Genomic DNA, 288,358 nt, shown 5'->3' on the forward strand with positions numbered 1-288,358 from the left:
ACGGTGATGCCCGTATGACATAGTGAGGGCAAAGGTAGCACCAGCCGGTGGTCCTTTGCCCTTATCATGTGACAGGGCAAAGGTAGCGCCGGCGCCATTTTGGTTCCTGGCTCCCGACGTCACGCGTTCAGGAGATCGCCCCCAGACCCCCGCTGGACCCCCAGGGACCCCCAGGGACCCCCGCTGGACCCCCAGGGACTTTTGGCGATGCCCGTATGACATAGTGAAGGCAAAGGTAGCACCAGCGCCATTTTGAAGATTGGCAATACGGCCCGCGTGCAGGAGGTCGCTCCCGGACCCCCGCTGGACTTTTGGCAAGTCTTGTGGGGGTCAGGAGGCCCCCCAAGCTGGCCAAAAGTCCCTGGGGGTCCAGCGGGGCTCCGGGGGTGATCTACTGCACGCGTGACGTCGGGAGCCAGGAACCAATATGGCGCCGGCGCTACCTTTGCCCTATCACATGATAAGGGCAAAGGGCGACCGGCGCCATTTCTCAACGCAGCTGTGGCCAGAGAGAGGGAGATCGCGCTGGGAGCCCCCCACTGGACCCCAGGTAATTTAAAACATTTGGGGGGGGGGTTCGGGAGGGTGGGGGATGTGTTTTAAAGGTTCGGGGTGGGTTTTAGGGTTTTTTTGGTGTACCGGTTTTCCCGTGCCCTATTTAACGATACAATACAAATGCCCCTGACGATAAATCGGGGGCATTTGTATTGTATTGTGCACTCTAACGATTTTGGATGATTTTAAAATTATCTGACGATAATTTTAATCGTTCAAAAATGATTCACATCCCTAGCAGAGAGTAATGTTGGAGTTGCATCAAAGGTGAGCATAAGGCTTAATGGTTAATGGTAGTAACTGCCGCATCAAGCAAGTTACCCCGATGCTTATTTACCCCGACTGCACAGATCAATGCCTTGTTGGATGTAGTCTGAATGTAAATCCTGTTATCCCAGGACAAGCAGGATGCTAGTCCTCACATATGGGTGACGTCACTGACGGAGCACTATTGCTGGAAAACTTTCTGTCAAAGTTTCTAGAAACTTTTGACTGGCACTGTGAGGCCACTGAGCATGCTCAGCATGCTATGATATTCTCTGCCACAGGAGTCTCACTCTAGTCTTCGTTTTTCCGCGCTGCTGTAAGCATCGCGGAGATAGGAGCCCTGTGAGTTCTTACTTTCTGACTAAAAAAGTCATTATTTCAAAAAGGTTTCTCCCATACAGGATCTCACTCTCCCTTTTCTCACCGGAGACGGTGAGAAATTGATATCGTTTTTACACAAAGTAAAAACCATTTTTTTCTCTCATAACATTCTCCGTTTTCATCGACTGCCGTCGATAGAGACATGGCTTTGGGTTTTAAAAAATGCCTGATTTGCAACCGCACCATGTCTATCACAGACCCACACCTTGAGTGTGTTGTCTGTTTAGGTGAAAAACATGATATTTCGTCCTGCCAACAGTGTCAAGAGATGACTCCTAAAGAAAGGAAGCTTAGGCAAGAAAAAATGGAACACCTTTTTCACCTCCAACTCCTTCCTTCACCATCAGCATCGACAAAATCATCCCCAGCAGAAGTTACAAAAAACATCCTGCTGAAAAAACGTCGACTGGAGGGATCAGGGGATCAGGCATCACCAACACCGTCGATGGCATCTATAAGGTCAGTAACCTAGCAAAGGCCTAAACATAAACATCATCATCATCATGCCCCAACACCACCATTAGCTCCCTCCTCGGGGGAACCGATCGCAAAGCGGCAAAAACACAAGGAAACACCGCCACCGTCAGGGCCTACTTCGGTGCAACCTATACATCCATCGCAGGAGATATCATCTCCTCCTCCACTGATGCCGGCCACTCCATCCATACCACAGGACTTGTCGATGCTAATCAAGCAAGCAGTAATGCAAGCCCTAAAAGAACAACTCCCGGCAACTATGCCGATGCCGGCGATACCGCTGATGCCGGTGACGTCACATACACAGGTGACATCACCAATGCCGGTAACTTTACCGATGACAATGGCAGTATCTATACCAGTGAAATCACCAATGCCGGTAACTTCACCGATGACGATGGCAGAATCGATACCAGTGACATCACCGATGCCGGGACTATTCCCGATGCAGGGGGAAACCCCGATGCCAGTGGAAACATCGATTCCACTGATGACCTCGATGCTACTATCGATGCCAATGTCGGTACCTTCAACAATGTCGATGGCTCTATCGGTTCCAGCACCGATGCCAATCTTCACTCTTGCACCGACACACGGAAGACAAGTCAAAACGACAATGATGACTTCAAGAAGAGCATTGAAGACACCAATCGCTTCTTCGATGCCGAAGCCTTCACCAATGGTGCCACTCCTTCCTGGGGCTCCAGGACAAACAGAGTCAGCACTACATCACATACTCATGAAAAGGTACCAAGATTTATTGGATTCTCTACCCTCTAATCCAAGGGAGGAAAATCCAGAGGACTCATCTCCTGAAGATCCTTTACCAGGACCTTCTGGCATTCTTCCCCCACCTAGGACTTCAGCACCTCCACAACAAACCCAAGACTATGATACTTGGAGTGACACAAACTCAGACACATCATCTGAGGAGTTTATGTCTGACCCATCACCACCAGATCCCCGAAAGAAATCTCCTCCAGAAGATTTTACTTTCACCACTTTTGTACAAGAAATGGTGGACTCCATTCCCTTTAAATTAGTAACAGACAGGACACCAGACAAGAAACCTTGGAGGTACTTCAATTTGTTGATCCTCCAAAACAGGTAGTTGCCATTCCAGTGCACGATGTTCTCTTACAATTACAGCGTCTATGGGAACATCCCTGCTCTGTTCCACCAGTAAACAGGAGAATGGACAGTACCTATTTAGTACAATCCACTCCTGGGTATCAGAAGTCGCAGTTCCCCCACCACTCAGTGGTGGTGGAATCAGCACAAAAGAGATCAAAAAGAACAAGAACACGTTCATCAAATCCCCCAGGTAAAGACCACCGATTTCTGGATTCCCTGGGTCGTAAAGAGCTTCAAGGGGCCATGTTGAACTCTAGAATTTCTTCCTATCAGCTCTAAATGACCCAATACCAGAGAAACTTATGGAAGCAAATCCAAGATTTTGTTCCTTCTCTCCCTACTCAGTATCAGGAAGCTGCCCAGGCCATCATCCACAAGGGTCTGGAGGCCGGGAAACATGAAGTCCGCGAGGCCTATGATGGATTTGAAACAGCTTCCAGGGTAGCTGCTTCAGGAATCAGTGCCAGGAGATGAACATGGCTTAAGGCCTCAGACCTTAGACCTGAGGTTCAGGATAAGTTAGTGGATTTCCCTTGCCTGGGGGACAACCTGTTTGGAGCCAAGGTCCAAGATGCAGTGACTCAACTAAAGGAGCACACTGAATCACTGAGGCAGCTTTCCTCCCTTCCACAAGATCCTCCTGCGCACTCTGGACGCAGGCCTCAAAGGAAGGACACGAGACGACCCTTTTACAGACAACGGAGGTATTATCCTCCTACATCTCGTACCAGGCCTTCTAGGACTCAGAAGAGACCGCAACCAAGACAGCCCAGGGCAACTAGGCCTCAACCTGCTCCACAGACAGGACCTGCTGCTGGTTTTTGAAACCACTTCCTGAGAACTAAGCTACTTCTCCAGTCCTCAGCCAGAAATTCCAGTAGGAGGCAAGATATCTAAATTTTACAACAATTGGATACCAATAACATCAGACCAATGGGTTCTCTCAATAATATCTCGAGGATACCAACTCAATTTCCTCTCAATTCCTACAGTTTTTCCTCCGAGTCATTTTCATCTCAGCGAAAATCACATACTTCAATTATAAGTAGAATTATTCACCCTTCTGAAAGCCAGGGCTGTAGAGCCGGTACCCCGGTCTCAGAGGGGCAGAGGATTCTATTCCCATTATTTCCTAATTCCAAAGAAAACAGGAGGCCTCCGTCCCATCCTAGACCTCAGAAATCTCAACAAATTTCTGAAGAAAGAAAAGTTCAGGATGGTTTCTCTAGGCACCATGCTTCCACTTCTTCAAAAAGGAGATTGGCTTTGTTCTCTGGATCTTCAAGATGCTTATGCTCACATTCCAATATTCCCTCCTCATTGCAAATACCTTCGCTTCATGGTGGGTCATCAACATTTCCAATACAGAGTACTGCCATTTGGCCCTGCCTCTGCTCCCAGAGTGCTCACCAAATGTCTGGCAGTAATAGCAGCACACTTGCACAAACAAGGTGTCCATGTGTTTCCATATCTAGACGACTAGCTCATCAGAAGTCAGTCTCTACAAGGAGCTCTTGCTTCTCTCAATCAGACAATTACTGTACTCCATTCCATGGGATTTCTCATAAATTATCAAAAGCCCCATCTCACTCCATCTCACCTACTTCAATTCATTGGAGCAGAATTCAACACTATCCTCTCAAGGGCTTTTCTACCTGAGGATCGGGCAGACACACTTTCCCTTTTGGCAAACTCGCTTCGCTCAAAGAAACATGCAACAGCTCATCAGTTTCTAACTTTACTAGGCCACATGGCCTCCACAGTTCACGTCACTCCTATGGCAAGACTAGCCATGAGAGTAACCCAATGGACTTTAAGATCACAATGGATCCAAGCCATTCAACCACTGTCCTCTCCAATTCAAGTAACCCACCAGCTACGTTCCTCTCTACTTTGGTGGGTGAACAAGGACAATTTGCGCAAGGGCCTACCCTTCCAACAACTAGTCCAACAGATAACGTTAACTACAGATGCATCCATCTTGGGTTAGGGAGCTCACATAAACAATCTCCACACCCAGGGGACTTGGACAAAACTCGAAGCAACATTTCAAATCAATTTCCTGGAACTTCGAGCTATACGTTATGCGCTGCATGCGTTCAAAGACTGCCTTTCACACAAACCTGTACTCATCCAAATGGACAACACAGTTGCCATGTGGTACATCAACAAACAGGGAGGTATGGGTTCGTATCTCCTTTGTCAGGAAGCTGCACAGATTTGGGACTGGGCCCTGAACCACTCAATAATTCTCCAGGCCACTTATCTGGCAGGTATTCACAATGTAGAGGCAGATTGACTCAGTAGTCAGTTCTAACCACACAAATGGTCCCTGGATCCCGCAATAGCGACCAAGATATTTCAACGTTGGGGACAACTAACAATACATCTGAATCACAAAGTGGACAAATTCTGTTCTCTACACAAACACAAGAACCAGCCAGCCAAGGATCCTTTGCTCACCCTTGGAACTCAGGCCTTCTATACGCGTATCCTCCAATACCGCTCATAACCAAAACTCTAGTGAAGCTACAACAGGACAAAGGGACCATGATTCTCATAGCCCCGTATTGGCCTCGACAAGTATGGTTCCCCACACTTCTACACCTCTCAGTCAGGGATCCCATTCACCTGGGTGTAGCTCCCACTCTCATAACTCAGGATCAAGGTCGGTTGCGCCATTCCAACCTTCAATCCCTATCCCTGACAGCATGGATGTTGAAACTTGATTTTGCAACCACTCAATCTTTCAACCAATTTATTTATTTATTTAAAAGTTTTTATATACCGCACAATGGATAAATATATATCCGTCTAGGCGGTTTACACGTGGTCAGAAACATACATAATTAAAAAGAAACAAACAGATGTTAAAAAGTCTCTCAAGTGCTTATAGCTTTACATAAACCTTCCACACGAAAGAATTATTCTTCCAAATGGAAGAGATTTACTGTGTGGTGCAGTCAAAAGAATATTGATCCCTTCACTTGCCCCACTACTTCTCTTCTAGACTACTTATTCCAGCTTTCAGAATCTGGTCTCCAACCTTCATCTGTAAGGGTACACTTAAGTGCGCTCTCAGCTTATCATAACAAGATGGGAGATGAACCAATCTCCACCAATTTGGCCACCAGTCACAGAATGGGACCTGAATCTGGTTTTAACAAGACTCATGCATTCTCCTTTCGAAACCATGAATTCCTGTGATGTGAAATTTCTCACATGGAAGACTATCTTCCTCATAGCCATTACATCAGCTAGACGGGTTAGTGAGTTATTTATTTATTTATTTATTTATTTATTTATTTATTTAAAGGCTTTTATATAACGGAGTTCATGCACTAGTGCATACCACTTCGGTTTACACAGAACAAGGAACAGAAAATTACATCAAACAGATTGAACAATTAAACAAATATACAATTACATCCAACGATTGGGTATAAATAACATGGCTAACTTAGTAGGAACTTAGAGTTTGAGGTAAAGGAGAGAAATAGTACCAAGTGGTAACAGAACAATGTTAATAGCTAAATAATAAATATAAATAGTAAATACAAATTCTTATAATAAATACAGGTGCTTACAGATTACAGTCTTCATGAAAAGTTTACGTCTACAGAATAGGGTTAAGTAATTAAGAACTGGCGGTTATTTCTATAGGAGTGAAGACTTCAAAAACTGAGGTTACATCTGGATTTAGAGGTATTGGTGTAGCATGCTCAAATATTTAATGATTTGGAATTGTGAGACCAAGGATAAAAATTAGGAGTTGTTTGATATGATTATAAAAGCGAGAATGATTCAAGTTCTGGGACGTGGTTCTGAGCTAGACCTTTAAGTGTAGGCTTTTGTAAAGAGCCAGGTCTTGAGTTTCTTTTTGAATGTTCGAGTACACGTTTCGAGGCGAATGTCCGTGGGGAGGGCATTCCAATGAAGGGGGCTGGCAGTCGAGAATGCACGTTTCTTGAGTGAGGACTTGGCTGAAGGTACGTGTAAGGTGCCTAAGTATCTGTTTCTGATTGGTCTTGAAGACTCGTGTAGGCGAATTGGAAGGCTTAGATCTAGCGACATTTGTGAATGGATGTTCTTGTGTGTTATAGTTAGCACTTTGAAAATGATTCTGGACCTGATGGGGAGCCAGTGTAAGTGTTTTATTATGGGTGTTACAAGCCCTTGTCACGTACTCACCCTATACAAAGTTCCTACATGATTGAGTGGTTCTCCATACACATCCAAAATTCCTTCCCAAGGTAGTTACGGAATTCCACTTGAACCAATCCATAGTTTTACCCACATTCTTTCCAAGGCCTCATTCTCACCAAGGGGAACAGGCCTTACATACCTTGGACTGTAAGCGTGCGCTAGCATTTTACTTAGACCGCACTGCAGTCCATAGGAAATCCACTCAACTCTTTGTATCCTATGACCCAAACAAACCGGGTAAAGCAGTGGGTAAACATACTCTATCCAATTGGCTAGCAGATTGCATACAGTTTTGCTATGAAAAAGCAGGCCTTCCTCTCCAAGGACGAGTAAAGGCGCATTCAGTAAGAGCAATGTCAACTTCAGTAGCACACTATTGTTCAGTGCCAATCCTTGACATATGTAAAGCAGCAACATGGAGTTCTCTTCACATCTTTGCAGCTCATTACTGTTTGGACAAAGAAGGACGACAAGATTCAGCCTTTGGGCAATCTGTCTTAAAAAACTTGTTTCCAGTTTAATCCCAACTCCTTCTACATCCATCCTAATGTGATCTTCGGCTGACTCATTTTCAACAATGCTTCATGTTGCTTCACTACGAAATGACTCAGCCTCTAGCTTGCTAATCACCCATATGTGAGGACTAGCATCCTGCTTCTCCTGGGATAAAGCAAAATTGCTTACCTTGTAATAGGTGTTATTCCAGGACAGCAGGATGTAGTCCTCACAGAACCCACCTGCCACCCCGCGGAGTTTGGTCTCATACCTTTTATTATTTTATTTTTTGCAAAAGCTTATTGCTACATACGAGACTAGAGTGAGACCCCTGTGGCATGCTGGGCATGTTCAGTGGCCTCACAGTGCCAGTCAAAATTTTCTAGAAACTTTGACAGAAAGTTTTCCCGCAATAGGGCTCCATCAGTAACGTCACCCATATGTGAGGACTACATCCTGCTGTCCTGGGATAACACCTATTACAAGGTAAGCAATTTTGCTTTTTCCACATTTCCCCCTGCTGTTGAAGTAGAGAGCAACGCCGTATATGCATTCAAAGTAATATATAAGGCTTAATTGGTTTAGGGCAGTAACAACCGTAATAAGCAAGCTACCCCCACGCTTATTTGTTTACCTAGATTGTGAAGTTCAGTCCTTGTTGGTTGTTGACTGAAAGCAAATCCTCTTTTCAACATTTCCCCTTGCCGTTGAAGCAGAGAGCAATGTTGGAGTTGCATTAACTGTGTGAAGGCTTATTGAGTAAGGGTAGTAATCACCAGGTACTAGCCTCCACTCCAGAATCCACCCCCATGGCTCTTCTCTTCATTCCCACCCTCTAGCCTTTATGGATCCACAGTGTTTATCCCATGCCCCCTTGAAATCTTTACAGTTTTAGTCTTTACACACTATCTCCCTCCCCTGATATGGCTCCCCACACAAACACATAGGGGAGGGCTCCATACATGTATCCCCACCCACTACCACATACACATACCTTACCCACATATCCAGTACCACAGACACCAACCTCTCCCACCCTTATACACTCTCTGCATGCCTGACCACACTCTTCTCTATGCCTTCCCCAAAGAACTTCCCTCCCCCCCCCCCCCCCCCCCCACACACACACACCTACCTCCATTCCTCTATCCCACCAGAGCTAGTAGAAGACCCTTCTGTAATGCACACTTCCGGCTCATAGAGTCATAAAATATTCATTGTGAAGCTGGCATGCAATTATCACTCTCTCTTATTTTGGGGTTCCCTTAATATCCCCACATACTCATGGAAAAAAAAAAGAAGAAAAAACAAGGTTGAGAATTCTATGTTGCTTTCTCCCTGCCCTTCTTTTGTGAAAGTCACTGCCCCACCCAGGCATTCTTCTTGTATTTTCCACCTAGTCATTTACAGAGTTCCAAGCAGAGTTCCCACTGGCAGGGATGGTGAGGAAAGCAAGCAAGGCCCAGCTCCTAGTATTTTAAAAAGAAATTGAAAATGCAATAGGAAATGTTGTTAATTTCCCATTTCATTTCAAACGAAAGTACATCCCTAATGCCTATTGATTGGTCAAAGTCAATTTTTCCAGTTTCTGGCCTTTGCACCATCAGTCAACACCTAGACAGTTTATGATTAGTGAATCAACAAATAATTATGAAAATATTATGCAAGCTAACAATGTTGCATTATCTCTTTCCAATTATTATTTTAATCTAAATAAAAGTTGTTGCTTTCATATCATGTAGAAACATTTTTTCTAAAATTGTTTAATTTGTCTTATCAGATGTAGAATCCCCATTAGTTAAAGTGGATAATAAGCATTTGATTTCTGACACTTAAAGAGTGAGGTAGAAATCTTCATGTCTATAGAAATCATTATGCAGGTGTGCTGGTTATTGCGTGGGTGGAAGATCCTTATCACCTTTATCCGAGGATGCCCCTTACTTTTGCAGAAATAGATTTCCCTTGTCTATCCAGTACAACCATGTGGATTATTTTTAATGTGAATGCTGTTTTGCTATTTACGGTACTTTTTACTATTCCTGCACTTATAAAGGCGCTGATTTAAATTCCAAGGTCAATATTCAAAGCTCTTTAGACAGATAACTCACAAGTTATCCATCTAAATGGCAATTCTTTTAAATACTGAGCCATTTATTTGGCTTGATTTTAGCGGAGTAAGTCATTAACTGGCTAAAATCTAGCCTGATAAAAAAGAGGTGCTTTGGGGGCATTCCAGAGTAGGTCTAAATTATCTGGCTAACTTAGCCAAATTTCATTTGAATCTGGCTAAATTAACCAGGTAACTTTAGACCTGCTTCAGATCAGGTCTAAAGTTATCTGGCTTTGTATGGCCAGATAACTCACAACATGACCAGATATCTTCAAAAAATATATGGTTAAGGAGCACTGTTTACCATAAAAATCAGATGTAAAGGGACCAGTGGCCTGATCCTCTCCAACAGTCCCTCAAACTTCATATAAGGCTCTGTCAAACCACACATCTCCACCCCCTAAACCTCTCTTACATATCCAAAATGTCCAGGGGTTGCAGGTTGGATCCCCCCTTCCCAGATTCTCTTAAAATATATGCACATTGGATTGCCCCCCACCCAGACCTCCCCCACCCACCTACCCACAGTGCCTATGTGACATGCCCCCCCCCCCCCCCCCCCATCTCCCTGACACCTTTTAAATCCCTTGCCAGGAGAAAAGGGCATAAGCTACCTGAAGGCTCAAGCATAGGCCTAGGCCCAGTGTTGAAGATTGTCCTGAGGCTCAATGCAGTCCCAAGACCCAGACCTGATGCCTGGGCCCTGACCAAGGACAGAACTCATTAAAGAGACCAAGACCCAATGCTGGGAGCTTTCCTAAGACTGGGTCTCATCACCAAGGCCCAGACCCAACACTGGGGCCCAGCTCAAGGCTGGGTCCTGACGCCAAGTCCTAGGCCAAATGCTGAGGCCTGGCCTGAGGTCAGGTCAAATCACCAAGGCCCAGGCCAGATACTAGGGTTCAGGCTCAATGCCGGGGCCCAGTCGATGCTGGGTCTCATTGCCAAGGCCTAGGCCAGATGCCAGGGCTCAACCCGAGGCCAGGTCCCATAGTTAAGGGCAGGCCTAGGCCTAGACCCAAAGCCTAGGCCCAGCCCAAGCCTGGGTCTTGTTGCTGAAGCCCAGGTCTGAAGCCCAGGGCCCAGGGGCTATTGCTGAAGCCCAGGGCCTCAGCAATAGAACCTGGCATCAGGCCATTCCCTCTGCATTGGGTCTGGTCTAGACCCGGCTTCAGGTAATGCTCATTCGTTAGGCTTGGGATTAGGCCTGAGCCTTGCCATTAGGATCTGGCTAAAGGCGATGGGAGTCTGTCCCCGATGCCTGGCCTGGGCCTCATTGAAAGAATTATAGTGAGACCTGGTCTCGCTGGAGGACCTTTATTTAAAAAAAATAGAATATAGATATAGATATATACGAAAACAAATTATTCCAACATTTTTGGGTATTTTCATTGGAGGTAATTTTGGTTTATTTCATGAATCAGAAATGGTCTTATTCATCATGGTTAACATATTCATTTCAAATGATTGCACATCCCTAGGGGGAAGTGAGGCTAAAGTAGAAAGAAGCCATTCTGTTCCCTAATCCAATCCCCCTTCCTCCCACCTCTCCTGTCCTATAGCAAAAACAAGGGGAAAGGAGGGGGAAGTTGGAGTGAACAGAGACAGCAGTACGTGTTTAATTCCTCAAAAATGTCTTGTTAAGGACAATTTTGATATAATCCCTGGATGGAGTTATGGCTCCATAAAAGACTTCTTTCTTTCTTGGGAAAGTAGACAGGAATGTATGGGAATGTAGTTAGAACGTGAAAATTCAAATAGAAGAAAAAATAATAAATATGGTAAAACAGGGGGACAAGACTTTATTTTAGATGTGTTAGTATTAGAAGGAAGTCCAAAAGTGGCATTGTGGGACTCAAAAGGGGAATGGGAGGATTATGTAGAGGCTGATGAGGAAAAAGCAAACTTGTTTAACAAATATTTCTGTTTGGTGTTCACTGTGGCATGGCCTGGAGCAGGACCACATAAAACACAAATAAGATTGAAGTGAGGTAAATCTCACTCAATTTTCAGAACAGTGTGTCCTTGAGGAGCAAACTAAACTTAAAATAGATAAGGCAGTGGGGCCAGATGGGATATATCCAAGGGTACTTAGAGATGTCCTGGAAGCTCCGCTGGCTGACCTTTTCAATGCTTTCTTAGAGTCTGGAGTAGTTCTGAAGACTGGAAAAGGGTGGATGTGGTTCCAATTCATAAAAATGGAATTAAGGATGAGGCTGGGTACTGCAAATCAGTTAGTCTGACTTCTGTGGTGAGCAAAGTAATAAAATCACTGTAAAAGAGAGGATAGTGCAATTTTTGAAATCCAATGGATTGCATGATCCGAGGCAGCAGGGGTTTACCAGAGGTAAATCTTGTCAGTTGAATTGATCAATTTATTTGATTGGGTGACCAGAGAATTGGATCAAGAGAGAGCACTAAATGTAGTTTATTTTGATTTCAGCAAGGCCTTTGACACGATTCCACAGGGAAGAATTATAAATAAATTGTGCGCCTTTGGTATGGATCCTAGAGTAACTGACTGGGTTAGAAAATGGCTGAGTAGGAGGTGACATAGGATAGTGGTAAACAGAGTTTTTTCTGAGGAGGGGGTTGTTACTAGTGGTGTGTCTCAGAGATTGGTCCTTGGACTGTTTATTTTCAACATTTTTATGAGCGACATAATGGAATGACTACCAGGAAAGGCTTGTCTTTTTACTGATGATACCAAAATCTGTAACAGAGTGGATGTTACGCTTGGGCTGAGTTCAGGGGTAGTGAACACCACCCAAAAGGGTGGCTCCAGGTGGAGAGAGACAGGGATGGATGGAAACCGTGTCTGGGGCCCGGCTGGGTCAGGGCAGACAGCAAGTAGCAGTGTCTGGGTCTAGGCTGGGTCAGGGCAGGCGGCAGTTAGCAGGGTCTGGGTCCAGGCTGGGTCAGGGCAGGAGGCAGATAGCAGTGTCTAGGTTCAGGCTGGGTCAGGGCAGGCGGCAGATAGCAGTGTCTAGGTTCAGGCTGGATCAGGGCAGGCGGCAGATAGCAGTGTCTAGGTTCAGGCTGGGTCAGGGCAGGAGGCAGAGCAAGGCAGGTCAGAAGGCCCGTAGGCCACACACACACAGAAGGCCCATAGGCCAGACACCGTAAGCGGGGCAAGGCAGGTCAGAAGGCCCGTAGGCCACACACACACAGAAGGCCCGTAGGCCACACACCATAAGCGGGGCAAGGCAGGTCAGAAGGCCCGTAGGCCACACACACACAGAAGGCCCGTAGGCCACACACCGTAAGCGGGGCAAGGCAGGTCAGAAAGCCCGTAGGCCACACACACACAGAAGGCCCGTAGGCCACACACCGTAAGCGGGGCAAGGCAGGTCAGAAAGCCCGTAGGCCACACACACACAGAAGGCCCGTAGGCCACACACCGTAAGCGGGGCAAGGCAGGTCAGAAGGCCCGTAGGCCACACCCACACAGAAGGCCCGTAGGCCACACATCGTAAGCAGGGCAGAGAGCCAGTAGGCCAAACACACACAGACAGTAGAGCAGAGGGCCCGTAGGACTGCACGCACAGTAAGCAAGGCAGGGCAGGGCAGAAGGTCCGAAGACCATACACAGCACAAGGTAGAAGGCCCGAAGGCCGCGCAAGGCAAGGCAAGGCAAGGCAAGACAAGACAAGGTAGAAGGCCCGAAGGCCGCGCAAGGCAAGGCAAGGCAAGACAGAAGGCCCGAAGGCCGCGCAAGGCAAGGCAAGGCAAGACAAGACAGAAGGCCCGAAGGCCACGCAAGGGCAAGGCAAGGCAAGACAAGGTAGAAGGCCCAAAGGCCACGCAAGGCAAGGCAAGGCAAGACAAGACAGAAGGCCCGAAGGCCACGCAAGGCAAGGCAAGACAGAAGGCCCGAAGGCCACGCAAGGCAAGGCAAGGTAGAAGGCCTGAAGGCCACGCAAGGCAAGGCAAGGCAAGGTAGAAGGCCCGAAGGCCACGCAAGGCAAGACAAGGTAGAAGGCTCGAAGGCCGCACAAGACAAGGCAAGACAGAAGGCCCGAAGGCCACGCAAGGCAAGGCAAGACAGAAGGCCCGAAGGCCACGCAAGGCAAGGCAAGACAGAAGGCCCGAAGGCAAGGCTAGGCAAAGCAAGGTCAAAGGACCACATGCACAGCAAGCAAGGAAGGCTAGAGCAGGGAGCCCAGGCGAGCTCGATGCCGAAGCACTGAGGGAACTGTCAGGCAGGGTTATAAGGGAAAGCCCAGAACATAGAGAGGAGAAGGGAGATAGACTGGGCCTGTCAGGGGAGCCAGCTCTAGAGGGACCCCTGGTGGTGAGGCGGTTGCACAGCAGCCATAGTCGTAACAGTGGATAGCCAGGAAGGAGAGGAAAACATGAGGAGGGATCTTGTGAAGCTTGAGGAATGGTCTAAGGTCTGGCAGCTAGATTTAATTCCAAAAAATTCATAATAAGGCATTTAGGATGCAAAAACTCAAGGGAAAGGTACAATATTGGAGATGAACTTCTTCTAAGAAGAGCGGGATCTGGGGTTAATTGTATCTGATGATTTTAAGGTGGCCAAACATGTGGATAAAGCAATGGTAAAAGCCAGAAAGATACTTGGCTGCATAGGGAGAGGAATGGTCAGCAGAAAAAGGAAGGTGATATTGCCCCTGTATATGTCCCTGGTGATATCTCACTTGGAATACTGTATATACTTCTGGAGACTGCACCTTCAAAATAATATAAACTGGATGGAGTCAGTTCAGATGGTGGCTACTAAAATGATCAGTGGTCTTCACTCTAAAGCATATGGGGATAGAGTTAAAGATCTAAACATGTATACCCTAGAGGAAAGGAAAGATATGGGAGATATGATAGAGACATTCAAATATCTCAAAAGTTTCCATTCACAATAGGTGAGCCTTTTTCAATGGAAAGGAGTCTCTACAATGAGGGGTCTTAAGTTGAGGTTAAAAGGGGGTAGATTCAGGAGTAATCTTAGGAAATATTTCTTTACAAAGAGGGTGGTGGAACAGCCTCCCAGTGGAAGTGGTGGAGACAAAAACAGTATCTGAATTCAAGAAAACATGAGATATATATCGGGGATCTCTATGGAAGTGATGAGAATTATAATGCTAAATTAATTGGATGGATGGGCAGACTGGATGGGCCATACAGTATTTTTCTGCCATCTCTTTTCTATGTTTCTTTATAGAAGGATTCTCTCACTATATATATATTTCTCACAGGACAAGCAGGATGGTTGTCCTCACAAATGGGTGACATCGAGGATGGAGCCCAACCACGGAAAACTTCTGTCAAAGTTTCTGGAACTTTGACTGGCCCCTACTGGGCATGCCCAGCACGGCACCAACCCTGCAGCCAGCAGGGGTCTCCCCTCAGTCTTCTTTTTTTCCGCGCAGCAGTAGCCACGCGGTTAAGGAGCTCTTCCACATTCCTGACAGGAATTTCTTTATTACTTTTCAAGTAAAATTTGCCCCACAGAGGTCTTCCCTCTTTAAAAATTTGATCCGCGGTAACTCGGTAAGTTTTTTGCCGTTATTTTTGTTGACTCCGTCGAGTTTGCTACTCGAGGCCTGCTGGCCGTCGACTGTCCCGCAGCTAAATTTTTGTTCAATGGCCATGGCGTCGGGGTTCCGTCGGTGTCCGGACTGTACGCGTACTATGTCCATCACAGACCCTCACAGAGTCTGTGTTTTGTGTTTAGGAAGCGAGCATGATGTTCTGACTTGCACCAAATGTGCCCTTATGACACCAAAAGGTCGCAAAGCCAGAAGGGAGAAGATGGGACTCCTATTCCATGCTCACACCTCAACGCCGTCCATCGCATCGACGTCCTCGGAACCGGCACCGTCGAAGTCACACCATCGTGGTCAGTCTTCCGGTGACCGTCCGCCATCGATTTCTCCACGGCCATCGACTCCCGTCCCTTCCCCCGATGATCGAGGGGCTCGGAGGGAGAAACGCCATCGCCGTCACAAATCTCGGACTATCGAGGAATCGAAGACATCGACCTCGGTACCGTCCGAACCTCCTTCGAAGAAGTCTCGACCAGAGGCAGCACCGTCCACTTCTGTCTCTGAGACACCGAGGCAACCCTCACCCCATTGGGGTTTGGGAGCTGCGATTCCACCGGCAACGGTGGTCCCTCCGGCTCAGCCTCTGCCTCCCTCTCCCGTGGAGCCGGGTCTTGTTACCCCAGGTCTCCGGGTAGAACTGGACCGGCTGGTCCAGGAGGCCATCGACAAGGCGATGCAATGGTTCCAGATTCCTTCGGCACCGACTCCGGCACCGACAGTGGAACCGATCACCGACCCGATTCCAGCAGCGCTGGCACCGCTACTCGCCCGGATGGAAGCGCTCGTGACTGCCCTTCCACAGGTGGTGCCTGGGTCACCGACAGCACCAGTGCACTCCCCGATGCCAATTTCATCTGGTGGAGAAACACCGTATCGAATTCCTCCTTCGGGAGTGGTTCCTTCGATGCCGTTTTGTCCCTCGCCACCGGTACGTTACTCCGGTGCAATACGCACATCGGCTCCATCGATGCCTTCGATGTCGGCACCGATGCCTTCGATGACGGCACCGATACCTTTGATGCCGGCACCGATACCAACAAGGATATTCTCGATACCCCCGGTGATTCCTTCGAGTTTCTCGGATCCTCAACCGGGACCTTCAGGTATCCAATCCTCTCGTGGTCATACAGGTCAACACCCTGATCCTTATGATACCTGGGGTGATGATTCCTCCTCAGACACCGATGATTTGCCTTCACCACCCTCTCCTGCGGGAAGTAGAAAGCGTTCTCCTCCTGAGGACCTCTCTTTCATAAATTTTGTGAAGGAAATGTCGGAGTTGGTCCCTTTTCAGCTTCAATCGGAACAAGATGATAGGCACCAAATGATGGAGTTACTCCAATTTTTGGATGCCCCTAAAATCATCACTTCTATTCCAATTCATCAGGTTCTTATTGACCTTCTTAAAAAGAATTGGGAAACTCCTGGATCTGTGGCTCCAGTAAACAAGAAAGCTGACTCTACCTACCTTGTACAGTCAGCACCTGGCTTTCAAAAACCTCAGCTAGACCACCACTCTGTTGTGGTGGAATCAGCTCAAAAGAAAGCCAAAAGAACAAAGCCATACTCATCTATACCTCCTACTAAGGAAAATAAATTCCTAGATAGTATAGGTAGGAAAGTATACCAAGGGGCCATGCTTATTTCCAGAATAGCTTCTTATCAGCTATATATGACCCAATACAATAGGGTCCTTTTCAAGCAGATACAGGAATTCTCAGATACTTTACCAGAACAATTCCAACTACAACTTCAATCCCTGACTACTAAGGGTTTTGAAGCTGGGAAGCATGAGATAAGAACAGCTTATGACATCTTCGATGCTTCCACCAGAATCTCTGCAACAGCCATCTCAGCAAGATGCTGGGCTTGGCTTAAGTCATCTGCCCTTCGCCCAGAATTTCAGGACAGGCTCTGTGATCTGCCCTGCCTAGGGGATAATTTGTTTGGTGAGCAAATTCAGCAAATAGTTGCTGAATTGAAGGATCATCATGAGACCCTCAAGCAGCTCTCATCCATTCCTTCTGACTTTCCTTCTAAATAACCGTTAAAGAAGGACCCCAAAAAGTCATTCTTCCGTCCACGGAAGTACTACCCCCCGCTCACTAGGTCTAGGCCAACAAGGCCTTATCATAAGCCTCAACCTCGCCAACCTCGAAAACAAAAGCCCGCAGCAGCTCCACAGCCAGGACCTGTGTCTGGTTTTTGACCTTCAATTAGAGAGCAGATGCCTAATCCCCCTTCCCACCATACCAGTGGGAGGTCGCTTAAGTCACTTTCTAGAAAAATGGCATCACATCACCACAGATCAATGGGTGCTAGCGATAATTGCACAGGGATACCACCTAAACTTCCTGACTCTTCCTTCGGACTCTCCACCCCTGCAGACATGGAGACTTACCGATCACTCTGTTCTTCTAGAGCGGGAAGTTTCCCTTCTCCTTCAGTCAAACGCTATAGAACCTGTTCCTCCCTCTCAACAAGGACTGGGGTTCTATTCCAGGTACTTTCTGATCCCAAAAAAGTCAGGAGGACTTCGACCAATCCTGGACCTACGGGCCCACAACAAGTACCTTCACAGAGAGAAGTTCAAGATGGTAACCCTGGGCTCACTTCTCCCTCTGCTGCAAGGAGGGGACTGGCTCTGCTCTCTAGACCTAAAAGACGCTTATGCCCACATTGCGATCACTCAAGCCCATCGCAAGTACCTTCGCTTTCTAGTAGGCCAAAACCACTATCAGTACCGAGTGCTACCATTTGGCCTGGCATCCGCACCACGAGTTTTTACCAAATGCCTCGTGGTGGTTGCAGCATTTCTCAGGAAGGAAAGGGTCCACGTCTATCCCTATCTGGACGATTGGTTAATCAAGGCCCCAACCCAGCAAATTATTCGGTCCTCCCTGACCTTAACCATTCGAACTCTAATTTCTCTAGGATTTCTTGTCAACTACGAAAAATCCTACTTAGTCCCATCTCAAACCTTATCCTTCATTGGGGCAGACTTGGACACCTTACAGGCAAAGGCCTTCCTTCCTCTTCAACGAGTCCAAATCCTTGTGTCCCTGGCTTGCCAGTTGCAGTCTCAACGCACAGCAACAGCTCGCCAATTCCTCATTTTACTGGGACACATGGCCTCCTCAGTTTATGTAACTCCCATGGCCCGCCTGGCCATGAGAGTCATGCAGTGGACCCTGAAATCACAATGGATTCAAGCCACTCAACCTCCGTCGACCATTATCCGCGTCACCGACGCACTGCGTCTGTCTCTTGCCTGGTGGAGAAATCAATCCAACCTCCTACAGGGCTTGCCTTTTCTTCCACCAGACCCTCAGATAATCCTCACTACCGACGCTTCCAACATCGGTTGGGGAGCCCATGTAAACAGTTTACAGACTCAAGGGTACTGGTCTCCAGAGGAAGCCAAACACCAGATAAATTTCCAGGAACTTCGAGCAATCCGTTATGCTCGCAGAACTTTTCAAGATTGCTTATCAAACCACGTAATCTTGATTCAGACGGACAACCAGGTGGCCATGTGGTACATCAACAAGCAGGGAGGCACATGCTCCTTCCTTCTGTGTCAGGAAGCTGCGCAGATTTGGGCAGAAGCCCTCTCCCGCTCCATGTACCTCAGAGCTACCTACTTGCTGGGAGTGGACAATGTATTGGCGGACCGGCTGAGCCGGGTCTTCTAACCACATGAGTGGTCGCTCAATCCCTTAATCGCGACCTCGCTTTTCCAGCAATGGGGTTATCCCCACATAGACCTCTTTGCGTCCCCTCAGAACCACAAAGTGGACAATTACTGCTCTCTCATTCGCAGCCAGAACTCTCGGCCAAGGGATGCATTCTCCCTCTCGTGGACAACTGGTCTGCTTTACGCATTCCCTCCACTTCCTCTTCTGTCGAAGACTCTTGTGAAGTTACGTCAGGACAGGGGAACCTTGATCCTGATAGCACCTCACTGGCCACGCCAAGTGTGGTTTCCCATACTCCAGGACCTCTCCATCCGCAGGCACATTCCCCTGGGAAAGGACCCGCATCTGCTCACTCAAAACGACGGATGCCTACTCCATCCCAACCTCCAAGCCTTGTCCCTGACGGCATGGATGTTGAAAGGTTAGTCTTTCAATCATTTAACCTTTCGGATTCCGTTTCTCATGTCCTGATCGCTTCACGAAAGCCTTCCACAAGAAAATCTTATTCCTACAAATGGAAAAGGTATACATCATGGTGCACTTCTCAGTCCCTTGATCCCCTTTCCTGTCCAATTTCCAAATTCTTGGACTATCTTTGGCATTTATCAGAATCAGGTCTAAAGACCTCTTCCATCAGAATGCATGTCAGTGCGGTAGCCGCCTTCCATAAAGGTATCGGGGGTGTCCCTATTTCAGTACAACCCCTTGTAACACGTTTTCTTAAAGGCTTGCTTCATTTGAAGCCGCCTTTACGTCCTCCGGCCCCATCTTGGGACCTCAATCTGGTTCTTGGTCGGCTTATGAAACCACCTTTCGAACTTCTTCACTCCTGTGACCTAAGATATCGCACATGGAAAGTGTTATTCCTTTTGGCTATCACTTCTGCTCGCAGGGTTAGTGAATTACAGGCCCTAGTTACCTATCCGCCTTACAATAAACTGCTGCAGGACCGGGCGGTACTCCGCACTCACCCAAAATTTTTACCTAAGGTAGTTTCGGAGTTTCATATTAATCAATCCATCATACTACCTATCTTCTTTCCCAGGCCCCACTCCAACTCTGGGGAACAGACTCTGCATACCCTTGACTGTAAACGGGCTCTAGCATTCTATCTAGTCCATACACTTGCCCACAGGAAGAGCACTCAATTATTCGTCTCTTTCCATCCCAACAAGTTAGGGCAATCTGTGGGTAAGCAGGCTCTTTCCTCCTGGTTGGTGGACTGCATCTCTTTTTGCTATCAACAAGCTGGCATTCCTTTTCAAGACCATGTTAAAGCACACTCTGTGAGGGCCATGGCGACTTCAGTAGCACACCTTCGATCGGTGCCCCTTCCTGACATCTGCAGGGCTGCTACCTGGAGTTCTCTCCATACTTTTGCAGCCCACTATTGCTTGGACAAAGCCGGAAGACAGGATTCCATCTTCGGCCAGTCTGTCTTGCGTAACCTTTTTCCAACATGATGTACCAACACCCTTCCGCCTGCCCGGTGGGGTGCGGATGCCCTCTACCAAATTTCACCCCAGTTGTTGTGCCTGTTGCACACCGTTGGGTACATTTGGTGCACGTTCGGACATCCTCAGCTCGGTACTCACCCATTTGTGAGGACAACCATCCTGCTTGTCCTGTGAGAAAGCAAATGTTGCTTACCTGATGTAAGAGGTGTTCTCACAGGACAGCAGGATGTTAGTCCTCACGAAACCCGCCCGCCGCCCCGTGGTGTTGGGTTCGTTTCTTATTTTATTTTTTGGCACTGTCTGTAGCTTTCAAACAAGACTGAGGGGAAACCCCTGCTGGCTGCAGGGTTGGTGCCGTCCTGGGCATGCCCAGTAGGGGCCAGTCAAAGTTCCAGAAACTTTGACAGAAGTTTTCCGTGGTTGGGCTCCATCCTCGATGTCACCCATTTGTGAGGACTAGCATCCTGCTGTCCTGTGAGAACACCTGTTACATCAGGTAAGCAACATTTGCTATATATATATATATGACCAATCATAGACCATTTCACAAAGACTTAAATGTATCTGAAGTATGCAGTTACATCTGGAAGAGAAAGCAATAATATGTATTACAGCATAACAAACTCGGCTGCAGCTAAGTGCAGCTTCAGTACACATAAGCTCATATACTCAAAGAGTTGAAAGGACATTCTCAAGAAAATGTAAAATGTAGAGATGTACATGAGTTTAAAACAAATGTATAATCTGAAAAGAAACAGTCCATTTTCATTTTGTTTCATTTAAAATGAAATAAATGTATAGTGCCCTCTAAAATAACAAAAATGTTCACTTGCATTTGTTTTCAACCCATTCAAGTCTATGAGGCAAACAAACTGGAGAGTTTTGTTTTTATAAATTTCTCTCAAAGTAAAAAACTGAAGTTATGCACAACGAGGCCTGGATGGAAAGGGCTATGGAAGCGCAAGACCAGTGTGGGATGTGGAATTCATTTGAAAGAAATGAATAATCCAAACCAAATGAGAGTATTTTTGTTTTGGTTCATTGACATCCTAAACAAATGGAGTCTGCTACAAAAATGCTGACAATTTTTTTTTTTTATTAAACTTTACTAAAACGAAAGAAGTCATTACAAGATTGAAAGATGAAAGATATATAACAATGCAAATATTACAATAGAGATTAATCCAATAAGAAGAGGCCTAAACAGGCTATATGTAATACAACAAATAGAAATGATCCCCATGTTAAACCTACACTATAGGAAGAAAACAAAAAGAAAACATGTGGCCTGTTAAAAATAACCCCAAAGCTTCCAAGAATAAAGAAAATGAAATATCTAACAGGTAAATGCATAATATACAATAGAAAACAGACAGAGATTACTTGCCAGTAAGGAGCTATAAAACCTCCATAGGCTTGCACTTCTCTCCTTGCCCATCATATCCAAAAAGGGTTTCCAGATTTTTAAAACATCCACATAGGAGTCTTTAACTTGCTGTGTCAGATGCTCCATGACATAAATATGCCACAGATTCTGGATCCACAACGATAATGAGGGCTTAAAAATGGAACTCCACTGTAAAACAATGAGAAGCCTAGCAGCCACTAGCATGTAAGTAATCAAGGAAGGATGTTGAATAGCTCCAATATAAGATTTATGATTATATTCTAACATTATTATTGCAGCATCCAAGGGAAGTTTTACCAATGTGACATGATAGATCCAAGAAACCATCTCTGATCCGAAAAAAGATAAGACAGGCTAAAACAGAATTTGAAATGAGAAAATTGACCATTTAATCCTACTCTCCATTTCCTGTCTTTTGTAAACCATGAAACATAGAAACATAGAAATGACGGCAGAAGAAGACCAAACGGCCCATCCAGTCTGCCCAGCAATCTTCACACATTTTTTCTCTCATACTTATCTGTTTCTCTTAGCTCTTGGTTCTATTTCCCTTCCACCCCCACCATTGAAATATCTAGCTTGATTAGTTAGGGGTAGTAGGGGTAGTAACCGCCGCAATAAGCAAGCTACACCCATGCTTATTTGTTTTACCCAGACTATGTTATACAGTCCTTATTGGTTGTTTTTCTTCTCCCCTGCTGTTGAAGCAGGGAGCTATGCTGGAAATGCGTGATGTATCAGTCTTCTCCCATGCCGTTGAAGCAGAGAGCCATGCTGGATATGCATCGAAAGTGAAGTATCAGACACATTTGGTTTGGGGTAGTAACCGCCGTAACAAGCCAGCTACTCCCCGCTTTGTTAGTGCGAACCCTTTTTTCTTCTCCCCTGCCGTTGAAGCAGAGAACTATGCTGTATATGCATTGAAGGTGAAGTATCAGGCTTATTTGGTTTGGGGTAGTAACCGCCGTAACAAGCCAGCTACTCCCCGCTTTGTGAGTGCGAACCCTTTTTTCTTCTCCCCTGCCGTTGAAGCAGAGAACTATGCTGTATATGCATTGAAGGTGAAGTATCAGGCTTATTTGGTTTGGGGTAGTAACCGCCGTAACAGGCCAGCTACTCCCCTCTTTGTGAGTGTAAATCCATTTTTCCACATTTCCTCTTGCTGTTGAAGCTTAGAGCGATGTTGGAGTCACAGTAAGCATGTGTATGTTTATTGAATAAGGGTATTGTCTCCAGGCAGTAGCTGTCATTCTGGCGAGTCACCCACTCTTCATTGGCGGCCTCTTGACTTTATGGATCCACAGTGTTTATCCCACGCCCATTTGAAGTCCTTCACAGTTCTGGTCTTCACCACATCCTCCGGAAGGGCATTCCAGGCGTCCACCACCCTCTCCGTGAAGAAATACTTCCTGACATTGGTTCTGAATCTTCCTCCCTGGAGCTTCAAATCGTGACCCCTGGTTCTGCTGATTTTTTTCCTACGGAACAGGTTTGTCATTGTCTTTGGATCATTAAAACCTTTCAAGTATCTGAAAGTCTGTATCATATCACCTCTGCTCCTCCTTTCCTCCAGGGTGTACATATTTAGATTCTTCAATCTCTCCTCGTACGTCATGCGATGAAGATCCTCCACCTTCCTGGTCGCCCTTCTCTGTACCGCTTCCATCTTGTCTTTGTCTTTTTGTAGATACGGTCTCCAGAACTGAACACAGTACTCCAGGTGAGGCCTCACCAAGGACCTGTACAAGGGAATAATCACTTCCCTTTTCTTACTTGATATTCCTCTCTCTATGCAGCCCAGCATTCTTCTGGCTTTTGCTATCGCCTTGTCGCATTGTTTCGCAGACTTCATATCATTAGACACTATCACCCCAAGGTCCCTCTCCTGCTCCGTGCACATCAGCTTTCCCCCCCCCCCCCCCCCCCCCCCCCATCGAATACAGTTCATTTGGATTTCCACTCCCCATATGCATGACTTTGCACTTCTTGGCATTGAATCTGAGCTGCCATATCTTCGACCACTCTTCCAGTTTCCTTAGATCCCGTCTCATTCTCTCCACTCCTTCCAGCGTGTCCACTCTGTTGCTGATCTTCGTGTCATCTGCAAAAAGACAAACCTTACCTTCTATCCCGTCCGCAATGTCACTCACAAAGATATTGAACAGGACCGGTCCCAACACCGATCCTTGCGGTACACCACTTAAAACCGCTCTCTCTTCAGAGAAGGTTCCATTTACCATCACACATTGTCTTCTGTCTGTCAGCCAATTTGCAATCCAGGTCACCACCTCGGCCCTCACTCCTAAGCTTCTCGTTTTATTCACCAGTCTCCTGTGCGTAAACGTATCAAAAGCTTTGCTGAAATCCAAGTATATGATATCAAGCGCTCTTCCTCGATCCAATTCCTTGGTTACCCAGTCAAAAAAGTTAATCAGATTTGTCTGACAGGATCTTCCCCTGGTGAATCCATGTTGCCTCTGGTCCATCAATTCTCCAGACTGTAGATAGTTCTGTCAGACAAATCTGATTAAAGGACATGAAAGGACATCGCCTCCTATCCCACGACTATTTCGTTTTCTTAGAAGCCTCTCATGAGGGACTTTGTCAAACACCTTCTGAAAATCCAAATACACCACATCTACCAGTTCACCTTTATCCACATGTTTATTAACTCTTTCAAGAAAATGAAGCAAACTTGTGAGGCAAGATTTCCCCCGTAATTGTATATACAGCCCTGTCAGGCTGTGCACCCCCACCCCCACCACCACCCCCAAACCCCTCCTAAATTAGAGAGACCATTGAGTTCAGAGGTCAGGGCTACCCAGCCCTTCCACATTTTTCAATTATAGCTTAATCCTGCTTCCTTGCTGTACCCTCCCACCCACCCAGTCCCAATTACCAGGGCTACACTTCCTAATATCAAAAGAAAACCCTGCCAGGAGCAGGATTGAAACTCATCCAATACCAGCACTCCAGCATTGCTTCTGACAGAAGCAGAGCTGGATGTGTAAACTACATCAGTTTACGCTTCCAGGTCTACTTCTATCAGTGTAATTACACTTCCAACACAGGCCGCAAAACCTGCATGTAGTTTATGCTTCTTATGCTTCAAGCTCTGCTTCTGTCAGTGTAATTACACTTCCAGTGCTGGAAACATAAAGGGCCAGATTTTAAAAGGGTTACGGGCGTAAAGCTGGAGGCTTTACGCGCGTAACAGGCCTTATGCGCGACGGGCCTATTTTCAAAAGGTCCGGCGACGCAAGTAAAGCCCCAGGACGTGTGTAAGTCCCAGGGCTTTACAAAAGAAGCGGTATGGGGGCGGGTCTGAGTGGGGCCAGAGGCTTCCAACAGAGCGGCCATTGCATATCTGTCGGAGGATTGCATGCCGGCAGTCGGCTGGCACGTGCAACTTGCACCGGCGCAAAAGGTAAAATAAAGGTCAGGGGGTGTTAGAGTAGGGCTAGGGGGAGAAAGGTTAGGGGAAGGGATGGGAAGGTCAGGCTAGGGGGAGGGAACGGGGGAAGGCAGCGCGGCTTAGCGCACACAAGGGGCAGATTTTCAAAGGGGTAAGCGCGTACCTCCCGAAAACCTGCCCCAAGTTCCCCCTGCACGCGCCGAGCCTATGTTAAATAGGCTCGGCGGCGCGCGCAAGCCCCGGGATGCGTGTAAGTCCCGGGGCTTTCCCGTGGGGCATGTCGGGGGGGTGTCAGGGGCGTGTCAAGGTGGCACGTCATTCGGGGCGGGGCCACGGGCGTGGTTCCAGCCCGGAGGCGTTTCGGGGGCATGGCCGGGGAATTGCGCAGCCGTCGCAGGCGTAACTTTTAAAAGAAAGGTGGGGGAGTTTAGATAGGGCTGGGGGGGTGGGTTAGGTAGGGGAAGGGAGGGGAAGGTGCAGGGGGTTGGAAGGAAAGTTCACTCCAAGGCCGCTCCAATTTCAGAGTGGCCTCGGAGGGAACGGAGGCAGACTGCGCGCACCGACCCTGGATTTTAAAGGGTATGTGCGGCCACGCGCATATCTATTAAAATCCGTCGTACTCTTGTTTGCGCCTGGTGAGCGAACAAAAGTACGCGCGGGCGTACTTTTATAAAATCTACCCCATGGTGAATAATTGTGCACCTCCTTGCGCGCACCGACCCAGGATTTTATAGCATGCGCACGCATGTTATAAAATCGGGCATACATGTGCGTGCGCCAGGTAGCGCGCACACATGCAGGCTGCGCGCGCTCCTTTTAAAATCTACCCCAAACTGTGTGTAATTTTGCTTCTAGCTCTGCATTTGTCAGAAGCAGTGCTAGAGTGCCAGGAGCAGGTGAGTTTAGATGAGCGGGTTGAGGAGGTTACAGCCCTGACAATTGGGTCTTTGCTATGTGGGAGAGTCCAGGGCGCCTGACCTCCAAATGAAAACTAGGAAGGGGTGGCACCTGACTCCAAAAGCAACAGTTTCTTTAATTTAGGAGAGGTTTGGGATTTGAGGGATTAGGGTGCATGGCCTGGCAAGTCCATATATAAAAGTTTTTTGGGGGGAGAATCCTGCCACAGGCCCCTTTACTTTGGTTATTTTTTTGTTTTCACAGAGCTACTTAACTGGATATCTTTTGATATCCTATCTCCTTGGACTTGTTGTGGTCAAAGTTGGTGCATGTGAACTCTGCCATCAATGGCTTTGCTTCAGATATTGTCCTATTGGTGAAATCTGTCTCAGAGCTCCGGGAAGTTCATTCACAAAAGTTGCAAGGGATTGACTCTAGGGTAGTGGACATGGAAAAAAAAGTTCAAGAAATCGAAAAGGTGAATAATTTAATTCAAGATAAAAATACTACCCATAGGAATAAAGAACAACTGGGAAACTTCTCAAGTCATCTGAATTTAAAATTCTTAAGTTTTCCCAAAATCCCTATGATTTCCATTAAGGATACAATAAAAGCAAATACTTAGGTTCTGGGTGGGTTTGCCTGCTGCAGCCTATCCACCGATTAATAAGACCTTCTTTCTTCCTACACATGATGGAAGGGTACATGGTTGTCCTATTTTTCCTGTGGCACCCTTAGATGTTTCTGCTCTACTTGAGAGTCCTCTTGAAGAAGTTGTGGATAGAGAGACTCTTTTGGTTTCTTTTGTGTTTGAACAGGACTTAAATATGATTTTAAGACTATATTTTCATACAGCTCAGACTTTGTTCTATAGGAATTGGATTTGGATTTATACAGATATGATTAAGACCACCCAGGTGTTGCGTTGGAGGTGGACCCTTGGGCTAAGGTGGGGTTGACACAACCCGTAGGCAAGGACCTACGGGTCCCCACTGTAAGAAGGTGAAGTAGGCTGAAGCTAGAGGCCACTGGAGCTTCACCTATTGTTAGGAGTTGAGCAATCTGTTAGGAGTTAGCACTCAGTAAGGAGTAGTTGTGGGTGGATCCTTGGGCTGGTAGCAGATGACCACGCCCCCGGGGGAAGATCCCGAGAGGGACCACCGGTCAGGCGGAGTATGGAGACAGACACACACTAGTTCTTTTATTAAACAGTATATTGAACCACCAGAGGTGGCAGTAGTGAGCTGGAATGCCCGGCTGGGCTGTAGTCCCTCAGATACTGGAACAGCGATCCTGGATAACTGAGCTGTAGAGAAACTGATAAATAGTGAGTAGGCAGGGTATGCAGATCTCTTGATGGTAACACTCATACAATAGTCTCTAGGTGAAAGCCCAGGAGCTGGAGAGAGCAGGCCCTCGAGGAGCGAGTGCCGGTTCCGAATGCAATCTGAAAAACAAAAGAGAGTGCGAGGCCCTCGAGGAGCGGGTACCCCTGGTAAGTCTGAGGAGGCAGAGTAGCTTAGGTAGAGTAACCCATGCTAACTCGAATAGTTAGCGAAAACAGAGACCTTAAATATCCGGTGGAGATGACGTCACCTCAGGGGGATGCCCCTGAGGTTCGTGCCATTGCTGATACTTCAGTCGGGGCCGCGCGCGCACCCTTAGGCTCTGGGGAAACATGGCGGAGTGCAGCGTCTAGCCGGTCCGTGGACGCCGGAGGAGGACGGCAAGAGGAAGCTGTGGCAGCCAAAACTTCCAATAGAGCAAGAGGGAGTCGCCAAGGAGTGCGGAGTGGAGACGTTGGGCAGTGACGGTCGCAACACCTATACCAGCCCTTGTTCCTCTCAGGTTGAGCCTTTGGGTGCTGGGGCTGGCAGGACATAGGTGGGCCTTGACGTTAGCTAGAGAAAAGTAGTAATTCAGCCCAGATACAGCAATCTGTGGATGGCGCAGTTCCATCCTGGACTGGATTCGGTACGGAGGCTCAGGTGCCAAAGGAACAATGGGGAACTGGAGGCACCCAAGCAAAGGAAGGCCTAAGCCTTGAATTTCCACGTCCAGAGGATAGACGAGGAGAGGAGTCACTGACAGGCTAGGTTCAGAGCCGGCGGTGAATGGAAGTTGTAGCAAGCAACGTAGAACTCTGGACACAGGAAAGTCCGTAGCATAGTCATGCAAAGCAAGGATCCAGGCACGGAGAAGGCACGCGTAGTCAATCCAAGCAGTAGTCAAGGTACGGAGAAGGCAAGCGTAGTCAAGCAAGGCGATGGTCAGGGCACGGAGAAGGCAGGCGTAGTCAATCCAGGCAGTAGTCAAGGCACGGAGAAGGCAAGCGTAGTCAAGCAAGGCGATCATCAGGGCACAGAGAAGGTAGGCGTAGTCAAGCAAGGCGATGGTCAGGGCATGGAGAAGGCAGGCATGGTCAGATGTAGCGGAGGTCTGGGGCTGGAGAGAAGCTGAAGAGTAGTCAGGCGTAGCAGAGGTCCAGGACTGGAGAGAAGCTAAAGAGTAGTCAGGCATACCAGAGGTCCGGGGCTGGAGAGAAGCTGAAGAGTTGTCAGGTATACCAGATGTCCAGGACTGGAGAGAAGCTGAAGAATAGTCAGGCGTAGCGGTGGTCAAATCCAGACGTCAATCCAACACATAGACAAACAGGAACTAGGAAAACAGGAACCGGGAACCAGGAAGACAGGAACACAATGATGAGACGATTCAGGAATAGCAGCGAATACTCGGAGTACAAGGAGACCTGTTGCAAAGGCAACGCTATGGAGCAAGGCCTGAGCCTTTATATGCTGAAGAGTCTGATGTCAGCATCCGGGTCCGTGCCCAGGTTCCCGCCATGGGCCCTTTAAAAGAATCAGTGATGCGCGCACTCGTGCCTTGGAAGGGGTACGGCGCTGATGGAGGCATCTCTCTGTGGGCCACGCAGAGAGGCCCAACGAACAGGGACATCTTGGCTGGCAACACTGGATAGCATGGCAGGGCCAGAGGCACCGGAGGGAACCCGAGGTCGGAGCTGGTGGCCCACCACCGCCAGCGAGGAGGAGCCAGCAGCTGGAGTCCATCTGGAAAGGTGAGAGGACCTCACTGCGGGGCTACCGCAGGCAGCACGTGTAACACCAGGAGAGAAGGAAATTGTTTCTTGTAATGCGGCAGATGAAATTTAATGTGGATAAGTGCAAGGTGATGCATATAGGGAAAAATAACCCATGCTATAGTTACACAATGTTAGGTTTATTTATTTTATTTATTTTATTTAACAGTTTTTTATACCGACCTTCATAGTAAATTACCATATCGGATCGGTTTACAATTTAACAAAGGGAAAAACTAGAGTAACAAATTCACGTAAACGAAAGATAACAGTAAGTAGGAATAAGTCAAAGTTACAATCAACAGGGGGAGAGAACTTGGAAGCTTGCAATCAGCTGGAAAGAAGAAAGGCCGGTAAAAGGAATTTTACCATAGAGTGTACAAGTTAAAAACTTAAGGACGGTGCTTTAACCTGAATGTCTCAGAGTCCATTTATTTTTTCTTTGAGAAGCGGAGTGCCAGACCGGGTAGGAATGAAGGCCAACTAGTGATTGTCTGGTGGTTCAGGGAAGGCTTGTTGAAAGAGCCAGGTTTTAAGTCTTTTTCTGAAAGATAAAAGGCATGGCTCCAGTCTGAGGTTTGATGGGATACTGTTCCAGATCGATGGGCCTGCTATCGAAAAGGCTCTGTCTTTGGTCATAGCGAGGCGTGTGGCTTTAGTGGGGGGAACATTAAGAGTGCCTTTGTAAATGTCTCTAGTTGGTCTGATAGAAGCGTAGAATTTGAAAGGTATTTCCAGGTCAAGTTGAAGTTGATGATGGATGGTTTTATGGATTAAGGTGATTGATTTGTATAGAATTCTGTAATTTACTGGTAACCAGTGTAGGTTCCTGAGAATTGGTGATATGTGATCGTAGCGGCTGGTACTGGTTAACAATCTTGCTGCCGCATTTTGAATCATCTGCAGAGGTTTAGTAGAGGATTTAGGGAGTCCTAGTAGAAGGGCGCTGCAGTAGTCTATTTTGGCGAACAGTAGCGCTTGGAGGACTGTCCTGAAGTCGTGGAAGAATAAGAGAGGTTTAAGTCGTTTTAGGACCTGTAATCTGTAAAAGCAGTCTTTCGTTGTTGTATTGACCATTTTCCTTAGGTTTAGTCGGTTGTCTAGAATCACCCCAAGATCTCTAACCTGCTTACATGTGATGTGAGAGTTGAGTGGTGTTGGTTGGTGGATATTGTTGTCATTTGAAGAGATGAGGAGAAGCTCTGTCTTAGAAGCGTTAAGGACCAAGTTTAAGCTGTTGAGTAGATTGGTGATGGAAAGTAGGCAGTTATTCCAATGGGTGAGCGCTTTTGAGATTGATTCTGTTATAGGGATTAGAATCTGTACGTCGTCTGCGTACAGATAATGAATTAGGTTGAGATCTGTTAACATTTGGCAGAGGGGGAGGAGGTATATGTTGAAGAGGGTTGGGGATAAAGAAGATCCTTGTGGTACGCCAAGATTAGATTTTGTTAGGGGTGACTCTTTATTATTGATTTTGACTTTGTAAGTCCTATTGCTGAGGAAGGACTTGAACCAGTTGTACGCAGATACAGAGATGCCGATATCTGCTAGGCGATCCAACAGGATGGTGTGATTGACGGTGTCGAAAGCCGCCGAAATATCTAACAAGACTAGTAGGAAGGAGTGTCCTTTATCTAACCCCATAATAATATGGTCTGTTAGTGAGATGAGGAGGGTTTCAGTGTTGCGTGATTTACGGAAACCATATTGCGAAGGGTGTAAGATCTTGTGGTCTTCCAGGTAGTCAGAAAGCTGTGTGTTTACCAGTTTCTCCGTTAGTTTAGCGACGAAAGGGAGGTTAGAGATGGGTCTGAAATTTGCTGGTACATTTGGGTCCAAATTGTGTTTCTTGAGGAGGGGCTTGAGTGAAGCGGTTTTTAGGATGTCTGGGTAGCTTCCTTGGGATAGGAGGCTGTTTATTATGCTGGTCAGAGGTCCTGAGATCAAGTTTGGGATTAGAAGCAGGAGTCTCGATGGAATATTGTCAGCCGGATGGCTAGCAGGTTTCAGTTTTTTTAGAAGGGATTCAATCTCTTTGGTGGAGATTGATTCGAAACAGTCAAATTTGGGTCTATTTAGAGAATTGGAATTCTCACCTGACTTGATGGGAGTTGTATTTGTAGGAAGGAGGGCGAGGGTATTTAAGATCTTCTGTTGGAAGTAAGAAGCGAGTTCAATAGCTTTTGAGAGAGCTTGTTCATCTGGAATAGGTGATGGGGTTGATTTAGTGATTTGTGATACGTAAGCGAAAAGGGCCTGGGCATCATATTGAAAATGGTGTATTTTGTTTGCATAATACTCCTTCTTTTTCTGTAGAATGGCGGTCCTGTAGTGATTTAAGAGTCCCTTGTATGAAGAGAGGGTTGTTTTGTTTGGGGTTTTGCGCCATCTATTTTCTTTCTGGCGTAAGTCCTGTTTCATTTGTTTCAGTTCCGAGAAGAACCAAGGTTGGTTTCCCTTTTTTGTTGGGTTGATTGATTTGGAGATTATTGGACACCATTTGTTTGCGACTGTTTCTGTAATCTTTTGCCAGGAGGATAGGGCTGAGTCAGGATTAGCTAGGTCTAGGTTGGAGAGTTCTTTGGATAGCTGATCACCGAGTATGTCAGAAGGACATGCTTTCCTGTATTGAATGGTAGAGGTGTGTGGAGAGGTGTGTGTCTGTTTGTGTGTGGAAAAGGAAGATTCTATTAGGAAATGATCTGACCAAGGGATTGGGGTACAGGAAGGTTCTATTGTGCAAGTGAAATTCGAATTGATGAATATTTGATCCAGGGTGTGACCAGCTTTATGTGTGGGGCTGTTGATGGTCTGAGTGAATCCCATCGCGCCGAGGGTGGTGAGGAGAACTTCACAGTTGGTAGAGCGAGGTATTGCATTTGTGTGGAGGTTGAAATCCCCCATAATTATTGTTGGGAGGTCTGCATTAATATGTTTCACTATGGATTCTACGAGGGGTGATGGGTTCCATATTAGGTGCTACAACCCAAGAAAGAGATCTAGGCGTCATAGTGGATAACACATTGAAATCGTCGGTTCAGTGTGCTGCGGCATTCAAAAAAGCAAACAGAATGTTGGGAATTATTAGAAAGGGAATGGTGAATAAAACAGAAAATATCATAATGCCTCTGTATCGCTCCATGGTGAGACCGCACCTTGAATACTGTGTGCAATTCTGGTCGCCTCATCTCAAAAAAGATATAATTGCGATGGAGAAGGTACAGAGAAGGGCTACCAAAATGATAAGGGGAATGGAACAGCTCCCCTATGAGGAAAGACTAAAGAGGTTAGGACTTTTCAGCTTGGTGAAGAGAAGGCTGAGGGGGGATATGATAGAGGTGTTTAAAATCATGAGAGGTCTAGAACGGGTAGATGTGAATAGGTTATTTACTCTTTCGGATAATAGAAAGACTAGGGGGCACTCCATGAAGTTAACATGTGGCACATTTAAAACTAATCGTAGAAAGTTCTTTCTTACTCAACACACAATTAAACTCTGGAATTTGTTGCCAGAGGATGTGGTTAGTGCAGTTAGTATAGCTGTGTTTAAAAAAGGACTGGATAAGTTCTTGGAGGAGAAGTCCATTACCTGCTATTAAGTTCACTTAGAGAATAGCCACTGCCATTAGCAATGGTAACATGGAATAGACTTAGTTTTTGGGTACTTGCCAGGTTCTTATGGCCTGGATTGGCCACTGTTGGAAACAGGATGCTGGGCTTGATGGACCCTTGGTCTGACCCAGTATGGCATTTTCTTATGTTCTTATGTTCTTATGAAGATTAGAGCCATGGGGGTGGCTCTAATCTCGGAGGAAACAGGCAGCGCACGCCGAGCCCAGCGTGCACTGCCTGTTCCCTCCTCGGTAAATGCATGTTGACTGTGTTCCTGCTTTAAGCAGGCGTAAATCTGCCAACAAAGGTAAGGGGGGGGGGGGGGTTTAGATAGGGCCGGGGGGGGGTGGGTTTGGGAGGGGAAGGTGGGGGGAGGGCGAAGGAAAGTTCCCTCCGAGGCTGCTCCGATTTCGGAGCGACCTCGGAGAGAACTTTCCTTCGCCCTCCCCCCCCCTTCCCCTCCCTAACCCCCCCCCCCCCGGCCCTATCTAACCCCCCCCCCCTTACCTTTGTTGGCAGATTTACGCCTGCTTAAAGCAGGAACACAGTCAACATGCATTTACCGAAGGGAAGTCTTGCAAAACAAATCTGCTTCATTTTTTGAAGGGGTTAATAAACATGTGGATAAAGGTGACCTGGAAGATGTAGTCTATTTGGATTTTCAGAAGGCGTTTGGCAAAGTCCCTCAAGAGAGGTTTCTAAGAAAACTAAAAAGTCATGGGATAGGAGGCGATGTCCTTTCATGGATTGCAAACTGGTTAAAAAACAGGAAACAGAGTAGGATTAAATGGTCAATTTTCTCAGTGGAAAAGGGCAAACAGTGGAGTGCCTCAGGGCATTCAAATGGCAGATGAAATTTAATGTGGACAAGTGCAAGGTATTGCATATAGGGAAAAATAACCCTTGCTGTAGTTACACCGTCGCCCCTATGACATACTGAGGGCAAAGGTAGCGCCGGCGCCATTTTGAATATTGGCAATACGGCCCGCGTGCAGGAGGTCGCTCCCGGACCCCCGCTGGACGTTTGGCAAGTCTTGTGGGGGTCAGGAGGCCCCCCCAAGCTAGCCAAAAGTCCCTGGGGTCCAGCGGGGGTCCGGGAATGATCTCCTGCACGCGTGACGTCGGGAGCCATGAACCAAAATGGCGCCGGCGCTACCTTTGCCCTGTTACATGATAAGGGCAAAGGGCCACCGGCGCCATTTCTCTTAACGCAGCCGTGGCCAGAGAGCGGGAGATCGCGCCGGGACCCCCCACTGGACCCCAGGTAATTAAAAACATTTTGGGGGGCTTCGGGAGGGTGGGGGATTTGTTTTAAAGGGTCGGGGTGGGTTTTAGGGTTGTTTTGGTGTGCCGGTTTTCCCGCCCTCCCCCAATTAATTCCCGTGCCCTATTTCACGATACAATACAAATGCCCCTGACGATAAATCGGGGGCATTTGTATTGTATCGTGCACTCTAACGATTTTGGACGATTTTAAAATTATCTCACGATAATTTTAATCGTTCAAAAACGATTCACATCCCTAGGAATTATTAGGAAGGGAATGGTTAATAAAACGTAAAATGTCATAATGCCTCTATATCGCTCCTTGGTGAGACCGCACCTTGAATACGTGTTCAATTCTGGTCACCGCATCTGAAAAAAGATATAGTTGCGATGGAGAAGATACAGAGAAAAACAACGAAAATGATAAAGGGGATGGAACAGCTCCCCTATGAGAAAAGGCTGAAGAGATTAGGGCTGTTCAGCTTGGAGAAGAGACGGCTGAGGCGGGGGGAGGGGGGGGGATATGATAGAGGTCTTTAAGATCATGAGAGGTCTTGAACGAGTAGATGTGAATCAGTTATTTACTCTTTCGAATAATAGAAGGACTAGGGGGCATTCCATGAAGTTAGCAAGTAGCACACTTAAGACTAATTGGAGAAAATTATTTTTCACTCAACGCACAATGAAGCTCTGGAATTTGTTGCCAGAGGATGTGGTTAGTGCAGTTAGTGTAGCTGGGTTCAAAAAAGGTTTGGATAAGTTCTTGGAAGAGAAGTCCATTAACGGCTATTAATCAAGTTTACTTAGGAATTAGCCACTGCTATTAATTGCATCAGTAGCATGAGATCTTCTTAGTGTTTGGGTAATTGCCAGGTTCTTGTGGCCTGGTTTGGCCTCTTGTTGGAAAAAGGATGCTGGGCTTGATGGACCCTTGGTCTGACCCAGCATGGCAATTTCTTATGTTCTTATTGTCACTGCAACTGAGGAGGAAGGTTTGTTTGTCAAGGCATTTTCCCCTTTGTGGAAGATGCTGAAGGCTGCACCTTTTGTCTGCATTGCAATGATTTATTTAATTTTAGACTGGTTGTAGTGAACCAGCATTTGTGCCAGGTAGGCAGCTAGCAAAAGATGTCCCAACACCAGGAATAGAATCAGACATTAACAGACCAGGACAGGAAGCAGATAACTGCAGATATCAAACTACAGACCAGAAATGGAAGCAGACAAATTCTTAAAGCAAGGAGTGTGAGCATAATAATTCCTCCTCCTTTGCCTATTGGTTTTCAAGTTCACACCATGGCATTTCTATATATTCATTTTCTGTTTGGTTGCATACCACTGGCCTGCCCAAACCTTAGAAACACATATTGCTTTAACTATAAATTGGGCCAATTCCTTTAAATTAACTAACTGTTGGATTTGCATGCAGTCAGGACAAAAAGCTGTAGGTCATTTTGTACCACTTTTTGTTTCAATGAATAAGACTATCTTCTCTATTACTACAGCTACCCAGTGCCGATTTTTCCCACTATAGCTTCCTGACTCTCCTGCAAACTTATGTGCTCAATAGGGATGTGAATCGTGTGCCCTATCGTCTTAATGATTGAAATCGTCTAGCAGGAGAAGAAAATCGTGTTTGGCACGATTTTTTAGTTAAAAAATAGTTTTTTCCGATTAGTGCGCACTAACAGAAAATGATACAATTTGACACTTTTCAGGTCAGTTAAGGTCAGTTTAGGAATGAATATGTATTCCTATTGGCTGCCCTCTTATTTATTCATGTTACCAAGGTTCCCACTGACAATATATGGGGGATGGGAAATGGAAACAGTTGGTAGCTTGACAAAAAAAGTAATGTGATCAGTCAATGTGACTAGAACTTGTGCCCTAACCCTGATACCAGAGGTGTTGTGATCTTCCTGCACACAGTGCCTTAACCCTGACACCAGGGGTGTTGTGATCTTCCTGTACACAGTGCCCTATCCCTATTAATACCAGGAGTGTTGTGATCTTCCTGCACACAGTGCCCTAACCCTGATACCAGGGGTGTTGTGATCTTCCTGCACACAGTGCCCTATCCCTATTAATACCAGGAGTGTTGTGATCTTCCTGCACACAGTGCCCTATCCCTGACACCAGGAGTGTTGTGATCTTCCTGCACACAGTGCCCTAACCCTGATACCAGGGGTGTTGTGATCTTCCTGCACACAGTGCCCTAACCCTGACACCAGGGGTGTTGTGATCTTCCTGCACACAGTGCCCTATCCCTATTAATACCAGGAGTGTTGTAATCTTCCTGCACACAGTGCCCTATCCCTACTAATACCAGGAATGTTGTGATCTTCCTGCACACAGTGCCCTAACCCTGATACCAGGGGTGTTGTGATCTTCCTGCACACAGTGCCCTAACCCTGACACCAGGGGTGTTGTGATCTTCCTGCACACAGTGCCCTATCCCTATTAATACCAGGAGTGTTGTGATCTTCCTGCACACAGTGCCCTAACCCTGATACCAGGGGTGTTGTGATCTTCCTGCACACAGTGCCCTAACCCTGACACCAGGGGTGTTGTGATCTTCCTGCACACAGTGCCCTATCCCTATTAATACCAGGATTGTTGTGATCTTCCTGCACACAGTGCCCTAACCCTGATACCAGGGGTGTTGTGATCTTCCTGCATGCAGTGCCCTAACCCTGATACCAGGGGTGTTGTGATCTTCCTGCATGCAGTGCCCTATCCCACCTGCATTACTAGTGAGAGGCTGGCTTCACAGACAGGGGGGAGCTGCCTGACCCTCACTCCTGACTTCCCCCATGTCCCAGCCAGTGAATGGTGTGTGGGTGAGGAGGGGGGGGGGGGAGGATTGTGAAGTCTGAGACAGCTCCCTCCCTGCATTACTAGTGAGAGGCTGGCTTCACAGACAGGGGGGAGCTTCCTGACCCTCACTCCTCCCCTCCCCCATGTCCCAGCCAGTGAATGGTGTGTGGGTGAGGGGGGGGGGGAGGATGGTGAGGCTGAAACAGCTCCTTCCCTGCATTACTAGTGAGAGGCTGGCTTCAAAGACAGGGGGGAGCTTCCTGACCCTCACTCCTCCCTTCCCCCATGTCCCAGCCCGTGAATGGTGTGTGGGTGAGGGGGGGGGGGGGGAGGATGGTGAAGGCTGAGACAGCTCCCTCCCTGCATTACTAGTGAGAGGCTGGCTTCACAGACAGGGGGGAGCTGCCTGACCCTCACTCCTCCGGGGTGTTGTGATCTTCCTGCACACAGTGCCCTATCCCTGATACCAGGGGTGTTGTGATCTTCCTGCATGCAGTGCATTATCTCTATTAATACCAGGAGATAGTCCAAGAATTTAGAGATTGGACAGGAAAGGGGATCAAGGGACTGAGAAGTGCACCATGATGTATACCTTTTCCATTTGTAGGAATAAGATTTTCTTGTGGAAGGCTTTCGTGAAGCGATCAGGACACGAGAAACTGAATCCGAAAGGTTAAATGGCTGAAGGACTAATCTTTCAACATCCATGCCGTCAGGGACAAGGCTTGGAGGTTGGGATGGAGGAGGCATCCGTCGTTTTGAGAGATCAGATGCGGGTCCTTTCCCAGAGGAATGTGCCTGCGGATGGAGAGATCCTGGAGTATGGGAAACCACACTTGGCGTGGCCAGTGCAGTGCTATCAGGATCATAGTTCCCTTGTCCTGACGCAGCTTCACGAGAGTCTTCGACAGAAGAGGAAGTGGAGGGAATGCATAGAGCAGACCGGTTGTCCACGAGAGGGAGAACGCATCTCTGGGCTGAGAGCGCTTGCTCCGAATGAGAGAGCAGTAATTGTCTACTTTGTGGTTCTGAGGGGACGCAAAGAGGTCTATGTGGGGATAACCCCATTTGTGAAACAGAGAGGTCGCTACCAAGGGATTGAGGGACCACTCGTGTGGTTGGAAGACACAGCTCAGCTGGTCTGCCAATACATTGTCTGCTCCAGGCAAGTAGGTGGCCCTGAGGTACATGGAGCGGGAGAGGGCTTCTGCTCAAATCTGCGTAGCTTCCTGACACAGAAGGAAGGGGGGATATGATAGAGGTGTTTAAAATCATGAGAGGTCTAGAACGGGTAGATGTGAATCGGTTATTTACTCTTTCGGATAGTAGAAAGAATAGGGGGCACTCCATGAAGTTAGCATGGGGCACATTTAAAACTAATCGGAGAAAGTTCTTTTTTACTCAACGCACAATTAAACTCTGGAATTTGTTGCCAGAGAATGTGGTTCGTGCAGTTAGTATAGCTGTGTTTAAAAAAGGATTGGATAAGTTCTTGGAGGAGAAGTCCATTACCTGCTATTAAGTTCACTTAGAGAATAGCCACTGCCATTAGCAATGGTTACATGGAATAGACTTAGTTTTTGGGTACTTGCCAGGTTCTTATGGCCTGGATTGGCCACTGTTGGAAACAGGATGCTGGGCTTGATGGACCCTTGGTCTGACCCAGTATGGCATTTTCTTATGTTCTTATGTTCTTATGTCTCCCTGCTTGTTTATGTACCACATGGCCACCTGGTTGTCCGTCTGAATTAAGATTGCGTGGTTCGATAGGCAATCCTGAAAAGTCCTGAGAGCATAGTGAATTGCTCGCAGCTCCAGGAAATTTATCTGGTGTTTGGCTTCCTCTAGTGACCAGAATCCTTGAGTTTGTAGATTGTTTACATGGACTCCCCAACAGATGTTGGAAGCATCGGTGGTGAGGATTACCTGGGGATCTGGTGGGAGAAAGGCAAGCCCTGTAGGAGGTTGGATTGATTTGTCCACCAGGCAAGAAACAGTTGGAGTGCATCTGTGATGCGAACAATGGAGGACAGAGGCTGAACAGCTTGTGTCCATTGTAATCTCAGAGTCCATTGCGTGACCCTCATGGCTAAACGGGCCATGGGAGTCAGATAAACTGAGGAGGCCATGTGTCCCAGTAAAACGAGGAATTGGCGAGCTGTTGCTGTGTGTTGAGACTGCAGCTGGCGAGCTAGGGACACAAGGGTTTGAACCCATTGATGAGGAAGGAAGGCTTTTGCCTGTAAGGTGTCCAAGTCTGCCCCAATGAAGGATAAGGTCTGAGATGGGATTAAGTAGGATTTCTCGTAATTGACAAGAAACCCTAGAGAAAGCAAAGTTTGAATTGTTAGGGTCAGGGAAGACCGAGCAATCTGCTGGGTTGGGGCCCTGATTAACCAATCGTCCAGATAGGGGTAGATGTGGACACCTGCCTTCCTCAGAAAAGCTGCAACTACCACGAGGCATTTGGTGAAAACTTGTGGTGCGGATGCCAGGCCGAAAGGTAGCACTCGATATTGGTAGTGATTTCGGCCTACTAGAAAACGCAGGTATTTGCGATGAGATTGCGTGATCTCAATGTGGGTATATGCGTCTTTCAGGTCTAGAGAGCATAGCCAATCCCCTCTTTGCAGCAGGGGGAGAAGCGAGCCCAGGGTTACCATCTTGAACTTCTCCTTGTGAAGGTACTTGTTGAGGGCCCGTAGGTCCAGGATCGGACGAAGTCCCCCTGACTTTTTTGGGATCAGGAAGTACCTGGAGTAGAACCCTAGTCCTCGTTGTAAGGGAGGAACGGGTTCTATAGCGTTGGACTGTAGGAGAAGAGAAACTTCCTGCTCTAAAAGAAGAGAGTGATCGGTGAGTCTCCACGCCTGCAGGGGTGGGGAGTCGGAAGGGAGAGTCAGGAAGTTGAGATGGTAACCCTGTGCAATTTATTTATTTATTTATTTATTTATTTATTTAAGTTTTTTATATACCAACATTCAAGACGGTGGTCCCATCATGCTGGTTCACAAGAAACAGGGGTGAAATTATAATAAACTTTACCATTTAAACAATAGTGCAGAAAAGCAGTTACATATAACAAGGAAAACAATAACTTGGAATGAGAGAGGAAATGAAGATCAGATAGTTATATACAAGTATAAATAACATTGTGAAAGGTGGCTATTAACGCTAATGCTAGCGGAGCTTGTTGCATGAAGGGAGTTAGATGGAGTTGGAGTTAGGGAAGGCCTGTGTGAACAGCCACGTTTTGAGTCTTTTCTTGAATGTTGAAATGTTGGGTTCCATTCTAAGATCGGGGGGAATGGAGTTCCATAATGTTGGACTGGCTGTGGAGAATGCCCGATCTCTAAGCGTGATGTGTCTGGTAGTCTTGGCTGGAGGTACTTGAAGTGATCCTTTGTAAGCATCTCTTGTCGGTCTTGTGGAATGGTGTAATCGGAGAGGAATATGGAGATCGATTGGGGCTAATTGATGGATGTTTTTGAAAATGGTGAGAATGGCCTTGTAGATTATTCTGAAGTGGATGGGCAGCCAATGGAGGTCCATCAAGATGGGTGTTATGTGTTCTCTTCTCCTGGTGTTGGTGAGTATACGGGCGGAGGCATTTTGTACCATTTGTAATGGTTTGGTATGTGATGAAGGGAGACCAAGCATGATGGTGTTACAATAGTCCAGCTTTGCGAAAATGATTGATTGTAGGATCGTTCTGAAGTCATGTGTGTGGAAGAGAGGTCGTATTCTTTTCAGCACTTGGAGCTTATAAAAGCAGTCTCTGGTGGTTTTGTTGATGTTGGCTTTCAGGTTTAGGTGATTGTCAATTTGAACTCCAAGATCTCTCACTTGTGTAGTGCTTGGTACGATAGGATGAGTGTATGTGATGGAACTGTTTTCAGGAGTGATGAGTAGAAGTTCCGTTTTTGATGAATTTATTATCAGGTTGAGACTTGTAAGCAGTTGTTTGATATTTTGGAGCCAGGATTCCAGGTACAACAGTGTTTTTGCGAGCGATTCTTCGATGGGGATCAGTACCTGAATATTGTCGGCGTATAGAAAATGTTTGAGATTGAGGTCAGTGAGAAGTTTACATAAGGGTAACAGATAAATGTTAAACAAGGTAGGAGACAGGGATGAACCCTGAGGGACTCCTACTGCTGCGGGGTGTAGAGAGGATTCTTTATTATGAATTTTGACCTTATAACCTCTATTGCTGAGGAAGGTTCTGAACCATGATAGGGCAGTGCCTGAGATACCTATGGCTGATAATTGGTTGATGAGAAGGGAGTGATTGACCGTATCAAATGCAGACGAGAGGTCAAGTAGTATCAGAAGGAAGGCTTGTCCTTTGTCTAAGCCTAGGATGATGTAGTCAGTCATAGAGATGAGGAGGGCTTCCGTGCTTAAGGTTTTACGGAATCCGTATTGTGATGGAAATAGAAGGTTGTTGTCTTCAATGTGGTTTGAGAGTCGTGAATTTACCAATTTTTCCATTATCTTGGCTATGAATGGGAGGTTAGCTATTGGTCTGAAATTTTTAGGATCGTTTGGGTCGAGATTTGGTTTTTTGAGAAGGGGTTTGAGTGAGGCAAGTTTGAGGTTGTCCGGGTATAGTCCTTGTGTGAGGGAGCAATTTATGATGTCTGCCAGGGTTTTGGAGATAGATTCTGGAATTGCTAGTAGTAGTTTGGCTGGGATGTGATCCGAAGGATGAGAGGATGGTTTCATTTTCCTTAGGATTCCTTGGATCTCAGCGGATGAAGTTGTGTCGAGTTCTTCTAAACGAGTGTAGTTGATTGAGGGTTGAGGAGTGGTTAGTGGAACAGTGGGGTTCGTGGGGAGCTGCGATAGGAGAGTATTGATTTTATTGTTGAAGAAAAGAGCTAGTTCTTCTGCTTTTGATTGAGCTTGGTCATGTGAGATCTCAGGTTGTTTAACTTGTGTGAGGTTGGCTACATAGCTGAAGAGGGCTTTGGCATCGAAAACAAGGTCGTGTATCTTTGAGGCGTAGTAGTCCCTCTTGGATCTTAGGGTGCTTGATTTGTATTGATGCAGAGATGCTTTGTAGATTGAAAGGGTGTTGGTTCCTGGGTTTTTGCGCCATTTAGCCTCGTTTTGTCTTAGTTGGAGTTTGAGCTTTCTTAATTCTGCTGAGAACCATGGCTGTCTTTTGTAGGAATTCTGGTGTGGTTTTTTTGTAATAAGAGGGCATATTTTGTTGGCTATAGTTTCGGTGATTGTGTTCCATGATCGAAGTGCAATTATCGCTATCACCCACTGATCTGTGGTGATATGATGCCACCTTTCTAGAAAGTGGCACAGCCAACCTCCTACTGGTATGGCTGGAAGAGGGGTTTGGCAAGTGCTCTCTAAGTGAGAGTCAAAAACCCGCCGCAGGGCCAGGTTGTGGAGCTGCTGCAGGCTTTTGTTTACGAGACTGGCGAGGTTGAGTTTTATGGTAAGACCTCGCATGCTTAGCCTTGGCTAGTGGGGGATAATACTTCCGTGGCCGGAAGAAAGACTTTTTGGAGTCCTTCCTAAACGGCTGTTTAGAAGGCAAGTCAGGAGGAATGGATGAGAGCTGTTTAAGTGTCTCCTGATGATCCTTTAGTTCAGCAACAATTTGCTGAATCTGCTCACCAAACAAATTATCCCCTAGACAGGGCAAGTCAGAGAGCCTGTCCTGAACTTCTGGACGAAGGTCAGATGACTTGAGCGAAGCCCAGCCATCAAGAGATGGCCATAGCAGACAGTCTAGTGGAAGCATCAAAGATGTCATAAGCCGTTCTTATTTCATGCTTCCCAGCTTCAAATCCTTTATTTAGGAGGGATTGAAGCTGTGGTTGGAACTGTTCTGGTAAGGCATCTGAGTACTCCTGCATCTGTTTTAGGATGACCCTATTATATTGAGTCATATACAGCTGATAAGAAGCTATTCTAGAGATCAGCATGGCTCCTTGGTATACCTTTCTACCCATACTATCTAGGAATTTATTTTCCTTAGTAGGAGGTATGGAAGAATGTGGCTTTAGTCGTTTAGCTTTCTTTTGAGCTGATTCTACCACAACAGAATGATGGTCCAATTGTGGTTTTTGAAAGCCAGGTGCTGACTGTACGAGATAGGTAGTCAGCTTTTTTGTTATCGGAGCAATAGATCCAGGAGATTCCCAATTCTTTTTGAGAAGGTCTAGAAAAACCTGATGAATTGGAATAGAGGTGATGACCTTAGGGGCATCCAGGAATTGGAGTAATTCCATCATCTGGTGCCTGTCATCTTGTTCAGATTGAAGTTGGAAAGGGACCAACTCTGACATTTCCTTCACAAAATTTATGAAAGAGAGGTCCTCAGGGGGAGAATGCTTTCTACTCCCCGCAGGAGAGGGTGGTGAAGGCAAATCATCGGTGTCAGTAGAGGTATCATCACCCCAGGTGTCATAAGGATCAGGATGCTGACCTGTAGGACCATGAGGGGGCTGAATACCTGAAGGCCCTGGTTGAGGCTCCGAGAAATTGGAAGGAATCACCGGGGGCATCGAGAATGTCCTCGATGGAATCGGTGCCGGTGCCGGCATCGAAGGAACCGGTGTCGGCATCGGAATCCTCGGTGGAGTTGATGTGCGTATCGCCCCCGAGGAATGTATCGGTGGCGAGGGACGACATGGCACCGATGGAACTACCCCGGATGGAAGAATTCGATACGGTGTTTCTCCACTTGAGGAAAAAACTGTCGGTGACCCAGGTATTGCCGGTGGAAGGGCCGTCATAAGCGCTTCCATCCGGGCGAACAGCGGTGCCAGTGCTGCTGAAATCGGGTCGGTGACCGGTTCCACTCTCGGTGCCGGAGTCGGTGCCGGAGGAGTCTGTAACCGTAGCATCGCCTTGTCGATGGCCTCCTGGACCAGCCGGTCCAGTTCTGCCCGGAGACCTGGGGTAACGAGACCCGGCTCGACGGGAGAGGGAGGCTGAGGCTTAGCCGGAGGGACCACCATCACCGGTGGAATCGCGGCTCGCAAACCCTGGAGGGGTGAGGGTTGCCTTGGTGTCTGCGAGACAGGAGTGGACGGTGCCACTTCTGGTCGAGACTTTTTCGACGGAGGCTCGGACAGCACGGAGGTCGATGACTTCGATTCCTCGACGGTCCGAGACTTATGACGTCGATGGCGATGTTTCTCTTTCCGATCCCCTCGATCATCAGGGGAAGGGACAAGAGTCGATGGCCGTGAAGCTATCGATGGCGGACGGTCACCGGAGGGCTGTCGATGATGATGAGACTTCGACGGTGCCGGTTCCGATGACGTCGATGCAATCGATGGCGTTGGAGTGCGAGCATGGAAAAGGAGTCCCATCTTCTCCATTCTGGCTTTGCGACCTTTTGGTGTCATTAGGGCACATTTGGTGCAAGTCAGGACATCATGCTCGCTTCCTAAACACAAAACACAGACTCTATGTGGGTCTGTGATTGACATAGTTCGGGTACAGTCCGGGCACCGACAGAACTCCGACGCCATGGCCATAGGCCAAAAATTTAGCCGCGGGACTGTTGACTGCCAACATGCCTCAAGGGCCAAACTCGACGGTAGTCGACTCAACGACGGTAAAAACTTACCGAAGTTCCGTGGATGAAAAATTTGAAGAAGGGAGACCCCTGAGGGGCAAATTTTTCTTCAGGAAATTAATTGAAGAATTCCTGTCAGGAACGTGGTTAAGAGCTCTTTGACCGCGTGGCTACTGCTGCACGGAAAAAAGAAGACTGAAGGGAGACCCCTGCTGGCTGCAGGGTTAGTGCCATGCTGGGCATGCCCAGTAGGGGCCAGTCAAAGTTCCTGAAACTTTGACAGAAGTTTTCCGTGGTTGGGCTCCATCCTCGATGTCACCCATTTGTGAGGACAACCATCCTGCTTGTCCTGTGAGAATAAATGAATTATTTTCTTCTGTCTTTACTGAGGAAGATGTTTGGGAGATAGTCATGCCAGAAATTATATTTAAAGGTGATGATTCAGAGGAACAGAAACAAATCTCAGTGGAAGATATAATAGGGCAAATTGACAACTAAAGAGAAGTAAATAGAAACATAGAAATAGAAAACAGAAATAGAAAAATAGAAACAGTCTCACATACTTATCTGTTTCTCTTGACTCTTAGTAACCTTTTTTATTCTATTTCCCTTCCACCCCCGCCATTAGGGGCGGATTTTCAAAGGCCCGCGCGCGTAAATCCTTCTGGATTTACGCGTGCAGGGCCCTCGCGCGCCAGAGCGGCCTATTTTGCATAGGCCGCCGGCACGCGTAAAGCCCCGGGATGCGCGTAAGTCCCGGGGCTTTCGAAAAGGGGAGGGAGGGGGCATGTCTGGGGGCGTTCCCGAAACGACGCGGCGTTTCGGGGGCGTGCTGCGGCGTTTCGGGGGCAGACTCGGGGGGTGTGGCGCTGGCCCGGGGGCGTGGTCGAGGCCTCCGGACCAGCCCCTGGGACCGGAGGATGGAGCGGGGCTGCCGGCGACACGCGCAAAGGTAAGGGGGGGGGGTTTAGATAGGGCCGGGGGGGGGGGGGGGGGTTAGGGAGGGGAAGGGAGGGGAAGGTGGGGGGAGGGCAAAGAAAAGTTCCCTCCGAGGCCGCTCCAAAATTGGAGCGGCCTCGGAGGGAACAGGCAGGCCGCGCTGGGCTCGGCGCGCGCAGCTTGCACAAATGTGCACCCCCTTGCGCGCGCCGACCCCGGATTTTATAAGATACACGCGGCTACGCGCGTATCTTATAAAATCCAGCATACTTTTGTTCGCGCCTGGTGCGCGAACAAAAGTACGCGCTCGCGTAGTTTTTAAAAATCTGACCCTTTATGTAGAGAGCAGTATTAGAACTGCATCTAAGTGAAATAGCTTAATTGATTAGGGGTATTAACCACCGCAATAAGCAAGATACACCCATGCTTCTCTGTTTATCCAGACTATGTAATTCAGTCCTTGTTGGTTGTTGCCTGAATATAGATCCACATTTCTTCTATGCATTGAAAGTGAAGTAACAGACTTGCTCCTCTGCCGTTGAAGCAGAGAGCTATGCTGGATATGTGTGAAATGTCAAACTTTCTCCCCTGCCGTTGAAGCAGAGAGCTATGCTGGCTTTACATTGAAAGTAAAGTATCAGGGATAAGCAGCATAGAATTTTTTTACTTTTTGAGTTCGTGCCAGGTACTTGTGACCTGGATTGGCCATTGTTGGAAACAGGGTACTGGACTTAATGGATATACCCAAAGAAAAGTTACTTCCACTCCACAAATTCAATATCAGGTATCTCTGTATGGCTGAATATATTTAAATTCAATGGAGAAAAAGACCTCATGGCCAGGCATGCCTTGTTCACATGAATGCATCAACCTGCTGTATGGCAAGACAATCATAAATCAAAAAACTTTCCAAAACTTCCCAATTATTTATTTCATCAATATAATTATTTTTTCTATTTTTTGTCAACTTTTTTATTTTTAATGATTAATTTTTAATTTTCAAATGAATTACCGTATTTTCTGGCTTATAAGACGACTTTTTAACCCCTGAAAATCTTCTCAGAAGTCGGGGGTCGTCTTATACGCCGGGTATCGTCTTATAGGGCAGCGCTTCTCACCGGTGTGTCGCGTGCTCCCGGTCTCTCCCGCTGCTCTTCCTTCCCTGCTGCCATTGCCGTTGGGCTATCAGCACGTTCAAGCCCAGCGGGAATGGCAGCGGTGCAAAAAAAAAAAAACTGTGGCATCCGCGGCTGGCCTTTTCTTCTTCCCGCCCCCTCTGACCCGGAACAGGAAGTGATACGCGGTGCGTGGGAAGGAGAAAGGCCGTGCCGCATGAAAAAATAGCAGCGGCGACAGCAGCATCGGCCCCTGAGCAATCGAAGCAGCTGATAATAGGGAAAGGAGACAGCAGCGTGAGCCTCCCGCGGCCGATGGGATTCTTCTTTCTTGGCCTGCGGGGGCTGGAGGAGGAGGCTGCAGCAGCTACCATTTGTGCTGGGTGGGGGGCGGGGGAGGGGAGAGGAAGTCAGTGAGAGAGAGAGAGAAGCAGCCAGCCAGCCTGTGTGTAAGTGAGAGAATGCATTTGATTGAGAGCATGTGTGTGATTGAGAGAAACTGGTCAGAGAGCTCATGTGTGTGTATATGTAGAGACAATGAAAGTGTCTGCTCAGAGAGATGACTGATGTGTATGTGAGTGTAAGAGAGAGAAAAAGCATGGAAGTGAGAAATCTGGGTATGTGAGAAAGCATGGGAGTAAGAAGCCTGATTATGTGAGAGAGAGCATGGGAGTGGGAGGGCTGTGTGTGTGTGTGTGCATGCATGAGAGAGAGACTGGTTGATAAGGTGACGGTGTGTGAAAGACTTGTGTGTGTGAATGTGAGAGAAAGAATGTGATTCAGGGAATGAGAAGCCTGTGCACGTGGAGAGCGAGCATGGAAATGAGAGAGAGACTGGTGTGTGTGTGTGTGTGCGAGACAGAGAAAGTGATTATGAGAGTGGGAAGCCTGTGTGTGTGTATGGCATGAGAGAAACTGTTCAGGAAGGTGTCTGGTGTGTGTGTCAAAGACTGTTTGGGAAATGATTGGTGTGTGAGAGACAGAAACTGGTCATGGGGACATGACTGGTATGGTGTGTGTGTGAGAGACATGGGCCCTAAGGAAGAGGAAGAGAAATAGGAGAGCTGCTGGAGGGGGTAAGTAAAGGTGGCTTTTTAAGTTTATTTTTCTTGATTGACTGCCATTTTAATTATTTAATATTATGTGATGTGTCTGCTTTTTTGAAATATTTTATTGGTGTTTGGAGAATGTTTAATAGTTTTTATGAGTTTTTAATTGTTGGATATTATTCTGTTCATAGCTGTTTTGAAACATTTATTCTGCTTATTAGTATAGTTTTACAATTATTTCTGTGTGGGGATCTCTAGCTGCTTGCTAGTTCTGTTTTCCTAATAAGAAGTGTATTGGTTTTTAGGGCCTGATATACGGTATTTGTAGTGTTGCCCTTTCATAGATAGGGTTGTATCCCTATGGGAGACCCACCTAGTAACTCGAGGTGAGGTTTAAGTATTAGTGTAGGGGGTTAGGTGCCACTTTCACATTCAACTTGAGACATACGAACAGAACAGTGGCCTCTTGTGAAGATTTGATGACCTTTGGAGAGAGGAAACTCACCCAAAGATGAGATTGGTGTAATGTTCTCTCCACCTAGCTTGATTTACCCAGGTAGAGAGTCCATCAAGCTAGGTTGAGAGAACATTGCAGAAATCTCATCTTGGAGTGAGTTTCCTCACTCCGTAGGTCCTCAAATCTTCACAAGAGACCACTGTTCTGTTCGTACGTCTCTCATTGAATGTGAAAGTGGCCCCAACCCCCTACACTAATACTTAAACCTCACCTTGATTTACTAGGTGGGCCTCTCTCTCTCCCCCCCCCTCTCCCTCCCTGCATCATACTGAAACAGGCCTGTCAGGAGACATCGTGAACGCGATAAACCTTTACAATGTGATATTGGACGATGAGGCCCATAGATTGCATACATTTTTCCTGATGGTTTGGTATTTTTTAGGGGGTAAGCCAAAGAATTAGAGTGGCAGAACCTGAAGAATAATGAGTGGGAAGAGGGAGAAGAAAGAAGACACTATTGCTGAAGTAGAGAGTGTGGGGCAAAAAGAGCAGACTATCCTGGCTCAAGCTGTTCGCAGAAGGGCATGCAGACAGCAGATATTTCACCTGAGGATAAAACTGCTGGGATTACTAGAAACTGACATGGTCTAAAAAATATAGACTGAGCTTCAGGGCAATTTTTTCTATTAAGAAATCTGAGAATATATTGATCCTTTAACTTAGGGACGGATTTTAAGAATTTCGCGCAGGCGTAGATTTGTGCACGCAACCCGGCACGCACAAATCTACGCCCGATTTTATAACATGCGTGCAAGGGGGTATACCTTGTGCACGCCGAGCTCTAGGGGAGCCCCGATGGCTTTCCCCGTTTCCTCTGAGGCCGCTCCAAAATCAGAGCGGCTTCGGAAAGAACTTTCCTTCCGTCCCCCCCACCGTCCCCTCCCCTCCCTTCCCCTAACCCACCCCCCAGCCCTACCTAAACACCCCCTCACCTTTGTTAAAGAAGTTGCATCTGCCTCCGGGAAGGTGTAGGTTGCGCGCACTGGCCAAGTGCCGGCGAGCAATTCCCCAACCTAGAGGCCCTACAGAGACCTCTTGCCATGCCCCCACCCCGGACCGCCCATGCCCCACCCCTTTTTTCAAGCCCCGGGACATGTGCACGCTGCTGGGCCTATGCAAAATAGGCCCGGTGCGCGTAACCCCCCTTTGCGTGTAAATCCAGCAGGATTTATGCGCACAGGGCTTTTAAAATCTGGTCCTTAGTGTTGACATACCCTTCCAGGCTTGGTCAAGCTTTTCTGTGCCTTGTATTTTCTCACTGCTGGCTCATTGTTGAATACAGTGGCTGTAGTGGATGAACAGACCACAATCACAAAGACTGTCCAACAATTACCCCCACTTCTAAACCAAGAAACCCCCAATGCTAAGTGCACAGTTTACCTAACCCCACCTGGTACTGACAAAATGGCCCAGGAAAAAGCTGCCTTTTATTTCCCTACAAAGGAAGACTGTCCAGGAAACTTGAACAGCAGTTTGCCACCAATGACAGAAAAGGTCATTTTTCAATCAATTGGGACATTGCACCACTTTCCAACTTTACACTATTATTTATGCCATTTTTACTGTGATGTTCTACATTTTAGATTTAAGCCCAGTTATCACACTTTTTTGACTTACTGTGGATATTTTACTTCGGGTCTAAAAAACATGCTAAAATTAAACTCAGATTTTAGCACGTTTTATTACATCTTCCCTCTACATGTGTATATTTGGAAATTAAATATATGCATGTTCTCCCCGATACATAATCTGCCGCCCTAAATGCCCATTCTTTGGTTCATCTAAAGGTAGCTGCTTAGTTTCAAGGAGCTTATGCGCTGGTTGAGGAGACAATGTTCACAACCCCCGATTAAGCAAACTTCCTAGCCAGCTGCTCCATAGTTCTGAAAACTGCCTTCCTTATGTCCATCATTTTCTGTAGAAATAATTTTAGTATTGCTTTGGTCAGGCCTTAATATACCTTTAATTCTGCGGATATACAGATGTTTCCAGTGGTTAAATGTAGAAACTGAAACGCTACTTTATTAGCTATACAACATACTCTTAAAGGTAAAGTTAAATATTTCATTTTCCCTTACGCTTTTTGTCATCTACATTTTCGACACTTGTGACCTGAACTGTGCATCGCGTCTACAGACGGAAATCTTCAGACTGTAATAAAATGGCTGAAAAAAGTATGGATATTGATGAAAATCTAGAAAACAGTAATTGGGAACTGTGAAGAGTCGAATTATTCTCTGTATTGCCACCACAGCCCGTCTTAATCTACTTGGCTCAGTGCCTTTCGTAGAATAGTAAGTTCCGTATCTTTCTGCCCCGATGAAACATGCTTTGGTCCCTTCTTTCCAGGGAGAATCGTTTCTTGCCGCTGCCCCGCCCCGCCCCGCCGGTGGAACTCTGGCAGCGCGAGCATTCCAACCGCCGAAGTAAGACCGAGTCACGCCCAACGGAAACGCTCTCCGCCTCGGCGCAGGCCCGGCGCTGTTCATGTCTGTCTAGTTAGACAGCGAGTTATCAAAACCCAAACTAATTAGTTAATAAAAGACCCTAGTGTAATAATCGTTCTCCATTCTGGGTCCAGGAATGAATAAACAACGTCTGCTGCTGCTTACTGGCCGGACCCTGGTGATGCTGATGACTCTGATTCCCAGCACAGGTGAGGTTTGGTTTTTTTTTTTTTTTTTTTTTTTGCCGCACCGTGCATAGCTGCATAACTGACCGGTTACTGGGCAAAGCTACTGCAATGTGCAATGAAAATCCCATGCATTCTTCAGTTTAGTTTTAATTATTGGGGTTATGGGGAACTTTTGATTAAAAAATCTGCTTTTTAACTTACTATTAATAAACGTACATTTATTTCTGGGGTGGCTGAATAAAAGCTGCCAAAGGAAAAAGCGAGTGACCTAGGGTGTGGATGTGGTTAAGTGGGGATTTCAACTTGGATCTATGAACTCTTCTGACTTGTATTACAAAACGCTTAATCAGCAGTCATAGAAATATGTGTGCAGGTAGGTATACAAACATATCATTCAAATTATCTTTCCATTGAGATATTTTAATAGTTTGCTCTACCTAATATTGACTAGTTGGGTAAAAGCAACAGAGCAATTTGGGTATTCAGTAAAACAAGTAGAGGGATATCATCAGCAACAGAGACAAGAATATGTGTTTGGATGGTCTGTTGTTAGCAGAACCCTGTTCCTGTACTTTCTGGCTTGACCTCTCCCCTACCGGGTACTAAACTCTGTTGCCCCATCCTGTGACAGTATTATTAGAGATGTGTATCGTACCTGCAATCGTTTCCGGTTTCATAGAACCGCGGAAATTTCGTTTCCTGCCGTTCTGTTTTTTTCTGGGGGGGATTGTAAATAATTAGATCTGAAGGGTTGGGGTGTGTTTGGGGTTTTTTATTTTCTGTGTGCCCTTTCTCCCCGCCCCCAAACGATATGAAAACCACACGAAATTTCAGGGAGTTTTCCTATCATTTTCAGGGACCCCCGATACATGACGAATTAGGAAATATCGTGGACCAGATGGTATACACCCCAGAGTTCTGAAGGAACTAAAAAATGAGATTTCATAGTAAAAATTTGTAACCTATCATTAAAATCATCCATTGTACCTGAAGACTGGAGGATAGCTAATGTAACCCCAATATTTAAAAAGGGCTCCAGGGGAGATCCGGGAAACTACAGACCGGTTAGCCTGACTTCAGTGCCAAGAAAAATAGTGGAAAGTGTTCTAAACATCAAAATCACAGAACATATAGAAAGGCATGGTTTAATGGAACAAAGTCAGCATGGATTTACCCAGGGCAAGTCTTGCCTCACAAATCTGCTTCACTTCTTTGAAGGTGGATAAAGGTGAACCAGTAGATGTTGTATACTTGGATTTTCAGAAGGCGTTTGACAAAGTTCCTCATGAGAGGCTTCTAGGAAAAGTAAAAAGTCATGGGATAGGTGGTGATGTCCTTTCGTGGATTGCAAACTGGCTAAAAGACAGGAAACAGAGAGTAGGATTAAATGGACAATTTTCTCAGTGGAAGGGAGTGGGCAGTGGAGTGCCTCAGGGATCTGTATTGGGACCCTTAATTTTCAATATATTTATAAATGATCTGGAAAGAAATACGAGTGAGATAATCAAATTTGCAGATGATACAAAATTGTTCAGAGTAGTTAAATCACAACAGATTGTGATAAATTGCAGGAAGACCTTGTAAGACTGGAAAATTGGGCATCAAAATGGCAGATGAAATTTAATGTCCATTAATCCTACTCTCTGTTTCCTGTCTTTTAGCCAGTTTGCAGTCCATGAAAGGACATCACCACCTATCCCATGACTTTTTACTTTTCCTAGAAGCCTCTCATGAGGAACTTTGTCAAACGCCTTCTGAAAATCCAAGTATACTATATCTACCGGTTCACCTTTATCCACATGTTTATTAACTCCTTCAAAAAAGTGAAGCAGATTTGTGAGGCAAGACTTGCCCTGGGTAAAGCCATGCTGACTTTGTTCCATTAAACCATGTCTTTCTATATGTTCTGTGATTTTGATGTTTAGAACACTTTCCACTATTTTTCCTAGCACTGAAGTCAAGCTAACCGGTCTGTAGTTTCCCGGATCGCCCCTGGAGCCCTTTTTAAATATTGGGGTTACATTTGCTATCCTCCAGTCTTCAGGTACAATGGATGATTTTAATGATAAGATACAAATTTTTACTAATAGGTCTGAAATTTCATTTTTTAGTTCCTTCAGAACTCTGGGGTGTATACCATCCGGTCCAGGTGATTTACTACTCTTCAGTTTGTCAATCAGGCCTACCACATCTTCTAGGTTCACCGTGATTTGATTCAGTCCATCTGAATCATTACCCATGAAAACCTTCTCCATTACGGGTACCTCCCCAACATCCTCTTCAGTAAACACCGAAGCAAAGAAATCATTTAATCTTTCCACGATGGCCTTATCTTCTCTAAGTGCCCCTTTAACCCCTCGATCATCTAACGGTCCAACTGACTCCCTCACAGGCTTTCTGCTTCGGATATATTTTAAATAGTTTTTACAGTGAGTTTTTGCCTCTACAGCCAACTTCTTTTCAAATTCTCTCTTAGCTGTCTTATCAATTTCTTACATTTAACTTGCCAACGTTTATCCTATTTTCTTCTGTTGGATCTTTCTTCCAATTTTTGAATGAAGATCTTTTGGCTAAAATAGCTTCTTTCACCTCCCCTTTTAACCATGCCGGTAATTGTTTTGCCTTCTTTCCACCTTTCTTAATGTGTGGAATACATCTGGATTGTGATTCTGAAATGGTATTTTTTAACAATGACCACGCCTCTTGGACATTTTTTACTTTTGTAGCTGCTCCTTTCAGTTTTTTTCTAACAATTTTTCCATTACCTGCTATTAATTAAGTTGACTTAGAAAATAGCTACTGCTATCTAGCAACGGTAACATGGAATAGACTTAGTTTTTGGGTACTTGCCAGGTTCTTATGGCCTGCATTGGCTACTGTTGGAAACAGGATGCTGGGCTTGATGGACCCTTGGTCTGACCCAGTATGGCATGTTCTTATGTTCTTATGATATTTTAATTCATAAAAAAAAAAAAGCAACGATGCACATCCCTATTGCTGGTTTAGTGGGGTGAAGTGTCACTCCAAGTGGCCCCCAGAGTGATGTCAGACGCCAGCAGGATATATATATACCCAGGCCCTGCACCAGGAAACTGCCTTGCAACGAGGTTCACTTCTGTGTGAGTATCTAGTTGCTGTTCCGTTCCTGTTCCAGCCTTGATCCTGGTTCAGTTCCTGCTCCAGCCTCGATCCAGCTTCCGTTCCTGCTCCAGCCTTGATCCAGCTTCCGTTCCTGATCCAGCCTCCCTTTGTAGAAGTTTCCTGCCCCCACCTCCCCCTGGAGGTGAAAAGTTGTTTTGATGATGGGCAACCACCAAAGTGTTGAAACAAAGAGGTTTGCTCCTTTGAGTAGATACTTTATGACTGTTTCGGTTCAGTTTTTGGGGCCCTTTGTTATTGAATGTCTATTTTCTTCCATTTGGTGTGATAGTATTTGGGGGGGCCTGGGGCGAGAAACATTTTTTAAATTCATTTTTATGTATTTCTTGCTTTTTTTTCTTGTTTAAAATTTGATTTTGTTTCATTTCATTATGTGCATAAAATGCTGCATTTGTGTATGCACATAAAATCAATTGTAAATTGTAAAATCAATTGTAAAGCCTGTTGCTAATTTATGTTTTCATGTAAACCGATGGGATGTCCCCAACAACCGTCAGTATATAACATGTTTAAATAAATAAATGTCTTGTGTAAATATGATTTTATGCACATATGAATTTACACACAATATATGCATATAAATTAATGAAACAAAAACAATTAAATGCACATCCTGAGTTTAGTGATTTAGTTGGTTCTTAGCCTCTCTATGAAAGGGAGCTGGAGTGAGCCGGGGAGGAATTGTGGGCTTTGTAGGTGATTTTGTTATGACTGGGGTAGTGGACCCTTGGGCCGGCCGTGTGGAGTGATGGTGGAACGTGAAGGAGACTCCGCAGAGATGGAATGGCCAGGAGGCGGCACATAGCCGGGAGACCAAACTGGAACTTCGCCCTGGAAGCCCGAGGTCCCCCCCCCCGGGAGGAGCCTGTGAGGACCCGGACTGCTGGGACATAGGAGAGGTCTCCTGGAACGAAGGATCAGCAGCATGAAGGACGGTCCAAGTTCAGGGCTGGCGGCAGACAAGGGAAACCAATAGACGAACCAGAGGCAGGAACCAGGAAGACAGTCCGAGGGCAAGGCAAGGCTGGAGCAGGAGCGGAAGCCGGATCAAGGCTGGATCAGGAGCGGAGGCTGGATCAGGAGCAGAGGCTGGATCAGGAACGGAAACTGGATCAAGGCTGGAGCAGGAACTGAAGCAGGATCAAGGCTGGAACAGGAACGGAACAGCAATTAGATACTCACACAAGAGTGAACCTCGTTGCAAGGCAGTTTCCTGGTGCAGGGCCTGGGTATATATATCCTGCTGGCATCTGACGTCACTCTGGGGGCCGGCCGAGCTTTCCTGCGCTGCAGCTTTAAAAGCTGCCTCTTCGCATATACGGTGGGCGGAGCCATGTCTGGGAACTCGACGGTGTCTCCCTCGTGGTGACGCCGCAGCGTTGAGAGGCCCGTGCTGACCTAGACTCGCCTCGGGGGGGACCAGCAGACCATCGGGGCTGGTGGAGCAGGTAAGGACCCGGTCGTAGGAGCCACAACCGGGATCGCAACAGATTTGTTGTAATGTGTTTTATTGAATTTTACTGATTTTAATTTTTATAAATTGTAAACCACTTTAGGTTCTCTAATAGAATGAAATTTATTTTATTTATTTATTTATTTATTTAACAACTTTTAATATACCGACGTTCGTATGGCACATCACGCCGGTTTACAAGTAACTCAATTAAAGGAGGAAATTACAATAAACAGGGGGGCAGGGGATGGGAGCAGGCCAGAAAAAAGGAGGGGGGTAAGGGAGACAGAAGAGAGGGAAAGATAGGTAGCGTGAGAGAGAGAGTAAAGAACAACCGTCAAAATAAGAAATAGGAGGAACTTATTTACAGAAGGAGCTATATACAGTAGTTACAATTAGGATAAGATTAATTACATTGGACACAATGCGCAATTTTGTAAATTTGCAGAACGAGGGCGGGCAAAGGAAGGGCGATGAGGAAGTGCCTTAAGAGGGGGGGAAAGGGCGGGCAGGGTGAGAGGGATTGAGGCTGAGGGACTGTATGGGAGGATCTAGGTAGGTGTGTCTAGGTTTGATTGGTTTCCGGATAGGCCTTTCTGAAAAGCCACGTTTTTATGCCTTTTTTGAAGGTGGCCAGGCAGGGTTCAAGGCGGAGAAAGGTGGGGAGGGTGTTCCAGAGTGAAGGGCCTGCTATGGTAAAGGCCCTTTCTCTCGTGGAGGTGAGATGAGCAATTTTGAGGGAGGGAGTATGAAGGATACCTGCGTGGGAGGATCTGGTAGGACGATTGGTTATAGGGAAGTGCGGCGAGTCCTTGAGCCAGGGGTTGGATTTGTAGAGGAGGTTGTGTAGTATAGTGAGGGTTTTATACTGTATACGGAAAGAGATGGGTAACCAGTGGAGGTCCTTAAGTATGGGGGTGATGTGGTCTCTTTTTCGGGTGTTCGTTAAGATTCTTGCCATAGCGTTTTGCAGGATTTGTAGGGGTTTGATGGTTGACTCTGGAAGGCCAATGAGGAGGGAATTGCAGTAATCCACTTTGGAGAGGAGAGTGGTCTGCAAGACTAGACGGAAATCTTGTGTGTGGAGCAGTGGTTTTAGCTTTTTCATGATGTGGAGTTTGTAAAAGCCTCCCTTAAGAAGGGATTTAATGTGAGCTTTGAAATCGAGGTGCTGGTCAAGTTCGATACCGAGGTCTCTGACAGTAGGTGATGAGACGTGGGGAGAGGATGGGATATTGGGGAGTGATAGTTCAGGTTGATTAGATATTATGAGTATCTCAGTTTTAGAAGCATTAAGGGCAAGGTGGAGGTCGGATAGGAGTGATATGCTTTTAGATATGATATGATATGATATGCTTTTAGAGTAATATGATATGATATGCTTTTAGAGTGATATGCTTTTAGATAGATATGCTTTTAGATTTGCAGTATGCATCTCAGAATATTTGAGGCTTTTCTCTATATTATATATCTAGACACATCATTCCTGCTTATATTTCTTTTGGGCTTTGCTTTCCTTTATTTATTTATTTATTTGTTTATTTATTTATTTAATTATTTAGAGTTTTTCTATACCGACATTCTTGAACAAAGCATCTACTTTTTTTTTTTAATTTTATTTTTTATTGCATTTTGAATTTTATACAAACCATTGTGATTGAAAAAATAGATGGTTTACATTAAGATTATTTCAATCCTAGGAAATAGGAACAAATACAGTAATTATAAATCTTTAAACCATTCTAATAATAATAAGAAATAAGTGGAGGGTAGATACAGAAAATCTTAGGAGCAAATAATTATCAGACTAACAAGGAAAAAGAAAATAAGGCAGCCGAGTGAGCGAGCCTAATACATGCCATCTGTATGACTAAGGGGGTCATTTTCCAAAGATATCGCCCGCGAAAAGGGACTTTTCACATGAAAAGGCCCTTTTCACGTGCAATATCTAAGTCGGGGCGGAGTCCGCACCGGAAGGGGAGGAGTCGGGGCGGCCTTGGGGCGCACTTCGCGACGACTTTGCTGATGACGAAAAGGTAGGACACCTTATCGCTGCCAGCAGCACGCCCAATAGCACCAACTTTCACGGTGGCGCTATTGCGTGTGAAAGCCAGCAGCGATCGCACCGCGAAGGTGCAATCACTGCCGGCTTTCGCAGGCCCACCCCCTGCTTCGCTCCCCTGCCTTCCATTACTGCTGGATTTTCTAAGATCTGAGACCATAGAAAATCCAGGCCTAAGTCACATTTGGGTGTGAGTCTAAAAAGAAACGAAGTTGTGACGGCTCAAAAAAAACATATATTGAGTCTAAATATTTAAATACACATTTACATGGGTAACGGAGAATACATTTTGAACAAACTGTCAGGGCTTCCATTCTCATTTCTATAAATTTTTTCCTTCTCTCCTGTGTTATCCGAGTAATATCAGGAAATAGCCACACTTTTTGGCCATAATATTTTTCAGATCTATTACGAAAGAATAATCTCAATATGTTATTTTTTTCCATAATGAAAGCAAAAGTCACAAATAGCACTCCTCTTGATGAAATAACATCTTCATGTGACAACTCCAGTAGCTCGGTAACATTTAGCTGTAATTGTGGATCCAAATTCTCTTGGTCATTTTCCCTTTTTTTTTGTGGCAAATAGTAGGCCTTGTTAGTATTTTCAAGATTACATTTAAATACTTTTAAACAGTTCAATCGCTGAAATTTGGGTGATGAAAACTCTTATATTATTTGGGTGATTAAAAACTCTTATATTAGAGCTACGCAGTGTATTCTCTATATTCTTTATCTTTTTATTTAGCACTGTCTCATGCTGTATAACGTGTGGCTGATAACCTTCCAACGTTTAAATTTCTTTTCCAGTTCTTGCAATTTCTCATCTTGAACATCAATCCTTTTCTCATTCTCAGTTTGTCATCAGACACGTTTTAGATAGGTTAATAACTGCTACTTCAATGGCAGCCAGTGCTTCACAAATTGAGTACTTAGTTATTACCGCAGTTTTAACAAGAAAAGAAGTTAGTTCTTGTACAGACTCACCACTTCGCGCGGCTTCAGTAACAGTGTCCCATTCAATTTTCAGTGTCGGGATTACAGGGTTGATATCTATCAATCTCGGAGGTAAATATGTTCCCAGCTGAGATATTCCTCCCGGTTCATCCTCTTTCCGGCCTCCAGGCACCATGAGGCTCTCCGGGGAACTCGCAGGCACAATCTCCCATCTCTCTCCCTCTCGCTGGGGTGGGGACGGAGTCTCTGGCGTGCCGGGACTCAGCGAGATCTCCTCTGCCAATGACTGAGACGTTCGCTCAACGTCCCTGTCCAACTTGGCACTCGCTCCCGGCTCTTTCAGCGTCTATGCAAAAAAGGTTGGTATTGTGGCTTGCCTTGCATCAGAAGATTCGGAAATTGCCTGGCTCTCTCGGAGCCAGGCCTTACGCTTAGTATGAGGCATTTATTTCAAATCTTAGCAAGAGAATACTTATTCTAGGAAATCATTCAGCGGAGCAACCTTCTCCCAGTTCTCAAATGGCCACCATCTTGACTCCACCATAGCATCTACTTCTGATTCTATTTATTGTACATTATTATTTATTTTTTGTTCCCATTGTATTTGTCTTTTTTTCTTAGGTTGTGATATGACTTCAAAGTTAGCATCGTATGAAGTTACGATTCCAAAGAAATTAGAAGCAAAAGATGGCAGAGAAATGAAGGTATTTTGGCTTTTGAATGCAGGAGGTGGTGAGATTTGATGACTGTACTCTGTGACAAAATAGGAGCCTTTCTAATATTAAGTACCTAAGAAACTACTGGTTATTATTTGTAACTCATTATTCTAATATTAACAAGTAGCTAGCAAAATATTTTCTTCCTGTCCTGCTTATGTATTGGTAAAGCAGAGACTACATTTATGAGCTCCATATTCAGCTGCTATCCAGCTGAGCTAGTTATCCAGATAGGCTTATTTGGCTAACTTAGACGGGATATTCAGTGGTAGGGCTGCACAACTGAATATAAACAGTATTTAAGAGTTAGCCAGATACATTTATCCAGTTAAGTTTAGGATAGGTCTGCGTCATGACCAGATTTAGCTGGATAAGTTATCCATCTCACTTGGAATATGGGAGCTAGCCAGATAATGTATCCAACTAATTCAACTCCTCTCAGTTACTTCCATGCCCCACCTTCCACTTAGCTGGCTAAATATTTACCTGGATAAGTAGTTATTCGGCTAAGTGTCAGCTGCTGATTCCTGTCAGATATTAAGCTTTTGCCACTTAGCTGGATAATTACTTAACCAGCTAAGTGGTGTTTATTGACCTCTTTGTTATTAACCTATTCACTGTACCTAAGATTACTTTTTGGAATTCAATGAGAAATCTATTAGATTGCACATTACTGTTCATTGATGGATTGTATCATAATTTCTAGGGAAAAGTAAATATGCTTTAACAGACATAAATATATACTATTTAAGACAAGATATCAAAGCATTTGGTCTGCAATGTATTAAAATATTTTTCTCTGAAATTTGTAGGGTTATGTGTCTTATGCCATTAAGATACAAGGGAAAGCATATATTGTGCACCTAACGCAAAATAGGTAAGTGAAGTGTCTCAACGTTAGCTCATTTCAAATGACAGTGGTGTGACAGAGTGTACCGACAATGCCCTCATTCTACCTTAAGGAGCCCGGTTCAGGCTTTTAACCCTGGTCTGCTTAAGGCAGAAGGCCGTAAGAGATTCTGGGTGAAGGAGGTTCCTTTCACCCTGCCATAAGAGCCCAGGCCTATAGAGCTTGAGGAGGCCCCAGGGAGCTGGTAGGACCTCAGGATACATTCAGACAGTGGATGTTTACAAGCTACTATTTTGATTCTTGTATCTTTGAAGCATTGTAAATAAATACCTGCACCATAACTAAGTTAGTCCAGTCTTAATATATTCCTGAACTATGCCTGTGGCCGTAGCAGGCCCTAATATACTACAAGTGGAAAGAAAAATTCTATTTGGTTGAAAAGGAAAACTGATCTGTGAATTTAAGGATATGATAGAGTAATTTTGAATGAAGAACACAACTGCTATTCAAAAATATTCTTCATAAGCAAGATGATGGCTTGAGGAGAAACACTGGCTATTGAGCTCAATGTTTTTGACTGCAATAGTATTTCAGATATTTTTACAAGTTTTCATGGGAAAGCAGAATAGTATCATAGGGAGGCCCCCCCCCCCAATTCTTATTGCAATCTTTTTCAGCCAAATGAGAGTCAGAATGCTCAGGATGGGGCAAACCTTAGGAGTTATCAATGTGCCTTGTTTTGGAAAAATGTTAAATGTTTCAGCATATAGTAATGATAGTTTCTTAGCATACAGAGAGGTGAATCCAAAACCAATGGGTTATGCACTTTTACCAGTAGATGGAGACGAAGCAAAACGGACATCACAGTATACCCCTGCAGTGAAATCAGCCTGCCAGTATTCTCCATTTCTCCTAGGACAAGCAGGATGGTAGTACTCACAGATGGGTGACATCATCAGATGGAGCCCTGTCACGGAACACTTTTGCCAAAGTTTCTAGAACTTTGACTGGCACACTGAGCATGCCCAGCATGCCACCAACCCCATGGCCACACGGGGTCCCCCTTCAGTCTCTTTTTTGCTGTGGAGCTGTTGCCTCATGGTTAAAGGAGCTCTGTGACAAATTTTTCCTCAATTTTCTCACAGAGCAATTCGAAGTTTTTCTTCAGATTTTTCCTCACTCCGGAGTCCCCCATCGTGAACCAATTCCTCTGGTGCTCGGCAAGTGTTTTCGCATATTTTGTGGTCGGTTCCCGAGTGTCTACCTCCCGGTGGTCGATGGCCACTGACCGCACACCACCCTTTTTTGTCCTGGTGACCGGTTTTCAGAAGTACCCTGAGTGTCCGCGGACTATGTCCATAACGGACACACACAACGTTTGTATTCTGTGTCTCGGGCCTTCCCTCGACGTCCGTCGGTGTCCCAGCTGTGCTCATATGACCCCCAAAGGCCAGCGTACCTGCTTGGACAAGATGGAGCACTTGTTTGGTTCCAGGCAATCTGCTCCATTGATTCTGGTACCAGGTACATCGAGTCATGGGGATCAATCTGACTGGGGACCCTCGCCTTCAATGCCCTGCCGAGAGGATCAGGGAGCGGGAGATCGCCCCTCACCAGCACTGGGACACTCAAAGACTTCTGTTTCATCTTCCTCAGCGCCAGAGAAGGACCGGGCTGAGCACTGTGGGAAGCATCGACACCGGCACCGACAGTCGTCACCGTCCGGTGCCGGCACCAACACCGGAGTGGCATCAGCCTGGGCCGAACCCCCTCCGAAGAGGCCCCAGGGAGAGGAGGCTCCATTCTCCTCTGGACCTGGGAGCCCAGGGTGTTCCCCACTAATGTTGGTGCTGGGCACTGAGGCTCTGCGGATCCCCATGGATGCTCTGATGAAGCCCAGCCTGTCTCCTACTCCAGGGTCGGGTCTTGTCTGCACCTTCGTTCAGAGAGGAGTTGGACTGCATGGTTCAACAGGCAGTGCTAAATGCCCTTCAGGGTCTCCAGCCACCACCGAGACCCCCATACCGTTATCGGAACCGGCGCCCTCCATTTTGGCGCCTCTGCTGGAAAGACTGGACATGCTGCTCAGTGCCTTATCAACGCAGCCCATGTTGGTGGGCTCCTCGGTGCCTTGTACACCACAGGTGCTTCCCACCGTCTCAATCCCGATTCCAGGCTCCTCGGAGGAGGAAGATGCAGCTTCTCGCACATCTCCACAGACAGTACAACTGATACCAGATCCCGTCCCATCGGGCCTCCCGGTGCCTCGACATCCATTGCAGGTCCTGGTGCCCTCAATGCCAGCGCCACCGATTCCACTTCACCCACCATCGGTGCCTGCACCCCATACTCTGGGTTTTAGCCTCCCTCCTAGACCCAGGCAGTTTGTTGGTGAGGAGGAAGCCTCTTATGACCCATGGGAAGACGCCTCCTCTGATAATTCCTCGGAGGCCTTTGAGGACCTGTCGGAGCCTTCCCCGCCAGAAGAGAGACTGCGCTCACCTCCGGTGGATCTCTTCCTTGCATGTTTTGTCCGAGCGTTGGCAGAGACAATTCCCTTCCATCTTTTAACCAAAGAGGATTCCCACCACAAGATGTTTGGAGGTCCTCCAATTTGTGGACACTCCTAAAGAGGTGATGGCAGTCCCGGTGCATGAGGTTCTTCTGGAACTCCTTCACTGACTCCGGGAATACCCAAGTTCTGTGGCTTCGATCAATAGGAAGACGGATACCACCTAGGCTTTCAGAAGAGCCAGTTGCCACACCAGTTGGTGGTAGTTGAATCAGCACAGTTAAAGGCCAGAAGGACCTCACTCTTCTGCCCCTCCAGGAAAGGACCATAGAGCCTTAGAAGCCCTGAATCGAAGGGTTTTCCAGGGATATATTCTTATTGCTCGCATAGCAGCATACCAGTTGTACATGAACCAGTACAACAGGAACCTCTGGAAACAGGTCCAGGAGTTCACTGAGACCCTTCCACAACATTTTCAGGAGGGCCTAGAATCCATTCTCCAGAAAAGCCTGGAAGCTTAGAAACATGAGGTGAGAGCAGCCTATGACGTTTTTGAGACAGTGTCAAGAGTCTCAGCGGTAGGCATTAGTGCCAGATGCTGGGCCTGGATAAAATCCTCTGACCTTCGCCTGGAGTTTCAAGAAAAACTAGCCAACTTCCCCTGTATAGGAGACAACCTGTTTTGGGACAAAATCCTGGACGCAGTGGCCCAACTCAAGGAACACCATGAGACAGTACGTCAGTTATCAATTACCACCTCTGATCCCTCTTCGGCGACCTGTAGAGGGCCACGTATGAATACTAGGGGCGGTTTTACAGGCAACGGAGATACTACCCTCCATCCTCCCGTGCTTGTACAGCTCGGTCCTCCCAAAGAGGCCATCCTCGCCAATAGAGAGCACCTAGGGCTCAGTCAGCCCCCTAGCCTAGCTCTATGGCTGGCTTTTGACTGGCATACAGAGAGCAGAAGCCTATCCCCTTTGCCCACATCGTCCGACCCACCTGTGGGGGGTCGTCTCTGCCAGTTCGTCAGCAACTGGTTCCCAATTACCACCGACCGTTGGGTATTATCCATCGTAGCACAAGGTTACCGCCTGAATCTCCTCACTGTTCCTCCAGACTCTCCACCCTCCTTGGTGTGGAGTCTAGTAGAACACGCATCAAACCTCGAGTTGTAACTCTTGCTGCTGCTATGGTCCAGAGCCGTGGAATCGGTTCCCTGGGCTCAGCAGGGATGAGGGTTCTACTCCTGGTATTTTCTCATTCCAAAGAGAAAAGGCAGCCTCCGTCCCATCCTCGATCTCTGAACCTTAAACAGGTTCTTCTGCAGAAAATGTTTCAGAATGGTATCCTTGGGTAACCTAGTTCTGCTACTGCATCAAGGGGACTGGCTCTGCTCTCTGGATCTACAGGACGCCTATGTGCACATTTTTCCACCTCATCGCAAATATCTGCGCTTCGTAATAGGCCACTGGCATTTCCAATACAGAGTTCTCCCCTTCGGACTAGCTTCCGCACATCGGGTCTTCACAAAGTGCCTGGCATTGGTGGGAGCACATTTGCGCCGGGATGGGGTACATGTGTTTCCCCATGTATTCTGATCCAAGTTTTATGCCCTGTTCTATGTAATTTGCATTCTCACATGCCTGTTTTTCAGTTACAATGTAAACTGAGATGATATGTAAAATTTTACATGAATCCCGGTATAAAAAAATGTTAAATAAATAAATAAATGTGTTCCCATATCTGGACGATTGGCTCATCAAGAATTATATCGCAATGATAGGGAGGATCAACTTGGTGGGGGTGTGGCACTTTATGTCCGGGAGGGTATAGAGTCCAACAGGATAAAGATCATACAAGAGACTAAATGCTCAGTAGAATCTATATGGGTAGAAATCCCATGTCTGAAGGGTAAGAGTATAGTGATAGGAGTATACTGCTGTCCATCTGGACCAAATGCTCAGACAGATGATGAAATGCTAAGAGAAATCAGGGAAGCTAACCAATTTGGCAGTGCAATAATAATGGGAGATTTCAATTACCCCAAAAATCGTGACTGGGTAAATGTAACATCAGGACTTGCTAGAGACATAAACTTCCTGGATATAATAAATGACTGCTTCATGGAGCAATTGGTTTAGGAACCAACAAGAGAGGGAGCTATTTTAGATTTAATTCTTAGTGGAATGCAGGATTTGGTGAGAGAGGTAACAGTGGTGGAGCCACTTGGCAATAGTGATCATTACATGATCAAATTTAAACTAATAAATGGAAGGGGGGCAATAAGTAAATGTACAGCTCTAACACTAAACTTTCAAAAGGGAAACTTTGATAAAATGAGGAAAATAGAAAAAAGCTGAAAGGTGCAGCTGCAAAGGTTAAAAGTGTTCAACAGGCATGCATATTGTTTAAAAATACAATCCTAGAGGTGCAGTCCAGATGTATTCCACGCATTAAGAAAGGTGGAAGGAAGGCAAAATGATTACCCTCATGGATAAAAGGTGACGGAAGAAGGATCCATCTGAAGAAAATAGGATAAAACATAAGCATTGTCAAGTTAAGTGTAAAATATTGATAAGACAGGCAAAGACAGAATTTGAAATGAAGTTGGCCATAGAGGCAGAAACTCATAATAAAAACTTTTAAAAATATATCCAAAGCAATAAACCTGTGAGGGAGTCGGTTGGACCATTATATGACCGAGGGGTTAAAGGGACTCTTAGGGAAGATAAGGCCATTGCAGAAAGACTACATGAATTCTTTGCTTCCATGTTTACTAATGAGGATGTTGGGGAGTTACCAGTTCCAGAGATGGTTTTCAGGGGTGATGAGTCAGACAAATTGAACCAAATCACTGTGAACCTGGAAGATGTAGTAGGCCAGATTGACAAACTAAAGAGTAGCAAACTACCTGGACCAGATGGTATGCATCTTAGGGTATTGAAGGAACTAAAAAATGAAATTTCTGATCTATTAGTTAAAATTTGTAACCTATCATTAAAATCATCCATTGTACCTGAAGACTGGAGGGTGGCCAATGTAACCCCAATATTTAAAAAGGGCTCCGGGGCGATCCGGATAACTATAGAACAGTGAGCCTGGCTTCAGTGCCGGGAAAAATAGTGGAAATTATTCTAAAGAACAAAATCGTAGAGCATATAGAAAGACATGGTTTAATGGAACACAGTCAACATGGATTTATCCAAGGGAAATCTTGCCTAACAAATCTGCTTCATTTTTTTGAAGGGGTTAATAAACATGTGGATAAAGGTGAACCGGTAGATGTGTAGTGTATTTGGATTTTCAGAAGGCGTTTGACAAAGTCCCCCATAAGAGACTTCTAAGAAAACTAAAAAATCATGGGACAGGAGGCAATGTCCTTTCGTGGATTACAAACTGGTTAAAAGACAGGAAACAGAGAGTAGGATTAAATGGTCAATTTTCTCAGTGGAAAAGGGTAAACAGTGGAGTGCCTCAGGGATCTGTACTTGGACTGGTGCTTTTCAATATATATATATATATATATATATATATGAGTCAGACTCATATATATGAGTCATATATATGAGTCATATATATGAGTCATATATATGAGTCATATATATGAGTCATATATATGAGTCATATATCATATACCAGACTCATATATATGAGTCTGGTAGTGCGTTCCAACTCTTTGGAACGCACTACCAGACTCATTAAGATCCATATCAAACTCAAAACAATTTAAAAAATCTTTAAAAACACATTTCTTTCAAATTGCATTCAAAATTACACCCACTAAATAATCAATCAGTTACTCTTCATACATTAATCATATAGCACCCGATTAGTAGTATTATTATTCATTTTTCAATAATTATGGTTTTGTTTTAAGTTTATTTATATTGTATTTTTTGTAATTTTTAATTGTGTTACTTTATATTTTGAGTTTTGTTTTGACTGATATATTGTACACCGTTTTGACTAAACTTTGTTTGTAAAAGCGGTATATAAACATTTTTAAATAAAATATATAAATAAGGAAAAAGATCTAGGCATCATAGTGGATAATACTTTAAAATCGACGGCTCAGTGTGCTGCAAGCAGTCAAAAAAGCAGACAGAATGTTAGGAATTATTAGGAAGGGAATGGCTAATAAAACGGAAAATGTCATAATGCCTCTGTACCGCTCCATGGTGAGACTGCACCTTGAATACTGTGTTCAATTCTGGTCTCCGCATCTCAAAAAAGATATTAGTTGTGATGGAGAAGGTACAGCGAAGGGCAACCAAAATGATAAAGGAGATGGAATAGCTCCCCAATGAGGAAAGGCTGAAGAGGTTAGGGCTGTTCAGCTTGGAGAAGAGATGGCTGAGGGGGATATGATAGAGGTCTTTAAGATCATGAGAGGTCTTGAACGAGTAGATGTGAATCAGTTATTTACACTTTCGGATCATAGAAGGACTAGGGGGCATTCCATGAAGTTAGCAAGTAGCACATTTAAGACTAATCGAAGAAAATTATTTTTTACTCAACACACAATTAAGCTTTGGAATTTGTTGCCAGAGGATGTGGTTAGTGCAGTTAGTGTAGCTGGGTTCAAAAAAGGTTTGGATAAGTTCTTGGAGGAGAAGTCCATTAACGGCTATTAATCAAGTTTACTTAGGGAAAAGCCACTGCTATTAATTGCATCAGTAGCATGGGATCTTCTTAGTGTTTGGGTAATTGCCAGGTTCTTGTGGCCTGGTTTGGCCTCTGTTGGAAACAGGATGCTGGGCTTGATGGACCCTTGGTCTGACCCAGCATGGCAAATTCTTATGTTCTTAAGAGTTCTTCGAAAGAGGGAGCTCTTCAGTCCCTGAATGTGAAGTTGAGCCTCCTCCAGTCACTGGGTTTCCTCGTGAACTACCCGAAATCCCAGCTGACTCTGGTCTCAATGACCGAACTTCAATCGGGGCAGACCTGCGAACGCATAGCCACCCTGGTTGGGCTGGCCAGATCCATCCGTTGCTGGCAGAGGACCTTAGCCTACCTGCTCTTGAAGTTGCTGGGTCACATGGCATCATAGGCGCACATCACCCCAATGGCCCGCCTAACCATGAGGCTCACACAATGGACCCTGCAGTCTCAGTGGCTCCAAGCCACTCAGAAACTCTCAGCACTGGTCCAGATAACCAAACCACTCCAGGTCTCCCTTGCCTGGTGGGTGCAGGAATCCAACTTGAGCAAGGGGCTTCTCTTTCAGTTCCCAGCTGCTCAGGTGACCTTGACCACGGATGCCTCCAACCTAGGCTGGGGGGCCCATGTCAACTGCCACCAATGCAAGGGCTGTGGTCGAAAGCAGAGGCGAGATGCCAGATAAACTTCCTGGAACTCCGGACGATGTGGTATGCACTCTACACATTCCAGGACTGCCTGTCCAACAAGATCATCTTCATCCAGATGGACAGCCAAATGGCCATGTGGTACATGAATAAACAAGGGGGCACAGGCTCTTATCTCCTCTGCCAAGAGGTGGTGCAGATTTGGACCTGGGCCCTATCATGTTCCATGCTCCTGTGGGCCATCTACCTGGCAGGGACCAAGAATGTGTTAGCGGACCGCCTCAGCCGGACATTCCAGCCCCATGAGGGGTCCCTGAACCTCTCATGGGGATGGAACCTCAAAACATGGCTCTTCAAGCAAGCCTTCACCTGAACTGTCCTGCTTACCTCCTTCCCCCCAGATTTCTATGCACCCCCTCCTCCCTCCTCTACTTAGCTACCCCACCCCCCCCCCCCCCCCCCACCAATTACCTTTCTCCCCTTCTCAGTTTTGGTATGTATGTATTATTTATCTCATTTTATAATGTCATGCTAATCTAAACGAAATTCCATCAAACATTTACTTTCCTTGAAAACTATTAATTATCTTGATTGCCAAATCATATGTCTGTGCATGTACTTATCTTCTTATATAACAATCAATTAATTTAAACTAAAGTTAACTGTGTAATTTTTCCTCTCATAGCCTTTATTTACATTGACGACCAAGTTATATATATTTTGTTCCTGCCTTTCTGCTCACCAATTTATGTGTAAAGCCTGTTGCTGAATTGCTGTTCGCTGTAAAACGATTAGATGTTCCTAACGATAATCGGTATAGAAAATCTCTAAATAAATAAATAAATGTAGTGGACAGGATCTTCCACCAGTGGGGTCAGCCGGATGTGGATCTCTTTGCATCCTCGCAGAACCACAAGGTGGACGGATTCTGTTCCCTGCACAAGGAAGGAAAGGGACTAGCAATAGATGCCTTTGCCCACTCCTGGAGTGCAGGTCTCCTGTATGCGTACTCTTCAATTCTGCTAATTTGCAAGGCTCTCGTGAAGCTCAGCAGAACCGAGGCTCCATGATCCTCTTAGCCCCACATTGGCTGCGTCAGGTCTGGTTCCCCATTCTACACGCCCTTTCTAACCAGGAAACCATTCATCCGGGCACATCGCCCGATCTCATCACACAGGATCTGGGCAGTCTACATCAACCAAACCTCCGGTCAGTATCCCTAATGGCCTGGATGTTGAAAGGCTAATACTACGATTCCTCGACCTTTCTGATAATGTCTCGCAAGTCTTGGTAGCTTCGCGGAAGTCATACCAAGCAAAGTGGAGGAGGTTCTCATCCTGGTGCACGCAGGAGGGTCTTGAACCTTTCTCTTTCCCCACTCCTAGGCTTTTGTACTACCTTGGTGCCTCTCGGTGTCTGGTCTTCAGACTACCTCAATCCGGGTCCTTCTGAGTGCCATCAGCACCTACCACAGAGGAGTGGGCAACACCCTAGTCTCGGTGCAGCCCTTACTTGGGCATTTCATGAGAGGCTTACTTCAACTGAAGCCTCCACGATGGTCTCCTGTTGTGGACTGGGACCTCAGCATAGTGTTGACGTGGCTCATGAGACCTCCATTTGAGTCCCTGCACTCCTGCAAGTTCAAACACCTCACCTGGAAGGTAATTTTCCTTGTAGCGGTTTCTTCTGCTCGCAGAATCAGTGAACTGCAGGCCCTAGTGACCTGTCCACCTTACACGAGGTTCTTCCATGACAGGGTGGTGCTGCGCATTCACCCGAAGTTCCTGCCTAAGGTAGTGACTGACTTTCACTTGAATCAGTCCATTGTGTTGCCCACCTTTTTCCCATGACCAGACTCTCATGCAGGTGGGCAGGCTCTGCATACCTTGGACTGCAAGCATGCTCTTGCTTTTTATTTAGAGTGCACCTCAGCCCACAGGCAGTCCACCCAACTCTTTGTCTCCTTTGACAAAAATAGACTTGGAGTTGCAATGGGCAAGCAGACCCTGTCTAATTGGTTGGCAGACTGTATTGCTTTCTGCTACCAGCAAGCAGGCCTTCCGCTCGAGGGCTGAGTGAATGTGCACTCAGTGAGGGCCATGGCAGCATCAGAAGCACACTTCCAGGCAGTCCCCATTTCCTAAATCTGCAGGGTCGTGATGTGGAATTCCCTCCATACCTTCGCAGCCCATTATTGTCTGGACAAGGATGGTCGACAGGACAGCATCTTTGGCCAGTCTGTGCTCTGTAATCTGTTTCCAGTGTAAGAACCCAACTCTTTACCTAGGGCCCAGTATGAAGTTTAGGCTGCCCTCGTTGTTGCCAACTGCACCCCTGTTGTTGTACTTGTTGCACGTTATTGGGTGTCTGATGGCCCAGGGTGTTCCAGGAGCAGCCTGCAGCTTGCTATTCACCCATCTGTGAGGACTACCATCCTGCTTGTCCTGGGAGAAAGCAGAGTTACTTACCTGTAACAGGTGTTCTCCCAGGACAGTAGGATGTTAGTCCTCATGAAACCCACCCACCACCCCGCAGAGTTGAGTTCACCTACATTTTGTTTTATTTTTCACTCGTATTTTTCTGCTATGAAACGAGACTGAAGGGGACCCCGTGTGGCCACGGGATTGGTGGCATGCTGGGCATGCTCAGTGTTCTAGAAACTTTGACAAAAGTGTTCCATGACAGGGCTCCATCTGATGATGTCACCCATCTGTGAGGACTAACATCCCGCTGTCCTGGGAGAACACACATCCACCATCTGCTTTCCAGCAGATGGTGGATGTGTATCTCCCTACTGGGATTGCTTTAAATTTTAGAAGGAGAAAAGAAGGAAACTTATTTTGCCCCGTTCTCCTGGGTGATACCATATGGTTCCTCCCTCAGTCGAGAATTCCTGAGGTTATATCCTTGGATCTCTCCCTCAAATGAGTGCTTTGGTCCGGTAGCTGGTTTTCAGCTGGCGTGAACTTAGCTGTTTAACAAAACAGCTGAAAGGCAGTGTTTGCAGGAAGCCAAGTGCAGCGGTGAAGGTTTATGCCCTCTCCCCTTGCAGCTGGAGACCGATTCTATTCTCAGCTGGGACAAGTTGTGCTCAGGTAAAGAATAAAAAAATAATAATCAGTGAAGGTGTTTTTGTAGGGGTTCCTCTCTCCTTCGGTCTCTTTGCTCGGTGCGCCGATCCGATATTCATTCCTGCCTCCGTGGGATTTTCGGGACGTGGGCAGCCTGGCGTGTTGAGTGACCTTTTGGCTAGGCCCTGCTCTCAGGCTTTTTCTTTGTTTGCCGCATAATAGGCTGTGGTGGAATTTTTGCATGCTTTTCCTGCCCATTTAGGCTGCCCTCTTCAGTTCCATCAGATTGTGCAATTGCGCCTAGCTGTGTGTCCAGGTGTGCCTCCAATTGTGCACCTGTTTGGACGCCTAGTCGGATGCTTGATTGGGAACCTGGTTGGACATCCAGTTGATTAGGGGCCTCCATCTGTGCGCCCAAGCACACATGCTTATCTGTGTGTGCAAATGGTGTGGCCCAGCACAATTTAAAACAAAACTTAAGACTTGGTTATTTCAGCAAGCCTTTGGCACAGAAAAGGATGAGAAATAATAGCAATAATTAATTGGAGCAAGGACTAGCAATCAGGAGTTATTAAACAATGAATCAAATGACTAATGAATGCATGCATGTTTTATTCCTTTTTTGTAATTTTTTATTTTAAAATTTTTTAAGAGAGTAAGAGTGTGGAGATATTATCATTGGAGACATTGTTTGTTTTTTATTTTGATATTTGTAAAACTGTAAACCGGTATGATGGTTATATCCAAATAGCGGTATATATATGGTTTTAAATAAATAAAATTATTGAGCCCTATATTTTGGATGCCTAAATTTTGGACGCCTAGTTTTTTGCCGTGTGGTAACAGCTGAATGCACACTTCTCAGATGCTTATTTCAGCGTACTGATAGGTTTCTTAGCTATAGGCACCATCAGTCTAAATGCCTCATATTCGGGCATCTCAGCCTGGTGTTCCTTCTTTTTTGAAATTTAAGTTTTTTATTAGAGACAACAACAGTAATGTACAACAGCCATGAATACATAGATTTAAAGATACAACAAACAATAAACTGAAAACAGTCTCTGTGTTATTTTATCCCCTTCCCAGCAAATCCATCTCTCACAAGCATCATGCATACACTAGTGAGAAACCCTTAATATCCAATAAGCCCTAAGGGGCATTCAACACATAGCACGTAAGTTCCTCCAAACCTGATACTTCTGCCATATATTCAGAAAGGATCCTATCTTTCCCTGTTTATGAGCAGTTATTTTACAAAGGGAATAAACCTTATCCACTCTTGCTTGAATTTTGTCCAAATTGGGGCCTGTAGAGGCCTTCCAGTGGAGTGCAATTTCACATCTGGTCGCCGTTGCCACAAACTTTGTGAACTGGGAGATATATTTGTCGCCCGAAAGAGACCCCCCATTTAACAAAGCAATCTGAGGAGTAAACACTATAGGAAGGTGAAGGATATCTGCTGCCCAGGCGGCAACAGATTTCCATAACTATGATACTACCTTATAGTCCCACCAAAGATGAAAAAAGGTCCCTTCACCCCCACAGCCTTTCCAACATCTATCTGAGATATGTGGGTAAATGCGATGTAAGCGCAATTTACCCAATTCAAAAACAAAACCTGTCTGGAACATAATCCCAACTCCTGTGTAGCGTGCTGTCCTTGTGCAAGCAGACCAGAATTGGTGAGGGTATTGAGGTGATCGCATTAAATGTTCAAATCTCCGCTTCAGATGAGTCTCCTGTAATAGAGCTATCGCAATATTATCCTTCTGAAGATCATTGAACAGTAATTTACGCTTGCGTGGAGTATTTAATCCTTTAACGTTTAAGGATAACAATCTAAAGGTCGTCATTTATCCACAAAAGGTACACAGTTCCCAAACATCATATCTAGATGCAAACGCAGATCCTTAAGGGTATGCCCCTGGCTTAAAACAGAATGCTTGCATAAACATAAACAAACCATTTGGGAAGACAAAAAAAACCCCCACCCCGCATCATGAGACCATTCAAACCTCTGGTCTCGTAACCCATTTCAGGGGGTATGGCACAGCAGAGCTCCCGCTGCCCATCCCGGAAAGGAATCTTGAGAAAAAAAAAATCAGCATACAGTTACGTAGCCATCCAGGGACTCTCAATGTCTATGATATATAGTATTATCCGGATCTGGTGTGCAGCGCAGTCTCTTTCCCCCTTTGCCCATTCTCTGCCAGCGGGGTTCATCCTTCTGTGCTGTATTAGGTGAGACAGGGGCTTGATATTCTGGTAAACTAAAGCCTGCTTCCTGTAGACATTTTGCTGCCTCCTTCAAGGATTGGGCCTTGTATGTCCTGCTTTGAATAGTGAATCCAATCCCAAAGGGGAATAGCCACCGATAGCAGATATTTTCTTTATTCAAGAGCGTGGTAGCAGGTCTCAAATCCAAATGTTTCTTGAGAATGAGGGGGGAAATATCCACAAATACCTGAATCTCATGGCCATCCAAGTGCAATTTCCCCTGCTTGCGCACCAGCATATTCATGAAAACAGGCAATGACATCCTTAGCCTTATTAGCCAATTTAGGCCCTAAGGCCCTATGCGCTCTTTCAATTTTCACTGTAGTTGAAGGAGGAACATCCCCAGAAGTGTTATCTTCTTGCGCCTGTAGAAATCCTGTGCAGAGTTTGGAGATGACTTGCATACAGTCTGAATATTCCTGGGTTTCCGGAATGCCTCTAAACCGGAGGTTTACTCTACGGCTTTGATTCTCTAAGTCCTCAAGCTTCAAAGAGAGTTGCTGTATTTCGTGAGACATGGCTGTATTCTCTTTTTTAATTATGCTGAGAGATTCCGTCTGCACCTCTGTTAGTGTCTCATATTCAAATATGCGACGCCCCATATCGCTTACTTCATCTCTCAGGTCTCCCACCACCTCCCTGATCTCTGCTTTAAAGTTTTGAAGATCATGCCTCAACTCACTAAACCAAGTTTTGAACTCACCCCTGGTAGGGATTTCAGAGTCTGAGGCCGTCGCCAACTCCTCAGCCTCTTCTTCATGCTCTGTTTCAGTCGCGACCGCCATTTTGAATTTTTTGGAGCGGGCCTCTCGATCCGTTTTTTGGTAAGAGTATTTTTGAAAATTGGGTCCTTTCTTCCGAGTCAACATGGGGTGAGTTTCAGCGAGGGAATGAGATCTCTATCGCCCAAAATGAGTCCTGGATGGCCACAAACAGATGAGATTCCAATTGGATCGGTCTGGAGCTAAGGGCTAAGCTGCCACTCGCTCCGCTGATGTCATCAGCCCCCCTGGTGTTCCTTCTAACTTGTGTCAGCGTTGCTTGGAGGCTCAAGGGGAATTGCCTTCATCTGATTTTACTAAGCCCGGTTCTTCCTAGCCTGATATGACACTGGGAAAATTGCTGCCAGAAGGGTCCCCTAACTTTGGAGCTCACCTAATTGATTCGTCAGCGGGGGATGGTAGCTCAGTGGGCTTAGGACAAGTGACCCATGGTTTTGGCATGGATCCCTCTCTGCCTTTTCTTGAGTAGAATTTTTTAAGGACTATAGTCTTTTCTTCAGGCACAGTTCTCTGCCCCAACCGCTGGTACCAGTTCTGGGTTACAGGTGGTGAGACCTTGCACCCCTGGTGCAGCAGGTAAGTGCTGGGGCATGCCTAGATCAGCTGCCAGTCTTCCCGATGGTGATCTAGATGGCACGGATGATGAAACCAATCCTTATTCCCTGGAGGATGGGGAAATTCCTTCAGGATTGGAGTTGTATAGAACTATGTTGCAGTTCTTTCACAAAGATGTTACCAGCTTTGATTTCCCAGACCTTGAAGTTGCTGGGACTGCCTGTGGCTGCATTCATGTCTGAGCTAAAGAAAGATCCCATTTTGATTTCTTTGCATGAAGCCTCATGTTTCTTTCCTGTTTTGGAGACTATTCCAGAAGAAATTGATCTTGAGTAGTGCACCCCAGAAGCTAATTTCAAAGAGTGAGCTTGGAAGGACTTTACCCCCTGGATCCAGCCTCACGAGAGCAATTATGTTTTCTTAAGGTGGATGCTCTTGTGTGTGCCATCACCAAGCAGACAACTATTCCCGTAGAAGGGGGAGTGGCCTTAAAGGATGCTGAGGATGGGAGAATTGAGGCTATCTTTAAGTAGGCCTTTGAAGTAATGGCAATGAATTTTCAGATAGCATCCTATTGTTCCCTGGTTGCTTGCTCTTGTTTACTGTTCTCTCAGGAGAACAATGAATCTGGTGTAATTTCCAGGGCAGTGATGGAACTAGCAGCTGCCTTTTTGGCCGATGTCAGCTGCGATTTGATCTGTACTTTGGCCAGAGAGGTGGCTTCGGTAATAGCAGCTAGACTTCAGCTATGGATGAGAAATTGGTCAGCCGATACAACCTCGAAGTCTAACCTTACGAAGTTGCCTTTTAAAGGCTTGCTCTTATTTGGGAGTGAGCTGAAGAAGATGGCCAAAAAGTGGAGTGAGTCCCCAGTTCCTAGATTTCCAGAGGATAAGAAACAGGCAATGCGATCTTTCAGCACGAGAGGTAGTACTAGGGAGGGAGTTCAGACATTTTCAACCCTACAGAGGAGCAGCTTTTCAGAGGACTCGACCTCTGGGTAGATCTCAGTCCTTTCATCCCAGGCAGCCCAGATGGGGTGCAGGCTCAGGTAATGGAATCCGCAGTCTCAGGACTACATGGTAAGAGCATAAGGACATAATACTTGTCATACTGGGTCAGGCCAAGGGACCATCAAGCCCAGTATCCTGTTTCCATCAGTGGCCAAGCCAGGTCACAAGTACCTGGCAGGAACCCAAGGGGTAGATTGGTTCCAAGCTGCTTATCCCAAGAATAGTGGATTTCTGCATTCTACTGTAATGGTTAATGGACTTTTCTTCCAGAAACTTGTCCAAACCTTTTTAAATACAGCTACACTAATTGCTTTCATCTCATCCTCTGGCAATGAATTCCAGAGCTTAATTATGCGTTGAGTAAAAAATATTTTTTCTTATTAGTTTTAAATGTATTACCTAGTAACTTCACTGTGAGTCTCCTGATCTTTCTTCTTTTCGAAAGAGTAAATAATCGATTAACCTTTACTCGTTCCATTCCACTCATTTTATAGACCTCTATCAAAACTCCCCTCAGCTGTCTCTTCTCCAAGCTGAAGAGTCCTAACCTCTTTAACCTTTCTTCATAAGGGATTGTTCCAACCCCTTTATCTTAGTCGCTCTTCTTTGACCTTTTTCTAATTCTGCTATATCTTTCTTGAGATATGGTGACCAGAACTGCACATAATACTCGATATGAGGTTGCCCCATGGAGCAAAAGAGGCATTATAATATTTTCTGTTTTATTCTTCATTCCTTTCCTAATAATCCCTAGCATTCTATTTGCTTTCTTGTCTGTTGCTGCACATTGAGCAGACAATTTCAATGCATTTTCAACAATGACACCTAGATCTTTTTCCTGAGTGGTGACTCCTAATGTGGAACCTTGCATTATATAGGTTTAATTTGGGTTACTCTTTCCTAAGTGCATCACTTTGTTCATCTATTTTTTTCTTTATGATAATTTCTACCATTTTGCTTGGCATAAATGTCAGACTCACTGGTCTGTAATTTCCTGGATCACCCCTTGATCCCTTTTTAAAAATTGGCATTACACTGGCATCCCTCCAGTTATCAGATACCATAGATGATATTGATAGTTTAGAAATTTCCAGTAGCAGGTCCACAATTTCATTTCTCAGATCTTTCTGAAATCTGGGATAATTACCATCTGGTCCAGGTGATTTGCTGCTGTTTAGTTTGTCAGTTTGTCAGTTTAGTTTGTCAGTTTGTCAGGTATCTTCCTCAATGAATACTGAAGCAAAGAAATAATTAAGTCTCTCTGCTATGGCTTTTTGTCATCTTTAAGTGTTCTTTTTACCCCTTGATCATCTAATGGTCCAACTGACTCCCTTACAGGCTCCCTTCCTTAGATGATCCGCTTGCAGCTTTTAAACTGGATGATGGGAGAAAATATAAAATCACTCAGAAGTGCATGGTTCGGATAGAATGCCCTATTTTTCCTGTTTTCTTAGTATCCTTCAAAGTTATAGGAAGGGAGTTTCCTCAGAGATGCTGCAATGGTTAGTACTAATGATAGATGCGAGCTTTCAGGGTTGGGGGGGGGGGGGGGATTTGCTGTCTGGAAATTGATCACGTCAGATCGTTGGGTTTTAACTATATTTCAGGAGGGATATCATCTCAACTTCAAGAGTATCCCGCCTCTACCACACAGCCCCCTCCTTTGGCCAGCGAGCTCCCAGGAACCACTTCTCCAAAACGAGCTGTCCAACCTCCTGCACCAGTGAGCCATACAATGAGTGCCAGGACACAAATGGAATGAGGGGTTCTACTTCCAATATTTCCTCATCCCGAAGAAATCAGGGGGACTCCACCCAATCCTGGATTTGAGAGCTCTCAACAAATTCCTTGCAAGAGAAAAGTTCAAGATGACCTCTCTGAAATTCATCCCCTTCTGCAACCCAAAGACTGGATGTGCTCAATTTGACCTAAAAGATGCACCGTTCTTCTTGGTGTTACTTGTGTTTCCAGACCAATGTGCAGCACTCAGTACAATATGCTCCCCTTTGGCCTTGCATCTGCCCTAAGGTCTTTACCAAATGTTTGGTGGCGGTAGTGACTCACCTTTGTTGAGCTGGCATCCAGCTCTTCCCGTACCTAGATGACTGGCTCCTCGTAGCCTCAAATGTAAACACCCTGATTGCCCATGTCAGCCAGATGATCCATTGTCTGGAGGGACTAGGGTTTCTCGTAAATTACGAAAAGTCTCATCTTCATCCCACACAACAGCTACATTGTATTGGGGCCAAGATCGACACAGTCAAAGAAAAAGCATACCTGCCAGAGGACAGAGCCCTGATAATACAATCCCTGGTAGAGAGACCGGCACACACCTTATCCCTCTGCCCAGAACATTTTGACCCTCCTAGGCCGAATGGCAGTGGCCATTCATGTGGTACTTCACACCAAACTCCATATGAGGTGCCTGCAGTAGGACCTGAAGTGGCATTGGACTCATTTCATGCAGCCATTACACTGTCAGGTGGAGCTACCATGAACAAGGATATTGCATGGTGGCTCTCCCCGACCAATCTGTTAATGGGAACACACTTCCACTTTTCTTCCATCAGTTAGTCCTCACCATAGATGCTTCGAGGAAGGGCTGGGGGCCACACTTAGCGGATCTAAAGACATAGGGGTTATGGTCCCTGACCAAATCCCGCTATCAAATAAACCTGCTGGAACTCAGAGCAATCTGGAACACCTGCTGGACCTTTTCAAGGGCAAATGTCTCATGAAATACATGAACAACCAAGATGTAATGTTCTACATGAACAAGGAAGGAGGGTCAGGTTCCTGGACTCTGTGCCAAGAGGGGATCTGAATCTTCAGATGGGCAGAGACTTCCAGGGTGTCCCTACAAGCAACCTACCTACCACATTTGGACAACATCACAGAGGATCGTTTGAGCAGAGTATTCTCTTATATGTCTGCAGGATCCATCTACACAGTCAACCCGTAGGCCTCAAAGGAAAGAACCTGGGAGGCCCTTCTATCGACAGAGGTGTTATTACCCTCCAACATCAATGGGCAGATCTTCTAGGCCACAACAAAGAGCTCAGCCCAGACAAACTAGGGCGACTAGACCTCAACCTCTGCCACAGACGGGACCGACTGCAGGCTTTTGAGGTTCTTTCTAGAGACCGAAGCCATCTCTCCACTCCTCAACCAGAGCTTCTGGTAGGAGGCTGAGTAGCCACCTTCTACAACCATTGGTTACAAATAACAGACCAATGGGTACTCGCAATAATATCTCGAGGCTACCAACTCAATTTCCTCTCAATTCCAAGAGATTCTCCTCCGAGACTTCTGCCTTTAACTGAAAATCACATAATTAATCTACAAGCAGAATTATCCACCCTTCTCAGAGCCAGAGCCATAGAGCCGGTGCCCCGGATTCAGCAGGGCAGAGGATTCTACTCCCGATATTTCCTCATTCCAAAGAAAACAGGAGGCCTACGTCCCATCCTAGACCTCAGAAATCTCAACAAATTTCTGAAGAAAGAAAAGTTCAGGATGGTTTCTCTAGGTATCATGCTTCCACTTCTTCAAACAGGAGACTGGCTTTGTTCTCTGGATCTACAAGACGCTTACGCTCACATACCAATATTCCCTCCTCATCTCAAGTATCTGCGCTTCATGGTGGGTTGTCAACATTTCCAATACAGAGTGCTGCCATTCGGACTTGCCTCTGCTCCCAGAGTATTCACCAAATGTCTGGCAGTAATAGCAGCACACTGGCACAAGGATGGTGTCCATGTTTTCCCCTATCTAGATGACTGGCTCATCAGAAAATCTCAACAAGGAGCTCTTGCTTCTCTCAGTCGCACAATGACTCTACTTCACTCCATGGGTTTTCTCATCAATTATCAAAATTCCCATCTCACTCCATCTCACCTGCTTCAATTCATAGGAGCAGAATTGAACACCAGCCTCTCAAAAGCTTTTCTACCCGAGGATCGAGCAGAGACACTTTCCCTACTGGCAAACTTGATTCACTCAAAGAAACAAACAATAGCTCATCAGTTTCTAACCTTACTATGTCACATGGCCTCCACAGTACATGTCACTTCCTATGGCATGGCTCACCATGAGAGTAACTCAATGGACATTAAGATCACAATGGATCCAAGCCATTCAACCAATTCATTCTACAATCCAAGTAACCCACCAACTACATTCATCTCACATGTTGACGCCTCACCACTCTCTCCTATCTGCAAAACCTTCCTCTCCGCTCTCAGAGCAATGGGTTTTGAACAAATCATCAATAAACCTACCCACAAAGCAGGACACACGCTTGATCTCATTTTCATTAACTCAAACCTGTCTCACAAGAATGCACCAGACTGCACCCCTGTACCCTGGTCAGACCACTCCCTGATATCAACTACTCTCGCTACCAAGGTAAATCCTGCTAAAACTCAACCTCACTCTACCATTCACTTCCGGAAACTATGCCCCTCCGACACTCTTAGTGAACATCTAACTAAAGATCTCCCTAATTTGGATATCTCCAACCCCAACTCTGCGCTTCTCTCTTGGAGCAGTATCATGGAAACAATAGCCAATAAACTCTGCCCGAAAATGACAAAAACCATCAATTGGTCACAAAAAACAAAACAACCCTGGTTCTCCCCAGAACTTAAACGAATGAAGCTAGACCTCAGACATAAAGAAGGCACATGGCGTAAAAACCCCAACACCACAACACTATCAGATTACAAACACACCCTCCATCTCTACAAGACCTCTCTGCTACAGACAAAAAAGGAATTCTACGCAAGCAGAATCCACGATATACAATATGATGCCAAGGCTCTGTTTTCCTTCGTATCCCAACTCACAAAACCCTCTGCCCCCACCATCCCTGATGAACAGGCTCAATCAAAAGCTAATGATCTTGCATGCTTCTTTCAGGATAAAATTGCAAACACATTGGCACTACTCCCCACTAACACAATAGCCTCAGCCTTCAACTCTAATCCCTCCCATCGTCCTAGAGACATCCTGGACTCCTTCGAACCCACTACCACCATGGAGATAGAATCCGCTCGTAAGAAAATGAAACCCTCCATCCATCTGACAGACCACATCCCAACTAAACTTCTGCTTCTCATCCCCAGCACCATCTCCAGATCACTCACCAACATCATAAACTGTTCCCTAGCCCAAGGAATCTACCCTGATGAGCTAAAAACAGCATCTCTCAAACCCCTCTTGAAGAAACCCAATCTGGACACAAAAGAACTCTCCAATTTCAGACCCATATCTAACCTTCCGTTTCTAGTGAAGCTCACAGAGAAAGTTGTTAAAACACAACTCTCTGACTACCTTGACGAAAATAAAATACTTTACCCTTCACAGTATGGTTTCCGAAAATCCACCAGCACAGAAACCCTTCTCATCTCCCTATCAGACCACATCCTCATGGGTCTTGACAAAGGGCTATCATACCTACTGGTCCTCCTAGATATCTCAGCGGCCTTCGATACGGTAAACCATGCCATCTTGCTAAACCGTCTTTCAGAAATTGGAATCGTGGGTCTCGCCCTCAGATGGTTCAACTCTTTCCTCAACAATAGAAGCTACAAGGTTAGAGTCAACAACAAAGAATCACCAAGCTATAAATCAACGCTAGGCGTTCCACAAGGCTCTTCATTATCTCCAACCTTTTTCAATATCTACTTACTACCCCTCTGCCAACTGCTCACTAACCTAAAATTAACACACTACCTCTATGCAGATGATGTTCAGATATTGATCCCCATAAAAGAAACCCTGCCAAAAACACTTGACTACTGGGAAAATTGCCTGAAATCCATAAAAAGTCTCCTCTCCAGCCTGAATTTGGTTCTCAACGCATCCAAGACGGAAATCCTTCTCATCTCCCCTGAACACTCGACCAACACCGATTTTACAGCTCCTGACACACAGATTTCTCAAACGAGATTTAGGAGTCATACTAGACAATCATCTGAATTTAAAGAAATCAATCAATAATATCACCAAGGACTGCTTCTATAAGCTTCAAGTTTTAAAAAGAATTAAACCGGAGATCACGTGATGTGATGAGCGAAGGCGGTCGGGTTTAGGAGAGCTCCGGGTGCCCCGCTCCGAATTCGCAAGAACCCCGATATTTAAACTGCAAAAAATTTATCAAGATCTTCGGGGACTGTAAGGGTACATGTCAACCACTAATTATATGAACCGTTCGTCTCCCAGCATGCCAATACGAGCTGGAAGGAAGGAGAGAGAAAAACCTAAAGCAGGGGATCCTAAAATGGCGGCGAGTGAAACATCGACTGAATCGCTGCCCTTAACTCCCACGACCACGGAGAATTTTAAGGCGATTCTCATGGAAACCCTTGATTTTGAAGCTAGCAGCAATATCTACACAAATCTCGGATGTTCGTATGGCCTTAGACAAAATCAACCCGCGATTTGAGAGGATCGAGGGGAGAGTCAGCTTGCTGGAAGATGATAATCTCTCTCTAACGAGCAAGATTCTAGCGCTGGAGAAACAAGTCGAGTCCCAAACCAATAAGATAGATGACTTGGAAAACAGGGCTAGACGTTCCAACATTCGGCTGATGGGACTCCCAGAAACGCTGATAGAAAATAATTTGAGCAGCTTTCTTGAAACTTGGCTCCCGGATGCCCTTCATGTGCCAGAAATCTCCTCGGCCTTCCACGTGGAAAGAGCGCACAGGCTGGGACAACGCAAAGAAGGAGAAAGTCGCCCGCGGCTTGTAATAGCGAAGATTCTAAATTTCTCCCACAAGCAGACGCTCCTCCAGGCATATAGAAACGTGCAGGATTTGGCCTATGAAGGTAAAAGAATAAGAATATTTCAAGACTATTCGGCTAAAGTTTCAGTTCTCAGGAGAAACTTCTCTCCCATTTGTTCAGCGCTGTACGATAAACAAGTTAGATTCACTCTCCAATTTCCAGCACGTTTAAAAAATATGGCACGATAACCAAACATTTGTTTTTGACGAGCCTGAAGCCGCGCGGAAATTTCTGGCGTCAATTGTGAAATGAAAGAGCGAAAAGGAAAAGAATCGCCGGCCATCTTGTCGTTTTATGTTCAAGAAATGGCGCAGCAGGTTTGCTGACTTGTTACTTTTATCCCCGAATAGGGGAGAGACCTGGAGTCTCTGGGCACAGTTTAAATACAGTTTAAGTACAGTTTTTCTCTATTATCTTCGTTATTGATTGCTTGGATGCAGAAGACATTTGAAAATAAGGTTTCGAGGGATGGCAGCACTAGCTGGGCTACTGGCAGGTCCTCGTGCCGAATTTGATCACAAGCAGCTCTTCGCAATGCAGTGGCTTCGCAAACAAAGAAAGGGACAGTGTTTTCACCCGGTAACTATCTGGATAATTTTATTTTTTTTTTGCCAGGGTTTGGTTTCTCACATAATGTGCTAACTGTGAAGTGAAAAGACGAAAGGGAAAAGTATCGCCGGCCATCTGGTAGTTTTACACTCAAGAAATGGCGCAGCAGGTGTGGCCAACACGTTCCATCTTACCCCGGTTACTACTTTCTATATTGACTGCTTGGATACCGAGGACATTTGAAAATAATTTTTCAACGGATAGCAGATCCAGCCTGACTACGAGCGGGATCTAGTGACGAACTTGATTGCAAGTAGCTTTTCGTAATGCAGTATCATCATCGCAACATAAGGAAGGGAAAATATTTTCACCTGGTAAAAATTTGGACAATTTTCTAGTTTCCAGGACTTGGTTTCTTACATAATACTTATGCTCTCTTTTTTTTTTTTTTTCTGGTCTCGTTTGGCATTCGTTGCTGGTACTATTTTAGTAATTCTTCTTCCTGTTTATTGAATATTGGGTTTATCTCTTGTATGTGGCATATGTGTACGTTTTCTATTACAGTAACTGCATACGGGAGGGGCACTGGATGAGATACCTAACCACACTTACAATGTTTTTTACATATAAAGAACCTGTTATTTCTCCTTTTCAATGCTCTTACCTAGTACATGGATGTACCATAGGGCGTAAGGCCCACATAGAGAGAAAGGATGGTGTTAATACTTCAGGTCTCTAGGAAAGAAATTACTGTCAACAGTATTAAATATTATTAGAGGCCAAGTTTATGCTGGTTAAGTTTCAACTCCTCTCTCTCTTCTTTCTGCCTCTATGTAGGTACCGCTCTATTCTTATTTATCCCTTCCATTTATCTCCTATTATTCTTTACTACTCTAATTATTTTCTTTGCTCTCGGTTTTTTACTTTTTACTTTTATTCTTATTTTTACACACCTAACTGTACTTCATACAACTATGAAGGGGAGAACGGAGTAAAATAATGACGGATTGTCTCATGGCAGTTTCAGGGAAAAGGAGCGGAGCACCCGATCACATGTAACGTGATCTCTACCCCAAGACAGGGGAGTAGATTTCAAAAGGTTCACTTCTAAGGGGAGGGCGGATAGGGATGGGGGTTCTAAGTAAAGATGGGAAATTAGATGGGGGGGGAGGGGGGTTTGGGGAAGGGTACATGAGTGAAAGATATGTGTGTGTGATTCGCGGAGGTCAGGGTAGGCCATACGGGGGGTCAGAGAGAGGTGTACAATATCTGAGCTTTTGGGTGGCACGAGGTAAACAACATTGTGATACAGAGTACATAAATATGCTGTTACCGAGGGACTTATGCCTTAAGGAATTTGGAAAACAGGGAACTGGTGAGGGATCATCATGTTATTCCTTCATGATATTGCTCCAGTCCAGCTTCTGGTGCTTGGGTACGATTGGCTGCTCCTCTGATATATTTTTCCATGTACATGGCGGGTGAATCCCGGATTCTCTCGTGGAATGTCAATGGATTAGGCTCTCCAGTAAAAAGATACAAGGTACTGAAGCAACTTAAAACATGTCACCCCATGGTAGCATGCATACAAGAGACACACTTAAATGCGTTGGAAAGTCAAAAATTAAAAAGGGATTGGGTTGGATCTTGTCATTATACCCCAGCAGTGGGGAAAAAAGGCGGAGTAGCTATTTTGATTCATAAAGATGCTTCTTTCTCCATAGCGAACGTCTTGCATGATACGGAGGGACGCATGGTAATGGTGATAGGCACACTGAATGGCAGAGAAATCACCATATGTTGTTTATACGCACCGAATGCCTACTCCCATGTTTTTTATACATATATTTTGTCACAATTAGTAGAGCATGCGAAAGGATATGTGGTGGTTGCAGGAGACTTCAACTTTCCGGCTGATCCTACCTTAGATAAAACTCCTCCGAGCCCGGCAGCAGCTAATAGGAAGGGGAAGGGGGTACCCTTTCTCTGTTCGGAATTCTCTCTGTTGGATTCCTGGCGAACACTCCATCCCACAGAAAAGGACTATACACATATATCCAGAGCACATGTCTCCCTCTCCAGAATAGACTACATTTTAATACCCAGGGATGGGCTGCAGGCTCTCACCAAGGCAGTTATAGGAGCTCAGGGGATATCGGACCACGCAATCATATGGGTAGAATTAAGATTCCAGAATTGGGAACCGGAGGAGAGATTCTGGCGATTTCCAAGCTACTTGCGCACTGATAAATCATTTCAGGAATTTCTTAGGAAAAAATGGGAAGAATACGACAGGCACAACCATCAACATGCTTCTGAGCCCCAATTATATTGGGAAACTGCCAAGACAGTACTCAGAGGGGAAGTTATATCGTATATAGCATATCGTAAGAAACGGTTGAACCATCAGATATTAGAGTTGGAGGATAAGCTGAGTCAGTTAAAGCAAGCTTTGGTGACTCATCCCACATCACAAAAGCAATTGGAATATTTTAGTGTGCTACGAGATCTTAACTGTGTTCTCCACCAGAGAGCTCAAAAAGCATTTCAGGTGGCGGACAGGAATTTTTTCAAGTATGGGAATAAAGCGGGGAGACACATGGCCAACCTAGTCCGAATACATAGAGGGAAGACCCATATTCCATCAATGAAAGCTGCTTCGGGGAAAATAGTTAACTCAAGGAAAGAGATCTGCGAGGTTTTTCGTCTTTTCTATGAAAACCTGTATACGGATGATGTGCAGGGAGGGGCATCAGAGGAGGAAGCCTTTTTCAAGAACTTGGCATTACCCACTTTATCCTCTACTCAATTATCTTTTTTAAATAGACCCATTATCCCATTAGAAGTTCTCGCGGCTATTTCAACCAGTAAGGCGGGGAAAGCACCGGGACCGGACGGATTCTCATTTGATTTTTATAAAATCCTACAAACTCAATTAACACCTAATTTAACGGATTTTTTCAATGAGGCCGTCTGGAAGAATTCGCTTCCTGCACAATTTAACTCGGCATATATAACGGTTCTATCTAAGCCGGGGAAGGACCCTCTGATTCCTAGTTCCTATCGGCCCATTTCACTGCTTAACTGTGATCTCAAGATTTTAGCCAAGGTCTTGGCGGATAGACTTAGCTCCTTACTTCCACAACTCATTTCAGAGCATCAGGTGGGCTTTGTCAGGAATAGACCGGCATGTGCTAACATTATCAAACTTGTAACGGCGATGTCGCAATCTATAGCTCGGAGATCTGGAGCATTGGCGATAGGGTTTGACTCAGAGAAGGCGTTTGATAGGGTCTCCTGGCCTTACCTATTCTCAGTACTGAAAAGATATGGGATGGAGGGGAATTTTTTGAGCTTTGTTGCCATGCTCTACACGAATCCCATATCCCACATAGTAGCAAATGGTTTTAAATCAGAGGGCTTTCAGATTAACAGAGGGGTACGTCAAGGATGTCCTCTTTCCCTACTACTATACATCTTAGCCATTGATCCCCTCCTGCGGAAAATAGCAGCTTCAACAGAGATCGAGGGTTATGGGGTAGAACCTCACTCATTTAAAATCGCAGCGTTTGCTGATGATATTTTAATATACCTCACAAACCCTCAACGATCGCTACAACCCTTATTGGATCTGCAGGAGGCATATGGGAAATTTGCGGGGCTCCGTATAAATAAAGACAAATCAGAGGCATTAGATGTGGGAGGGTTGGTAAAGACGACCTGGCAGGGAGCATTCCCCTTGAAATGGGTGACAACGGCCATGAAGTACTTGGGGGTCAAGATACCACCGGACATTGCTAATTTTTATAAATTTAATATTGATCCCTTGCTACAGGACACGGCACATAAGCTTCAGAAATGGCGCGGGCTACCACTCTCTATCACAGGCAGAATACAAATAATAAAAATGCTAATTCTGCCCAGATGGTTATACATATTGCAAATGGCGTCTTTGTGGCTTACCAGAAAGGATTGTAGGGCGGTCCACGCTGCTTTTAGGAGATTTATTTGGAATGGGCGGAGGGCGCGTATTTCCCTTCAGGTATTAATGCAATTACCGGCAAAAGGAGGCTTGGGCTGCCCAAATCTGCGTTGGTATAACCTGGCTTGTTTACTGCGACATATTACCGACATCGTGGGCGACCTCTCTTACTATACACCCCTAAGTCTCCTGAGGGCCTGGTGGGGATTGGGGTCCCTAAATCCTCTGCTCCAGATACCGAAAGCCACTCTTCCTACACAGCTTGGGCAGCAACCACTGATACAAGCATGTCGGAAGGCATGGGTTTTCCTCTGCTCACAAGTCTGCCTACCCACTACATGCACCGCTTTTCTTTCAATATGTGACCACGCTTTTTTCCCACCAGCGGCTTCAACATCGGTATTTCATAGATGGAAATCTAAGGGTCTGGTGTGGATATATCAGTGTTTCTCTAAAGAAACAGGTCACCCCTATTTATTCTCCAAATTGCAACAAATCTACCTCCTCTCCAATACAGACCAGTATGCATATACGCAGTTACGGAGCTTTTTGCAGGCACATAGCAGGAGCTTAGCACCAAGTCAACAATTTTGGACACTACACAGCATAGTACTAGTGAGGAATCTTAGTAAACCCACTATAGCTATATATAACAAGGTACTCCATAACACAATTGCGAAAGACACAACTGACACAGTTCTATCGAAGTGGAGACAATGGTCGGCTTTTCAATTAACAGATCGTGAATATAGAAGTTGTTATGGAGAGCTTGCAGAGTGGTCTGAAAACATAATATATAGAGAATTACAATTCAAATTCCTACGGCGGTTTTACATGGCGGCCGATAGGGCACATATAGCTGGAATAGCGAAGTCCGCGGAGTGTCTAAAGTGCAATTCGGATATCGGTTCATTTACTCATAATTTCTGGTCATGTGAGATAATCAGCACTTTCTGGGGACAAATTGCTAAATTGTGCAATCAATTACTCCAAATACAGCTACCTTTGGATCCTATGTTGTGGCTCTTTGGGGTAAATAAATCCACTGCTAAGAACCCTAATAAATATAGTTTAAAATTTATTCAGAAAGTAAGCATGACGGGGAAAAAATCTATTCTAGCCTGTTGGTTATCTACTGAAGGTCCAAAATATGAACAATGGTTTAAATTGCTGATACGTTTATACACATTGGAATATGCTAGTGGACAAATTGCTTCGGAAAAAAGAAGGATGGCGATGCAGAAAACCTGGCAACCACTGGCAGATTACTTGACTCCTAAGACTATCTAGCGGGGATTGAGGTAGACAGTCAGAGGGACTATGGCTGGTTGGGAGATCTCTTGTCAGGGTTGGCTTGTCGGGCAGCTAGCTAGTTACAGTTCCACCTTGTCCTACCCTATGTACACGACTCCTGAGTTAGAAGCGAAATACTTGTTGACCAAATGGCCTGTTTTGACTCTTTGCTGACACACACCTCACAGAATCTTCGCACACATTTAGGGGTAATGGGAAGGGAAGGGGGGCATAGGGGAGGGAAGGGGAGGGGTATTGGGGACACATAGGAGGAATATACAACGTGTACTACTCTGTAATTTAGCATTACCATGTACTCTATTCTTTTCTTTTTGGCATTCAGAGTCATGGGCGAGTCAAGGTTCAGCTATAGCCTGTTATAGCTTATATTACTGTTTTTTAAAATTTTTAATCAATGTATAAACATTGCTATTATAAGCGGGATATATAACACATTTACAGCTACACTGTTAGATTTTCTGGAACTTGACCACAAATGTCCAAACGTTAAAATGGTGTTAAACTGTTACTAAGTTAAAAGGTTAGAATGTACTGGCGCAGTTTCGTTGTTCTGGATTAATGTACATTCGTGTCTGTGATTGTCTTTATGCACCAATGGCACTATTGCTAATCGCAACTCATTGTATATTCCCACCCTTTCAAATCAATAAACATAATTCACAAAAAAAAAAAAAGAATTAAACCACTTCTCCACTTCCAGGACTTCAGAACCGTCCTTCAATCTATGCTATTTTCGAAAACGGACTACTGTAATGCTTTAGTCCTGGGGCTCCCCATCTCAGCAACAAAACCTCTACAAATGCTCCAGAATGCAGCAGCCAGAATCTTAACCAACACTAACCGAAGTGCTCACATTACCCCCATCCTCCGAAACCTACACTGGCTACCAATAAAATACAGAATTCTACATAAAGCACTCACCATAATCCACAAACAGCTCACCCTAGACCTTCAGACCCCATTCAAACACCATGCTTCAGAAAGGCCCATCAGAGAGGCATATAAAGGAATGCTTCAAGTCCCACCTACCAAATCCACACGTCTAACATCCACCAAAGAACGTTCCTTCTCCACAGCAGGCCCAGTCCTTTGGAACAAGCTACCGACTGACCTAAGACTGGAATCCTGCCTCCTCACCTTTCGAAGAAAACTTAAGACGTGGCTTTTCCTCCAAGGCTTCCCCTAACTCAAAATAATTCGTCAGACTCAGATCAAGGTACTGAATGTTTACTAATTTCATAACCTATCTTATATGATTTATATTTAGTTAATGCCCATCTCTCTTATTCCTAGCTACTATAGCTCCCAAGTTTAATCCCCCTGTTATATTGTAACTTTGCTAGTTTCGGCCTTCTTGTTTTGGTTACTTTGGTTTACCCCTTGTTCCATGTAAACCGGCCTGATATGAATCCCATTCATGAAGTCCGGTATAGAAATATTTTAAATACATAAATAAATAAAATAAATCTCTACTGTGGTGGGCGAACAAGGACAACTTGCGCAAGGGCCTACCCTTCCAACAACCAGTCCCACAGATAACCTTAACTACAGATGCATCCACCTTGGGTTGGGGAGCTCACGTAGGCAATCTCCAAACCCAGGGTACTTGGACAAAACTCGAAGCAACATTTCAAATCAATTTCCTAGAACTTTGAGCTATACGTTATACGCTGCATGCATTCAAGGACTGCCTTTCACACAAGACTGTTCTGATCCAAACGGACAACACAGTAGCCAAGTGTTACATCAACAAACAGGGAGGTACGGGCTCTTATCTCCTTTGTCAAGAAGCAGCACAGATTTGGGGCTGGGCCCTGACACACTCAATGTTTCTCCGGGCCAATTATCTGGCAGGCATTCACAACATAGTGGCAGATCGACTCAGTCGTCAGTTCCAACCGCACGAATGGTCCCTGGATCCCTTAGTAGTGACCAGGATATTTCAATGTTGGGGACAACCAACAATAGACCTCTTTGCATCACACTTGAATCACAAAGTGGGCAAATTCTGTGCTCTACACAAGCAGAATCACCAACTAGCCAAGGACGCCTTTTCTCGCCCTTGGAACTCAGGCCTTCTATACACGTATCCTCCAGTACCGCTCATAACCAAAACTCTAGTGAAGCTACAACAGGACAAGGGGTCCATGATACTCATAGCCCCGTATTGGCCTCGACAAGTATGGTTTCCCACACTTCTAGACCTCTTGATCAGAGAACCAATTCGCCTGGGTTCAGCTCCTACTCTCATAACTCAGGATCAGGGTCGGTTGCGCCATCCTAACCTTCAATCCCTATCCCTGACAGCATGGATGTTGAAAGCTTGATATTACAACCATTCAGTCTTTCAACCAATGTATCTCAAGTGCTTATAGCTTCACGAAAACCTTCAACACGAAAGAACTATTCTTTGAAATGGAAAAGGTTTACCTTGTGGTGCACAGCAAAGAACATTGACCCTTTCTCCTGCTCCACAATTTCGCTACTAGACTACTTATGCCATCTTTCAGATTCTGGTTTCCAGACATCATCTGTAAGAGTACATTTAAGTGCAATCTCAGTTTACCATAACAAGATGGGAGATGCACCAATATCCATACACTCACAAAGCGGGGAGTAGCTGGCTTGTTACGGCGGTTACTACCCCAAACCAAATGTGCCTGATACTTCACTTTCGATGCATATCCAGCATGGCTCTCTGCTTCAACAGCATGGGAGAAGACTGATACTTCACGCATATCCAGCATAGCTCCCTGCTTCAATGGCAGGGGAGAAGAAAAACAACCAATAAGGGCTGTATAACATAGTCTGGGTAAAACAAATAAGCATGGGTGTAGCTTGCTTATTGCGGCGGCTACTACCCCTAACTAATCAAGCTAGATATTTCACTTGGATGCAGCTTCATCACTGCTCTCTACATTAAAGGTGGGGGTGGAAGGGAAATAGAACCAAGAGCTAAGAGAAACAGATAAGTATGAGAGAAAAAATGTGTGAAGCTTGCTGGGCAGACTGGATGGGCCATTTGGTCTTCTTCTGCCGTCATTTCTATGTTTCTATGTTTCTATGTTTCTATATCCTCTCGTCAGTAGATTTATGAGAGGTTTAATTCACCTTAAACCACCAATTCGGCCACTAGTCACAGAATGGGACTTGAATCTGGTCTTAACAAGACTCATGCGTTCTCCGTTTGAACCCATGAGTTCCTGTGCTTTAAAATTTCTCACATGGAAGACTATCTTCCTCATAGCCATTACATCAGCTAGAAGGGTTAGTGAGTTACAAGCACCCTATACAAAATTCCTACATGACAGAGTGGTTCTCCATACACATCCAAAATTCCTTCCCAAAGTAGTTACGGAATTCCACTTGAACCAATCCATAGTTTTACCCACACTCTTTCCAAGGCCTCATTCTCACCAAGGAGGATGGGCCTTTCATACCTTGGACTGTAAACGTGCACTAGCATTTTACTTAGACCGCACTGCAGTCCACAGGAAATCCACTCAACTCTTTGTATCTTATGAACCAAACAAACCGGGAAAAGCAGTGGGTAAACATACTCTATCCAATTGGCTAGCAGATTGTATACAGTTTTGCTATGAAAAAGCAGGCCTTCCTCTCCAAGGGCGAGTAAAGGCGCATTCAGTAAGAGCAATGTCAACCTCAGTAGCACACTATCGTTCAGTGCCAATTCTTGACATATGTAAAGCAGCAACATGGAGTTCTCTTCACACCTTTGCAGCTCATTACTGTTTGGACAAACAAGGACGACAAGATTCAGCTTACGGACAATCTGTCTTAAAGAACTTGTTTCCAGTTTAATCCCAACTCCTTCTATATCCAATCTGCTGTGATCTTCGGCTACCTCATTTTCAACAACAATACTTCACTATTGCTTCACTACAAAATGACTCAGCCTCTAGCTTGCTAATCACCCATATGTGAGGACTAGCATCCTGCTTGTCCTGGGATAAAGCAAAATTGCTTACCTTGTAATATGTGTTATCCCAGGACAGCAGGATGTAGTCCTCATGAAACCCACCCGCCACCCCACGGAGTTGGGTCCGATACATTTTATTATTTTATTTTTTGCTAAAGCTTATTGCTACATACGAGACTGGAGAGAGACTTCTGTGGCAGAGAATATCATGGCATGCTGGGCATGTTCAGTGGCCTCACAGGGCCAGTCAAAAGTTTCTAGAAACTTTGACTGAAAGTTTTCCATACCAGGGCTCCATCAATGATGTCACCCATATGTGAGGACTACATCCTGCTGTCCTGGGGTAACACTTATTATAAAGTAAGCAATTTTGCTTTCCCCCTCACAGCAAGGTAGTCAGGTGTTAATGTTCTCCACAATCATAAAGCTTTAGCTTCAAAAGGCTACCCTTTCACACTGGATATCATTAACACTTGAGCAAAGTTGTGTGATGGTCACTGGGTGGAGCATCACCATTCCTAAGCCTCATTCTAATTAACTCATGTAGGTATAATGAATCTTCTTTTGTTGTGCCAAAATCAAAGAGCACGCACATGTGTGGCATTAGTCCTAATTGCAATGTGCACAAATCAATGAGCATGCATATGTCAGCCATCAAGTGTAATTGCTATGCTCACAGATTCGTCGACGTGTACATCTCACTCAATCTTAATTGACAGCGTGCACAAATCAGCCAGTGTGTACATGTTCCACATCAATTTTAATGGCCTGAGTACTCAATTCCTATGCACGCAGATCGGACCCACTGGGCGCATTATGTAGACAGGGAAGGGCACAAATTATGCTGCCTACAAAAATATCTATTGCCCCATTCTCTGTCCTACTTGTATCCATGTCTCAAGTATGTGGAGTGATGATGAGGAAGCCTAACTTCCTACCAGTTGAGGTAGACATGCTTGTTGAACATGTTATGCGGTACCAGAATCTGCTGGTACCGCATGGCTACAGGAAGGAGCAGATCTGGAAGAGAATCAGGCATGCTGTCAACTCAGTGTTCCACCACAACTGTTGCATTTTGGAGCTGATGCACAAATGGCGGGACCTGAGGAGGCATGTCAAGCAGAAGCAGGCCAGGAAGATTGCAGAGGAATAAGGCAGCCACATCAGGTTCACCACCTCTGAGCAGCTTGTGCTGAACATCTTATATGAAGCAGCTGTGGGTGCCATAGACACCATGCAATATCTATGGCAGGAAGGTGAGCATTGTATTTTGCATTCTAAAAGTAGACTATTTGTCACAGATATCCATCAGGCACTTCTTTATAAGCGAGGCAATACAGCCTTATTAAATATAATGCCATAGTAAATTTGCTCATGAATGCTATTCAAACCATTATTGGTTACATCTCTGCCTAGTGATAAATACAAAGTATAGACCAAAGCAATTTGTGGTCAGCTTATTATTCACCACACAGGACAGGTTTTTTTTAAAGCTCTAAAATATTGCAGGAATGCTTGATCTATACACACATCTACAAAGGCAGCATACACCTTTTGTCTGCTGTAGCTTTGTTGATTTCACTTAAGTGAAAGGGTGTAGTGGTCTTTCTGGTGTGTAAGATATGCTGTCAGCCTTAATACATTTTTTTTAATGGCAAAATAAAGTACAATGTTTAATGTGTTGTTGCAAAGCCTGTATATTAAAGAGCATAAGGGATATTCTTTGTTGGGGCTATCTCCTCTGTCAGTTTCCCCTTCAAAGTTCCCCAAGGGATAGCAAAAATATGTGGGCACAAAAATAACAATCTATACCAATGGCAGCAGTAACATGTATTGTGTGTTTTTACTGTGCTTTCCTACAGCTTAAGGGAAAAGGATTCTGCAAAAACATGTGTGTTTAAAGCATGAGTATGTAAAATGTATGTGTAGGTACAAGCAGTGCCCCAAGATTTAAACAAGTTAGAAAAACATTTCGTCCTATCTCCTAGCCATGTATTCTCAAGGCAGGGGTTGTGAAAATGTTTAGCCTCCATGGTATCGGTTAATGCATCCCTCACCACAGTAAATGTTCTACACAGTGACTCCAAAAGTCCATCCTGACTGTCATGTCCCAGCAGTGGAAATTACATTAGAGGTGTCTTTGTAGCTTTCTCTGCTTCTCTCCCCTTTCATTACTCTTCAAAAAAGACAAGGCCTTGTCTTTGTGTCAGTGGTAGACTGTGACCCAAATTATGTAGAGTACACTAAAGTGCTCTGTTTCCTTAGAAAATCATAATACCCAAGCACTCTGCAGCCTGGATTAAGCCATTCTTCAGCCTCAGAGACTCCCACCTGGAGTGTAAAACAGGGTAGGGGCAATATTGAATGCTATGGCCATTTATAGCTCTGTACCAAAGGACTAGTAATTAGGTCTATCTAGTGGAGCATGCAGGGCATACGAACCAAAGTACAGAAAACACCGAATGCCAATGTTTGACATTTACCTATTTTTTCTAGAAGAGCCAGATGATGAGCTTCAGGACCTGCACCTAGACAGCCCCAAAGGCAGTACCGGCATCTGTGGGTAATCCCTGACAGCTCGGATGAGGAGAAAGAGGGAGTCCATGAGGAGCTGCAATAGCCTGAGGAGGAAGAGGAGCAGCAGCGGCAGGAAATGGAGCCAGAGGACACACTGGCTGATTTGCTACAGAACTGCCCGCAGGACAACAGAGTATCTGACCAGCCCAAACCTGAAATGGTTGCCAGTCAGACTGAGAGGCTAATACAACAAAGCAGCAGCCTGTTGAAGGTGATCTTAGGCCTGCATGATGTGGTGAGGCAGGAAGCAGAGGCCCTCCATGATACCATCAGGGAGGAAGCACAAGGCCTCCATGATACCATCAGGGAGGACAGGCAGGGGATTCAGCAAGTGGTACGGGACCTTTGCAGGGCAACAGCAAACTGCAGTGTGATGGGAGATGCTGCAGCAGATGCCTCCCTTCCAGCCGCAGCCACCAGTGGCTCCATGGCCTTTCATGGTGCCCTGGATGCAGTATCTTCCACCTTATGGCCCTCCATTGCCATGGATGGCACTTGCCTGTGCTGAAGATCCCACTGTGCCCCAGCCACCTATACCTCAGCCTGCACTAGGCTATCCCTGGATGGCACCTCAGCAAGCACCAGCCCAGCCTGCACCACCTGTCATGTTTCCACCACCAGCAGACACTGCTCACTCTGTACCTTCCTGCAGCCATGAACTTGTATTGCCACAAGCTCCTTTGCCCTCTGATGGCAGCATGAGCAGTGGCAGGAGTCCACTGTGCAGGAGCTCCAGGTTGGGGCAGCCTAAGCTTCCTGAAGCCAGGAAAAGAGGCCGGCCAAGGATGTGATGCTTTATTTTGCTGCATTTTTTTTGTAAATAAATGCACTATCACCTTCTGAAATGTTTTCCAATGAGAGAGCTCCTTTGTTATATAGCCTGCCTTTGACTCAAGTGATGTATTTCCTGCAATTCATACTGACACAAATGCTCTTCCTCCGCCTCATTCTATAGATGGCCTTCTTCTGGAGAAGGCATGTGTCTGTTTAGTGCAAGGTTATGTAGCATACAGCAGGCTAAAAAATCTCTCACACTTTAGGGGGGCTGTAAAGAAGACATCCTCCAGATCTGTTAGGACAGCAGAAGCGTGTTTTAAGAAAGCCAAATGTTCTCTCTATGACAGACCTGGTCTTTTGGTGTGCCCTGTTGTAGCAACACTTAGCTGCAGTTGCTGAGGTGGCAATGGGGATCATGAGACAGGTTTTCAGTGGCTAGCCTCTGTCACCTGCAAGAGGAGAAGACACAGAAAATCAGGGTTACAGGGTTGGTTTAGAGGAGCCCTGCAGTGGCACCCTAAACCTAAGGGTGACAAAAGTAAACAGGGAACTGGGTATGTGTTAGAAGTGGTGGGTGTCTTCTTACCTAGAAGACATCCCTAAGTGTGTCCTTGCTGGAAGTGGTCATGAATTCTTGATTGTGAGAGAATGTAGGCATCGTGAGTGGATCCTGGAAAGCAGGTCTCCTCCTGGTGCCCTTATGGGCAAGTGAGTGCAATCAATAGTTCAAGACTGGGGGGGAAGTGTGCATTATCCCAGGACAAGCAGGATGATAGTCCTTACATATGGGTGATGTCACTGGAAGGAGCCCTATCATGGAAAACTCTATCAAAGTTTCTAGAAACTTTTGACTGGCACACTGAAGCCACTGAGCATGCCCAGCATGCCATGATCCCTCAAGCCACAGGGGTCTCCCTTCAGTCTTTGATTTTCTGCACTGCAGGAGCCCTGTGTAAGTTCTCACACAATATACTCAGAGAAAAATTTTAAATTTCTCAATTCATCCCCTTCATAGGGGTCTCCCTGTCTCCACCGGCTGGTGAGTACTTGTTTTTTCATGGTCGATTCCAGTTAAACAGATTTTTCTGTCAGATGGTAGTTGACGGCTGTCCGGCCTTCGTAATGGCAACGGGTTTTAAAAAATGCCTGAACTGCCCTCGCACTATGTCCATCACCGACCCGCATGTTGAGTGTGTGCTGTCCTTGGGTGAATCTCATAATGTTTCCACCTGTCCACAATGCGCTGAGATGACGGCCACGGGCAGGCGAGCCCCTTAAGAGAAGATGGAACATCTCTTACATATTCAACTAATACCATCGATGTCTACATCGACTCAGTCGTCTCCGGCTGGAGCGGCCAGAAAGTTAGTTGTCCAAAAATGTCGCCCTGATGGCTCCGGTGACCGATTATCACCGACTCCATCCCGGTCATCTATAAAATCCACATCGGTGCTTGAGAAAAAAAGGCACCGAACATCGCGAGAAGCATCGCCATCGACGGACGTCGACACCCGATGTCGGATCGATTCTGGGAACTCCGTCGATGCCAGTAGAACCATCGCCGAAAAGGTCTCTAGTGGAAGACCCATTGATACCCTCGATGCCTCTCACTCCAAGGCGATCCCCACCGGTAAAAGTGCCAGATACCGCGCCACCACAGGGACCTGTGGAAGAGCCAGTTCTGTCTTCTCTGCCACCCCTTATAGCTGCTCTGACCTCACCAGCTATACGGGAGGAACTGGACGGTTTTATCTGCCAGGCAAAGACGCTCTCCAAGACCTTCAACCATCGGGGCCGATGCCTGCACCAACGCCATCTCAGCCACCAATGCCGGCACCGGTACCACTACTGATGCCCATGCTGCTGCTGGTGCCGTACTTTTCAGTCTTCGCACCAATACTCTCTAAGCCATCATCGGTGCTCTCCTGATGTAACCCTTACCAGTGGCACCGAAAATGCAGATTCCCGTTAATGAAGACGCCTCCGGGGCTTCTCAAATGCCCGAGCCTGTACCAGGACCATCTGGAATTTCTCGGACGAGAATTCCAGTGTCTCTATCGATGCCACCTCAGAAACCATCAGTGCCTATGTTCATACCTCACTCTACTCCTCCACGACGTCCAGACACCTGGGATGACTGAGACACCGATACTTCATCAGAAGATATACTGTCTGACCCATCTCCACCTGAAGAAAGAAGGAAGTCACCACTAGAGGACTTCTCCTTTTCAAATTTTGTAAAGGAGATGGCTGATACCATTCTGTTCCAGCTAGTGGTAGAAGAGGACACGAGGCAAAAGACCCTGGAGGTTTTGCAATTTGTTGATCCTCCTAAAGAAGTTTTAGCAATACCGGTCCATGAAGTCCTGGTTGACCTACAACATAGGCTGTGGGAGCACCCCTGTTCAATCCCACCAGTGAACAAGAGGATGAATGCCAGCTACCTAGTACAATATATACCAGGTTACCAAAAGCCCCAACTCTCACACCAATCTGTGGTGGTAGAATCTGCCCAAAAGAAGTCAGAGGTTCCACCAACACTCATCTACACCTCCTGGCTAGGAACAAAAATTCTTGGATACTCTTGGCAGGAAGGTTTTCCAAGGTTTAATGCTTGACTCCAGGATAGCATCATATCAATTATATATGACTCAATATCAACGCAATCTATGGAAACAGATGCAACTACTGTCTGAGTCCTTACCTCAACAATATCAAGACTCAGTGAACATCATACACAAAGGTCTAGAAGCAGGCAAGCATGAAGTCTGTGCAGCCTATGACAGTTTTGAAACCTCATCCAGGATGGCTGCAATGGGAATTAGTGCCCATAGGTGGGCCTGGCTGAAAGCCTCTGACCTTAGGCCTGAGGTTCAGGAAAAGTTGGCAGATCTGCCTTGGGCTGATGACAACATTTTTGGAGGAAAGGTTCAAGATACAGTGGTGCAGCTAAAAGAACATTCTGAAACTCTGCGCCAACTCTCTGCTGTTCAACAGAAATGCCCTCTTCTGCACATAGAACGGTGAGAAAGGACACCAGGAAACCCTATTACAGGCGAAGAAGGTATTATCCACTAGCACCCCGTGGTAGGGCATCCAGACCGGCACAGAGAAGTCAACCTAGACAACCAAGAGCTTCTAGGTCTCCGCCTCAGATAGGCCCAGCATCAGGATTTTGAAAACCTGCCAGAGGACAGCAGCCACTCCTCCAACCAGTGGGAGGTTTTGTCTCTCAACCCAATTGGTCAAACATCACAACAGATCAATGGGTACTATCCATTATAACACAAGGTTACCAACTGGATTTTCTCACAGTACCAAGCGACTCTCCACCAAAGTCTCTTTGGATGCACAAAGATCATATTACTCTCCTGCAAACAGAATTATCCACCCTCCTGAGAGCCAGGGCCGTGGAACCAGTTCCCCGACCTCAGCAGGGCAGAGGATTCTACTCTCGCTATTTCCTCATTCCAAAGAAAACAGAAGGCCTACATCCCACCTTAGACCTCCGAAATCTCAACAAATTTCTACGAAAAGAAAAATTCAGAATGATCTCCTTAGGCACCATGCTTCCCCTTCAAGCAGGAGATTGGCTTTATTCTCTGGATCTGCAAGATGCTTATGCTCCCATTTCAATATTCCTCCTCATCGCAAGTTTCTGCGCTTCCTGGTGGGGCATCAGCATTTCCAATACCGGGTTCTGTCATTTGGACTTGCCTCAGCACCCCGAGTATTCACAAAGTGCCTAGCAGTGGCAGTGGCCCATTTGCACAAGAAAAGTATACATGTCTTTCCTTACCTGGACGACTGGCTCAACAAAATCCAGTCAAAACAAGGAGCTGTCAACTCTCTCAGGCTCATAATCAACCTGCTCCACTGGGGATTTCTAATCAATTACCAAAAATCCCACCTCACACCATCTCGCCTACTGCAGTTCATCGGAGCAGAGTTGAACACCACAATATCAAGAGCCTTCCTCCCAGAGGACTGTGCAGAGACTCTCCACATTAGCGAAATCTCTGCACACAAGAAATGTGCGACAGCCCATCAGTTTCTAACTCTGCTCAGCCACATGGCCTCCATAGTCCATGCCACTCCTATGGCCAGACTAGCCATGAGAATAACCCAATGGACATTAAGATCACAGTGGATACAAGCCATTCAACTACTGTTGTCTCCAATTGAAATAACCCACCAATTACGTTCATCTCTCCTCTGGAGGGCGAACACGAACAATTTGCGCACAGGCCTACCCTTCCAACAACCAGTTCCGCAAGTAACTTTAACTACAGATGCATCCAGCTTAGGTTGGGGAGCACAAATAGGCAATTTCCAGATTCAAGTTACTTGGACAAAACTCGAAGCAGCATTTCAAATCAATTTCCTAGAGCTTTGAGCTACACATTATGCTCTACATGCGTTCAAGGACTGCCTTTCCCTCAAGACTGTTCTAATACAAACAGACAACACAGTTGCCATGTGGTATCTGAACAAACAAGGCAGCACAGGCTTCTATCTCCTCTGCCAAGAAGCAGCACAGATTTGGGACTGGGCCCTGAAACACTCCATGTTTTCTGAGCCACTTATCTGGCAGGCATACACAACGTAGTTGCAGATCGCCTCAATCGTCAGATCCATCCCCACGAGTGGCCCCTGGATCCTTTTGTAGCGACCAGAATATTCCAACGTTGGGGTCAGCCAACAATAGACCTCTTTGCATCCCACCTGAATCACAAAGTGGACAGGTTCTGTTCCCTATACAAGCAGACAAACAGGTTAGCCAGGGACGCCTTTGCTTGCCCCTGGAATTCAGGCCGTCTATACGCATATCCCCCGATACCACTAATAACCAAAACTCTAGTGAAGCTACAACAGGACAAAGGGTCAATGATACTCATAGCCCCGTGTTGGCCTCGATAAGTATGGTTTCCCATACTTCTCTACATCTCAACCAGAGAGCCAGTTCGCCTGGGCACAGCTCCCACTCTCATAACTCAGGATCAGGGCAGGTTTCGCCATCCCAACCTTCAATCCCTATCTCTCACAGCCTGGATGTTGAAAGTTTGATCCTACAACCACTCAATCTTTCAACTAATGTGTCTCAAGAGCTTGTTGCTTCATGTAAACCTTCCACACGAAAAACCTATCATTCTAAGTGGAAAAGATTCTCCACGTGGTGTGCACAGAAAAGTATTGAACCCTTTTCCTGCCCCACATCATCTTTATTAGACTATCTCTGGCATCTTTCAGACTCTAGTCTCCAGACTTCGTCGGTAAGGTTACATTTAAGTGCTATCTCAGCTTACCATAATACAGTAGGGGATGCACCGATATCAGCGCAACCCCTTATTAGTAGGTTTATGAGAGGTTTAATTCAGCTTAAACCCCCGTTATGGCCATCAGTCACAGAATGAGACTTTAATGTAGTACTAGCAAGACTCATGCGTTCTCCTTTTGAACCCATGGATTCCTGCGATGTTAAATTTCTTACATGGAAAGTTCTCTTCCTAGTGGCTATTACATCTGCTAGAAGGGTTAGTGAGTTGTAAGCACTTGTCACATACTCACCCTATACAAGGTTCCTACATGACCAAGTGATCCTCCGTACTCACCCAAAATTCCTTCCCAAGGTAGTTACGGAATTCCACTTGAATCAGTCCATAGTCTTGCCCACATTCTTCCCAAGACCTCACTCTAACCAAGATGAGAGGATTTTGCACACCTTAGACTGTAAACGTGCACTTGCATATTACCTAGACCAGCGCTTCTCAACCGGTGTGTCGCCAAGCACCGGCAGGTATGTCGCGTGCTCCTGGTCTCTCCCGCTGCTCTTCCTTCCCTGCTGCCATTGCCACCGAGCTATCAGTACGTTCAAGCCCAGTGGGAACGGCGTCGATGGTAGAAGAAGCAGTGGCACCTGCGGCTGGCCTTTTCTTCTTCCCGCGCTCCCCCCCGTGACCCGGAACAGGAAGTGATATGCGGTGTGCGGGAAGGAGAAAGAGTCGTGCCGCATGGAAAAATAGAAGCCGCGGCAGCAGCAGCATCGGCCCCCGAGCAATCGAAGCAGCCCGTAATCGGGAAAGGAAACAGCAGCATGAGCCTCCCGCAGCCGATGGGATTTTTCTTTCTTGGCCTGCGGGGGCTGGAGGAGGAGGCTGCTGCAGCTACCATTTGTGCTCGGGGGGGGGGGGGGGGGCAGAGAGAGGAAGTGAGTGAGAGAAAGAGAGAGAAGCAGCCAGCCAGCCTGTGTGTGATTGAGAGAAACTGGTCAGAGAGCTGATGTGTGTGTATATGTGAGAGACAATGAAAGTGACTGATGTGTACGTGAGAGTGTGAGACAGTCAGGGAGGTGACTGATGTGTGTGTGTGAGAGAGAGAAACATGGAAGTGAGAAATCTGGGTATGTGAGAAAGCATGGGCGTAAGAAGCCTGGTGTTGGGGGGGGGGGGGGGGGCGAAAGAAAGCATAGGAGTGAGAAGCCTGATTATGTGAGAGAGAGCATGGGAGTGGGAAGCCTGTGTGTGTATGCATGCATGAGAGAGAGAGACTGGTTGGTAAGGTGACGGTGTGTGTGAGAGAAAGAGACTGGTGTGTGTGAATGTGAGAGAAAGAATGTGATTCAGGGAATGAGAAGCCTGTGCACGTGAAGAGCGAGCATGGAAATGAGAGAGAGACTGGTGTGTGTATGTAACAGGGAGAAAGTGATTATGGGAATGAGAAGCCTGTGCATGTGAAGAGAGTGAGCATGGGAGTGAGAAACCTGGGTGTGTGTGAGACACAGCATGGAGGGAGAAGCCTGTATATCTGAAAGAGAACATGGGAGTGGGAAGCCTGTGTGTGTGTGTGTGTGTATGCATGAGAGAGATCAGGTGACTGGTGTGTGTGTGTGAGAGAGAAAGAAAGTGATTATGGGAATGAGAAGCCTGTGCATATGAAGAGTGAGCATGGGAGTGAGAAACCTGGGTGTGTGTGAGACACAGCATGGGAGTGAGAAGCCTGTATATCTGAAAGCGAACATGGTGGTGGGAAGCCTGTGTGTGTGTGTGTGTGTGTGTGTGTGTATGCATGAGAGAGGTCAGGTGACTGGTGTGTGTGAGTGTGAGAGAAAGAAAGTGATTATGGGAATGAGAAGCCTGTTCATGTGGAGAGAACAAGCATGGGAGTGAGAGACTGGTGAGTGTGTGTGTGTGTGTGTGTGTGTGTGTGTGTGAGACAGAGAAAGTGATTATGAGAGTGAGAAACCCATATATGTAAGTTGAACACGGGAGTGGGAAACCTGTGTGTTATGGCATGAGAGAAACTGTTCAGGAAGGTGACTGGTGTGTGTGTGTGTGTGTGTGTGTCAAAGACTGTTTGGGAGATGATTGGTGTGTGAGAGACGGAAACTGGTCATGGGGGCATGACTGGTATGGTGTGTGTGTGTGAGAGACATGGGCACTAAGAAGAGGACCATGAGTATAGAGCTTAGCTTCTACTGCTGCTTCTGGTGTATGCCACGGCCTGCATGGAAGGGGAGTAGGAGAGCTGCTGGAGGGGGTAAGTAAAGGTGGCTTTTTAAATGATTTTTCTTGATTGACTGCCATTTTAATTATTTAATATTATGTGATGTCTGCTTTTTTGAAATATTTTATTGGTGTTTGGAGAATGTTTAATAGTTTTTATGAGTTTTTAATTATGGATGTTATTCTGTTCATAGCTGTTTCGAAACATTTATTCTGCTTATTAGTATAGCTTTACAATTATTTCTGTGTGGGGATCTCTAGCTGCTTGCTAGTTCTGTTTTCTAATAAGAGGTTTATTGGTTTTAGGGCCTGATTTAATATTTGTAGTGTTGCCTTTTCATAGATAGGGTTGCTCCTGTTTGAGTGTATCCATAATACAGGTGTAACTGTGTGCGGATTACTTTTATGGTAGCATTACTACGATCGATCCTGGGACGCATGTTAGGTCTGGTTCTGTATGTCTGTTACCGAGATGAGATATATTTACTTAGCATGTAGCGTTTGTATCAGTATTATTTGTTGTGTTTTCTCAAGAGGACATGCATTGGTGGTAAACTGCTGTCTTTCCATAAGTAGGGCTATTGAGCCTAGAAGTAGAAGGAGTTTAAGTTGCTGTTACTGAGATGACACCAGAACCAGAATATCTTTTCTGTGGGGTGAGTTGTATGGGGAATGTCATAATTCTGCTTTATATCTATTATTTGGGTCAGTGGGGTTCCCGTGGATGCAAACTGTACTTTTACATCTAGCCTCGTGATGATCATGGGTCAGTGTGTCATGCATGTGAGAACCATCTGTCAGGTGTGTCCCGACAGAAAAAAGGTTGAGAACCACTGACCTAGACAGCACTGCAATCCATAGGAAATCTACCCAACTCTGTTTCTTTTGATAAAAACAAACCGGGTAAAGCAGTGGGCAAACAAACTCTCTCCAACTATATAGAGTTCTGTTATGAAAAAGCAGGCCTTCCTCTCCAGGGGCAAGTAAAGGCACACTCAGTAAGAGCAATGTCAACCTCAGTAGCACACTATCATTCAGTACCAATGGCTGACATTTGTAAAGCTGCAACATGGAGTTCCCTTCACACCTTTGCAGCTCATTGTTTGGACAAGGAAGAATGACAAGATTCAGCCTACGGACAATCTGTCTTAAAGAACTTGTTTCCAGCAAAATCCCAACTCCTTCCGCATCCAACCTGCTGTGATTCAGACTGCCTCATTTTTTCCAACAGTGCACCAGTTGTTCCTGTGGCACAAGTTGTTTGCTGTTGGTCCAAAACAAGAATGACTCAGCCTGTAGCTTGCTAATCATCCATATGTGAGGATCATCATCCTGCTTGTCCTGGGATAAAGCAAAATTGCTTACCTGTAATAGGTGTTTTCCCAGGACAGCAGGATGTAGTCCTCACGAAACCCACCCGCCACCCCGCGGAGTTGGGTCCGATACGTTTTATTTTATTTTTTCTAATGCTTATTACTCACACAAGACTGAAGGGAGACCCCTGTGGCTCGAGGGATCATGGCATACTGGGCATGCTCAGTGGCCTCAGTGTGCCAGTCAAAAGTTTCTAGAAACTTTGACAGAAAGTTTTCCGTGATAGGGCTTCTTCCAGTGACATCACCCATATGTGAGGACTACATCCTGCTGTCCTGGGATAACAGCTATTACAGGTAAGCAATTTTGCTTTACAGTTAAGAAGCTTTGGTTTCCTCAGTATTATGTTCCTTATATTCATGCTTTTTCAAACAAAGTATGTTTCTTCCAGTATGATGAAAAAATAAATAAAAGTATGTGCTTACTTTTGGCATTTCATAGGGATTGGAATTTTTCTCTGTCACACAATGAGATGACCTTGAGTCTTCTCTTGAAGTTTCATATATCAGGAAGCTCACTACAATGGAATCTACTAGGGATGTGAATCGTTTTTTGACGATTTAAAAAAATCGTCAGATAATTTTTAAATCGTCAAAAATCGTTAGAGTCGCGATACAATAGAAATTCCCCCGATTTATCGTGAAAAATCGTAAATCGGGGGAGGGGGGAGGGCGGGAAAACCGGCACGCCAAAACAACCCCTAAACCCACCCCAACCCTTTAAAACAAATCCCCCACCCTCCCGAAACCCCCCAAAATGTTTTAAATTACCTGGTGGTCCAGTGGGGGGGTCCCGTCGCGATCTCCCGCTCTCGGGCCATCGGCGCCATTTTGGCTGCCACTAATATAAATGGCGCCGATGGCCTGATAAAAAAAAAAACCCACCCGACCCTTTAAAATTACCCCCTTAGCCTCCCCCACTCTCCCAACCCCCCCCCCCCCCAAAACCTTTTACACATACCTCGTGCTGCCAGTCGGGCCGCTGATGCTGCTGCCACTGCGTCTGTCTCTCCGCAGCCTCCGGGCTCTCCTCCGGCCGCCTTCTGCTCCATGCAGCGGGGCCGACCCGCCGCGAGCTCTCCCTCGCGGTCAGGACCCCCGCTGCTGCTTCTGGCTCTCCCCGGCGGGCTCTGCCGCTCCTGGGGTCTTCGGCTGGCAGGGAGGGCGTCCCTGCCGGTACCCGTGCTGCAGTCCGGGTCCTCGCCCTGCAGGGAGCCGTACCTGCCGGTGCCTGCAGCCACTTCAGCTCCCTGCAGCCAGCTTATCTCACTTCTGCCTTCCTGCTTCAGTCCTCGCGGCTGGGAGCCGCTAAAGCAGCCTGCCACCTCTCTACCTTCAGGGCAGGGCTGTCCCACTGCCTGCCTGGCTTCCTTGGATTCTCCACGTGGGCGGGAGGACGCCACCAGCTTCCAGCTTGTCTCTCCAGCTTCCTAGGGCGTGGGCGCGCGCCTCTCTACTCCTTTTCAAGGGCCAGCCAGGTGTGGCCCCTGCTGACCCCTCCCTGGGAGTGTCATCGTCAGCCCTACTAAAGGGCTCAGCTTCCAGTCTGACTTTGCCTTCGCAAGAAGTTGGTCACTCCTGGGATCCTACCATCCTTGCTCCAGGAGTCGTCCGTGTTCCAGCCTTCTGCAAGGTCCAGTGCTTCTTGTTTTTTGTCGGAGCTCCTCGTCCTGTCCTGATGTCTACCTGCTGTTCCAGTCCTGATGTCTACCTGCTGTTCCAGCCCTGATGTTTGCCTGTTCATGTTCCTGCCATTGGCCTGTCTTCCCATCCGGTACCCGTGTTCCAGTCCAGATGATGCTTGGCTGCCGGTGTGCAGCAAACCTTTCCTTGGCTGCCAGGAGTGCATCAACCTGCTTCATTCCTGTGTCTTCAAAATGTCCTGGTGCCTCGCGGTAAGCCATGTCGTGGTCCGTGACCAGCCCCATGGGCGGGCTGAGTAGGGCGCTTCCTGATGCAAGCCATGCACCTCATTTCTGAGTCTTTGAGAAAGCCTTACCTTGTTCCTGAATCTCCTGAAAGCTAGCACCTCGTTCCTGTGTCTTCAAGATGTCCTGGTGCCTCGCGGCAAGCCATGTCGTGGTCCGTGACCAGCCCCACGGGCGGGCTGAGTAGGGCGCTTCGTGATGCAAGCCACGCACCTCGTTTCTGAGTCTTTGAGAAAGCCTTACCTTGTTCCTGAATCTCCTGAAAGCTAGCATCTCGTTCCTGTGTCTTCAAGATGTCCTGGTGCCTCGCAGCAAGCCATGTCATGGTCCGTGACCAGCCCCACGGGCGGGCTGAGGAGGGCACTTCGTGATGCAAGCCATGCACCTCATTCCTGAGTCTCTGAGAGAGCCTTACCTTGTTCCTGAACTTTCTGAAAGCCTGGTATCCTGCGGCAACCCCTGTCATGGTCCGTGACCAGCCCCATGAGCGGGCTGTGTAAGGCGCTTCATGTTGCCAGTCTCGTACCTCGCCCTTGAGTCTCCTGTATGCATCATACCCTGTTCCTGAGTCTTCGTCTGCACGTCCAGTACCTCGTTCCTGAGTCTACGTCTGCACTTCCAGTACCTCGTTCCTGAGTCTACGTTTGCACTTCCAGTACCTCGTTCCTGAGTTTACGTCTGCACTTCCAGTACTTCGTTCCTGAGTCCACGTCTCTGCCTGAGTCTACCTTGTTTCTGAGTCTCGTCTGCTTCCATGTTCCAGTCTTCGCTGCCCTGGCCTCCATCCGGCCTGCCGCTTCGTGCCGTACCCTGCGGCAGGTCCGAAAGGGCTGGGAACAGTCGGAGGACTGTTCACAACACCAACATAGCGTTGTTGGGTCTTCCGAAGCGTGCAGGCCTGGAGGAGGGCCTGTCTCCAGTCATCTCTCCAGCCTTGCTCTCGTCCTGCCCATGCTCGGGCATGTCACGCCTCCCGTGGCACTTCTTCAGAGTTCCTCTGGGGTCGAGCCGTGGCCCAAGGACACACGTCTCCCAGGAGTGGGATCGCTCTTCTAGCGCTCCCTAACAGTCAGAGACAATTCTTGAAACACAACTTCTACTTACAGATATTAACACATCACATTAATGCACATTTGAAGAAGAGCTCATAGGTCTTTCTATGAGATCCCAAACAGGGCAATTATTTTGAGATGATGGCCAATTCTGGCTCCTGACTTTTATGGTCTTGGGTAGTGATATGCAGACATTAGGGAAAAAGTGCAGGACTGCTTCTATGGCCAAGTCCAAAAACAAAAGGGTGCTCACCCTGTAAAAATGTTGCTAGCAGTAATTGTTGTAGGTTTGACAGTTGCTTGGTTTTGATAATATTACTACCCTTAATATAAGACTTGGGGGTAACCTGCATGGAGTGGCAGTTACTACCATAAGAAACTTGCTGGGCAGACTAGATGGAACATTTGGTTTTTTTCTGACATCATTACTATGTTACTATATTACCTTGGCCTCCTAGCAGCTAAATGCCAGGATCACCTTCCAGTCTTTCAGAATTTCTTTTGAACGGATGAGGACCAATATGAGATTGTAGGGCTGGGCTGGATCATATGTAAGGCTTTTCAGACTGCTTAGCTGCAAATACAGCAACCTGACCTGTGGCTTATGGGCAGAGTGCACACCAATATTCATTGCTGTAATACTACCAGAGTAAAAGCATGTTATAAAGATATTCTCTCAATTTGTTTTAAATATTTATTTACAGAGCAAGTCTATCACCAAACTTCACTGTGTTTACTTATACAGATGAAGGAGCAGTGCATGCAAAGCAGCCATTTATTAGGGTAAGCTGAATTTTGATATTGGCATTGTAAATATATTCTAACAACTTTTCTGTTGAAAAAAAAATCACTGGAAACTTTTATCAGTAATTCAAAAGAAACAAAGTTGGTAGGTTGGGAAATCTAAGATTTTAAGGCATCATTACTATTCAACTATATCTAGAGGAGAAATCCTAAACTGCTATTAACCAAGCTGACTTAGGGAATAGCCACTGCTTATTACCAGCAATAGTAGCATGGAATTTATTTAATGTTTGGGTACTTGCCAGGTTCTTGTATCCTGGTTTGGCCACTATTGGAAACAGGATGCTGAGCTTGATAACCCTCGTTCGGACCCAGAATGGCAACTTTTTATATTCTTAAATGTAGATAATTTATTTGGCAGAAAAAAATATTCATCTTTCTAATTCCCCTCCTGTAGAAATGATCCCTTTATTAGGATAACATATTTTTAAGATGCAAAATTTCCAATAGGAATGTGCCATCAAGGCAGCCAACATTCCCTCTTCTCCTTTTTCCTGTCTTCTGGGGGTTTGTATATTACAAATGTATTGAATTCTATTATAACTGTACCTCCACTTGCAGGTCCACTCCCTATATGAAGTACTGTCTGTCACACACACAAAACACATATACAATGTGCAGAAAAAATACTGTTGTTAGTTAAACTGAATAAAAAAGAACCAAAGACTAGCAGCTTGGTAAGTCTCTTATTCTTACCTTCAGTCTCTTTGTGTTCACCTCATCCCCCAGAGACGTAAACAAAATCACTAGCACTGCTCTTATCTCTATAGTCTCCTACCCTGACCTTCCCCCAATGAAGAGAAAAATCAGAATCAGCAGGGCATTGCCTCTATCTTTTTGGTACAGTGAGTGAAACCACTGCAGAAGAGAGATCACAAGCATCCATTTACCAGTGGCAAATCCAAAAGCTTTTAACTTATTTAAACTCTGAGAGTTTCTACAAACATGCCTTTCTCTGCCAACAGCTAGGGAGGACATACAAACCATCTTGCACATGCTCAGACTTTGCAGTGGGAGTGGATCAGCATTACTTGATCCAGAGAGCAGTGATAAGCTGTTTAAAAAGATGCTGCAACATGATTTGTCCTCTAGTCTCCTTGCCAACTTGTCCTGCCTGTGCTCTGACAAGTCTGAGCACAGGCAGGACACTATAGTGTCCTGCCTGTGCTCAGTTTAACAACAGAGCTGGTTACTATAGTTACCTCCATCTGTTTATTTACACAGAGCATAGCCATAGATTTGAATATTCCACAAACTTGGATGGGAAATAAATGAATGAGACATTCGTTTCATTTGTGGGGTCCACAAATGAAACAAATATGGACTTATTCACTGTGGGGCAGATTTCAAAAAAATACGCGAGTGCATACTTTTGTTTGCACACCAGGCGCAAACAAGAGTATACCGGATTTAATAGATACGCGCGTATCTTTTAAAATCCGGGGTCGGCGCGCGCAAGGCTGTGCAAAATCGGCAGCCTGCGCATGCCGAGCCACGCAGCCTGCCTCCGTTCCCTCCGAGGCTGCTCCGAAATCGGAGCAGCCTCGGAGGGAACTTTCCTTCCACATCCCGGCACCTTCCCCTCCCTTCTCCTACCTAACCCACCCCCCCAGCCCTATCTAAACCCCCCCTACCTTTGTTTTAAAAGTTACACCTGCCCAAGGCAGGCGTAACTTCCAAAGGGAAAACAAATTGATTTAACCGAGAAAGTTCGCAATCTAGGAGTAATAATTGACACTGAATTAAACCTAAAACAACATATATCAATACAGGTAAAAGAAGGGTATGCTAAATTCATGATACTCAGAAAACTTAAACCATTACTAACTCTGCCAAATTTCCGTACTGTACTTCAATCTCTGATATTTGCAAGCACAGACTATTGTAATGCCTTACTACTTGGCCTACCCTACACTACAGTCAGACCACTGCAAATTTTACAAAATGCTGCAGCTCGAATTCTCACTGGAAAAAGCAAAAGAGATAACATAACAGATTCACTTGCCTCCCTACATTGGTTACCCATAGAACAAAGAATACAGTTCAAAGCACTGTGCTTAATACACAAACTTATCCATGACGAAAAAGCAGAGTGGCTGAACACAGCCCTTGGAGTACACGTCCCACACAGAAATTTAAGATCAGCAAACAGAGCACTTTTAACCATTCCATCTGTGAAAACAGCAAGACTTACCCAAGTTAGAGAACGTGCACTATCTCTAGTCGGCCCCACATTATGGAACTCCCTGCCCTTGACATAAGACTTCAGAGTAATCATAAACTTTTCAAACAACAACTTAAAACCTGGCTTCTCATCAAGCTTTCAAGAAAGAGAATGACACAGTCAATTAAAAAAGGATAAGCGGCATAGAGCACACAGCGCTTAATTACCTAATTTTAACTGTAACCAACCATCAGGATGAATTGCTACCAAACTCAATTCCCCATGTGAATTTCTTTAAATGTAAACGCCTTATCATATACTATACAAGCCGTTAAGCCCGTTAAAACGGGCTACATCCCTCTGTCTCTCACCTCCCCCTCATTCTCTCTCCCCTCACTCTTCACCACCCCCTACCTCCTCCCTCACCCACTCCTCCCCCACCCTCCCTCTCCTCTCACTCTTCACCACCCCCTACCTCCCTCCCTCTCCTCTCACTCAGTCCCTCCCTCCCACTCAGTCTCACTCACTCCCTCCCCCCTCTCTCCCTCCCTCTCACTCACTGTCCCACTCCCTCCCTCCCTCTCTCTCACTCAGTCCCTCCCCCCTCACTCAATCCCTCCCCCCACTCAGTCCTCCCCTCCCCCCTCTCACTCAGTCCCTCCCCCCAGTCCCTCCCCCTCACTCAATCCCTCCCTCCCACTCAGTCACTCCCTCCCCCCTCTCTCCCTCACTCACTCAGTCCCACTCACTCTCCCTCAGTCCCCCCTCTCCCCTCTCACTCAGTCCCCCCTCTCCCTCTCCCTCAGTCCCCCTCCCTCCCTCCCACTCTCTCTCTCCGTCCCTCCCTCTCTCTCTCTTCTCCCTCCCTCGCTATTGGCCGCTACCGCCGCCCGCTACCGCCGTCGCTCGCTACCGCCGCCGCCGTCGTCGCTCGCTACCGCCGTCCGCTACCGCCGCCGCCACCGCCGCCGCTCGCTACCGCCGTCGCCGCCCGCTGCCGGTACCGCCGCCGCCCGCTGCTGCCACTGGACGCCGCCATTTTTTTTCTTCAATACCTATAAACGAAGCTTGACCGACCTGCCGCGTGCTCGCCCGCACATGCGCGGTAGAGCTGGTCTCTACTGCGCATTTGCGGCACGTCGGTCAAGCTTCGTTTATAGGTATTGATTATTCATAATATTATTTGTTACTGAATATTAATGGCACCACCTATGTAAATTATGATCCACTTTTTCTTTGATATAGGTGCCCTATTGTAAACCGTTATGATGGTAAATAACTTAATGACGGTATATAAAAACTCTTAAATAAATAAATAAATAGTCATATGGGTCACAGTGGACTGATTCTCAAAGATGGCTCACTTTGTTCCACTACCCAAACTACCTTCAGCCCCTGAGCTGGCCCAGCTCTTTACGCAGCACATCTTCCAAGCTCATGGCCTGCCTCTGCATATTGTGTCTGATAGGGGTCCACAGTTTACTACACGATACTGGAGGGCATTATGCAAGAAATTTGGGGTTCAATTGGATCTCACCTCAGCATTTCATCCACAGAACAATGGACAAGTGGAACGTACCAATCATTCACTGAAGACTTTCCTGTGGACCTTCGCTACAGAGAAACAGAATAATTGGGTATCCCTACTACCATGGGCTCAGTTCTCATATAACAACCATACTCACTCATCCACAGGGAAGACTCCTTTCCTGCTGGTGAATGGAAGACAACCCAAACTACCTTTACCACTGCCGGTAACAGTCCCGTCCCCAGCAGCAACTTCACGTCCTCTGGAACACAATTCAAAAGACTTCAGCACATAGCAGCTGTGCTATGCAGAATGGATTAGATGGTCATCTCAAGATACTGTGTTTTGCAACCCACCTACTGTGTATTGTTAAGCTCAAGCCAGGGTTTGGTGTATCAGTGTTAAGACATGACCTCTCATTATTCAACATTAACTTCCCATTAAAAAACTATAAAAACTATAAAAAATTATTAATAACAACAATATCTATAATTTGTACCTATATAAAATCTGTCATAGTGAGATAAAAAATAAATGATAAAAACAAAATTGTGGAGCATGATTCAGCAATATCAAAATTTTTACTACCTGTTAAACTCTAAAAGTGGTGTTTGCAGCAATCATGCGAATAAAATGTCCTTAAAATCTATGTGTTATGTTAAAAAGATCTCAAAACACAAAGAAAAACATATAAATAACAAAAGACATATCAATAAAAAAATAATACAAATTAAAAAATATATAAAAAAGAGATAAAAATATATAAAAGACCATTATTTAATATCAACCTGAATATAAGAATTTTTTTTTAATATATTAAAATATAGTCGAATTAAAACCAAAAAAATTTTATGCAGATGGAACATCACTCTAAGTTATATACTGAATCAGCAAAATAGGTAGCATTTGGTGACAATGTCATAAAGAATGGTTTTAAAAGATTTTAAAAGAAATCTTAACATTCTATATGAAAAGAACTCAACCACATTGGAAATCAAGTCAACTCTATTTCCTGTGAACATAGCAAAATGGTCTTCAGAGTATTGAAGTAACCATTCTCTAGATCAGCGCTTCTCAACCGGTGTGTCGCAACACACTAGTGTGTCGCCATTCACCAGCAGGTGTGTCACATCTCCCAGTGTCCCACTGCCCCGTTGTACTTTCCTTCTCCCTTTCTCCAGCCCCTGCAGGCCAATCGGAAGCCTCTTTTCTTCCTACCCCCATTGCCCAATGGGAAGCCTCCTTCATTCTGCCTGCCCCCGTGCAGGCCAATTGGAAACCTCCTCCCTTCTACCTGCCAGTGGGAGTAGGAAGAAGGGAGGAAGCTTTTGATTGGCCGATGTGGCGGTGAAGAGGAAACCCAACCCCGACGAAGCAAGGCCCCCATGGGAGCCCATTCCCATGGCAGTGAAGGGGAAAACCCGATCCCGACGAAGCAAGGCCGCCATGGGACCGTGGCGGCGAAGAGGAAACCCGACTCCGAAGCAAGGCCACCACAGGACCCCATTTCTATGGTGGCGAAGAAGAAACCCGACCCCGACCAAGCAAGGCCGCCACAGCCTGTGGCGGCGAAGAGGAAACCCAACCCCACCGAAGCCACCATGGGAGTCCATTCCCATGGTGGCACAAAAAGAAGGCCCGCCGGAGTAAAGTCACGGCGGAACTGGAGCCCATCCCTGCAGTGAAGGAAGAATAAGGTTTTGGTGAGAGCTGGTGTGTCTGTATGTGAATGAGTGCCTGGGTGAGAGCTAGTGTGAATGGGTGCTTGGGTGAGAGCTTATGTGTGTGGGTGTGAATGGAAGCCTGGATGAGAGCTGGTGGGAATGGGTGCTTGGGTGAGAGCCCTGTTCCACGCGCAGGTCACCAGAGGCAGGCAAAGCTCCGGAGTCTCAATGCGTGGATGAGACAATGGTGCAAGGAAGAGGGATTCAGTTTTGTTAGGAACTGGGGAACCTTTTGGGGAAGGGGGAGTCTCTTCCGAAGGGATGGGCTCTACCTTAATCAGGGTGGAACCAGACTGCTGGCGCTAATCTTTAAAAAGGAGATAGAGCAGCTTTTAAACTAGAACAAAGGGGAAAGCCGACAGTCGCTCAGCAGCGCATGGTTTGGAGAGAGGTATCTTCAAAAGATACTAATGATCCATTAGAATGAGGGCATCCCAACAGTGAGGTTCCAATAATAAGAAAAGTAGTCCAAGTGCCTGTAACTAAAAACTCACCTGAGCTAAAAAATTCTAACTTATCCCTATCAATTAAAAAGCAGAATGAAAATACAAACAAAAAACAAACTTTGAAATGTTTGTATGCTATTGCCAGAAGTCTAAGAAGTAAGATGGGAGAATTAGAATGTATAGCAGTGAATGATGACATAGACTTAATTGGCATTTCAGAGACATGGTGGAAGGAGGATAACCAATGGGACTGTGCTATACCGGGGTACAAATGATATCACAATGACAGAGAGGAGCACCCGGGAGGCGGTGTGGCGCTTTATGTCCAGGATGGCAGAGTCCAGCAGGATAAACATTCTGCATGAGACTAAATGCAAAATTGAATCTTTATGGGTAGAAATCCCTTGTGTGTCGGGGAAGACTATAGTGATGGGAGTATACTACTGTCCACCTGGTCAAGATGGTGAGATGGACAGTGAAATGCTAAGAGAAATTAGGGAAGCTAACAAAATTGGTAGTGCGGTAATATTGGGCGACTTCAATTACCCCAATATTGACTGGGTAAATGTATCATCGGGACACGCTAGAGAGATAACGTTCCTAGATGGAATAAATGATAGCTTTATGGAGCAATTGGTTCAGGAACCGACGAGAGAGGGAGCAAATTTAGAGCTAATTCTCAGTGGAGCACAGGATTTGGTGAGAGAGGTAATGGTGGTGGGGCCGCTTGGCAATAGTGATCATAATATGATCACATTTGAATTAATGACTGGAAGAGGAACAGTATGCAAATCCACGGCTCTAGTGCTAAACTTTCAAAAGGGAAACTTTGATAAAATGAGAAAAATTGTTAGAAAAAAACTGAAAGGAGCAGCTACAAACGTAAAAAATGTGCAAGAGACGTGGTCATTGTTAAAAAATACTATTCTAGAAGCACAGTCCACATGTATTCCACGCATTAAGAAAGTTGGAAACAAGGCAAAACGATTACCAGCATGGTTAAAAGGGGAGGTGAAAGAAGCTATTTTAGACAAAAGTTCTTCATTCAAAAATTGGAAGAAGGATCCAACAGAAGAAAATAGGATAATGCATAAACTTTGGCAAGTTAAATGTAAGATATTGATAAGACAGGTTAAGAGAGAATTTGAAAAGAAGTTGGCTGTAGAGGCAAAAATTCACAGTAAAAACATTTTAAAATATATCTGAAGCAGAAAGCCTGTGAGAGAGTCAGTTGGAACGTTAGATAATTGAGGGGTTAAAGGGGCACTTAGAGAAGATAAGGCCATCGCGGAAAGATTAAATGATTTCTTTGCTTCGGTGTTTACTGAAGAGGATGTTGGGGAGGTACCCGTACTGGAGAAGGTTTTCATGGGTAATAATTCAGATGGACTGAATCAAATCACGGTGCACCTGGAAGATGTAGTAGGCTAGATTGACAAACTAAAGATTAGCAAATCACCTGGACTGGATGGTATACACCCCAGAGTTCTGAAGGAACTAAAAAATGAAATTTCAGACCTATTAGTAAAAATTTGTAACCTATCATTAAAATCATCCATTGTTACCTGTAGACTGGAGGATAGCTAATGTAACCCCAATATTTAAAAAGGGCTCCAGGGGCGATCTGGGAAACTACAGATCGATTAGCCTGACTTCACTGCCAGGAAAAATAGTGGAAAGTGTTCTAAATATCAAAATCACAGAACACATAGAAAGACATGGTTTAATGGAACAAAGTCAGCATGGCTTTACCTAAGGCAAGTCTTGCCTCTCAAATCTGCTTCATTTTTTGAAGGAGTTAATAAACATGTCGATAAAGGTGAACCAGTAGATGTAGTGTACTTGGATTTTCAGAAGGCGTTTGATAAGGTTCCTCATGAGAGGCTTCTAGGAAAAGTAAAAAGTCATGGTATAGGTGGCGATGTCCTTTCGTGGATTACAAACTGGCTAAAAGACAGGAAACAGAAAGTAGGATTAAATGGACAATTTTCTCAGTGGAAGGGAGTGGGCAGAGGAGTGCCTCAGGGATCTGTTTTGGGACCCTTACTTTTCAGTATATTTATAAATGATCTGGAAAGAAATACGACGAGTGAGATAATCAAATTTGCAGATGATACAAAATTGTTCAGAGTAGTTAAATCACAAGCAGGTTGTGATAAATTGCAGGAAGACCTTGTGAGACTGGAAAATTGGGCATCAAAATGGCAGATGAAATTTAATGTGGATAAGTGCAAGGTGACGCATATAGGAAAAAATAACCCATGCTATAGTTACACAATGTTAGGTTCCATATTAGGTGCTACAACCCAAGAAAGAGATCTAGGCGTCATAGTGGATAACACATTGAAATTGTCGGTTCAGTGTGCTGCGGCAGTCAAAAAAGCAAACAATGTTGGGAATTATTAGAAAGGGAATGGTAAATAAAACGGAAAATGTCATAATGCTTCTTTATTGCGCCATGGTGAGACCGCACCTTGAATACTGTGTACAATTCTGGTCGCTGCATCTCAAAAAAGATATAATTGCGATGGAGAAGGTACAGAGAAGGGCTACCAAAATGATAAGTGGAATGGAACAGCTTCCTTATGAGGAAAGACTAAAGAGGTTAGGACTTTTCAGCTTGGAGAAGAGACGGCTGAGGGTGGATATTATAGACGTGTTTAAAATCACGAGAGGTCTAGAACAGGTAGATGTGAATCGGTTATTTACTCTTTCAGATAATAGAAAGACTAGGGGGCACTCCATGAAGTTAGCATGTGGCACATTTAAAACTAATCGGAGAAAGTTCTTTTTTACTCAACACACAATTAAACTCTGGAATTTGTTGCCAGAGGATGTAGTTAGTGTAGGTAGTATAGCTGTGTTTAAAAAAGGATTGCATAAGTTCTTGGAGGAGAAGTCCATTATCTACTATTAATTAAGTTGACTTAGAAAATAGCCACTGCTATTACTAGCAATGGTAACATGGAATAGACTTAGTTTTTGGGTACTTGCCAGGTTCTTTTGGCCTGGATTGGCCACTGTTGGAAACAGGATGCTGGGCTTGATGGACCCTTGGTCTGACCCAGTATGGCATGTTCTTATGTTCTAGTATGAAGAATGTGCCCTCGGGAGAGCCACCACCTTGTTGTGAACCTTATACAGGTGAACAGTCATGTTTAGTTCATGATCAAAACATTCATGCACAAAGTCCCATCTTGCAGACAGACAATATTTCACCACACAATAGTAATCCTTTTTGTAGGTGACTATCATTTTATCGGTGCAGTCTGCACAGAGAAGCAAAAGCAGGGTTATGACCGTTTCAGTAGCCTCGTGAGAGAGTTCTATGTCCCGGAGTTTCCTGCTGTTGTAGTACTGTAAGCCTTTTTACAGTGAGAAGGGTGTTCCCGGGTAGGGTGTCCTTCTAATTTTACTGCAGAATGTGAGGTTAAAAGTACCTGATAGGGTCCCCTCCACCTGGGGTCCAAGGAGTTCTTCTGTCAGAAAATCATTTAGAAAAACAAAATCACCTGGTTGAACCATCTCAGTGGACGCAGGGTACACTGGAGGAAAAGATGCTTGTACTTTCTGCCAGTGTGAAATCAAGACTTTGTGGAACATAAACAAATAATGGTTAAGATGTACTTCTTGTGAAAATATGAGAGCAGTGGAAGGTTTTGGCATTAGATCAATAGCCATTGGTCGTCCAATGACTATGTCAAATAGGGTAAGCCCTGTCTTGGAATGGGGTGATGCCCGCAAAGCCATTAGATCTTAAGGGAGAGCTCGTAGCCACGTTAAGTGTGCTGCAGCCATGATAATGCTCAGCTTAGTTTTTAGCCTGCCATTGAAGTTTTCTATAAGGGCAGAGGCTTGAGGTCTGTAAGGGGTGTGGAACCTGAAAGAGATGCCTAGCGCCTTACTTAATGACACAACTATGTCATTCACAAAGTGTGTCCCCTGATCACAATCAATTGATTCTGGGATTCCATATCTTGGAATAAATTCTCTTATTAAAATCTTAGCTACAGAGATTGCATCTGCTTTTACTACTGGAAAAGCTTCTCCCCATCCTGAGAAGCTGCATATCATTGTTAGTACATACGTGTAATTTTGGCATTGGGGTAATTCAATAAAGTCAACCTGGATCTGCAAGAAAGGACCTATTTTCAAAAGCATTGCACTGAAAAATAAGACAGCCTTTAAGTGTCTGTTCGGAGTAAAGAAAGAGTTATGAAGAGGACATATGTTTCTAAACATAGTACAGAGCACAGGAGGCCTGTGGCTCTAAAACAAAGTACAGAGCTCAGGGGTGCACAAAGCACAGTAGCTTGTGTGAAATGATGTGGCTCAGAAGCTGTACTGAAGAAAAAACAATGTTTAAAAGATTTAGGTAGAGTGGAAATTGTGAGTGGGCCTATTTGCAGGGACAGCCAGGAAGTGGTAGATTTGCACTGGCTGACAGGAGAAGCCTGGCTGGAGGTAGATAGGGATTAAAGTTAAGAACATAAGAACATGCCATACTGGGTCAGACCAAGGGTCCATCAAGCCCAGCATCCTGTTTCGAACAGTGGCCAATCCAGGCCATAAGAACCTGGCAAGTACCCAAAAACTAAGTCAACTTAATTAATAGCAGGTAATGGACTTCTCCAAGAACTTCTCCAATCCTTTTTTTAAACACAGCTATACTAACTGCACTAACCATATCCTCTGGCAACAAATTCCAGAGTTTAATTGTGTGTTGAGTAAAAAAGAACTTTCTCCGATTAGTTTTAAATGTGCCACATGCTAACTTCATGGAGTGACCCCTAGTCTTTCTATTATCCGAAAGAGTAAAAAACCGATTCACATCTACCCGTTCTAGACCTCTCGTGATTTTAAACAGCTCTATCATATCCCCACTCAGCCATCTCTTCTCCAAGCTGAAAAGTCCTAAATTCTTTAGTCTTTCCTCATAGGGGAGCTGTTCCATTCCCCTTACCGTTTTGGTTGCCCTTCTCTGTACCTTCTCCATCGCAATTATATTTTTTTTGAGATGCGGCGACCAGAATTGTACACAGTATTCAAGGTGGGGTCTCACAATGGAGCGATACAGAGGCATTATAACATTTTCCGTTTTATTCACCATTCCCTTCCTAATAATTCCCAACATTCTGTTTGCTTTTTTGACTGCCGCAGCACACTGAACTGACAATTTCAATGTGTTATCCACTATGACGCCTAGGTCTCTTTCTTGGGTGGTAGCACCTAATATGGAACCTAACATTGTGTAACTATAGCATGGGTTATTTTCCCTATGTGCATCACCTTGTATTTATCCACATTAAATTTCATCTGCCATTTCGATGCCCAATTTTCCAGTCTCACAAGGTCTTCCTGCAATTTATCACAATCTGCTTGTGATTTAACTACTCTGAACGATTTTGTATCATCTGCAAATTTGATTACCTCACTCGTCGTATTTCTTTCCAGATCATTTATAAATATCTTGAAATAAAAGTAAGGGTCCCAATACATATCCCTGAGGTACTCCACTGCCCACTCCCTTCCACGGAGAAAATTGTCCATTTAATCCTACTCTCTGTTCCTGTCTTTTAGCCAGTTTGTAATCCACGAAAGGACATCGCCACCTATACCATGACATTTTACTTTTCCTAGAAGCCTCTCATAAGGAACCTTATAAAACGCCTTCTGAAAATCCAAGTGCACTACATCTACTGGTTCACCTTATTGTTTATTAAATCCTTCAAAAAAGTGAAGCAGATTTGAGAGGCAAGACTTGGCTTGGGTAAAGCCATGTTGACTTTGTTCCATTAAACCATGTCTTTCTATATGTTCTGTGATTTTGATGCTTAGAACACTTTCCAATATTTTTCCTGGCACTGAAGTCAGGCTAACCGATCTGTAGTTTCCTGGATCGCCCCTGGAGCCCTTTTTAAATATTGGGGTTACATTAGCTATCCTCCAGTCTTCAGGTACAATGGATGATTTTAATGATAGATTACACATTTTTACTAATAAGTCTGAAATTTCATTTTTTAGTTCCTTCAGAACCGTGGGGTGTATACCATTCGGTCCAGGTGATTTACTACTCTTCAGTTTATCAATCAGGCCTACCACATCTTCTAGGTTCACCGTGATATGGTTCAGTCCATCTGAATCATTACCCATGAAAACCTTCTCTGGAACGGGTTTTAGTTAATGCTGGTTTTGCAGGCTTTTTAAAAATTAGTTTTAATATTTTTTGCCTTGAAAGAAGAAAAAAAGAAGAAGGAACACATGGTGTGGCCCTGGAAAAGCTGCCAGAGTGGGCTGTGAATGTGGTGAATGGAAAAAGGGTGGTGCCCTCTTCCAGCAAGCTAGGCATTCTGGAAGGAAGGTGTGCAGCCACGAGAAAACCTAGATTGGTGCAGCCAGGCTACTGCAGCACCAGAATGCAGCAGTCTGAGAGCATGATGGAAGAAGGCTGGCAAGCACTGATCCAGAATCTCCAGGAGGAAGATAGGTTACTAGAGAGCCTTGTAAGGAGTCAGTTGACCTGGGCTGAGCAAAAACCGAACCAGAAAATACATCAGGACCTGTTCAACTTCTATTTGGAGTGGAGCCTGGTAGCCTGGTCAAGAGTGGCAGCACAGAGTGCCCAGGAGAGGTTATCACAGAGTGGCCAGTGGGCTGCAACAGTGATTGGCCAGAGGAGGACGCTGCAGGTGGGCCTAAGGAAGACCCCGAACGGTGCTCAAAATCTACTGGGAGTCCAGAGAATGCTCCCAAGAGAAGCCACAAGGGGGCAGTAAAGAACCCTGAGAAGATGGGTCATGGAGAGCCATGGAGAGGGCAACACAGATTGCCCAGAAGTAGGCAGTGTTGAAAAGTTGGAAATCAGCAGAACAGGAGGTCCTGAGGAAGACCCTGTAGGATGCCCGAACATTACTGGGAGTCCAGAGATAACTCCCATGAGTAGCCCAGAGAGAAAGGGCACTGAAAGGCAAGTGAGAGATGCCATGGAGAGCCCAGAGGATAGTGCTGTGGAGACTTCAATGAATGAGGCTGTGTAGGAGCCAGTGACTGGCATGGGCGAGTGGCAAAAGTGTACAGAAGTGTAAACTGTGGAGATCCCAGAGGGAATCACTTCAGAGTTTACAGACAAGGAAATTGTGGACAACTCAGGGGGAGGTACTGCAGACTTTACAGATGAGGAAACTGCAGAGAGCCCAGAGGAGGTGCTGTGTAGAACATGGAAGAAGAGTCCATGGAGAGCCCAGAGGATGGCGTGGTGGAGACTCCAACCTCAGAGGATACAGAGGAGTCAAGGGGGGGCTCTACATCAGAGATATCAGATGCCAGGAAGCAGGAGCAGCTGGCTATAGAGGAACTAGCACTAATGGTCTCCCAGTTGGTCCATAAAGCTCCTTCAGGGTGGAATTCAAACCCAGAGCCAGCAGAGGATTTAATTATAGGACTGGGAATGTGCACTGCATGAACAGCACACTGGGTGATGGTTGTGATGCAGTTAAACGTAACCCTAAGAGATGGTATTGAGCATGTCATGAGGTCCCTGTTCCCAAGCATCGCTGGTGGGAAGCCAGAAAAGGTGGTCTGAAAGATATTTGACTCTCCTAGATGTGATCCAGGAGGGAGAAGGGATGCTTGGCCTGTTGGGTCCAAGCAGAGGGGAGGAGTATGTGAGGCAGTGCCCCTAGTGTTCTCCCAGGACAAGCAGGATGGTAGTCCTCACATGTGGGTGATGTCACCGAACAGAACCCTATCACGGAAAACATCTGACAAAGTTTCTAGAACTTTTGACTGGCATGCCCAGCATGCCATGATCCCTGCAGCCACAGGGGTCTCCCTTCAGTCTTTTTTTCCACGCTGCTGTTGCCTTGGTTAGGAGCTCTGAGAATTCTCACACAAATTTCCTCACGGAAAAATCTTAAAATTTACTTCAGAAAAACATTCCCTCATAGGGGTCTCCCATTGGTGTATATTTTTCCATTGTTCAGTGAGTAAAATCACTATTCCCGGTCGATTCCCACAGGCTTTCAACTGTTTTCGGGGCCTCAACCTCTGTCATTATGGCAGTAGGTTTCAGAAAATGGTTCGGGGACATTCCGGACATGTCATTCACCTCATGATGTCTGTGCGCTGTGCCTTGGCTCATCACACAATGTATCTAACTGCTGAAGTTGTGCACAGATGACCCCGAAGGGTAGGTGGGCTTGCCTCAACAAGATGGAGACTGTTTAAAATCAAGTTATCTCCATAGACGTCCACCCATTCGTCACCAGCAGGAGTATCAAAAAAATTAGTCAAACTTTGCCAGGAGCACCAGGGCAGCGGTGACCATCCGTCACCGACTCTGTCTATCTCTGTGCTGGAGAAAGAATGGAACAAGCACCGAGGGAAGCATCGACACTGGCATGAACCTCAGTGGCTATTGAGCCGATTGCGAAGAGAACCCTTCAACTCCTCCTCTACCCAAGAAACCAACCCCCACTGATATTGGTGCTGGGTACTGAGCCCCCACAAGTTTCTGTGGAGGGGCCAGTAATGCCTAGCCTGCCTCCCCCTGTAGCTGTGATATGTACACCAGCTTTCAGGGAGGAACTGGATGGTTTCATCTGCCAGGCAGTGCTCGATGCTCTCCGAGACTTACTGCCATTGATGGCGGCCCCCATCGATATTTGCACCATTGCTAACCAGGCTGGATACATTCATTGGTGCCCTTCCAACACAATCCGGGCCACCGATGCCAAAACAACCTGCAAAACCTCTGAAATCCCCGATTCCAATTCCGGGGTCCTCAGACGATGAAAGTATGGATTCCAGTCCTCTGTCAACGATGCCTGGCCCATCAGGGCTCTTGGGACTGAGAGGCCCTCGTTTTCCATCGATGCAACCAAAAGCTTCATCGGTGCCACCGCTTACTCCATCAAAGGATTCATCGGTGCCAACCCGTCCTCCTCTACCAATCATCTTCCCTCCTTCAGGATCTCAACAGCAGACCTTTTCTGACACATGGGAAGATGTTGACACTGACACATCTACAGAGGATATCTTGTCAGAATCATCTCCTCCAGAGGAAAGGAGAAAATCTCCCCCAGAAGATCTCTCCTTTGCCAATTTTGTTAGGGAAATGTCAGAGACAATTCCCTTTGAACTTATTACAGAGGACACATGCCACAAAATATTAAGGTTCTCCAGTTTGTGGATGCACCAAAACAAGTAATGGCTATCCCAGTACATTAAGTGCTAGTAGATCTGCAACATTGCCTTTGGGAGCATCCTTGTGCTGTGCAGCCTGTGAATAAGAGAACAGATGCCACTTATCTTGTCCAACATATTCCTGGATTCCAAAAACCCACAGCTACCCCATCAATCGGTGGTAGTTGAATCTGCACAAAAGAAGGCCAGAAGACTGCGACTGCACTCTTCAACAACTCCTGGCAAGGACCAAAAATTCCTTGACATCTTGGGTCACAAGATGTTTCAAGGTTCTATGCTAGTGTTACGCATAGCTGCATACCAACTTTACATGACACAGTATCAAAGGAATCTCTGGAAGCAGGTTCAAGAAATAACTCTTCCTCAACAGCAGCAAGATAGACTCAACGCCATACTACATAAAGGCCTTGAGGCTGGTAAGCATGAGGTCCGTGCTGCATACGACTCCTTTGAAACAGCTTCTCACATGTCAGTGACAGGAATCAGTGCCAGGAGGTGGGCCTGGCTAAAATCCTCTGATCTGAGACCTGAAATCCAAGACAAACTTGCAGTTTTACCATGTACCGGTGAAAACCTATTCGGCGACAAGATGCAGTGGCTCAATTAAAAGACCACAGTGAGACTCTGCGGCAATTGTCAAAGTGACTACCGAGGCCCCTTCTTCTGTAAGAACCTACACTAGAAGGGGCCCTAGAAAACAATTTTATCGCCCACGCAGATACTACCCACCTGCATCTCACGTGAGAGCTACTAGGCTGTCTCAGAGAACAAATCCTCAGCCTAAAACATCCAGGCCTCAGCCACCACCACAAACAAGCCAGGCCTCTGGATTTTGAAACGTACTCAGAGAACAGCAGTCACTCCACAAATCTAAAACCAGATTTGCCAATAGGAGGTCGAATTCGCCACTTCATAACCAACTGGCTCAACATTACCACAGACCAATGGGTTATATCCATCATAAACCAGGAATACCATCTAAACTTCCTCATGGTACCCCCAGACTTACCACCCAATCCTCTGTGGATGCACAAAAATCACACAAGTCTTCTAGAGTCAGAGCTGTCCACCCTTCTGGGCACCAGGGCTGTGGAACTTGTTCCCTGGGCACAGCAGGGCAGAGGGTTCTACTCTCACTATTTTCTCATTCCAAAGAAAATGGGCGGCCTCCGCCCTTAGACCTCCGCAATCTCAACAAATTTCTACGAAAAGAAAAATTCAGGATGGTGTCCTTGGGCACCATGCTTCCTCTTCTGCAAAAAGGAGATTGGATCTGTTCTCTGGATCTTCAAGATGCTTACCCTCACATTCCAATATTCCCACCTCACCGCAAGAACCTGCGCTTCCTAGTGGGACATCAACATTTCAGTACCGGGTCCTGCCTTTCGGACTTGCCTCGGCACCCCATGTTTTTACAAAATGCCTAGCAGTGGCTGCGGCCCATCTATGCAAGCAAAGCATACACGTCTTTCCTTACCTGGACGACTGGCTCATCAAGAGCCAATCTAAACAAGGAGCTCTTGATGCCCTCAACATCAATCTACTGCACTCATTGAGATTTCTCATCAACTACCAAAAATCCCACCTCATTCCATCTCACCTCCTGAGATTCATTGGAGCAGAGTTGGACATCACAGTGGCGAAGGCCTTCCTGCCCAATGACCTCACAGCTAGTTGGGAGAGTGTGTCTGCATCTCTGCGAACAAAGAAAACAACCTCAGTCCATCAATTCCTAACATTGCTGGTCCATAAGGCTTCCATGGTCCATGTCACTCCTATGGCCAGGCTGACCATGAGAATAACTCCATGGACTTTGAAATCTCAGTGGCTCCAAGCCACTCAACTACTCTCATCCCATATCCAAGTAACCCACCAGTTATGTTTATCGCTTCTCTGGTGGTTGAACAAAGACAACTTGTTTCCTTTTCAGCAACCAGTTCCACAGATAACTAACCACAGATGCATCCACCTTGGGTTGGGGAGCTCATGTGAACAATCTGCAAACTCAAGGTACTTGGACACAACTCGAAGCAACGTTTCAGATCAACTTCCTAGAGCTTCGAGCTATACGTTTTGCTCTCTATGCGTTCAAGAACTGCCTTTCACACAAGACTGTTCTCATACAGAAAACACAGTTGCAATGTGGTATTTGAACAAGTAGGGCGGCACAGCCTCTTATCTCCTTTGCCAAGAAGCCGTGCAGATCTGGGACTTGGCCCTTGCACATTCCATATATCTACGAGCCACTTATCTGGCAGGCATATAGAACGTAGTAGCAGATCACCTCAGCCAACAGTTCCATCCCCATGAGTGGTCTCTGGATCCTGTGATAACATCCAGAATCTTTCGACGTAGGGTCAACCAACCATAGACTTCTTTGCATCCAAACTGAATCACAAAGTGGACAGTTACTGCTCCCTGCACAGGCAACAAAACGAGTTAGCCATGGATGCCTTCGCTCACCCCTGGAACACAAGACTCCTATATGCGTATTCCCCGATACCGCTGATAGCCAAAATTCTAGTGAAGCTACAACAGGACAAAGGGTTAATGATACTCATAGCCCTGTATTGACCTCGACAAGTATGGTTTCCTATACTTCTTAACCTCTTGATCAGAGAACTCATTCGCCTGGGCACATCGCCCACTCTCATAACTCAGAATAATGCATGTTACGCCATCCCAACCTTCAAACCCTATCCCTCACAGCCTGGATGTTGAAAGCTTGATCCTGCAACTGCTCAATCTTTCAACTGCTGTCTCAAGTGTTTGTAGCCTCATGAAAACCTTCCACAAGGAAATCCTATCGTTCTAAGTGAAATAGGTTTACCATCTGGTGCACGCAAAAAGGTATCGACCCCTTTTCCTGCCCCACGTCATCTCTATTAGACTAACTCTGGCACCTTTCAGACTCTGGCCTCCAGACTTCTTTGGTGAGGGTACACCTAAGTGCCATCTCACTGTACCACAAAGAAGTCGGGGATGCCCCGATAATGGCGCAACCCCTAGTCAGTAAGTTTATGAAGGGCCTCCTACAACTTAAGCCCCCTCTTCGGCCACCAATTACTGAGTAGGACCAAAATGTTGTACTTACAAGGCTCATGTGCTCCCCATTTGAGCCTTTGTGCTCCTGCAATGTTAAATTTCTTACAAGGAAAGTTCTCTTCCTAGTAGCTATTACATCTGCATGAAGGGTTAGTGAGTTACAAGCACTTGTCACATACTCACCCTATACCAGGTTCCCACATGACAGAGTGGTCCTACGTACTCATCCTAAATTCCTTCCTAAGGTGGTAACAGACTTCCACTTGAATCAGTCTATAGTCTTACCCACCTTTTTCCCAAGGTCTCACTCTCACAAGGGTGAGAGAGTTTTACACACCTTGGATTATAAACGTGCGCTTGCATTTTACCTAGATAGCACTACAATCCATAGGAAATCCACCCAACTCTGTTTATTTTGACAAAAACAAACTGGGAGTCGCAGTGGGCAAACAAACTCTCTCCAACTGGCTAGCAGACTGTATCGAATTCTGCTATGAAAGCAGACCTTCCTCTCCAGGGATGAGGAAAGGCACACTCAGTAAGAGCCATGGCAACCTCAGAAGCACACTGCCGTTCAGTACAGATTGCTGAGATTTGCAAAGCTGCAACATGGAGCTCTCCTCACACATTTGCTTAGACAAGGAAGGACGTCAAGAATCTGCCTTTGGCCAATCCGTCTTGAAGAACTTATTTCCAGTATAATCCCAACTCCTTCCACAACCATTTACTGTGATTTTCAGGCTGCCTCATTTTTCCCCAATAGTACACCAGTTGTTGCACAAGTTGTACGCTGTTGGTCCAAACAAATATGAGTCAACCTGTAGCTTGCTAATCACCCACATGTGGACTACCATCCTGCTTGTCCTGTGAGAAAGCAGAGTTGCTTACCTGTAACAGGTGTTCTCCCAGGACAGCAGGATGTAGTCCTCACGAAACCCACCCACCACCCTGCAGAGTTGGGTACTAAACATTTTATTTTATTTTTCGCTTGCACCTTTTGCTACAAAAGAGACTGAAGGGAGACCCCTGTGGTTGCAGGGATCATGGGATGCTGGGCATGCTCAATCTGCCAGTCAAAAGTTCTAGAAACTTTGACAGAAAAGTTTTCTGTGATAGGGCTCCGGTCAGTGACTTCACCCACATGTGAGGACTAAATCCTGCTGTCTGGGGAGAACACCTGTTATAGGTAAGAAACTCTGCTTTCCCTACTTACCTGTACAGGACCAAGCTAGATGTTTGGTCGACCTTAACTACCTTAAGTAGAGTATGCTCTATGGGTGGAATCCTGCCGGGCAGATGGGGCTCAGATGCCATAACCAAAGACTGGAGAATAACCAGACCAGGCTTGGGTCTCTAGGAGGAAGGCAGCTCCTGTACGTAACACTGTCCAAACACTGAACTATGATGAAGCATTGCAAACTGTGAGTAGAAAGATAGTACACTGTCTGGTATTACATATATGATTGAAGCTGTGAATAAAGATTTATGTTTTGAGAGAGGCTGGAATCAGACTAGTTTTTTCTCCTAGGACAAGCTGGATGGAAGTCCTCACAGATGAAACAGTTGCCATTGCAGTTTAGGAGCTCAGCAAATTTTTTTTTTTTTAATATTTTCATTGGAACTTTCTTCCATTTTTTTTCTTGATGGGTCCCTCCCACTATTGTTTTCCTCCAGTGTCTTGGTAGGTATGTTTTCTCCCGTTCTTGGCAGTCAATTCATAAGCATGTCGCCTCCCAGTTGCCATCGGCCATAGACCGCTCACTGGCTTCTTTTCATGGCATTGACCAGTTTTCGGAAATACCTCCAGTGCCCTCGGACCATGTCTATCACGGATCCACATGAAGTCTGCATTCTCTGCTGTGGGCTTCCCACAATGTCCACAGGTGGTCCCGACTGTGCTCAGATGACTCCCAGGGGTCTTCGTTCCTGGCTGGACAAGATGGAGCAGCTTTTTGGTGCCAAAAAGTCAGCTCCATCGACTGAAATCGGAGTCTGACACCGAAAGTTCGTGGTGATCCCTCTGTCACCATCCACGTCCCGCCCGACCCCCGCCTCTGGAGGAAAAGGGTTTAGGGGATCAGCCCTCTCCATCTTCTGACCACTCCAAGGCATCTGGATCATCGGCTTCCTCGGCACTGGAGAAGGACCGGGCCGAGTACAGAGGAAAACACCATCACCAGCACTCATCATCGCATGGCACTGGTGCTGATACTGGGGGAGCACTGGCCCATGCTGAGCCTTCCCTGAAGTGACCCCATTGAGAAGAGGCCCCATCGTCTTCTAGACCCAGGAGTCCAGGCATTCCCCACTGATTCTGGTGTTGAGCACTAAACCTCCTCAGCCTCCCGTGGAAGTTCTGGTGATGCCTCATCCACCTCCTTTTCCGTTATCTGCTCTATCACAGGAGTTTCAGGAGGAATTGGACCACAGGGTGCAACCGGCGTTACTCATGCCCTCTGGAGTGTTGAACTGTTCTCGGTACTGTTCCCCGTACCAGAGCCTGCTCTTCGAGTGCTCCTGCTGGAATGGCTAGATGTCCTGTTGGGCATCCTGCCAACATAGCTGATTGCCAGGGGCCCCATCGGCCACCTAGATTGCCCTCTGATAGGAATCCAGCCCTTGGCTCCTCCAAGGAAGAAGGAGCGCAACTGCGCCTGAGGCCCACAAAGGTGCCTCCACTTCTTGAGCCCATTCCCAGGGCTGCTGGTTCCCTTAGTGCCTCCAGCACCATCGATGCCCCCAAGGCCTCCGGCACCGAGGTTGCCCAAAGAACCTTCAACCCCATTACTGAGAGGAATGGGCGTTGGTCTCCCTCACCGTCCACCTGGGGACATCAGTGAGGAGGATGCACCATACGACCCCTGGGCTGATGATTCTTCAGAGCCCTCTTCCGAGGACTCTGGCAATTTGCCCTCTGAGCCTTCTCCACTGGAGGAGAGATGTTGCTCTCCTTTGTGGGCTTTGTTAGGATGATGGCGGAAGCCATCCCTTTCCATCTCCTCAAGGAGGAGGAAGCCCACCACAAAATGCTGAGGTCCTACAGTTTGTGGATCTACCAAAGGAGGTGGTGGCTATCCTGATCCATGAGATTCTTCTAGAACTCTACCGGATCTGGGAACATCTGGGTTTCATCCCTCTGGTTAACTGAAATATGGATGCCCTTTATCTGGTCCAACATGCCCTAGGCTTCCAACAGTGGCAGCTTACCCACCAGTCTGTGGTTGTTAAGTCTGCCCTTAAAAAGACAAAGAGATCCCAAACCCATTCATCTGCCCCTCCAGGCTGAGAACACAGGGTCCTGGATGCTCTGGGTAGGAGAGTCTTTCAAGGAGCAATGTTCATTGTTCGTATTGCCTCCTACCAGTTGTACATGTCCCAGCACAACAGAACCTATGGAAACAGGTGCAAGAGCTAGTGGAGAACCTGTCTCACCAGCAACAGGAGGTGCTAGAGGCAGTAGTTCAGAAAGGCCTGGAAGCTGGAAAGCATGAGTTGAGGACAATATGACATCTTTGAGATGTTGGTCAGGGTTTCAGCTACGGGCATTAGAGTCAGTCACATGGCCTGGCTTTTAACCTCTGACCTTTGTCCAGATGTTCAGGAGAGGTTAGCGGACCTCCCCTGTATCAGAGAGAATTTCTTTGGTGACAAGGTACGGGACACAGTGGATCAGCTCAAGGACCACCACAAAAACGTGCATCAACTTTCAGCTAGCACCTCAGACCCACAGTCTTCTGGGCACAGGCCTTCACATCCAGGACCTCGCAAGCCCTTCTACCTCCAGAGAAGGTACTATCCTCCAACTACACATACCATGGCATCAAGCGCTAGAACCAGGGTTGACCTCGCCAGCAGTGAACCCCCAGGCCCCAGCCAACACCACAGCCCAGCCATGGGCTTTTGACTTGTGGCAAGAGAGTGGAGGCCAGCGGATCCTTGCCCACTGGAGGCCAACTGTGTCTTTTCGCAGACCACTGGGCCCCCATCACCACTGACCTGTGGGTCCTGACCATCGTGAAACATGGTTTCTGCATGAACTTCAAAACAGTCCTGGAGGATTCCCCACCACTCTTCACATGGGATGCCTTGGAACATCAGGCAGTCTTAGAGACTAAAGTCTCGGCCTTGTCAGAAGCCAATGCAGTTGAAACTCGTACCCCGCTCTCAGCAAGGTCGGGGTTTTTACTCGAGGTACTTCCTGATACCAAAGAAAACAGGCGGCCTTCGGCCTTAAACAGGTTCTTGCACTGAGAATGCTTCAAGATGGTCTCCTTGGGCACCCTGATCCCAATCCTTCACAAAGGGGACTGGCTCTACTATCTTGATCTGAAAATGCAGACACTCATATAGCCATATTCCCACCTCACAGGAAGTATCTGCTTCCTCGAAGGCCACAGGCACTTCCAATACAGTGTGCTGCCCTTCGGCCTCGCCTCTGCCCCAAAGGTCTTCACGAAATGCTGGCTGTGGTTGGTGCACACCTGAACTGCAGTGGAGTGCACGTGTTCCCTTACCCTGACAACTGGCTCGTCAGGAGCACCACATAGGAAGATGCACCATGCTCCCTCTGCCTCAAGGCCAAGGTGCTGCAATCACTGGGGTTCGTAATCAGTCCCCCAAATCTCATCTCAGCCAGTTCCATCAGCTAGTGTTTATTGGAGCTCTGCTGGATATGACCCTCGCCAGGGCATTTCTTCCTCGGCACCATGCCCAGGCCATGATGTCACTAGGGCACTCATTCCGTCAGTCGGAAAGTCTCTGCCAGGGTGCTACTCCACTTGCTGGGGCACATGGCAGCCTCCGTACATGTCACCACTTGTTTGACTAGCCATGTGCGTCATGCATTGGACTCTTCGCACTCAGTGGCTTCAAGCCACCCAGGCCCTCTCAACAGTGGTGCGAGTTACCTCACCACTCTGGGCCTCCCTCTCCTGATGGGAGAAGCTACCCAACTTGAAAAGAGGTCTTCCCTTCCAAACACCATTTCCCCAAGTGATCATGACTACCAATGCCTCCACCTTGGGCTGGGGAGAACATGTGGACAGTCTCCGCTCGCAAGAGTTGTGGTCTGAACTGGAAGCGTGTTGTCGAATAATCTTCCTGGTGCTGCGAGTGATCTGGTACGCCCTCTTAGCATTCCAGGATCTCTTGGCTCACAAAATAGTCTTGATCCAGACTGACAACCAAGTTGCGATGTGGTACATAAACAAGCAGGGAGGGATAGGTTCCTTCCTGCTTTGCCAGGTGGCGATGCAGATTTGGGCCTGGGCCTGTCCAAGGGCATGCTCTTATGAGCAGTTTACCTTGTGTGGGCAGAGAATGTAGTTGCAGATCACCTGACTCAGGTTTTCCAGCCCCATGAGTGGTTGTTCAACATAACAGTTGTGAACAGGCTCTTTCACCTGTGGGGCAATCCAGAGGTGGATCTCTTTTCCTCCCCTGGGAATTACAAAGTGTCCCACTTCTGCTCCCTGTACAGGGAGGGTGGGGAACCAGTCTCTGATTCCTTCACACAGTTTTGGCCATGACAGGTCTGGTTCCCGATCTTGCGGGACTTATCGATCCAGGAACCCATGTCTGGGCACCTCTCCTGACCTGATCATGCAGGATCAGGGCAGGTTGTGCCACCCAAACCTCCGGTTGCTTACCCTCACTGCCTGGATGTTGAAAGGGTAGTCTTACAGTCCCTTGACTTCTCTGGTAACATGTCACAGGTACTGGTGGCTTCCCGAAATCCTTCCACCAGGAAGTCTTCCCGATTAAAGTGGAGGAGGTTCTCCACCTGGTGTGAGGAGAAAGGCCTAGAGCCTTTGTGTCCCACTCCACGATTGTTGGAATACTTGTGGTCCTTCTCAGAGTCTGGGCTACAGACCACCTCAGAGTCCACGTGAGTGCTATCAGTGCATACTACTGGGGGATAAATGGTGCACCAATTTCTGTGCAACCCTTGGTGAGCCGCTTCATGAGGGGCCTGTTGCAACTAAAGCCCCCTCTGCATCATCCTGTTGTGTCCTGGGACCTCAATGTAATGCTAGCATGGCTCATGCAGTCTCCCTTTGAGCCTTTGCATTCCTGTGAACTTTAACATCTCACCTGGAAAGTCAATTTCCTGGTTGAAGTCACTTCTGCTCGCAGGGTCAGTGAGCTTCAGGTGTTGGTGACATGACTGCCCTAAACGAACTTCTCTCATGACAGGGTGCTTTTATGCACTCACCCTAAGTTCCTGCCTAAGGTGGTGACCGATTTCAATCTAAATCAGTCCACCGTGTTGCCCACCTTCTTTCCGAGGCCCCATTCTCACCAGGGTTAACAGGCTCTGCACAGCCTGGACTGCAAGCATGCCTTTTATCTTGAATGTAATGTGGCCCACAGGCAGGCCATGCAACTTTTTGTCTCCTTAGACAACAGACTGGGTGCTGCAGTGGGCAAACAGACCCTGTGTAACTGGTTGGCGGACTGAATATCCTTCTGTTATGAGCAGGCAGGCCTTCTGCTCGGAGTCCACATCAAGGCACACTCAGTTAGGGCCATGGCAGCATCAGTGGTGCACTTTTGTGTAGTCCTCATCGCTGAGATCTGCAAGGCTGTAACAGTTTCTAGAAAGTCTTCCATGCCGGGCTCCATCTCATGATGTCACCCATCTGTGAGGACTAACATCCTGCTGTCCTAGGAGAACACATGTTACAGGTAAGCAACTCTGCTGTCTCCAGGCCTGTAGGAATCACTGCTCATTCCCATAGGAGCAAGAAGGCTTCTTTGGCTTCGGATTCGTAATCAAAGACACATTTGTGTAGATTGCCTTTCAAAGGTAGACCTCTTATGTGGTGAAGTGGAAAAACTAGTAAAGAATTTAGGTGAGTCTAAGGAGCACAGATTTTTTGAAGATCAGTTCAGCTTAGCTATCATCCTTTCAGAGTATGTAGCCAATTTACAGAGGCTAGGAGTTATCGCCCAGGTAGACAGTTTGTTGCAGTCTGTAAGAGGTAAGGGGGGGGGGGGGGGGGAAGGCCATGATTGGATGTTTCAAGGCCACCGCGTTCTACCCCATGCTGCCCAATGAATCTCTGTGAATCCACTCTTCCATAATGCCAAAAGGGAGAAAGCTTTAAGAATTTTTTGTGGAGTGGATCCACTTACCTACTGACTGATGGTTCTTAGACATTATAAGAAATGGTTATGTTATGGAGTTAGCCAGACCTGTGAAAAGTTGTTTTGTAATCTCCCCCACATTTTCTGCAGAAAAGGTGGCTGCAGTACATTTGGCTTAAGTTAATTCTTTTTCAGGCAGGCAGTCCGGTGCCAGCAGGACAGGAAGAACAAGGGACGTACTCAGTATATTTTGTATCCTAGATTTAAAATTGGTAAACAGGAATTTGAATGTACCTCACTTTCTTATATAAACCCTCCATTCAGTGGTGTAGGTGAGAAAAGGAGAATATTTGATGTCTTTAGATTTAAAGGAAGTCTATTATATCCCTTTAATAGAGAGCAGCCAAAAATATATCCAGTTTTGTATATTGGGGAAGCATCATCAATTCAAGGCTTTGTCATTCGGGGCGGTGACTGTTACACGCGCTACCCACGGCAGCCCTGCGGCGCGGCCCTCTCACCTTTCTAAACGGATTCCAGTCTCCAGCTCCCTGTTGCTGGCGGCGGTGGGCCGCCAGCCCCGACCTCAGACTCCCGCCAGCACTTCCGGCCCTGCCTCATTACCTGGGACCTCCAGCTAGTTTGCCTCCGTTCATCGGGCCTCTTTGCATGGTCCGCAGAGAGACGCCACCAGCAGCGCTGCACCCCTCCCTAGGTGCACGCATCAGTGATTCATTTAGAGGGCCCATGGCGGGAACCTGGCCGCGGACCTGGATGCTGACGTCAGATCCTTCAGCGTATATATGCTCAGGTCTCGCTCCATAGCGTTGCCTTTGCAACAGGTCTCCTCGTACTCTGAGTACTCGTTGCCTCCGTGGATTGCTCTGTTCCGTGTTCCTGCTTCCTTTGTTCGACTCTTCTATGTGTTGAATTGACTTCCTGGTTCTGATCTTAGCTATGTCTGATCTCGCCTGCCTTCTCCAAGCCTGACCACTGCTACGTCTGACCTCGCTTGCCTACTCCAAGCCTTGCCCATTGCTACGTCTGACCACGCCTGCCTAATCTAAGCCTCGACCACTGCTATGTCTGACCTCGCCTGCCTTCACCATTGCTTCGCCTGCTATTTCCGTGCCCTGTCCATTGCTACGAATGACCATGCTATAGACTTTCCTGAGTCCAGAATTCTTCGTTGCTTGCTACAATTCCCACTTGCCGCCAGCCTTAATTCTAGCCTGACAGTGACACCTCTATCCCTGTCCTCTGGACGTGGACTGCTAAGGCTCTGGCCTTTCTTTGCTCAGGCACCTTCAGTCTCTCCTCGTTCCCTGGTGCCTGAGTTCCTGTACCGAATCCTGTCTGGGATAGAACTATGCCATCTACCAGCTGCTGTCTCTGGGCTGAACCACCTACTACCTCTAGCTAACCTCGAGGCCTGCCCCGGCACCCAAAGGTTCAACTCGAGGGGAACCTGGGTTGGTATAGGTGAAGCTCCAGTGGCCTCTAGCTTCAGCCCACTCCACCTGCTGACGGTGGGGACCCATAGGCCCTCACCTACGGGTTGCATCAGCCCCACCTCAGCCCAAGAGTCCACCTCCAGTGAAACAGTGACAATGCCAAGAACTTTTACCAATGTGATGGTTATAGTAGCAGCATCTCTCAGATGACAGGATATAATGATGCATTCTTATTTAGACAGTTGTTTAATCAGAAGCAAGTAATTTACAGAAAGTTTGATGGATTGGGTAGTTTGTGCTTAAAAAATTGGGTTGGATAATCAATTTCGAGATAGCAATTTGCATCCAACTCAAGAATTAGAGCACTTGGGGCTCATTTTATTACTCACACAGATTGGGTTGCTTTTACTTCAAAAAGGATTCTCAATATTCAGTCACAACTACAGAAATTTTCAAGGCAAACAGCTCCAAAATTATGGGATTATCTTTAGCTTTTGGATTTTATGGCCTCCATTCTGGACTTGGTCACTTGGACAAGAGCTCATATGAGGCCGTTACAGTCAGACCATCTAACAAGATGGAGGCCACAATCTGAGGGATACGAGATTTGTTTACTTCTATCAAACAGGCTGATACAGTACAGTGCGCTCTGACGGAGCGCACTGTTAACCTGTCATTGGATGCGCGTTTCCCTTACCCCTTATTCAGTAAGGGGCGGAAAACACGCATCCAACCCGCCGAACCTAATAGCGCCCTCAACATGCAAATGCATGTTGATGGCCCTATTAGCTATGCCCGTGCAATTCAGTAAGTAAAATGTGCAGCCAAGTCACACATTTTACTTTCAGAAATTTGTGCCTACCCAAAGGTAGGTGCTAATTTCTTCGGGCACCAGGAAAGTGCACAGAAAAGCAGTAAAAACTGCTTTTCTGTGCACCCTCCGACTTAATATCATGGCGATATTAAGTCGGAGGTCCCAAAGAGTAAAAAAAGTAAAAAAAGAAAAAAGAAAAAAAAATTTGAAGTCGGCCGGCAGCTGTCGGGTCGAAATCCGGATGCTCAATTTTGCCAGCGTCCGGTTTCCGAGCCCATAGCTGTCAGCGAGCTCGAGAACCGACGCCGGCAAAATTGAGCGTCGGCTGTCAAACCCGATGACAGCCGCTGCTCCGGGCCAAAAGAGGCGCTAGGGACGCGTTAGTGTCCCTAGAGCCTCCTTTTGCCTGTTTCTACCACTGGACCACCCGCGGACTTTACTGAAACGGCCTGGAAGTAAGGGAAAGCTTACATTGGTGGACACAACGGTATAATGCACTAAGGGAAAAATATAGTACAATAGGTTCCCTATATCTGTACAATGTCACAATTGAAGGGAGCCCTCTATATCAATATCAACTCACACGATATGTCAGTGAATATATTTTTATTAATGAGACCACACCATAAAAGCCTGTCTAGACAAAGAATACTATCTAACACAACCACACTTCACATTCATACCAACACATCGCACATTTAAAAATATCACCACATTTAATATTGAACAATGCTTAATAACATGTGCAAAAAAACAGCATTTAAACAGCACTATATATGGTTTTATAATGTTTTTCAACATTATATGGGCTTAATAATATGTGCAGAAATTATATGGGCTTAATAATATGTGCAGAAAATAATATGGGCTTAATAATATGTGCAGAAAACAGCATTGCTTAATAACATGTGCAAAAAAAGCTTTTAAACAGCACTAAATTAAACATGTGCTTCAAATTTATTCACGGGTCACTGGAAAGTAAACCAATGTATTAGCTCAAGGAATCTCCTTTTTCAATCATCATCAGTATCCAGTGACCAAAATGATTTAGCATGGTCCATTGGACTCCTTTAGGAATATTCCAACAAGCGATCCTTGTTTCACCCGTCTTTGGCGGGCTTCCTCAGGGACAGTTCACGCCAAATCCCTCACTCTACAATAAGGTATCCAATACTTTTCATTGCCTTCAAGAGAATTCAACCAGAAAGTGCTTACCTCCTATATAATTAACCCTCTCACTTCTACGGTCTCCAGCTTAGTGATAACTCGATACTTTCCACAAATGTTTAATGACTTCAAACGTCGCTTCAAACAAGAAAACTCTTTCAAACCATTTTCTCCAGTTGCTTATACTGCAACCAAAAATATGGATTAACTTTTACAAATATTGAGGACACACAATGCCATTAACCAGCTCACTACCATCTCAACCACATACTCATGTTTAAAACAGGAACTGACGACACTTCCCGCAGGTAATGTGATCCACTACACATAACTTGTTACTTTTATATTACCATCAATATTATCTCAAGTAGAATTACCTCTCAGATGACGTGACCCATTCCTGATGTTTCATCAACTAATTAAAGAAAAGCTACCCACTCAATCGGGCCATTCAACCCATTCGGGGAACTTGTCTTCCAATCATGAATAAATTTTTGTTCCATGCGTCTCAGAGCAGAAGATAGATCCCCACCAAATTCCAATTTAACTTGTTTAACAAAAAACTTTAATTGTTCTACCTCATGCTTATTTTCAATCCAGTGTTTAACCAACGGAGCTTCTTCTTTCAACATTCTAATTTGGCTCTTATGTTCAGTAATGCATGTCTTCACAGCCCTCATAGTTTGCCCAATATAAATGTATAAGCAGGGACATAAAATGGCATATATCACTCCCACAGAATTGCATGTAAACAAATCCGGTAATTCATACGGACGTTTTAAATTTGAATGTTGAAAGGTTTGTATAGTTAATGCATGATCACAAACTGCACAAGAGCCACAAGTTACTTGGCCCCGAATCGATTTTTCACCCCTATCCTTACTACGCTGATTTAAATTATCCCATAAGTTTTTGCATTTCTTAATAGCAAAAATTGGATAGTCATCAAAAATTTTTAAAGGGGCCAAAACATTCCAATGTTTCTTCACCAAATTTTTAATCTGAGAAGATTTTGACGAATATGGGACCGAACAAACTACTCTAGACAAAGGTTCCTTTTGGGCTTTAATCAATAGGTTATCCCTATTAGAGAAAAGAGCCCGTTTGTAAGCTTTTTTAACAATGGACTTAGAATATCCCCACGCCAAAAATTTGTTGGTTAATATCACCGCCTGACTTTTAAATTCGTCAACAGATGAACACAATCATCTATAACGCAAAAATTGCCCAATCAGAATATTATTTTTCAATTGTCTCGAGTGGAAACTCCGGGCATGCAACAATACATTCCTATCTGTTGGTTTTCTATAAACGGAAGTGACAATTCTGTCCCGATCCACATGTACCCGCATATCTAAGAATGAAACAGATTTGGAATCAATGGAGACTGTAAAATGTAAATGAATATCACCATTATTAACCTCTGACCAAAATGCTGTTAGTTCTTCCATGTTCCCACTCCATACTACAAAAACATCATCTATATATCTGGCCCACCATATTACATGATTAAACCCAACTAATGGGTACACTATACGCTTCTCAAAATATGAAACATAAAGACATGCTACTGTAGGAGCTATGGGTGAGCCCATCGGTATACCCGAGATTTGATGGAAATAACGAGATTCATATACAAAAAAATTACAAGTAAGTATCAATTCAGCAACTTCCATTAAAAACTGTACTTTCAAATCTGAAAAATCCATTGAAGTAAGCTCTGTTTTTATAATTTCCAACGCAGCCAATTGTGGCACATTGGTATATAAAGCTGTAATATCTGCAGTAGCCAACAAAACCTCTTGATCAAATTTAGGCAAATGTTCCACATTTGCCTAAATTTGAGTGAGGGATTTGGCGTGAACTGTCCCTGAGGAAGCTCGCCAAAGATGGGTGAAACAAGGATCGCTTGTTGGAATGGTCCTAAAGGAGTCCAATGGACTATGCTAAATCATTTTGGTGACTGGATACTGATGATGATTGAAAAAGGAGATTCCTTGAGCTAATACATTGGTTTACTTCCCAGTGTTCCGTGAATAAATTTGAAGCACATGTTTAATTTAGTGCTGTTTAAAAGCTGTTTTTTGCACATATTATTAAGCATTGTCTTTGTTGAAAAACATTATAAAACCATATATAGTGCTGTTTAAATGCTGTTTTTTTTGCACATGTTATTAAGCATTGTTCAATATTAAATGTGGTGATATTTTTAAATGTGTGATGTGTTGGTATGAATGTGAAGTGTGGTTGTGTTAGATAGTATTCTTTGTCTAGACAGGCTTTTATGGTGTGGTCTCATTAATAAAAATATATTCACTGACATATCGTGTGAGTTGATATTGATATAGAGGGCTCCCTTCAATTGTTACATTGGTGGACAAACATTTTGAATCTGCAGAGGAGAGAGAGTGTTCTTGGAGTTTTTGAAGTAGATAGTCTAAAAGGATGGGGTACACATTGTCAAGGCAAATACATACAGAGCTGTTAATCAAAAGCGTTTGTGGAATATAAATTGATTGGAAACAAGAACAATAAGGCTGGCCTTACTCCAATTCCAACTTTTAATCAAGGGGAAAGCATTCAAGTACTTTGTGACAATGCCTCATAACTAGCATGTGTGACCATACAAGGAAGTTTACTCCAAGTTGTGTATACTACACTGGTTGAAACTATTAACTTTTGCAGTCTTCCGGACTGTATTGCAAACAAATCTCCTCAAACCTTGACTACTGTTACTCCTTATTACTAGGTCTTCCAGCAAGTCACTTAAAACCACTACAATTACTACAAAATGCTGCAGCAAGACTATTATTAGGATCTTGGAAATATGATCACATTATACCCTCGCTGATATCACTACATTGGTTACCAGTACAATCCAGAATCTACTATAAAGTTTTAACGATAATATTCATCATTCACTACAACAACACAGGCTTATTAGGAGTGATGCTACAACTGTACAATCCTCAAAAAACACTAAGATCTCAAAATAAAGGACTTGTCTATTCCACAATATGGAGAAAAACATCTGATGCAAATAGATTGAGTGTTTTCAGTGGCAGGTCCAAATCTCTGGAATTCTCTGCCTGAGGCATTACAAATTTTACAGGATAGAAAGAAATAGGAACTAAAAACATGGCTATTCAAAAGCACATATGATTTAACTTAAACTCAGAATATGCAGAACCACAAAAACAAAGATAAAAATATTCAAATCATGAAGAACAAAACAAATGAGAGAATGCAAGATTCTCAAAATTTACTCATTTCATTTTAATTATTTGTAATCTTTGCCTTATGTACTAGATCAATTTTAATATGTACTAGAAAATTTCTCTTGATATAGATATCAATGCCTGGCTGTGAATACCTCCCTGGTTCCAGTCTTTTAGGGTCATTCTTTATTCTGCAATGGGCTATTGCGTGCATTAGGGCCTTATTGCATGTAATAAGACACTTCTTCACACGATACCAGCCACATAGTGGTGATATTATTAAAATTAAGGGAAGGGGGGGGGGAGTGTGAGCGGGGCATAGGTGGAGTTCTGTCAGTGCTGCGAGCAATAATGCTTTTTTTTTTTTTTAATTTATACTTTATTAATTTTTAATTTCAGTTACAAGAAAATATTTCAATGCGTTATCCATATTCCAGAAAAGAAAAAACAATACAAATATAGATATACTCCATTTTACAACAAAGGAAATATTAAATCCTGGTCTGGCACACATTGTAATATATTTAGGAAATCGGGGAAGACCAAAATTATATTAAGCAGATCATAAGTAATCTATATAATTGAAAATAAAATACTGAGATTAGAGGTTAGCCAATACCCATAATTCTCTTATCCAACTACTCCTAGATTCACTTAGGTACATGATGGTCTATCTAAATAGCTACGTAGCTGTGTTGGCTCTGTGAAAATATATTTTACGTTACCATAATATATGAAGCAACGACAAGGGAACCGCAACATAAAACGTGCCCCCCTTCCCACCACCTCCCCCCTCATTTCCAGAAATTTTTTACGCTTCAACTGAGACAATCTAGCAATGTCTGGGAAAATCTGTATACACTGTCCAAAGAATTTTAGTTTTTGAAACCTGAAATAATGTTTTAATACTTCATCTCTATCCATTTTTGAGGCAAACTGCACCAACGTTTCCCTCAGATTTATCTCCATTTCGAAAGATTTTTCCAGAAAATCCGTCAAATCTAACGATTCTTCTTCTCCTTTCCCTTTATGGTTGTTACTGTTCCCAGTAGGATTTCTCTGAGTTAAATAGTAAGTGGATAATATAGCTGGAATCTTTTCTGTAGGATACTTTAGAATATTTATGAAATAACTTTTCAATAAGTCTGCAGGAGACTGTAGTTTCGTTTTTGGAAAGTTAAGGAACCTTAAGTTCGCTCTTTTAGCTTGATTTTCAAAAAATTCTATTTTATTCTCCACCATCTTTTCAGATTTTATGAGATTTAGTTGGACCTCTTCAATTTTCTTAACTTTCCCTTCTAAAGTATTTATTTTCTCTTCAGCTGAAGCCAGCGAGTCCTCTACTTTCTGTGTCTTAAGCATTGCTTCTTGCACAGTTGATGTTAAAGCAATTATTGATTTCTGCACAGTAATTAAAATATTTTTAATTTCCTCCAACGAGGGGACCAAAGCTGAGGTGGTTAGTGGGGTTAGAATGTCCATCTTGTTTCCTACCTCCAGGAGTCATTCGCCAATTTTCTGATGTTCCGGGCGTTGTTGTGCCTGCTCCGAGTGGTCCCTGGAACCTGTCGAATTCAGGTCCTCCGAGGGGATTCCTTCCACCCCTCTCTGGTTACCACTTGCCATCTCTGAAAACTGCCCGAGTGCCTCGGCACTCACAGATCGTTTCCCTGGTGGCTCCGGCAACGTTGGAAGCCCCAGGCTAAGCGAGATCTCTAAGGTCAAGGGGCTCGGCAGCTGCTCTCTGTCTGCCCCAGCGACCAGCACTTCCGGGTTTGATGTTGGCGTCCTCGTAAAGGCTTCATCTATCCATGGTTGAAAGGAGTAATCGGGTGTAGAGGTAATTTCACGAATGCGAGCTTTTCTTTTAGACTGAGGCATTGTGCTTTCAAGAAAAGAAAATGATGTAGAAATCGCTCGTTTGAAAACTTTCTCCCGGGAGCGCTGCCCTCGCGACCTCACATCTCAGTGGCCATCTTGGTCTCCCCCAGCAATAATGCTTTTCACAGTTTAGCCTGCACAGTGGCGGGCAAAACTTACCTCTGTGATGTGGCCAGCTGCCCACCATCTCTCCCCCCCCCCCCGACCCTTTATTTTTTCACGACACATCATTCTACTATAAATATAAAATATCTAAATAAATAAGTCTGGGAATGATCAAGGAGACAGTTCTCTTTGCTTGGCTGGAGACAAATTTCATAATGTGGGTCAGGACAATATTCAAGCACATTTTGCTGAAATATAATGGATCCAGGAGAATAGGAGCTAAGCCATGGGGCTTATCAGGTGATAGTGCGAAGGACATCAAGCAAGAGTAGGAAGGTAAAGAGATTTTTCAGCAGGCGCAAGGAATTTAGGAGCAAAGTGATCAATGCTTTTGGTGCAATGAAGGTGTTGTGGCTTATTTGTTAAGGATAGTAGCTGATTTCTTTGTTTCTCTCCTCTAGCCTTTAGGGATCCAAAATGATTATCCCAGGACCCTTTGAAATCTCACAATTTTTGTTTTCACCACCTCCTCTGGAAGGGCATTCCAGGTATCCACAAATCTCTCTGTGATGAAATATTTTCTAACATTTGTTCTGAGTCATCCTTCCTGGAGTTTCATTTCATGACCCCTAGTTCTACTGATTTCTTTCCAACAAAAAAGGCTGCTTGTTTGTGCATCATTAAAACCTTTCAGATATCCTAAGGTCTGTATCATATCTCCTCTGCACATCCTGTCCTCCAGGGTTACATATTTAGGACCTTCAACCTCTCTTCATAAGTCATTTGATGGAGAATCCCCATTATTTTGGTTGCCCTTCTCTGGACCACCTCCATCCTGTCCCTGTTCATTTTGAGATATTGTCTCCAGAACTGAACACAGTACTCTAGGTGAGGCCTCACCAAAGGACCTGTACAAAGGGATTTCCCGTCGATAGCAGGGCTGAATTAGCCATACTGTCATGAGATCTGTCAATCAGGCCCGGGAGGCGGAGCTTGTCAAAGCAGAGATTCGATTTCTGCTCTCTGCGGCTGCGCGTGTGTTCCCACGCAGGAAAGTAACGGAATCTCCTCAGTCTGTTCTTTCTGCGAGTGGGATCGTACGCGGAGCTGATTTCTTCTCAGCATTAGTTAAATTTCATAATGTCAAAATCGGGGTTTAAACCCTGTGCTTGCGTCAAGGTAATGTTGGTCACAGATGGCCATGACCGATGTTACCGATGCCTGGGGCCAGATCACAATCATCAAGATTGTGAGTTTTGTTCGAGAATGTCCCCGAGAGCCCTGAAACAACGGGCCTACAGGCTTCGGGAACTTTTTGCTTCAACGGAGCCATCGGAGGTTCACTCGTCACCTGGCCCAGCGATCGCATCGGCTCCATCACAAAAACGGGCATCGTCGTATGATCCTCAGTCCTCCAGGCTTGGAGGTAAGGACTTGGCCCATTGACATAGGCCATTGGAGTCCGCAGACTCGATAGAGCCATTGGCGCCAGAAAACTTGGCGCCTAAAACATCTGCGCCTAACATGACTTCTGCGCATAACACACTGTCGGCACCCACAACTTCGGCGCCCACAACTTATCCGCGCATGGAGCCAGAGCCACTTGCGCGCATGGCGCAGGAGAAGTCTGCGCACAAGGCACCGAAGCCACCTGTGCCCATGGCGCTAAAGACATCTATGCGCACGGAGCGAGAAGTATCTGTGTGCACAAGGCTGGATACATCGGCGCCGATGACACTTGCGCGTACGGAACTAAAAACATGCGCACAAGTCTGCTTCTGCGCACAAGTCAAAATCGATGCGCACAGAGCCATCAACATCGGTGCGCAAGACGCAGAAACATTCAAAACACCCATCTCATCCAAGACAACATGGGTTGAAACGATGATGTGATTCCTCAGGAACATCTCATTCTACCTCTCCATCTATAATCCCGCCTCGCTCGGGTACTTCTCCCTCTTCGAGATCTACTTCGATGGAATTCTCAATCAAACGTAGAAAACGCTCACCGTCTTCACATAAATGTTACACAGGCTCATCGTCCCACTATTATCATAAACACTCCCATCACTCACACCATAAAAAGATGACAAAGACGAGTGCAACTTGGGAAGTAAGTCCTTCGACTTCTGTGTCATCTCATACACAAGGTGCAAGCACCTTATCACACAGAGATGTAATACAAGTTACTTCCTCTAATGCTTCTACGACCTCAGATGATTCCAGAAGCATGAGACACCGAACGAAAGACAAAGACTTTACACTTTCCACTACTTTGCCTCAAAAACCTCCCATACAACCTAAAACATGTGAGGCACAAAGTACAGCCAGTCGTTCAATAATGCCCCCTCGTACAAAAGAGGCATTTTTGCAATTGTCCCAATCCTTAGCAGGGTTTTATGAAACTCTTCAGTCATCCTTCAAGATGTCTAATGATACCTCTCTCAGTTCTCCGGAACATAAGATGCATAATACTAGAGAACAGTCGGTGGAGCCTTCAGCATCCCCAATAACAACACGACTGACTTCACCAATTCATAAACAGGATATACCTCTTGATTCCCCTTCTCCACAAACATCCCCATCATCATCTACGAGATTTCCATCGGACCCGCAGGAGCAACCCCAGGAACCGTATTCCCCTCCAGAAGACCTTACATACCCAAAATGTTTAGAAAAATTGGGTACAATACTGCATCTAGAGGTCCAAAAAGAGACAGACCCTAGATCAGAAACCCTTGGTCTCCTAAAAATATTTGATGCTCTGGGGGAACCAACATCTCTTCCGCCACAAGAACTCCTGCATACAGTTTTACACAAATCCTGGGAAACGCCTTACACTCTCTCAGCGGTTTCCAGAAAAACGGACATAAAATTTCGTATGAGGAAAACATCACCTTACTCTCTACCACAATTACCTCGTGCTTCCATTGTGGTAGAATCAGCGATGCAAAGATTCAAGAAAACAAAGTCGCATTCCTCATATCCACCGGGCAAAGACAACAAATATTTAGATGAGTTTGGCAGGAAAATATACCATAACTCAATGTTAAATGCCCGCATTATGCACCATCAATTCTACATGGTGCAATACCTATATGAGTGCATACAAGCTACAAAAGGTATGCTTTCCTCGACGGCAGATCAGATACCTCCACCTCTTAATGACATGGAAGAGTGCTCCTGACACCTTTTGAGGTCAATATATGAAGCATACGAAACATCTTCCAGGGCATTTGCAACAGTCATTGCAGCCCGAAGGCTGGCATGGTTACGCTCCAGTACCATAAGGGAAGATTTACACGAAAAACTAACAAACCTCCCGTGTACAGGAGATAACCTGTTTGGTGAACGATTTCAGGACACAGTAGGTAAACTGAAGGAGGAAGCTTTAGCAGTACAGTCATTAACATCACAACCTCACTATTCAACCACATGTCGTTATGTGGGATCTACTCATCGGCCATCATATGCCAGGACACCTTACAGGTCTTACAAGTCCTTTTGTACACAGTCATACCCTTCCTACCAGCATCCTGCTCCGCAACAGAATACCTCAAACCAACGTAGAGGTAAACCACGTAATCAAAGACAGCAGGCACAACAACCAGCTATTGCAGTGAACGCAACTTCATCTTTTAAGTTACCCAGCCACCACCACAACATCAAGCACCACCCAGCAGAATTCATTCCTGCCTGACAGCCTGGGAGATAATAACATCCGATCAATGGGTTTTGGAGATAGTACGTCATGGCTACCAACTCCAATTTGTCACACAACCTTTATTACCTCATCTTTCCACTTTCAAGATTCATGACTTCCAACCACAACTGGGGGAGGAAATTGCTTTGCTTCGCAAACAACAAGCAATTCAACAAATTTATCCAGGGACCCAATCAGTAGGATTTTATTCCCCATACTTCCTCATACCCAAGAAGTCGGGTGGCCTTCGCCCCATTCTAGACCTAAGGGAATTGAACAAATTTCTCACCAAAGAGAAATTCAAAATGGTATCGTTGAAATCAATCCTTCCTGGGGCGGTTTGGAATCCTTTTCCCAATTGGAGTTTCATCAGACAGTCTGTGTGGGACATTTCTTGCTGCAGTGTGAGTTATTGCCTGCTTAAAGATTTCTTCTTTGAATTCGGACACCAGTGGGAGGAGCTAGAGGCGCGCATAAGATCCGCGGCCTGAGAGAGCTCACCGGGCAGTTTGGAATCCTTTTCCCAATTGGAGTTTCATCAGACAATGTGTGTGGGACATTTCTTGCTGCAGTGTGAGTTATTGCCTGTTTAAAGATTTCTTCTTTGAATTCGGATGCCAGTGGGAGGAGCTAGAGGCGCGCATAAGATCCGCGGCCTGAGAGAGCTCACCGGGCAGTTTGGAATCCTTTTCCCAATTGGAGTTTCATCAGACAATGTGTGTGGGACATTTCTTGCTGCAGTGTGAGTTATTGCCTGTTTAAAGATTTCTTCTTTGAATTCGGATGCCAGTGGGAGGAGCTAGAGGCGCGCATAAGATCCGCGGCCTGAGAGAGCTCACCGGGCGGTTTGGAATCCTTTTCCCAATTGGAGTTTCATCAGACAATCTGTGTGGGACATTTCTTGCTGCAGTGTGAGTTATTGCCTGCTTAAAGATTTCTTCTTTGAATTCCGACGCCAGTGGGAGGAGCTAGAGGCGCGTATAAGATCCGCGCCTCTGCGGCACCCCGCTGCCGCCAGCGCGCCGCCAAAGCCTCAGGCTTTGTCCGGCTTAGTCCGGATTTTAAGGCCAGTAATATTTTCTTAAAGAATAATGTTTATTCTAGTTTTTTGATTCAGGAAAATTCTGAACCTTCCCATAAGAGGTTTTCTGTGTATAAGAGCTTACTCGGGAATTTAGGTAAAGTTTTAAAAAAATGTCTTGTTCTTAAGATATGCCTCATAAAAGAAAAGCCAAGGTAAGGGTTTTTCCAGCTGAACCCTCTCCCTTGTTACAACAACGCCTAATCCCCGAATATGCACTTTTGGCCACATCACAGGGGAGTGCTAGTCCCATTGGTGTAGCGGGGGTAGGGATACTGCTATCACCGGGAGAAATATCTTTAAGCCCCCCAGAACCTCGCCAGCTGCCTACAGTTTCCCCCTAAAATCCTCCCTGGTTGTTGTTGGAAATGGAGACAATTCTACCACAGTACAACAACCGACTGGAGACCATGTAGAGGATTTAGTGATAGTAAGGTCCTCTACACCAGAATTCAAATCTGGGGCAGTAGAGGATGAGTCATTGACTGGGATTAAAGAACTATCAGCTGTGTCTATAGAGTCCCTGGCGGACATGATCAGAAAGCTGTCTGTTAGCATTCAAGAACAGTCATTAATATTAAAAAATGTTTCCCAGAAGTTAGATGTTGTATCTCAAGATCATCAAAAAATTCTTACAGAACAGTGGGGCGGATTTTAAGAGCCCTGCGTGCCGGTGCGCCTATGTTCAATAGGCCTACCGGCGCGTGCAGAGCCCCGGGACTCGCATAAGTCCCGGGGTTTTTCGAGGGGGCGTGTCGGGGGCGTGTCAGGGGCAGGGCCGATTGGCGCGGCGTTTTGGGGGCGGGACGCGGCGTTTTGGGGGCGGGCCCGGGGGCGTGGTTTCGGCCCGGGGTGGTCCGGGGGCGTGGCTGCGCCCTCCGGAACCGCCCCCGGGTTGCGTCTAGGCGCGCCAGCGGCCCGCTGGCGCGCGGGGATTTACTTCTCCCTCTGGGAGGCGTAAATCCCCCAACAAAGGTAGGGGGGGGTTTAGACAGGGCCGGGGGGGTGGGTTAGGTAGAGGAAGGGAGGGGAAGGTGAGGGGAGGGCGTTAGCGAATTCCCTCCGAGGCCGCTCCGATTTCGGAGTGGCCTCGGAGGGAACGGAGGTAGGCTGCGCGGCTCGGCGCGTGCCGGCTACACGAAATCGGTAGCCTTGCGCGCGCCGATCCAGGATTTTAGCAGATATGCGTGGCTACGCGCGTAACTACTAAAATCCAGCGTACTTTTGTTTGCGCCTGATGCGCCTACAAAAGTACGTGAGGGCGCCCTGTTTGAAAATCTACCCCAGTGTGTGCAGATACAATCTCTAGGAGAAGAAGTAAAGGGATTGAAAAATTTGTCATCAGTTATCTCTCGAGATAAGTTGGTAACATCTAGAAAAATGGAGTTTTTGGAAAACTCCATTAAATACTTGAATATCCGGGTCTTAAACTTTCCAAAAATTAAAGAAGAACCATTGCTTACTACTTTTAGGAAATATTTGATGGAAAATTTAAAAATTCCATCAGATAAAGTACCAGAAATAAAGAAGATAGTTCAATTATCAAATAAGCAATTTTCTAATGATAATGTAGAAAGAAATCCCATAGATTTTCAGAATTTAACAAGGTTTCTTGAAGAATCTCAGATGGAGATACTCACACATATTACACTTTTAATTACTTTTCAATCTGAACAGGAAAATAATTTTGTGATGAAAGCATATTTTAAAAATTTGGATATTAATTTCCTGGGTAACAAGGTCAGGTTATTTCCTGACCTAGCAAAGTGTACTCAGGTACGCCGAAAGGCTTTCCTATCTTTAAAACCTGAAGCTGAGGCATTAGGTGTTATAATGAAAATAAAATACCCATGTAAATGTGTGTTAAAACTTCAAGGAACAATATATATTTTCTTTGAAATAAATCAGTTAAGAGATTTCTTGAAAGCAAAACAACAGGTTCTGAATGAAGGAAATGTTAATGAGGTTAATTAAGAATAATGGCTGTATCTTATACAATTGTAATTGTTAGAATATTTCTTGGAAATCCCTATCTAATATACCATAGGAACCTCTTGCAAGTATTACCTCTATGATGTTTTAGCAAATGACAAGCACAAAGATATGATATTAATTCTTGATGTTCATATTTGTAATTTTATTGAGGAATATCATTGTGGTTTGTCAGCTATTGTATTTCACTACAAAGTGTATAAATTATCTTTGTAATTTGTTAAAAATTCAATAAAGAGAAATTAAAAAAAAATCAATCCTTCCTCTGATTCAAACCAACGATTGGATGTGTTCCATCGACCTGAAGGATGCTTACACACACATTCCAATCCACCCATCCTCGTGGCGTTACCTATGTTTTCGCTACAGGCATCAACACTACCAGTACAAAGTTCTCCCCTTTGGACTATCGGCTGTACCCAGGGTGTTCACCAAATTCATGGTAGTGGTGGTGGCTCATCTCAGACAACAAGGTATAACCATTTTCCCACATCTGGACGATTGGCTCATAATCGCCCCAACTCCAAACATCTTACTCGAGCACCTCCATCGAGTGATACAATGCTTACAAGAATTAGGATTGTGATCAATTTTCAGAAATCACAGCTACAACCAACACAACAGTTACAGTTTATAGGAGCATGCCTGGACACTACGTGCAACAGGGCATACCTACCAAGCGACAGAATATCACAATTCCGTCTTCTGTTACATACCTTGAACCATACTCAGAGACCTTCAACGAGACAGGTTTTAGTAGTCCTCGGCCACATGGCAGCGGCAAATTTCATGGTTCCCAACACCAGGCTACACATGAGACGCCTGCAATGGGGCTTGAAACGTCAATGGAAACAGCACTCGCAACCATTGACACAGAAGTTATCATTGACCGCCGAAATGAGAAAAGACATAACATGGTGGCTCCTAGTGTTACGAGCGCGCGCGGGTGCGGTCGTCTCGAGCTGGTGGTGAGCCCTTGGGCCAAGGCAGGACTCAAGGAGGAGCCCCAAGCCACACCGTGGTAGGTGAGCTGGGCAGGCATGGTGAGCCAGGCGGGTACAAAAGCAGGGGAACAGGCACGGAGTCTGACCCTCAGCCGGACCTGCACGCCCATGGTAGCCAACACTGGGAAGTTGACTAATGAACGGTCCTCCGACTGTTCCCGGCCCTTTCGGACCTGCCGCTGAGAACGGCAATGGGCAGCAGGCCGGACAGAGGCGAGGGCAGACAGAGTCCTTTACACTGAAGACGTCAGGCGGGGGCTGAAGCAGACATCCAAGACAGACTGAAACAAGACGTTGGAGACATCAGGGCAAAGGCTGAAGCAGACATCATAGACAAGGCAGGTGCAGACATCGTAGACAAGGCTGGAAGGAAACATGGCACTGTCCATCAGGGCGCCCTACTCAGCCCACCCGTGGGACTGAGTCGCGGACCACCCCGTCCCAGACGCGCCCTACACAGCCCAGGAAGGCTGGTCGCAGACCACGCTGAGGAAAGGAGGGTGCAGGGAAGACAAAGCGGAAGATCCAGGCAAGCAGGGACTCCGATGCTGGGATACTGACATCCGAAGCCCCTTCGGCTGGCAGGCAGGGAAGCTCCAGAGCCCGGGGGACGAATCCCTCCTGTTGGCCACTCCAGGGCCCAACAGGACAGAAGGCTCAGGAGCCAGAAAGGAGGACGTAGGGCAGAACAAGCGGAACTGGATCAGGACATCAGGAACACATCAAGGCAGACATCAGGAACACATCAGGTAGTGGATATCCGGACCGAGACAGGACAAGGAGCCATCAATACATGGAGGACCTGGATCGGCAAGGTTACAGGCGACTGTAATGCTCAATCTGCAGGCCAGTTGCAAGTGACAAGAAAGTCCTTATATACTGGAGGTTGTAGGCAACTCCCTGGGAGGAGTTTGCCAGGACCGCCCCTCGCTGGCCCTATAAGTGGGGTAGAGAGCTGCGGGCCGGCCCCTAGGAGAAGGGCGTCGCCAAACAGGAAGTCCAAACGCAGAGGCATGCAAGCCACAGGCACAGCTAGGCCTCTCAGGCCCTGGAGCAAGTCCCGGATGGTGCACAGGAGAGGCCCTGGCTTTGAAGCGGCCTCCGGGAGGAAGGTAAGATACCTCCTGTAGCGCAGCAACAGGGGGGATCGCAACACCTAGACTCCATCCTATCCAAGGGAGCATTGTTCAGTTCCCCTCCTCACAACGCAGTCTTAACCACAGATGCGTCTCGCAAGGGCTGGGGTACACTCCTCGAGATTTACGAAACACAAGGGTTATGAACAATCTCGGAACAGAACCTCCAAATAAATTTATTGGAACTCAGAGCGATTCACAATGCATTATGAGTGTTCCAAGACCACCTGAAAGGACGCAGGATCATGATCTACACGGACAACCAAGTCGTGATGTTTTACATCAACAAACAAGGAGGGTCTGGTTCATGGTCCCTTTGCAAAGAGACCCTGAAAATCTTCGAACATGCTCACCGAAACTGCATACATCTCCAAGCAACTTACCTACCAGGATTTGCAAACATAAGAGCGGACAAGCTAATCCGCATCTTTCATCCTCACGAATGGGCACTCAATACAGAAATAGCCCAAGAAATATTCATGCAGTGGGGGATACCTTCAATAGATCTCTTTGCAACAGAGATCAATGCTCAAGTTCCCAAATTCTGCTTGATAAGACCAAGCCAATTCAGGATCGCGCAAGATGCCTTCCTCATTCCGTGGACGACAGACCTCCTATATGCCTTTCCTCCCATACCACTCATAACAAGGACAATTCAAAAGTGCATAGCAGACAAAGCTCAATTGATACTAATCGCCCCGGCCTGGCCGAGGCAACCATGGTACAGTTTTCTTCTCCGACTATCCATCATGGATCCAATTCGGTTACCGAATCGACAGGATCTTCTCTGCCAAGATCAAGGGATGCTCCTACATCCACTACACTCATCTCTCTACTTGACAGCGTGGAGATTGAGAGGCTCCTTTTAACAGAACAGGGAGTTTCCACTTCGGCACAATTCATCTTGTTAGAATCCAGGAAACTCTCAACGAGGAAAAATTATAGCTATAAATGGAAATGTTACTCTACCTGATATACGTCCAAAGGTGTACCACCATTGGACTGCTCACCTGAATTGCTCATTGATTATCTTCATACACTATATACAGCTGATCTAGCAACATCATCCATTAGAGTTCATCTCAGTTCCATAGGGGCATATCATAGACCAGATAACAATATTCCTATATCCAATCATTCCTTACTATCTCGTTTCATTAAGGGGTTAACTCACCTTTGTCCTCCGATCTCTAAACCTCCAGTTCCATGGAACCTCAACATAGTTCTGGAACAGCTCATGCTTTTCCCATTCGAACCCATGGACTTGGCACATATTAAATACCTCACATGGAAGGTTGTGTTCCTAGTTGCAGTAACATCAGCACAAAGAGTCAGTGAATTGCAGGCCTTGGTCCATTATTCTCCATACTTGCAATTCCATCACCAGAAGGAAGTTTTCCAAACTCACCCATCCTTCTTACCAAAAGTGATTTCTCAATTCCATCTCAATCAGACCATGGAATTACCAACCTTTTTCCCTAAACCTCAAGCAAATGATAGGGAAAAACTACTGCACACACTAGGTTGTAAAAGAGCTTTAGCATACTACAAAGAAAGGACAAACTCGGACTCCTATGTTTCTCAACTCTTTGTCTCTTTTGACCCAAAGGCACCTGGACTACCAGTGGCTAAACGCACCATCTCCAGCTGGATAGCACAGTGCATCAAATTCTATTACCATAAACAAAAACTACAACTACATTCAGAGCTGAAAGCTCTCCAAGTGAGAGCAGTAGCAGTCTCATTGGCACACCTGAAGAATGTGCAGTCCATAGACATTTGTAAGGCAGCTACATGGTCATCGCTCCATACCTTCATATTTCACTACTGCCTTGATGAACAAGCAGCCACTGATGCAAAGATAGGGCACGCAATCCTGAAATCTCTATCCTCCTTCCATGGTGACTGCCACACTGTCAAAGATCATGTACAAACATATATCACAAACAACGTGATCGGGAGCTTGGGGCTCTCATGACAGCATGGCTAATTCAGCCCTGCTATCGATAGGAAAAAGCAAGTTTGCTTACCGTAAACGGTGCTTCCATAGATAGCAGGATGAATTAGCCATGCTGACCCACCCTCCTCCCTGGCAGTCACCAAGTCTTCGACTACACTAAGGCTTAATCACAGACTGAGGAGATTCCGTTACTTTCCTGCGCGGGAACACACGCGCAGCCGCAGAGAGCAAAGCTCTGATCTCTGCTTTGACAAGCTCCGCATCCCGGACCTGATTGACAGATCCCATGACAGCATGGCTAATTCATCCTGCTATCTCCGGAAACACTGTTTATGGTAAGCTATCTACGGAAACACTGTTTATGGTAAAACCTAATAAGCATTAGAGTTTGTTTACACGCTCTCACTAATGTTTCCTGGTAGTGTGGCTTTTGGTGCTTATTATGAGATTGGCCTCCTTACAAAAATGCACCCCTTATACATGATGCTCACTGTCATAGGGATATGCAACTAGTCCTATATCTTCTTTCATAATGATATGTGGTCTTTTGACTTAGAAAATACTATATGTGATTTCAAACATTTTTCCTGCACTGCTATTTTAGGTCTTACTTTTTTCTTTTTCTTTGTCCACTACAACGGACTGCCTCTTATTACTTTCTCTGTACCCTTTAAGAATGATTTCTTCCTTCTGCCAGTTGTTTAGTTTTTTACACTGTTCTTCTGATACTTATGTAATGTAAATTGAAGCTTAAGACTAATGTTATGATAATCTAGTTGTATTTGCAGTTCAATGACAGAGCTCTCTGACTTTTATTGTAACTTCAGCCTTAATGCTACCATTTGCTATCTGAAGACTGCTTGAATCTGTGAGTATCACGTACCTAATTTAGGGATCTAGAAGGACACATGCTCTGCTTGAGACACCCAATACAAACCAAAGGTTAGTGGCTAGAATACACCTATAGCCCTATTTATTTATTTATATTCTTTTTTATACCGAAATATAGCAGGCTGCCTTCATTCCGGTTTACATTGTAACAACAGTTTCATACAGTGAACAGTTATAAAATTATAAATAACACCAAACTAAGAGAAAAATGTGGTTATATAACGTCTCAGCAAAAGTAGATTAAACATTTTTTTTTTTTAGAATGAGACAAAATAGGTTAGTTTAGTATAGGACTTATTAGCATATATAACGAAGAAATTGTGTTTAGAAGGTGGTTGGGAATGGTCTATATAGATCAAATCATTCTGTGTATGATTGTCTAAACAGCCATGTCTTTAGTTCCTTTTTGAAGTTTTTGGGATCTTTGATGGAACTTAGATATTCTGGGATAGAATGTCTGCTGTCATCGTCTCTGATGCTTTGGTGTGCCACTTTTGCCATTTGAAGTGGCACAAGAGGGAAATGAGATATGGGAAGCCTAACAAGAAGACTTTGGGTCAGACTTTGGTTCACTCAGCTTCTCCAGAATCCTTTGCTGTCTCTGGCCTAACTGGAACTTCTGGCATACAAGGAACTCAGACTGCCCGAGCTTGAATGGCTTCTGGGAGACATCTGGAATGAATTCAGACCTATTCAGATATGATGGAGGGTCATGAGGTCACAACGAACACATGGACCAGGCCATGTTCTCACAGAATACTGTCTCGACTTGAGGGGCCTAGTGTAACTGGAGATCCCCATGAGATTAAGAGTCTGATCAAAAGACTGGAAAAACTGACAGAACAAAGGACGACCGAAACTAATCATCAGACACGAATCATCAGATGACTGAAACTAATCATCAGACACATCAGGCCTAATTGGATCTCACTATGGGAGGCGGGACCAGGGAATATTAGACATAGGTTGTCTGATTTGGACACAGGACACATGGTACCTGATACTCTATGACAGAGCTTTCCAAACTTTTCATGTTGGTGACACACTTTTTAGACAAACATAATTTCAGGACACAGTAATTCAGTCTACTAGCAAACCAGAGCTTAAAGGTTAAACAAATGAAATGTATTTCGACAATTTATGTATGTTTCCTTAAATATATACATAATAAAATGTTTCACAACACAACCTATCTTGTGAAAACCTCTCATTTATATTAAAAATATATAATATTCCAAGATGAATGTTATTGTTCTAATTTATGAATAACAATAATAAAACAAAGTTATTGTGTTATTCAATTTACCTCTTTAATGAGATATATGAGCTTGATGGGATGAACACAGATTTTGAATATACACTATATAATTATTTGATAGCCTCATTCAACTAATTCTATATGGCTATGAGAGTGAAGACTGGAATTTATAGGAAGGGACAGAATGTCAATATAAATCCTGCACCTCCTGTTAGCTAGTGGACCCTTGATCCGGAGAAAAGACACCCACCTGAGGAAACAAGGTGCCTTACGCCTCCGGAAGGTGGAAGTCTGGGTACCGCAACCCCTCAGTACCCCTCGCAGAGCCTCAGTCGAACAGGATACAGGCCGGAGCCACACAGATACAGTGTCCAGGTTCCAGGCAGGGGTCAGAAACAGAGTACCGTTAAGACAACGTGAGGTCCAATCCGAATTCAAGGCAGGCAGCGAGCAAGGCAGGTCAAAGTCCAATCCGGGGTCCAGGCAGGTGGCAGGCAAAGGCAAGGTCAAGTCTACTCCAAAGTCCAGGCAGGCAGTAAGCAAGGCAGGTCAAAGTCCAATCCAGGGTCCAGGCAGGCGGCAGGCAAAGGCAAGGTCAAGTCCATTCCGAAGTCCAGGCAGGCAGCAAGCAAGGTGGGTCAAAGTCCAATCCGAGGTCCAGGCAGGCAGCAGGCAAAGGCAAACAGGGTCGAGGTCCAATCCGGTTCAAAGGCAGGCAGCAGGCAAGGCAAGCACAGTCGAGGTCCAATCCGGGTCAAAGGCAGGCGGCAGGCAAGGCAAGCAGGGTCAAGGTCCAATCCGGGTCAAAGGTAGGCAGCAGGCAAGGCAAAGTCAGGCAAGCAGGAGTCCAACCAGAAACCGCAAAACGAACACAGCAAAGCACGGGACCTGTTGTGAAGGCGTCAGAGTCTTCACTGAGGGAGTTTAAATCTCCCCCTCAGCTGACGTCCATTTCCGGGGCCGGCTTCGTCTTCGCGGCCCGGCCCCTTTAAAGGGTGGGGCCAGCCGCGTCTCTCCCGACGCAGTCTTCAGACGGCAGGACGCTGTCACGCCGCGGCCCGCGCTCCGCAGACCCCTGGAGGAGGAGTCCCGTCCTGCCTGTGGAGAAGAGTTAGGGAGGCCCGATCGCATGCAATCGCGATCGGGCCTCACAACAGTACCACCCTACTTACGCCGCCTCCTGGACGGACCCGGTTTCTCTGGATGTGCAAGGTGAAAATGGTGGAGAAGAGACTTATCCAATATGTTAACCGCTGGTTCCCACGAGTTCTCTTCCGGACCGAACCCTTCCTAAGCGATCAAATACTCCCAACGTCTATGATGGCGACGGATGTCCAGAATCTCCTGAACTTGATAGATGGCGTCGTTTTCCGATTCAATAGTGGCAAGTGGACGTGGAGTTCCATGAAAGGAGGAAGAGATCAGAGGTTTGAGCAGCGACACATGAAAAGAATTGTGGATCCGAAGAGTAGATGGGAGCCATAGTCTATAAGTTATGGGGCCCAGGCGTCTGCAGATGAAGAACGGCCCGATGTACCTAGGAGCAAGTCGCATGGATGGAACCCGTAGACGTAAATGACGGGTCGACAACCAGACCCTATCTCCCGTATTGAACTGAGGAGCAGGTCTACGATGTCTGTCAGCCATACGTTTAGCCACTTCGGCCGCTCGATGAAGCCGAGCATTGGTGGTTTCCCAAAGTTCATGAAGCTGCTGTGCTAATGATAATTGAGCGGCCGGTGAAGCCACAGAAAGCGGTAGAGGTAGCGGAGGTCGTGGCTGTCTTCCAAAGACAATCTGAAACGGGGATTGTCCGGTGGCAGAGTGGACATGGGAATTGTGAGAGAATTCCGCCCACGGTAGGAGGAGAGCCCAGTCATCTTGACGATGATTCACAAAAAGACGTAGAAACAATTTTAGTCCTCTGTTAACCCGCTCCGCCTGGCCATTGCCTTGCGGGTGAAAGGCAGTCGTGAAGTCCAGTTGAACGCCAAACTTTTTGCAAAGCCCACTCCAATATTTGGCCGTAAATTGAGGTCCTCTGTCCGAGGTAATGTGGCGTGGAAATCCATGGAGACAGAAAATATGTGTCGAAAATAGATCCGCCAGTTCAGGAGCAGAGGGCAACTTGGGCAAAGGCACGAAATGGGCCATCTTAGAGAACCGATCGACTACAACCCATACTACCTGGTGTCCACTAGATAAGGGAAGGTCCACAACAAAATATGTGGAGATATGGGTCCAAGGTTCTTGCGGAGGAGGAAGGGGCTGGAGGAGGCCCCAGGGTCGACCAGGTAAAGGTTTCTGCTGAGCGCATTTCGGGCATGAAGAAACATATGCTTGCACATCTCCCTTCATCTGCGGCCACCAGTAGTAACGTGATAGAAGTTCCCAAGTTCCTGCTCTGCCAGGATGTCCTGCTGACAGAGAATCATGTGCCCAGGAAAGCACCTTAGGACGCAGCCTGAGTGGTACTACCGTCTTACCAGGGGGTATCGTCTCAGTAACCACAAGCATCAGCTTGGCTGGGTCAGTGATGTGATTAAGAGTCTCCGGGAAATCCTCAACCTCGAAAGACCTGGAGAGAGCATCCGCCCGCCCATTCTTAGTTGCAGGACGATATGGAAGAATGAAATCGAATCGGGAGAAAAAAGTGACCAGCGGGCTTGACGGGGGTTGAGACGTTGTGCTCTGTTAAGATATTCTAAATTTTTGTGGTCGGTATAGACCGTGATGGTGTGTTGCGCCCCCTCCAACCACTGCCTCCATTCTTTGAAAGCCATCTTGATGGCCAGTAACTCCTTATCACCAATTCCATAATTTTTCTCTGCGGGTGAAAATTTCCGAGAAAAAAAAGAACAGGGAAGCAGGACTCCTCTGTTCGAATGCTGACTGAGAACTGCTCCAACAGCTATCTCGGATGCGTCTACTTCCACGATGAACGGACGGCTGGGGTCCGGATGATGAAGACATGGTTTTTGTAAAAAGGCCATCTTAATCTCCTTGAATGCTTGTAAGGCCTCCTGGGGCCAACTCTTCGTGTCCACCCCCTTTTTGGTTAGAGCTGTATTAGGGGCTATAATGTGAGAATAATGAGGACTAAAACTTCGGTAAAAGTTGGCAAAGCCAAGAAACCGCTGTATGGCTCGAAGTCCTTTGGGTTGTGGCCAGTCTCAAATACTGGCCACTTTCTCCGGATCCATCTGGAACCCAGTAGTGGTTACAATAAATCCCAAAAAAGGTATTGATTGTCGTTCGAAGAGACATTTCTCTAATTTCACAAATAGCTGATTCTCTCTTAGTCGTTGGAGGACTTGTTTTACATCCTTGCGGTGAATATCGAGGGAGGAGGAATAGCCTAGTGGTTAGAGCAGTGGACTATAAACCAGGAGACCAAGGTTCAAGTCCCACTGTCACTCCTTGTGACCTTGGGCAAGTCACTTTACCCCACATTGCCTCAGGTACAAAAACTTAGATTGTAAGTCCTCTGGGGATAGAGAAATACCTACAATACCTGAATGTAAACTGGTGTGATATCTCAATTGAGATGAATGTCTGTATATAAAAATAATAAATAAATATCCAGATGCTTGGAGTAAATAAGAATATCGTCTAGGTAAATGATCACCTGTTTATATAACGTGTCCCGAAACACTTCATTCATTAGGTTCTGAAAAACCACAGGTGTGTTACACAGGCCAAAAGGCATGACCAGATATTTGTAGTGGCCGTTGCCAGTATTGAAAGCAGTTTTCCACTCATCTCCGGGCTTAATTCAAACCAGGTTATAGGCACCTCGTAAGTCGAGTTTCAAAAATATTTTAGCACCATGTAGTTGGTCTAAAAGTTCTGGTATTAAAGGTAGTGGGTAGCGATCCTTACGAGTGATGGCGTTGAGCCCTCTGAGGTCAATGCAGGGTCTTAATGATCCATCTTTCTTTGGTACGAAGAAGAACCCTGCCCCAGCAGGGGAGGTGGAAGGTCGAATGAATCCCCGTGTGAGATTCTCTTCAATATATTCAGACATAGCCTGGGATTCTGGTCCAGAAAGTGGATAAATCCTTCCTCTAGGTGGGAGAGTGTTGGGCAGTAAATTTATCGCACAGTTGAATCTCCGATGACAAGGCAAGATCTCAGCTTTCTCCTTAGAAAAGACGTCCGCGAAGTCAGAATACTGATATGGAAGACCAATTTTGGTAGTAGACACCGGTATCACTGGTTGGTGAGTCCAGTGAATACATGTCTCCTGACATTCTGGGCCCCAAGCCGCTATCTGCAGTGACTTCCAGTCTATAGCATTAATAGCCTCCTCTTACAATGTTGTTATATTTATATAATTATCTGATCTACATTTCCCTTCTTACTCCAAGTTATTGATTTCCTTGTTACATGTAACTGCTTTTCTGCACTATTGTTCAAATTGTAAAGTTTATTATAATCGCATCCCTGTTTCTTGTGAACCAGCATGATGGGACTATCGTCTTGAATGTTGGTATATAAAAAAAACTTAAATAAATAAATAAATATAGTTGGAGAATGTTTTTGTAACCATGGTAGACCCAGGACCACAGGATGGACTGCCTTTTCCAAAATAAAAAATGAGATTTCTTCTTTGTGTAGGATTCCTGTAAGTAACGAAATGGGAGCGGTATTACAGGTGACTCGTCCAGGTAAATTCTCGCCTTGAATGGAGGAAATAAACAGCGGGTTCTTGCAAGGCTGTGTAGGAATCTGAAGCTGGTGAACCAGTTCTGCCAGTATGAAATTCCCTCCGGCCCCGGAATCGACCAATGCTTGAGTCGTGAAGGATCCTTGCTCTCCTAGTAGTGTAACAGGAACCACGAATTGAGGAGCTGGATAGCCCCCTAGGGTCTGCTCCTCGGAGATGCCTAGGATCGGTAGTTTCCCGGACGTTCAGGACACTGGGCGAGAAGATGTCCCTTGTTGCCACAGTATAAGCAAGACCCATCCTTCTTTGACGTTGCTTCTCCTCTAGAGTCAGCCGACTTCTTCCGAGCTGCATGGGTTCCTCTTTGGGCTCTGCGGACACTTCCGTGGTAACAGGTGCCACTAAAGGACGGGAAAAATGAGGAGCCAGAGGAAAAAGACGCCGGGGGGGGGGGGGGGGGGTCTAGATTCCTTGACCCGCTGCTGAATTCTACAGTCAATTCGACTCGCCAAATCAATAAGTGCATCAAGATCATCGGGAAGCTCCCGTCCAGCCAGTTCATCTTTAATTCGGGGAGATAGACCCTCTAGAAATATGCCTCGGAGACAGTCCGAGTGCCATCCTAATTCAGAGGCCAAAGTGCGAAACTCAATGGCGAAGTCTGCCAAGGTACGTGACCCCTGACGCAGATTGAGGAGTTCAGACGTGGCGGTAGCAACTCTCCCTGGTTCGTCAAACACTTGGCGGAAAGTGGAAATGAATCTCGTTAAGTCATTCAAAATCGGATCTCCTCTTTCCCAAAGGGGAGAAGCCCATGCCATAGCTTTCTGTCGAGCAGGGATATGATGAAAGAAGTCTTTGTTCGGTCATTGGAAAACTGCTGTTCTTGCAAAGAAAAACGGATGAAGCAGTGGTTGATGAACCCTCGACAGGCCTTAGCCTCCCCGGAGAAACGAGGTGGTGCTGGTAAATGCGAAACCGAGGCTGATGTACTAGGTGGGGAAGGCACTGGAACAGCTGCTTCAGCTCCGTGGGGGGCATCCAACCGCCGTACTAATCTCTCCATGGTGGCAATTAACGCCTCCAAACTCAGTTGTTGCTGCTGCTGCTGTTGTCGCTGCTGCATCATCTGTTGGGCAAGACCGGGAATAGCCTGCAGGCCGGACAGATCCACCGGGTCCATGGCCTTCACAATCTGTTAGCTAGTGGACCCTTGATCCGGAGAAAAGACACCCACCTGAGGAAACAAGGTGCTTTACGCCTCCGGAAGGTGGAAGTCTGGGTACCGCAACCCCTCAGTACCCCTCGCAGAGCCTCAGTCGAACAGGATACAGGCCGGAGCCACACAGATACAGTGTCCAGGTTCCAGGCAGGGGTCAGAAACAGAGTACCGTTAAGACAACGTGAGGTCCAATCCGAATTCAAGGCAGGCAGCGAGCAAGGCAGGTCAAAGTCCAATCCGGGGTCCAGGCAGGCAAAGGCAAGGTCAAGTCCACTCCGAAGTCCAGGCAGGCAGCAAGCAAGGCGGGTCAAAGTCCAATCCGAGGTCCAGGCAGGCGGCAGGCAAAGGCAAACAGGGTCAAGGTCCAATCCAGGTCAAAGGCAGGCAGCAGGCAAGGCAAACAGGGTCGAGGTCCAATCCGGGTCAAAGGCAGGCGGCAGGCAAGGCAAGCAGGGTCAAGGTCCAATCCGGGTCAAAGGCAGGCAGCAGGCAAGGCAAAGTCAGGCAAGCAGGAGTCCAACCAGAAACCGCAAAACGAACACAGCAAAGCACGGGACCTGTTGTGAAGGCGTCAGAGTCTTCACTGAGGGAGTTTAAATCTCCCCCTCAGCTGACGTCCATTTCCGGGGCTCGTCTTTGCGGCCCGGCCCCTTTAAGGGGCGGGGCCAGCCGCGTCTCTCCCGACGCAGTCTTCAGACGGCAGGACGCCGTTACGCCGCAGCCCGCGCTCCGCAGACCCCTGGAGGAGGAGTCCCGTCCTGCTTGTGGAGAAGAGGTAGGGAGGCCCGATCGCATGCGATCGCGATCGGGCCTCACAACACCTCCAGTTCTGTAACTGTGCATCCACTGAAATTCCCCCAAACAATGGAGCTTGGATGTTTCCCTTACAGCTCATCATACTAAAAGATATTTCAAATTCTGGTGTCACCTCACAGTAACAGCAGCACAAACACCTTCCACTGCCAGGCACATTGTGAACCTAACACAAAACCTCTCAAAAAAGACACTCAAAATCTATACTGCAATCCCATTGTAACACAACAGTAATAACTCCAAGGACTCAAACAACAATAACCCTACCTGTGAAAAAGCAGGGGTAAATATTACACTGGGTCCTAGAATACAAATACACCACCTACTGAGGAAACAAAACAAACCCGATTGCTATAGATCCCTATACATACACTACATGCAAGCAGAATCTCTCATCATGGTCACACACACAGGGCAGAGACAGACCCTCACCAAATACAGAATACAAAATAAAGGAGCACAAATTAGACAAAAACTGAAATGGAAACCCCGAGAAGCCAGACTCTGTGTATTAACAATGGAAAAACAGAACCACCATTCCTCATAAAACAAATAAAATCAAGAAGCATAAAGCATCAGTTATAATAGTAAAACCATACTAATAAAAGAATATTTTAAAACTACTGATAAATAGAATTTCTATTAATCAAAATCATATACATTTTTTACAATTTCCCAAATACCAATAAAATATTTAAAAACAGCACATATATCAAATAACACCCAATAATTAAAACTAATAAGGATTTTAAAAAGCCCCTGCTGTCCATACGTGGGAGCTCTTGATTTCCAGTCACCCTGATATTGTCAAGGATTAGGAGGTTATTCTCTCTCTCTCACACATACTCACATGTCCATTCTCTCTCACACATACACTGTCACATACATACATATTCATGCTCTTATACCCACCATAACCTCTCGCTCTCACAGACACTGACACACTCTCAGGCTCTAAGACACTCTCTCCCCCTCCACACACCCCCCCCCATACAAACTCTTACTCCCCTGGATTTTTCTCATACACACTCATGCCTCTCACTCTCTCTGGCTCCCTCACATACACACAAACACACACACCCAGGCAAGTTCCCAATCATTCTCACACACTGAAACTGAGCCCCCAGGCAGGCTCCCATTCATTTTCACACCACTCCCTCACCATCCCCCAGGCATGCACACATTCATTCTCACACAAACAGACCCCCAGGCAGGCATCAATTCATTCTCGCACACACAGACCCCCAGGCAGGTATCAATTCATTCTCACACACACAGACCTCCAGGCAGGCACCAATTCATTCTCACACACACAGACCCCCAGGCAGGCACCAATTCATTCTCACACACACACACACACACACACACACATACACCGCACACAGGCAGGCACCTATTCTCACACATACAAACCCCAGGAAGACACCCATATATTATCATACACAGACACACCCTCAGGCAGGCACCCATGCATTCACACACATACACCCCCAGGCAGACTCCCATTCATACACATGCACACTAAAGGCAGACCACCTCTCTTTCTTTTGCCAGCAACCTCAGAGCCTCTCTCATTCCTCTGCTGCCACTGTCACTGATGCCACATGGCTATTTGGGAGGCGCTGATTGCTGCTATTGGCAGTGAAGCCCATTCTGCTGCCTCCTCTGTGTAGGCCCGGTGGGTTTCCACTTCCTCCATGTTGATCTCGTACATTGTGAGATCCGCATAGAGAAAGTGCTACTCTTGCACATTACCAAAGATTACATGTGCCAATCAGTAAAAAGTAATTTTTTTTTTTTTTTACCTTTGCTGTCTGATCTTAGTTTTCTATCGGTTGGTCACAGGCTTTTTTGTTCCACCTCCCCTTTCTTATTTTTTTGCCAATTCCTTTCATAATATCTTTTTTTTCTATTTCTTTTCTCTCCATCTATATTCTTCCCTCAAACATACAGTCAGGTTCTCATTCTCACATGCTTTCTCTCTCTCTCTCACACACACACACAGGCTCTCACATGCTCTCTCTCATACAATTATTCATACACAGTCTCTCTCTTGCAGATGCTGTCTTGACTCTCACACACCCAGGCTCTCTCACTCCCACATGCTGTCTTGTTCAAGTACAGACTCTCACTGTCACATGCTCTCTCTCATACAATCATTCATACACACAGGCTCTCACTGGCACATGCTGTCTCTCTCACACACACACAGGCTCTCACATGCTGTCTCTGCAAACATTCAGGTCCTCACTCCCGCACACAATCTCTCAACTCATCTCATACACACACACAATCTCTCAACTCATCTCATACAGGCACTCTACGGGCGCCTCAGCCTCTCTCTTACCTCTGGGCTTCTCTTCATGGGTCGCTGCAGGATGGGCTCTGCAGCGTCCCTCTTCATTGCGGGCCGATCCGCGGCAGCGGCGTCCCTCTTCATCGCGGGCCGATCCGTGGCAGCGGTGTCCCTCTTCATCGCGGGCCGATCCGTGGCAGCGGCGTCCCTCTTCTTCGCGGGCCGATCCATGGCAGCAGCGTCCCTCTTCATCGCGGGCCGATTTGTGGCAGCGGCGTCCCTCTTCGTCGCAGGCCGATCCGCCGCAGTGGCATCCCTCTTCTTTGCGGGCCGATCCGCGGTGGGGACCCTGCTACCGGGCATCCCCCTCCTCTCAGCCCGCTGCTCCTCTTCTGCACGTGGCTGATGCTCCACCTCCTTCCTGCCCGTGCGGCTCCGGCAACATTTTTCTTCCGGGGCCGCGTGGGCAGGAAGGAGGAGGAGCACCTGCGTGACCTTTTTCTTCGAGCCGTGGTGACGTAAGCTCCACCACGGCCCTGCCGATCTTCCTGCTCTGTGTCTCCAGCCCACAGCACAGCCCAGCCCAGCCCAGCGAAACTTCACTGCTCAGCCGCCAGTGGGATGAGGTCCACCGGCGGCCGCATTGGCTCCCACTTGCCGGTGGGTCACATGTACTGGGCTTGCGCGACACACCGGCACACCTCAGGCGACACACTAAAGTGTTGCGACACACACTTTGGAAAGCTCTGCTCTATGAAGTCCTATTAGGGATCATGGTATGTTTTACCTATAAAAAGTCAGCACTTACTGACAAACGCTAAGACACGCAGGGAGAGCTTTAAAAATGATGGAGCTCTCACTCTGGGTCTTACAGAGGTCTCATATGATTGGCTTTCAATATTAAATAATAAACATAAATTTGTCTGTACTAAATTTGGACCTCTGTGTGTATTCTTGGGGCAGCACCTTGAAGCTGATTTTTAAAGTTTCAACAGATTTTATTGCCCAAACTATGTGCAATTGTCATAGCTTTCCACTTTCTTTTTTTTTTTTTTTATTCTTTATTTCTCAAATTTTCACAAACAATTATACAAACATATAATTTGCTTGAAACAGTTTCATGATATATAAGCAACAAAATTATAAGAGCACATAGTCATATACTTGTTAATATATAACTCTTAACATATTCCAGTAAATATTAATATATCATTGAATCTAAGCAAGAAAACCAAAAGGGAGCGTAATTACTATACTTGAGAAGAAAATAAAGTAAATAAATTTAGGAAAGCTCAGACATAGTACTGCACAGAATACTTTAAATTCTAGTTTAGATGGATGGCTGACTTTTGCCAATCAGGAATTCTCTCCAAATGCTCGGGGGTTAAAGAAAACATAAACATTACTGGAAATTTTTACAATGCATCTACAAGGATAGCGAAGATGGAAACTCGCTCCTAATGCCAAGACTTCCGCTCTCATAGTAAGAAAAACTTTTCTACGCATTTGAGTCGGCCGGGATAAATCAGGAAATAGTCGGATCGACTGGCCTAGATACAATTCTTTTATATTTTTAAAGTACGCTTTCATTATCATAGTGAAATCTTGTTCCGAATATAATGATATAAACAACACAGCCCTATCTATGATTTCTACTTCGGAGTTTTCTAGGTACTGGGTGAGATTATCAATATCAGGTCTATTCTCTTCTCTTACTAAGACATTACCAGTCCTTTGAGTCAAAAAACTGATTTTCTTCACAGAGGAAATTTTCTCCAGTGGATTTTAAGGGCTCTTGTAGATATTTTTTGAAGGTCACTATTGGTAATTCACCCAATATTTTTGGAAAATTTAGCAGTCTGATGTTCAAATGTCTGAGGAAATTTTCCACAGCTTCTAAACGTCTCGCAGAATTCAGGGATTCTTTCATTAAATTCGTAGATACATCTTGTAACTTTCTCACATCCTGGTTTAGTGCTTCAGTTGCTTGTGCTTGTTCTTGTTGTGCATGGCAACTATCTCCCGCCACTAAATCCAGTTTTTTCCCCAAGTTCACAATTTGAGAAGTTTGTTCCTTAATTAGTTTCGACATACCTGCCATCATTCCCCAGAGGGAATCTAGGGACACAACCTCTGGTTTTGACCAAATCCTCGGTCTCCAAGCTGTTCAAGCCCAACTCCTCCGGTTTACCACGTTCCTCACGGGTCAAGGAAGCCACTCCTCCAACTGCTCCAATCTCCGGAGGCTCTTGCGGACTCTGCCGGGTGGGGGAAGGGAGAGTCCCCGATTTACTGCCATTTCTCCCCGCGGGCACAGATCCGGAGGGGCTTTCACCCTCCATCGATAGCTGTGTCGATGTGGCAGGATTCGGTGAGGAAGCATATGGAGGTTGTCTAGAATCCGGCGGGCTTAAGGTGACTTCCCCGGGCGAAATCGAAGCTTCTCTCTGTGAAACGCCATTAGGGCTCACCGCCGGTTGCTGCTGTGAAGCGGTTGTGTACTGCGTTATTAATCGCTGCTCTACTGCCTGACCAGGGTCCGCAGGGAACACCCTGATCTTGCCCTTGCGTTTGTGCGGCATGGATTCAGAGGTAACAAACAAATTTGCTATAATAAGTAACAGCAAGCCAGGAGCAGCGTTAGCACCAACCGTCTATGTCGCCATCTTGGGAACGCCCCAGCTTTCCACTTTCTATCCCTTGATTTTATCACTTCTTAGATACCTGTTCTGTTTCCCGTCGATAGCAGGCTGAATTAGCCATGCTTTTGATGGGACTGCTATCAAGGCCCAGGAGGCAGAGCTTTACCAAAACTGTATGCAGAGCTTTGCTCTGTCTTCCTGCGCATGTGTTCCCGCACAGGAAGACAGATTCTCCTCAGTCTGTCTTTTCCACACGCGGGATCGCACGCGGAGCACCTCGTCTCCTCAGACAGAATAAATAAATAAAAGAAAGTAAAAGAAAAGATGCCAAAAAACAGCAAGGGAACATGCCAAGGCCATCAGGGTTCAAAACCTGTTCGTGGGGCAAGATAATGTCTGTCACGGACGGACATTCACAATGCTGTGTGTGTCTGGGCCTAGACCACAAGCAGGAAGACTGTTCCAACAATGGGAACATGTTGCCCAGAGCCAGACGGCAAAGGGCCGAAAGTATGGAACGACTTCGAGGGTCCAGTGGGTCATATGCACCCCCTTCCAAAGCACATACGTCGCCAGGACTGGCGCCGAGGCAGGCCACCCCGACTAAACGGGTGGCCTCTGTAGGCCCATCTGTTGCAGGCAGGCTTAAGCACAGGGAAAAATGCCACAGACCTGACCAAACCTCGTCCCCAACGCGAGATCAGGCAGGTAGAAATGCAGGCCAAACAGATCACAGGCTTCCATCGAATTGCCGTCTTTAGCACCTCCGAAATATTCAGCTCAGCAACCTGACGCAGCCACAACCAGCATCGAATCAAGCACATCAGGCACCGACGCACTCCACGTCGAAAAAATCAGCGTCAAAACATCATTTGATGTTGGCGTATTTGACGCCTACGCAACTGGCCCTGAAGCAGGTTTGACGCAAATGCCTCCAAACCCAAAAAAGGCACGCCGTGCGTCGGGCTCGACACATCCGTCACAACACTCAACGCAAGCGGCACAAGAACACCAGTAATTGGCGCACAGATCATTTCATGAGCCACAAGTCTCTGTACCACCGCAAAGACCTCAACAGCAAGAGGAGCAGGTAATGGAACCATCACGTCCACAACCTAGACCTTCCTCTTCACCATCACTACATTTCCATAGAGATCACAATGAATCATATAAAAGAAAGTCCAAACGACACCACATTAGCGACTATAGTCTTTCACCTACATCTCAAATGGTTTCTACTTCTCTACTTCCATCTCAACCGGATAGAGGAACCAAGAGAAGAAGATAATCCCTAACATCACGAGAGAGATGGAGTGATGTGGAGTCCCTATCTTCCTCATCATCAACCTCGTCCATTCAGGTGTACTCTGATCTCTCCGCAGCAACCAGAGGATGCAACCTCTCAATCCATCTGCCGGATCCATTACAGGGGAAAGAAGGTGTTTATTCTAAAGAAAGTACAGCTGCAATAGGTAACTTGAGACTTTATTAGGAAAAGACAGAGACAAAGGGATAGGGACAAGGAACAGAACAAAGCACGAGGAAATAGTTTGTTCTGGGGGGCGACAGGTCCATACAACTGTACAATCACCCAGCCACCCCAAAGTTTCAGTAATGTGGATAATCTTTTATAGCTTTCATACTGACCAATCAGAGTACATTCAAAGTGTTATTCTTAGATAAGTGCAGTCCATTTCATTTGAGAATGTATTAGACCAATCAGCTAATGGGTCTGGGGTGTTGGCTGCCTGCATTCCAGCACGTAGTCTGGCTGCATTCCAGCACGTAGGCAGAGTCCTTTGCATTCTGTATCTAACACTGGTATACAGGAATACAGCACTAAGAGGTGTCAGAAAGACAGTTCATACCTACATCCCCCTCTTGAAGGGTTACACCTAGAAACCCTTCACATATGGGCAGGGCTGTGAGTGCCTGTCTTAGGTTTTCCCTTACATCCTAAGCTAGCCTTAGGTGAAGGAATCTTACCCATCATTGGCTGAGCCCACTATTGTTCCCTACCCATTTAAGTCATGGGGAAGCTCATGCATGTCCATCATTTAAGTGCTGACTTATAGTAGTCACTTGATCTTGTACAGCAAATGAATAGCTGACTATAATGTTCAGTCCAGGCATCCTGGGCAAGGCTGCAGTGATGGAAGATCCAAATCATCGAAGGCAGAGGCATATGCATGATAGGCAAAGGTATAGCAAGAGTCCAATACATTATGTTAGTCCTGTAGGGTATTGATGGTGCTATGCAGTATTATGACAACAACATGTAGCAGTAAAAACAATCGCTGGATGGACATTCCTAATTCAAATGTGATAGTCACCTGTCCATGAGGTGATCCAGCTGTGAATGGAAAGGCTTCCCAACAAATTTTGGTCATGTGGTATAAGCTGTTAAGGTAGATGAGGGCTAGTAGTACTGCTTCATCATCAGGTGCTTCTAGGGAAATGGGGCTAATACCCCTCTTAGATCGATGGTAAGTCTGAGTGTAATTGGGGATAATCATAGAAACAAGTGACAGCTGACTCTGTGAGAAAGTCTATAGCATGCTATGCGGTCTAAGACAAAATAATGTAGTTTGCTGGGTTGCTAAACCATCTGTGTGAGTCTTAGCACAGGAAAAGGAAGAAATGTAGTAAAAATAAAAAACAGGAATAAGGGAAAATAATATATTCCCCTCTGGAATCCCAAATGGAAACAAACTAGCTAATAAATAGAGATAGAAGGGCATTACAAGAAATCATATAATAGAAATGTTTGGACTGGAGATTTCTACAAATGTAAAAATTGCATAACCTCAAATTATATCATTAATTTTTGAAATATAAATCATGGCACTTGCAAAAAGGCGTGATAACTAGATACATATAATAATCAATTATCGCATGGCAGATTGAGGTGCATTGATACATGTGATCAAAAGAACTACAACAGGGTAACCAAACATAAAACAAAAAAGAAATCAGGCCAAATAAGTAGATAACTCAGGTCATATAATAAAGTAATTTTGAGCTGGCTTGTTATGACAAGCTCTGAATTCTGACAATTAATGGAATAATCAGTTTATTCAGTAGGTAGTATTAATTTTTCGCTAATCAAGGCCTAAGTTAAATATGTGTGCATAGAACATGTGTATGTGTGTGTGAAATGAAGCAACACAAATTCAAAGTGATGCAGCAGAATTCAAATGTAATAAACAGAACCACAGACAATGCAGGTACAGCAGACACTACATAGAACATATATTTCACAAGACCAACACATATCCATTTATTTCACAAATAGACATACGATGTCTTCATAACATCAAGCCAGACAGTTAACACATATTTTTTAGCTCAAAAATGAAAACAAAAGTAGAAATAAACTAAAAAGGGGTTTGCAAAGCGTTTAGGAAAAGCCAAGAAAATGAAAACCAGAATTCTGCTTAAAAATGGAAAAAGAGAATAAAAGTGAAAAAAACCCCCAAAAAAACAAAAAGCAGCCTGAATTCTTCATGACAGGAAGGTGGCTGACCTGGAAAAAGAAAAAGTAACATACAAAAAAGAAATAAAAAGAGAAATATCATGCATCCACTAGGAGGTACTATCAGAAGCCACCTTGTGGAATAATACCAATAGCTAGGATTTAATCTTTGAGAATAAATTCGGTCAGCAGCACTCAGAGCTAAAAGTCAAAGTGAAATACCAATCAGTTAGGATTTACAAGAAAAAGCAAGTGAGGATGACTGAAATGTAATGATTAGTGCACAAGTGTATCAACCTCCACCACTAATTGCATGTTAAAGAAGCATAACTCTGTCAATGTTGCTTTGTACTTTCAAAACAATCTGATCAGCCTAACCATGCCAAGGTGCCCTCTATATACATGCACCACACCTTCAATAGGATAGCCCAAATCCTGAGTCAACTCCTCCCCTCTTCCCCCCCCCCTTTTTTTTTTTTTGTAAATAGCTGCACAATTAACCTTAATTGATCAAGGTAATGAGAGCGGTAAAGCAACAACACCAGGAAAAGCTTCCCTCAATAACTTCAAACAAAACCAATCACAGAAAGCAATGTCTGTGATGTGCCATCCTTCTCTGGAAACATTAACTGAAAACAAAACAGGAAAAAAAAGCAACAAAGATTTAATAACACAGGTGCATAGGGATCACCTTAATTAAGACGAAAGAAAAAGAGAAGAGAAAAAAAGAATGGGACAGCAGGACATATAAACAAACAGATACTGGGGGAGTTTAAAAACATAAGAACTAGGGAAATGCACAGAAAGAAGGGGGAAGGGAAGAAGACCCATACAGGAGAAAAAGCCAAACAAAATATCTGAAAAAAAGGTCACACAGAGTCTTGCCCAAGTGCCACTGCTGACGGGGTTAATGCAGTAACAACGAAATACCAGGGATATTGCAAAAGACTGTATTGAACTAAACAGATCAAGTTATGACAATGAAGTCTCGTCATCCCACCTGTGCCACAAGGAAAACAGAATGTTTGCAAATGAAAAGTAAGAAAGTTAGTAAAACTAAAAACAGCAAAAGTCCGGTCCGTGCATGACAGAGGAACAAATAAAGCACTGCACCTATGCCAATTCACAGCAGACGATGCCTTGAAAGCCAGCAGTGCCAGGACTCCTGTAGAAAAACAGTGTCAGAAAATGTAGTTCAGGAAGGAAGATGTTAGTAACAAATACAACTCAGGAAGGCAGGAAGTAAAAAAGGAAAGGATTATAATTGCAGCACAGAACACTATCTGTAAAAGTAACTGAAAAGTCATGAAAATAGAAACTGTTGATTCATCTGTGCCTTCCTAAATGTCCCACAGGAGTCCCCTCAATGGACCCCCTGCAGTCGGCTACAGACAGGTTTTGTTTAAACACTGGTGAGAAGCACCTAAAAAAACAGAATGACCTCTGCCAGTGAGAAAAGAAATTCAACAATGAAATGAAAACAGCTATAAAGAAACAAAGGGTGTTTGCAAGCAGGACACTGCAGGCAAAAATAAACGAGCAGCATGCAAACGTATATCAGAACTGTTGAAGGAAAAAAAGAAAGGCAAGTAAAAAAATAAAAGAACAGCAATTAAAACGGCAGGCAGAAGGAGGTGGGCTGACCAGCCCCCCTTCTCCCACTCCAAATGAAGAAACTTTCACTCACCCACCCTGCCAGGCAAAAAGAAATTCCAGAAATACCAAAAGTTTGGCTAAGGGTCACCAAACGAAAACTGCAACTCCCATCAAGCAGCACGCCCAAACAAAACGGAAGAAGAGGGGGGGGGGGGGGGGGGGGGCGGACACCACGCCCCTCACCCTCACTGCAGAACACAAAGAAATGCCAAGACATTAACGCCCACAGAACAGCATGTGCAGACACAGAGCTCAACACAGAGGAATGCCGAGGGGAGGGGTGAACTCACACACAGCCACACTGCCAGGCACACAAGACAAAGGAAACATATACAAGGGAAAACTTCAGTTCCCAAGAGCCAGCACGCCCCAACAAAACTGGAGGAGGGGGGCCACACCCCCTTACCCTCACCGCAGGACACAAAGAAATACCTAAAATGAGAGGAGGCGAACGGATCCCAAAGGAAGACTACAAGGGCACACAGAAACCACAGTAAGATAAAAACACAAATAGAAGAACAAGAAAAATAAGGACCCCTCATGTAACATTAACTACAGAAGCACAAGTGGCAGAGAGAGCCAGATACACCCCGTCAATCCATACTGCTGTAGCAAGGGCGACCTCTGAAAACACAAAGTGCAGAGTACCCCCTGGGGAGATAAATGAACGGCATAGAGCCACACGCGCAATCAGTTCAGAGGTAAAAAAAAAGTGGGGACCGAAGTGGACGAGACTGGGGCTACGGGGCGTCCGGGGGATTGGGGCTAGGAAGTGTGGGGGCACGGGTAAGGGAAGGAAGGTAGGGGAGTCCACTAAAGGTGAACGCTGCATACCCTGCTTTAAACACCATCAGGCAAATGGTGGGACATGAACAACAGGGAATGGGAGTGGGAACTGACAAGACACAATCAGCTTCACCAAACATATGGGAGGGATAGCAAACCAGAGGCAAACTAACTGCATAGCTGGCTGGTGCAAAGAGAGAACACATTCCAACAGACTTGTTGAATTAACCCTATCCTGACCTTCCAATTGTTTTGACCAGAATTTAGACATGAAAACAAGTTACCAATGGGTAAACAGCAAACAATTAAAAAAGTCGCCCTTATGAGAAAGTGACTAGTTTCTTACCTTTACCAAATTCACACCAGCAACACTCCTGGCGCTGTAAGTCCATTGCAGGGAACGGTTATGTGGGGGGGGGGGGCATCAAGCAAGACTGAGACAGCCTACTTAACCACAAAAACAGTGAAGCTTACCTTCAGAAGACGTTTCCACCCTGTAGGAAACCAATCCGAAGTCCCAATTATAATACTCAAGATGAAATCCCAGCTGGACTTTCATCAGATTCGTGGCAACTTCTCACCAAACGAAGTCCTTCAGACTTTCCAATTTGAAGGTGGCGACCCTCCGCCAGGCCCGTGAGCCCCAGCACGAAGAGCCGGGAAAAGGTCAAATAACTGGTCCAGTCAGGAGAGACAAAGTACAGCTGCAGACAAAAACCCCATTAAACCACCCTCTCCCTGCTACCAAATGTTTATTCTAAAGCAAGTACAGCTGCAATAGGTAACTTGAGACTTTATTAGGGAAAGACAGAGACAAAGGGATAGGGACAAGGAACAGAACAAAGCACGAGGAAATAGTTTGTTCTGGGGGGTGACAGGTCCATACAACTGTACAATCACCCAGCCACCACAAAGTTCTAGTAATGTGCATAATCTTTTATAACTTTCATACTGACCAATCAGAATTCATTCAAAGTGTTATTCTTAGATAAGTGCAGTCCATTTCATTTGAGAATGTATTAGACCAATCAGCTAATGGGTCTGGGGTATTGGCTGCCTGCATTCCAGCACGTAGTCTGGCTACATTCCAGCATGTAGGCAGAGTCCTTTGCATTCTGTATCTAACACTGGTATACAGGAATACAGCACTAAGAGGTGTCAGAAAGACAGTGCATACCTACAAGGTTTACCTGACAACCTCCCTCCACATACCCCTAACATACCGGGGATGCCTTACATTGCACAGCAGGCGATCACTCAGATCTCTATGGCCCTCACGGGACTATTTGCTTCCCTGCAATTGAGTTTACAAATTCCGCAGACTCCACCAGCCAACCTGGCATTAACAATTGTACCACCATGCTTATCTCCAATACGAAAACAATTTCCATCCATGTCTCCACCCAGAGATTCTCCATCTCCAGGTCCGCATCCACAAATCCCCATGGAACCACTTCCACACCCCGCTACCCTTCCTACCTCTCCCGATAACTCCACGGGATATCCCTCTGACCCCACGGAGGAAGACCTTTCTTACCTGAAATTCCTCGATAAAGTGGGAACCACATTAAGTCTAGCCACTCAAAAGGTTCCTTACCCGAGAACAGAGACTTTAGGGATCTTAAAGATCTTTGATCTTCCCTTGAAACCCACTTCATTGCCATCCCATCAAGTCCTGGATTCATTCTTGCAGAAATTTTGGGAGACTCCTTTCACGATTCCTCCCATATCGAGGAAAATTGATGTCAAATTCAAGATGAGACAGTAAATTCTACTCATCGACACAATTGCCACACGCCTCTATAGTAGTAGAGTCGGCGCTACAAAGAGCAAAAAGGGCAAAAAACAAACTAGTGCTCCCCCAGAGAAAGATCACAAATATTTGGACGATTTTGCTAGGAAATGCTTTCAATGTGCAATGCTGACAGCTTGCATAAACCAGCATCAATTGTACATAGTCCAGTATTTGTACGAGTGTGTGTAACAACTAAAGCTCCTATTTCCATCTACGGAGACAACACCAGCCCCACCTCAATCATTACAAGATATGGAGGAAGCTACAAGACACCTCCTCAGAACAATCTATGAATCATTTGAAACAAATTCTAGGTCTTCTGCATCAGCAATCGCAGCCCAAAGAATGGCGTGGCTCAGGTTGCGTGCTGTTCATGAAGACATCCATGAAAAGTTGGCAAACCTTCCCTGCACAGGGGACAACTTGCTCGGAGACCGTCTACAAGAAACTGTGGCGCAGCTCAAAGAACAGTCACTGGCAGTACAGTCCTTGACCAACCCTACACCGCATACCTCTTTCTCTCGTCGTTATCTACCCCAGTATAGATGGCCAACATATCAAAGACGTCCATTCAAGCCTTATCAATCTTACCGAACGTCTACATATCCACCAGTTAAATGCTCTCAGAGTCAACAAAACCAACAACGAAGAGGTCGTCCCAGAAACCAGCGTCCACAAACGCAATCACAGAACAACACAAAACCTGGGTCATCTTTTTAAAGACGATTGGGCCACCACCACCCCTACTTTCAGTGGAGGCAGATTAACCAGCTTTCTACAAGCATGGTTGAAGATCACTACCGATCTTTGGTTGTTGAAAATCAAAGAGGGATATCAACTGAATTTCTTTACCAGGCCATCTCTCCCTCGATTGTACCATCTCAGAGGAAATCGAACAAACCAAGCACAGCTGGAAAAAGAATTATCCCACCTTCGTGCCCAGAAACGATAACATCCATACCTTCATCCCATTGCAATCTGGATTTCTACTCCCCCTATTTCCTAATTCCCGAGAAATCAGGGGGATTATGCCCCATTCTGGATCTCAGGGAGTTAAACAAACACCTGGTAAAAGAAAAATTCAAGATGGTATCTCTCAAATCGATCCTACCACTTCTACAGCGCAATGACTGGCTGTGTTCCCTGGATTTGAAGGATGCTTACACTCATATTCCGATGCATCCAAAATCCTGGCAATACCTCTGCTTCCAATGCAATGGCAAACATTACCAATACAAAGTCCTTCCTTTCGGACTCTCGTCAGTCCCCAGGGTTTTCACAAAATGCATGGCAGTGGTGGGGGCCCACTTACGAAAAAAGGGAATCAAATTATTTCCTTATCCAGACAATTGTTTCATCGTCGCCTCAGACCCACAGATACTATGACTGCATCTCCAACAAACAATTGACTGCCTACAACAGCTAGGTCTTATAGTAAATTATGAGAAATCCAAACTCAATCCCTCTCAAACTCTTCCATTTATAGGGGTACAACTATTCACAACAAAGAGCAGGGCTTTTCTTCCAAAGGAGAGAGAGCTTCTTTTTTGAATGCTGCTACTCAGTCTTCATTCTACACCACAACCGTCAGCTCATTTAGTGCTTATGATTCTGGGATACATGGCGGCGGCCATCCACATGGTTCCAAACACCCGCCTCCACATGCGCAGACTACAGTGGGGACTAAAATCCCAGTGGTCTCAACATTGACAACCTCTATTCCAGGACATATCACTGACACAAGAGATGAAGAGGGATTTAGAATGTGGCTTCAGAGGAGTACCCTCACCAAGGAAGCATTGTTCACCAACCCTCCTCACAATGTGGTCCTGACAGATGCTTCGCACAAAGGTTGGGGGGCTCATCTCGACCACCTAGACACACAAGGTCAATGGTCCCCGATAGAGCGCACTTACCAAATCAACTTAATGGAACTGAGAGCAATAAGGAATGCCCTCAAAACATTTGCCCCATATCTGAGAGGGAAAAGAGTAATGGTATACACAGACAACCAAGCGGCAATGTACTACATAAACAAACAAGGAGGGTCTGGTTCTTGGAGCCTATGCAAAGAATCGATTCTTATACTGGAGTGGACTCACAGCAATTCGATCCACTTACAGGCGATGTAGCTCCCGGGCATCGCCAACACTCGAGCGGACAGGCTCAGCAGGATTTTTCATCTGCACGAGTGGGAGTTAAATAAAAAAGCAAACGATATTTTCGATCAGTGGGGGGTACCAGATGTGGATCTTTGCTACCAAACAAAACAGAAAGGTACTCAAATTTTGCTCAATCTTGCCCAGTCATCTGAGACTTTCTCAGGATGCCTTCCTCATATCATGGTCGGAAGGCCTCCTGTATGTGTTTCTTCCAATTCCACATATATCCCGCACAATTCAGAAGTGCATACAGGATTCAGCAAACCTTATACTTATCGCGCCAGCATGGCCCTGGCAACCCTGGTACACACATCTGCTCACTCTGTCGATCATAACTCCGATCCTTCTAGGAGACCACAATGATCTCCTCTCTCAAGAAGACGGCTTGCTACTATGCACACCTCACTACATCTCACTGCTTGGAGATTGAAAGGGTGTCTGATGGAACAGGGAATCTCTTCTCATGTACAAGACATCATATTGGCTGCCAGAAAGCCATCCACCTGAAAAAACTACTGAGCGAAATAGAAGCGTTACTCTACCTGCTGTGAGTCACACCATGTGAGTCCTACAGACTGTTCTCTGGAAGTTCTCCTAGACTACCTCCATACGTTATATATCTCAGGTCTCGCTACCGCATCGGTACGAGTTCATCTAAGTGCCATAGCAGCTTTCCACAAGCCACATCAACATCGGTCAATATCCTCACATCCACTGGTAACAAAATTCATCAAGGGCCTTACTCACTTATGGCCCACTATAACCAAGCCATCAGTAGCCTGGTATCTAAACATTGTTTTAGAACAATTAATTAAAATTCCTTTTGAACCACTGGAATCAGCGCACCCAAAATACTTCACTTAGAAAGTGTTTTTTCTGGTAGCCATTACTTCTGCCCGTAAAGTTAGTGTACTACAGGCCTTAGTTCACTTCCACCATATTTACAGTTTTACAAACACAAAGTGGTGCTCAGAACTCATCCTTCCTTTCTGCCAAAAGTGGTTTCGGCTTTTCATTTGAACTCCCAACATTCTTTCCAAAACCACACCAGACCACGAGAGACAAACTGCTTCACACACTGGATTGCAAAAGAGCGCTAGCATATTATAAAGAAAAAACACAATCAGATTCCAGACTTTCTCAACTCTCTCTCTTTTAATCCTAATGCGCCCGGACTACCAGTCTCAAAGCGCACTATATCGAGCTGGATCGCTCAACGTATTCTTTATTGTCACCAAAAGAAGAACATTGTACTATCTAAATAACCGAACACCCATCAAGTGCGTGCAGTTTTCACTTCTATAGCTCACTTAAGACACGTTCCTGTTCTGGATATTTGCAAAGCGGCCACATGGTCATCTCTACATTCAGTAAACCACGGGAGAATGTGCAGAAAAATTTGGATGTCCACACTTCTTAATGAAAAAATGATTTTAAAGTTTATTTCGGCAACTCCACAGTGTAATACAAAGGTTTGTATAGTAGGTCCCCCGACACGGACCCATGTTTCGCCACCAGGCTGCGTCGGGAGGGACGGGAAAAACAAAGGCGTTTGTTATTCTGAAATTATTTTCTCCCAGTGACACTTTTGTTGAAAATAATTTCAGAATAAAAAACGCCTTTGTTTTTCCCGTCCCTCCCAACGCAGCCTGGTGGCGAAACACGGGTCCGTGTCGGGGGACCTGCTATACAAACCTTTGTATTACACTGTGGAGTTGCCGAAATAAACTTTAAAATCATTTTTTCATTAAGAAGTGTGGACATCCACATTTTTCTGCACATTCTCCCGTGGTTTACTGTGATTTAATACGTGCAGAACGCTCCTTTTTTGCTTTCTGGATTGTTTCCATCTCTACATACATTCACTTCCCACTATTGTCTTGATCAGCAAGCTGCTACAGATGCCAAAATTGGTCAAGCAGTCTTACAAACTTTGATGGATCCATAAACAGCAATTGGCTGTCCACATTTGGTCACGCCATATTCTAAAGAACTAATAACAATCATCCATGGCGTGCTCAGGAGCTTGGGACTCCCATCAACAGCATGGCTAATTCAGTCCTGCTATAGACGGGGAAAAAGCAAATTTGCTTACCGTAAACGGTGTTTCCGTAGGTAGCAGGATGATTTAGCCATGCAGACCCGCCCGCCTCCCTGGACAGTCAATACTATGCGTATACCTATAGCTTAATTACTGACTGAGGAGAATCTGTCTTCCTGCGTGGGAACACACATGCAGCCGCAGAGCAAAGCTCTGCATACAGCTTTGGTAAAGCTCCACCTCCTGGGCCTGGATAGACAGTCCCATCAACAGCATGGCTAATTCATCCTGCTATCTATGGAAACATCGTTTACGGTAAGCAAACTTGCTTTTTTTCAGTTGATTGATGTTGTTTTTTCCTCCCACATCATTTATAGCTTTTATAACTTGGGTGTGACATGTTTCTTTCATTGGCCATCTCCTGCTACCCCCCTTATTTAGTTTTAATGCCTGTTAATACATGTTCTAAATTTCTAAGAAAACTAAAAAGTCATGGGATAGGAGGCGATGTCCTTTAAGAACATAAGAACATAAGAATATGCCATACTGGGTCAGACCAAGAGTCCATGAAGCCCAGCATCCTGTTTCCAACAGTGGCAAACCAGGCCATAAGAACCTGGCAAGTACCCAAAAACTGTCTATTCCATGTTACCGTTGCTAGTAATAGCAGTGGCTATTTTCTAAGTCAACGTAATTATTTATTTATTTATTTTAACATTTTTATATACCGATAGCCGTTTGCACATCGTACCGGTTTACATGAAACATCTGAGGCAAGCTACAATAGTGGGCATGCCCTTTACAAGGAAGGAAGAAAATAGAACAGATAAATGTAATTTTGTAATCTAAATTAATAGCAGGTAATGGACTTCTCCTCCAAGAACTTATCCAATCCTTTTTTTTTTTTTTTTTTTAATTTTATTTTTATTGAATTTTTAAATTTTACACAATTTATACATTGTGACAATAGATAAGTGGTATCTAGATGCAAATAACAAACAATATTTCAATATACTTTTCCAAAATGTCTTCTATAATACCACTATATAAAAGGAAATTAAGTGGGGGTTGTGTATATAAAGAACTATAAGCGAATGTTATCTCCAAACAATAATAGGAATTTCAGGCGACCGGATGAAACCCTTACTCATTGCCATTCTGAACCGTATGGATCGGTTCGGGGTGGGAACTAAGAAAAAAACGGAGCTGTGATGGCTCAAAGAACACATAGGAAAAACTTTGATACTTAATAATACACTTGCAAGGATATCTTAAAGTGAACTTTGAACACTTTAACACAGCTTCTTCTCTCAACTCCAGGAATTTCTTTCTCCTCTCTTGGGTGGATCTAGTAATATCAGGAAACATCCATATCTTTTGTCCCCGAAACAGTTCTTGGCTATTGCGAAAAAACAATCTCATGATATTTTTTTTTTCTGAAGTAAATGCAAATGTTACTAGTAATGTTCCTCTCGTAGTAATTTTTTCATTACTACTTAACTCTAATAGCGCTGAAACATCCAATTGTTGTTGCCGTGGTTCTTGCTGTTCTCTATTTCTCTGTGGTAAGAAATATGCTCTAGTTATCAGAGGAGCTGCTTCTTTCGGGATCTTTAATATCTTATTCAAATATTCTTTAAATAGATCCATAGGTACAATGTGATCTATTCGTGGAAAATTCGTTACTCTCACATTTAGACTCCTCAAGGAGTTTTCAATGTTTTCTAATCTCTTGTCTTGTATTATTTCCTTCTGAAACATCCTCTGATGGTGGTTTTCTATAGTTTTAATCTTTTCTTCTACAGTTCCAATCTTTCTTTCTTGAACTTGCAATTTTCCTTCATTCTCAACTGAATTTTTCGCAACCACAGAAACTGTTTTAGAAAAATTTACAATAGCACTCTCAATTGCTGCTAGTGCTTCCCATATTTCTTCATTTGTAATGGCTTCTGGCCTCACCAAGAAAGGAGTTAAAGGTTGAGGTAACTCACCCCTTTCCACGGTCTCGGTTACAGAGTCCCTTTCGTGCTCCCGCAGATCTGCGAGCTCACCGGCCTCCAAAGCGGCAGGAATGTATGTCCCCAGTGCTGGGCTTTCACTAGATTCTGCTGCAACTATTCCTTCCCGGCAAGATCTTTTCTCTCCAGCAGCTTGCAGTAGCTCTTTCATCTCCGCTTCTAGCACTGACCTCTGACGCTGAGGCTGGGACGGCGTCTCTGGCTCGCCGGGGCTAAGCGAAATCTCTTCAGCCTGAGGCACGGGCGTTCGCTCTCCACCCAGGCCTCCCGCGGCTCTCGCTCCCAGCTCTTTCGGGGTTGACGCGTAAAAGGTGGAAATAGTAGTTTGTTTTAGTTCTTCTAAATCTGCATTCGCAAGGCTCTCTCGAAGACGAGCCTTGCGTTTAGTGTGAGGCATTCTTAGGCAATATAAGCAAAATTTCAAAGAGGAAAAAAAACGCAACTCCTTCAACAGCGTCTCATGCGGTCGCCATCTTGAACACGCCCCAAACCTTTTTAAGGCTTCCAATCCTTTTTTAAACACAGCTATACTAACTGCACTAACCACATCCTCTGGCAACAAATTCCAGAGTTTAATTGTGTGTTGAGTGAAAAAGAACTTTCTCCGATTAGTTTTAAATGTGCCACATGCTAACTTCATGGAGTGCCCCCTAGTCTTTCTATAATCCGAAAGAGTAAAAAAACGATTCACATCTACCCATTCTAGACCTCTCATGATTTTAAACACCTCTATCATATCCCCCCTCAGCCATCTCTTCTCCAAGCTGAAAAGTCCTAACCTCTTTAGTCTTTCCTCATAGGGGAGCTGTTCCATTCCCTTTATCATTTTGGTAGCCCTTCTCTGTACCTTCTCTATCGCAATTATATCTTTTTTGAGATGCGGCAACCAGAATTGTACACAATATTCAAGGTGCGGTCTCACCATGGAGCGATACAGAGGCATTATGACATTTTCCGTTTTATTCACCATTCCCTTTCTAATAATTCCCAACATTCTGGTTGCTTTTTTGACTGCCGCAGCTCACTGAACCGACGATTTCAATGTGTTATCCACTATGATGCGTTGGGTTGTAGCACCTAATAAGGAACCTAACATTGTGTAACTATTAGGGATGTGAATCGGGCTTCAGACGATTGAAAACATCATCGATATTTTCAAAATTGTCAGAAATCGGGGGCTCTCCCAAAACAATAGGAAAACCCCACGATATTGATCGTGGGGCTTCCCTTATCGTTTTTTGGGGGGGCGGGAAAAACGGCACACAAAAATAACCCCTAAACCCACCCCGACCCTTTAAAAGTAACCTCTTAGCTTCCCCCACCCTCCCGCCCCCCCAAACCTTTTTACTGGTACCTGATGGTCCAGTGGGGGTCCCGGGAGCTATCTCCCGCGATCTCCCACTCCGGGCCGTCCTCCGGCTACCGGGTCGTCCTTTGCCCTTACCTTGTGACAGGGTATCCGTGCCATTGGCCAGATCCTGTCACATGGTAGGAGCACTGGATGGCCGGTGCCATCTTGTGCTCCTACCATGTGACAGGGGCTGACCAATGGCACCGGTAGCCCCTGTGACATAGTAAGGGCAAGGCTATCGGCGCCATTTTGGTTCCTGGCACCCGACGGCACGAGTGCAGGAGATCGCTCCTGGACCCCCGCTGGACCCCCAGGGACTTTTGGCCAGCTTGGGGGGGGGGGCCTCCTGACCCCCACAGGACTTGCCAAAAGTCCAGCGGGGGTCCGGGAGCGACCTCCTGCACTCGGGCCGTATTGCCAGTATTCAAAATGGCGCCGGCACTAGAGGGCAAAGGTAGTGCCGGCGCCATTTCTTTCCAGATCATTTATAAATATACTGAAAAGTAAGGGTCCCAAAACAGATCCCTGAGGCACTCCTCTGCCCACTCCCTTCCACTGAGAAAATTGACCATTTAATCCTACTCTCTGTTTCCTGTCTTTTAGCCAGTTTGTAATCCACGAAAGGACATCGCCACCTATCCCATGACTTTTTACTTTTCCTAGAAGCTTCTCATGAGGAACTTTGTCAAATGCCTTCTGAAAATCCAAGTATACTACATCTACCGGTTCACCTTTATCCACATGTTTATTAACTCCTTCAAAAAAGTGAAGCAGATTTGTGAGGCAAGACTTGCCTTAGGTAAAGCCATGCTGACTTTGTTCCATTAAACCATGTCTTTCTATATGTTCTGTGATTTTGATGTTTAGAACACTTTCCACTATTTTTCCTGGCACCGAAGTCAGGCTAACCGGTCTGTAATTTCCCGGATCTCCCCTGGAGCCCTTTTTGAGTATGGGGGTTACATTAGCTATCCTCCAGTCTTCAGGTACAATGGATGATTTTAATGATAGGTTACAAATTTTTACTAATAGGTCTGAAATTTCATTTTTTAGTTCCTTCAGAACTCTGGGGTGTATACCATCCAGTCCAGGTGATTTACTACTCTTCAGTTTATCAATCAGGTCTACCACATCTTCTAGGTTCACCGTGATTTGGTTCAGTCCATCATGGATTACAAACTGGTTAAAAGACAGGAAACAGAGTAGGATTAAATGGTCAATTTTCTCAGTGGAAAAGGGTAAACAGTGGAGTGCCTCAGGCATGCGAAAATGCCATATAGCATTTTGGTAAATGACCCCCTTAATCAGCTATATTTAAATATAGCCATTTAGATCTAAAGCAGAGGTTCCCAAATATGTTCTGACAAACCCCCAGCCAGTCGGGATTTCAGAATGTCCACAATATGCATGAGATAAATTTTCATGCAATGGAGGGAATGCATGCAAATGTATATCATGCATATTTTCCTGCCGATATCCAGAAAACCCAACTGGCTGGGCATCCCCCAGGAAATGTTTGGGAACCTCTGGTCTAAATTTATTCAAGTAAATTTATGTGAATAACTTTAGCTATGCTGCTGAACATATTTGGAAAATTACCCGGTTTACTTTGTCATTCCTGGCCAACTGAATATAGATCTTACATTTTTTTTAAATATTTGTAGTACAGTGCTAAACAAAAAATGATGATCAAAATAAAGTCAATAGTAATTACTTCTGATTTTTTTTCAGAATGATTGCTATTATCAAGGTACTATAGAAGGGATAAAAGATTCAACTGTGGCACTCAGCACATGCTCTGGACTCAGGTACTACAACGGTTTATAATATACTATACATTCAATGCTATACTTTAACAGATTGATGTAGTAATCCATTCTTACAAGCAGTGGAGAAGAGATGAGACTCGAGACAGTATTTTGAGAGAGGGGGTGTGCTGAATAAGCAAATAGATATGCCAGCGGATATAGCAGTTGAGAAAGATCTTCCAGCAGCCATGGTAAGATTATATGTTAGGATAGAGAAAAAATGTAAGAAAAGTGTGCATGCTGAGGTTGATAATTAGAAATAAATTGAAAGACTAAAAGTAACAAATGAAGTATTCTGAAAGTAAAGATGATTTAGATTTTTATTTTTAAAGAGATGAGCCATTGGAATTGTTTCAGGATTAGCTTGATATGGCCTTTGTTCTCTGGAATAGATGAGGAGGTGAGTGATTGCATTTTAGAAATGTATATTTAAAGTAGCAGCTTTAGGACTTGAGGTCACAAAAGAGTATTACAATAATGAAGATATGAAGAAAGAGTATGAATAAAATAGTCAATAAAACTGTTAACATTGTCAGTTTTGTATAGATGATGAAAGCCATATTTACAGATATTAGAGAACATTGCACATCTGTTTAGCTGGTTCACACAGACCAATGTTACCAGATAGCTATCTGTTTACTTAGGTTAATGTCTTTAAAATTGTCTATATTAGCTGGTGTCTCATATAAGTTTAAATTAGTACATCAGTGTAGTTCAATGACTGCCATTTCTTAGCACTAAAATTAATATATATCCATATGACACCTAAATATTTTTTGCAAGCAATTATAAAAGTATTCTGTGAAGATGAGGTGAGTTCAAATTAAGTGCATAAAAATATGTAATTAAGTCACATAGGGGGTCATTTATCAAAATGCGATAAGGCGTTTTCACATGCGTTAAGGGCTTATCGAATGCGAAAAGCCCAGTTAACGCATGCGATAGGCCCTTACCGCATGCAAAAACGTGTTTAACGCATGCGATAGCACCATATCGTATAGTGCGATGCAAATTCAGAAAATAGGAGGAGTTAGGGGCGGAGAGTGGGCTGGGTTAGTCTGTCTGCGAAGAGCTATCGCACAGCTGTAACGCTGATTTTAACTACATCTCTTTGAATTGCGTTAGGCTGCCGTGACTGTGCGGTAAGGTTTCATCGCCTTTTGCGATGTCTCCCATAAGGCCTATTTGAGGTGAATTAGAGAGAGAGAGAGAGAGAGAGAGCTTGATGTTACCCAGGTAGAGAGTCCATCAAGCTAGGTTGAGAGAACACTGCACAAATCTCATCTTGGAGTGAGTTTCCTCACTCCGAAGGTCATCAAGTCTTCACAAGAGACCACTGTTTTGTTCGTATGTGTCACATAGAATGTCAAAGTGGCCCCTAACCCCCTACACTCATACCTAAACCCCACCTCGAGTTACTAGGTGGGCCTACCATAGGGATACAAATACCTACCTATGGGGATGACATTACGGCCAAGTGCTCTCTCTCTCCTTCTCTCTCTCTCTCTCTCCTTCCCCCCCCCCCCCAGTGGTCATATGCAGGAAATACAACAGGTCTGACACCTGTCACAAATTCAGATAATGTTATTGCAATGTGCACTAACGTAGCTCTTCGCATAGCAAATTGCGATAAACTGAATTTTTGCATAAACCATGCCCCTTTTGCTATCGCATGTGGTACTACTGAATTATTCAAACTTCCCAAGTCCCATCTCATACAAGATGAATTCCCACTTACAAACTGATTACTGTACAACCCGGCGCGCACAAATCTACGCCCGATTTTATAACATGCGCGCGCCGGGGTCGGCGCGTGCAAGGGGTGCACACCTGTGCACCTTGCCCGTGCCGAGCCGCGCAGCCTTCCTCCATTCCCTCTGTTCCCTCCGTCCTCCCACCTTCCCCTCCCTTCCCCTACCTAACCCATCCCCCAGCCCTACCTAAACCCCCCTCACCTTTATCTGATGTTGCGCCTGCCTCTGGGCAGACGTAGGTTACGTGTGCCGGCTGACGGCCGGCCTGCGATCCCGGGCAAAACGGGAAATGGCTGCTGTGACTGGAGGCTCTGGCCCCGCCCCCGGACTGCCCCACCCCGCCCACTCACCACCCCCTTTTTCAAGCCCTGGGACATACGTACTTCCTGGGACTTGCGCGTATACTCGGGCCTATGCAAAATAGGCTCGGCGCGCGCAGGAGCGGATTCTCGGGGTTAAGCGTGTAACCCCTTGAAAATCTGCCCCATTATGTTTTCTGTTAAGAGGGTTGCTTCAGGGGATGATTGAAACATTAAATATAAAAGAATCAATATAATTGGTATAAATGAAAATAAAAAGAATAGAATTTAATGTAATTTATTTATTTATTTATTTGTTTATTTATTTGTTTAGAGTTTCTTCTATACCGATAGCCGTTTGACATTCCTATCGGTTTACATATAACTAGGAACATTTAGGCGGAGCCATTTACATATAGGCAGAGCCCTTACATGGAACAGTATCAAATATAAGAGGCAAGGAACAGTAGAATAACTAAATGTTAAATTTGAGGAGCTATGAGTTACATATAAAGCTAATGAACTAGAATACTAGATAAGGTGAACTATAATACAAAATGTACAGCAGTTCATGGTCATTCCAGAGCGACACTTTTGGATCAGTTACAAGGAGGTAAGAACAACGTCTGAGCTGATAAATTCTTTAAATAAGAATCAAGAGGAGAGGATCATGAGTGAGCTCAATGAAAGTATCACAAAAACAATTCTGTGCAAGGAGGTTTAACAGAGGAACGAGGGGCGCAAGGAGAGGAACGTTAGAGGCCGGGGAGTTAACTGGGGTAAAAATAGGAAAATAGGTGGACAGTGAGAATATGAGTGGAGAAGGGAAAGGTAATAATACTAGGGTAAACAGGGGGGGTACCAGAGGTTGAGGCTGACGGGGAGGTAGAGAGTAGAGAGACTGCTACTGTTATAATAACTCAGAGGTTCAAATAAAGGGATTTTAGGAATTTTGGGAATTCTTCGTGGAGGATTGTGAGGGGTATGCCTGAAGGAACAACCATGTTTTTAGTTTTTTCTTGAATTTAGGAGTGGTTCATAATAAATAAATAAATACATTCATAATATGAATGTAGTAGTAGTGCATCAAATAAAACTTGCAGAAAAATTACGGAATCTAGGAGTAATAATTGACCCCGAACTAAGCTTAAAACAACACATATCTCTAAAAGTAAGAGAAGGATACGCTAAACTCATGGTCCTCAGGAGGCTTAAACCACTTCTGACAACGGCCAACTTTCGATCGGTACTACAAGTATTAATATTTGCGAGCACTGATTATTGTAATGCACTGCTACTAGGTCTTCCATACACCTCACTAAGACCATTGCAGGTTCTGCAAAACTCAGCCGCAAGAGACTTTACTCGCAAAAGTAAAAGAGACCACATTACCGAAACACTGGCTGAACTACACTGGCTTCCCATCGAACAAAGAATACAATACAAAACACTGTGCACCATACATAAGCTAATACATAACGAACATGCATACTGGTTAAATACATCCCTACGTGTACACATCCCTAACAGAAACCTAAGGTCAGCAAACAAAGCACTCCTAACCATTCCGTCAGTCAAAACTGCAAGACTAACACAGGTACGAGAGAGAGCACTAATACTGGGAGGACCCATACTATGGAACTCCATGCCCCAAGATTTAAGACTACAAAGAGACAGCAAAACCTTTAGAAAAGGTTTAAAAACCTGGCTCTTTAAACAAGCTTTTCAGAAAGAGAAGGGAGAATAGAAACCAGGGACAGGCAAAGCACGATCAATATAACATCCACACACACTGCCGTATTCACTAAGGGGTAGATCTTTAAAAAATACGCGATTGCGTACTTTTGTTCGCGCACCAGGCGCAAACAAAAGTACGCTGGATTTTATAAGATACGCGCGTAGCCGCGCGTATCTTACAAAATCCGGGGTAGGCGCGCGCAAGGGGGTGCACATTTGTGCAACCTGCGCGCGCCGAGCCCAGCGCGCGCTGCTTGTTCCCTCCGAGCCCGCTCCGATTTCGGAGCGGCCTCAGAGGGAACTTTCCTTCGCCCTCCCCCCAACTTCCCCTCCCTTCCCCTACCTAACCCACCCCCCCGGCCCTATCTAAACCCCCCCCTAACTTTGCGCGCGCCAGCCGGCAGCCCCGCTCTGTCCTCCGGTCCCAGGGGCTGGTCCGGAGGCCTCGACCATGCCCCCGGGCCGGCGCCACGCCCCCAGGCCCACCCCTGAAACGCCGCTGCATGCCCCCGAAACGCCGCGATGTTTCGGGAACGCCCCAGGACACGCCCCCTCCTGCCCCTTTTCGAAAGCCCCGGGACTTACGCGCGTCCCGGGACTTTACGCGTGCCGGCGGCCTATGCAAAATAGGTGCGTCGGCGCGTGCAGGCCTTTTAAAATCCGCCCCTAAGTGTGTAGTCTTTAAAGGACCAGTCACAATCTTAAAGTTAATTCTGTAATAAAAACCGAGATAGAAACATGGACATGATTAATTACATTTAACATCATTGATCACTAACTATGTTACCGAACCTTATGGCACCCTTGTAAATGTGCAAATCACAGTATCATAAATTTTATGTGCCTTGATGTAAACCGTTGTGACGGTATCCTCCAAACGACGGTATAGAAAAGATTTAAAATAAATAAATAAATGGTTACATATTACATGTAATCCATGTAATATGTAACCAAATAGAGCAAAAAATGAGTGTGTGTGGGGGGGGGGGAGAGCAATATAACCTGAATACTAATAAAAAATTACCATTCTGACAGAACCCCAGTTAGTGAAAAAGCATCATTTGTAATGGGAGCTGCATAACTTAAATTTTGCACAAAATAATTGGAAGCCATTGGAGGGCATATAATGTAGGGGAAATATAGTCCTGATTATAAGCTCATAACCTTATCCATCACTGGATTACTCCTACATAATTTATTCTTACTAACTCAGTATAAAGTGCATGCCTTATTGCAGTGCATATGCATCTGTATTGTACCCATCTTTATATTTTTGTATCCATTTCATTCATTGGACCCTTTAATATCTAGTAATGTTCTGATTCAACTTAGATTACTTCTTAAAATCTATCTCTAGTCTTTAGCCATATCTGTATATATGTTTTAACCTCATGTTTAGTTTCTTTGATTTGCTTAATTACAATTTGAATTGGTATTTTAATTATAACTTTGATTGTAATCTGTCTTATGACAAACTTAGGAAAAAGCGAATATCAAATGTTTAGAAATTAAAAAAAAAAAAAATATCAAGAATAGGGACCAATCCAGTAGTCCAACCTAAGCATTTTTAACGGTTTTGAGAGACAGGGTTCAAATGAGTCTGACAGAATCTTATTAATTTTTGCAAGATGAATCTGAGAAAAGAAAAATAAACTGTGTTCCTGAAGAACTATGAATTCTACCTTACTGACATCACTCTCCAGCTTTTTTTTTTTTACTATAAATTTTACAATTTATATACAAGAGTACTTGTACCAGAAAAAAAAAAGAGAAATATGCCATATCATATACCAACGGTTCTCAACCGGTGTGTCACCAAGCACACGCAGGTGTGTCGCCACACTTCCCGGTCTCCCACTGCCCCAGCTGCTGCCCCTGCCCCAGCAAAATAGGAAGTCATCCTCTGCCTGGGCTTAAAATTCTGTTAGCCCCTGCAGACCGTGGCAGGAGAGCTGGAGTCAGCGGCACCAGCAAGGTCTCTTCTTCCCACCCCCTACGGCCCGGAAGAGGAAGTGATGAGCAGCGGTCACATGTGCGGAAAGAAGAGACCATGTTAGTGCGGGCACCATTGGCCCAAAGAAGAGAGGCGTGGCCTGAAGAAGAGTAGTGCAGCACAGAACAAAAGAGCAATTTCAGCCCCCACGGCTGATGGGACTCTTTTCTCAAGTCCGCATGGGCTGGAAGTGGAGGAGGTTGCTGCTGCTGCCGCCGCTAAGGCAGGAAATGGAGGAGGCTGCTGCTGTCGCTAGTTTGGTGGGGGGAGATAGAGAGTGAGTGAATGAGCAAGCATATATGTTTGAGATCCTGTGTGTGTCTATGTCTGTGTGTGATAGCATGTATCTAAGTGAATGCAAACCTGTTTGTGTGAAAGAGAGTATGTGCACGTGATTGAGATCCTTTGTGTGTGAGACAGCATGAATGTATGATTGAGAACCTGCGTGTGTAAATGAGAGAGATCATGTGTATGTATGATTAAGAGTCTGTATGTATAAGTAAGAGAGAAAGCATGTGTGTCTGTGTGTGATTGAGAGGCAGTGTAGATGAGAGAGCATATGAGTATGTGATTGAGAGCCTGTGTGTAACTGCAAGAAAGAGCATGTGTGCAAGGGTGTGAATTACAGTCTGTGAGTGGAAGAGACAGCATGTATGTAAGTGTGTGATTGAAAGCCTGTGTGTGTGTAAATGTGAAAAGACAGCATGTGTGTAACAGTGGCGTAGCCAGAATTGATTTTTTGGGTGGGCACAAGGTTAACATAGGTGGGCACAAGGCATGCAGGTCTACTAGTTGTTTTCTTACTGATAAATAATGCCATATACTGCACCCTAGAATGGCTTTCTAAGTAGTTTGCAACAGTCATTATGTGTCATGTATGAAACTTTAAAATAATTTACTTCAATTATTTCAAGTATAGAAAACAATCAAATCCAATCATATAATAAAACAAAAATTAATGTATTCTTTCATGAACCATCTTTGCAGAAACCCAGAAATCTTCATAAATACAATAAAATATAATTAATCATCAGAACAGGTGCAGCGCAGAGCTAGGGCAATTCACATTACAAGTAACATGAAAAAAAAATTCAAATTCTGGTGTAATCTCAGCAAAAAATAACCCTCCACTGCTATTTTGTGAAGTAACAAACTCTTGCAAAGAAAGAGGCATCTGGAACCTTGCCAAACAATCACAGCACTGACTCTCAGGATTCAAACAGCAACCTTATGAAAAAGCAGCAATGCAAATACAACACCAGGCCCTAGAACATTAATACATCACCTACGGGAATAACAGAACAGGCTGGACTACTACTAGAGAAACTATATGCTAGAAATACTCATTTCTGTCACAAACAGGCAAAACTGAGACCGACCCTTACCTAATATAGAAATAAGAGACTATAAATTAGAAACAGAAACATGTAGATAAAGCCAAAATAGAAAGCCTGAGAAACTAAAATGTCTGAACAGTGGAATACTTAAGAAAGAGCAAAATACAAAAATATAAGAATGCACATTCCCAAAGATGACATATTTAAATTGCTAACATCTCTCTCTCTCTCTATATATATATATATATATTTTTTACCTTTGTTGTCTGATCTTTGTATTTTTCTAATCAGTTGGTCCTGGTCTCTCTTTCCCATTTTTTCCCTTGTCACTCATTTCCTAATTCCTCTTCAGTGTCTTTTCTACTACTGTCTTCTTCCCTTCCACACACACACACATATATACATAAATGCTTTCTCTCACAGACTCCCTCACACACTCAGGCTCTCACTCTCATATGCTCTCCCCCCCCCCCCCAGCTCACATTCTCTGCAGACACACATACAAGCTCTCACTTTCTCACCCCTCCCCAGGCTTATATTCTTATGCACACACAGACACACATCCAGGCACCCATTCTCATCCACACACACAAACCCATTCTCACCCACACATACACACATTTAAGGTCCCATTCTCACCCACACATACACACTTTCAAGCACCCATTCTTACCCACATATATTCAAGCTTCCATTCTCACCCACACACACAAACCCAGGCTCCCATTCTCACCCATATATATACACATTCAAGCTTCCATCCTCACCCACATATTCAAGCTTCCATCCTCACCCACATATTCAAGCTTCCATTATCACCCACACACATTCAAGACTCCATTTTCACTCCCATACACACCCAGGGTCCAATTTTCACCCACACACACACACAACAAGGCTCCCATTCTCATCCTCACATACACATTCAAGCCTGTGCACAGTTTCCGCTTCCTCCCCCCAGAGCAGGAAGATCAGCTGCCTCTCCTGCTGCCACTGGCCTCCTGCTATCTTCGGGCCGTATGGCCGACCGATCTTCCTGTTTGGGGGGGGGGGGGGGAGGAGAGCGGAAGCGCCGCGCACAGTTTCCGCTTCCTCCCCCCAGAGCAGGAAGATCAGCTGGCCTCTCCTGCTGCCACTGGCCTCCTGCTATCTTCGAGCCATACGGCCGACCGATCGTCCTGCTGAGGGGGGGGGAGCTGAAGCTGTGCGCGGCGCTTCCGCTCTTCTCCCCCCCCCCCCCCAGGAAGATCGGTCGGCTGTACGCAGGAGGCCAGTGGCAGCAGGAGAGGCAGCTGATCTTCCTGCTCTGGGGGGAGGAAGCGGAAACTGTGCATGGCACTTCCGCTCTCCTCCCCCCCCCAACAGGAAGATCGGTCGGCCATACGGCCCGAAGATAGCAGGAGGCCAGTGGCAGCAGGAGAGGCCAGCTGATCTTCCTGCTCTGGGGGGAGGAAGCGGAAACTGTGCGCGGCGCTTCCGCTCTCCTCCCCCCCCCCCAACAGGAAGATCGGTCGGCCATACGGCCCGAAGATAGCAGGAGGCCAGTGGCAGCAGGAGAGGCCAGCTGATCTTCCTGCTCTGGGGGGAGGAAGCGGAAACTGTGCGCGGCGCTTCCGCTCTCCTCCCCCCCCCCCAAACAGGAAGATCGGTCGGCCATATGGTTGTAGGACCGCTTCCCCACGTGTGCCGTGATGGCGTGCCAAGCATGGGTTCTCCTCTTCACTGTCGCGGGGATGGGATCCTGCGACAGCCTTGCAGTTCTGGTGTCAGTTGGGTGGGCCTGGGTCTAAATTGGGTGGGCAGCTGCCCACCCAGGCCCACCCGTGGCTACGCCACTGGTGTGTAAATGTGCAATTAAGAGCGTATATAAGTGAGAGAGATAGTATGTGTATATGTGTGCGATTGAAAGCCAATGTGAGAGAAAGAGCTTGTGTGTGACAGAGAGAGGAGAAAGTTGCAAGCAACCATCCCTCCTCCTGCAAATTCAAAACAATGTCAGGGCATCTGGATATCAAATGATCCCAGGTATGTAGAGCAAAGCATTTTTTTTTATCCTTAATTTTCATTATTGGCTGTTTGTGTCTACTATTTTGAAATATTTTATTGGTATCTAGACATTGTTTATATTAGTTTTTAATTATTAGATATTCCATTCATCAGCTATTTTGAAATCTGTTCTTTTTGTTAGTATGGTTTTACTGCTATTGATTTTATATTTCTTGATTTATTTTTAAGGACTGGTGGAGTTTCTCTTTATCCTTTGTTACACTGCACACAGTCTCTCTAGTTTGTTGCAGTTTCCAGTTCAGTTTTTGTCTGCATGTTTCTAGTTATGCTGTATGGTCTTTTTATTCTTTGTTAGGTGAGGGTCTGCACATGTGACTGAGGTGAGGTATTCTGCTGGCGTGTAGTTTCTATGTAGGGCTCTACAGCAGCCTGGCTTGGTCTGTTTTCCTAATAGGAGGTGTATTGGTGTCTTAAGGCCTGGTGTAATATTTTCAGTGTTGCCTTTTCTTAGGTAAGGTGGTTACTGTTTGAGTGCTGAAATTGGGTTTTTTGGTATGGGATGTTTACTATTTATGCAATTTCTGCTCAGACAGAGTACTTATCTTTATCCCAGGACAAGCAGGATGCTAGTCCTCACATATGGGTGACGTCTGAACAGAGCCCAGGCGGGAAAACTTTCTGTCAAAGTTTCTAGAAACTTTTGACTGGCCCAGTGAGGCCACTGAGCATGCCCAGCATGCTATGATATTCTCTGCCACAGGTGTCTCTCTTCAGTCTTCGTTTTTCCACGCTGCAGTTAGCCTCGCGGGTCCGGAGCCGTTGAGTGTTTTCTCAACTGTTTACTCGACTTAATAGTCTTGAGTTTGATATTCTCTGTCACAGAAAATCTCTCGGGGTTTTTTCTTGCCGGCCGGTAAGTAACCCAGTCTTAAATTTTCTGTTTCGGGGACTAAAAGATTCTCCTCAGTCGAATCGACGGCCGTCGATGTCACAATGTCTACAGGGTTCAAAAAATGCCCTGTTTGTACAAGAAAAATGTCTCTTACAGACCCACATACTGAATGTGTGATGTGTCTGGGAGATAAACATAATGTTCATAACTGTCCACAATGCGCGGAGATGACGCCAAAAACCCGAAAAACCAGGCTCGAAAAAATGAAGCATTTATTCAGCCTACAACTTATACCTTCTCCATCACAGTCATCAAAGTCGTCTCCGGCTGGAGCGACTAAGCGCATAGTCCTTAAAAAATCTCGACCAGGACCGTCGGGGGATCATTCGTCCCCTTCTTTGTCCTCGACGTCGACGAAATCGACAGAAAAATCAAAGTCAAAACATCGACACCGGCATCGAAGCCCCTCGTTGTCCGACCCGGCTTCCCAGGAACCCTCGACAGCAAAGCGGCCTAGACATCAGGAGACGTCGGAGTTTTCAACGCCTTGGCCTACCTCGACTCCATTGCTGGCACCAGATCCAACACAAGGTACGTCTCAGGAACTTGTGCTTCAGCCTACGCCACCTCCCTCAACCGCTCTGAGCTCAACGGCTGCGCGGCCGGAATTGTCAGATTTAATCCGACAAGCGATTTCACAGGCTCTGAAGGAACAACTTGCAGTACCGACTTCATTGTCGATGCCGATGATTTCTACATCGATGCCGGCAAACTTGCCGATGCCGGTGGTAACACCGATGCCGGGGTCATTCTTGACTCCGACGGTACAGAGGGATTCGACGTCGACACCAAAGATCATTACGTCATCGACATCGATATATGCTCAAATCCCATCCTTTTCATCGATACCGATAACTTCGATGATACCGTCATCGACAATATCGACACCGGGAGGACCACCCTCGACAACGACGTCGAGACCACCTATCATTTCATCGATGACAACAGTCCCAGATGATAGTGACCCTCAGGAGTTAGCACCTTTTACAAAAAATATCAAAAAGTCATCGACATAACTCCTCAGAAAACCATAGAAAACATTCCTCCAATAATTTCCATTGATGAACCTTTACCTGGACCATCAGGTGTTTCCACTAATTTAAGAAAAACCCCAAGAAGTCCCTATCAGGAACCGGATGAAGATGATTCTTGGGTTGATCAAAGATCAAACACCTCTTCTGAGGAGTTCATATCCGAACCCTCACCTCCTGAAGTAAGGAAAAGATCCCCACCAGAGGACTTATCCTTTTCCAGTTTTGTCCAAGATATGGCAGATACAATACCATTCAAGCTTTCATCAGAAGAGGATTCAAGGCAACATACCCTAGAGGTGCTACAGTTTGTGGACCCACCAAAACAGGTTCTGGCAATCCCTATCCACGAAGTCCTGTTGGACCTACAACAACGAGTATGGGAACACCCATGCACGGTTCCAGCAGTTAACAAACGTGTAGACACTACCTACCTAGTGCAGCAAGCACCAGGCTTTCAAAAGGCACAGTTACCACATCAATCTGTGGTAGTAGAATCTGCCCAGAAAAAATCTAAAAGGGTACGTCCACATTCTTCAGCTCCTCCAGGGAAGGATCATCGCTTTCTAGACTCCCTGGGCAGAAAAGTGTACCAAGGTGCACTTCTATCTTCCAGAATCTCTGCCTATCAACTGTATATGACACAGTATCAAAGGGATCTCTGGAAGTAAATGGAACAGTTTACAAATTCTCTCCCAGAACAATTCCAAGAATCTGCACAAACCACCATTGCCAAGGGCCTGGAGGCTGGGAAACATGAGGTAAGGGCTGCTTATGACAATTTTGACACAGCCTCAAGAACAGCAGCAGCTGGCATTACAGCACGAAGATGGGCCTGGTTGAAAGCATCAGATCTCAGACCTGAAGTGCAAGACAAGCTTGTAGATCTGCCATGCCGTGGAGATAATTTGTTTGGGGAAAAAGTACAGGATGCTGTCCAACAACTTAAGGATCACACGGAGACTTTAAGACAGCTGTCACAATTACCACAAGAACCAACAACTCAGGCCCCTAGACGTTTTCCTCGTCGAGAACCTACACGACCATACTACAGACCAAGAAGGTACTACAATCAACCTACCAGGGCTAGACCTTCTAGGCCTACCCAGCGCTCTCAGGCCAGGCAACCAAGAACAACCCGTACACAGCCTCCTCCACAGACTGGTCCAGCTACGGGTTTTTGAACAACAATCCAGAGAACAGGCCCTTCCTCCTAAACCCCAAACAACACATACCAGTGGGAGGAAGAATTTCCTATTTCCACTCAAATTGGGAAAAGATAACAACAGACCAATGGGCACTTTCCATTGTAGCTCAAGGTTACAAACTAAATTTTCTCTCAATTCCTCCAGAATTCCCACCAACTTCCTACCCACAACAAAATTCCCAAATAATTCAATTACAAATAGAATTATCCACCCTCCTGACAGCCAGGGCCATTCAACCAGTGCCCAGGTCTCAGCAGGGCAGAGGATTCTACTCCAGATATTTCCTCATTCCAAAGAAAACTGGAGGCCTACATCCCATCCTCGACCTCAGAAATCTCAACAAATTTCTAAAGAAAGAAAAGTTCAGGATGGTTTCCCTAGGCACAATGCTCCCACTTCTTCAAGCAGGAGATTGGCTCTGTTCTCTAGATCTTCAAGATGCTTACGCCCATATACCAATATACCCTCCTCATCGCAAGTATCTGCGCTTCATGGTGGGCCTTCAACATTACCAATACAGAGTAATTGGCTCATCAGAAGCCAATCTCAAAAAGGAGCAATACAGTCTCTCAACCAAACAATTGCTCTACTGCACTCCATGGGATTTCTCATCAACTATCCAAAATCACATCTAACTCCAAACCATCTCCTACAATTCATAGGAGCGGATTTAAACACCAACATCACAAAGGCATTTCTACCAGAAGATCGAGCAAACACACTGTCTCTACTGGCAAGCTCGATTCACTCCAAGAAACAAGCAACAGCTCATCAGTTTCTAACATTACTAGGCCACATGGCATCCACAGTTCATGTCACTCCTATGGCAAGACTGGCCATGAGGGTAACTCAATGGACTTTAAGATCACAATGGATCCAAGCCATTCAACCGCTTTATTCTCCAATTCAAGTAACCCACCAACTACGTTCTTCTCTACTGTTGTGGTTGAACAAGGACAATTTGTGCAAGGGCCTACCTTTTCAACAACCAGTCCCACAAATAACTCTGACTACAGATGCATCCACCTTGGGTTGGGGAGCTCACATAGGGAATCTCCAAACACAAGGAACATGGACAAAGCTCGAAGCAACATTTCAAATCAATTTCCTGGAACTTCGAGCTATACGTTATGCTCTGCATGCCTTCAAGGACTGCCTTACAAACAAGACTGCTCTTTGACCTTGCCTGATCTCTGGATCTTGACCCTTGCTTCGTTGACCATTCCTCAGACTGATTCCTGGACTTTGACCTTGCTCGTCTGACCTTGCTTGATTCTGGCTCTGTCCCTAGCCTTGTCCTCACCATCTCTATTCTGGCTAGCTCTCCTCCAACCTGTTTCCAGCCTCGAACCCGATAGCGCTCCTCTAGTGTCTGTGGGCACGGTGGACTTATACTCTCCCAGGAGAACCTGCGAGGCCCACCTAAGTCCAAGCGGCTCGGGTTTCTACGGGCTCCTCCTGGGGGGACCTCGGGCTTCCAGTGGTGAAGCTCTACACTGCCTCTGACTCCTTCCGTGCTTCGCCCTCTGTGGACAGTCCCTGTACTGCCACAGGACAGGGGTCCACCCCCGAGCGCAACATATTTCAGTGTAAACTGTGTACTAATGACAAAACCTCAGATCGCGTGGAGACAGATTTCCTCCTGTGGTCTTGGGTTATTCTAGTTTTATCAGGAAATATCCATATCTTCTGACCATAGAATAGCAATAACCTGTTATGAAAGAAAAATCTGAGAACTATTTCTATCATTCGGAAAAGCAAAGAAAACCAATAAAGTTCCCCTTTTAGATATAAGAGCTTCTTGTGATGATTCAAGAAAATCAGTTAAATTCGAAGAAGAATCTTGTTTTTGGTATTCACGTGGAGTAAATTGGTAACTTTTATAGGCACCTCCCGCGTCGCTCTGGAGCACTTCTTCCCGCATCCCCTGATGACCTCACAGTGAGGGAGGAGTCAATATCGGCAGGTAGAAGGCAGCATTTGTAATGGGTCTTCATCCGGATCCCAGCAGAAACGGCAGGTCTGGCAGGTTAGAGAGCCTCACTGTTTCAAGAGAAGCAGGTGGAGTTAGTGGGTAAGTTTTATAGGCGCCTCCGGCATCGCTCTGGGGCACTTCTTCCCGTGCCCCCTGATGACCTCATAGCGGGGGAGGAGTCAATATCCACTGGAAGAAGGCAGTGTTTGTAATGGGGTTTAATCCGGATCCCAGCAGAAAAGGCAGGTCTGGCAGGTTAGAGAGCCTCACTGTTTCAAGAGAGGCATTTGGAGTTAGTGGGTAACCTTCGTAGGCGCCTACGGCATCGCTCTGGGGCACTTCTTCCTGTACCCCCTGATTATCTCACAGCGGGGAGAAATCAATGTCAGGAGGAAGAAGGCAGCGTTTGTAATGGAGCTTAATCCGTATCCTAGCAAAAACGGCAGGTCTGGCAGGTTAGAGAGCCTCGCTGTTTCAAGGAGATGCTGGATAGACCTACTGACATGCCATGCACCAGGGAGAATATCTTTGGAGATCAAATGAAGGACTTAGTTGTGCAAATGCATGAACACCATGTGATACTTCAGCAGCTCTCCACTGGTACCTAGGATCCATCCTCCTCTGCTAGGAGGCCTTTGAGGTCGAGCCAGTGGAGGTCTTTCTTCTGCCCCAATATAACCCATGGGATTAAAAATTAAAGCTGAATGGTAACTTTTTTTTTTTGTTAAATATAAAAGTTGGGAAAATGCTTTAAAACTAAAGTTTATGGTAAAATTGGCTATCACACTATAGGATTTCAGGGTTCCCATCCCCCACCCTCTTTAAAAGTTGTCAGTGATTGGGGCTATAAAAGCCCATGCTGGAACCTAGGAGCTGCTGGAAACTGTCAGTGTATCATATCCATGGTAATCCAAGTGCTTCATGCTAAACTGACAAGACAGTTGTTGCATTTGGGATTCGAGTCAGAGAGTGACAGTTGAGAGAGACAATGAGCAGAAGGATTTTTGTTTTCTCAGCTCTATCTGAACCTGCTTAAAACGTGTCTAAATAGTCATAGAAAGCACAGAGAGGATAGTACATACCTCCAGTATGAATGACTGATGAATGTGTGATTATCTTAGTGTAACATTTGTTTTAAACAACGTGAAACTCCAGGTAAGGTCCGGGGTAGGCTTTTAGCTGTTAATGTTAAATTAACCTGGCTTTATCACAGTGAAATTTTATCCGCCATTGATAGAGATATAAAAATTGACTGGAAATTTGGCAAATGTAAGTTGTGAATAGTGTGTATATATCATCATTATTGTTTGCTTCTCTAAAAAAAAAAAAAACCTGAAATGTTATTTGTTTCCTTTGAGATAAAGAGGACCACAACGCTTAGGGGTGGATTTTAAAAAGCATTTACATGCGTAAATCTGGGTTTTACGCATGTAAATGCACTTTACTCGAGTAAGTGGGCTTTTGAAAATTGCTACAATATATGCCATTGAATTGTCCATAGGATTTATTCGCATAAGTACACTTTACATGAGTAAATGGCTTTTGAAAATTGCTACAATAGTAGTTACATTTATGCGCGTAACTCCTTTGAAAATTACCCCCTTATAGTACAAGAGTTATAGTCCTTTGGGTAAGAGATATTGTCTTGGCCTTCTATGTGGATGCTGATGTTCCATTGCTTAAACAAGGTGGGATATAGTCCACTGGAGCTCTAGCGGTATCAAGGGAGGACCTTTGGTAGTGTCTCCTCTAATACCACCTAAAACCCTTTAGCTGTCCAACAATAGCTCAGCTACTGCAGCAGGAGGGTTACTATGATTAAGCCACTGCCCCTCTGGTGTTAGACAAGGAAATACTATCCTCTGCTACCTCAACCTTGAAAACAGCAACAGGTCCCTTACAGCCGTCCCAGGCATCAGAGGGCCCCAAAGCATCAGCAGATATCCCAGTCAACTCCTGGGACAGGGTTTAGACTGGATCGTAGGGAACGTAATAATGTCCACTGTGCCCAGGACATTGGATCCCCCAGTTGGTGGGATGCTACGGTTTTATGCAAACAAGTGGCCTCTTGTAACCTCTGACCAGTAGGTTCTTGCCATCATTTGCATAGGGTAAAAAATAAACTTTCGAGTATTCCTTCAAATTTCCCCCGATTCCCTTTAGTGGACTGGTAGCATATCAAGAAGTGCTTCTAGCAGAGCTTTCCTCCCTCTTAATTGCCAGCCAGTTGAGCCCGTCCCATCAGGGGAAATAGGGCAGGGATTCTACTCTAGTACTTCATGATTCCAAAGAAAACAGGAAGAATCCATCCCATCCTAGATGAAAGGGCCTTGAACAAGTTTTCCAAAGGGAAAAGTTTAAGATGGTTTCCCTGAGCACCTAGATTTGCTTGTTGAAAAATAGAGACTGGCTATGCTCCCTTTATTTAAAGGATGCATACACCAACATCAAGATATTCCATGGTCACCATAAGAATCTCTAATTCATGGAAGGGAATCATCACTTCCAGTATCATATGATGCCATTTTGTCTAATGTCAGCGTTGCATGTCTTCATAAAATGTCTTGCCATGATGACAGCGGATCTGTGCAAGCTGGGAGCCCATGTTTTCCCATACCTGGATAATTGGCTGATCAAGAGCACCTCATGGGCAAGAGTTGTGGAGTCCATGCGCTTGACTATCTGGGTTCTGGAGTAACTAGATTTCCTTATCAACTTCCCCATCTTCCCCAAGACCCATCCCATTGGAGCCCTGATAGACCCAGCTCAGGCCAAGGCCTTCCTGCCATGCTCGAGGGCCATCAACTTGATGTCAATTGTGGCAGAGATTCAAGTGAGCCAGCAGGTCTCAGCCTGGCACATGTTGAGATTTTTGGGCCATATGGCTGCAACAGTATATGTCACTCCCAGGATATGCTTACTGTTGCTTACCTTTTTTCTGCCTGGCTCCGTTCATCTAGGGAAGATGGCTGCCTCTGCTTCTCGATGCTGACCCCTCCAGCGTCCCCAGACTACCATGGGCAATTACGTTCGCCATCTTGCTTACGGGATCACCTAGGGCACGGCAGCCCCGTCCTTTGTGCGTCATGGCGGGAACCTTGGGGGCATCCCCACCACATGACATCATAGGCTCAGGATATTTAAACCCATTTCACAAATCCAGCTACGGGTTAGCAAGGAATCCTCCAATCTTATCTCTCCTCGTTACCAGACACTCCCACTCTGTGTACTCTTGCTCCAGGATGACTTAGGTACCCGCTCCACAGGGACCTTGCTCGTCCAAGACCCCGGCTCCTCGGGGCCCTCTCCTATTAAAACTACCAACATCAGAGTGAGTACTGCCGCTTCAGTTCTGTCTTTGCCTTGTCTCATTTCTCTCTCCGTAGACTCTCAATCTACTCTGCACCGCACTATGAAACTGCCATTCCACTCTACAACATACAGACGGAACATTATCATCTGGTTCTCCTCTCCTAGCTGGAATCTCCACCATATCCTCGGGTTACCATCTACGTAGCAGTAAAATAAAGATATATCTCTGTGTCCATCTCTGTGGGAGGTGTCATCTCTTAAAGCAACTAGAGGCCCACACTTCAATGTCCAAAGTACAACAGATTGCTAACTCCATGGACCCGGCACAACTCGCTGCCTTACAGGCCATTCCTGGCCTGGCCCAGTGGATTACAGAGCAACAGAAATCTCTGGAGACATTAGCCTCCGCTTTCAACCAGTTGAACACCCGACTGAATACGCTGACGGTTCCAGAGAAAGATTCTCCTCAAGTGGTTGCAGTTCGCACCACTGTATCACTACCAGCTCTTACACGCTTCTCTGGTGATGCCTAGATGTGCAGGGGTTTTATCAACCAGTGCTGTATGCACTTCTCTTTGCAACCGAACTATTTTCCCACTGTGGTTTCCAAGACTATGTATATCCTATCTCAAATCGATGGAAGAGCCCTGGCCTGGGCTTCACCTCTCAGGTAACGCAGCGACCCTGTTTTGAATGATCTGACTGACTTCTTGAACCTGTTCAAATCCGTCTTTGATGATCCAGCATGACAGACCATCGCAGGGTCTACTCTTCTTCTCCTTCAACAAGGAAGCATGCCTTTACCAGACCAGATTATTGAATTCAAGACACTAGCATCTGAACTTCATTGGGATTTGTGATATCTACGTGGTATATTTTTAGAGAGCATCAACACTCGTATAAAAGATGAACTAACAGTTCGTGACTTGCCTGACACTCTGGAATCTCTCATTGATCTAGCTGGGAGAGTTGATTGCAGAATACGCAACTGGACTGAAGAAGCCAAGTGTCACAAAAAGCACCCTATGGGAAGTAATTGACCTCAAGCCATGCACACGACTTCAGCCCAATCTTCTGCGCCCAGTGAAGAAGAAGAAGAACCTATGCAGCTAGGACACAGTCACCTGACTTCTAAAGAGAGATGTTTTTGCAGACGCTCAAGTCTCTGTATTTACTGTGGCCAATCTGGCCTTGCTGTCCAGATTGCCCTATCTGTCTGGGAAAAGGCCAAGACCTAGGATCTGCTGGAGGACTCCTAGGTCTAACTGCACCCTCTCCTCATTATCTCTCCCCGTCTCTCTCATTTCCGGAGGCCTAGAATTCTCTACACTCGCAATCAGGTGCGGGAGGAAACCTTATGCTAAAAAGAATTGCAGACCATCTGCGAATTCCTACAACACCCATAGCTACCCCTCCTACTGGTGTCTTCTATACATGGGGAACCACATCCAGGGGAAGTAACGCTTACTACACAGCAATATGCTTTTGCACTGGGGCCTTACACACTGAGAACATCTCTTTCCTGCTCTTTGAAAAGCTATTCACCCTGTGGTACTCTGCCTACCATGGCTACAGGAACACACACCTTAGTTCAATTGGACAACCATGGAGCTCTCTGAGTGGGGTCCTGGCTGCCATGATTGTTGTTTAGTCAAAGTTTCACCACTGCCCTGCATGATGACAACTCCTTCATTACCTGGTCTACCTCCGCAATATGCGTCTTTTCAGGACGTCTTCTCCAAACAAGCAGCAGACGTGTTACCTCCGCACAGGACCTTTCATTGTGTGATAAATCTCAAGGCTAATTCGGAGCCTCCCAAGGGAAGGGTATACCCCTTCTCTATAACAGATATTGAGGCCATGTCGGCCTACATACAAGAAAACCCGCAAAAAGGGTTTATTAGACCTTCTAAGTCCCCGGCTGGCCCGGGGTTCTTTTTTGTTGGGAAGAAAGATGGATCTCTTTGCCCCTGTATCAATTACAGAAGTCTCAATGAAATCACCATCAAGGATCGCTACCCTCTACTGTTGATAACAGAGCTGTTTGGCAGACTCCAGGTGGCCAAGGTGTTTACTAAGCTGGACTTAAAAGGGGCCGACAACTTGGTCCGAATCCATCACGGGGATGAATGGAAGACAGCTTTTAACACCCGTGATGGACACTTCAAATACTTAGTCATGACTTTTGGATTGTGCAATGCACCAGCGGTGTTCCAGAATATGATGAATGATATTCTGTGAGATCTACTGTACCAGCGTGTGGTGGTATATTTACATGACATCCTGATTTTCTCTCAGGACCTCCAGACTCACCAGGCTGATGTGAGAAAGGTACTACAAAGGCTATTTGACAATTGCTTTTATGCGCAGCTCGAGAAGTGTGCTTTTCACCAGGATTCAGTGCCATTTCTGGGGTACATTGTTTCCAAGAATGGTTTCCAGGTGGACCCTCAAAAGCTGAAAAGCTTTCAAGAGTGGCCTCAACCCACTGGGTTAAAAGCCTTACGCCATTTCCTCAGCTTCACAAACTATTACTGTACCTTTATCAAGCATTATTCCACCCTAACAGCACCACTCACGGCCATGACCAGAAAAGGAGCTGATCCATCTCGATGGTCTGCTGAGGCTGTTGCAGCCTTCCAAACTCTCAAAGAAGCCTTCCAAACTAAGCCTTGTCTTCACCACTCCAATCCTCAGCATCGTCTCATTGTCTAGGTCGACGTCTCTAACATCAGTGTGGGAGCAGTACTAAGCCAATATAGTGATGCCAATGTTCTCCATCTTTGTTCTTTCTTCTCACGACGATTCTCGCCCACCGAGAAGAATTATGGAATTGGAGATAAAGAATTGCTAGCTATAAAATTGGCCTTTGAAGAATGGCTTCCATGGCTGGAAGGTGTGCAGCACCAAATAACGGTGTATACCGATCATAAAAATTTGGAATATCTACAACATGCCCTACGCCTTAATCACTGGCAAGCGAGGTGGTTGTTGTTTTTCAACCGCTTTGACTTCTTACTGAAATACCGTCCTGCTGAGAAGAATGTTAGAGCAGATGCTGTTTCATGCTCCATCTCTATGGTGGACATACCTGATGAGTCTTGTCACATCATCAGTCCGGGAAAACAGTGGTGCTGCTGGGAATGAGGAAGAAATTACTAAAGTGGGCACATGACTCCTGTCTGGCCGTCCATCCTGGGCAAGAATGTACATTGGCTATGCTCCAATGTTTCTATTGGTGGTGTACCATGAAGACCGATGTCCAAGCCTACGTGGCATCATGCGCCACTTGCGCTAGACAAAAACCTCCTGCTGGACGTCCCTGAGGCCTCTTCCAGCCTCTGCCTGTGCCAGAGGAACCTTGGACACCCATCGCGACTGACTTTGTGGTGGACTTGCCCCTCTCTGCCGGAAACAATACGATCTGGGTGACTGTCGATCGGTTTTCGAAAATGGCACATTTTGTGACCCTGCCAGGATTACCATCTGCTGCTGAACTGGCTAAATTATTCGTGAAGTACATCTTTCGCCTCCACGGCATACCCGAACACATTCTGTCTGATAGAGGCGTCCAGTTTACTGCAAACTTCTGGAGAGCTCTGTGTCAGAAGTTCGACATTGCATTGGATCTGAACTCAGTCTATCACCCGCTGTCCAATGGCCAAACAGAGCGAATGAATCGGACGCTCAAACAATTCTTACACTCCTATGTGAATACTAGACAAAGTGACAAGGAAGAATTACTTCCTTGGGCCGAATTCGCCCTAAACTCACATCCATCTGCTGCCACGGGATCAACACCCCTTCAAATGGTGTATGGCCGCCAACCATTACCTCCGTTACCTCTGCCACTCTCCGTGACATCTCCAGCAGCTCAAGCCACCGCAATGGAATTACAACAATTGTGGAAACAGACTAAAGATCTACTCCTCAAGGTGGGAGAAAGAGCCAAAAAGACTTACGATGCTCATCACAGGAAGGCTCCTCAATTTCAGCCTGGAGATAAAGTATGGCTTAGTACAAAGTTCCTCCGCTTAAAACTGACATCTGCACGTTTTTCTCCGTGGTACATCAGACCTTTTGCTGTCCTCCGATGCCTTGGGAATTTGACTTACAGTTTGAAGCTACCGCCATCCATGAAAATCCATAATGCCTTTCACGTGGCTCTACTGAAACCACTCGTACTGTCTGAATTCTCCAGCAAAGCTACGGAACCCACGCCACTTGATGCAGAAGAAGATATTGATATACGGTTGATGACATCCTGGAATTACGCAAGAGAGGTAAATGATGGGAGTACCTTTTCTCACAGGACAAGCAGGATGGTAGTCCTCACATATGGGTGACATCATCAGGATAGAGCCCAATCACGGAAAACTGTCAAATTTTCCATAACTTTGACTGGCCCCTACTGGGCATGCCCAGCATGGCACTAACCCTGCAGCCAATAGGGGTCCCCCTTCAATTTTCTTTTTTCCGCGCAGCAGTAGCCTCACGGTAAAGGAGCTCTGAAGAGATTCCTGACAGGAATTTTCCTCACAGAATTACTAAAAGTTAAATTGCCCCACAGGGGTCCCTCCTCTAACTTTTATAAGTCCGCGGTACTCCGGTAAGTTTTTACCCATTTCCCGTCGATTACCGTTGAGTTTGGCCTTCGTGGCCTACTGGCCGTCGACCGTACCGCAGCTAAATTTTTTTCCATGGCGTTGGGGTTTCATCGGTGCCTGGACTGTACCCGCACCATGTCTATCACAGACCCCCATAAAGTCTGTGTAATGTGTTTAGGATGAAAGCACGATGTCTTGACCTGCACCAAATATGCCCTAATGACACCGAAGGGTCGCAAGGCCAGAATGGAGAAGATGGAACTTCTTTTCCGTGCTCTAACCCCAACTCCGTCCATTGCATCGACGTCGTTGGAACCGCCACCGTCGACTTTGTGCCAGCATCAACCAGCAACCGGTGACCGACCGGCATCGACGACTTCTCAGCCATCGACACCCTCTACTCCCCCTCAGGATCGAGGGGATCGAAGGGAGAAACATCGCCATCGACACCGTAAGACTCGGACCATCGAGGGAGCGAAATCATCGACCTCGCCATCGTCCGAGCCGCTGTCAAAGAAGCCCTGTCCAGAAAAGGCACCGACCATTTCTGCGACCGGGTCTCCGAGGCAACCCTCACCCGATCAGGGATCCGGAGCCGCGACTCCGCCTTTAATGGTGGTCCCTCCGGCTATGTCTGTGCCTCCTTCTTCTGTACCAGAGCCAGGGCTCCTAGCACCAGGTCTCCGAGAAGAACTGGACTGGATGATCCAGGAGGCCATCAACAAGGCGATGCAACATCTCCAGGTTCCTCCGGCACCGACACCAGCACCGACTGTGGAACCGGTCATCGACACGATTCCGGCAGTGCTGGCACTGCTGCTATCCAGGATGGAAGTACTTATGGCCGTTTTTACACTGATGGATCCCGGGTCTCCGATGGCTCCGATGCCCTCCCCACTGACAGCATATTTGGGAGAAGAAACACCGTTCCGCATTCATCCATCCGGAGTTATGCCTCAACCATCAATGCTGATACGTCCCTTGCCACCGATCCAACTTCGATGCCAATACGTCCATCGGAACCACGAGTCATCCATCGATGCCCTCGATGCCGATACCGGTGCCTTTGATGCCTTCATCGGTGCCTCCGATGATTCCTACGATTCCTTTGGAGCCTAGACCAGGACCTTCAGGTATCCAACCACCCTGTCCCCCTCTACTTCCTAGAGGAAAGTATGTTGATCCTTATGATACCTGGGGAGATTATACCTCATCAGACACTGATGACTTACCTTCACCACCTTCACCCACTGAGAGTAGAAAGCATTCTCCTCCAGAGGACCTCTCATTTATAAATTTTGTGAAGGAAATGGCTGAATTGGTTCCTTTTTAATTGCAGACGGAACAGGATGATAGGCACCAGGTGATGGAGTTGCTCCAATTCCTGGATGCCCCCAAGGTAATAAGCTCTATTCCCGTCCACCAGGTTCTTCTTGATCTCCTCAAAAAGAACTGGGAAAATCCAGGAACAATTGCTCCAGTACACAGGAAAGCTGACACTACTTATTTAGTACAGTCAGCCCCAGGTTTTCAGAAGTCACAGCTTGATCACCACTCGGTCGTGGTAGAGTCTGCACAAAAGAGGGTAAAAAGGTCAAAACTTCACTCATCTACCCCTCCTGGTAAGGAACAAAAATTTCTAGACAACATTGGTTGCCGAGTATTCCAAGGAGCCATGCTCATCTCCCGAATTGCTGCTTATCAGCTTTATATGACCCAATATAACAGGGTCATCTTCAAGCAGATACAGGACTTCTCAGACTCCCTGCCTCAGCAGTACCAAGACCAACTACAAACCCTTGTCAGGAAAGGTTTTGAGGCAGGCAAGCATGAGATCAGAACATCTTATGACATTTTTTACACCTCTACCAGAGTGTCTGCAGCTGCTATTTCGGCGAGATGGTGGGCCTGGCTCAAGTCTTCTGACCTTCGCCCAGAAGTGCAAGACCGGTTGTCCAATCTGCCTTGTGTAGGAGATAATCTGTTCGGCGAACAGATCCAATGCACGGTGGCTGAATTAAAAGACCATCATGAGGCCCTAAAACAGCTCTCTCCAATACCTTCCGACTTCTCCTCAAAGCAGCCCTTTAGAAAGGACTCTAAGAAGTCGTTCTACCATCCAAGAAAATCCTACCCGCCACCAGCCAGATCCCATGCTATGAGACCTTATCAAAAACTTCAGTCTCGTCAAACCTGAAAACAAAAACCACAAGCAGCTCCCCAGCCGGGGCCTGCTTCACATTTTTTACTTCTACTTGGAGAGCAGCAGCCAGATTCCTCTGCCGCACATACCAGTGGGAGGACAACTGTACCACCTCCTCAACATGTGGCATTCAATTACATCCGACCAATGGGTATTGGCAATCATTGCTCAGGGTTACCATCTGAACTTTCTCGCCCTTCCACTGGACTCACCACCTCTGCAGACTTGGAGAACATCCGACCACTGCATTCTTCTAGAACAAGAGGTCTCCCTCCTCCAGTCAAGAGCAATAGAACCCATTCCACACTCTCAGCAGGGCCTAGGGTTCTATTCCAGGTTCTTCCTAATCCTCAAAAAATCGGGGGGTGTCCGCCTATTCCAGATCTACGGGCCCTCAACAAGTACCTCCAGTGAGAAAAGTTCAAGATGGTCACCTTAGGATCGCTTCTACCTCTTCTACAAAGAGGAGACTGGCTCTGCTCTCTGGACCTCCAGGATGCAAACACCCATATTGCGATAAGTCCAACTCATCACAAATACCTGAGATTCCTAGTAGGCCTCAAGCACTATCAATACCGAGTGCTTCCATTCGGCCTGGCATCTGCTCCACGAGTCTTTACAAAATGCCTCGTAGTCGTTGCAGAATTCCTCAGGAAACAAGGTGTTCACGTCTACCCCTACCTGAACAATTGGTTAATCAGGGCTCCCACTCAGCAAGTTGCTCTGTTGTCCCTCTCTCTAACCTTACACACTCTAATTTCGTTAGGGTTTCTCGTCAATTACGACAAATCCTACTTAGTCCCATCTCAAGCCTTATCGTTCATTGGGGCAGACTTGGACACCTTACAGGCAAAGGCTTTCCTACCTCGACAACGAGCACTGACTCTCTTGTCTCTCGCTCACCAACTGCAGTCTCAACACGTGGCGACTGCACGCCAATTTCTCGTACTCCTGGGACACATGGCGTCCTCAGTCCATGTCACACCAATAGCTCGCTTGGTCATGAGGCTCATGCACTGGACTCTGAGGTCTCAATGGACTCAAGCTATTCAGCCTCTGTCGACCATTGTCCATGTCACTGACTCTGTCTGTCCCTCACCTGGTGGAAAAATCAGACCAATCTCCTCCAGGGATTGCCCTTCCAGGTTCCGAATCCTCAAATCATTCTCACCACCGACGCTTCCATCCTCATAGCCGATCTGCAGACACAAGGCTCTTGGTCTCCAGAGGAAGCCAAACACAAAATAAATTTCCTGGAACTTCGAGCAATAAGATATGCTCTCAGGGCATTTCAGGATCGCCTGTCAAATCAGATCATCCTAATACAGATGGACTAAAAGGTGGCCATGTGGTATATCAACAAACAGGGAGGCACAGGCTCCTTTCTTCTGTGTCAGGAAGCTGCGCAGATATGGGTGGAAGCCCTCTCCCATTGATGTACCTCAGGGTCACCTACATGCCGGGAGTGGACAATGTGCTGGCAGACAAGCTGAGTCACGTCTTTCAACCGCACGAGTGGTCTCTCAACCCCTCGGCAGCGAACTCCATCTTCCAACAATGGGGATTCCCTCAGATAGACCTCTTTGCATCCCCTCAGAACCACAAAGTGGACAATTACTGCTCCCTCATTCACAGCAAACACTCTTAGCCCAGAGATGCATTCTTCCTCTCATGGGCAACAGGTCTGCTTTATGCATTCCCTCCACTTCCTCTTCTCTCGAAGACTCTCGTGATGTTATGACAGGACAAGGGAACCATGCCAAGTGTGGTTTCCAATACTTCAGGATCTCTCCATCCGCAGGCACATTCCCTTGAGAAAAGACCTGCTCCTGATCACTCAGAATGACAGGAGCCTACGCCATCCCAATCTTCAAGCCTTGTCCCTGACGGCATGGATGTTGAAAGGTTAATCCTTCAACCACTTAACCTTTCAGATCCAGTTTCCCGTTTCTTGATTGCTTCGTGGAAGCCTTCCACGAGAAACTCTTACTCTTACAAATGGAAAAGGTTCATGTCATGGTGCTCTTCTCACTCCCTTGACCCTTTTTCCTGTCCAATCCCGAAGTTTCTGGACTATCTTTGGCATTTGTCGGAATCAGGTCTAAAGACCTCTTCCATCAGAATGCATGTCAGTGCGGTGGCCGCCTTCCATAAAGGTATCGGGGATGTCCCTTTATCAGTTCAACCCCTTGTAACACACTTTTTAAAAGGCTTGCTCCACATCAAGCCTCCATTACGTCCTCTGGCCCCTTCTTGGGACCTTAATCTGGTTCTCGGTCGGCTCATGAAACCACCTTTCGAGCCTCTTCACTCTTGTGAACTTCGATATCTCACATGGAAAGTGATTTTCCTTTTGGCAATCACTTCAGCTCGCAGAGTTAGTGAATTACAGGCCTAGTTAGCTATCCGCCTTACACTAAACGTCTGCAGGACCAGGCGGTACTCCACACTCACCCGAAATTCTTACCTAAGGTAGTCTCGGATTTTCATCTTAATTAATCCATCTTACTACCTACCTTTTTCCCAGGCCCCATGCCAACCCAGGAGAACAGGCTCTGCATACCCTTGACTGTAAACGGGCTCTAGAGTTTTACCTAGACCGTACAGCGGCCCACAGAGAAAGCAATCAATTTTTCGTCTCTTTCCACCCTAACAAGTTAGGGAAGTCTGTGGGTAAGCAGACTCTTTCCTCCTGGTTGGCGGACTGCATATCTTTTTGCTATCAGCAAGCGGGCATTCCATTTCAAGACCGTGTTAAAGCACACTCCGTGAGGGCCATGGCGAGTTCAGTAGCACACCTACGATCGGTGCCGCTTCCTGACATTTGCAGGTCTGCCACCTGGAGTTCTCTCCACACCTTTGCAGCCCACTATTGCTTGGACAAAGCCGGAAGACAAGATTCCATCTTCGGCCAGTCTGTCCTTCGCAACCTATTTACAACGTGACGTACCTACATCCTTCTGCCTGCCCGGTGGGGTTCAGGACACCCTCTCCCAAATTCCACCCCAGTTGTTGTGCCTGTTGCGCACCTTTGGGTACATATGGTGCATGTTTGGACATCCTCAGCTCGGTACTCACCCATATGTGAGGACTACCATCCTGCTTGTCCTATGAGAAAGCAAATGTTGCTTACCTGTAACAGGTGTTCTCATAGGACAGCAGGATGTTAGTCCTCAAGAAACCCGCCCACCGCCCCGCAGTGTTGGGTTCATAACGTTTTCTTGTTTTGATGTTTTATTTTTCGGCACTGCCTGTAGCTTTCAAATAAGACTGAAGGGGGACCCCTTCTGACTGCAGGGTTAGTGCCATGCTGAGCATGCCCAGTAGGGGCCAGTCAAAGTTCTGGAAACTTTGACAGAAGTTTTCCGTGATTGGGCTCCATCCTGATGATGTCACCCATATGTGAGGACTAACATCCTGCTGTCCTGTGAGAACACTTGTTACAGGTAAGCAACATTTGCTATCTCCTGGAAAGGATATGGACAGGAGGAGAACTCCTGGGAACCCATGGCCAATATCCTGGATAAAGACATACTGCGTCGCTTCCATTAGTCTCATTCTCGTAAGCCGAAACCCCCTGGGGGGGGCCCTTGGAAGGGGGTTAATGTTGTGCCCGTCGGTTGCAGACGGCTGCGCCCTCTGTTGCTTCCCCTCTGTTGCTTACCTTTTTTCTGCCTGGCTACGTTCATCTAGGGAAAATGGCTGCCTCCACTTCTCGACGCCGACCCCTCCAGTGTCCTCAGACAACCATGGGCGATTACATTCGCCATCTTGCTCCCAGAATCACCTAGGGCACGCGCAACCCCGTCCTTTATGTGCATCATTGCATGAACCTCGGGGGCATCCCCACCGCATGACGTCATAGGCTCAGGATATTTAAACCCATTTCACAAATCCAGCTACGAGTTAGCAAGGAATGCTCCATGCTTATCTCTCCTTATTACCAGACGCTCCCGCTCTGTGTACTCTCGCTCCAGGATGACTTAGGTACCCGCTCCACAGGGGCCCTCCGGGGTATCTGCTACCAACAAGGACACCAAGGTACCCGCTCCTCGGGGGCCTTGCCTTTTTCCTATTTACCTTTTGTGGTTGCCTACATACTACCAGGATGCCTATGGTACCCACTCCTCGGGGGCCTTGCTCGTCCGAGACCCCTGCTCCTCGGGGCTCTCTCCTACTACAACTACCGGCATCAGAGTGAGTACCGCCGCTCCAGTTCTGTTTTTGCCTTGTCTCATTTCTCTCTCCATAGACTCTCGATCTACCCTGCACCACAGGCCTGGTGAGGCTGTGGAACTGCTATTCCACTTTACAACATACAATCGGAACATTATCATCTGGTTCTCCTCTCCTAGCTGGAATCTCCACCCGATCCTCGGGTTACCATCTACATTGCAGTAAAATAAAGATATATCTCTGTATCCATCTCTGCCTAGAGCTAGCCTATTGCTGCAAGTCAGAGGTGTCATCTTTTACAGCGACCAGGGGCCCACGTTTCAGTGTCCAAAGTACAACACTTACACATGCAAAGAGCCCAATGGATGCTACTGTCCCAGTGGTGCCAAGCCACCTAGGGTAATTTGGGACAGAATCCGAGTCCCTTCATCCCTTCAGGACTCCTTTTCCTCGTGGTGGGACAATTCCAATCTGGAATGGGGAGTTCTCTTCCAAAGTCCTCAAGTTCAAACTGTCCTAATTATGGATTTACCCACCCTAGGTTGGGGAGCTGATAGGATGGGCTTGGCATGAAGGCCTTTGATCTATCCGGGAACAATTGTGTAAAATCAGCTTCCTAGAGCTCCAGGTGATCAGGTACGCTCTGTGGGCTTTCAGAGATTGGCTGTATAACAAAATTGTGTTGATACAAACTGACAATCAAGTTGCAATGTGGTATGTCAACAAGCAGTGAGGGACAGGCTCGTTCCTCCTGTGTTGGGAAGCAGTCCAGATTTGGTCGTGTGTCCTCTCCCAAGGGATGGTGCGCATGGCCACATAGCTGGCTGGAAAGGAGAATATGATAGTGGACAGACTGAGTCATTCCTTTCAACCCCACGAAAGGAGCAAAGCGTGGAAAATTGGATCTTCTATCTGTGGGGAAACCCAGAGGTGGATCTGTTCTCTGCACTTTGGAACAGAAAGATTTCTCAGTTTTGCTCCCTGTAGAGGTCACACATCATGCCAGCATTGGATAGGGATGTGCAGCCAAAAATATTTCATTGCATTCATGATACGTATTCGTCGGGGGTCATTTCCGTTGCATTCGGACGTATGGAGAATCCGATACGTCGATATGTGAATTTGTTTTCCGGTTCCCATTAAAGTCAATGGGGGAAGGATTTCCAGCCTATTTTTGGCTGCAGAATTGGGGTTTTATTATCAATTTTGAAGAAACTTCTGGGGAGCAATCATCACAACAACAAAAGAGCTCCAAGATACTTAGACTGTGGCAAAGTGGCACCAAAGTGGCATGAATAGCCTAAGGCACTGTAAAGGTGCAAAGGGGTACCAGAAGTGGCAAGAGGGCTTTAACAGAGGCACAAAGCAGCAGTGAGAGTGTCAAAAACACACCACAGTTTAAAAGAGAGCACCGATAGCAGATGCATGAACCATCGAAGGCAGCACGACAGGCAAAGTGGCAAGACAAGTGGCATTGACATCCAACAGGACAATGAAGGGGGAACATAGCAAGCAGATAGACTATCACCAACACACTGAGGAACCATGATAGTGGCAAGAACACCACAAGAAGTTAAATGAGTCATCTGGTGTATGGCAGCAAAGCAGAGTGGCAGAAAGCTGATAGGGGAAAGACAGGCTGCCAGAGTGGAGGTAGTCTGGTCCCTGTGGCTTTGATAGGGGAAAGACAGGCTGGCCCAGGAGAGAGTTCCCTTTCCTTTGTGCAGGAATACCCAGAAGCTACTGACTGTACTTACGCACTTCAGCTGATGACAAAGGAACTTGAAGATCTCTCAGAAATAAGAAAACTGCTACTCAAGTCCAAATCTACAATATCAACCTATGTTGACTTTGTACCGTACAGTGCCTCTGTAAACAATGGGAACGCAGAGGATGAACTAGAGTACAACTACCACCAGTTTTCTATAGCACTAGAAACATTAATGTAGCACCTAAGAAACATCTTGGGAAAATGGCCCGTATTATGAAGGTCATGAAAACTATATCCTAGCTCCAAGCTGGACAGACAAGCACAGCGTTAGAGGTCGAGCCCTGGTAGGGACATAAGGCCTGGACGGACAAGCAAAGCAGTCGAGGACAGAGGTCAATCCCACCCAGGGACATAAGGCCTGGATGAACAGGCACAGCAATCGAGGTCAAACACTTGAAGGAACACAAGGCCTGGACTGACAGGCAAAGCACTCGAGGTCAAACACTTGTAGGAACACAAGGCCTGGATTGACAGGCAAAGCAGTTGAGGACAGAGGTCAATCCCACCTAGGGACATAAGGCCTGGATGAACAGCACAGCAATCGAGGTCAAACACTTGAAGGAACACAAGGCCTGGATTGACAGGCAAAGAAGTCGAGGACAGAGGTCAATCCCACCTAGGGACATAAGGCCTGGATGAACAGGCACAGCAATCGAGGTCAAACACTTGTAGGAACACAAGGCCTGGACTGACAGGCAAAGCAGTCGAGGACAGAGGTCAATCCCACCTAGGGACATAAGGCCTGGATGAACAGGCACAGCAATCGAGGTCAAACACTTGAAGGAACACAAGGCCTGGACTGACAGGCAAAGCAGTCGAGGTCAAACACTTGTAGGAACACAAGGCCTGGAATGACAGGCAAAGCAGTCGAGGACAGAGGTCAATCCCACCTAGGGACATAAGGCCTGGATGAACAGGCACAGCAATCGAGGTCAAACACTTGAAGGAACACAAGGCCTGGACTGACAGGCAAAGCAGTCGAGGACAGAGGTCAATCCCACCTAGGGACATAAGGCCTGGATGAACAGGCACAGCAATCGAGGTCAAGCACTTGTAGGAACACAAGGCCTGGACTGACAGGCAAAGCAGTCGAGGACAGAGGTCAATCCCACCTAGGGACATAAGGCCTGGTTGAACAGGCACAGCAATCGAGGTCAAACACTTGAAGGAACACAAGGCCTGGACTGACAGGCAAAGCAGTCGAGGACAGAGGTCAATCCCACCTAGGGACATAAGGCCTGGATGAACAGGCACAGCAATTGAGGTCAAACACTTGAAGGAACACAAGGCCTGGACTGACAGGCAAAGTAGTCGAGGACAGAGGTCAATCCCACCTAGGGACATAAGGCCTGGATGAACAGGCACAGCAATCGAGGTCAAACACTTGTAGGAACACAAGGCCTGGACTGACAGGCAAAGCAGTCGAGGACAGAGGTCAATCCCACCTAGGGACATAAGGCCTGGATGAACAGGCACAGCAATCGAGGTCAAACACTTGAAGGAACACAAGGCCTGGACTGACAGGCAAAGCAGTCGAGGACAGAGGTCAATCCCACCTAGGGACATAAGGCCTGGATGAACAGGCACAGCAATTGAGGTCAAACACTTGTAGGAACACAAGGCCTGGACTGACTGGCAAAGCAGTCGAGGTCAAACACTTGTAGGAACACAAGGCCTGGAATGACAGGCAAAGCAGTCGAGGACAGAGGTCAAACCCACCTAGGGACATAAGGCCTGGATGAACAGGCACAGCAATCGAGGTCAAACACTTGTAGGAACACAAGGCCTGAACTGACAGGCAAAGCAGTTGAGGACAGAGGTCAATCCCACCTAGGGACATAAGGCCTGGATGAACAGGCACAGCAATCGAGGTCAAACACTTGAAGGAACACAAGGCCTGGACTGACAGGCAAAGCAGTCGAGGACAGAGGTCAATCCCACCTAGGGACATAAGGCCTGGATAAACAGGCACAGCAATCGAGGTCAAACACTTGAAGGAACACAAGGACTGGACTGACAGGCAAAGTAGTCGAGGACAGAGGTCAATCCCACCTAGGGACATAAGGCCTGGATGAACAGGCACAGCAATCGAGGTCAAGCACTTGTAGGAACACAAGGCCTGGACTGACAGGCAAAGCAGTCGAGGACAGAGGTCAATCCCACCTAGGGACATAAGGCCTGGATGAACAGGCACAGCAATTGAGGTCAAACACTTGAAGGAACTCAAGGCCTGGACTGACAGGCAAAGTAGTCGAGGACAGAGGTCAATCCCACCTAGGGACATAAGGCCTGGATGAACAGGCACAGTAATCGAGGTCAAGCACTTGTAGGAACACAAGGCCTGGACTGACAGGCAAAGCAGTCGAGGACAGAGGTCAATCCCACCTAGGGACATAAGGCCTGGATGAACAGGCACAGCAATCGAGGTCAAACACTTCAAGGAACACAAGGCCTGGACTGACAGGCAAAGCAGTCGAGGACAGAGGTCAATCCCACCTAGGGACATAAGGCCTGGATGAACAGGCACAGCAATCGAGGTCAAGCACTTGTAGGAACACAAGGCCTGGACTGACAGGCAAAGCAGTCGAGGACAGAGGTCAATCCCACCTAGGGACATAAGGCCTGGATGAACAGGCACAGCAATCGAGGTCAAACACTTGAAGGAACACAAGGCCTGGACTGATAATTGCATCACTCCTCTTGCTGATGTTTATATAGTGCTGGCTCATCAGTAAAATCGACAGGGTGTACTGAATGACAGCGCTATTGGCTGCATTCAGTGCATGTCAGAAAATGTCAGCGCGGATACGCTGCATTCCAGTATCCATGCCGACCTGTCCAACCCTTTCCTGTGAGTCACTGTGACTCACAGGAAAGGGTCGGACAGGTCGGCATGGTTACCACTGGGGCGCTGCCATTTTGTGCAAATCATAGGTAGCTAGTAGCTAATGGGGGCGAAGAAAAGCGCGCGCCGCTGGGCGCACCAAATTAAACAGAAAATACGTTAAATACGTGGGGAGTCACGATGCGTTTCGCCTCCCCATTTATTTAACGGATAGGACAAAATACGTTGCGGATTGCCAATACGTCGAAAACGGATGCACACCCCTAGCATTGGATGCCTTTGTTCACCATTGGAGCAAGGGCCCTTGTACGCATATCCTTCAACTCCACTGATGTTGAAGACTTTGTCAAACCTTTGTGACCTCATTGGCTGAGACAGGTCTGGTTTATACTCCTTTTGGAGATATCCATCAGGAATCCGATCATAGTTGGGACATCCCCAGATCTCATTACCCGGGATTGTATCACGATATGGCATCCCAACCTCCAGGCCCTGTTGCTCACAGCCTGGATGTTGAGAGGCTGATCCAACAACTGCTCAATCTCTAGGAATGTGTGTCTTGTGTCATGGTGACTTCCAGAAAGCCTTCCACTAGAAAGTCCTATGCACTAAAATGGAGGAGGTTTTCAGTGTGGTGTTAGCAAGAAGCCCTACGTTCTTTTTTCTGCTGCACGCAAAAGCTACTTGACTATATTCTACACCTCTCGAAGTCTTGTATGAAGATCAACTCAGTTAGGATTCTCCTGAGTGTGATTGGAGCATACTAGCATAGTGTAGAAAGAAGGCCCATCTCTGTACAGCCTAAAGTTGTACATTTCATGTAAGGACTGCTTCAATTGAAGCTTCCGCTAAGGCCTCCTGCAGTGGCCTGGGACCTCAATGTGGTTTTGGCCCAGCTGATGAAAGCTCCCTTTGAGCTGCTGGGCTCTTGTGTCCTGAAGTATCTATCCTGGAAGGTCATATTCTTGGTGGTGATCACTTCAGCTCACAATGTCAGCAAGCACCAGGCCTTCATGAATTATCCAGCTTATATGAGGTTTTTCCACTAAAGAGTGGTCTTACGCACACACTCTACCTAAGGTGGTGTCGGATTTCCATCTTAACTAGTCCATGAGCCTGCCTATATTATTTCCCAGACCCCATTCACACCAAGGTGAACTATCCTTGCACAATTTGGATTGCAAAAGAGCATTAGCCTTCTTTCTGGAATGGACAGATTCCCATAGACAGGACGGTCCATCCAAATTTTTGTTTCGTTTGATCCTTCTCAACTCTGATGCCTGGTATCGTGGCGCAGGTATAGAGGAGACAGGCTGAGTGTGGCTGGCGCTACCACAGTAATTAGTGGAGGGCCACAATCCTGCACTGATGTCGGTGGGGTACGCCTCGGGAACAGGGGAGCCATCTTTGGCTCGTGAATCCAGCCCTCGTCGCAGCGGCTCAATGTCTCGTGAAGCCAGTGCAGAATTCTTCGGAACTCATTCCGGTGTTTCTGGAGCACCAAGGACTGCCAGCACTGTGTGGAACAGTGGCGATGGCAGTGGTGATGTTGCTCGGCCCGGGCATTCTCCAGCACCAAGAAGGATAGCACTGATGTGTTGGATGGTGTCGGTGGCGGACGGTCACCGGTGCACAGATTCTACTCCCTACTCATGTTTTCCAATGCGTTCCCATCAAAGGCCTCTTAAATGTGTCTCTTCTGCTGCCTCTCATAGCCAGCACTCTTCTAATGCTGGACCGGGACGGGGTTCACTGTTCCTCAGACGCATGTCCTGGCCAAAACCAGTATGCTTCCCATACTTCTCAATCTATCACACCAGTAACCAATTCGCCTTCTCACCAGTCAGTCACAAATCGTAGACTCACTGATGTTCTCAGGTACTGGTAGCGTCACAAAACCTTCCACACATAAATCCTACCATTAAAAATGGCATGATTTACCACATGAAAATGATTCCACACTCTCTCCCGAGACAATACGAAATATCCCTCTTTGTCTCAGAAAACCTGCAAATATACCTAGTATACTGCCCCCCCAAACTCCTGGATAACGAAATATCCCCCCTCTTAGAATTCCTAATAACAAACATCAATACAAAAAAGCCTACAATCATACTTGGAGACTTCAGCCTCCACACTGACACCAGCCCCAAATCGCAAAACTACCAAACCATGCTTGACATGCTAGCAGGCTTAAACCTCAACCAACAAGTGAACAACCCCACACACAAAGCAGGCCACACACTGGACCTGATATTCACAAATCACTTCTTTTTAGACACATCAATAACATATTTACCAGTCCCATGGTCTGATCACTAACTCCTATAATGTAAGACACAAACATACATCAACAACACGACAAAAACAAATGAATCTTCAACCTTCAAATACTGACCACCTTTCCAACCCAAGATTCTCCAACAAGAAATCGGAAAACAACTAGCAAATATTGATCTCTCCAACATAAACAATGCCATACAATCTTGGTTCCAACTTACAGAAGAGACGGCCAACAACATAAACCCCGAGAAAATAAAACAGATAAAGAACAACAGAGAAAAACACAACCCATGGTTCAACTCACAACTAAGAGTCATGAAATCCAACCTTAGAAAAAAAGAAAAGGACTGGCAAAAAAACAAATGTCCCCTGACACTGCAAAGATACCGCACACAACTCGCCACCTATAAAAAAGTGATTCATGACACAAAGCATGACTACTATAGTCAAAAAATAAAAAACTCCACCAATAACTCCAAATTTCTATACAACATAGTAAACAACCTCATATCCGAAAACAACAACACCCCCACATCAGAAACCAAAAACTTAAGCCAAGACCTTGCCATGTTTTTCAAAAACAAAGTCAGCAAAATAACTGGTACCATCAACAAATCCTCGATCACTGAAGACCAAATATCCACCACAAACATAATACCATGGTCCAACTTCGAGCCAATCTCAACCACAGAAACAGAAAAAATGTTAAGAAAAATCAACCCAGCATGCTATGATCTAGACATAATACCAACAAGAGAGTTGGTATTGCCCCAACCATAGCAGCAATTATAAATAAATCTCTTGAAGAAGGTGAGCTACCAGACAAATTAAAACTGCAACGATCAAATTAGTAATAAAGAGGAAGAACTTAGATCCAGACGATCTGAACAACTACCGTCCAATCTCAAACCTACCCCTACTCGCAAAATTGACGGAGAAAGCAGCCCTGAAACAACTCAATGAACATCTCGAAACCAACAACATCTTACATCCCACCCAACGCGGTTTCAGGAAAAACCATAGCACCGAAACCCTGCTACTCAACTTATCAAACAATATATTAAGAGGTTTTGACAACAAATTAAGCCATATACTAATTCTTCTAGACCTCTCCGCCGCATTCGACACAGTGGACCACAAAAGTCTAATATCAAGACTAGCAAACATCGGTCTCTCAGGCAAAACACTAGACTGGTTTACATCCTTCTTCAAAAACAGATACTTCAAAGTCAACTTCAATAACAACTCATCAGAAGCCATCCTCCTTGAAACCGGAGTACCACAAGGATCGGCCCTCTCGGCCATACTCTTTAACATTTATCTACTTCCACTCTGCCAACTCATCTCAGGTCCAGGCATTACATACTATTAGTACGCCGACGATATCCAACTCCTCATACCAATAACCTCCACTATCGATGACGCATTGAAACTAGCAGCCTCTCACCTTGAATCAATAAGAAATATGCTAAACCACCTGAAGCTATGCCTCAACATGTCCAAAACAGAATGCATCCTGATAGAAAGAAAAAACTCAGGATTAAAAAGCAACCACTCCATTCATTTAGACAACATCTGTATACAACTAAAGGACAACGTAAAAGACCTCGGTATATGGATAGACACTGAACTCAACTACAAAAAGCACATCACAATGAAAACAAAAGAAGGCTTCAACAAACTTCAAATCCTTAAACATCTAAAACCACTACTTCACCACCAAGATTTTAGAACCGTCTTACAATCAATTCACCAGCCTCGACTACTGCAATTCACTCCTGATTGGACTCCCAAAAACAACTTTAAAACCACTACAATTACTACAGAATGCGGCAGCCAGAGTCCTCTCTGGCAAAAGAAAATCAGACCACATCACCCCTGTACTCAACAGTCTACACTGGCTACCAGTAGAGAAAAGAATTCAAAATACTAACCATCTTACACAATGCATTATACAAAACTGAAAACACCTCCCTAGACAACATCATACCAAAACACAGATCACAACGCACTACAAGAATCTTAAGAAAATTACAGCTAGATGTCCCATCATTACCTTTAGCTAAGCTATCTAACATAAGAAACAGAGCCATCTCCATAGCAGGACCTAAACTCTGGAACTCACTACCAGAATACCTTAGCTCAAAAGCAACACCATAACATTTAAAAAAAGATCTCAAAATATGGATCTTCAGACAAACCTTCAAAGATGGAATTGGCTAACCACACATAACATCTAACACATAACCACCGTCGATTATATATTCACAATCTCAAGACTATCTTCATAGAGAACGTTTAAACCCTTAATTTACTGTCAGGACAATACTATATACCTACTCCCAGGCTCCTATAAATTAGTTTTTTCATAGGTTCATCTAGCATCAATACTCGCCGCCTTCCGTTATATCATAATCCGGACTATACTCCATGACTCACTCCACGTCACTTAAAAAAGTTGATATAAATTATATAAGTTGTATTTTTTCTGTTGATCATTAACCTGTTTGATGTCAGTTGTTTTCCTGTTTGATGTCATTTGCTTCCAAATATATTAAGTTGTTGTATCTGTAAACCGGAGTGAAGGCAGCTAGCTAAACTTTGGTATATAAAAGCATTTAAATAAATAAGTAAATAAATAAATAAATAAATATTTTGTGCTTATAAGTCTCATACGTTTTCCGTTCGAGCCTTTCCATTCCTCTCATTTCACAGTTTGGCATGGGAAATTCTTTCCCTCATAACCGTCACTTCTGCCAACAGGGTCAGTGAGTTACACACCTTGTTACATACTCATCCGAACCTGCGTTCCTCCGTGACTGAGTGGTTTTTACATATTCAACTTCATATCCTTCTTAAGGTAGACGTTACGTCTCACCTTACACAGAATATACTCTGCCCATTTTTCCCAGCACCTCTCTCTCACCAAAGCAAGAGGGTTTTTCCACTCCTTGGGCAGTAATAGTGCACTTGCATTCTATCTAGATCGCACTACACTCCATAGGAATTTCACCTAACTCTTTCCTTCTGTGGCAAGAGTCCAGCTGTGAGTTCCAGTGGGCAAACAGACCTGTTCCTCCTAATTGATGATCTGTATCTCTTTTCCTACCAACAAGCAGGCATTTCACTACAACACTGTGTGTAACCACACTCTGTTGCATCCGTCCCAGCCTCAATAGCTTCCCTTCGGCCGGTGCTGCTTGTACATATTTATCAGGCTGCAACCTGGAGCTCTCTCCATACCTTCGCAGCCCATTATTGCTTAGATACGACTAGCCGGCATGCTCCATGTTTGGCCAGTCCATCTACTCCTATTCTTTTCGGTTTAACCACCCAACATCCTTCCACCAACCCGTAAAGGGTTTCAGGATGCACTCCATTCCAAATTCCACCCCCGTCATTGCGCCTTTTGCACATCTTGGGTGCATTTGGTGCACTCTCGGGCATCCTCAGCTCAGTACTCACTCATGTGTGAGGACTACCATCCTGCTTGTCCTGTGAGAAAGCAAATGTTGCCTACCTGTAACAGGTGTTCTCACAGGACAGCAGGATGTTAGTCCTCATGAAACCCACCCGCCACCCTGCGGAGTTGGGTCTGTATACGTTTTCATTTTTATTTTAGTTTCGCTTGCGCTTTTAGCTGTAAGACGAGACTGAGGGAGACACCTGTGGTTCACAGAGATAATTACAGGCTGAGCATGCTCAGTGCACCCAGTGTGCCAGTGTCAGTCAAAGCTTTATAGAAACTTTGACAGAAATGTTTTCTGTACAGGGCTCCATTCTGTGATGTCACCCATTTGTGAGGACCAGCATCCTGCTGTCCTGTGAGAACACATGTTACAGGTAGGCAACATTTGCTTTATCCACTATGACACCTAGATCTCTTTCTTGGGTGGTAGCTCCTAATATGGAACCTAAAATTGTGTAACTATAGCATGGGTTATTTTTTCCTATATGCATCACCTTGTACTTATCCACATTAAATTTCATCTGCCATTTGGATGCCCAATTTTCCAGTCTTAGAAGGCTTTCCTGCAATTTATCACAATCTGCTTGTGATTTAACTACTCTGAACAATTTTGTATCATCTGCAAATTTGATTACCTCACTTGTCGTATTTCTTTCCAGATCATTTATAAATATACAAGCCGTTAAGCCCGTTAAAACGGGCTACATCCCTCTGTCTCTCACCTCCCCCTCATTCTCTCTCCCCTCACTCTTCACCACCCCCTACCTCCCTCCCTCACACTCACCCACTCCTCCCCACCCTCCCTCTCCTCCCACTCAGTCCCTCCCTCCCACTCAGTCTCACTCACTCCCTCCCTCCTCTATCCCTCTCCCTCCCTCCCTCTCTCTCAGTCCCACTCCCTCCCTCCCTCTCAGTCCCACTCCCTCCCACTCCCCCTCACTCAGTCCCCCCCCACTCAGTCCCAGTCCCCCTCCCTCCCTCCCTCACTCAGTCCCAGTCCCCCTCCCTCCCCCCCCCCACTCAGTCCCACTCCCTCCCTCCCCCTCTCACACTCCCACTCCCTCTCTCTCCTCCCCTCTCACTCAGTCCCTCCCTCTCTCTCTCCTCCCTCACTGCTGCCGCCCGTCTTCGCTGCTGCGGCCCTGTCTCTCACCTCTCCCTCATTCTCCCTCTCCCCCTTCCACTTACTCACATCCCTGACTCTCACCTCTCCCTCATTCTCACTCTCCCCTCACTCAGTCCCTCCCTCCCAGTCCCTCCCCCTCACTCAGTCCCTCCCTCCCAGTCCCCCACTCAGTCCCTCCCTCTCACTCTGTCCCTCCCTCTCACTCTCTCTCTCCGTCCCTCCCACTTCCTCCGTCCCTCCCTCTCAGTCCGTCCCTCCCTCTCTCTCTCGCCTCCCTCCCTCACTACTGGCCGCTGCCGCCGCCCGCTACCACCACCGCTACCGCCGCCGCCGCTACCGCCGCTGCCGCTACCGCCGCCCGCTACTGCCACCGCCCGCTGCCGCTACTGCCGCCGCCCGCTACCACTACCGCCGCCGCTCGCTGCCGCTACTGCCGCCGCCCGCTACCGCTACCGCTGCCGCCGCCCGCTACCGCTACCGCCGCTGCCGCTACTGCCGCCGCCCGCTACCGCCGCCGCCCGCTACCGCTACCGCCGCCGCCCGCTGCCGCTACTGCCGCCGCCGCCGCCCGCTGCCACTACCGCCGCCCGCTACCGCCGCCGCCGCTGCTACCGCCGCCCGCTACCGCTACCGCCGCCGCCCGCTGCTGCTACTGCCGCCGCCGCCTATATTGAAAAGTACGGGTCCCAACACAGATCCCTGAGGCACTCCACTGCCCACTCCCTTCCACTGAGAAAATTGTCCATTTAATCCTACTCTTCGTTTCCTGTCTTTTAGCCAATTTGTAATCCATGAAAGGACATTGCCACCTATCCCATGACTTTTTACTTTTCCTAGAAGCCTCTCATGAGGAACTTTGTCAAATGCCTTCTGAAAATCCAAATATACTACGTCTACCGGTTCACCTTTATCTACATGTTTATTAACTCCTTCAAAAAAGTGAAGCAGATTTGTGAGACAAGACTTGCCTTGGGTAAAGCCATGCTGACTTTGTTCCATTAAACCATGTCTTTCTATATGTTCTGTGATTTTGATATTTAGAGCACTTTCCACTATTTTTCCTGGCACTGAAGTCAGGCTTACTGGTGTGTAGTTTCCCAGATCACCCCGGAGCCCTTTTTAAATATTGAGGTTAAATTAGCCACCCTCCAGTCTTCAGGTACCTTGGATGATTTTAATGATAGGTTACACATTTTTACTAATAGGTCTGAAATTTCATTTTTTAGTTCCTTCAGAACCCTAGGGTGTACCATCCGGTCCAGGTGATTTACCTGGACCAGTTTGTCAGTCAGGCCTACCACATCTTCTAGGTTCACCGTAATTTGGTTCAGTCCACCTGAATCATCACCCATGAAAACCTTCTCTAATACGGGTATCTCCCCAACATCCTCTTCAGTAAACACTGAAGCAAAAAAATCATTTAATCTTTCCACGATGGCCTTATCTTCTCTAATTGCCCCTTTAACCTCTTGATCATCTAATGGTCCAACTGACTCCCTCACAGGCTTTCTGCTTCAGATATATTTTAAAATGTTTTTACTGTGAGTTTTTGCCTCTACAGCCAACTTCTTTTCAAATTCTCTCTTAGCCTGTCTTATCAATGTCTTATATTTAACTTGCCAACGCTTATGCATTATCCATATCGGATCCTTCTTCCAATTTTTGAATGAAGATCTTTTGGCTAAAATAGCTTCTTTCACCTCCCCTTTTAACCATGCTGGTGATCGTTTTGCCTTCTTTCCACCTTTCTTAATGTGTGGAATACATCTGTATTGTAGAGATGTGAATCGGATCCGATATCGGATCCGATTCACATCCGATATTGGATCCGATTCACATCTATAGAGATGTGAATCGGAACCAGAATCGGATCCGATTCACATCCCTACTGTATTGTGCTTCTAGGATGGTATTTTTTAACAATGACCACACCTCTTGCACACTTTTTACCTTTGTATCTGCTCTTTTCAGTTTGGTTCTAACTATTTTTCTCATTTTATCAAAGTTTCCCCTTTGAAAGTTTATCACGAGAGCTGTAGATTTGCTTATTGTCCCCCTTCCAGTCATTAATTCAAATTTGATCAGATTATGAACACTATTTCCAAGCAGCCCCACCACCGTTACCTCTCTCACCAAATCCTGTGCTCCACTGAAAATTAGATCTAAAATTGCTCCCTCTCTTGTCGGGTCCTGAAACAATTGCTCCATAACGATGTCATTTATTCCATCCTGGAACTTTATCTCTCTAGCATGTCCCAATGATACATTTACCCAGTCAATATTGGGGTAATTGAAATTTCCCATTATTAACGCACTATCAATTTGGTTAGCTTCCCTAATTTCTCTTAGCATTTCATTGTCTGTCTCACCATCTTGACCAGGTGGACGGTAGTATACTCCTATCATTATAGTCTTCCCCAACATACAAGGGATTTCTACCTATAAAGATTTGATTGTGCATTTAGCCTCATGCAGGATGTTTATCCTGTTGGACTCTATGCCATCCCGGACATAAAGCGCCACACCACTTCCTGGGTGCTCCTCTCTGTCATTGCGATATAATTTGTACCTCGGTATAGTACTGTCCCATTGGTTATCCTCCTTCCACCATGTCTCTGAGATGCCAATTAAGTCTATGTCATCATTCACTGCTAAAATTCTAATTCTCCCATCTTACTTCTTAGACTTCTGGCATTAGCATACAAACATTTCAAAGTTTGTTTTTTGTTTGTATTTTCATTCTGCTTTTTAGATAAGGATAAGTTAGAATGTTTTAGCTCAGGTGAGTTTTTAGTCACAGGCACTTGGACTACTTTTCTTATTATTGGAGCTCACTGTCGGGATGCCCTAATTCTACTCTTCTAGAGGCATAGCATCATCAGTGGACCACTTGCGAGCAGTCCCTATAGAGGGATCTGCAGAGCTGTGAAGTGAAGTTCTCTCTACACATTCACATTGCAATAATGTCTGGATAGGGATGGCTGAGGTGATGGCAGTTTTGGCCAGTCTATCCTTCAGAACCTGTTTGAGGTATAGAACCCAACTCTTTTCCCCCTTGGGCCCATACATTCTTTTCATGCTGCCTCTTCGCTTATTACTAAGAAAACTAGTTGGTGTGCCCGTTGGCACTTATTTTGGTATTTTGTTGATCCTCTTGTGTTTTGGGGGGCAACCTGTAGCAAGGGATTCACCCATCCTGCTTGTCCTCAGAGAAAGCAGAGTTGTTACCTGTTACAGGCCTTCTCCAAGTAGAGAAGGATTCCAGTGCTCACGAAACCCTCCCGTGACCTCGTGGAGTTGGGTTTCATTTCATTGGCATTTTTATTAATTTGATTTTGTTCCTCAATTCTTAGTTATAAGGCTAAGAGGACCCCACGTGGATGTGTGGTATAACGGCATACTGAGCATGCTCAGAGAGGCTTAGTCAAAGTTCTAGAAACTCTGACATAGGTTTTCTGGGCCAGGCTCCATCTGATGATTTCATTAATGTGTGAATGGTATCCTTCTGTCCTCTGAAAACACCTGGTACAGGTAAGCATCGTTCCTTTCTTTTTTTGTTTGAAATTCATGCCTTATCCTGGGAGTTAGACACCTCTTTTTCTTTTAATTTTGATATTTCCAGGCAACAATATAAATTGTATGCAAAATGTTATGTGTTTATGTGCATTTTTCTGGTGAGATGGTCCATAGCTTTCATTAGATTCTTACAGGCATCCATGACCCAAAAAAGGTTAAACCACTGCTGTAGGAGCTGGATCCTAACCATCACTCAAAACAACTCTACACATGGAACCTCCCATTGTTGGAAATTTCACATTATAGCACACATGAGACCTAGTCAACCTTATAGACTGTATGCTCTAGAGGAGAGAAGGGTGATATGGTAGAGACATTCAAATATATCAGCTGTAGTGCACAAGAAATAAAACTTTTTCAGAGTAAAGAATGCTCTATGAGGCTCTTTTGACTCAGAAGCAACATCAGAAAACATTTCTTCACAGTAAGGGTGATAGATGAATGGAATGGCCTTCCAGTGAAGGTGGTGCATAAAAATGTTAACAAAATTTAAGATAGCATGGGATAAGCATAGAAGAACTTTAATTGTGAGGAAGTGAAGGGAAGCCAAAGATCTAACTAAGATCAATAGCATTTCATTAGGAACTAGCGGTTGCCCGCCACACGTTGCAGTGGCAGAGTCAGGTTCTTTTCCCCCCCTCCCCCTTCCCCTTGCTCATATACCTCAGTCACACATCGTCCTCTCCCTTGGTCACTCACTCCCCCTTTCCTCCCCTGTCCCCACTCCAACTCTCTCCCCTTACACTCACCCCTCCCCCTTTGGTCACTAACCCCCCCTTCACTCCCCTGTCCCCATTCCAACTCTCACCCCTCACACTCACCTCTCCCCTCTGTGTCTCTCCCCTGACACTCACTGCCCCCTTCATTCTCCCTCCCCTCACTGTCACCTCTCCCCGCCTACTCCCTACCCTTTCGTCAGTGACACCACACCCTCTCTCAGTCTTCTTCCCTGACTCTGATCCCCTCCCGCTCGCAATGCCCTCCCAGCTGATCCCTCCCCCGTCCCTCTCCCTCTTATGCGGTTCTGCGCGGCCCACTCCCGAAGACGCGAGGTCAGCGAGGATCCCTCTCTGTCGTGCACGTGAGCCGTACCAGATCGCCGACGCAGCTCCTCCCAGGTGTCGTAGTTCGGCCTGCTGACACCACCAAGCCCGATATCACTGCTGGTCCGCCGCTGCTGCTCCTCCCAGCGCCATGTTGGTCCTGCTGTGCCCGACGTGCACCACTGCTGCTCCTCCCAGTGCCATGTTGGTCCCGCTGTGCCCAACGTGCACTCCTGCCCGTGCATGTGCAGTACAGCAGCTTCATTTCCCAAGGTAGATAGTGTGTGTTGCATGTCTGTCCAACAGATGCCGCTGTTTTCCCCACACACATGTAAAAACATGTTTTTTTTTGGTTTTTAATTATTTATTTATTAAACTTTTTTCTTTATACATAGACAATATATAAAATTATCAATGAACCAATCAGATCAGAGAATTTTCCTCTTTACAAAAGGATATTCATAAACATATAGAAACAAACATAATATTCTTCCACATTATCCAAATTAACTATGGAATCACTTTTATATAAGAATAGAGAAAAATACATAACCTGTCTGACCTGTAAAAGGAAATAGGGCACCTCACCGGGTTTTATTTGAGCACATTTATATTAATGAAAATCAGGTAATTTGCGAACTAACATTTAAATCTCCAGTTTTTGAGTGGGATCCCACACACAGCGGGAATCCTTGCATTGATAAAGGATCTCAATTGAATTGGATCAAAAAATATATGCCTATTGTTATTCAATTTAACAACACATTTGCTTGGATACCTTACTATAAAATCTGCACCAAGATCTCTAACTTCTTGATACATTGCAAGACATTTTTTCCTGCGCATCTGTGTTTCCCTAGCTATATCTGGGTATCCTCATATTTTCCCTCCTAGAAAAGTTTTTAATCTGTTACGAAAGAAATGTTTAAGAAATGAATCTCTATCTGAAGGGAATAGAAAAGTAACCAGTAATGTTCCTCTAAATTCTATTTGAGTCTCCAAGGACTGTTCCAAAAAATCAGTTAAATTCCCATTCTCCATTCGATTTTGATTACTATTGCCCTGTGATATTGCTGTATCTTTTTTCCCCACATTCACAAAATATATTTTAGCTATTGGTGGTATTGCTTCACTAGGAAACATTAAAATCTCTGTAGCATACTTCTTAAGAATATCTAACGGGAGATGTAATTTCACACATGGGAAATTTACAACCTTAAATTCTTATATCTAACTTCATTCTCAAGAATTTCTATTTTCCTATTATTTTATGTTTCCACTTGTATTATTTTTTCTTGAGTATCATTTAATTGTACTACCTGCTTTGCTATTATATCTATTTTATCAACATTTTCTTTCACAACCGGTTCTAGTTGAGATATATGTTTCTTAGTTCCAAGCATAGTATTCGCTAACATAGTAATAGAAGGTTCTAAAGATATCAATGCCTTCCATACCAATACCAAGGTAATTTCTTTTTTCTCTACCAATTGCAGGCCTAAGGGTTGAATCCCTATCTCAGTTCCCTGAACAAGACCCCCCTTGTTCGAGTCCCCTCTATCTTTTGATGTTGATGCCTCCATGACCGGGTCCGGATTCTCACCACCCGTTGCTCCAGAAATCTGTTGCTGTGGGACAGGTTTCCTTCCAGACTCTCCAAGTGGCATATTAAAGGATCCTTTCCCATCTAGTCCTTCTCCAATGGATGCACTTCTGGCCACCAACTTTGGGAGGCTGGTTGTCTCAGGGATTAGATGTTGGAGTCCACTAGGGTTAGAGGGGATAACTGGAGCTCCGGGGCTCAAAGATGTATAAGTATCCAACACTGAAGATGTGTGCTCCATGTCTATCTGTGTACCAGATTGCCTAAAAACATGTTTTTATCTGTAACCGTGTGACATCTATGTAATCTAGATAGAGAAGAACCTTGCCGAAAGTGAAAGCAAAGTTGTGTCCAAATTTGAAAGCAATTGGTGCAGTAGTTTCTGAGATTATCGATTACGTACAAATGATTTTACATTTTTATTTATATAGATTAAACTACACAAAGTGGATGGACCTTGTGCCATCATTTTCTATGTTTTTGTGTTATATTTAAGTTAAAGAGCCACATTTATCAGACAAAGGGCTGCCTTTAGGTTGATATGGAGCCTGATCTTTATTTATTTATTTTAGTTATAAACTTTTTAATACCGATTTTCGTGGCAACATCATATCGGTTTACATTGTAACAACAGGGAGGAAATTACATTGAACAGGGAAGGGGCTACAAGGATATATAGGAACATTAAGATTAGCGAAGGAAAGGTAAGAAAAACTAAACAACAACATCAATCAGTTAAATAATGATATAATGAACTGTGGGGCTTTTTATAGGCTGTGCACTCACAACCTGCTGCTGTTGTGCTCTTCTTATAGCCTAGGCCTACAGATAACTCCAGCTATTTCCCCTGCTTTAGGGGACATCTGGAGAAGGAAGAGGTGGATCCCACATGCCCAACACAGCTTTGTTCTCCTGCTACCTGCCTATGCTACAGAGACTTCTTTAGGCTTTGCTATGTGACATGGAGCCCCTATTGCCACAAGCTTGGGGTAGTTTCACTTTACGTATCTGACTAAAGATGGCCTTTATTAGGCATGTTTTCCCTCTAGGTGTCTAGAAAAATGTTTGGTAAATCGTGTTGTGATAAGTGATATTGCTCTAGTTCAAAAGATAAAAAAGTATAAAAGAAACGTCACTTTTCCCTTCATTGTTATGTCATTGCATTTATATACAATATATGTTGATTAAAATGATCATTTTTGATTTTGACTGAGAATTTTTTTAGACTGCTTATACATTTACTATATATTTTGCTAAATTTGATGATAATAATATGGTACAATCCTCAGGGGATTTCTACAGACAAGGACTTTCAACTATGGAATTCAGCCTATAGAATCCTCATCATCTTTTCAGCACCTCATATATTCAATAAAAAATATGTATACGGAGAACAGTACATGTGGAGTTGAAAGTGAAGACATACCAATAAATTTGGATGGATTTAATCATACCAGATATGTAAGTTATTTTCCAATCTATAATAAGTAGTTGATCCTGTGTTAGTCCACCACCTTATATAATTTATGCATATTTAAGGTACATTGGATTGTTTGTTAGTCATGATATGCTTTATTGGACATATCTAAGAATAATCAAAAGATGTTGGCATTCATGAACTTTCTTGCCCACAAAGGTTGTTTTGTAAAGGAATTTAGTTTCTTCAGGACCTGTATGGCTGCTAGAACTTTCTGTACCAGTTAAGAATATCCAAGCAGGATGGTAGTCCTCACAGATAAGTGACATCATCAGACGGAGCCCTGTCACGGAACACTTTTGTTAACGTTTTTAGACCTTTGACTGGCACACTGAGTATGCCCAGCATGCCACCAACGGTCCCCCTTCAGTCTCCTTTTTTCTGTGGAGCTGTTGCCTCGCAGTTTATGGAGCTCTGTGAGAACTTTTTTCATCACAATTTCCTCACAGAACAATTTGAAGTTTTTCTTCATGTTTTTTCTCATTCCAGGGTCCCCCATTGCAAACTGATTCCTCTGGCGCCTGGTAGGTATGTTTTCGTATTTTTGCTGTTGGTTCCCGAGCGTCTACCTCCCAGTGGCCAATGATCACGGACCGCAAGCCGCCCTTTTTTCAAGGGCGACCGGTTTTCGGAAGTGCCCTGAGTGTCCACGGACTCTGTCCATCACGGACCCACCCGACTTTTGTGTCCTGTGTCTCGGTCCTTCCCATAATGTCCATTGGTGTTCCAGCTGTGCTCAGATGACCCCCTAAAGGCCGACGCACCACCTGGACAAGATGGAGCACTTATTTGGTTCCAAGCAATCCACTCCATCGACTCCTATGGTAGGTACGTCAGATTGTGGAGATCGATCTGACTCGGAACCTTCGCCCTTGGTGCCCCGCTGTGATGATCAAGGGGCAGGAGATTGCCCCTCACTGGCATTGGAGCGTTCAAAAGCTTTGGGGTCGTCATCCTTGGCGCTGGAGAAGGACCTGGCCGAGCACCGAGGGAAGCACCAACATCGGCACTGACGTCTTCCCCATCCGGTTCTGGCACCGTCACCAGAGTGGCATCGGCCTTGGCTGAACCCCCCTCCGAAGAGACCCCGAGGAGAGGAAAACCTCAAAGCCCAGGAGGAATCCTCCAAGCCCAGGAGTCTAGAGCATTCCCCACCAATATCAGTGACGGACTCCCGTGGAGGCTCCAGTGACACCTAGCCTGCATCCTCCTCCCGGGTCGATACTTTCTGCCCGCATTTAGAGAGGAGTTGGAACGCATGGTCCAACAGGCAGTGCTAAATGCCTTTCAGGGCCTCCAGCAGCCACTGAAGCAGGCCCCCATACCGGCATCGGAACTGGTGCTCTCCATGCTAGTGCCCCTGCTGGAAAGGTTGGACTTGCTGCTCGGTGCCTTACCAATGCAGCTGGTGCCGGAGGGCCCCCTTCCCCCCCCCCCCCGGTCCCCTGTCAGCCACCGGTGCCTCTCCCCGTCTCGATCCTGATTCCAGGATCCTTGTAGGAGGAAGAGGCGGAGCCGGGACTGTCTTCACGGGTGGCACCACCGATGCCGAATCCCTTTCCTGGACCCTTGGGCCTCTAGGTGCCCCGGTGTCCGCCACAGGTTCTTGTGCCCTCAATGCCGGCACAACTGCTATCGGTTTCACTTCACCAACCATCGGTGCCTGCGCCCCGCACTTTGGTTTCGGGATTCGGTGGTGAGGAAGAAGCCCCCTATGACCCGTGAGGAGATGTGTCTTCCGACCACTCCTCGGAGGCTTCTGAAGACATTCTGTCGGATCCTTCTCCACTGGATGAGAGAAGGCACTCGCCTCCTGAAGACTTATCTTTTGCGAATTTTGTGTGCGCAATGGTGGAAACCATTCCCTTTTAGCTTTTGACTGAAGAGGACGCCCGCCACAAGATGTTGGAGGTCCTCCAATTTGTGGATGTCCCTAAGTAAGTGATGGCCGTCCCTGTACATGAGGTCCTCTTAGACCTCCTCTATCAGCTCTGGGAACACCTGAGTTCTGTGGCTCCAGTCAACAGAAAGATTCATGCCACTTATCTAGTGCAACAGGCCTTAGGCTTCTAAAAGAGCCAGTTCCCTATAGGTACCGGATCAGTCCAGACCATGTGTTGAGCCTCCTGTCCAGCAGGTGGAGACAGACTAAAACTGAAAGAGTATCCTATATGAGGATAGAGCCTACCCTGTAGCCCTTCAGTATTTGTCTGTCTCCAGCAGGTGGAACAGTTCACCCTGTGGTTCCCTGTTTGCCTTATTCTCTGTCCCTTTGGGGATTCTTTCTACGTTTTCTTCTAACGCTGTCTGGATCAAGCAAGTATTTATTCTTTATTGATTTAAAAAAAAAAAAAAAAAGTGCTTGTATGAACTTTGTGGATCGCTTTCACAGGAGACAGTTCCTGTCTCCTTGCTCTTGCGGGGGCCTAGGGGGGCTTTGCCCCTTCTTTTATATAGCCTAGGCTCCCTATTCCCGGTGGTCCTCGACTGCAGGGGTGAATATTGGTGGTGCCAGTCACTCCCCCTGTTCAGCATCTCTCTCTCTCCCTCTCCCTCCATAATCTTCTCCCTTCACTGGGCTGATTTTGTTTCTAAGGCTGCCTGCAAGGATTCCTTCCCTGTCCTGTTAAAAAAAAAAAAAAAGGGAGCAAAATACAAAGAATAAAGGGAGAAAGTTTCTTTACCTTACTTTTAAAGTTGGACAGCCTTTGAGAGAGTTTAAAAGCATGCAGACTTCAGTGTCTGCCTCCGCTCCTGCAGCCCCAGCAGCCCAGCTGCTTTTAAGTGCTGCTCCTCCCCCACCTCGGAGCCATGCCGAGATTCCCCCTGTGTCTTGCTTGTGGGGATTCCTCCTTGCATCTCTATATAGAGGGACTTTGTTCTCGCTGTTTGCCGAGGGGGGGGGAGGGGAAGGTTCCTCAGATGTCCCGATGCCCTCAGGAACCCAATCCGGACCTTCTAAACGTTTGGCCACACCGTTCCTGGGCCGTGGGAACGGGGGCCATTTTAGGTTTTTCTGCTGCTTCTTTCTTGGAGCAGCCTGAGCCACAGGACCCGAATTATTTTTAGGAGCCCCCCCCCCCCCCAATTTGAGTCCCACGCACTCTCCCCTTGCATGTCCTGACCCCCCACCCCCATTCACCTGGGTACCTCGCCCGACATCATCACTCAGAATCAGGGCAGGTTACGCCACCCAGAACTCCGGTTGTTATCCCTAACTGCCTGGATGTTGAAAGGCTAGTACTACGGTCTCTCGACATTTCGGACAACGTTTCGCAAGTCCTAGTAATTTCGCGTAAGCCTTCCACACAGAAGTCCTACCAAGCAAAGTGGAGAAGATTATCCTCCTGATGTGCAAAGGAGGGTCTTGACCCTTTCTTTTGCCCCACACCAAGGCTTTTGGACTACCTCTAGAGCCTCTCGGAGTCTAGGCTACAGCCTACCTCAATCTAGGTACATCCGAGTGCCATCAGCACCTACCACTGCAGAGTGGGCAACAGTCCAGTCTTGATGCAGCCCTTAGTAGGGTGCTTTATGAGAGGCTTACTTCAAATGAAGCCTCCACTACGTCCTCCTGTTGTGGCCTGGGACCTCAACATAGTGCTGGCAAGGTTCATGCAGCCTCCGTTTGAGCCCCTGCGCTCCTGTGAGTTCAGGCACCTCACATGGAAGTTCATCTTCCTAGTAGCGCTTACTTCTGCTCACAGAGTCAGTGACCTGCAGTCCCTAATGACTTATCTGCCTTTCACGAGGTTCTTCCATGACAGGGTGGTGCTGCACACTCACCCTAAGTTCCTGCTTAAGGTGGTAACTGACTTTCACCTGAATCAGTCCATCATGTTGCCCACCTTTTTCCTGAGACCACACTCTCATCCAGGTGAGTGGGCTCTGCATACCTTGGACTGCATGTGTGCTCTCGCGTTTTATTTAGAGCTCACTACAGCCCACCCAACTCTTTGTCTCCTTTGACAAAAATAGACTTGGAGTTGTGGGCAAGCAGACCCTGTCCAATTGGTTGGCGGACTGTATTGATTTCTACTACCAGCAAGCAGGCCTTCTGCTTGTGGGCCGAGTGAAAGGGCACTCAGTGAGGGCCATGGCAGCGTCAGTAGCACACTTCCGGGCAGTCCCTATTGCCTAAACCTGCATGGCCGCGGAGTTCCCTCCACAGCTTCACAGCCCATTACTGTCTGGATAAGGACAGCCGACAGGACAGCATCTTTGGCCAATCTGTCCTCCATAACCTGTTTCCAGTGTGAGAACCCAACTCTCCCTACCTAGGGCCCAGTATGAGATTCAAACTGCCCCTGCTGTTGCCAACAGCACCCCTCTTGTTGTGCCTGTTGCACGTTATTGTGTGCTGGTTGGCCTAGGGTGTTCCGGGGGCAGCCTGCAGCATGGTATTCACCCATCTGTGAGGACTACCATCCTGCTTGTCATGGGAGAAAACAGAGTTGTTTACCTGTAACAGGTGTTCTCCCAGGACAGCAGAATGTTTAATCCTCACGAAAATCGACCACCACCCCACGGAGTTGGGTTCACCTGTCTTTTGTTGTTTTATTTTTCGCTCATATTTTTTCTGCTTTGAAACGAGACTGAGAGTGCCACCATAGTTGGTGGCCACGGGGGTGGTGGCATGCTGGGCATGCTCAGTATGCCAGTCAAATTTCTAGAAACTCCCATGGCATCCCCTTTAGCAAGCCATGCTCCTTTAAAACTCCATTTGGATCTGAATAATAAATATTAGCCCACCTCATCCCCAGATTCACTTACCCTAAGTGCTTTCAAGGTTCTTAGGACATGAATGATGCCCAGTCACTCCTGCCCTGTCAGCACCAATATTTATAATGATGCCAAATGACTCAAGGTTCCCATTTTTATCCCAGGACAAGCAGGATGCTAGTCCTCACATATGGGTGACATCATTGATGGAGCCCTGTTATGGAAAACTTTCTGTCAAAGTTTCTAGAAACTTTTGACTGGCCCTGTGAGGCCACTGAGCATGCCCAGCATGCCATGATATTCTCTGCCACAGGGGTCTCTCTTCAGTCTTCGTTTTTCCGCGCTGCTGTAGGCATCGCGGAGCAGGAGCCTTGTGAGATTTTCTCACAGTATTTGCTGACCAAAAAGTCAATTGTATTTCATTCATTTCTCCCACAAGGGATCTATCTCCGATTTCCACCGGCTGGTGAGTGATTGCAGTCTCGTTTTTACTCATTGAGTAAAACCTTTTTCTCTCATTTCATCGACGACTGTCGAGTGAAAATGGCTTCCGGATTTAAGAAATGTCCTATCTGTAATCGGACAATGTCCATTACAAACCCACACCTCAAGTGTGTTCTTTGTTTGGGGGACAAACATGATGTCACAACCTGCCCTAAATGTGCAGAGATGACTCCGAAGGGAAGAAAACTTTGTCAGGAAAAGATAGAGCATCTATTCCATCTGCAGCTTTTGCCTTCTCCTTCAACGTTGACAAAATCGTCTCCGGCCGGAGTCTCAAAACAAATAATATTGAAAAAACGCCATCCAAAGGGGTCGGGAGACCATCCATTGCCAACGACATCGATAGCATCGAGGAGGTCAGTAGTCGAGCACCGACCGAAACACCGTCATAGACATTGAAACACATCGAGACCGACGGAGCTTCTCTCCCCGGAGGCACCGATCGCTAAACGGCCAAAACTTCAGGAAATACCGCTATCCTCGACGCTGGGGCCTTCACCTCACGAAGAAACACCAATAGTCGTACCTCCACAGGGTTCTGTGGAAGAAGTATCGACGCCTCCACCGCCACTGCGTTCAGCTGCTCTGCCTGCACCAGCTGTTCCGCAGGAATTGTCGGATTTTATCCGGCAAGCAGTGCTCCAGGCCCTTAAGGAGCAGATGCCCATTTCGGCGCCCGCACCGATGCCGGTGTTTACACTGATGCCGGTTCCAGAACCGATGCCGGTACCACTACCGATGCTGGTAATTCCATCGAAGCCGGTGATTACACCGATGCCGACTACTCCGTCAAGGCCGGTACTTACACCGATGCCGACGATTCTGTCGATGCCGGTGCCTACATCAATGCCGACACCACAACCAAAAGTGATACCGGCACGACCATCGATGACACCGACGCCATCTACAATTCCGGCCCCAATACCATTGATGCCAATTTCACCTGGGGACCCAGGACATCCAGAACTAGCACTCTACCAACTCATAATGAAAAGATTTGATGAGGTATTCGGTGCTTTTCCTTCCACACCTCGGAAAGAACAGCCTGAAGGGATACCCCTTGATGACCCGCAACCAGGTCCTTCAGGGATTCATTGTCCGCCTAGATCTTCTCCAATATCTCCTCCTCGAGAAGATCCATACGATACTTGGGATGAAGGACACACAGATACTTCATCTGAAGATTTCATGTGAGATCCTTCACCTCCAGATCCAAGGAAGAAATCTCTACCGGAAGATTTATCATTCTCAAATTTCATTCAAGAGATGGCGGACACCATCTCTTCCTCTGTCACCATTGGTGACAGAGGAAGATTCACAGCAGGAAACATTGGAGGTTCTCCAATTTGTGGACCCTCCAAAGCAAGTAGTAGCCATATCTGTCCATGATGTTCTTCTGGACCTACAACATCGGCTTTGGGAGCATCCATGCTCAGTGCCTGCTGTAAATAAAAGAATGGACACAACTTATTTGGTGCAGTCGGCTCCTGGCTACCAAAGTTCACAGCTTCCACACAAAACGGTGGTGGTAGAATCTGCACAAAAGAAGTCAAAAAGGATAAGACCACATTCTTCAACTCCCCCAGGAAAAGATCACAGATTCTTGGATTCCTTGGGAAGGAAGGTTTATCAAGGAGCCATGTTAAATTTTAAAATATCTTCTTACCAATTATACATGACTCAGTTTCAAAGAAACAGATGCAGGAGTTCATACCATCATTGCCAAAACAACATCAAGAAGCAGCCCAGGCAATCATCCACAAAGGGCTAGAGGCCGGCAAGCACGAAGACCGTGCTGCCTAAGATGTCTTTGAAACAGAATCCAGAGTGGCTGCATCTGGAATAAGTGCAAGATGTTGGGCATGGCTTAAAGCCTCGGAACTCAGGCCTGAAGTCCAAAAAAAATTAGTTGACCTCCCATGTCTTGCCGATAACCTTTTTGGTTCAAAGGTGCAAGATGCGGTCACTCAACTGAAAGAGCACACAGAAACCCTGCGACAACTTTCATTGATACCACAAGATCCGGCTACACAGTCAACTCATAGGCCTCAAAGAAAAGAACCTAGAAGTCCTTTCTGTAGATAGAGGCGTTATTACCCTCCAGCATCTAGGAGCAGATCTGCTAGGCCACAACAAAGAGCTCAGCCCAGACAACCTAGGGCGGCTAGACCTCAACCTCCGACACAGACTGGACCGGCTGCTGGCTTTTGAGTCTTTTCCCAGAGACTGAAGCCATCTCTCCAATCCTCATCCAGAGCTTCCAGTAGGAGGACGAGTATCCTCCTTTTACAACCATTGGTTACAAATAACAGATCAATGGGTACTTGCAATAATATCTCGAGGTTACCAACTCAATTTCCTCTCAATTCCAAAAGATTCTCCTCCGAGACCTTTTTCTCTAAGTGAAAATCACATAATTCAACTGCAAGTAGAATTATCCACCCTTCTGAGAGCTAGAGCTGTAGAGCGGGTGCCCCGGACTCAGCAGGGCAGAGGATTCTATTCCCGTTATTTCCTCATTCCAAAGAAAACCGGAGGCCTACGTCCCATCCTAGACCTCAGAAATCTCAACAAATTTCTGAAGAAAGAAAAGTTCAGGATGGTATCTCTAGGCACCATGCTTCCACTTCTGCAAACAGGAGATTGGCTTTGTTCTCTGGATCTTCAAGACATTTGCGCTCACATTCTAATATTCCCTCCTTATCGCAAGTATCTGCGCTTCATGGTGAGTCATCAACATTTACAATACAGAGTACTGCCATTCGGACTCGCCTCTGCTCCCAGAGTATTCACCAAATGTCTGGCAGTAATAGCAGCACACTTACACAAGGAAAGTGTCCATGTCTTTCCCTATTTAGACGACTGGCTCATCAGAAGTCAATCTCAAAAAGGAGCTCTGGCTTCTCTCAGTCGAACAATTACTCTACTTCCCTCCATGGGCCTTCTCAATTATCAAAAGTCCCATCTCACTCCATCTCACCTGCTTCAATTCATAGGAGCAGAATTGAACACCATCCTGTCAAAGGCCTTTCTACCCGAGGATCGGGCAGACACACTTTCCCTTCTGGCAAACTCGATTCACTCCCAGAAACAAGCAACAGCTCATCAGTTTCTAACCTTATTAGGCCACATGGCATCCACAGTTCATGTCACTCCTATGGCAAGGTTAGCCATGAGAGTAACCCAATGGACTCTAAGATCATAATGGATCCAAGCCATCCAGCCACTGTCCTCTCCAATTCAAGTAACCCACCAGCTATGTTCCTCTCTACTTTGGTGGGCGAACAAGGACAATTTACGCAAGGGTTTACCCTTCCAACAACCAGTCCCACAGTTAACTTTAACTACAGATGCATCCACCTTGGGTTGGGGAGCTCACATAGACAATCTCCAAACCCAGGGGACTTGGACAAAACTCAAAGCAACATTTCAAATCAATTTCCTGGAACTTAGAACTATAAGTTATGCACTGCATGCGTTCAAGGACTGCCTTTCACACAAGACTGTTCTGATCCAAATGGACAACACAGTAGCCATGTGATAACTTTATACATAACTAGTGATATTCAAAAGAATATTCAATTATATTTCAAGTTATCTGGCTATAGTTAGTTATATAACTTTAAGCAGGGATGTTCAGTGAGATATGTATCCCACTGAAAAGCCAGGATATGTTATTTGGCTAACTTAGGGCCTCATTTTCTAAAGTATCGCAGGCCTGCGATACTTTAGAAAATCGCGCTAACGGGGGGGGCGGGGGCTGAAGTAGGGGGGCGGTCTGGCAGCGATCGCACCGCCGCGGTGCGATCGCTGCCGGCATCGCACCCAATAACTACACCATAGAAGGTGTAGTTGATGGGCGCGAAATTGAGTGTGAAAAGGGCCTTACCTTTTCGCTTGGCGCACTGTCCTCGCGGAGTCGACCCCGGTGACGCCCCAGACTCCTCCTCTTCCGGGGCCGACTCCGCCCCGATTTCAGTAGCGCAGACCTGCGCTACTTTCGCTAGCTATGGAAAATGAGGCCCTTAGCTTGATAACTTGTCCACTAAACGGCCAACTAAATATTAGCATCAGGATATACTGACCCTTTCTGCCCATGAAGTAGATTATACTCTTGCTGAATTCTTCCTAATTAATTTGGGAGCACTACAACCCTGTAACAAGTAAGATCATCTAATAGTTTCTTTTATCCACATTGTGATGATAGCCTTAGAGGCTGCTTCACCTTTGTGTGGCCCTCCCAAACAACACAAACAACCTCTCTGACTTTTGAAAACTCACTCATTACTTCCAAATGACTTTGCAGACAATGCTTATCTTCTAAGAATTTTAAAATCCTATCTCTCTTACAGTCCTTTTTGTCACCAGGAGGCATGTGGCACTTTATGTCTGGGATGGCATAGAGTCCAACAGGATAAACATCCTGCTTAAGACTAAATGCCCAATTGAATCTTTATGGGTAGAAATCCCTTGTGTGTAGGGGAAGACTATAGTGATAGGAGTATAATACCGTTCACCTAATCAAGATGGTGAGACGGACAGTGAAATGCTAAGAGAAATTAGGGAAGCTAACCAAATTGGTAGTGCAGTAATAATGGGAGATTTCAATTACCAAAAAATCCCAGCGTGCAAGAAACAAGTAACCAAGTCCATCAGCAAACTTATAGTCAATTTTTATTGGGATAATGCTTTTAAACAATCATTCATGGCAACTCCAAAAATCTTCAATCATGCAAGTGAACAGTCCCCCGACACGGTCCGTGTTTCGCGGTAGCTGCATCGGGAGGGACCCACGGTTAATGTTATCTAAGATATAAAGAACAATAAATGATGGACCTTATAAATATGGCAATTAAACTTATACAGATTTTTCAAAAAACATACCTTATATATTCATCGTGGAGCGCATCGGCTCGTACACCAAGTGAACAATTTAAAGAGGCAGTTTTGGCGCCAAAGACAGAAAATACCGCGAGAAACTCGCAAAATAAGCTCCTCCCCCACAGAAGTGTCAACTGAACAAAAACCATTCAATGTCTTTATTAAGACCTTTTGGATGGACAGTAGATAAATTAAAGATCCATTTTTGTTCACGTCTACCCAGGATTTCAGAATAATCCCCTCCCCGAAACGGGGGTACCACCACCTCTAAAATTGAAAATTGTAAATCAGCAACAGTATGATGATGTTGAACCCAGTGTGTGACTAGGGGTTCGTCCATCCTGAGTAGACGGATGTTCGAACAATGTTCTATGATTCGGGTCTTGACCATCCTCGATGTCTTACCCACGTACAGCAAAGGGCAGGGGCATTGGATGACATAAACCACGCCCCTCGTAGTGCAGTCCGACCTATTTCTAAGTTGGTAGAAAAATCCTGTATCAGGATGAGTGAAAGAATTTGACAGGGTGGTGTGACTACACACTGAGCAGTGTCCACATGGACCATGCTGGCCAGCTCCACTCTCTCTCATTGGTCTATTAAAATTCGCATGAACTAACTGATCCCGGAGGTTGTTGCCTCTCCGAAATGTGAACCGCAATGGTCCCTGAAAAAGCGATGAAGGGGACAGATTCTCCCAATGTCTCCGGATCATAGCTGCAATAGCTTTACTAGCAATAGAAAAAGGTAAAATACAGTTAAAGCATTGACCTTCGTTGTCTGATGAGGGGAGGAACAACCAGTCACGGTCAGTATATAGAGCCCTCTTAAAAGCTTTTTTAACCACCCGTGTGGGATACCCCCTGTCCAAAAACCGCTGAGACAACAACTGGGATTGATTCAAAAAATCACTCCTAGAAGAGCACAAGCGTTTTAATCTTAAAAATTGTCCCGTAGGAATGTTGTCTCTCAGAGGTTTCGGATGGCAACTGGAGTATGCCAAAAGCGTATTCCTGTCAGTTTCTTTCCTAAACAGTGTAGTCATGTAATGATCCTGCTCTACAGAGATAATAACATCAAGAAACACAATTTGTGAGGCGTGAATACAGAAGTTAAATTGTATGTGTGGGTTTAAGGAGTTTAACCAGTCAAAGAAGAGAAAAAATTGAATGTCTGTCCCTGTCCAGATGAGCAGAATGTCATCAATATACCGTAGCCAAAGGGCTGCATGGGAAAACCAATCAGAGGGGTAAACTAGAGAGGTTTCATAGTGGTCCATATAGAGACAGGCCAATGAGGGGGCCATAGTGGCCCCCATGGCCGTCCCTTTGATTTGTTGATAGTGCTTATGGTCAAACATAAAAAAATTTTTGGTCAAAGCTAAAGTGGCCAATTGTAACAAAAATGAAGTAGGCAACCGCTGTGGAGACGGTCGTTGATTCAAAATGTTTTCAATCAATAGTAATGCTTCTGGCTGAGGAATATTGGAGTATAGTGAGATGACATCGAGAGTTACAAAGAAGAAACCCCCCACAGGGACAGTGCAGTTAGATAATTTCGTGATAAGATGTGCCGTATCTTTAACATACGACCGGATCTGGGTCACAAATGGTTTCAAAAAAATATCAATAAACTGCGATAATGGCTCCAGCAAGGAATTGATGCCTGATACAATTGGGCGGCCTGGAGGGGCCACCAGGGTTTTATGAATTTTAGGCAGAACGTAAAATAAAGGCATGACCGGGGCGGAGTTCACCAAAAATTTTGCCTCCCTAGTTGTAAGCATTCTACAATCAAGAGCCTCCTGAACTAAGTCTTTGATAGTATTTAATAAGTCTGGTGTGGGGTCCTCGGAAAGCAATCTATAAAAAGAGGTGTCGCTAAGTTGACGCAACACCTCCGTTTCATAGTCTGCTTTGCCCCACACCACTATCCCTCCACCCTTGTCAGCCGGTTTTATTACAATGGATGAATCTTGAGACAAATCCCTTATTGCTGTGGCCTCCCTTTGGGACAAATTATAATGAACAAACAGTTTTTTAGTGGCAAGTGCCTGAGCATCCTGACTTACTAAACGCTCAAAAGCCCCTAATAAAGGGTTTGTAGGGCCAGGAGGGGTCCATCTGGACTTCTTTGAGATCACTGAATTGTCTATGATGGACGGGGAATCAGTAAAGAAGAGTTTCAATTTCAAAATCCGGAAGAATCTATAAAGATGAACCTGTAAATCAAATGGGTCACACCGAGTCGTGGGTACAAAGGACAGACCCTTCTGTAAGGTTCTCTTTTCCACATCAGACAAATAACGAGTGGATAAATTGAACACAGTCTCAGGATTTACTGCCACGCATCCGGAAGACGTGATGGAGGACGAGGTGTTCGAGTTGTTTTCTGTCCCGACTGAGCTGTACCTGTGCGGGACCGTGTAACGCGCGTTTCCCTGGGGGGCTGACCGGAATCTAAAAAAGAAGCTGCTATTGAAGAATACTGTGAGGAGGCAGGAGTATAAGATTGTATACTGTCCAAAGGTCCTTGCGTGGGACCTGGAGCGTTGGAAAAGGCAGGGGTCCCGCGGGTCTTGCGTCCTTGCCCGCGACCCCGAGGTATATGTTCGCTTCCAGAGTCTTCCGAGGAAGATGTTGAAGAGCCCTCGGCAAAAGTAACTTTCTTTTGCGGTGTTTTGGACATCCATTTGTACACATAGCCTGAGCTGTAATCCGCTAAGTCGCGCTGGAATTTGCTGAATTTGACAGCTTTCAGATCATCCCGGAACTTGGTAAGATTTTCTTCAAATTCCTGAAGCTGCTGTTGAAAAGATTCCAGAGTTGTCGAATGTTTAACCAAATCTAATTTAAACGAAAGCTCCTCCTTTAGGGTGACTTGCAGCTCCTTATTAGATTCAATAATAAGGACCATCAAGTCCAAGGAACATTTGTTCAAAATTTGGTTCCAGCGCGATATAAATGCTGTATTCTCCGTGTGAAGCCTCGGCTCCTTCTGTATGCGTAGCCCTCTGGGAATCGGCGGATTCCCAGAGGGCTACGCATACAGAAGGAGCCGAGGCTTCACACAGAGAATACAGCATTTATATCGCGCTGGAACCAAATTTTGTATGCGTAGCCCTCTGGGAATCGGCGGATTCCCAGAGGGCTACGCATACAGAAGGAGCCGAGGCTTCACACGGAGAATACAGCATTTATATCGCGCTGGAACCAAATTTTGAACAAATGTTTCTTGGACTTGATGGTCCTTACTATTGAATCTAATAAGGAGCTGCAAGTCACCCTAAAGGAGGAGCTTTCGTTTAAATTAGATTTGGTTAAACATTCGACAACTCTGGAATCTTTTCAACAGCAGCTTCAGGAATTTGAAGAAAATCTTACCAAGTTCCGGGATGATCTGAAAGCTGTCAAATTCAGCAAATTCCAGCGCGACTTAGCGGATTACAGCTCAGGCTATGTGTACAAATGGATGTCCAAAAAACCGCAAAAGAAAGTTACTTTTGCCGAGGGCTCTTCAACATCTTCCTCGGAAGACTCTGGAAGCGAACATATACCTCGGGGTCGCGGGCAAGGACGCAAGACCCGCGGGACCCCTGCCTTTTCCAACGCTCCAGGTCCCACGCAAGGACCTTTGGACAGTATACAATCTTATACTCCTGCCTCCTCACAGTATTCTTCAATAGCAGCTTCTTTTTTAGATTCCGGTCAGCCCCCCAGGGAAACGCGCGTTACACGGTCCCGCACAGGTACAGCTCAGTCGGGACAGAAAACAACTCGAACACCTCGTCCTCCATCACGTCTTCCGGATGCGTGGCAGTAAATCCTGAGACTGTGTTCAATTTATCCACTCGTTATTTGTCTGATGTGGAAAAGAGAACCTTACAGAAGGGTCTGTCCTTTGTACCCACGACTCGGTGTGACCCATTTGATTTACAGGTTCATCTTTATAGATTCTTCCGGATTTTGAAATTGAAACTCTTCTTTACTGATTCCCCGTCCATCATAGACAATTCAGTGATCTCAAAGAAGTCCAGATGGACCCCTCCTGGCCCTACAAACCCTTTATTAGGGGCTTTTGAGCGTTTAGTAAGTCAGGATGCTCAGGCACTTGCCACTAAAAAACTGTTTGTTCATTATAATTTGTCCCAAAGGGAGGCCACAGCAATAAGGGATTTGTCTCAAGATTCATCCATTGTAATAAAACCGGCTGACAAGGGTGGAGGGATAGTGGTGTGGGGCAAAGCAGACTATGAAACGGAGGTGTTGCGTCAACTTAGCGACACCTCTTTTTATAGATTGCTTTCCGAGGACCCCACACCAGACTTATTAAATACTATCAAAGACTTAGTTCAGGAGGCTCTTGATTGTAGAATGCTTACAACTAGGGAGGCAAATTTTTGGTGAACTCCGCCCCGGTCATGCCTTTATTTTACGTTCTGCCTAAAATTCATAAAACCCTGGTGGCCCCTCCAGGCCGCCCAATTGTATCAGGCATCAATTCCTTGCTGGAGCCATTATCGCAGTTTATTGATATTTTTTTGAAACCATTTGTGACCCAGATCCGGTCGTATGTTAAAGATACGGCACATCTTATCACGAAATTATCTAACTGCACTGTCCCTGTGGGGGGTTTCTTCTTTGTAACTCTCGATGTCATCTCACTATACTCCAATATTCCTCAGCCAGAAGCATTACTATTGATTGAAAACATTTTGAATCAACGACCGTCTCCACAGCGGTTGCCTACTTCATTTTTGTTACAATTGGCCACTTTAGCTTTGACCAAAATTTTTTTTATGTTTGACCATAAGCACTATCAACAAATCAAAGGGACGGCCATGGGGGCCACTATGGCCCCCTCATTGGCCTGTCTCTATATGGACCACTATGAAACCTCTCTAGTTTACCCCTCTGATTGGTTTTCCCATGCAGCCCTTTGGCTACGGTATATTGATGACATTCTGCTCATCTGGACAGGGACAGACATTCAATTTTTTCTCTTCTTTGACTGGTTAAACTCCTTAAACCCACACATACAATTTAACTTCTGTATTCACGCCTCACAAATTGCGTTTCTTGATGTTATTATCTCTGTAGAGCAGGATCATTACATGACTACACTGTTTAGGAAAGAAACTGACAGGAATACGCTTTTGGCATACTCCAGTTGCCATCCGAAACCTCTGAGAGACAACATTCCTACGGGACAATTTTTAAGATTAAAACGCTTGTGCTCTTCTAGGAGTGATTTTTTGAATCAATCCCAGTTGTTGTCTCAGCGGTTTTTGGACAGGGGGTATCCCACACGGGTGGTTAAAAAAGCTTTTAAGAGGGCTCTATATACTGACCGTGACTGGTTGTTCCTCCCCTCATCAGACAACGAAGGTCAATGCTTTAACTGTATTTTACCTTTTTATATTGCTAGTAAAGCTATTGCAGCTATGATCCGGAGACATTGGGAGAATCTGTCCCTTTCATCGCTTTTTCAGGGACCATTGCGGTTCACATTTCGGAGAGGCAACAACCTCCGGGATCAGTTAGTTCATGCGAATTTTAATAGACCAATGAGAGAGAGTGGAGCTGGCCAGCATGGTCCATGTGGACACTGCTCAGTGTGTAGTCACACCACCCTGTCAAATTCTTTCACTCATCCTGATACAGGATTTTTCTACCAACTTAGAAATAGGTCGGACTGCACTACGAGGGGCGTGGTTTATGTCATCCAATGCCCCTGCCCTTTGCTGTACGTGGGTAAGACATCGAGGATGGTCAAGACCCGAATCATAGAACATTGTTCGAACATCCGTCTACTCAGGATGGATGAACCCCTAGTCACACACTGGGTTCAACATCATCATACTGTTGCTGATTTACAATTTTCAATTTTAGAGGTGGTGGTACCCCCGTTTCGGGGAGGGGATTATTCTGAAATCCTGGGTAGACGTGAACAAAAATGGATCTTTAATTTATCTACTGTCCATCCAAAAGGTCTTAATAAAGACATTGAATGGTTTTTGTTCAGTTGACACTTCTGTGGGGGAGGAGCTTATTTTGCGAGTTTCTCGCGGTATTTTCTGTCTTTGGCGCCAAAACTGCCTCTTTAAATTGTTCACTTGGTGTACGAGCCGATGCGCTCCACGATGAATATATAAGGTATGTTTTTTGAAAAATCTGTATAAGTTTAATTGCCATATTTATAAGGTCCATCATTTATTGTTCTTTATATCTTAGATAACATTAACCGTGGGTCCCTCCCGATGCAGCTACCGCGAAACACGGACCGTGTCGGGGGACTGTTCACTTGCATGTTTGAAGATTTTTGGAGTTGCCATGAATGATTGTTTAAAAGCATTATCCCAATAAAAATTGACTATAAGTTTGCTGATGGACTTGGTTACTTGTTTCTTGCACGCTGGGATTTTTTGATTTAATTGATGTGCAAGACGTCTCTGCTTCATGTTTCTGCTTGGTTAGATTTCAATTACCCCAATATTGACTGGGTAAATGTATCATTGGGACATGCTAGAGAGATCAAGTTCCTGGATGGAATAAATTACAACTTTATGGAGCAATTGGTTCACGAACTGACAAGAGAGGGAGCAATTTTAGATCTAATTCTCAGTGGAGCACAGGATTTGATGAGAGAGGTAATGGTGGTGGGGCCACTTGGCAACAGTGATCATAATATGATCAAATTTGAAATAAAGACTGGAAGGGGGACAGTAAGAAAAATCCATGGCTCTCGTGCTAAACTTTCAAAAGGGAAACTTTGATAAAATGAGAAAAATAGAAAAAAACTGAAAGGAGCAGCTACAAAGGTAAGAACATAAGAACATGCCATACTGGGTCAGACCAAGGGTCCATCAAGCCCAGCATCCTGTTTCCAACAGTGGCCAATCCAGGCCATAAGAACCTGGCAAGTACCCAAAAACCAAGTCTATTCCATGTTACTGTTGCTAGTAATAGGAGTAGCTATTTTCTAAGTCAACTTAATTAATAGCAAATAATGGACTTCTCCTCCAAGAACTTATCCAATCCTTTTTTAAACACAGCTATACTAACTGCAGTAACCACATCCTCTGGCAACAAATTCCAGAGTTTAATTGTGCATTGAGTGAAAAGATCTTTCTCTGATTAGTTTTAAATGTGCCACATGCTAACTTCATGGAGTGCCCCCTAGTCTTTCTATTATCTGAAAGAGTAAATAACTGATTCATATCTACCCATTCTAGACCTCTCATGATTTTAAACACCTCTATCATATCCCCCCTCAGCTGTCTCTTCTCCAAGCTGAAAAGTCCTAACCTCTTTAGTCTTTCCTCATAGGGGAGCTGTTCCATTCCCCTTATCATTTTGGTTGCCCTTCTCTGTGCCTTCTCCATCGCAATTATATCTTTTTTGAGATGCGGCGACCAGAATTGTACACAGGAACACCAGAACAAGTACATGAACAAGGAATGCAGGAACACTGGAACAAGCACAGGAACAAAGACGGCAACTAGCTTCACTCCAGGTGACGACCCGTTTGACAAGGCAAGGGACTGATGTGCGGGCCCTCACTTAAATACACTGTTCAGGTGATGTCATCTTCCGCCCATGCCAGAGCCTTTCCCTCCAAACGTGAGAATAAAAGTGATCTTGGTCAGTTCATTTAGAAACAAGGAAGGTTGTAGTGCAAACTGCATGTGACACTGGTTAATGAAGCCTTGGCAGAGACGAGGGTCCCCATTCAATCGGGGAGGAGCTGGGAGGGCCAGCAGTGCCCATGAGGGCAATGAACCAGAGGAAGCGCAATTAGGAAGAGTCCCAGGATTGGCCATAGCGAACTCTGCAAGTTGTGACCATAGTTCCTTGAACGAGGTGGCCAATGCCTCGAGGTATTGCTGCTGCTCCCAGACACGTGTAGTCAGACCCAGAGTAGCCTGCAGGGCGGAGGACTCCACCGAGTCCATGGCCTTGGCAACCTGTTGTGCTGGAGGTAGACCCTCGTCCTGACGCAGGATTGGTATGGCCCTCTGAGGGATCCCAGAGGGTAAAGGAAACAACAAGGAATAGATGCCCAAAAGAAAGTCTTTGCCAATTCTTTAAAAGGTGGAGACGTAAAATGTTGATTAAAATTGCCCGACTCAGGCCGAGTTTCGCCACATTCCAGTGGCTGCCTCCGGGGCTACAAATAAACACATATAAATAGAATAAATCATAAATACATAAAAAGCATTAAATAATTAAAAACAGACCAATTACTTAAATAAAATCACATAAAAAACGAACACCATTAAGAACCTCACATAAAATAACAACAGTAGAACAAATATGAAACATCCATAAAACATATCATGTGTACTAGAGAAAGGAGCATACAAGCAACATCATGAATATTCATAAGAGACCTATATTTATTTATTTATTTATTTATTTGTTTATTTATTTATGTATTTATTTCTATTCTTGCTGTAAAAAAAATTTTTTGGTACCTTGAATTTGAACTCACTTAGAGAGTCACAATGAAATTTAAATTGTCATCCGCAGTATGAGCGTATCTGTAAAAATCAGAACACTGATTTAATTGTATTCAAAGAAAAAAGGGGGAGAAAACTGAAATAATTTGAAATGTGATTATGACACACCTTATATGAAGTAAGTGATGCTTAAGCATCTGTCAGTTCCATTCACTTAATGGTTCCGCATACTGAAGGTGATTCAAGAAGAAATGATATGTTTCTAACAAAATTGATTATCCCAAATATCAAACCAATTGTAAGGGTGTATTTTCAAAAACTCAAAATAGAAAAACTATCTGCCAGAATAAAAACGCAATAAAATGTATTATATGCTAATAACGGAGACACAGTGGGCCGTCAAAACAAATTCTTTATTTTTATTTCTAACAGAACTAAATCAAATTATTCAAAAAAGGGGAAGAAATTCTAAATCACTGCATTTCAAATATAAATGGTGATTAATAAAGAACAAATGTCATGCATCAGTAACTAGTCATAACAGAAATTTTTTATAATACCTTAATTAGGTGACAACCGGAAGAAGAGCAAAACAGTGCAAATGAGTGCCACAAAACTACTATAGTGAGGTGTTATATATGTTTCTAACAACCAAATACATACAGAATGATTCTTAAAAAATTAATCAGACATATATGTTATAGCAACCTATAAACATAGTAATTTATAACGCAGTTAAAATAAATTAAATGCTAGTAATGGAGACACAATGTGCCGTTAGAACAAATAATTTATTTTTATTTCTGATGGAAAAGCAAACCAGTGCGATTGAATACCAAACCTCTGTGAGACTCAGCGTCCATATTACTTAACAAAACAACTATAGTGGGGTGTTATATATGTATCTAACAACCAAATACAGACAGAATGATTCTTAAAAATTAATCAGACATACATGTTATAACACCTATAAACATAGTAATTAAGAACGCAATGAAAATAAATTAAATGCTAATAACGAAGACACAGTGTGCCGTCAAAACAAATTGTTTATTTTTATTTCTGATGGAACTAAATAAAAGAAAGGGGGGAAGGGGGGAAAAATTCTAAATCACTACTTTCCAAATATAAGTGGTGATTAATAAAGGAAAAATGTCATGCAACAGTAACGAATCGTGACAAAAAAAATTTTTTTTGTAATTGAGTGACAACCAGAGGAAAAGCAAAACAGTTCAAATGTAAGCGGAACCGCTGTGAGAATCAGCATCCACATTACTTAACATTACTACTATGATAAGGTTTCGTATATGTGTCTAACGGCCAAATAAAACAGAATGATTCATAAAAAGTTAATCGGACATGCTATTGAAAAAAAACCTATGGACATGATGATTACATATAGCAAACATGCCGGAAAAAAATGAATAGAAAAAATGCTGCTGGCATGACATAACTTACAAAGAAAGAAACTGCAAAACGGAACAATATTAATATTGCTGATAAAATATAGAAGTGCAAAAAGCTAACCAGCAAGTGTGTGAAAAGTGTTTACCGGTTCCTGCAGAGCAGCACGGATTGTCTCACACAAGGAGACAGAAACTGACAAGAACACCAATAACAGTCCGGGGGCTCCACAGTTTGAGCCCTTGGATTCCCGGACTGCCTGGGCTTAGGTGGGCCTCTGGGGGTCTCCCAGAGAGATGACATAGAGGTGTGCCCACCAAGAGTAGAGGTGTGCGGCTGTCGATGAACAGGTGAGCTAGACCGGAACCGAGAGTACCAGAGACCACGGGTACAAGGCAGGAACTGAAGGTCCTCTGGGTAGGATAGGCAGCACATAGTGGTCAAGCTCGAAGAAGGCCGTGGTTGGGGGTCAGAGCAGGTGGACCTGGTGGTCACAGGAGAAGTGAAGAGAGTGTCCGAATGCAGTGCAAGAGTCAAAGCCAGGGTATCCGTCTGAGGATGGTCAGCCAAAGTGAGGGTCAGTTCCAGGTATCAGTCCGAGCATAGTCAAAGGCAAGCTGAGGTCAGTTCCAGGTATCAGTCTGAGCATAATCAAAGGCAAACAGAGGTCAGTTCCCTGTACGTACCCGGATCAGTCCAGACACCTGGGTTTTGCCTCCGCACCAGCAGATGGAGACAGAGCAAGATTTGACGAGCTCTGCGACATATACCAGGGTGCCACCCACAGCCTCTCAGTCTTACTCTGTCTCCAGCAGATGGAGCAGGTGCTAAGCCCACAGTCTCTGGGGATCCCTGATTGTATAGTTTAGTATTTAGCCAGGATCCGTTTTTTGCTTTGATCGGTTTGTTCCTTTAAAGTTTGTTAAAAAAAAAAAATATTAGAAGTTCAAGTCCCTCGTCGCTGAGAGCCTCCCAGGGGGTTGGAAGGTTCTGAGGGACTATCCCCCCTGGTTGAGGCTGCTGTTAAGGGTCGAGGACCCAGCCCCATCTTGTTAGCAGCATCGGGGGTGATACCAGGGAGCCCGGCTCACTCACCCCCCACTGGGAGCAGGAGGTCCAGTACCAGGGACAGAGAACGGCAAGTTTTTCTCCGTAAAAAAAAAAAGAAACGGTTGTTTTGTCTGTGCGCGCTGACTCTCCGCTACCGTCATTTGTCATTTGATTTCAATTAAGTTTAATTTCGGCTAGTGTTTGCGAGTGGCGCTGGGGGAGATGCCCCGGGGGTCATCATGCTGCGTGTGCGGCTCGGTGCGCGCGCGAAGGCCTGTGTTCCGGCTGCATGCAGGGTGGCGAGGGTTCATCTGATCCCAGATGGGGGGGTTGGATTCGGGTGCTGCGTTCGCCAGCGTGCACCGGACCGGGTGATGCAGGGCCTGAAGATCCGTTCCCGCTGAGTGCGGGAACGGTGGCCATTTTGAGCTCCTTCCGGGAAGCCACGCGGTCAGCACTGGGGGAGGGGACGCTACCTCCTGCGCTTTCTCCACAGCAGCTCCCACCTGGGTGGAGCGCTCCTGCGGAGAAGCCTCTCCCTTACAGGAGGATAGCCTGGGGGATGCTTCATCCTCGGAATCTTCTTTTTCTTCAGAATTTGTGCTACTTATGCACAAAGTTTTTAAGGCCAGGAAAGCTTGGAGAAAGCTGGCTCCTGGGAAGCTGGGGCTATAGCCAAAATCCCAGGACAGACATAAAAGGAATAAGTCCCGGGGGGACTCAGAGCAGCCAAAAAATAAAACCGTTTTTGTCCGCCCCACCGGGGACGGACACGAATTCCACGTCTCAGGATGAGATGGACCCGCAGGTAAGGCCGCTGGGGGGGCCGATGAGGCGGATGTGGAGGTACCGGCACAGCCAGGTACCAGCAAAGGAGCGCAAGCGATGGAAGGGGACGACCCACGGGTGGTACATCTCTTTAAGAGGGATGAGCTGGCACCGCTCATTCCAGCCATTCTGCAGGAGATAGGAATAGAGACTCCGCCGGCGGAGTCCCGTCTGGGAGCTATGGATCTGGTCTTGATAGGCCTCAGGGGACCTATGGTGTCTTTCCCTTTCCACTTCTCGTGACGGATCTTCTCTTCCGGGAATGGGACACCCCGGATTTGGGTCTGAAGGTAAGCAAGGCTATGGACAAGGTATATCCTCTCCCAGAGGATGCTTTGGAGATTCTTCGCCTTCCTAGGGTGGACGCAGCAGTGTCGGCTGTGACAAAGAGGTCCACGATTCCAGTTACTGGGGCTACAGCTCTTAAGGACTTACAGGACAGGAAGCTGGAGCTTCAGCTCAAGAAGGTCTTTGAGGTGTCTGCACTGGGTGCCTGTGCAGCGATATGTAGTAACTTTGCACTGCGGGTGGGCCTTCGCTGGGCACAGCAACTCCAGGCCAATGCCAATCTCTCAGAAGGAGAAGCTGCTCAGGCAAATCGCCTGGAGGCGGTGATCGCTTACAGCGCGGATGCGTTGTATGATCTCCTGCGCACGTCGGCCAGGCCCATGGTCTCCGCGGTTTCCACACGCCTTCTCCTTTGGCTCCGGAATTGGGTGGCGGACGGCTCTTCCAAGGCCCATCTGGGTTCCCTTCCCTTCAAAGGGAAGTTGTTGTTTGGCAAGGAGTTGGATGATATGATGCAATCGCTGGGAGAAAACAAGGCTTTTAAACTTCCAGAGGACAGGCCTCGGTCTCGGGGCTCGTTTTCCTCTAGAACTCGGTTCTGGGGGAACAGGAGGTCTCGTCTAGCGAGGTCTTCCGGGTCATCTTACCGCACAAGTTCATCCAGACAGCCTTCTTGGCCTCAGTCCTTTTGCGGCAGACGGTTCGGCAAACAAAGTAACCCTCAATCGGGAGCAGGACCTAAGACCTCGCAATGAGATATGTCCGGTCCATTCCTCTCTTCAGGTTTCTCACCCAGTATCAAACGTGGGGGCCAGACTGTCGCTGTTCTTCGAGGAATGGACCAAAATAACGTCGGACCAGTGGGTCCTCACCGTGATAAGTCAAGGCTACGCTTTAGATTTTGTACAGACTCTTGCAGACAAGTTCCTCATCTCTCTCTGCGAGTATCGAGAAAAGCAAGAGGCAGTGCAGGGAACTCTGCAGCGTCTACGGGACTTGGGGGCCATAGTTCCGGTTCCGGCCGAGCAACAGCGCAGGGGTCGCTACTCCATTTACTTCATAGTCTCCAAAAAGGAGGGAACATTCAGACCGATATTAGATTTAAAAAGGGTCAACAGCTGTCTTCGGATCCCGCGTTTCAAAATGGAAATATTCGCTCGGTTATTGCCTCAGTCCGGCCAGGCGAGTTTCTGGCCTCTCTAGACCTCACGGAAGCTTATCTCCATATCGGCATACAGCCGTTTTACCAGAGGTTCCTCAGGTTCTGCATCCTAGGCATGCATTATCAGTTCCGAGCTCTCCCTTTCAGCCTCGCCACCGCTCCCCGCATGGTCACCAAGGTGATGGTGGTGGTTGCGGATCAACTTCGGAGGGAGGGTTTTCTGGTACACCCTACTTGGATGATTGGCTGATTCGAGCAAAGTATGAGCTTCTGTGTCAGACAGCGGTCAGCCAGGTTCTTCACCTTTTGCGATCTCTCGGATGGGTGGTCAACCTTGCCAAAAGTCATTTGACCCCTACACAGTCCCTGGAGTTCCTGGGAGCTCTTTTCAACACAAGACATGGCAAGGTATTCCTCACCACCGAATGAGTGGTCAAGCTACAGAGTCAGGTGAAGCACCTATTGTCTCTACAGATGCCGCAGGAGAGAGATTATCTGAAGGTCTTGGGTTCCATGGCCTCCATGCTAGCTTTGGTTCCCTGGGCTTTCGCACATCTGCGTCCCTTACAATCCGCATTGTTGTCCCGCTGGAATCCTGTGTCAAAGCAGTTTCATCTACCGCTTCCACTTACGGACCAGGCGAGAGCCAGTCTTGGCTGGTGGCGGGTATCGGATCATCTGACATGTGGAGTACCCCTGGTGATGCCCGACTGGACAGTGGTCAACACGGATGCCAGTCTTTCCGGCTGGGGAGCGGTTTCTCTGGGAAGGTCAGTATAGAGGCAGTGGTCCAGAGCACAATCTCAGTGGTCCATCAACTGCCTGGAGACCAGGGTGGTGGCTCTGGCCCTGCAAGCCTTCCTCCCGATTCTTTGGGAGAAGTCGGTCAGAATCTTGTCAGGCAATGCGACCACAGTGGCATACATCAATCTCCAAGGAGGAACTAGGAGTCGACTAGTTGTGACGGAGGCGCAACACTTGATGAGCTGGGCAGAACGACATCTCAGTAACATTGTAGCATCTCACATCGCCGGCGTAGACAACATACAGTCAGACTTCCTCAGTCAGCACCATCTGGATCCCGGAGAGTGGGAACTAGCCGACGAGGCGTTTCAACTAGTCTACGAGTGGTGGGGTATGCCACACATGGATCTGATGGCCACCTTCCAGAATGCAAAGGCTCCACGGTTCTACAGCTGGCGCAGAGAGAGAGGGGCCGAGGGAGTCGATGCCCTGGTCCTTCCCTGGCCAACAAACGTGTTGCTGTACGTGTTTCCTCCCTGGCCCCTGATCGGCAAGGTGCTTCGACACATAGAACTTCACCCGACGGAGGTGATTTTGGTGGCGCCGGAGTGGCCCCGGCGTCCGTGGTTTGTGGATTTTCTCAACTTGGCGGTCAACCCGCCTCTTCGGTTTTGGAATTCCGCAGCTCTTCTTCATCAAGGCCCCGTCTGTTTGGAGGAGATGGATCACTTCTGTCTCGCAGCATGGCTTTTGAAAGGCAGCGCTTGAAGAATAAAGGTTATTCCAATGCGGTGGTGGCTACCTTATTGAGATCGCGGAAACCATCTACGTCCTTAGCTTATGTTCAGGTCTGGGCAGTATTTGAGGATTGGTGTGCGGCTCGGGTAGTGGATCCCATGCGGGCATCAGTTTCTGACATCCTAGGTTTTCTTCAGGCAGGTCTTTCTAAAGGCCTATCTTGCAGTTCCCTCTGGGTCCAGGTGGCAGCACTGGGTTGTCTCAGTGGTAAGGTCCACAGGGTGTCCTTAGCTTTACACCCCGATGTGGTGCGTTTTCTTTGGGGGGGCTAAGCATTTGCGTCCTCCGCTTCGTCACCCTTGCCCTTCCTGAAACCTAAATTGGGTGCTTTCGGCCTTATGTTCACCGTCTTTTGAGCCTATCAAGAGGGCGACGCTGAAGGATCTTATGCTGAAAGTGGTGTTTCTAACTGCGATTTCTTCAGCTAGGCGAGTATCCGAATTGCAGGCTTTGTTGTGTAGGGAGCCGTTCTTGGTAATCTCGGATTCAGGGGTGTCTTTGAGGACTGTTCCCTCCTTTCTACCAAAGGTGGTGTCTTCTTTCCACTTGAATCAGTCGATTGAGCTCCCTTCTTTCCCCGAGGGGGAGCAGTCCGATCCTATGGCACAGGATTTACGGAAACTGGATGTTCGCAGGGTGCTGCTACGATATCTCGAGGTTACGAATCCTTTCTGTGTGTCTGACCATCTTTTTGTGTTGTGGAGTGGTCCGAAGAGAGGAATTGCAGCCTCTAAAACTACGATAGGTTGATGGCTCAAGGAGGCCATTGGGTCGGCATATTTGCTACGTGGGAAAACTATTCCAGTGGGCCTTTGGGCTCATTCTACGCGGTCTCATGCTGCTTCTTGGGCGGAATCTTTTCAAGTGTCACCTCAGGAAATTTGCAGGGCGGCTACTTGGAAGTCGTTGCATACTTTTGCAAGGCATTACCGTCTAGATGTCCAAGCCTCGACTTTGGGTGGATTTGGTGAGGGAGTGCTCCGAGCGGACTCTCTGGTTCCCACCCTCGGTAAGTCGGCTCTGGTACATCCCAGGTGTCTGGACTGATCTGGGTACGTACAGGGAAAGGAAAATTAGTTTCTTACCTGATAATTTTCATTCTTGTAGTACCACGGATCAGTCCAGGTACCCGCCCATGTCTGTAGGCATTCTGAAGTAACGGAGAGTCCGCTCGTATGTTCCTTTTCCCTGGATATTCATTATATTATATTATCGTTCATTCCTTTGGTTCTGAGAGTTCTGTTCCAGTTGGGAGTTTGAACTCGGCCTTTGTAGGCGAAGTAAAGTTAGTTATGTAGTTTGGTTGTTTGTTCCATTCTGCTTTGACATTATGTAAGACTGAGAGGCTGTGGGTGGCACCCTGGTATATGTGGCAGAGCCCGTCAAATCTTGCTCTGTCTCCATCTGCTGGTGCGGAGGCAAAACCCAAGTGTCTGGACTGATCCGTTGTACTACAGGAACGAAAATTATCAGGTAAGGAACTAATTTTCCTTTTCGATCATAGACAAAGGCAAGCAGAGGTCAGTTCCAGGTATCAGTTTGAGCGTAGTCGAAGGCAGGCCGAGGTCAGTACTGGGAATCAGACCGAGAAGGTACAACCTGGATAGCTGGACGAAGGAACTCAGGATTGGACGCTGGAACACAGGAAGGACCATGAGAACACAGGAACAAGCATAGGAACACTGGAATGCAGGAACACCGGAACAAGCACAGGAATGAGGAAGGCAGGAACACTGGAACAAGCACAGGATCACCCCTGGAGCCCTTTTTAAATATAGGGGTTACATTAGCCACCCTCCAGTCTTCAGGTATAATGGATAATTTTAATGACAGGTTACAAATTTTTTCCCGTCAATAGCACGGCTGAATTAGCCATGCTGACTGGGGAAGCATCGTGACCCGAAGTAGGCGGAGTCTCCTCAGCTAGTACAGAGCTTTGACTTTGTGCGTCTGTGCGGTGATTTTCCAGCGAGGTTCCCTCTCCTCTTCAGTTTCTTTTTTTCCGCGAGCCGATCACACGCGGGGTTATTCTTGCCTCACAATTTTTCTCCTCACAGAATATTTTTTTCAGCGATTTTCGCCATTTTTTTTTCAACTTTTTCAATTCCAGATGGCTCCCAAGCCGTCTGGATGTAAATATTGTCAATGTGGCAAAATTATGTCCATTACCGACGGACATAATTATTGCTACCTCTTTTTAGGCCCAGATCACGACCAAAATTCGTGTCGAGACTGCGGCCGCATGGTTCCTCGGGCCCAACGACACCGAGCATCGAAATTAGAGCAGCTGAAGATGGGCTCCTATGCCCCACTAACATCGGCCCATTCTTCGCCGGGCCCAGCGAAGACAGGTAAGGCCCATACAAAACAGGCTTCCTCCTTCAGGCCTTCCGAAATGGGAAGAACCAAGCCGCTCTTTAGCTTGGGGTTTCAAAAGCCTCAACTACCCTCAATCCATACCGGGGCTGTGGAAAAGAATCAAGGAAAGGGAGATGCGTCGAAGAGTTTGGGGCTATCAAAGCCAATTGAACCCCACCTTTCTGCGCCAAAAAAGCAAGCATCTACGACGCACGCTACAGCACATGTGCAGAGTGTTGATACAACGCACGGAGCTACGACGCAGGACACTACGACGCATGGCACCACCCCGAAGCACAGAGCCACCTCGAAGCACAGCGCACCCTCGAAGCAGGACATTGCTACGATGCAATGCTCCATCATGAAGAATATCTGGTAGAACTGAGGGAGACAAAGAAATTAATCAAGATGGCAAAAAGTCAAGCAGAAGAGAGGTCTGCCAAAGAGGTAAAGAGTGGTAACAAAACATTTTTCAGATACATCAGTGAAAAGAGAAAAGTTCAAAGTGGTATATTGAAATTGAAAGGTGGAAAGGATCAATGTGTGGAGAGAGACGAAGAAATGGCAGAAATATTAAATGAATACTTCAGTTCTGTGTTCACTAAAGAGGACCCTGGAGAAGGACCGTCCCTAGTTAACAAGAAACTGGAGGGGAATGGAGTAGATGTAACTCCATTTACAGTAGAAAATGTATGGGAAGAGCTGGTGAAACTGAAAGTGGACAAAGCCATGGGGCCTGATGAAGTTCATCCCAGGATACTGAGGGAGCTCAGAGATGTGCTGGCGGGTCCACTGTGTGACCTGTTCAATAGATCCCTAGAAACGGGAGTGGTGCCGAGTGATTGGAGGAGAGCGGTGGTGGTCCCGCTTCACAAGAGTGGGAACAGAGAAGAGGCTGGCAACTACAGACCAGTTACCCTCACTTCAGTGGTAGGAAAAGTAATGGAGTCACTGTTGAAAGAGAATAGTGAACTCTCTACAGTCAGGAGAATTGCTGGACCAGAGGCAGCATGGATTCACCATTGGAAGATCCTGTCAGACAAATCTGATTGACTTTTTTGACTGGGTAACCAAGGAATTGGATCGAGGAAGAGCACTCGATGTCATCTACTTGGATTTCAGCAAAGCTTTTGACACTGTCCCGCACAGGAGACTGGTGAATAAAATGAGAAGCTTAGGAGTGAGTGCCAAGCTGGTTGCCTGGATTGCAAACTGGTTGTCGGACAGAAGACAATGTGTGATGGTAAATGGAACTCTCTCTGAAGAGAGAGCGGTTTTAAGCGGTGTACCGCAGGGATCAGTGTTGGGACCGGTCCTTTTCAATATCTTTGTGAGCGACATTGCGGAAGGGATAGAAGGTAAGGTATGTCTTTTTGTGGATGACACTAAGATCTGCAACAGAGTGGACACGCCGGAAGGAGTGGAGAGAATGAGATGGGATTTAAGGAAGATGGAAGAGTGGTCGAAGATATGGCAGCTGAGATTCAATGCCAAGAAGTGCAGAGTCATGCATATGGGGAGTGGAAATCCGAATGAACTGTATTCGATGGGGGGAGAAAGGCTGATGTGCACGGAGCAGGAGAGAGACCTTGGGGTGATGGTGTCTAATGATCTGAAGTCGGCGAAACAATGTGACAAGGCAATAGCAAAAGCCAGAAGAATGCTGGGCTGCATAGAGAGAGGAATATCGAGTAAGAAAAGGGAAGTGATTATCCCCTTGTACAGGTCCTTGGTGAGGCCTCACCTGGAGTATTGTGTTCAGTTCTGGAGACCATATCTCCGAAGAGACAGAGACAAGATGGAGGCGGTCCAGAGAAGGGCGACCAAAAAGGTGGAAGGTCTTCATCAAATGACTTATGAGGAGAGATTGAAGAATCTAAATATGTACACCCTGGAGGAAAGGAGGAGCAGAGGTGATATGATACAGACTTTCAGATACTTGAAAGGTTTTAATGATCCAAAGACAACGACAAACCTTTTCCATAGGAAAAAAATCAACAGAACCAGGGGTCACGATTTGAAGCTCCATGGAGGAAGATTCAGAACCAATGTCAGGAAGTATTTCTTCACGGAGAGGGTGGTGGATGCCTGGAATGCCCTTCCGGAAGAAATGGTGAAGACCAGAACTGTGAAGGACTTCAAAGGGGCGTGGGATAAACACTGTGGATCCATAAAGTCAAGAGGCCGTCAATGAAGAGTGGGTGGCTCGCCAGAATGACAGCTACTGCCTGGAGATATTACCCTTATTCAATAAACATACACATGGTTAATGTGACTCCAACATCGCTCTAAGCTTCAACAGCAAGAGTAAATGTGGAAAAAAGGATTTGCACTCACAAAGCGGGGAGTAGCTGGCTTGTTACGGCGGTTACTACCCCAAACCAAATAAGCCTGATACTTCACTTTAAATGCATATCCAGCATAGCTCTCTGCTTCAACGGCAGGGGAGATGAAAAACGGATACTTCACGCATATCCAGCATAGCTCTCTGCTTCAACGGCAGGGGAGAAGAAAAACGGATACTTCACGCATATCCAGCATAGCTCTCTGCTTCAACGGCAGGGGAGAAAATCTGATAGTTAACATTCAATGCATATCCAGGATAACTCTCTGCTTCAACGGCAGGGGAGAAAGTCAGATACTTCACTTTCAATGCATATTCAGTATAACTCTCTGCTTCAACGGCAGGGGAGAAAGTCAGATACTTCACTTTCAATGCATATTCAGTATAACTCTCTGCTTCAACGGCAGGGGAGAAAGTCAGATACTTCACTTTCAATGCATATCCAGCATAACTCTCTGCTTCAACGGCAGGGGGAATGTAGAAAAGTGGATCTATATACAGACAACAAACAACAAGGTCTGAATTATTTAGTCTGGGTAAACAAATAAGCATGGTTATAGCTTGCTTATTGCGATGGTTACTACCCCTAACTAATTAAGTTAGATATTTCACTTAGAGGCAGTTCCAACACTGCTCTCTACATTAATGGTGGGGGTGGAAGGGAAATAGAATCAAAAGGTTACTAAGAGCCAAGAGTAACAGATAAGTATGAGAAAAAAAAAGTGCAAAACTCGCTGGGCAGACTGGATGGGCCGTTTGGTCTTCTTCTGCCGTCATTTCTATGTTTCTATGTTTCTATATGTGAGGACTACCATCTTGCTTGTCCTGTGAGAAAGCAAATGTTGCTTACCTGTAACAGGTGTTCTCAAAGGACAGCAGGATGTTAATCCTCACGAAACCAGCCAGCCGCCCCGCAGTGTTGGGTTCATAACGTTTTCTTGTTTTATTTTTCGGCACTGCCTGTAGCTTTCAAATAAGACTGAAGGGGGACCCCTGCTGACTGCAGGGTTAGTGCCATGCTGGGCATGCCCAGTAGGGGCCAGTCAAAGTTCTGGAAACTTTGACAGAATTTTTCCGTGATTGGGCTCCATCCTGATGATGTCACCCATATGTAAGGACTAACATCCTGCTGTCCTGTGAGAACACCTGTTACAGGTAAGCAACATTTGCTTTTCTTGTGCTTGATTTTATTCCTTATGACTGAGGGTTTTGGGGACGACAACTCAGTATAATCAGTTGAAGGCATATTTGTTTCAATCTGTATTAAATGCTTCCTGATTACGAATAAGCTACCAGTGATTTTCTTTGAGGTGAGACTGTTTTTGTAAGGATATTTTATGCTGTATTTATTATTAATGTAGAACTTTAGTTTTTTTTAACTTAATTATTGGTATTCTATAAATGTGTGTTTAAAATTGCCTGTAATTCACTTAGCTTGCTGCACCATTATTAATGGAATATAAATATTTTAATAAATAAATATAAAGAAAGAAGAAGGAAGGGTGGGAGAATAAGGCTTGGACCTAGAAATGTATAACAAAACAGTAAGATAGAGAACCAGAAAAGAAATGGGAGGAGAAACTTGTATTTTTTTCTTTGTTCAGTGGGTCAAAACATCCCACTATAACTAACAAAAAAATAGGATGAGAGAACTGGGCTGAGATTGTATAGGAATACAAAAATCTGAAAAACCAGAAAAGAGGTGGAATGGGAGGAAAACCTTGTATATTTTTTACGTTCCCGTCGATAGCAGGGCTGAATTAGCCATGCTTTCATGGGATCTGTCAATCAGGTCCGAGAGGCAGAGCTTTACAAAGCAGAGATTTGGATTTTTGCTCTCTGTGGATGCGCATGTGTTCCCGTGCAGGAAAGTAACAGATTCTCCTCAGTCTGTTTTTTCCGCGAGCGAGATCGCACGCAGGGCTGACTTCTCCTCAGCATTAAATCTTATTTTTCTTGAAATATCAAAGAAGCCGGGGTTTAAACCCTGTGCCTGTGGCAAGGTAATGTCGGTCACGGATGGCCATGACCGATGTTAGCGATGCCTGGGGCCAGAGCATAATTTACAATGGGCCTACAAGATGGAGGCTCATTCTTCACCGGGTCCCTCGTTGATGGCGGCTCAGTCAGAAAAAAGAGCATTGTCGTGGGATCCTCAACCCTCCAGGCTTGGAGGTAAGGACTTACTGAGCCGACATAGGCCTTCGGATCCGAGAGGACCGAAAGAGCCTCGGTGATCGGCGCAGGAAACAACGGTGCCTGAAACTATGGCGCCGATGACTTATGTGCCTAAAGCAACTTCTGCACCCAAATCACCATTGGTGCATAACACTTCTGCGTCCGAATCAACATCGGCGCACAGTGCAGGAAACATATGCGCATAAAGCGCCAAAGACATCTGCGCACGGCGCCGAAGATGTCTGCGCGCATGGCGCCGAAGACCTCTGCGTGCACGGCGCCGAAAAGAACGGTGCCGACACCATCTGCGTGTACGGCGTCAATGATTTATGTGCACAAGTCGGTATACGCGCACAACTTACAACCAACATCGGCTCACATGGCGACAAAGACATTGGCGCACTCGAGAGCATACAGATAGACGCACAGTGGACTACAAAAGTCAAAACAAACATATCATTCAATATCACATGGGGTAAAATGAAGACATCAGTCTCCAGATGTACCTCATTCCACCTCTTCAGACTCTAATCCTACAGAGGTGAAGTCAAGACGAATCAGACGATCACTGTCGAGAGATGAAACCCACACAGGATCTTCATCACACCATCACCATAGACGATCGCGTCACTCACAACAAAAAGCGACGAAGACGAGAAATACATGGGATGTGAGCCCTTCCACTTCTAGGTCATCTCACCCACGAAGTGTAGATTCCTTATCTCATAGACAATTAATGCAAATCACTTACTCTGCTGCATCTTCGTCCTCAGATAATTCTGTTAAGACCACAGAGGGCAAAATGAGAAACAAGTATGGTGTACCAGCTGCTTCCGCTAAATTTCCTACAGTATCAGCTAAAGCAGGTGAACTACCAAGAAAATCTGGTCGTGCAGCCATGCCTCCTCAAACAAAAGAGGCATTTCTTCAATTATCCCAATCATTGGCAGGGTTTTATGAAACTCTTCAATCATCTTTTAAGATGTCTAACAAGCTATCTGTGAGTTCTCCGGAACACAATATACATACCTCTAGAGAACTGTCAATGGAGCCTCCAGCATCCCCAATGACGAAACGGCCTATTTCACCAATTAAACAGCAAGATACCCCTATAGATTCTCTGTCTCCACAAACATCCCCATTGTCATCTACTGGATTCCCATCGGATCCACAGGAACAACCACAGGAACCGTATTCTCCCCAAGAGGACCTAACATACCCAAAAGTTTTAGAAAAACTGGGCACAATACTACATCTAGAGGTCCAAAAGGAGACAGACCCTAGATCAGAAACCTTTGGTCTTCTAAAGATTTTCGATACTCCGGGAGAACCAACATCTCTCCCACTTCACAAATTATTACATACCGTCTTAAAGAAGACATGGGAAACACCTTATTTTCTATCAGCGGTTTCCAAGAAAAGAGATATAAAATTCCGTATGCGAAAAACATCGCCTTACTCTATCCCACAACTACCACATGCTTCAATTGTGGTAGAGTCGGTAATGCAAAGATTCAAAAAAGCAAAATTGCATGCCTCTTATCCGCCGGGCAAAGACAACCGGTGGTTAGATGACTTTGGCAGGAAGATGTATCACAATTCAATGTTGAATGCCTGCATTATCCCAGGACAAGCAGGATGCTAGTCCTCACATATGGGTGACGTCATCCACGGAGCCCTTAAGCGGGAAAAACTTCTGGCAAGTTTCTAGAAGCTTTTAACTGGCTGCCTGAGGCTACTGAGCATGCCCGGCATGCCATGATATTCCCTGCCACAGGGGTCTCACTCCAGTCTTCTTTTTTCCGCGCTGCTAACTGCATCGCGGTTCATAGGAGCCCTGTGAGTTACCTCACTACGATAAAAGTTTATATAACTCTTTTTTGCCCGTTACGGGTCTCACTCGGTTTGTCACCGGCTGGTGACAAACACCATATACTTTTTTCGCTGAAAAGAAAGTCCAAATTCATTGACGGATGTCGACTGAGAAAACTTCGGGATTCAAAAAATGTCCGGCCTGCAACCGGACTATGTCGATTACGGACCCGCACGTCGAGTGCGTTCGCTGTCTTGGTGGAGACCATGACATCGCGGCTTGTGCCCAATGCCAAGAAATGACGGTGAAAGGTAGGAAACTTCGCCATGAGAAGATGGCTCAGATTTTTCAAATTCAGACATCGCCATCGCCGACAACTTCCACTAAATCCTCACCGGTGGGCATAACAAAAAAGATATTGATAAAGAAAAGGATCCCGGAGGGTTCGGGGGATGCCTCTTCGCCAACACCATCCGCGTCATCGACAAAATCAGAATCTGATGTTCGTCCAAAACATAAACACCGAAGGCACCATAAAGCGCCAGGGAAGACTACAGTGATAGGGGTATACTACCGTCCACCTGTCAAGATGGTGAGATGGACAGTGAAATGCTAAGAGAAATTAGGGAAGCTAACCAAATTGGTAGTGCAGTAATAATGGGAGACTTCAATTACCCCAATATAGACTGGGTAAATATATCATCGGGTCACGCTAGAGAGATAACGTTCCTGGATGGAATAAATGATAGCTTTATGGAGCAATTGGTTCAGGAACCGACGAGAGAGGGAGCAATTTTAGATCTAATTCTCAGTGGAGCACAGGACTTGGTGAGAGAGGTAACGGTGGTGGGGCCGCTTGGTAACAGTGATCATAATATGATCAAATTTGATTTAATGACTGGAAAAGGAACAGTGTGCAAATCCAAGGCTCTCATGCTAAACTTTCAAAAGGGAAACTTTGATAAAATGAGAAAAATTGTTAGAAAAAAACTGAAAGGAGCAGCTACAAAAGTAAAAAATGTCCAAGAGGCGTGGTCATTGTTAAAAAATACCATTCTAGAAGCACAGTCCAGATGTATTCCACACATTAAGAAAGGTGGAAAGAAGGCAAAACGATTACCGGCATGGTTAAATGGGGAGGTGAAAGAAGCTATTTTAGCCAAAAGATCTTCATTCAAAAATTGGAAGAAGGATCCAACAGAAGAAAATAGGATAAAGCATAAACATTGGCAAGTTAAATGTAAGACATTGATAAGACAGGCTAAGAGAGAATTTGAAAAGAAGTTGGCTGTAGAGGCAAAAACTCACAGTAAAAACTTTTTAAAATATATCCGAAGCAGAAAGCCTGTGAGGGAGTCAGTTGGACCGTTAGATGATCGAGGGGTTAAAGGGGCACTTAGAGAAGATAAGGCCATCGCGGAAAGATTAAATGATTTCTTTGCTTCGGTGTTTACTGAAGAGGATGTTGGGGAGGTACCCGTAATGGAGAAGGTTTTCATGGGTAATGATTCAGATGGACTGAATCAAATCACGGTGAACCTAGAAGATGTGGTATGCCTGATTGACAAACTGAAGAGTAGTAAATCACCTGGACCGGATGGTATACACCCCAGAGTTCTGAAGGAACTAAAAAATGAAATTTCAGACCTATTAGTAAAAATTTGTAACTTATCATTAAAATCATCCATTGTACCTGAAGACTGGAGGATAGCAAATGTAACCCCAATATTTAAAAAGGGCTCCAGGGGCAATCCGGGAAACTACAGACCGGTTAGCCTGACTTCAGTGCCAGGAAAAATAGTGGAAAGTGTTCTAAACATCAAAATCACAGAACATATAGAAAGACATGGTTTAATGGAACAAAGTCAGCATGGCTTTACCCAGGGCAAGTCTTGCCTCACAAATCTGCTTCACTTTTTTGAAGGAGTTAATAAACATGTGGATAAAGGTGAACCGGTAGATATAGTATACTTGGATTTTCAGAAGGCGTTTGACAAAGTTCCTCATGAGAGGCTTCTAGGAAAAGTAAAAAGTCATGGGATAGGTGGCGATGTCCTTTCGTGGATTGCAAACTGGCTAAAAGACAGGAAACAGAGAGTAGGATTAAATGGGCAATTTTCTCAGTGGAAGGGAGTGGACAGTGGAGTGCCTCAGGGATCTGTATTGGGACCCTTACTGTTCAATATATTTATAAATGATCTGGAAAGAAATACGACGAGTGAGATAATCAAATTTGCAGATGACACAATATTGTTCAGAGTAGTTAAATCACATGCGGCAGTCAAAAAAGCAAACAGAATGTTGGGAATTATTAGAAAAGGAATGATGAATAAAACGGAAAATGTCATAATGCCTCTGTATCGCTCCATGGTGAGACCGCACCTTGAATACTGTGTACAATTCTGGTCGCCGCATCTCAAAAAAGATATAATTGCGATGGAGAAGGTACAGAGAAGGGCTACCAAAATGATAAGGGGAATGGAACAACTCCCCTATGAGGAAAGACTAAAGAGGTTAGGACTTTTCAGCTTGGAGAAGAGACGACTGAGGGGGGATATGATAGAGGTGTTTAAAATCATGAGAGGTCTAGAACGGGTAGATGTGAATCGGTTATTTACTCTTTCGGATAGTAGAAGGACTAGGGGACACTCCATGAAGTTAGCATGGGGCACATTTAAAACTAATCGGAGAAAGTTCTTCTTTACTCAACGCACAATTAAACTCTGGAATTTGTTGCCAGAGAATGTGGTTCGTGCAGTTAGTATAGCTGTGTTTAAAAAAGGATTGGATAAGTTCTTGGAGGAGAAGTCCATTACCTGCTATTAAGTTCACTAAGGGCCTGATTTTTAAAAGCATTTACTTGAGTAAAACTGGGCTTTATTCGAGTAAATGCACTTTACTCGAGTAAGTGGGTTTTTGAAAATTGCTACAATATATGCCATTGAATTGTCCATAGGATTTACTCACATAAATGCACTTTACGTGAGTAAATAGCGTTTGAAAATTGCTACAATAGTAGTTACATTTATGCGCGTAACTCCTTTTGAAAATTACCCCCTTAGAGAATAGCCACTGCCATTAGCAATGGTTACATGGAATAGACTTAGTTTTTGGGTACTTGCCAGGTTCTTATGGCCTGGATTGGCCACTGTTGGAAACAGGATGCTGGGCTTGATGGACCCTTGGTCTCACCCAGTATGGCATTTTCTTATGTTCTTATGTTCTTAATTCCTCCATTGCCACCGCCGGAGGAACCGGTACCTAAACAACGAAAGATATCATCGACCTCCGTAACATCCGCAGGGGAATCGATGCCATCGACTTCTGTGACAGACTTAACCGCTTTGATTAAGCAAATAGTCACTGATGCCCTGAAGGAGAAGATACTGGTGTCATCGCCGATGCCGACCGCCGGGTCGATGCCGACTTCTCAGTCGATGCCGGCCACCGGGCCGATGCCGATGGTCCAGTCGATACCGACTACCGAGTCGATGCCATCATCGATCTCGATGCCGGTGCCACCATCGATCTCGTTGCCGATGCCGGCTACAGCGTTTGCATTAACAGCCCTGTCTATGCCGGTAGATTTACCGAGCTGTTCCTCAGCGGTGCCGGCTACTCAACCGATATCAGCAGCCTCATCGTCGATCCAAATGCCGGAGCCATCGATGGAATCGATTATTTCACAAACCTCGATATCCACAATGGCTTCCAGGCCCATCTCCTCAATGATTCCCATTTCAATGTTTTCATTCCTGACTTCATCAATGCCAGCTACTTCACAGTTAACACCTCATTACACCCTAGCTCCAACTAGAGCTCCTGTACAAGAGAAAATTTCAATCATCAAAGAAGGCATCAGGAAAATCTAAACACACTTCCATGCATGCTCCAGAAGTTTCTTCTGAAAGAAGATTGCATGCCATACTTACAAAAAGGTATCAGGACCTTTTAGCATCCTTGCCCACATTCTTTCCAAGGCCTCACTCTCACCAAGGTGAAAGAGCTCTACACACTTTAGACTGTAAACATGCATTATCTTTTTATTTAAATCGCACTGCGTCCCTCAGAAAATCCAATCAGCTTTTTGTCTCTTATGACCCAAATAAGCCAGGTAAAGCAGTGGGTAAACATACTCTATCCAATTGGTTAGCAGATTGCATACAATTTTGCTATGAGAAAGCAGGCCTTCCTCTCCAAGGGCGAGTAAAGGCACATTCAGTAAGAGCAATGTCAACCTCAGTAGCACATTTTCGTTCAGTGCCAATCATTGACATTTGTAAAGCAGCAACATGGAGTTCTCTTCACACTTTCGCAGCTCATTACGGTTTGGACAAGGAAGGGTGACAGGATTCAGCCTATGGACAATCTGTCTTAAAGAACTTGTTTCCAGTTTAATCCCAACTCCTTCTACATCCATCCTGCTGTGATCTTCGGCTGACTCATTTCTTCAACAAGGCATTTCGGTTACCGGCATGGACAATGACTCAGCCTCTAGTTTGCTAATCACCCATATGTGAGGACTAGCATCCTGCTTGTCCTGGGATAAAGCAAAATTGCTTACCTTGTAATAGGTGTTATCCCAGGACAGCAGGATGTAGTCCTCACAGAACCCACCCGCCACCCCGCGGAGTTGGGCCTCAGACTTTATTATTTTATTTTTGCTAACGCTTATTGCTACATACAAGACTGGAGTGAGACCCCTGTGGCAGGGAATATCATGGCATGCCGGGCATGCTCAGTAGCCTCAGGCAGCCAGTTAAAAGCTTCTAGAAACTTGACAGAAGTTTTTCCCGCTTAAGGGCTCCGTGGATGACGTCACCCATATGTGAGGACTACTTCCTGCTGTCCTGGGATAACACCTATTACAAGGTAAGCAATTTTGCTTTATGCACCATCAATTCTACATGGTATAATACCTATATGAGTGCATACAAGCCACAAAAGGTATGCTTTCCTCGACGGCAGATCAGGTACCACCGCCTCTTCATGATATGGGGGAGAGTTCATGACACATTCTGCGATCAATGTATGAGGCATTTGAAACATCTTCTAGGGCAGGGGTCCCCAACCACCGGTCCACGGACCAGGACCGGGCCATTGGGGGTTTTTTGCCGGTCCGCGGCGCTGCCGCAGACCAGGGGCAGATTGGCCTATCGGGGCTTCAGGCATGCCCCGGTGGGCCAGTCAGCCTGATCATGTGGTTGGTGTTCACAGTGGCCCCATGCCTGCGGAGTCGCTGTGCCTAACAACCCTGTAGGACAGCGCTTCTCAACCGGTGTGTCACGTCTCCCGGTGTCCCACTACCCTGTTCTACTTTCCTTTTGCCTTTTTCCAGCCCCCGCGGGTCAATTGGAAGCCTCCTTTCTTCCTACCCCCATTGCCCAATGGGAAGCCTCCTTCATTCTGCCTGCCCCCGCGCAGGCCAGTCGGAAGCCTCCTCCCTACCAGTGGGAGTAGGAAGAAGGGAAGAAGCCTTTGATTGACCGGTGAGGCAGGCATCTGAATGCCTGGGAGTGGGGTGAGAGGAATAGAAGTTTTTGAACTCCAACAAAGCAAGGCCGCGCGGTGAAGAGGAAACCCGACCCCCGACGATGCAAAGCCGCCATGGGAGCCCATTCCCATGGCGGCGAAGAGGAAACCCGACCCTGACCAAGCAAGGCCGCCACAGCCTGTGGCGGCGAAGAGGAAACCGAAAACCGACCGAGGCCACCACGGGAGCCCATTCCCATGGTGGCGAAAAAAGAAGGCCCGCCGGAGTAAAGCCGCGGCGGAACTGGAGCCCATCCCTGCAGTGAAGGAAGAAGTTTTTGGTGAGAGCTGGTGCGTCTGTGTATGAATGAGTGCCTGGCTGAGAGCTGGTGCGTCTGTGTGTGAATGAGTGCCTGGCTGAGTGCTGGTGCTGTGGTCTGTGTGTGAATGAGTGCTTGGCTGAGTGCTGGTGCTGTGGTCTGTGTGTGAATGAGTGCCTGGCTGAGTGCTGGTGCGTCTGTGTGTGAATGGGTGCCTGGGTGAGAGCTTGTGTGTTTGGATGTGAATGGAAGCCTGGGTGAGAGCTTGTGTGTGTGGGTGTGAATGGGTGCTTGGGTGAGAGCTTGTGTGTGTGGGTGTTAATGGGTGCTTGGGTGAGAGCTTATGTGTGTGGATGTGAATGGATGCCTGGGTGAGAGCTTATGTGTATGGGTGTGAATGGATGCTAGGGTGAGAGCTTCTGTGTGTGGGTGTGAATGGATGCCTGGGTGAGAGCTTGTGGGTGTGAATGGAAGCCTGGGTAAGAGCTGGTGTGAATGGGTGCGAGAGCATTTGTGTTTGAGAGCTTGTATATAAGAGACCATGAGTGTGATTGAGAGAGAGATTGGTCAGGGTGGTGATATGTTTCTTTGTGAGAGAGAGAGACAGGTCAGGAAGATGACTGGTGTGTGAGAGAGACCGAGACTGGTCGTGGGATCTAAATGGGGGGGGGGGGGGGGGGGGGGGGTGACTGGTTGTGGGCGCTAAGAAAGAGGACTGTGAGGACAGAGCTTCAGCAGCCCTTGCTGCTTCTGGTGACTGCTATTGGCCTGGAAGGGAAAGGAGTAGGAGAGTTGCTGGAGAGGGTAAGTAAAGGTGGCTTTTAAATTTATTTTTCTTGATTGACTGCCATTTTAATTATTGGGTATCATGCGATGCTGCTGTTTTGAAATATTTTATTGATATTTGGACATGTTTTAATAATTTTTATGAGTTTTTAATTGTTGTATATTATTCTGTTCACCAGCTTTTTTGTAACATTTATTAGTATAGCTTTACAATTATTTCTGTGTGGGGCTCTATAGCAGCTTGGCTTATTCTGTTTTCCCAATAGGAAATGTATTAGTGTTTAGGGCCTGGTTTAATAGTTGTATTTCTTAGCTATAGTTGCTACCGTTTGAGTGTGTTCCATAATACAGCTGTAACTTTGTGCGGGTTAGTTTGTGTGCATTATTGAAAATCCTGAGAGTCTGTTAGGTGCTATATTTCTCTTTCCATTTCTCCAGGTTCGCACTGCATGCAGAGTGGCTTTTTTGGTTTTCCATTCCAGTTTCTGTCTCCATATTTATAATTTGTGGTTTTTCTGCACTTGGTGAAGGGTGTGTGACCGAGGTAAGGTATTTTACTAGCATGTAGGCATTTGTATCAATCTTATTTGTTGTGTTTTCTCAATAGGATATGCATTAGTGGTAAATTACTGTCTTTTCATAAGGAAGGCTATTTTGCCTGGTAGTAAAAGGAGTTTTTTTGCTTTTACTGAGATGTCATCAGAACTAGAATATCTTTTTTGTATGGCGGGTTGTACAGGGTAATGCCCTTTCACACGTTCAGAACCACAAAACCAGAATTAACAAAGGCAGAGAACCGCCATGCCTTTCATGGGTGGGCGAGAGCTCCCTCCACCTCACATATGCGCATGAAAGAAAGGGCCAACTCTCGCTCAGACACAAGATTACAGAGTAGACTGGACATAAGGAACACACTTCGGGTGTCACTGTCTCCCATCACCCCTAGATGGGACTGTCTTGTTGCAGGAAAACAAGCCTAGTGCTCCCACTGATCCAGGGAAACAAGCCCGGTGCTCCCACTCATTCTGAACCTATGGTGAGTTGAGTCATAATTAAATGACATAATTAAATGATAAGTATGCACTAAAATCCAACCCCCTCCATAACCCCCCCATATGATCAAAGCCCTGCCCCTGCCCCACCCCCACCCCGCCCTGCCGGGCCATGGAAAAATGGTCTTGCTTGAAGCCGGTCCCTGGTGCAAAAAAGGTTGGGGACCACTGTTCTAGGGCGTCTGCGACAGCCATCGCAGCTCATAGGATGGCATGGTTATGCTCTAGTACAATACGAGAAGATTTACACGAGAAGCTGATGAACCTTCCGTGTACAGGAGATAACCTGTTCAGGGAACAGTTTCAAGAAACAGTTGGAAAACTAAAGGAGGAGGCTTTAGCAGTCCAATCCTTAACGTCACAATCTCACTACTCGACCACGCGTCGTTATGTGGGATCTACACGTAGACAATCCTATAACCGTAGGCCTTACAGGTCTTATCAATCCTTTTGTACACAGACGTATCCATCTTAACAGTGTCCTCCACAGCAACTAAACAACACAACTCAACGTAGGGGTAAGCCACGTAACCAGAGACAGCAAACACAGCAACCGGCTACTGCAGTGAAATCAACGCCATCTTTTTAATAACCCAGCCACCACCACTACATCAAGCACCACCGGGCAAAATTCATTCTTGTCTGGCAGCCTGGGAGAAAATAACAACCGATCAATGGGTTTTAGAGATAGTACGATACAGGTACCAATGCCAATTTACCACAAAACCCATACTACCACACTTTTCAGTCTGAAGAGTCAAGGCTTCCAACCACAACTGGGGGAGGAAATCGCTTTGCTTCGCAAACAGCAGGCCATTCGATGAATTTTCCCGAAAACCCAAAAAGCAGGGTTTTATTCCCCATACTTCCTCATTCCCAAAAAGTCGGGTGGACTTCGCCCCATATTAGATCTAAGGGAATTGAACAAATTCCTGATCAAAGAGAAATTCAAGATGGTATCATTGAAATCGATATTACCTCTGATTCAACCCAATGACTGGATGTGTTCCATCAATCTGAAGGATGCGTACACACATATTCCAATCCATCCATCCTCTTGGCGTTACCTATGCTTTCACTACGGCCATCAACACTACCAGTACAAGGTTCTTCCTTTTGGACTATCAGCAGCACCCAGGGTTTTCACCAAATGCATGGTTGTGGTGGTGGCTCATCTCAGACAACAGGGTATGACCATCCCTCCATAACTGGATGATTGGCTAATAATAGCATCGACCCCAGACATCTTACTCGATCACCTCCAACGGGTGATACAGTGCTTACAGGAATTGGGACTAGTGATCAATTTTCAGAAATCACATCTCCAACCAACACAACGACTACAGTATATAGGAGCCGGCCTGGACACTGTTCACAACCGGGCATATCTCCCAACAGAAAGAATAATACAGATACGTCAACTTCTCTACTCGTTGAACAACACTCAAAGGCCATCGGCAAGACAAATTCTAGTAGTCCTCTGCCACATGGTGGCGGCTGTCTTCACAGTGCCCAACACCAGTCTACACATGAGACGCTTGCAATGGGGACTAAAACGTCAGTAGAAACAACACTCACAACCACTGACACAGATGCTATCGTTGACTTCCGAGATGAAACAGGACATAACATGGTGGCTCCTACACTCCACCCTGTCCAAAGGAGCAGTATTCAGTCCTCAACCTCACAACGCAGTCTTAACCACAGATGTGTCTCACAAAGGATGGGGAGCACATCTCGAGATTTACGAAACCCAAGGTTATGGACAATCTCCGAGCTGACCCTGCAGATAAATTTATTAGAGCTCAGAGCAATTTGAAATGCTTTACAAGTGTTTCAAGATCACTTAAAGGGCTGCAGAGTCATGATCTACACAGACAATCAAGTGGCAAGGAGACCCTGACAATCTTCAAACATGCTCACCAACATTGCATACATCTGCAAGCAACTTATCTACCAGGAGTAGCCAATACAAGAGCGGACAGGCTCAGTCACATCTTTCATCCTCACGAATGGACACTCAATTCGGAGATTGCCCAAGGAATCTTCATGCAATGGGGGATGCCAGCGATAGATCTATTTGCAACAGAGATCAACGCTCAGGTTCCAAAATTCTGCTCAATACGACCAAGTCAGTTCAGGATTGCCCAGCTCCTCATTCCCTGGACGACAGGCCTCCTGTATGTCTTTCCTCCCATACCACTCAACACAAGAACAATTCAAAAGTGCATAACATACAAGGCTCAACTGATACTGATAGCTCCAGCCTGGCCAAGACAACCGTGGTACAGTTTCCTTCTCTGACTGTCCATCACAGACCCCATTTGATTACCGAATCGCCCAGATCTTCTCTCAACAAGGAAAAACTATAGTTATAAATGGAAACGGTACTCCACCTGGTGCACTTCTAACGGTGTACCACCATTAGACTGTTCACCTGACTTACTCATGGATTATCTACATACACTGTACACTGCTGGGCTTGCAACCTCATCCATTAGAGTTCATCTTAGTGCCATAGGGGCATATCATAGAACAGTTAACAATATTCCTATATCCAATCACCCCTTACTATCTCGTTTCATCAAGGGGTTAACTCACCTTCGCCCTCCGATCTCCAAACTGCCAGTTCCGTGGAACCTCAACATAGTTCTTGAACAGCTAATGCTTTTCCCGTTTGAGCCCATGGACTCATCACATATTAAATACCTCACATGGAAGGTGGTGTTACTAGTTGCAGTAACAGCAGCACGATGAGTCAGTGAATTACAGGCCTTGGTCCATTATTCTCCGTATTTACAGTTACATCACCAAAAGGTGGTTCTCCGAACTCATCCGTCCTTCCTACCAAAAATGGTTTCTCAATTCCATCTCAATCAAACCATAGATTTACCCATCTTTTTCCCTAAACCTCATGCAAATGAAAGGGAAAAATTACTATATACACTAGACTGCAAAAGAGCTTTAGCATACTACAAAGAAAGAACAAACTCGGACTCCCATGTTTCTCAACTCTTTGTTTCTTTCGACCCGAAGGCGCCTGGACTACCGGTAACTAAACGCACCATCTTCAGCTGGATAGCACAGTGCATCAAGTTCTGCTATGACAAACAGAACCTAAAGCTACATTCTGTTCCCAAAACTCACCAAGTTAGAGCAGTGGTGGCCTCCTTGGCATACTTTAAACATAATAATTAGAAAAGTAGTCCAAGTGCCTGTAACTAAAAACTCACCTGAGCTAAAAAATTCTAACTTATCCCTATCAATTAAAAAGCAGAATAAAAATACAAACAAAAAACAAACTTTGAAATGTTTGTATGCTAATGCCAGAAGTCTAAGAAGTAAGATGGGAGAATTAGAATGTATAGCAGTAAATGATGACATAGACTTAATTGGCATCTCAGAGACATGGTGGAAAGAGGATAACCAATGGGACAGTGCTATACCGGGGTACAAATTATATCGCAATGACAGAGAGGAGCAGTCGGGAGGAGGTGTGGCGCTTTATGTCCGGGATGGCATAGAGTCCAACAGGATAAACATCCTGCATGAGACTAAATACAAAATTGAATCTTTATGGGTAGAAATCCCTTGTGTGTCAGGGAAGACTACAGTGATAGGGGTATACTACCGTCCACCTGGTCAAGATGGTGAGATGGACAGTGAAATGCTAAGAGAAATTAGGGAAGCTAACCAAATTGGTAGTGCAGTAATAATGGGAGACTTCAATTACCAAACACACAAATTCTCTTAGTGAAAAATCCCACGATTGAAATGAACTATATCAAAACACGTGGTATTGAAAAGTTAAACCATCACATCGCTATGAAATTTTATCTTATGTATTAGGGACCATCATACCACCCACAGTGCTCACAAGTCAGACTTGCATCTCATGCACTTTAACGGGGTCACGTTTAATCAATTGGTCCAGATGAAAGGCATCAAAGTTCAATATTGAGTATTTTTATGAGTTTTTTTACTATATATATTTAAAAAGAAGAAACTTCCCTTGTTTCTGAATTATCGGGGTTGCTTATCCCGTAGCTGTCGGGGAAACTTGGCTAATTCATCCTGCTATCTACGGAAACACCGTTTACGGTAAGCAAACTTGCTTTTTTTTCAATTTTTCTTTCTGGCAACAAAACACCCCAGTTTAGCCAACCAACAAACAAACATGGTGGGAGAATTAGGCTAAGATCCAAACAGCAAGCAACTTAGAAACACTAAAACTCCCTTGCTGTACATAATGGGCCAGATTTTTAAAAGCATTTACTTGAGTAAAACTGGGCTTTATTCGAGTAAATGCACTTTACTCGAGTAAGTGGGTTTTTTAAAATTGCTACAATATATGCCATTGAATTGTCCATAGGATTTACTCACGTAAATGCACTTTACTTGAGTAAATAGCGTTTGAAAATTGCTACAATAGTAGTTACATTTATGCGCGTAACTCCTTTTGAAAATTACCCCCAATATGCATGACAGATAGGCAGAATGGTAACAGCAAGACCCCTAAGGTTGTACATCTGAAGCAGGGCAGGTAAACAAAATGGTAACAAGACCATCAAGGCTTTCAGTTGTCATGCCACTCACATGGAAATTCTGGAAACCCAAGCAAAGGCAGATTGAATTTCATAAAACCCAGTTTTTCTATCAAGTCAAGAGTGACCCTGAAAGGACTAATTCTCCTATTCTTACACCAGATTAGAAGCCTGGGTTTCATCCCAGACTCTAAATTCATCTCTGATGCCCAAATTCTTTCAGTAACCAAATCAACTTTTTTCCAAATTCACAACTGAGCCACCTCTACTCCTTCTTTGAAGGCCCAGCCTTCACAACAGTGAACCAAGCCCGCAATATATCCCACTGTAGCATATTCAGGACTGTTGCAGCCACAGGAATAGTTCAGGAATAGAATAAGACTGGACCAGCTTAGTTATGGTGCAGGTATTTATTTACAGTGGTTCAAAGATGCAAGAATCAAAACAACAGCTCACCTTACATCAGGCAAAACTAACAGATAAGTGTCCACTCTCTGAGAGTATTGTGAAGTACTACCAGCTCCCTTGGGCCTCCTAAAGCTCTCTAGGCCTGGGCTCTTATGGCAGGATGAAGGGAATCTCCTTTCACAGAATCCCTTGTGGCCTTCTGCCTTAAAGAGACTTTGGTTAAAAGCCTGAACCGGGATCCTTAAGGTAGAATGAGAGAGTTGTCTGTACACTCCGTCACATACCCTCCCCCTCAGCTCGGCCATATCCAGTTGAGCATCCAGACATGCCTGGTGCACATCCTGGCTCTCTCGAGCATCTCCCCTCTCCGCTGTAGTCCCCCCAACATGCATGACTTGTCTCTATAAGGTTGCAAAATGGGGATAATCTTGACCAGGGCTACTGGGTATGGAAGCATGAAGAGGATAGCTGCTTATAGCACAGCTGGTCCTGCAGTGGTTGTAAAGAGGATATGGGAAGTTGAACACTTTTTTCATCCCCATGTATACATGTTACTGTCTGTAATTTATTATCATTATATCCTTGATAAAGTAAATCTTGGTATTGAGCATTTTGCTGCAGTCGGAATCTATCAAGGCCTGAGAAGAAGCTCTCTCCATTTCCATCTGGATTAAAAAGTCCTTAAATTGTGCACACGGGACACCCACAAAATTGCAGCTTTGGAGTTTTTATAACTTGTGATCCTAAGTTTTTTCCCAAATGTCATCTGGGGCTCTTTCCTCATTCTTTACTCCTCACGCTGTTCTACTAACTTGTATTTGAACTCCAGGTCCTCAAGTCAAGAACATTTTGATTTTGAATGACCTTCTGTTTTACAGAAAGAATCCTCCTCTATGGCTGGTCGGGTTTCTGCCCTACCTGATTCATTTAAACACTCTTCAGTTTCCAGTTGCCCGTATGGACAGCAGTCTTCTTAATACCCGTTCTCTGCACAAAGGGCACAAAAAGAGAGGATCTACAATACCCCATTTCTGGGTTGTTTCCACTTCTCTGGATTTCCCTTTTTTTCTGGGTTGCAGGTCGTCACTACTTCACAGTATTATTTTTAAGTATGCATACTTCTTCCTTTGACATTGGCTGGCTTACCAGGCTAACATCCATAGATTCACTTCAGCCATACCGACAGTTCCTTGCCAAGTGTCTTTTCTGTCCACAGTTAAAACATGTGGATGAGATAGGCATCCAGAACCTGGATACAGAGGCTGAGCCCCTATTTCAGGGGTTTGTTGCCAAGGTCCTCTATCTTTTGTACCGCACCAGGGCACTGTTATGGGTTGCCTTTCCAAGTCCCATATGCCAGCAGGAAATGACTGTGCCTCATGGAAGGCTTCTACCACTTTCAGGGTTCTCTCCAGGGTGAGACCGGTGTGTTGGCCCATCCAGCTCTGCATGGGCCGGTCCAGACCATCTAGGAACTGCTCCAGGACTATTTGATGAGCCACTTCCAGTTGCCTCTGGCTGGAGCCACTTCCACCTGGAATCTTTCAAATGATGAAAGAGTTTCTGGGGCTCTCCTCAGGCTGTAGGGCTACCCATCAGAACTGCTGCTGATAGTATTCTGGAGAGTTTCCTGCTTTCTATAGTAGGTGAAGGAGTTATGTTAGGGATGGAAGTACAAGAAATAAGGTGATAAAGGAGCTAGATGGCAAGAGGTCAGTTTTTATTAGCAGTTGGGTGGAATTTTAATAGATGGGGGGGCTATGGGAGTTTTATATATTTTTTTATGTAATTTATGTGACTTTTTGTTGTGAACCACCTTGATCGGCTTTGTAGGTTTGGTATTTGCAGTATATAAATAATACATGAAATAAATGAAACAGGTATGCCCTCCCATCTGGATTAGTGGCCTGGAACGCTGCTTGACTTTTGCCGGTGAGCAAATTAGCAAAGTAAGTTGTCCGCTGGTCTCCAAACAGGCCGGGAGGCAGACATTCCATTCAAAGTTCTTTAGAAAGACCTCCAGGTCCTCTCCTCCCTTCATCTTAAACAGGATATGCAAAGGTGAAAGTGCCTGAGGTATTCTGGACATAGCTGATTGCAAAACCTCAGTTAGCTGAGTTAAGACTGCACCTTATTGCATTACTTGGTCTAGTAGCCACTGCTGTTTATCTTTTTCTGTTCATACAGTGCTTTTCAGCTGTTACTGTCCTGTATCCTGGACCCATTTTACCTGCTCCATTGTATCTCTTTTGGGCCAGCTCCCAAATGGATAACCCACATGAGGTGGAGAAAAAAAAACACCTGCTAGACTGTCCGGTCCTAAGTTACTACTTGACCCCTGACTGCCAGGATGGGGATAGCCCTCTTGGCCTGCTGTAGTAGAAATTGAAGTCAGAAGGCCCCAGGAAAAAACTCTGCAAGCATTTATTTCTTCTTCTTCTTGGAGGCTGTGAATTTTTACTTGTGCTTCTCACTTAAGAAAAAAAAAAAAATCCTTAAACTGACATCACATTTAGAGTATTTGGGACTGCTGTGGTCATAGGAATAGTTCAGGAATACAATAAGACTAGACCATCTTAGTTATGGTGCGTCCTGGCTCCAGAGGTATACCAGACCCAGCATAGCCCACTCCTCAGCATCCGGAGTACTATCCCAATCTGCTTACATAACGGCAGATACAGCTGGAATAATTCGAGAAGGAGGCAACATCCCGGCAGAACAGTAAGAAATCGGAACATTAACAACTTAATCAAACTATCGTGCAACAACATGGCATCAGTTACTGACTGTCTATTTTTTTCATTATTACTGTTTAATGCTCAATCACTTACAAAAAAATCAGTGATTGTTTCGGACTTATTGCAAGATGAGTCCCCTGACTTTAAAGCCATTACAGAGACCTGGCTGAAACAAACTGATTCGGTCATTTTAAATCAACTTGTGAATGAGGATTATGAGACTTTTTCGGTGCCTAGACAGGCTAAGAGAGGGGGAGGGATATTACTGATTGCTAAAAAAAGCTTAAAGATGAATATTCTATCCACGGAAATAGTTCCAAATCATGAAATTGCACTGTTTGAAAGTAATGCTATGCAAATCTGTTTAGTTTATTGTCCGCCGGGGTTATTGGATTTGAACGTTTCCCCAATTATTGAATTTTTAACAATGCATGTGAAACCAGATAAGCCTTCAATAATTTTAGGCGATTTTAATTTGCATATGGACAAAGCTCCACTATCCTCAACCTGTGAAACTTTTTCTGAAGCTCTGGTAGCACTAGGTTATTGCCTATTGAGTAAGGACCCGACTCATAGATATGGGCATGCATTAGATTTAATTTTCTATAATGGGTTAGTAAAATTTGAGGTACCTCCAACTATTGTTCCAGTCCCTTGGTCAGATCACTATCTAATTCGGACCAGTTTTAAATGTGCCATAGATTTGAGTAGTACAATTAGGGAAACTGAGAAATTTAACTGGCGCCCTGCATATAATAGAGAAGAATTAAGTAATGAACTTATTACAAAATTAGAACGTATTGACCAATCCTCAGCAGACTTGGCAGTTGACTCCTGGCAAACCATCACTGAGGAAATAGCAAATAGAATTCATCCGGTGCGCACAAAAACTACTGTGAGAAAAAAGAAGGGTAATCCCTGGTATAATGAACTAATAAGAGATAGGAAAAAATCATTGAGGAAAAAGGAAAAGAGGTGGAAAAAGTCTAGAGCGACAGAAGCACATACAGAGTATAGACTGGAGTTAGAAAATTACAAGAAATTAATAGATTCAACTAAAAGGGAATATTTTGGGGCAAGAATCCATAAATATTCCAATAATTTTTTTTGATATTTATACTTTATTAGAGTTTCCATTATTACATAAATCACCGTCAGCAACAGTATCCAAAAGCTATAACATTAAAGAACTACAGAGCAGTAATAACAACATTATAAGCATGTTAACGCACAAGACATGAACAAGCTCAAAGCTGACAATGACTCAGTTACCCCCCCTTTCCCACCCCCCACCCGTCTCCCCGTGCAGAATATATCCTACTCATCAAACCTGAGTGTAGGCAGACTACAAACATCAACATATTGTCATTTCTAGAGATAATATACAAGTATCAGGGCTAGAGAGACATCCTGTAACTCATCCAAATCTACAAAAGGTTGTTTGTCCATCCATGATGGGCGACCGACAGACTCCCATTCATAGAGGTTACATAGAAAGGTAACATACAGTCCTTATGGAAATATACATGTCATACAGATTAATTCAGCTAGTTAGACATGCCAAGACCGCAGTCCCAATATGCAAATAAGAATAAGGACTACCCGTTACAAAGTATCTAGGGGAGGTTGGAGTGGATTCCAAATCTTAATATGCTTGGTTACCTGGTTGTGTTGAATCGCTGTAAGGTAATCAAGTCTTTTATGTGATTGCAGTTTCTCATAAATCTCCACCAGTGTGGGGACTCGATTAGATTTCCAATATCGTGCTATAACAATGCGTGTGGCAATCAATATGTGAGTGCCCAGCTTTTGTTGGGGACCACTGAGATTTTCAATGTGTGCATTTAGTAAAGCCATAAGGGGCGTCAGTAAAATAGGCACATTAAACAACTGACGTAACCACCCAGTCACAGCGCACCAGATAGGTTTCAACAAGCGACATTCCCACCAAATGTGATAAAATGAGCCCACGTCTCCACAGTGCCTCCAACAGAGCGAGGATACCGAAGGATAAATTGTATGAAGCTTCACTGGGTCTAGGTACCAGCGATATAGCATTTTATAGCTATGTTCTTGTAAACGAGCAGAAACAGAGCATTTACTTGCTGTATAATAGATTTGGTTTCTCACTTTAGTAGGTATCTGCTCGCCCAGATCAAGTTCCCACTTGGTCATGTGAGGGAGGTCAACGCTTTCCGTGGTCATAAGGATAGCATATAGTTTAGAAATTGCTTTGGTCATACGATCGGCTTGTATACACATGTTCTCAAACAATGACCTAGTAGGCCTCATGTGATGGCGCAAACGTATGTCCATTAGGAAATGCCGAATTTGAGCATAGGGTAAAAAGCAGGTGGGTGATACATGATATGCGGTTACTAATTGATCCAAAGTCATTATGTCCCCCCCTTGAAGCAGGTGACCCAGGGTCATGATCCCTCGATGGTTCCACTCCCGAAACAGATGAGACTGATGTCCCATCGCGAATTGCTGATTATGTGCTATGTGAGTTTGATAATAATAATGATAGTTCCCCACCACTCGCTTCCTAAATTTCTCCCATAGTTTGAGGGTAGTGTCCAGAGACCAAGCCATACAAGAAACAGGCATCCAGGTGGTCTTAGGTTGCCAGGGTAGGGCCGCCATGGGTACAGAACCCATCATTAACTGACCCGCTTGCACCCACTGTTTGGGGTGAGCAGTTTTGTTCATGTCAATGACTGCCTTCAATTGAGCCGCCAAATAATAAGCTTGCAAATCAGGAACTCCTAACCCCCCCTGCTTTCTAGACTGATATAAAGTCTTCCTAGCCACCCTAGGAGGTCGTTTACGCCAAATAAATTGAAAAAGTTTCCTTTGCGTCTTTCGTAGAAAAGTGTTAGATAGCAGGATAGGAAGAGTGGTGAATAGATATAGAAAACGAGGCAGTATATTCATTTTAATAATGGCGATCCTCCCCAACCATGAGTATGGGCCTTTGTGCCATTTATCCAAGTCTCGGTCTACTGCTCGGGTCAGTGGTATATAGTTGAGTGAATATAGGTCTTCCAAAATATTCCAATAATTTTAAGGAGCTATTTAATATTGTCTCCAAGTTAACTAAAGATCCTAAACAAGCAGATATGAACTTAGACGAAAATCGCTGCAATGATTTGGCGTACTTCTTTAAAGAAAAATTGAGAAGCTGCTCACTAATTTTGACAGCATCTCACAGCAGACCATAATCCTGGACATTAAAGATTGTAATAAATGGGAAAGTTTTGAAGAAATCCTGGAAATAGAAGTTGAGCCCCTACTTAAATCAATGAATCCCGCAAGTCATCCTCTTGATACTATAAGTATTTCTGATCTAAAATTGATCCCAGAGGTAACAGTTCCAATCCTCACAAAATTAATTAATATATGTTTGATGGAAGGAATGCTTCCCTCAAATCTAAAAGGGGCCATAGTGCGCCCCATCCTTAAAAAAAAGAATTCGGACCCGTCTATTTTGAACAATTATCGGCCGGTATCTAATCTTTCTTTTTTGGCCAAATTAATAGAAAAAACAGTTCTGAAGCAATTAAATTATCATCTTGAAAGTAATGATATTTTATATCCCACACAATTTGGATTTAGACGTCATTTTAGCACTGAGACCCTGTTGTTATCCCTCTCAGATACTGTGTTAAGAGGAATGGATCATGGGAAGGCCTACTTGTTGATTTTATTAGATTTATCGGCAGCGTTCGATACTGTGAATCACCAAATTTTAATTAGAAGACTAACTGAAATAGGAGTGTCAGGAACAGTTCTGAAATGGTTTGCATCTTTTTTGTCTAACCGTTTCTTTCAGGTACAGGTACAGAATACATGATCTAGTAAAATGGACTTAAGTACAGGTGTTCCACAGGGTTCTGCGCTATCACCCCCATTGTTCAATATTTATATGTTGCCAATTTGCCGGTTACTATCAGGTTTGGGTCTACAATATTTTTTGTATGCAGATGACATCCAAATTTTATTGCCAATAGAAAATTTGGTAGAAGAGACATGTAAACTTCTTTCAATATATCTGAAGGCAATTAAACAGGTCCTTGATCAGTTGAAACTTGTACTCAACATGGAAAAAACGGAGATTATTATATTAGAGAGAAAGATCTCCCCCAGGGACATAAGCCAGATAAAACTTCAGGATAATATCACCTTACAATTTTCAGAGACAGTTAGGGATCTAGGATTTATAATCGACCCAGAATTCTCGTTTAAAAAACATGTCCTTGCAAAAGTGAGAGAGGGTTATGCAAAATTATTGATGTTAAGAAGATCAAAGCCATTACTGGAGACAAACGATTTTCGCACAGTATTACAGACCCTTATCTTTGGAAGCCTGGACTATTGTAACTCCCTCTTGTTGGGACTGCCTGCATCCACTATTCGACCATTGCAGGTATTGCAGAATGCGGCGGCTAGAGTCCTGACGGGGGTGAGAAAAAACGAACACATTACACCTACACTGATTAGTTTACACTGGCTGCCAATAGAGTATCGCATTAAATTTAAGGCCATGTGCATTCTGCATAAACTAATTTTTGCAGAACAGGTAGATTGGCTGAATGCAGCCATTAAACTACATGTCCCCCAAAGGAATCTGCGCTCAGCGAATAAGGGTTTGCTTTCCCTACCAACAGTTCAGTCAGCACATCTTAATCAGGTCAGAGAAAGAGCCCTATCGTTGGCTGGCCCAGGAATATGGAACTCACTCCCAGCTCCGCTAAGATTAGAACAAAATTTTAAAAAGTTTAAACGGGAACTTAAAACCTGGTTTTTTACAAAAGCGTATACAGAATAAGTTAATTACTGTTGCACACTAGTTGTATGGAAGCAGAAAGGGGGAGGAGGTTGAATCTGAATCAAACTTTATTTTAAAATTTTATTAGGATTTTAGATATATTTTACACACTGAAGAAGAATTTGGAGTGTCGTATATTTTATAACATTTTAATGGGTAATTTTAGCTGGAAAAGTTTAGTCATAAGTTTTATACTGTATGTTAATTAATTTTATATATGATATGTTAATTATTATTTGTTGTAAACCGTTCCGATAGATTCTGAGGGACGGTATATAAAAGATGTTAAATACATAAATAAATAAATAAATAAATAAATAAAATATTTATCCCAGGACAAGCAGGATGCTAGTCCTCACATATGGGTGAGGTCACTGAACGGAGCCCAGGCGGGAAAACTTTCTGTCAAAGTTTCTAGAAACTTTTGACTGGCCCAGTGAGGCCACTGAGCATGCCCAGCATGCTATGATATTCTCTGCCACAGGTGTCTCTCTTCAGTCTTCGTTTTTCCGCGCTGCAGTTAGCATCGCGGGTCCGGAGCCGTTTAGTGTTTTTCCTCAACTATTTACTCGACTTAATAGCCTTGGGTTTTGATATTATCTGTCACAGAAAATCTCTCGGGGTTTTTTCTTGCCGGCCGGTAAGTAATCCAGTCTAAAATTTTCTGTTTCGGAGACTTAAAGATTCTCCTCAGTCGAATCGACAGCCGTCGATTTCACAATGTCCACAGGGTTTAAAAAATGCCCTGTTTGTACAAGAAAAATGTCTCTTACAGACCCACATAATGAATGTGTGATGTGTCTGGGAGATAAACATGATGTTCATAACTGTCCACAATGCGCGGAGATGACGCCAAAAACCAGAAAAACCAGGCTCGAAAAAATGGAGCATTTATTCAGCCTGCAACTTATACCTTCTCCATCACAGTCATCGAAGTCGTCTCCGGCTGGAGCGACTAAGCGCATAGTTCTTAAAAAACCTCGCCCGGGACCGTCGGGGGATCATTCGTCCCCTTCTTCGTCCTCGACGTCGACAAAATCGACAGAAAAATCGAAGTTGAAACATCGACATCGGCATCGAAGCCCCTCGTTGTCCGACCCGGCTTCCCAGGAACCCTCGACAGCGAAGCGGCCTAGACTTCAGGAGACGTCGGAGTTGTCAACGCCTCGGCCTACCTCGACTCCATTGCTGGCTCCAGATCCAACACAAGGTACGTCTCAGGAACTTGTGCTTCAGCCTACGCCACCGCCCTCAACCGCTCTGAGCTCAACAGTTGCACAGCCGGAATTGTCAGATTTAATCCGACAAGCGATTTCACAGGCTCTGAAGGAACAACTTGCAGTACCGACTTCATTGTCGATGCCGATGATTTCTACATCGATGCCGGCAAACTTGCCGATGCCGGTGGTAACACCGATGCCGGGGTCATTCTTGACTCCGACGGTACAGAGGGATTCGACGTCGACACCAAAGATCATTATGTCATCGACGTCGATATATGCTCAAATCCCATCTTTTTCATCGATACCGATAACTTCGATGATACCGTCATCGACAGTATCGACACCGGCAGGACCACCCTCGACAATGACATCGAGACCGCCTATCATTTCCTCGATGACAACAGTTCCAGATGACAGTGACCCTCAGGAGATAGCACTTTTTCAACGCCTTTTACAAAAATATCAAAAAGTCATCGACATAACTCCTCAGAAAACCATAGAAAATATTCCACCAATAATTTCCATCAATGATCCTTTACCTGGACCATCAGGTGTTTCCACTAATTTAAGAAAAACCCCAAGAAGTCCCTATCAGGAACCGGATGAAGAAGATTCTTGGGATGATCAAAGATCAAACACCTCTTCTGAGGAGTTCATGTCTGAACCCTCACCTCCTGAAGTAAGGAAAAGATCCCCACCAGAGGACTTATCTTTTTCCAGTTTTGTCCAAGATATGGCAGATACAATACCATTCAAGCTGTCATCAGAAGAGGATTCAAGACAACATACCCTAGAGGTGCTACAGTTTGTGGACCCACCAAAACAGGTTCTGGCAATCCTTATCCACGAAGTCCTGTTGGACCTACAACAACGAATGTGGGAACACCCATGCACGTTTCCAGCAGTTAACAAACGTGTAGACACTACCTACCTAGTGCAACAAGTACCAGGCTTTCAAAAGGCACAGTTACCACATCAATCTGTGGTAGTGGAATCTGCCCAGAAAAAATCCAAAAGGGTACATCCACATTCTTCAGCACCTCCAGGGAAGGATCATCACTTTCTAGACTCCCTGGGCAGAAAAGTGTACCAAGGAGCACGTCTATCTTCCAGAATCTCTGCCTATCAACTGTATATGACACAGTATCAAAGGGATCTCTGGAAGCAAATGGAACACTTTACAAATTCTCTCCCAGAACAATTCCAAGAATCTGCACAAACCATCATTGCCAAGGGCCTGGAGGCTGGGAAACATGAGGTAAGGGCTGCTTATGACAATTTTGACACAGCCTCAAGAACAGCAGCAGCTGGCATTACAGCACGAAGATGGGCCTGGTTGAAAGCATCAGATCTCAGACCTGAAGTGCAAGACAAGCTTGTAGATCTGCCATGCCGTGGAGATAATCTGTTTGGGGAAAAAGTACAGGATGCTGTCCAGCAACTTAAGGATCACACGGAGACCTTAAGACAGCTGTCACAATTACCACAAGAACCAACAACTCAGGCACCTAGACGTTTTCCTCGTCGAGAACCTAGATGACCATACTACAGACCAAGAAGGTACTACAATCAACCTACCAGGGCTAGACCTTCTAGGCCTACCCAGCGCTCTCAGGCCAGGCAACCAAGGACAACTCGTACCCAGCCTCCTCCACAGACTGGTCCAGCTATGGGTTTTTGAACACAAATCCAGAGAACAGGCCCTCCCTCCTAAACCCAAAACAACACATACCAGTGGGAGGAAGAATTTCCTATTTCCACTCAAATTGGGAAAAGATAACAACAGACCAATGGGTACTTTCCATTGTAGCTCAAGGTTACAAACTAAATTTTCTCTCAATTCCTCCAGAATTCCCACCAACTTCCTACCCACAACAAAATTCCCAAATAATTCAATTACAAATAGAATTATCCACCCTCCTGACAGCCAGGGCCATTCAACCAGTGCCCAGATCTCAGCAGGGCAGAGGATTCTACTCCAGATATTTCCTCATTCCAAAGAAAACTGGAGGCCTACGTCCCATCCTCGACCTCAGAAATCTCAACAAATTTTTAAAGAAAGAAAAGTTCAGGATGGTTTTGTTACGCTTGGG

General features: G+C 45.6%; 1 protein-coding gene across 2 annotated transcripts; it reads left to right on the plus strand.

Annotated features, from left to right (window-relative positions):
• Positions 1–50,483: 50,483 nt before the first annotated feature.
• LOC115092774 (disintegrin and metalloproteinase domain-containing protein 20-like) lies at positions 50,484–230,929 on the plus strand. Of its 2 annotated transcripts, XM_029604078.1 has the most exons (6): positions 50,484–50,690; positions 58,921–59,003; positions 59,828–59,892; positions 107,875–107,953; positions 183,496–183,572; positions 229,773–230,929. In XM_029604078.1, the coding sequence occupies exons 1-6, from the start codon at positions 50,618–50,620 to the stop codon at positions 229,783–229,785; spliced, it is 390 nt and encodes a 129-aa protein (XP_029459938.1). In that variant the 5' UTR covers positions 50,484–50,617; the 3' UTR covers positions 229,786–230,929. The 2 variants fall into 2 exon arrangements, with proteins under 2 accessions (XP_029459938.1, XP_029459936.1); XM_029604076.1 differs by lacking the exons at positions 183,496–183,572; positions 229,773–230,929 and adding an exon at positions 111,695–112,043.
• The last annotated feature ends 57,429 nt before the right edge of the window (positions 230,930–288,358 follow it).

The sequence above is a fragment of the Rhinatrema bivittatum genome, chromosome 5, assembly GCF_901001135.1.
Source record: "Rhinatrema bivittatum chromosome 5, aRhiBiv1.1, whole genome shotgun sequence".
NCBI classification, from domain to species: domain Eukaryota; kingdom Metazoa; phylum Chordata; class Amphibia; order Gymnophiona; family Rhinatrematidae; genus Rhinatrema; species Rhinatrema bivittatum.

What these genes read in the sequence shown, in the direction of transcription:
- LOC115092774 (XM_029604076.1), top strand. Translation starts at nt 50,618, where the DNA reads ATGAATAAACAACGTCTGCTGCTGCTTACTGGCCGGACCCTGGTGATG. An exon ending in GACTCTGATTCCCAGCACAG is followed by an intron (nt 50,691 to 58,920) that starts GTGAGGTTTGGT and finishes TTTTTTTCTTAG; the next exon opens with GTTGTGATATGACTTCAAAG. An exon ending in CAAAGCAGCCATTTATTAGG is followed by an intron (nt 107,954 to 111,694) that starts GTAAGCTGAATT and finishes TTTCATCCACAG; the next exon opens with AACAATGGACAAGTGGAACG.